This window comes from Anser anser, assembly GCF_964211835.1.
Source record: "Anser anser genome assembly, chromosome: 3".
Classification (NCBI taxonomy): Eukaryota; Metazoa; Chordata; class Aves; order Anseriformes; family Anatidae; genus Anser; species Anser anser.
Window position 1 is genome coordinate 104,548,366 of NC_139722.1, and position 288,358 is coordinate 104,836,723.

The window sequence follows — 288,358 nt, forward strand, 5'->3', positions numbered from 1 at the left end:
AATGCAACCTCTCCTGCTCATCCCCAGTGCTCATATCCAATGGATAATAAAACCACAGGCTCCCTTCTCATTAATCCCTATTTACGTGCTCTCTCACTTACATAGCACTTTCTGTCATTAGCAGCACAAAGCCGAGAGACTGCCTTGTAAGCTTCACACCACGTGAAGAGGCAGACCTCACTTGCTGTAACCTTGCAGACCTAACTCAGTGACAAGTACCTCAGCAGCTCCCAAGAAACACAGCTCTCACCCTTCCACACCAAACTAGTTTCCAGACAACGGAGCGAGAAATCAATGAGCCCACAAAGTTATATTAAAAACAGGTCCTATAAGGAAGTAAACCTTGCTACAGACCATTGTTTGTGCCAGTAATTACAGTGGTAATAAAAGGATATATCTAAAGCTGAAGAATGATCTCCATATTGACACCTAGCATTCCTTTTCAAGCCACAGCTAATTCTTGAGCAATACTGGCTAAGAAGCAAAACAAGGCTAATGTTGAGCTATACTTCCTGCATGCACAAAGGTTTCCACATTGCTTTACAGGAACAGGCTAGAAGAGAGTGTATAATTGTCTCTTTCCAACTTGTTATGAACAGCAGGGAAATGTGTCACCTCAACAGACACAACAGCTACAAACCATCAGTCAAGTACCTGAAGGGACACCAGTCTGCCCAAGTGAAGTGAAGGGGGACACCCATCTGAGTGAAGGCAAGGTTTGTTCCTTATGGATGTGTACAGCTTATGTCACACACTGAAATGAAAACAGTAAAATTAAACCCATGCAATGCTTCAGGTCTTTATTGCAGCTGTAGAGTAATTGACACATGGTTAAAATATCCTAATATAATCACTGAACTTTGAAAACTAAGTTTTTCTGTAGGTTTGTAGTGTCCTGGTGTTTTCATTCCTACAACGTTCATATAAAATCAAGTTATAAAAACACTGATCTTTTTTAAACAACGGAGATTGATTCAACGCACAAAACTAGGAACCACATTTTGTACGATCATGACAAGAACTCACAGAGCAGCCTGGGGCCTTGCAGCATTGAACATAAGAGAAATGTCTTGGTCTGATGTTCTGTTACCCAGATGAGTTTAAGGACACAGACACAGGACAGGATTGTAATCTTTCAGTTCTGAGAAAAGAGAAAGAAACCCACAGTGCTGAAGAGGAAACATTCGACTGAACAAACAAAGAGTATCTTCAAAAGCAAGAAAACCATGCCATTTCTCTCAAATAACATAAGGAAGACCTAGCAGAGATGGAGGTGCTGTAGCAGGAGTAGTCACTGTTGAACAGTGTGGCTGCTGGGACTACAAGAGGACATAAGCAAGCCATGACAAACCATGCTAATAAGTAAGACAAATCTTGGTGGCAAAATGCGGTCCACAAAAGATAGGTGTGTTTGATTCCTGGTGTATTAGCACCTTTAATCTAACAGCATTGAAAACACTTTAAAGTAACTTACCCAGCACGTCCTAGTAAGTGTAGTTCAAATAAGGAAACAGGCTGAATAAGAACAAGATATTGTCCGCAAAATCTGCATATTAAAACCTTTTGAGTACAAGCTACATTTTGACCAAAGAGGAAAAAAAATTCACAGAAAGATCTCTCACAGCTCTTCAATCACTTTTTAAACATTTTTTTGTCTTGCATTTCTAATTAAATTGAAAAATGATGCACATAATATGGAAATTTACATCTGTCTCTAAGTCAACACCCTTCCTTGCAAGAAGAGGATTCTTCATTTCTCATGTGCTACCCTGCTTTATGGAGTCAGGCAGTGCAGATGTGGCATTTACAGCTCACAAGAAGTTATTTCTGTTCAATCTGAATTGCAGAATTGTAGGATGTTTACCACATTACAGTAGGTTACATATTTGGCTCTGGCTGGACAGAAAATCCCTTTTAAGGGATTTTATTTCATTTATTTTATTTCATTTTCAGAGTACAACTCTAATCAAACACATAAAAATATACAGGAAGTCTTTCAGCTCTATGACTAAGACTCACACTGATGTTTCTCATACATTTTCACAGAGATTTCACAGAATCATTTTATGACATCACAAAGTTCTCTGAATGACTGAAAAAGGTGTAATTGGTATTTATGTCACCATCATGTAACCTACCCTCTGAAATGATTCCCGAAGACTATACTTAGGCTGTTGGAGTAGTCTGGCCATGTTTACGTACGGTGTGAAAGCACAACCGCAGCTCAGGACAAACTAAAAGTCTTTTAGGTCTCCTCCGCATTAACTATAAACGATGTTTATAGTTTTCTCTTGCAATGACAGTACCTGGACATGTAGAGAACTGCACGAAAGCACAGCACAAAGCAAAAAAAAACCCACAAGCTATGCAGATTTAAGCTGTTGCCTAAATGTCTTTGATATCACAGGATTACATTAACAAATGTCATCATACTGCACAAGAACTGCAACAAAACACCAGTTATTAAGTTTTTAGGTACTCAAATATAAATATGAAAAAATCATTAAGAAATATAATCCTAAATATAAATCTACTTCTATTTATTTTTTTAAGAAAAAAAGGGTTAAAAAATTAGAGTAAAACAGATAGCTTCAAGTACTTTCTGCATAATAAACAGTTATTATTAGCACGGATTAAAAAATACTTGTCGCCTTGCAAGGGACAGTTGAATAGAGGCTGGTGATTCATTACAAAAATGGCCTTTGATACAAACATATTAAAAAACATGTTAAGTGTTGTAATGTAGAAGAAAACAGATGTGCCACAGTACTACCCCAGTGCTTGAGATGCGCAGCACAGTACAAGATACACCTTGCACTCTGCACATTTACATTTCGGAGCAATGCAACTCAACATACAGAGCCAGGCCATTTGGGTTTAACTCAAAAGTCAGGAAAGTTTTGCAGCAATACATTTGACCAGGTGGCCTAACATTTTTGAGGCTGAACAAGAAATCTAATCTGAAGTGTCTCCTAAGTGCTGGCAATGTTTGCGCCTTTTAGTGTGTGACCATGATCATTACTCTTATTACATACAACAAGAAGTACACTTGCAAAATACACTGTCAGACTTTAAACCTCCAGGTTTTCTGAATGTCATGAAACGAAGGGAAAGTTGGGGCCCAAAAAAACAATGTAAAATTGCAAGTGAGTATGGAAAAGGAATGATGTAATCAGACAATCAATGAAAATAGTGTAAAGGGAAGATGTAACTCAATTTCTATGTGCTGTGATAGTCTGAACCCCATCTCTTGTAGTACCTATATGGAGACAACTGTTGCATCAGATGCATTTCAGCAGGTCTCGCTGGCATGCACAGAAAAGACAGTCTTCCTGCCCAGTATTTTGACAACTGTCCAGTGTTTAGACAATTGAAATGTCTAAGGAAGCAATGTGAAAACAGAACTAAACACTCCAAAGAAAAGATATCTTAGCTTCTCTGGAAAAAAAAAAAGAAAAAAAAAGTATTTGCAATTAGATAATGTCTACAGTGAGACCTCTTTGAGAAAACATTTGCCAGCTACTCAGAGACAGACACTTATTTTTACCTCTACCAAAAAAAACACAAAAAAACACCACCAATAAAACAACATCAACAACCAAAAAAGCCCAGCTCCCCTATCCTGCAACTCTGTATACTACAGTAGGAACAAACCTCTCACAGCTAAGAAGGGAACCAAAGCAGTATGAAAAAAACAACAAGAAATCAAAACCTTCTTGCACAGGTCTATTAAATAGTGTGAAGACTTAAACAGAGGCAGAGCCAGCACTGTTTTCTGTACTAAAACACAACGCTGCAGGGCTTAAAAAAAACTTCTGATCAACTGAGCCAGAACAGGTGACTAGTGTGCTAGGTTCAGTAGTGTTTGGAAAAGCTTCAGTGAAAGTATTTTGTAGTAAGTTTGAATATTTGAAATAGCAAAAAAAAAAAGAAACAAAATCTCCTCCTCCAACTTGTACTTACCATCGAACCATCGGTAAACTTAACAGCTTTTCAAATCTGGTGCTCACTTTCTAATAATGTGATTACACAGAAATTCTACCTCTTTCTTAGCTGGACAGTTCGGATTTGTATATGAAAGTTCAATGCATATCACAGTTATTAACATCCTTTTGATTGTTTAATAATCCAGCAAAGTGTTTCTTAATTACAGCAGGATGCAGTTGCTAGCTGCTTGCAAGAACAATGTTGAAATTATATTGAGATAAAAACTATCATTTTCACATGTAGCAATAACTAATGTTTTTCTTTCTTTTCACAGAACTAAGTGCAAATGTCTAACAGACAATGGTGATAGTAAAAGACAATTCTCATGCAAAAATTCTTCCCTGTTCATAGAATTCGCAGGATGTCTCAAAATCAAGCCTTTTTACATCCTTCTCTACCCAAGAGCTAGTTGTTTTTTATTTTTGTGTTGATAAATTTCTGTTGCTTTTTAAAATATCGATGACAAGCAAGTTCAATTAGTTCCAGCCCACCAAATATTTTCTGCTGCACAACAAAAAAGACTATCATGGCCACAAAGTACCATCGTGCAAAGCGGTACAGGTACAGCAGTGCCAACATACCCAGTGGGAACACCGTCCAGTACAGAAGCGAGATGCACTTAACTGCAAAGACCCTGAGTTCTGATTTACATGGTGGAATAATGCTTTGCCTTGTTTTGTCAAAGCACTTTCCACCTTCATAGAAGTGTCGGAGTCTCTCCTCTTTTTCTTCCCAACGCTTCTGGCACCAAAGCTGTAACTCCTCCTTAGAAGTGGGCACTGTCTCTATGGGGTATCTCTGGACATGGAAGTGAATCTCCTTGGGGAAGTTTCCATTCAAAAGGTGCTTCTCCGTCTGAGGAATGTTTTGGGGGTATGCCACGGTTATGTCATGGATAGCATCGAGATTGTTACCTAGAAGAAAGATTTGGGGTAAAAGATCAATACACGTAATACAGCAACCAAAACACTCATCACTTCAAGGCACGATTGAAAAACTGTCAAAATGGTGGCAGAAATCCCAAAGATACATTAGCTACACAGTTTTTTTTATCTTCTGGAATTTGAAGGCTGAGAGGTCACAGGTTTCCCAGCCATTACCTCTTCTGAATCCCAGCAAAAACTTTTTGGAACAAAATTATACCAATTTGTACAAACTAATGTAGAACTACAACACAGTGAGTAAGAGGATAAAATCAAATTCGAAGGAGAGGAGATGCACATCTGATCTTGGAAAAAGAACAGAGCATGCAGGACAAATCTGTTACAATTTTCCAAAACACTCATACCTGTGCTGCAAACTGAAATTACCTTTAACTAATCAAATATAAATAACAATGTATGTTCCCGTGAACGTTGCAAAAGAATGAGTTTTAAATTTGATTTAGAGCAAGCAGCACACAGTCCTAATTTATCGATGATTTAAGAAAATATACCTGAAGCATACCCAATGTAAACAACAGGAGTTCATTTAATCTAGGGTTCCTTACAAAGGCTGAGGAAGCTCTCTGTCTACAGCTCAGCCAGTTTGGCGGGGTACTCCAGTTAACACAATTTTTTACAATTTGACAACCCAGTACTCTGACAGGGTGAGCTGTTGCCTACTGCATTCCAGATCTGGCAAACACAAAGTGTGGTATAAATGGTGGAAAAGCTGAGCTTTACGTAAACCTCATATTGTTAGCTATTTCGCCAGACTATATTGAACCATGTAAAAAGCAATTGTAGATTAGAAATTCAAGGGAATGCTGATGAAAAAACTCAGTTCTTCATTACTGCGCCTGATCAAGCCAACAGTCCTGGGAGCAGAGCATTATTGCCAAAGTAGGTTTTACAATCACGTCTTTGTACTAACCGTTTTTACATGGATGCTCTTTCTACATACCCTTTTTGCCCTCAGCCTTTGACCAGACATTCTTTTTGGATTGTATATAGAAAATTCTGCCAGTGTAAAACTGATCTAAAAATAGGTGCACTGGACATTACAGAGCAGTTAAGTTCTGCCAGCAGTAATTTATCTTGTCTTGCTGTTTCTATTTTGCTGGCTGTCTCAGTGCAAAATAGAATTGGAGACTAAATGCTGCCTACAGTTGCGATGTCTGAAGACAAATGCTGAGTCACCAGGACAGTTTGGGGAGCGCTGACTGACAGATAGGGTGATTAAGCCAACCAACACCATCAATACCAGGCAATGGGTTGCCAGGAGATAGATGGTGATATGAAATCACACAACAGCAAGTCCTAAGGCGTTAGACTGGAGCTGCTGCAGGACAGCAAAACCCATGATTCCCCTGTGGCCAGGGATGTCTCCACTGTCATCTTCATCCTTTGAGGATTGAGCGAATGACTCGTGTTCTTGTACATAAAGCCTGAGTCCATGTTACGACCGTATCGCGTGCTGATTGATAAGAATTTGGCTGTATCTGCAGAGGGGCTGCTCCAGGGACTTGAAAAGCCTTTTTAAGTCAGAATTCTAGAAATTCTGCGCAGTTAGAAGCTATGCTAAGTGGTAGGAATTGTAGATGATGAGCTATGTTGATTGTTTATTGCGTTTTTATGCAATAATAAATCTCTAATTATAACCACAATCCTGCGGCCGGTCTTCATTCTGCCAAGGATCCCTAAAGAACCTGCCCGTCCTCTGCAGCGCTGGGTGACAAGGACAGAGCAAATCAGGTAACATTCACTATGGAGGTTTCTTAGTTAAATTACATTTCAGATGCAAAATTAAACAAAACCATTAGGCAGGTACCCCAGCTATTCAAGACAAAAACACCAGTTTCAGTTGCTTAACATTCTTACAACCTTCATTCTGTAGCAGAAGACCCATATATCCTTCATACCTATGAGCAATATTCTGTCCTACACTTTATAGAAGCACCTTAGAAAAAGAAAGCTTACTACTGCACTCAGGAATGGTTAACGAAATTTATCTGTAGTTATTGTTACACAGCTATAAATGCAAGGTAGATGATTAATACATGCTGCAATCTCTATTTTTGGATGATAGAACAGCTCAAAAGCACCGTTACTTTTCTTTGTAAGCATTCTGTGCTCCAGTCAAAGTTATTTATGTTTCAGGATATGTAGATACACAACATTACTTCAATTAACCACAATGCATAGCTGGTCACTTTGGGCAGTGCACTTATATGTGGCATGGGAAGAATTTACCAGGCTCGCAGCCAAAATAAACAGCATCAGAGAAAGATGCCTTCTTTAAAAAATGTTTCCAAGGAAAAACTAGGACAAATTCTCTCACTATGCCAGCTACTCCATCAGGATTTTTGTTCTGTGTTGAGCTGCCAGATCTGGTAGCCTATTAGAGGTGAGGGTGCTGCAGCCCCCAGTTCCGTGGACCAGCTGGGGGCACGTGTGAGCACATACTCCCAGTAGGTATGCACACAGATATGCAGGTACAATATAGACACAGGGACAGCCATGGATCAACACGGACAGGAAACATTGCACTTACGCAAACACAGACGGCCCCGTCATGTTCCCTTCTCCAGCTGATTGGGATAAAGGTCTGTCAGTGGAACTTAGGTACAAACGTACATCCCCATGGATTCTCCCAACAACTGGTCCTGGAGCCTTGCCCCAGGTGCTAACACCGGGACACGTGTGCCCCTTGGGCTGGAGCCCCTCCCCAGGGTCTGGTGCAGACCCCTTTGCACAGATGTACACACACTGCTGACCTTAGACACTCGGGGCCAGCCAGTAGCTGGTCCTTCGACCCTCTCTTCTCCAGTTGCCTCAAGCAGAGAGAAACAGACGGACATACAAACTGGTCTCAGCTGACCCCAGGATCTATAGTCTCCCCAGCTGGTGGCTTGGACCTTGTAATCCCTCTAGTAGCCAACTTGTGACCCATCTGATCTCCCCAGTATCCAACTCATACTTACAACTGCTTCAATAACTGGTTCCTAAATATCCCATAAATCTTGCACAATCCCCAAACGCTCTTTTCTGCACCTCATAATGATTCCAAAAGCCCTGCAAGCAGCAATCCCCATCAGCCTGTAAGGTGATGGCTTCTTCTGTTGATGCACCGTGATGAATGTCCACCCTTGCTCACAGCTGGTTGCACTCCCATGACAGCCCTGGTTGGAACTGGGGCAGGGGCTCTGTTTCTCTGTCTGGGTTTTGGGGTTTCCCTGCCTGCTGTTGTGCCACCGCCCTTTGTGTGTGCACAGACAATCCTTTTATCTCACAACCCAACATTATAAAACCTTACAACCAAGAGCCTCTTACTACGTTCAAAATAAAGATAGCATAGGTAAACTGAAAATTACTTTTAATAGTGTGTGTTAAATAATACATCAGCACAATACTTCAGTTCCAGGGGGAAAAGTAGCCTGAATGTAAAAGCAGGATTAAAGATTATTTCAGGCTTTTTTCAAATACATTTGCAGATTCAATTGGTGAAAACTGCCAGAAGTGATGCTCAGTCCCAGATCACAGTCCCAAATATATGGATTGGTTGCACCAGACTCATCCCCTGCACTACAAGGATCACTCTACAGCTCAAGCACTGCTCGTTCCTCAGTAATGAGTCATGCCAGTGACAAGGACACTTTCTTGCTCATACCTGGGACTGAGCAATGCTGAGCAAGCTCACTGTGAGACAAAAGGATCTATCTACATAAGCACTGACTTGAGGGCCAAAATGATGACTCAGAGCGGAAGCTCTTAAAACTCAAAATGACCATCAGTGTGCCAAAAATAAAGATGAGTCCCAAGCAAATCCATGTAATGAACTGCTCAGACTCTCAGCAGTCTGGAAAGTGAACAGGCAGATGAACCTCCTCAACATTAGCAGTGGTGGCTATGACCCTTTTTCATTCCCAGTGAGGGTCTCAGCAGCTGTAATTTGTCCTGCTTTACTTACCATTGACATTACTTTAAATCATACAAGGATTATACGGTCTCTTCCCCTGCATTGATCCAGTAGAGAAGATGCTATTCTTAATCAGTACCTCACAGAGCACTGCACTGATGAGTTGTTGAGCCAGAACGGGGATGCAGAGGTGTTCTCACAATAAAATATTCATGATAACCTTAAAATAAGCTATTCTGTGAAGTCAGGCTAATACATAAGGGCCTTGGCCCTTCTACCTCGCACCACAATGTAACTACACCACCTTCCTCCTGCAAAGCAGCATATCTATCCCTTCTCCACAACAACTCCAGATGCTTCATACATCTCCAGACTTCATAAAACATTGCCTTTAGCTCTTCCCATACTTCCCTTAACATCCTCAACTCTACACACATTTCCTTAGGAAAGCAGACAGGAGGCTCACCTTCTGTAAACAAACTGATCAACAACATAATCAAAGCAGAGATGGAAATGAGTAGAACAAAACCGGCTGTATTGCACAGTATGTGATTATTTTATGTTAGCTTTGAGATGACGATGTTTTTGGACATAAAAAAAGCCAAAACTGCTTACTAGGAAATATTACTCTGTTGGCTCCTGAGATTTGAATCACTTTTCTTTGAGAAAACTACATTCTGGAGTATCAGAATGGAGCAGGTTCAAAGATTTACCTTGATTTATTCAAGGAAAGTATCATCCTTGTGAAGATTTAAAACTCCAGGCAGCCCTCCTTAAACCAGCAGTGTCAACCAGGGTTAATCTAAATCACTTTCAATTCAGTAGTTATTGGAAATCTTTTTTCGCTAAGTATAGCAATCACATAAGCAATCAAAAAAGGACATGATAATGCTGACCTTGATTAACAGAGAAGAGTGATTCTGCATAACATATCTTTATCTAGCTATCCCTTTTTCCACTGTCATTGTGATACAAGGAGATACAGAGACCTTTCCCCCTGCCAAGAAGGAGTTAAGGCAATAGCACCTCTTGTCCTTGAGAGTGGAAGCCTGGGAAAGGGACAGTGATAGGTTTTGTGATCATCAGCAGGAAAGAGGAGTGCTCTGTGTGCTGTGCATGGGAGTAGAGATCTACTAGGAACTGTCACAAGGTACCTCCGAGGTACGAAGACCAAGATAAGGTCATCCTCATAGCTATCAGCGTACATAGCATAAGCTTACTTGTTTTGTTAAATGCTTTTGGATCACATAGTTTTGTAGTCTGCAGTCTGATGCCGACATCTCATAAATGTGTACGACAATACCATGAACTGAAGTTGTCTACAGATATATATATTACATATATACATATTATATATATATATATATATATACAGATATATATATACTGAATCCATGTAGTTTACTTTCTGACCACACAGTTCTGTTCAGTTAAACAGGTCATGCAGTGTCGGCCTGCTCTACCAAACTTGTAAGTTGCTCATGAATAAACTAAACCCACTGAGAGTCTTAAATCTCAATATGAAGCACGTTTTTAAAAGCTCAAATCCCTCTTGTAGCTCCCTGAATCTTTTCTAATATTTCAACTTACTTTTCCAAGTGTGGGTACTGGAACCAGATAGAGTTTTCCAAAATGGCCTCATTAAGTTCTTACACAGACACCTAAGACTAATACTCCTACTTGGGGTTGATTTTTTAAATCTTTTTGATGTCTCCAATGATTACATCCTTTCTTGAAGGTACAGTACTGCTTTGAGAGCCGATGTTCACCCCTGCTTATTAAGCATTATGAAGTCCTTTGCTGTATCCTAGAAGGCAATGGAGTCAGTAAGCTACAGTGAGAATACCAAGGACAACACCTGGGTAGGGTTTGAAGTGATGTGCAAAAGAGCTGAGGCACAAAACCCTCCGTGAACTATGGCTGAACTGGGCATCCACCTCCCATGGACACAAGAAGCCAAAGAAATGGTGATGGGGACCTGACAGGTACTGCTCCCCAGTTTCTAAGAAGCATCTAACTGGAAAGGAGAATACTGTCTGGCACACCATCCTTGAAGGACTGTTGATGCCTGAGTTGAGTCAGGGCATGCCAACAAGCTGTGGTAAAGTTTTTCTACTCTTACATACGACAGAACCTAAGGTTCTCTCACCCGAGGCCAGTGTTTGCTAATCAGCTTTGTGTTTGTAGCTTTAACACCTCCCTCCTTTTATTATTTCCTTAAGTCAGAAGGGGGACTACAGTAAAGCAAACAATAATTTACCCAAATTTCTTTCTTTCTTTTTTTTTTATCAGCATAATGTCACTGAACTTGTAATGCCAATTTAATCTAATCAACTCTAATACCTCTCACAGATTTAGCGATTCTTTGCAGAGACTATAAATGAATGTATCTGCAATGTCAGGGGTAGATCTCCCTCCTTCCTACTTGAGGGGATGCTCTTCAGTAGACACATCTGTCAGCTCCCTTCTTCCTCTGCAAACCAGATCAGCATTAATACAAGAAGGAAGATGTGGTATAATTCAGTTATAATATGAGAACTCAGTACCATGGGAAGGCTGGGAAAACTAAGAGCAGATCAAGAAGTAAATTATCCTTATCTTCAAGTTAAGATGTATCAAGCGCTAAACTGATTCCTAGTGGATTAAACAAGAACACTCAGGCACATGAAGGAACAGTGTACAGGGGTGGTGACAGGGAACAATTTGACACAGTGGCTCTCTCTGCAAGACTGTCAGATGGCAGTTGCCCTTAAGTCTTCTCTCCCAGGCTCCAAGGGGTTAGTTTCTGAATTGCAAAGCAAAAGCTGCTTGAGCTATAAATAAAATAGAAAATATGTGGAGAGGAGGGAGCAAAGGGATAAAAGGGTTGGAATAACAAGTTATTTTCAGTCACTAGGGATGACCAGGCATAACTGACTCACCACTCTTTACTCTATCATTCCTGAACTACATTTATCAAACCCAGATAACAAAAATGCTATATTTATTCCCCTGCATGTATAGCTGCCCTCTCCCAGCTCCCCATACTTTGTGTCTGCTCTACACACATATATAGAATTAGGTTTTCACATGTATGTTACATGTTTGGAAGGAGAAAAGGTTGTTTCTAGGCTTATTGTACACTATTACTTATTCATACTGGAAATGGTATTTCATGTAATAGGCACTTATGTAGTGGTATGCAGCTCTACAACTCCACTAAACTTTAACATGAATTTCCTGGCAAACTGACAAGAAATTCAAATGAGAATCACAATTATGCTTGAAATAGAGATAATTTACTATACTGCAGTGAAATCCAAGTCTACCTTGTCATAAGATGTCTTCGCAGAAAGGCAAATTTACATAGATTAGAAAATGGCTGATTCCCTTCCCTTCCCTTCCCTTCCCTTCCCTTCCCTTCCCTTCCCTTCCCTTCCCTTCCCTTCCCTTCCCTTCCCTTCCCTTCCCTTCCCTTCCCTTCCCTTCCCTTCCCTTCCCTTCCCTTCCCTTCCCTTCCCTTCCCTTCCCTTCCCTTCCCTTCCCTTCCCTTCCCTTCCCCTTCCCTTCCCTTCCCCTTCCCTTCCCCGTTTCCTTGTAAGAAGTTAAAGTAGTCACCCAAGTATTTCTGGAAAGCTAAGCATCATGACAATTAAGCAAAAGTAAGGTATCAAATAACCTTAAAGTAAATACATATATATATATAAAAATGCATATACAAACAACTCAATCTTATTCTTATCTTTTAATATAACAGACTATCCACCTAATTCCTCTTCCCTGATAGACATTTGAAATCCCTGGGTATCTGGGAAAGAAGCAATCCATCCGTATACAAACTAAAACCACATCCTTATTAGAGGCAATCCAGTTCTGCTAGAATTCAGCTGTTGCATCTGGAATTTCTCCTGTCATTCCCAACTGGCCTCAATGAGTTAACAGTCAAACAAAACACTCTGGAACAGTTTACATACACAACTGCCATCCCAATGATGTTCAAAACAGCAGGATGTTACTGCTAGGTAAATAATGCAGCTGGCTTAAAACCTGCATTTTTAAAGATGTCAGGAACAGCAGTATGTGTGAACTGTCATGTTGTAGCACGAAAGCGTATGTTAGCTTTCAGCATCCTAATTAAAACACAGACGTTAAAGGGGCTACCCTTCCTCATCTCTCTGTTCATTCTATAAGATGTTATTTATTTCCCCCGATTCTTCCAAACCCTTTGTTTATACTCTTTTCAAAAACATTTTTAATAGTCCTGGGATTTGCTAGGATGGAGAGTAGGGATTCTCATAATTTTGTCATAATTTTTAACCATTTTCAAAATGTTTTAGTTATAGAACATTAGGCCCCAGATGATCTGCAGGCCAACCTTGAAACTTGACTCGTCTTTTGTGAAGTCCCTAGAAAACTAGCATGAGACAGAGCGTGAGAAGTAGAGAAAATAATTCACTACGGATGAAACAAGAAAACAGCTGCAGCGGTTCTTGCTCAGTAATCAACTGATCAAAGTGTATCTTTTCAGGAATGCCATGGAGTTGTCACTTTCCGTCAGACCCTCAGTTCATGTCAATGGAAGGATGGTACTATGAATAGCATAACACCATCCAACTGAATTGCAATGGTAGCAATAAGTAAATAAATAATGGCTGTTATATAAAAAAAAGTTTTATGTTTGGCTTCTAGTGAATTAAAATAATTCACTTCTATAGCTGAGATAAAAGGTTCAGCTTAACTGTCTCCTCTTACTCATTTTTTCCCCTCGTTTAATGGCTACAAACAAGTAACCTGTTAATTCAGCACACTTTGCTATCTGTTCTTATCACTAACCAAAGTCAGCCGCTAGAGAGTACTCTTTAGCTGCTCAGTTACCTTCCACTGTTTTATAAACTTGCCCTCTTCAAACTGTCCCAGGCATCATCACTTATGTCTACAGTAGCCTCCAGGAGCCCCAGGAAGAGCAATCTGTAATGAGTAGTAAATTCAATTCCAAACAACGCTATAGGTGGGCTAGATGATGCACCCAGTACCATCATATTTGGGATACACAAGGAGAAACAGAAAACACATTCAAACTTTAGAGAAATTCAGTATTACAAATACAGGCCATGCCAATCCAAAATACTTGATGAAAACATACCCTGCAACAAAAACAAAATATAAACTATATGTTGAAAAACACCTGCCAGCAGCCACCTCAAATATTTGGATTGAGCGTTTCCACATAAATCTCGAGCCAATCTCTCACATTTCATGCCTCACTGGTATGTGCTATTGCCATTCTTGGTCACAGTGGCTTGTTTTCATTTCAGTGTACAAAGCAAAAGGAATGCAGAACAGCATCAGCAGTCTGACAAGAAGGTATAATTTCTGCACACAGAAAATTATTAGGCTTATAATCTCTCTCTGATCAATACATGTACAATTAAGTGACATTATCCATTTGCTCCAGCTTGTTTTAAATCCAGGGCAAGGATTTTGCTCTGAAAACACTTAACACACTACCATTCGAAGAACTTCTGCCAAGTATGTCTGTTTTATTATCCAAATTCACAGCTGAGGTATATTTACATAGAAACAAGCTCATCTATACACCTCACTGAGTTAAATCAGTTTGGGGCTTGAGAGGCACTTGAGCTTCATTAACCAGCACAGCCCTCTTCTTGAGTTAAGTTCTTTAATGGAACTTAATTCTTTGAGATTCAACTCTAATACCACTAATTCCATTTCCATGTTTTTTTCCTCTGCTGGCTGACTACATAAAACGTAGAGCCCCCAACACAAAAGCATACAGCATTGCAAAAAACAGGCATGCAGACCCACGACTGTATGCACTGAGATATGAACTTATTGTTCCTAATCCCATGGTGCTAAAACAGTTTCCACCAGACCACAGTACACAAGTGGACAAACCTTATTAAATTTAATCAGCCCAGTACTTGGGGGAGCCATCTTAATCAGTAAGGGATTTAATGAAAAGCTGCAACTCCAATGAATACTCTTTAATTACGACTGACTAATATTTATCCACAAAGAGGAATTTGTTTCAGCAGTAGTCTGAGGACCTGGAAGAAGCCAAAGACATCAATTTAATAATGGAATGCCTAATTAAAGTATAATGGAAACCTAATTGTGATACACTGCTTTTATAGCACACGATTTATTTAGAACAATTGCTTTTCATTGGGCTCATTAGGGAAACTTAATCAAAACACAATAGTAAAAAAGAAAAAGGAAAAAGAGAAACATTGGAACTTTCATGATGATTATAATCAGCTGACGAAAGATAGTGACATGCTTGTCAAATAAAGCACTGCCATCCCTTCACAGGCTGTGGTTGAAAAATTTCAAAGGCTAATGATTATACAGTTCTTTTCCTCCTTAACAACATGGGATCAGACCCAAACCCTGCTGCAGCTATTTGGTGGAGCTACTCTGGTGGAAAGGAGCCATAAAGTTGAAGGCTCTCAGGATTCTCCTCAGAGAAACCTCGTGTAACACATGCAGCTTCCCAGCTATTGGTGAAGTATATATATCCTGCTGTATTTTATTCCTTTTGTTGGTGAAGCACCAGGAAAAAAGCAGAATGGAAAGGAGCTGCTCCTGCTGCTCCTCCACCCTGCAGTGCCCCGCAGCAAACAGGCACAGGGAGCTCCAGGAGCAGATAACCTTCCTCCAGCGGTGGCTGCTGGAACCGCAGATCCCTTGGCTTTGGCTCAGTGTTGTGATGTGAGAACGGTTTTACCAACAGAAGCTGTCATGACTGTCATGGAAAAGAAAAAGGGATGCTAGGATCTGTGAATACACAGCGCCATGGCTTTGTAGATGAACAGCCGATTGCAGTCATTTTAAATGCACAGCAGCAAAACAGCCCTGTCTCTAGAAATAACAAGATTTGTTTATGGTTTTGTTCCAACTACTGCTGTTCATAGAGATGGTTAGAAAAATTATACCAAGGTCAGTTCTTTAAATGAAAATGAGCAAAGACTGCTGAGTGCCTAAATGGTCATTCCTAAACCTAGGTGTAAGCTGAATCCTGAACATCCATCTTTTTGTACTTCCACATGTATGATGCTGTCAGTCTGCCAGCCTGAGAAGTGAAAAGTGAATTCTTCAGGCACAGCAGAAGAGTAGGATGTGGGGCCAGTGGTTCATCTTCAGGTATGGTCTCAGTATCGCAATGGTGATGCTGAGAGAGACCACTCATCCCAGTATACAGTGGCCCAATACTGAGCCAAATGTATTGCTCTGCTCGTTTTAAAAAAAAAAGAACGGGTTGAGGCTCATAATCTACATGTTGTACCTTCATGTTAAAGACACAGGTTACAATGGTCTATTGCTTTTTAATACAGATCAGAAGGCAATCCCATGATGGTAAGTGAAGTCACAGACCAGATGTTGTAAATCCCTGTTGTATACAGACCTGTTTGAGCAGAAGTCTAAAACTCATTTCCTGAAAATATCTGCTAGAAACTTCCACCCCTGAACTCCAATGAACATTTAACTCAGATGGCACTGTGCACTAGAAAGCCCTGAAAGCAGTCATTACTAATGTTCTGAACACTGATTTTTGACACAAATATGAATATGTACATAACTAAATCACAAGGAATAGAATCAACTGATTCAATTTAGGAACAGCTTACACTGGACTTTTCAAGAGCTGCAGAATGATAAACCACAAGTTGGTCTTTCTGCAAATAAATGATGAGGTGATGAAAAATCCAATGTAACTTGACTGAGATCATAGACAATTTAGGTCTAAGAAACAGTGCTGGTAGAAACTGCACTTCTGTTTGTCCACCAGGACAAAAGAAGAACTTCAGCTGCTTTGCCTTATTTTCTGAAATACGGAAAACATACCCAATGGATGCTGAAACCCAAAGTCCACCACTCATCTCAGTATATTTTCTGCCCAAGTAATAGTGACAAAAACTTCCACCAACTTTCCATCTGCACTGCCTTTTGAAAACATTAAAAACAAGAAAACAAACAAACAAACAATAAGCAATTATAGCATGAATATCTTTGCAACTACACATAGTGACCAAGATAAAAGAAATACAAAACAAAAAGTGAGATCTAGTATTTTTTTTCTCCCCTTGCAATGTCAACCTACAGTCATAATATCATTAAGTGACAATGGTAACTTTAACTGTGCTGTTTTACCCTAGGTATGGCATTTCAAATGTCAAGGCTGACAAAACTCATTCAGCAAACTGACAGCTTCTGTTCAAACACCTGTAGTAACTCATGCTTTGGTGGGCTTTGTAACAAAATGAAAAATTCCTTTATTAGTTTATAAAATATATTTTATGTCAAATCAAAACACAGCGTTAGAAGAGCGAATATGCTGTTGCAATAATAGATAATATCTCAGGAGATTACAAAATGGAATCTTTTTCTAGATCAATCTACAAACGGCGATGTTGTCGTAGTATCATTTCACTCTCACCAACTGCAGACATGAATGAATAATTCTACCCATAGAGTAAAATCCTGGCACGTGTCGGCAATTTAAATTGACTAGTACAGTGAGTTATGGTGCTGTGATGAAATAACTTTCTCAGCAAAAGCTCCAAGATGGAAATGAATTGGCTACTGTCCACTTGTCTTTGCTGACTTTCAAAAACTTCTCCCTTGATACTAAGAGTGACAAACTAGGTATGAAGGTGATTTTAGACTCACTGGTAAATCATTTCACCTTATCTGAAATGGAAAACTGGTGGAGGTCCAGAAAGCTAATTTTACCGTTTTCCAGTTTTTTCTTTGAAGTTATTTTGGTTGTTTCTCTGTTAGAACTACTAGGCACATCTTTATGTCCCTTCCTAAGCCATACACCTTCAAGAGAACAGGCAAAGATAGCCACAGTAGTAGTCTGATACAATTTTATTTATAGCAGACACAAGGCAGATATGAGGCCAAGTTAGTTACTGGGAACATCCTCCTGAGGCTAGCTGCAGGAAAACCTTGTTGGAATTCTCAAAGGGAAAACTTCAGATTCGTGTAATACTTAGAAGAAACCCCTCCTTTATGTGCTGCACTGGGGCTTGATGGTCTTTGCCACCTCCAGTCAGGTTAACACCAGGCAGGGTACATATGTTATCCAGATTCCTTCACAGGAAGGTCCTGGTGTCACCGGACAGCGGGGGCATAGTGGGGTTTGTACAAAGCTGGAATAACAGTACGTGCAAGGGTAGAGTGGGAAGACCTAGTGCCGAGTCCTGCCAGCAGTCCAGACCCAACTGCGTCATGAGAGCCACTCAGCTGAGCACACGATTCCTGATATAGGCAGCTCAATCTCCAGTGGGTCCTGAGAAGTCCCGACCCTGTACTTTCGTTTTAGCATCTGCAAAAGAAATATAAACTATAGCTATCAATAGACAGAATAGGTGTACTAAAATAGAATTTGTTTATGTAACACTCTGAAAAATACATGATTACTCAGACACTTCTACAACAAGAAGGGTTGTAAAAACTGATGAAAAGTCCATCATTTCATCCGGACAGAATCCTGAATGTTGACACTACAGCTGATCTGTGTAGCTAATTCTGATTTACTATACCACGCTTTCTCTTCATGATCTATTCTCTGAAATTGTAAGCCAGTAACAATACCTGTCTCGCTTCTGAATACTGAAGAAGGGAAGAGCAGAACAAACACCACTTAATGCATGATGCCCTGAATTCTTGATTCTTAAGCATATGTTCTCAAAAGGCTGTTTTAAGAAAATATTTACTTTTTGGTTGTTATGGTGATCATCTTTTCACAGCAGTTTATAAAAACAGGAATGGCTAAAAATAAAAAATCCAAAGTAACCCAAGGAACTAAAAGGGGAATATGGCATGCAGATTTTTCTGGTTTCTGAATAAATCTGCATATAGTATCTTGCAGCAGCACGTTTTACAAAGGGAATTAAAGCCATGAAATTAACATTTTAATGAAGTAGAGAGACCATTGACGTCAGGACTACTCACTGATTGCTGCTTCCAGGTGGCCTAATGAGATGAAAATGAAGTTTATATCTTTAGCTAGTCTGAGCCAGGCTTGTTTTGTGACTGTGATTGAATTTAAATGAGAAGATACTTCTGTGTGCAAACATGTCTAGCCTTAGCAAATCTAGGCATAATAAATGCTTAATTTAAAATATTTCTTGTTAAGAAAAGGGATTTCAGCCTTCTGCCACAATTCAAAATAAATGCAAAGCCAAAGTTTTATCACTAACTCTATAGCGTGCCACAGTTCTGTACTGATTGCTCCAGGAATCCCCATATAAAATTTTTACTGCAAAATGTCTTTGTTTATCTGTCAAGAAGCAGAAAACATTCTGGATTCTAAAGGTGAAGTAGGATATCGTAAATCCAAGGTAGCCTGTGGATAACCTATACTGTGACTTTTTTGGCACCAGAAGCATGTTAGACATTCAGGTCAACTGATGGAAATGCAAGACCACCATATATTGTGAAAGACACTTCAAAGGAACTGCAGCACATCATAAATTACATGTTTCTAAATGACGCTGAGAGTGCATTTTATTTTCAGCCTTCACTGTAAATAGTGAATAGATATGCATAAATATTCTTCATCTGGGAAGGGGCAGCCCTGTTTATATGTACAGACTGGGGGACAAGATGCTGGATAGCAGCCCCACAGAAAAGGATCTGGGGGTTTTTGGTCGACAGCAAGCTGAACACGAGCCAGCAGTGTGCCATGGCAGACAGGAGGGCTAACCGTGTCCCGGGGGTGCATCAAGCACAGCATTGCTAGCTGATCAAGGGAGTGATTGTCCTGCTCTACTCTGTGCTGGTGCGGTCTCACCTTGAGCACTGTGTGCAGTTTTGGGTGACACAATATAAGAAAGATATAGAACTGTTATAGAGTGTCCAAAGGAGAGCAACAAAGATGGTAAAGGGTCTAGAGGGCAAGACATATGAGGAGCAGCTGAAGTCACTTGGATTGTTCAGCCTGGAGAAGAGGAGACTGGGGGGGAGGCCTCATGGCGGCCTGCAGCTCCCTCATGAGGGGGAGTGGAGAGACAGGCACTGAGCTCTGCTCTCTGGGGACCACCGATAAGACCCAAGGAAAAACAGCTTTAAGTTGTGACAGGCGTGGTTCAGGCTGGATATCAGGAAAAGTTTATTCATTGAAAGGGTGGTTGGGCACTGGAACAGGCTCTCCAGGGAACTAGTCACAGCACAGCCTGCTGGAGTTCAAGAAGTGTTTGGACAATGCTCTCAGACACACGGCCTGATTTCTTGGGTGGTCCTTTGGGGACCCAGGAGTTGGAATCAATGATCCTTTTGGGTTCCTTCCAACTAGGGATATTCTATGATTGTTTCTTATTAGAGGAATGAATCAACATTGGTTTCATGATATACTTAGAATTTCTATGAAATTGTGCAAATATATTTAGTATTTTTCCACTTCCTAGCCTTGTTACAATATTATAAAATAAATATATAAAAAACAAACCCCAAACCAGACTCAATTACTAACACTATACCTGTTATTTAAGTCTAATTCTCACTTCATTCCTAGGTTCACACATCTGTGATGTAGACCTCAATAGTCCTAGTTTCTCACTTCATATGACGACTTGACATACGGTCTGCTGCTGAACAGTGTCATTGATCAGTACTAGAGAACATAGCAGGGCAGGAGAAATGCAGAAAAGTTGTAACTGACCTTCCAAACTCTTCTCCTAAGTCTGTGACCTAGAGCTAAAGAACAGTAATGAGAGGACGCTTTATTCCCCTTACAGGATATTCTCTATTTTGTCCATTGTGAGTTGCAGGTTCGTAAAAAGAATAAAGGTGATCCATCAACAACACTCTGCTGTCTTTAAAACCAAAAGCTTCATAGGAAACCACTGCTATGGAATAGCCCTCTGCTCCTCCGCAAGATGGGGTTACTGTTGTTTACTACTTCTAGTAGACTGCTTATAAGCCTTTTATAGGCATCAGCTTTCTAGGCAAGCCACATGTCTGGATACAATATCTCTATTTGCATTCCTTTTGTCTTTTTTGTCCCCTTGGAACAAGCTATTGCACATGGATTATATTTGAGGATTCACTAACTAGATTTTAAAAAAATGTCCCCCTCAGTAATGTAACAGCAATAGCTGCTAAAGCTATCCCTGACTCCTCCACAGCACTGCCAAGCAATGACCCTGACTGTTGAGGCAGAGATTTCATAGAATCATGGAATCATTCAGGTTGGAAAAGACCTCTAAGATCATTTAGTCCGACCTTTAACCTAGCACTGCCAAGATCACCACTAAAACATGTCACTAAGCACTACATCTACATGTTTCTTGAAGATCTCCAGGGATGGTCACTCAACTACTTCCCTGGGCAGCCTGTTCCAATACTTCACAACCCTTCCAGTGAAGACATTTTTCCTAATATCCAACCCAAACCTCCCCCAGCACAACTCAAAGCCATTGCCTCTTGTCTTATCACTTGGTGCTTGGGAGAAGAGCCCAGTCCCCACCTACCTCCATGCAACCTCCTTTAAGGTAATTGGAAGCACAGTAAGGTCTCCCCTGAGCCTTCTGTTCTCCAGGCTAAACAACCCCAGCTCCTTCAGCTGATCCTCCTAAGGCTCGTTCTTACTAGGTGTGAGTCAAAGTCTTAGAAATCTCACTAGGTGTGAGGCAGAGTGAAATTGCTTGGAAGGACTTCATGAAATATGCACCATGCCCTGCCATGGGAACTCAGAAGCAGAGAAAGTGACTGACTCAAGCAAGGCAGCCAGGAAGAACAGATGGCAGACACAGATTTGTGATGCTTTTGTTTCATCAGCAGAAGAACCCATGTTCTCATGAGCAAATAAACACATCTGAGTGCAGGACTGCCACCTGGCTGCGGCGACTGTCTGGGACATGGAGCCTTCAGATCTGCTTCTTACACCGTTTGTTTTACTGAGCCAACTGACCTGGACAAAGGGCTGGGTATCAACCTGCATGTTCAGCATGCTACAAAAATAGAAATGCATCCTGTTGTGGCAGCAAATACCTTTCTAAATAACTTTCTCTCCAAAAGATGTTTTTAACCACTTTTATTCTTAGGAAGCAGATGATATGGCTAAACCAATCCAGTACTAACTCACCTCCAGAAGGAGCAATATTACCGGTCTGCTGCTTCACACTGCATGCTCCCTCCCATTGCTCCCCTGGTCCTGCAGTAAGCCCTTTCAGCAGATGTAGCCAGCAGAAGCTAACCCTGCCAGAGAGCTGTGCTTGTAACTGGGGCTGCAGGGGAATCTGAACACCTGATTGCTGAAGGAAGTGAGATGCTGGTATTCCTGCTAACTCCATCATGAAAGCTCATCAGGCTGGAGTGGATGCTGTATGCACAACACATTTTCATGTTAGAAACCTCTAACTTCATCCACCAAAGAGAATAAGCACTCTCAGTTTACTCCACCCATCCAAGAGGTCAGTGCTGGCTTGTCTTTCTCGGGGCAGGAGACTCAACCTGCAGCTCACATCTGTTGTGTTGGTAAGATGCAAAAACAAGATTACTCAGAACACTGTGTCCTCCTGTAATTCATATGAATTCTGGGCCAAGGGTTGGGACATTTTTTCTTCATTATTCTATCATTGCCTAGCATAGCAATTTGCAATTGCTATTGCCTAGAACAGCATCTGGAAAAAGTTAGGTAGCCAGAACAGAGTAACAGACATGAGCTCAGTGTGTTCCCAAGACCTGATTTTAAGAGATACAACACACCTGCAGCTTTCAGCAAATTCATTATGGAGTTAAAAGGCTCAAAGCTTTCTGACAAAAATCAAGCCCGTGAGGATTGAAAGTGCCCCAGAAATAGGCCACTGTTTTCTACACACTAGCTAAATGCTCCAGAGGCTTACGAACATTTGCCTCAAGTATGGATTGCAGTATTTCAGCCTGGGAGGTGACAAAGATAATGAATAACCTCAGCAAGATCCACGTCCGAGAGGGATGTTCACAAATTCCTGGCTAGCAGCAGATGGAAAAACAAAGGCATAGAACCACAGCTGCTCCTTTTCTGAAGTGGTGAAGGACCCAAGAGAACCTCCAAAATTCCAACACTTCCTCCCAGCTCTCTCTGGTGGCATAGGCTCTTACTCCATTTTTTTAGATAAATGCCCTCTGCCCTTCATCTAGACACATTGCAACATTCAGACCCAAATTTCTGATCACTGACAAAACACAAAATTGCTTTGATTATGGAACAGGTGCATGCCTCACATGCTTTAGCACAAACAACTCCAAGCTAGCTGAGAAGAAAACAACCATGTTGTATCTACGTTGAGGTAAAACTGTGGTTTTCAGCACTTTTTAATCCCTCCCCCAGTATCGTCACACATTTATTTATCTGTAGCAACAACAGCTTCAACAGATTCCTGAAAATAAAAACTTCCAGGGACAAAGAAAATCACACTACAAGTCACCAGCTGCCATCGATCAGTGCTCAGCTCTTGACAACCTCACACACAAACCACTTCCTGATGTCAGCAGGAGATACTCAAGAAACAGTGAAGTGCCTTGAGGGAAGAGCAGAATGAAGACTGGACTACACTGCCTTCTCCAGATGTGCACAGCCTTAACCTTCTAGACATTTACGTTTTAATTTTGCAGACCTCATCTTGAGAAAAGAATTACAAGTAGAGTAGTTCCCTAGGTTTTCCACTCCTCTGAACTACCAGAAAAAAAAAAAAAAAGAACGGAACTGACTTCAATTTATTTGTATGCTTAATACAGACGTTTATACACTGACAGATCAAACAGGGCTAACATTTGATTGACAGGGCAACATAATTACTTCTTTTACTCTTTTTACTCTTCTTTTGATAAAGAATAAACACATTTTTGTGAAAATTGAAAATAGCCCATGGTACCTGAGACAAAACAAAAACAAACCAACCAACCAAACAAACAAACAAAAAACAAAAAAAAAAAAAAAGGAAAGAAAAAAGCTCTACAGCATCCTTCAGTTTTGATTCCCTGATTTTATACTGCTTTACAAATGACAAAGTACTTGACCAGAGAATTAATTGCAGAGACATAAAAATAATTCTGAATCCCATCAAGGGACGTTTATATGAAACCACGTGAGGTTCCTGTTCCATCAGAAAGCTCTGAGTAAATGGCCCTGCAAAGAATCTGCTTCAGCCAGAGGAAAAGAAAGCCTTGCCATCAGAATGGCATGAAAATGACAGCACCAAACTAGACACAGGCACTCTCTTCCATGACTCTTGCTACACCTATGTGAAGTATTTATAAACAGTGGCTAATGCGTTTTCTTAAAACAAGGTTGTAGTTTGTGCATTTAGTATCTAGAATTAATAGTTTTTTTTAGGAGACAGGTATATGCTCTCCATTCACAATATGTACAAAAAGCATGCATGCTTAATCCTGTCTAATTATCTTTTCTACCTTTATGAAATGCATCTAGAATTTCCATCCTAAATTACGCATAGGATTCTTTATTGTAAATGATGTGACTCACCCATATAAACGTAATCTGCCAAGAACTGCTTACTGTAGTCAACTGTATGGCAGGCACATTACTGGCAACATAAAGTAAATTACCTCAATACCTCCACTCCACCCACCAGCTTACTCTCCAAAGTGTTAAAGCTAAAAGATATTTTATGCTGCATTTTGGGAATACTCCTGCCATGTACAAAATGAGAAAAATTCGGTATGAAAACTTTTCTTCTAGGAAGGATTCGTATCTTTTTGTGTGTTTGTTATGCATTCACTATGTGTGGCGGACATGACTCAAACATGTTAGTCCTAGCTGGGACCTGTACGAGGCTGATGACTGATAATGATGACAATGCCAGTCATCATAACAACTTTCACTGTTAGAGATGAATCTCAAAGCCATCTAAGTGGGTTCTAGGGATTCCTCTTACTAGGACTGAGGACATGATTTTCCTTTTTAAAATGCCTAGACTGGCTGCTAAAAAAGCTTGGATAAGGTGTTTAAATAATTCCTGTGGTGTTTCACTGACTGCTTCTCAAAATTAGCTTCCAGGTGTAGTAGATCCACTTATTTCTGTTGCTTAACTAAAGTAATCAACAGTTTAAGGATGTTTTATTCAAACAGATGCTTAGCTTGTACTTTTCCATTTCTTACATGGAAACATGGGCACAAATACGTTCGCTTCTTGCTTCATGCACAGAATTGCAATTAGATGCTAACCTCGTGCATCTAAAGGGGAAATCATCCGAAGTTTCACAAAAGTTATTTTTATATTCCACTCCAAAATAGAAAGGGTGTACTTGGGAAAAACAAAACAGGCATTACAAAATAAAGATGTCAGAGTATAAAGGTACTGTATTTGGTTGTTTCAAAATCTTCACTCCTTAACGACATTACAGCAATGAATGTCCTGTGTGTGAAAAAGACCCTCACCCAGCCGCTACCAAACAAGTGGTCTGATTTTATTTTTGAGAGAAAAGCACTCACAAATTTAACCTACTCTGGCATTCAGAAAATATTTATTCCATATAGCAAAATCTATTAAATTGGAACCTAAAAAAGAATGCAACTCAAGTATTTAAAATTTACTATTAAAAATATCATCTCCTGATATAATAAACTACATATATATGTGTGTGTATTGCTGTATCTGTATGTCTATATGTCTTTAAAAAGCAAGTTGAAGCTTTTTATTCTTGTTTTCAAATAAAAATTATTTGAATTGGACAGAAAGTGGCTACTGACAGCATTCTATTAAACATGCAAAATCCATTTGGTGGAAAAAAATTATAAAAAAGAAGCATTTTTTTCAGTTAACAGGGTAACTAATAGAAATATTTTGTGCTTCAACATGTTTAAAAGAAAGAAGATACTGGCAGAAGATGAATTACAGAATGAATTCTGTTTTGGTTACAAATTGCTTATTTTTATTTTCAGAAACCTAATGCACTGCCAGTCCTGTGCAATCAGATGTGCATAGCTTGATTTGTGTATTTGTGCAGTCCCCTGACCACAAATGAAATTGCTAGATTAGGATCTAAAATTTAAAGAACCTTCCTTAACCTCTCATACCTGTGTATTTATATACACAGGCACCAGCACCTTGAACAATTTACAACCCTTCTGTGTATGCTTATTAATTTTCACTGTGCCACCTACATCTTTCATTTCCCCTTATTTCCCTCAATCCACAAATCCTATTCTGTGCAAGCAAAGGAAGCCATAAAGTGGACAAATATGATTGCTGAGATAGTAAGTGAATAAGAGAAGCACCACATTATACAACAGAGTATTATATAACGTTATTCCCTCCTCATATATATTATTTGATTTTCTCAGACACAGGAATACAGGATGGAGAATACAGATCCAAGGTCACTTTCTGTTTGCACATGCAGTTGCTGTAATTGGACACAGGTCAGGTGAGTGCACACATAGGAAGTGATTTTGAAAACTACATCTGTGTACAACTACCTATAGTTTTTTGAAACGGAATGATTTAAAAATAATACTTTTAAAGTTGTATCTTACAGACTCTTAACCTTCACTAAAAAGTGATTATATAACATTTCCAAGCTATTCTGTGTTGCTATACAGACCCTGTATTTTATTAACAGAATATAGAGTGATCAAAATCCCAGTAGGGTATGCTGACATTACTCTCCCTCCAGCTGGTCTTCTCAATATGAAATGTTCTCCAGTCCACAAACAGGAAAAACTACAAAAGAGCTGACAGCATCATATGCCACAGATACATGCATCCCTGCAAATTTCCAGTTTACAATACCAACAGCTGTATGAAAGACAAAACAAAATAAAATAAAACAAAAAAGCATATTCATAACAAGATTTAAAAAACAAAAACAAAATCCCACACCTTAATAGTTCAACAGTTTCTGGTTGAGGAGCTTCAGCTCCTTAATATCTGTATATAAAAGCAGATTGTCTAGCTACAGAAACAAAGATGCAGAAAGACAGATGGTGTTGCATGTAAAAATTGTCCATTTTTATGTCTACCAAAATACAACCGAGGGTGTGTGTGCAGGAGGTGTAATCCTCTTCCCAAATGAATAGAGGATTTTCAATACAGGATGGGTCCAGAGATAGAGGTCAGAGAGAAGAGAAAGGAGAAAAGGTCACATTCAAGCTTTTAATAGACTGTATTATTTTCTGGAGGATATAATTCCAAAAGTATTTGGCAAAACTTCAGGACATCCATCAGCATAAGCAAAATGAGGGTCAGTTGGCTATTCTGTGAAATATTGAGCATTTTGTGAGTCATAAATTTAATAAAATGTGGATGTGCTAAATTTACTTCACTCCCAAGTCACACCCTTTTTTGGTAACCTCTGTCCATGATATTCTTTAATGCATCAATAATGGGAATCCTCCAAAAAAAAATAAACTCAAAGAAATTAAGACTGAATAAAAACAGACAATACATGAATACCGAAGTCCCATTTAAGGTAACAAAAGAATAGAATAAAAACTCCAGACACACACACACAAACCATATATGTCAGTTTTGATACAGGTTTTAATTAATGATAGGAGAACCAAGGTTTCACAAGGCTCCTCTAATTAAAGGATTAGGACCTTGTGAGTAGTTTTGCCAGCCTATGATAGACTTTTCACAGCTATTACACTTGAAATCACAATTGTTAAACTGAGCTATTTCCCTACATATTCCATACATAACTGTATAGCATCAGAGCGTGTCCCTCCAGTCGATCTAACTATAATGTCGTTACCAAAGCATACAAAAGCAAATTTTGACAGACACACATTTTTAACATATACAAATCTGTCTCTCAAAAGCAAAATAGTAACGACCTAGGCTGCATACAGCAGCAGACTTCAACGGTTTACTTCTTTAGGTGATTCTTAGTTGGGCTGGTTATTCGATATTTTTTGAATATTTCCCTGATACAACTGATGAATACCATACTAGAAGTTTAGATAATAGGTGCACTAACTGTCAGATTTTGTCTAACAAGTTATTTTCCCATAAAGGAGCATCACTAGTACTCCCAAATGCCTTCTCACAGCCCGTTCTTTGCTCAGATTTTTGTATAAAATTGAGCAAAATTTCAGCAGTGTTCTGTTACCCAAAGCATGGAGTGCTCACATGAAGCAAACAAGACTCACTCTTTACTCCATCTCTTTGCACTATTCTGTACAATGCCTCGTCTTTTTATTTTGACTGTGAACTATTTGGTTCAGCATTTAATCATAGAATCATACACTCTTCATGTTGGAAATGACCTCTAAGATCATTTAGTCCGACCTTTAACCTAGCACTGCCAAGACCACCATTAAATCATGTCACCAGGCTCTACATCTACAGGTTTCTTGAAGACCTCCAGGGATGGTCATTCAACTACTTCCCTGGGCAGCCTGTTCCAATACTTCACAACCCTTCCAGTGAAGATATTTTTCCTAATATCCAACCCAAACCTCCCCCAGCACAACTCAAAGCCATTGCCTCTTGTCTTATCACTTGGTGCTTGGGAGAAGAGCCCAGTCCCCACCTACCTCCATGCAACCTCCTTTAAGGTAATTGGAAGCACAGTAAGGTCTCCCCTGAGCCTTCTGTTCTCCAGGCTAAACAACCCCAGCTCCTTCAGCTGATCCTCCTAAGGCTTGCTCTCTAGACCCTTCACCAGCTTCACTGCCCTTCTTTGGACATGTTCCGGCACCTCCATGTCCTTCTTGTAGTGAATATGTTCAATACACTGAACACAGTATTTGAGGTGCGGCCTCACCAGAGCTGAGTACAGGGGGACAATCACTCCCTAGTCCTGCTGATCACACTACTTCTGATACAAGCCAAGATGCTGTTGGTGTTCTTGGCCACCTGGGCACACTGCTGGTTCATGTTCAGGTGACCATCAATCAGCACCCCCAGATCTTTTTCCTCTGCACAACTTTCCAGACACTCTGCCCCAAGCCTGTAGCGTTGCATGGGGTTGCTGTGCCCCAAGTGCACAACACGGCACCAGTATTTCAGTATTACAGTGCAATGGAGGAAAAACTGCTGCCACATAAAGAACAGTATTGTGCCACATAAAGAGCCAGACTTTCATGTGACTAAGATGTGGCGTGGAAAGATGAAGAACAAGTTTGCAAAGGGCCTCACAGATACGTTTCATTGCAATTTTAAGTCAGACATAGAGGAAAGTCAGTGGGGAAAGGACAATCTGTAGATTGCAATACTTTTAGTACTTACAAACTAGCCCGAGTCATAAAAAAGTTGGGTGGTGTGGGGGAGAGGGGGAAGCAAGATCTAATTAAGGAAACCACTAAATACACGCTCTAGCTTAACCAAACACTTATATGTTCCCTTTCCTAGAAAATAAAACAGAAAAAGGAGAAAGGGAGGATAAACACAATTGAAACAGGCAAAACGTCTTCCCAAACAAAATCTTTATGTAAGAAACGGTATCAAAACCTTCGATGGATTAACAGACTTTAAAAGACATCATTCTGAGGAAACCCTTTCCTGGTTAAGGCTTTGAATTTCAAGTTCCTGCCAAGAAAAAACAACAGTGGCTCTCTGTTTTGGAAATTCAGAGAAGAAGGGTTATCACCGTTTTACAAGGATGTAAACCTTGTAAGCCTCTCTTTTGTTGTCTTTCAAAAACATATTCACTTATTTCAACTGACTATGTATTTCCTCAGGAATTTCAAATCAATAGGTATTTTCAGGCAAGCTATACTGGTCAGTACAAAATGAGCTGATTTCTTGATTTTCCAGAACAACAGTCAGCACAGGCAAAAGATTTTAAATTATAGGTGCAAATAATTAATCTTCAAATCTTAATAGCAATCCTGTGAGTGCAATTCTGAAAAGTTGAACTCTTGGGATGTTCATGAGGAAAGCCACTTGCTCCCCCCACAACCATACTGGCAGACAGCTTAATTGTGACTCTTTCTATAAAGTTTGCTGTATGCAGGCATTTGGCTTTTAGTGCTCTTTTTAAAATGCTCATGTATTAAATTGCTATTATGTGATCTCTCAGTTAAGCAACACAAAAATTGCAACTGTTGGGAAAAATACCAAAGTACAAAAAGTTACCTCATTTCTACTGAAGCAATTTTGTTTGTTTTTCTGGTGTGAGCTGGACAGTTGATAATCTCAGAATGATCTTGTGTCGCATGAAATACAGCATGGCATAAACCATGTTATGATTTTATCATACCTGTTTCTTTATTATGGCCATTACAAAGCATGGGATATTGCTGTTCTACTAATTTCAAGTTACGTTCTTTTAATTACAGGATAACAGCCACAAGGGGTGGAACATTTTGTTTTTGTTCTTACTCCTGTTGTTTAATAAACAAAAGAGGACTTAAATCATACAACATCTGTAATTTCATAGCATATATAAAGTGGCAAAGGGGACAAATTTACCGATTTATTTTACAGCCTAGAGGATACATGAATGCAAGGAAGAGGTTTTGTGGAGATCTGGACTTGCCAGGTATCCACCTCAGGTGCCAACTTATAAGAATTAATTATTTTTCTTTTGTCAGCTTGCCCAATTGTCCTGCTGCTTAGGTTAAGCTGTAGCAATTAAGTTGGCATTGCCATCAAAATACAACAGCTTCAACCATCTCCCTCATGTTGGCATGCCACATGCCTCCCCCACCAGCACTGCTGACACAAGCATTTGCAGGCCAAACGGTGAATTGTATCAAAAAGAATACACCGGTTGAAAAACAGTCCTTTTCCTGTATTTTTCCCTGGTGGCAGCACTGGCTTAAATGCATATAAATCTACGATGTTGGTTAGTTTCTGTGTGGAATAAAAATTACCTTCATCATCTCCCCCTAGGTTTTGCAACTTGTTCAGAAGCAAGCTAACTTTAGAATAGTTTCCTGCTTTGTTTTAATGAAGTTCGGCTGAAAAATAAAAACCTGAACTTCCACAGTGCAAACTCAAACATTCTGGCTAAAACAAATGTATTCTCAGATATTTGAAAATACTTGACTGGATGTAATTCAGGCAAAGCCTTACGTATTTCTACAGAGCTAAGGAGCCAGTCTTGAAAGAGCGAGCAGGCAGAAAAGCAGTAGATCCTCCCTGGAGTCGGTGACAACTGCATTCATCTTGGAAGGGAGCAAAACAACTTTAGCCATAAAGGGTAAGACATTATTAGTAATAAAATTCTTCACATTCTTCTCACAAAAAGACATTTCATATTACAAGACGATATCCTAACAAACTAGCCTTAGATGGTTTGGTTGGATTGAGTCTGCACAGTGCAATGCCAACATATCATACGTTCTCCTGATCAAGCAAAAATTAAAGTAGGACAAGTTGTCCAGTCCAGATTGGGTTATTTGGTCTAAAAATAAAGTTCCTGAATACCCATTTCACGTCAGTATGAAACAACTCAGATGGCAACAGCCAATTTCTTTTCCTGCAAAGCAGAGTTAGTACCTCCACATTACAGTTTCCCAGGACTCTCATTACAATACCTTACTATAGCTGTTACGCAGAACATCAAGTTCGAGCCACTTGGACTGCAGTGGTTTAAATTTCTGGGCTCTTTTAGCCTCAGATTAATTTTTTCTGAAGGGAAGATGGGGTACCACAATCACAGCTAAAGCAATTCAGCTACATTAAAGACTAAGGCTAAAGAAAAGACCTTCTTTTGCTGAGTCTCAGGGAGAAAAAGAGCATTTATGTTCAGGGGAAGAAGAGAGGCAACTTGGGAAAAGTACAAGGAAGTTGCCAGCATATGCAAGGAAAAAATCAGAAAGGTTAAATCCCAGCACGAGCTCAACCTGGCCAATATGGTAAAAGATAACAAAAAATGTTTTTACAAATTTATTAACGGGAAGGAGAGAGCCAAGGAGAATCTCCATCCTTTACTGGATATGGTGGGGTACATGACTACTGAGGATAAGGAAAAGGCTGAGGTTCTTAATGCCTTCTTTACATCTGTATTTACTAGTCAGACCACTTATCCTCGGGGATCAGTGGTCTGACTAGTAAAGTCTGGGACGGGGAGCAGAAGAAACACCCCCAGTTCAGGTGGAAACAGTTAAAGACCTGCTGCTCCACTTAGACTGTCACAAGTCCATGGGGCCAGATGGGATCTCAGGGTGCTGAGGGAGTTGGTGGATGTGATTGCTGGGCCGCTTTCCATCATCTATCAGCGGTCACAGTCATCCAGAGAGGTCCTGGCTGACTGGAGACTTGCTAATGTGACGCCCATCTATAAGAAGGGTCGTAAGGAGGACCCTGGGAACTACAGGCCTGTCAACCTGACCTTGGTGCCAGGAAAGGTTGTGGAACAGATCATCCTGAAGGCAATCACACAGCATGTGTAGGACAAGCTGGGGATCAGGCCCAGTCAGCATGTCATGAAAGACAAGTCCTGCCTGACCAGCCTCATATTCTTCTATGACCGGGTGACCCGCCTGGTGGATGAGGGAAAGGCTGTTTATGTTGGCTACCTAGACTTCAGAAAGACCTTTGTCACAGTCTCCCACAGTATTCTCCTGGAGAAGCTGGCAGGCCATGGCTTGGGCAGGTACACTCTACGCTGGGTTAAAAACTGGCTGGATGGCCGGGCCCAGAGAGTGGTGGTGAATGGAGTAAAATCCAGCTGGTGACCGGTCACCAGAGGTGTTCCCCCAGGAACTCCCAGTGTTGGGGCCCATCCTCTTTAATATCTTTATTGATAACTTGGACGAGGGAATTGAGTGTACCCTCAGTAAGTTTGCAGACAACACCAAGTTGGGGGGAAGTGTCGATCTGCTGGAGGGTAGAAAGGCCCTGCAGAGGGACCTGGACAGGATGGGTCGATGGGCAGAGGCCAATGGGATGAGGTTCAACTCGGCCAAGTGCCAGGTCCTGCACTTCGGTCACAACAACCCCATGCAGTGCTACAGCCCTGGGGCAGAGTGGCTGGAAAGCTGTGCAGAGGAAAAGGATCTGGGGGTGCTGGTTGATGCTCGCCTGAACATGACCTGGTGTACCCAGGTGGTCAAGAAGGCCAACGGCATCCTGGCCTGTATTAGAAATAGTGTAGCCAGCAGAACCAGGGAGGTGATCGTCCCCCTGTACTCCGCTCTGGTGAGGCCGCACCTCAAGTGCTGTGTTCAGCTTTGGGCCCCTCGCTACAAGAAGGACATCGAGGCCCTGGAGTGTGCCCAGAGAAGGGCTACGAAGCTGGTGAGGGGCCTGGAACACAAGTCCTGTGCGGAGCGGCTGAGGGAACTGGAGGTGTTTGGTCTGGAGAAGAGGAGGCTCCAAGGGGGTCGGCTTCTTCTCACAGATAACCAGTGACAGGACTAGAGGGAATGGCCTCTAGTTGCACCAGGGGAAGTTTAGGTTGGAAATTAGGAGACATTTCTTTTTGGAAAGAGTAGTCAGGCATTGGAACGGGTTGCCCAGGGAGGTGGTGGAGTCACCGTCCCTGGGGGTGTTCAAGGAAAGGTAGCTGGTATGGTGCTGTGTTTTGGATTTAGGAAGAGAATAATGTTGATAACATGCTGATGGACTGAAAAGCCAAGGACTTTTCAGCTTCTCACACTGTCCTGCCAGTGGGCAGGCTGGGGGTGCAGCAGGAGCTAGGAGGAAACAGACCCAGGACAGCTGACCCCAGCTGGCCAAAGGGGTATTCCATCCCATATAGCGTCATGCTGAACAATTAATATGGGGGGCTGGCTGGGGTGGGGGGACCGGCTGCTCGGGATAGGCGGGGCATCGGTCAGCAGGTAGTGAGCAGTTGCATTGTGCATCACTTGTTTTGTACACATTATTAGTAAGTATTACTATTACCCTTATTATTATTATTATTTTATTTTCTGTCCTAATAAACTGTCTTTATCTCAACCCACAAGCTTTCACTTTTTTTTCCGATTCTCTCCCCCATCCCACTGGGAGGGGCAAGGAGGGTGAGCAAACGGCTGTGTGGTGCTTAGCTGCCAGCCAGGTTAAACCACAAAAGTGGTTGAGTCTCAACCCATTTAATTCGAAATGAAACTCTGGAGAACTGTATAGTATTTCTGCCTATTTCATAAACAGACTTTAATTTCTCATCTTCTCATTTGTCTGACTGGAAGTTTCTAGGGTGAGTTTTACAGTACTGCTGAGCATTCCCAAATGCAGCCAGAGGAAGCTCTGCTTTGAACATGGAAAGTGCTATGACTGAAAAGTAAGTCCATAGGTACCTAAAACCAGGCAGTAGATCTGACCTTAATTTGGCTGGGCTTCAATTTCCCACATGTATGAGATAAATACAGACACAGTGAATATAAATTCTTTCAAGATCATGAAGCACTCTTGTACTAGAGCAGCAAGCAGCAGAGATGCTTATATTAAAATTCTGTTTTCAGAGAAGAGCTTGACATGTGCAGTACATAAGCCCTGGGGCCACACACTAAAGATGAGGAGAAAACAAAATATTTAAAAGTTGCTCCTTCACTGAGTGCTCAGTGAAGCAAAGGATGTGTGTGGGGAAGAATGGCATGCAACCATTTAGTTAAGAACCAGATCATCTTGTATATAGGTGTAAGAAAGCCAAAATAAGATTCCACAAGCAGCTTTGTGATGTTAGCTGACTTTTGAGTGCCAAATTTGCCAAGCATTATGTTTTTTCTTTTTAAGTTTTGCTTTCACTCTTTCATCAGAATAAAATTACCAGTGCCCAAACAAATGGAATAAAACACTTACCATTTAATGATACTGGCTGCTGAAAAGTGATAAAAAAAAAAAAAGAAATCTGGCCTCACTCTTAAAACATACATTAACCCTTCAAATATGAAGGCTTTCATTTGTTTTTAAAGCCCAACCCTGATTTTGGAAGAAAGATTCGAAACTGTAAAACTCTTAGACTAATTCTTAGAGCTCTATACTTATTATAGCAGTGCTCATTAGCAACCATAAAGGTAATTCACTGTAAGTTTTCTGATTCCATTTCTCTGGCATTCATACAATGAAATTATTCATCCATTTTGGACTTGAACATATAAAAGTTGTACATTTCAAAAGAAGCAAAGAAAAGAAATAGGATTTTGCCATTCTGACTTGCAGCACAAGTGTTAAAGCCTCAACTACAACGTTTGCACATACCAACTGTTTATGATAACAGTAGTCTTATTTTGGGCATTACAAAATTCAGTTGATGCTTCTATTATTTTTTTAAAGCATCCCTAACACACTTGTGCACAGCCATTTCAAAAATATCAAAAACTTTTTAATACCTAGAACTGCAAAACATGCAGGCAAATGATTGTCCTGCACGCCTCTGGCAGTACATTTACCACTGATTAAAGACTCCTGTCTTACCGAAAGCTGAATAGTAGCTAAACTAATCAAATTCAGCAGTAGATTAGAAAGAAGGAATCGGACTGAATTTTCTGCTCCAAGCTGAATATTGTCATGACAGACAATTTGACAGACACTGATCTAAATGCTTTGGGATTTGTATTTCAAAACTGAATAACCATATGCTTTCCACTGAAATGTGCCAAAGGTTCTTGAACAGCTTCTGAAGTTTGTTTACCTGTGCATATTAATATGCAATTAAGAATTGTTTTAATACCCTCACCCCAAAGACTTGCAGCTCCAAGAGACTTAAAAAAACTTTGTATATAATCTAGGTTTGTAACTTTTTATATAGTCATGGGCAATTCTGAAATGAAGCAAGCAAGCAGCATAAGTAAAAAGTGGATATGGAGTCAGAATAAGCACTGGCATGTACAGAGTATTCGACAGTAGAAAGCTAAAGATAAACATACCTTTTGTAACTTTTTCCTTCTCCTCAAGCCTGTTTTTATTCTACACTCAGCCACCACAAATGAGTTTCCTATCTTCCAGATAACAAGCTACCTCTTGGCTGAATTTTGGCTGGAGTTGTTCACCAGGGGAAGCCACACGGTTCAGCCACCCTTGGATTTACACCATCCCCACCTCTGCCAGCCCAGCCCATATGCCAGTGGGGAGCACCCCTTCATTACTTCCACAAAGGTTCGGAAATAAACTACTCTTTTCAAAATCTTGGCATTAACTATGACGGCTTATCACACTGATTCAACACTAGTCCCCTGGAAAGAATAAATGGTGACATGACACCCAACACAGAATTAAATTGGCTTTTGAAAGGTTAACTTGTCTGATTGTTTCTGTACAAGACAATACTTATGAAGACCACAGTTTTACTCTGTATAAAACATACATGAAAATATCTACCCAGGAAAAGAAGATTTAAGAAGAAAGGATCTATTTCAAGCATGAATTTGCTGCTTTGTTCTATTCAAATGCAAAACTGTTGTTGCTTATTATATTGCCACTTTCAACATCGCTTAATTTACATAAAAATTAGATTCTTCTTTTGTATTCATCAAACATTCATGGTTATCTGTGTATATTTAATATACTTCCATGTCACCATCCATTGCTAGATAATTAGTGCCTGCAACTGTTACCACGTTTTGAACAGTGAAACATAAGATGTTATTTAACATCAAGTTTTCATTCAGCCATTGAGTAGCAATTTCCTACCCATCTTCACCTCTCCTGTGTCTTCATACTTTTTTCTGATCTACTATACTTAAAGGGGATGCACATTTCATTTGTCATAGGCATCCAGTCTACTGATATTAAACAAGCATTCAACACAGACAACTAAATGCTGACCTCTCACCTTCTTTATATTACCTTTTCTTCAAGTCATTCTACCTATTCCAACATATGGACATACAAGACAGAGGAATTTTCAGTGAGATCAAGAATTAAAATATCTACCTGAAACGCTAGAATATTAAAATATTTTTTTGTATAAAAATATTGTACAATTTTTTGTCTTGCACAGTAACAGATCTAGAACCTTATCCCAGTACAGTCAGTATGAAATTTTCCACCAGCTTCAACAAGTGAAGGACATAGTCAGAGAGTTAAACAACAAAACAGACACTTAGAATTACCTTAACATAACCTTGCACCAAATTCCAGAAAAATTCCTGCAAAGGAATTCTTACCTCAAACATGAAATATTGTTTCCTCCCACAAAACCCTATGTTTCTATTCTTAGTACACAAAGCCTAAGCAATATTGAGGTACTGCAATAGCCAGGGCACAGGCCTGATAGCAACAACTTCGTCATTTCCCTCCCTGCTAAGATGCTTACAGCAGTTTACAGCTTTGGGAATAAGTTGTGCTCATATCTGCTGCTCTTGGGCTAGGCACTTTGGACCAAAATTAATCTTTCGTTAACAAAAAGACTACCTGCTGGTTTTTTTTTGTTTTTGTTTTTTCCTAGTGGAAATTAATTCATACTTCCTTTCTAGACCTGGCGTTACATTCATTTACTTTCAAATCCTGACAAAAACATCATGGAAAAGCCACAACTGCATGCACAAGCTGCATGCACAAGTAGGACCCATTACCCCAGATTCCTGCACCCTGCCCAGCATGCCATGCAAAGTTCTGGTAGAGACTTTCCTGTCCATCCCACTTCCTTTGGCAGCTTTACTCAACACTGGTCTCCTTTCAGTTCTGATAGACATGATAATTCAAGCACGTAACCCATTCAAAACAAATTCCTTTGAGAGCCACCAGCTGGCCAGCTGTCCTGAAGACAGCAAGTTTGTCAGTGGGGTCCACATTATTCAAGGCTGTTCAGAAAATAGCAAGGTTTTTCAATAGCCCTTGTTTATCTTGTGACAAAAGCCTATCGAGCATGTTATTCATCTTCTTATTATTTGTTCATAATTTGTCTCTTAGTGGTTTTTTTTTTAAACAGAAAACTTTTTGTGAAGTGTTATACTTTTGGGATAAAAACTATACTGGTATTCCTTTTCAAGATAACTAGTCTTGGTATTTGTCCACACCAGATATACATAGCAAATTACAACATTCCTGAACATTTTCCTGGAGGAAAATACAACATGATGCTTCTGCTCCATAAAGAAGAAATACAATTTAGTAAAGAAAGTCAGTGAAGAAACATACCAACTTGAAAACTGGAATTATTATTTATTTTTTTTTAAGAGAGTGAAACCTGAGAGCTTGAAGATGCTTATTTTGTAACCTAGTCAAACATCCTATTTGATATTGCACTGCTCCCTAAAATGTACTCTGGATTATGCACAGATATAAAACATATTATTTTTATAAGATCTGGATTTGAGAATCCACTGTCACAGTATACATCCTCAAATCCCTCTTGCTTCTTTCATCTATCTCCAGCACTTTCATCCTTTTGTATTTGCAACAACTCTTTTACTAAATCAACGAAATTACCAGACTGGCAAAAACACTTTTGTTCTCTCACTCAAAAGCACACACCACAAGAGGGCTACATTCAATCTCACTTTCTGAAATTCCTCTTTCTGGGCATTTAGTTATGCAATCTGAGCATTCAACCCTTTTCTTCTATTTTACTTTGAAAACATGCAGCACCTTATGAGGCTATTGACTTGTAGGTCAAGACAGAGCATGCAGCTAGTGAATCCTGGATTTTTTTTCAAGCCACATGTACCTTCTCAACTGGGTTCCTCTGTCAGCTAAGAGGAGGCAATGGAGCAAGGCAGTCAAACTCATTCTGAGAAAGAGCACTGCCACCCTGGTTTAAGGACGCTCCAGGATATTTTGCAGTCTGAGTGACCTCACTTTGGTCATATTCTGAGCTAGCCGGAACCTATGTTGGCTTCATTACCACACGTTTTTTGGTTTGGGTGTAAAGCTGCCCTAATCTTGCCATGGTGCTTTCAGTCAGTTCAGAGGGAGTGGCAGAGTGAAATCATTTTGCTTCTAAAAAAAATATTTACTGCATAAAATCACAAAGAATAAGAAATAATTGCTTTCCCTAACTGTACTAACAAGGTTTTAAAATGCGATCCTCATCCTAGAGAGTTTGTCAAGTAAGACAGAAAACAGCCCACTAAAACCCCTACATATATACACACCTCTGTATGTAAACAATAGTGTACCTTACATGAGAAACCTCACCATGCAAGCCACAGACTCATTACATTCTATCATCATTTTGCTGTTCGATTTTAATGAGTTCTGCACTGCTCACTGCTACCCAAACAAGAGTATGTGAAAAAGAATATGCTGCTGGGTGATTACAAAATGCGTGGGAAACAGTGAGAGGCACGGGACTGAAAGACAAAAGAATTTATCCCTTCAAGGAGATGAATAATCTTTCAAATGTTCTCTCCTAATGTACAACACAACTATTATAAATCAGGAATTACGTATAGATTTTAAAAATGAATGCATGCTTACATGCATGTCTCAGTGTGTAATGTCAACTGAATTCATTAGCACCACAGGTAGCAGAAATCCTAATAAATCTCCATGGCTTCTCAGTATTGTTTGGAATGTATTATTAACAAGTTTATTAGATATTTCCAATGCTGTGGACATGCAGAGTGCAGTATTTGAGACTGCTGCAGCTTAACTGCTACCTGCTTCAACAACACCAGTGTAATGGCTGTTTCAGACTCACAAAAACAAAGTCTCTGCCTCAAAAAGACACAGTCCTCACAGATACGTAAAGAATGGGAAGAAAAGAAGGAGCCACATAGCTGCTGAGCATATGTTTCATTTCTTTCTTTGATCCATACTATAACAAGAGCAAAGCAACGAGTTCATAGAGAAAGCCAAGGAGCTTTCAAGTCTTTTGGAAGGAATGCTTTTTTTGGGTAAGTGAAGACAGAAGGACTGGTTAAATCACAGTGGTGCTGCTGATGAACCCAGAGAGCACTCAGGCAAAGAATCCTTCTGAGGGAAGATTTTTTAGAAGCATCCCAGCAGATTTAAAGAACAGTAATTCTTATAGGATTTTAAATGGGACTTATGTCCCTAAGGTCTGTGTGTTTGGCTTTTCAACATCAGTACCCATAGCAACTTCCAGGCAACACAAACGTGCCATTGCTCACAAATTCCAAAGCGTCTGAAGCGTTTTTGAGAATGTCTTTCTTTTTATTTATTGTGCATATTATGCTTTTCTCCTAATAGATGTGCTTATTGTCTCTGTAATGCCACAAACCACCAGGACGGGCTGGCTCCTTTCAGTGCAGCGAAGGACTGGTTATCAGCACGAGCCAACCAGAAGGATGCTCAGGCCCCTGCTTCTGCGACTGTTTCATAATAACTAAGAGCATTTGCTTTTAATCTTATACTGCAAGGTCAACAATGACTAGCAACACAAACAAAATCACAGTGTTTCATATACCTACATGTAGATAATACGTACTTCAGAGATGCTTATTTTAAGATACGAGCACTAGCTTTATACAGTAAGAAATGGGACTGGGGAGAGAGATGTCTACAGAGAATGTACATTAAACTCAGTTCTCCAGTTCTCAGCTGGCAACCATTCCACAGGAAACTGACATTATGAAAAGATATTCAAACCTTGCATCTGTATGTACTTCATTGTAACAGTTAATTCACATTGTACAGATCTTCAAAGAACCGGCATGGCACGTATGCAGCAGAGGGAAACTCTTCCCATACCTACCAAAGTTTGGTGAGAACATCAACAGCAAAGACATTATTTCCTGCCCTCCAGAAGCCTGCAGTTCAGGAAAAGGTTGACAGAAGTCTTGAAACAGCAATATTTCAGATTACATACAAGGTGAAGAGTTGAGTTTATGCTGAAGTTTGTGTTTTGATAAAAATCTATTTTAGAAAGCATTTATACTCTACTACAATTTTTCCCAAGCTCCTCTGCCCTTGTATGTTTTTCGTTTTGCAGTATCAGTACCATAGCAACATCCAGGACTCATGAATGTGGAACTGCTCTCAACATCTCTGGAGCAGAGTCGTGCAAATGACTGCCAAGATCAGGGATCTGAGTCAGCCTGGAAAAGTAAGACATTGGGCTAATTTTTGTATACCCTGAAAATAATGGCAGGGGACTGGGAGGAGAGCAAAGGGAAGAAGGAGCTGAAGCTGCAACAGTATTAAGGAATGAAAGAAAAAAAAATGCTAACAGTTTAATGATAATTAAATTTTGTAACTAGAGGAGATCGCAAGGTTTATTACTATCTTACAGATTTGATGGCTATATCAACAACTTAAGGGTTCCAACATTTTCAGTAACTGAAATGATACTCCATGGACCTTCTCCCCTGCCAGCAATTACTCAGATAGAAAAGTGATATCAGAAATAAAAAAATACATCTACAACAATTTTAATGCAGATGGAATTGAAAAGAGCCGGCATCTGCAAAAATTGGAAGAGTGGGGAATCCATTAAATATGTTTGAGAATCTCCTCTGCAATACAACGCTGATTTGGGATTAGTCTATTCAGTGTGTAGATGCTATTTTTCTAATAAAACACATCAGGAAACATTATCTCCTAACCAAAACTAAAGCAGTATTTTGTCCTAGAAAAGTATGTTTACTCTCTACTCAAGACTTCTTGAAGCAAGTAGCTACCTTATTAATAAACAGAGCTGAGAAATGGATATGGTGTGTACAGCATCTGATAATGCCATGTGAAATAGATAGATAACAATACTACTCTGCCATTTAGAGTAATTAATTTTGACTTCAGCAATAATTATACTACTAATCCAACCAACATCCCCTGCAAAGTCTTGTATCATGGCCTGACAAGAGCAAGCAATAATAAACTTGAAATTTACGTCAGGTTCATCTATTGTCCGTCCTGCAGCCATTAGTCTCTAAAAAACCCCCACAACAAACAAACAAACAGCTCAGTATTCTGACACACAAAAAAAATAAATAAAAAATAAAAATCCCCTTGATAATTCTTACAGCATTCAAGCATTCAGTAGGCTTTCTTAGCATCAAGCCAGTCACAGGGATGTCGTGAACAAGCCCACAAAAGGGACTGGTTCTTTTGTGTGGACCCACTGGAACATCAGAAGCATTCCAAGATATTATACTGACCTTACTGTACTGCTGTGAGGGACACTATAAGAAAAAAAAAATAAAGAAAGAAATGCCATCCAATCAGCTGACTGACCTTTTGAAATAAGCACCCAGAGAGATGCTGACCAAGTCTAGACTAGCAGATATACCTTGTTACACACATTCACTTCACCATCTAGCCAAACAGAATAACCTTTCATTAAAATATCTTGAAGAGAAGACAGATTTAAACAAACAATCAAACAGGAATGTCATCTTTGATTCTTAAGAGGTTACTTTAGCTTTTACTGAACCATCTTTTTCCTGAACTCATCTGTTATCAAGCAAGAGCTTCACTTCTACCCATGTGGTGGGCTACCATCACTCCAGGCTTGCAGTTGTAGAAATTAAGAAGTTCCCATTTGCCAGTCATTACCAGATAGTTATCACAGACACTGTGTATTCTGAGTGAAGGGAAAACACTGGAAACCTCTAATGCCACTGTGGGCTAACTGCTGGCAAATATTTTTTTTAACATGGTTAGCACAGCTACTAGTAATAACCTGTGAGGAGGTAAATGGAAAACGATCTGCGTGGTTTATCTGCTTGTCACAAGCCACTACGCACACCTAAGAGAGTGTAAGAAGATAACCTCAGTTGATGGATGTTGATAGGCTCAGGATCATTCAACCTGAAATATTTCCTATGAGTTGTATGGATGTGTGGGTAACAAACCCAAGAATTTGTCAAACTGCAAACACTACAAATAGCGGTTCTGACATGAATATGCTGGAAATACTGCAGTGAAATGCTGCACTCCATTCTCAGAAAACAATGGAGGATGGAAAGAGAAAAGGATGGGGTCTGAGAGATGAGAGTGGCTTGGAAAAAAACACAACTCTTTCCTAGAATGACCTAAAAGATGTGCTATTTGACACAGAGGTGAGGTGGTGAGGTGAATACTGCTCCAGCAATACATGAAAAAAGAGAAGGGAAGAAAAAATGTGCATTGCAGGCCAGAAAATATCTGACAGAAAACTGGTGCTTGCTCTGAGATGATGCCAAAGTGTGCTCATGCAGATGTTTGCAAGATTTGGTAATCATTGATGGCTAGCACAATTCTGGAAGAAGTCACTCTGCCCTCTCCCATGCTCCAGCTTACAGAGAGAACTGTCACTGCCTGCAGCAAAGCATGACAGCGTCCCCTGGATTTTCTACATTATTGAATTTCACAGACCTGCCCAGTGACAACAGTACATTTTTGAGCAAGGTCTTTGGTTCGTTTTGTTAGTTTGTTTTTATGAACTAATTTATTATGAATTTTCTTCCAAAACATAAAAGGCATACAAGCTTCAATTTATATAGAGATAATTTTCTACATCAAAGGCTATGCTACTTACTGCACAGGTTCCAATTCTTATGAAAGTACAATTACAGTTACAATGCCAAACAGTAAAGCTTTAATACTGCATTTTCAGCTAAAGAATTGCTCTAAGCTCTTTCGCAGCAGTTCTGCAATTTCTAACTATCAGTCTTACTCATAAAATGACTCTGGGAGGCACACATACACAGAGCAAAACAGCTTGGGAAGAAAGAATTTCCTTGCATTGAGGAATGATGCTTTAGAGTTGTTGCTTAATCTTTGCAAATCTGGCGGACATACATGTGAAATCAGTTGATTGAGGACTTCATGTGGCCACTTATACCTTCCTATTTTCAAAACAAGGTGGTTTCAGTTGACACATGCACAGAACAACCACAAGAAATAGGTCAGAGCTGGTCTGAGAGGCTGCACTGCTTAGCAGTGCTGGTCAGTGTACAGGCTCTGGCCTCACAAAACCCACAGAGATTTTGGGTAGTGGCCCAGTGTATCATTCTGGGAGTCAGAAATCTGTTCGATTATAAAAAGTGAGGATAGCTTTCATTAAAACAACAGATCTAGACCTTACTGCGATGTGATATGGGTCCTTTCTATGTACTGCATCTCTGTTAAACAGAATACAAAGTGGGCATGAACATGAAAACTGCTGAAGACCTGATTTACTGTTGTTCCATTGGATCAAATAAAACCTCTGATGGTAATTGAGCAGACACTTCTCTTCTCAAGACCTGCATGCCTCACTCAATGCTTATGTGAAGAGGAAACAAACTTTGCGTATCAGAGTAGGAATCACCGTATTTTATGCACTCAGCCATACAGCCCTTAACCCTAACACTAACCTGCCTAAGCATTTTATTCAATCAAGAGAGTTATTACGGACCCACATTTCACACCTGCGCCAATTTTCCATTAAAAAACACAAATATAATGCCCTCTGAAATTAGTATTATTTTGATTTACATTTGATTTACATTTGAAGGAATGAATGACATCCAGGTATTAAAGACTGTTAATAGACATATAGTAAGTATCAAAAAGAGGTCAATTAAAATTTAACGTTGACAGAAATGATTGCCTGCAAAAGTATGAACAATCTTCTAACGATGCTTTAAAACCTTAGCTCTGTCTTAACACTTACTGTTTATTTAGTCCTGAGAAAATACTTAAAAGCCATGAGGCAAGTTTAAGAAAACATTCATAAACTACTTTTTTCTCTTGACAGACTATTTGACTACAATTACAGATATTATGTCAAGATAATATATGCAATTCAATGAATCCAGACAGTATTGAATCAAATTCAATGGTATCATTTTCAATCTCTTTGAAACATAATACTAGAGACGTGTGAACTTTCAACATAATTTGAAATGTTAGGAAAACTTTATGAAATACAACCAGGCCTGAAAACCTATACTTAATTTCTGATTAACTTTCTTGACCTTTCAGAGAAGGATCTTAAACCAAATCATCAAGAGCATTACATAAACCAGAAGTGGTTTTAATTAACCTTCTTAAAGGCATGCTTATAAAAGTATTGTTTAAATTTTTGAATATTTCTGTCATTTTTCAAAATCCCACAGGTTGTAAAGATATCCCTTAATCCATGTTCTGCCAAAAGTAACTCTATGCGTGACATCTATTCTGAGTCTCAAGCTTAAAAAAGGGATTTGATAAGAATTTAGGCAATGATCAAAGAGAGGTATATAATGATGACTTTAAAAAAAAATAAATCATGACCAGTCTTAATTTTGGTGTCTCGAGTTAGTTTTCCATTGCTTATTCACATCAAAACATGTTGTGACTCTGTATTTCCAAAAATGCTCTCCTATGCTCACTACTTCTTCTCAACTCTTCCTTGCCAAGCAAGGATTCTAGCAAGGAAAAACCTACCAGCAGGTCCTTATTCTTTTTAATAATCTCAAACTTCTCCCTTTGGCAGGCAGAATAACCAATATGTGGTAAAGATCTGGAATTACACTCAAAGAAATGCAGCAGAAAGCTCTAATAATAATCCAGTCTGTTTGGTGGAGGTTACAGAATCACAGAATCACAGAATTGAAGGGGTTGGAAGGGATCTTGAAAGATCATCGGGTCCAACCCCCCTGCCACAGCAGGTTAAGTAGATATATATTCTTTTAGCTCCCATAATCTCAGAAATGACTTAGGAACCACCTTAGCAGCATTTAATAATTTAATTTAATCAGGTAGTTGAAATACTGACCATAGAAGAGCGAGAAGAAGGCCAGAGGAATTTGTGTGTTCGTTATCATTAGCAAAAATCAATTTTCACAGCTCAGAAATTTTTGCCACCTATGGAGAGCAAAGGACTGATAACCACCAGGGTTATGTTGTTAGTGTTTAGCTAGTGCTTCCTCTAGGAAGCAACTCCCTAGCTAAGATACAAGCAACATTTAACTGAAGGTTATTTTTTCCCCCAATTCTTCATTTCCTATTCAGAAGGGTCGCTAATAGTTATTTTTAGGTAATAACAGGTAATTCTATCTATGCATATTAAACAGTGTTCTTGTCAAATTATTATTTTTTTTAACATTCAAAAAGCAGTTAAACTTCTAATGACATTTCCCCCCCTCTCTTCCTCAGCCTATTTTGGGAGCAAAATAATGTGCTCAGACCTAAAGTTAAGACACTTGAGCCTTAGAAATGGAAAACAGCCATGAGACAAAATGTATTCACAGGAGAGCTGCAGGGCAATAAGTTTGTCATCTGGACATAAAAATACTTTCAAACATGTAAACATGATGTTCAAGGCTCCACCGCTCCCTCATCCATGTTAAAGTCACACACACTGCTTTCAGCTTGCTATTATGAGCAGTAAAAAGGAAACAACTCTATATTTATCATTATTGGTACTATTGCAGCATGATGACAGTCCTGAAACAGGGACAGTGTAAACACCCTATCCTTAACAATCCTGAGGTGGTTTTTTTTTGTTTTGTGTTTTTTGTTGTTGTTTTTTTTTTTTTAATTACTGCCGGTATCAGAAATTAGAATTGTAAGAAAGGCACTCAAGTAGTATAAATAATGAGTCAAACCAGAGCTGCATGATAATGCCAGGTAGCAATGCTATGTGCCATCTATATCTGTACAGATGACCACCTGGACATCTACATTTTACATATAAAATAGTGTATATATATGCAGGTCTGTAATACTCTAAAGTGTTTTAAAGTAAAGTGACTACATTTGGGTTGTCCATGTAAATAAAATATTTCCACATAAATGGTCCATATCTGGCACACTTGCAAGCAATTAAAGAAGAAGTCTCAAATTAATAAATAATAATTTAATATTTTAAAATGCTAGTTGAACTACATTCTCAAACTTACATTACTACATAATACTCTACAGTTGTCATGTTTGTAGCTTATAATGCCTATTATTGTACCAAATAACTAGTGAATTCAATGCTAGAGGGACATTAATATTTCACATAATATTTCCCTGCCTTAAAGAGAAGTAGAGCTTAAAGCACTGGAAAGCCTGGACAAAAAAAATCTAAGAATGTTTTTGATTTTTTCTCCAGCTTTGTGATGCATAAAATTAGCTAATCACCTTCAAATATTTTCCTTTTTATAACCCAACAGCCTAATTTGCATAGATCTCTCATACAAGAGACAATCTCTGCATCTCTCATACAAAAGAAAAGTATTCTTATAAAATTAGAAAATGACTGTATAACCATAAAGCTCATTTCTGAGGTAAATATAGAATCTACTATTTTTTAAGTTGATAATATTTCGGGTTGAAAACATTCCTTTAACTTAAAATTTATTCCAGGCTAGAAATATTATTATGCAATAGGTTAATCTAGTGCTGAAAATTTTAAGTAAAACAACTTTTTGAAATTTCATGTATGACAAATTTTTCATTACAGCAAATTAATAATAAACATTCAAGATACAGGAAAATCTAAGATGTCCGCTGAATGTCAGATGGTCAAAAATGTATTGACTATATCTATGGTCAAACAGATACATAGTCCTTTACAGAGTGTGTCCAGTTGGAGAAAATATCAAAGTTTTTGGTGTATCTGTTCAGTAGAAATCAGGCAAAATGCAAGTCAACTCCACTTCTAAAAGCCAAGCAAAGATTCTAGCAAGGAAAAACCTACCAGCAGGTCCTTATTCTTTTTAATAATCTCAAACTTCTCCCTTTGGCAGGCAGAATAACCAATATGTGGCAAAGATTTGGAATTACTTATCCCAGAAGAACGAGCCTATAAATAAGTCACTTTATATCTACTGTACATGTTTATTTTCTTCAACCATGCATTCATATATACTATGAATATTCACTCATCTGTATTTGAATCGCTGCCATATCAGTATGGTTATAATGGTTACACTGTTATGGCCTAGAGACTGGCAGAAGTCTCATCAAAATGCCCATTTCCAGAACAACCCCCAGATGTTTCGTTCTAACAAGCAATTGCACCTCTATACTCTGTTCCCTTGATATTGGGAATTGGATTCACTCTCTAACACCAGACGAATACAGGGATGGAAGATCATTTCTAGGTAAAAAGCAAGTACCACACGTTCTCTCACCCACTGACCTGCCAAGCAACATAACTCACATTTCATACAGCTTCTCCAAATCACCATTGCCTGGAAAAGCTAGCAGCACTGGGCAGCTGACTTGCTGCATCTGCATGTTGCTCAGCATTCCCCTTGTCCATTGAACACACCAATGTGTCCTCTCTGCCCTCAGAAAGATTTTCCTCCTGCTTTTGAGAGAGGGCAGTGTAGTACACGTCTGCATGACATACGACTGAACCCTGCAACCACCCTGTTGGGATTAAGGAACGGTACAGACAATAAGGCTGAAATTCCTTAGGTTCTTTTTCACTATTTTCCTGGGGTAGACTGCTAAACAAACTACACTATTTAAAAAATGCAAAAGTATTGTTCTTGTATGCTACATATCTTGTGATGATATTAGTATCCTGTATCAACTCTCTCAAATCTCTCCACGTTACGATCATTTTAAGTACGGTTGCAAACAAAACCTTTTTTGTGTGATCAGTATACATAAAGCATCTCTGAAATCAAATCAAGCAGCCTTGTGAATATCAACTTCTACAGCTGTGGTGAGAGCAGTTATCTTAAAGAAGTGTATACAACCACCGAGCAGGATTACCTTCCCGTAGACATTCCACCACAAATGTGAATCCTGTAGTTCGTGGATGTAAGACGTACTCATATTTTCGAAGTCCGTTCTTTTCAGCAAAGTCATTACTGCGGGCTTTGGTACTTTCTGAAAGAGAGAATAAAAATTACCATTTTCTATTAGTGTGTATGTAGACCAAGATTTAAATATAATTCTTATATGACAGCAGTTCACACAGCACAGATGTGAAACAGCTTTTCAGACAGAGGCAGACTGCAAGGTGCTTCTGGTTAGATACGTATTTTGGTATTATGAAGAGCAATGTGGATTGCAAGAAAAGCCTTTTTACCCTGTTATTAAATCTCAGAAAATACTTAGAAAATCTTTCATATTTACGAAATGCAATCTGAAATCTAGAAATTAAAATTTAATCGATCTTCCTAGGCTTCAATACCCGTTTTAAAGTGAAATGTGTTAATGAGTTCACTAACTTTTTTTGAACTCAAAGGCACGACATACAGCAATATAGGTTTGACATTATGTATAGAAATACCTTGAGTTCAATGAAAACTTATTTTGGAAAGAAAACATTAAATGGAGGAAAACAGTTAATCGAACACATTAAAACAGTATTTTACTCCTTCATTTTGAGCTTGATATATGTTATTTATCGCCCTGTGCTGCACACACATAACCCACTTCAATTTTTTGACCCAGTGCCCAGTGCCACAACACATCCTTCTTACTATACGCACAACACAAGCTAGGATCTGGAAAGCCACCTGGCTAAACCCCCTGACACATGGATATCAAAACTCTGGCAGAAAGAATTCTCTCCAGAGCAAAACAAATAAAAGTTTTTAAGAGCCAATTCTTACAACTGCTTACAGAGCCCACTAGGGCAGGAAGACACAGACACCAAAGTGCTTTTTCTGAAGACAAGCGGAGAGGAAGCAATTTGTGCTCTCATACAGAGACTCTTCAAAGCAAAAGTCAGCAGCCAAAAAGCCTCTGATGGCTGCACTTACCCCTTCACTGCGGGTACTTCTGCACCTCATCTTGGACCGAAAGACAAAGGACACATACAACGTTCCCATGGTAACGTGAAAAAATTCAACTTTCTCAACTAACTTCTTTAATAACTAGCTTTTATATAGACTCCTACAGATGTTGTAAAAGATGAAATCCCAGCAACGTCTGTGGAACAAAATCATTGCCTAAGCAATATATAATTTTTCTCCAGGAGAAACAGCTCAAAGTATCCAGAGTTAACCTCAACAGAGATGAAAATAAACTAATGGAAAAAAATACTGTTGCTTAATAACTTAACAGAATTGATACTTATAGGTAAGCTCTTTTCCTTGCACTTATCATAATTTTTCCCTGTAAAGGAGCAACAGCACATGTGGACAAATCAGCAACAGCAGTATGATATGCCTTTTTTTACATTGATCCATCTTTCTTTTTGCCCTAAAATACAAGAGCTCTTGGATTTACTAGCAAATGTGGGTCTCTCATAAAGTAACAGCTACCTATGAATAAATGCTATACCATAGCAGTATACTGAGGAATTTTTCCACTGTAACCTATTATTAACTGTACAAGGTAACACGTTATATATATGCTTTTTATCCACATAGATTATCCATAATAAGATTATCTGCACAGTTCTCCTGACCATGTGATTTGGAGGAAAGGAAAACAGTAGGTAAGCAATTCAGTAAAGAGCATCCAAAGATTTAATTCTTACCAAATTGCCAAAATGTACAAACACTTGAAAATATTGCCTCTTTTAAAAGCATTGTTAAAATTACAGAATGTGAGATACTAAAATTATAGATGGCTACATAAATTAATCTTTTCTTGGGCATATGCATTATGTCATTCATCATATGATCAGAGTATCTGTTTTTGTCTGCTAGACGACTACTACTTCATTCAATTTTGGAAACGGACTATGGTGAATCAGTGAGGGAACTTGCCTTTAGGATCCCTGCTTCTTATAGCAAAACTTGAACAAGGAATCATAATCAAGGCTTGGAGTGGCAGAGAAAGGGAGAGCAATCTGGTAACTATTAAATGTTCCACCGAAAAACTGGATTCTACCTCTTAACCATAACTGTATTGTACTATTAGCTCAGCAACCTAAACTCTTTATGAAATTACACTGATGACGAGGAGTTTTCCTTTAAAAAGCGGACAAGTCAAAAGCTCCTTTCCAGATTCTGTGGTGATTCAAGTACATGCTTGAAATTAATTTATAGCAAAGTTTTTAAGCTAATGTGTTTTTTCTTTCAAAGGACATCCAACTTCTTCAAATTGGAACATTTCCAATCTGCAAATCATGTCAGTCAAAGCTTTGAGATGTAAGTCTATATGTCCGCTCAGTAGAACTGTATTTCAAAGGGCAGGATAAAAACAAACTTCTTGGTGTTTGCAGAACAATCCTATTTGCACCACAGGAAAAAAAAATAAACAGGCAGCTTATTTTTCTAAACAAGAACTAATTTGCTCTGTAAAAAAGCTTTGGGACCTCCATTGCCCATTGTCTTCAAACAATCATCTTCAAATATCCTTATTCACCTCCTTGTACTGGAAAAAACTCACTGTAAACATCCGTAAACATCTTCCAAATTTCCTTTTATTATAATTCCTTTCTAAAAACATAAACAGCCAGACAATGGTGTTCTAGCCAACACTATTCAGCTACTTATAGACAGCTACAAGTCTATGGGGCCTGATGACATCCATCCCAGGGTCCTGAGGGAATTGACTGATGTAGCTGCCAAACCTCTCTCCATCATATTTGAAAAGTCCTGGCAGTCAGGTGAAGTCCCCAGTGACTGGAAAAGGGAAAATATCACTCCCATTTTTAAAACGGGTAGAAAGGAAGACCCGGAGAACTACAGCAATTTTGGAAGGTTGAAGGGTTTTTGATGCTATCCTGAAAGGACAGGATAGACTTTCACTATAGCAAAAAGCAAGCGTAATACTCTTCCTCCCCATCCTGCCTCTCCTGGCACTTGGAAAAACAAACAAACAAACAAACAAACAAAAAAAACCAGTATGTTATTCTGCTAATATTTATGTACAAATGTACTGACTGCTATCTTACCTGGTGCAAGCACCTTGATGCCTACTGCTGCTTGGTATCTGAGTGTGAGACACCAGTGCCTAAACGTTATGGGGGGAATTCAGAGCAAGTCTCCTGCTTAGTACAGGGTTCAACAAAAGGCAATAAGGTGGTTGTTCCACATTATATGAAATCTAGAGTTTAGAAAACTGATCCAGGAAATTAGAAACACGTTTATATCCTCCCCTCCTCTTTATACATAAAGAGAATTTACACAACAAACTGCTCTTTAAAATCTCTTAATCAGTAGACCAGGCTATACTGTCAACGCTATAGAACTTGTGTAGATGCTTCAACATTCTGCAGTCAAGACTGCAATATTTGTAGGCAGAAGAGTAAAAAAAAAAAAAAAGAAAAGAAGCGTAGGATGCCTTTGCAAGTCTGATGATGAAAACACTTCCTTAAAAAGAGGAAACGTATGTTCTGTGTTTTGCTTCCAGCCAATTCTAATGCAAATTGCATAAAGCAGCTCTTGAAGCAGGGACTGGAACTGAGCTTGATTTAGGTGTCTCTAATCCCAAAAGGTCACTAACATTAGTTGGCTAAGGGTAATGTTCTCTCTTGCTCCTTCACTCAGAAAAAAAATGAGTAAGCATTGCTTTCTAGAAACAAATATTTCATTTTTTTCCTCTGTAATTAAGCCAAAGTAAATCTACCTCCTAAGTTTTTACTCATCATTGCTATTAGGCCCATTTTGCATTTCATTTTAACTCCTTGGTTCCATTTTCTCCTATAAAAAGAAGGACTAAGAAGAATGATCTATTTTTATGGACAAACTTCATTTATAGGTTTCAAAAGTAATACAAATTCTAAAGGCAAGGAATGTCCAGCAAGATTTCAAATGCTAATATGTCCAGTGTAACTAGGGGTGTCTGCTACCTCCATCTAACAGCTACGATAGTGCCACATTCCTTTAGCTTTATTGACAAAACAGGCCAAACATTCAATGCCATGAGGAATTCATTCTCTTTAAGAGTCACATGAAAATCCTGTATGTGTCAGATATGACCCTTATTAGAACAGCTACATACACACGAATATAAAACCTTCACTACGTTGTTGCCTGGTCCTATTATTTAGGTTAATAATTATGTCACGTGGTAACTTTTAAAATCTGCATACTATGCAGTAATTTCTGTGACTCTTAAATGAATACTTAGCTCAGATTTTTATACAGGTACTCCTACAAAAATATGTGATAAAACAAGGATGCATTCAAGCCCTTTAATTGTGTTGATACACTGCAAGAAAAGCATTGTCATTTGAAGCCCACTGAAGTCATCTGTTTCCTGCGTGTTTACTGCAGTCATATTTTTCAGTTTAAACTGTCTTTTTCAGCCTGCAGTGCACTTGTCAACTTACACAAAAGAAAAAGAATGTAAGGGTTATAGCCACAACCTCATACTTTCTTCTTTTTTTTTTTTTGCTTCTGTGCTGCCTTTGAAATAACACTTGATTACATTTTTTCCCTATTTATCTAAAAAATTATGTCACTAAATCCTATTAATTGCATTACTGTTTGAAGTTATTGGAAAAGTTCCTATGTCAGCAATTTCATAAAAGCACCATACCTCTGAATTTCATTTGAAGTTTACCAGAGTAAGAAATGCCGCCTAATACATTTCTTTCATCTTCACGTTATAAATCTTTAGGAAGTTAAAATTGCTTTTTAACCCCTGAAAACCAGAGGAGAAAATGTGAACAAATTCATAATATTTTTAAACCAAATTATATCAGTTTATATTTTTAATTTATGATCTAGTTTTGAATTGAAACAAAAATGTCTGGAATTTGACTTTGAAGGATGCCAAAATACAGTAACAAGCTTGATTTGTGTTAGTCTAAAGAATATTGGGATCTACAGCTCCAAGACCTATACCCAACAAAAAGAGAAGTCTGCGTTTCCCATGAAACATGTAAGCAGTACTAATTCACCTTGAAAGAACAAGCTCACATGCTTTTACATATTCATCTTTATCCAGACTGATGTATTTTGCTGGATGTCACCCAAAAGAGTGATGAATTTCCCTCATCATTCTACTGGAATGCCAACTTGGACAACTTTAATATAACTACTTCTAATCAACTCTCAACTGTTTTATTTTATTTTTTTTGGCTACTAGTAGTGACCTGAAATTTGAATATTATGTACTATGTTCTCCTTTAATCTGACTTGTGATAAAAGCACGCAAATACTCTTATGATTTCAAGTACTCTCAAATGATGGTACCAGGCAGTCAAAAAATAAATGTGTAGTCCAGAAATCTCTCGAAGAAAAAAAAAATCCCCATTTATCTATTATCAGAGGTTTATATAGAGAGCTTAATAGCTATATTGGCTCACAGTTACTATTTTAAGAAAAAGTTAAGCAATTGTTTTTATCTGTGGTATTTTCGAACTATTACATGTTAAATAAAACTCTACCAGTGCTTTTCAATGATATTTTGTGCATTAGTAAGGTACTTGAACTTTAATAGAAAAGAGAAAATCCAGCTGCAGGTCTGTGTTACCTTCTAGACAAAATATTGTGTTTCACATCACAACTGCCAAAGTTTGGACTTTTTTTTTCAGCTGTTCCTTAAAGCAAAGAGGTCTGTGCAATCCTGCTTTGTCCACCCGTTCCCTTTAACTTTTGAAGTTACTGACACCTGCCAAAATAGTTTGACAGAGACAAGAGACTCATAGATAATTAAGCTCCACTGAAGTTTTTAGAAAAATGAATGGCAGAACAAAGGGGAACCCCCAATAACAGAGATCTTAATGATGTGAAAAGCTGGCATAAGCTCCACAGGTATTTAGCCTGTTAGGCTTTCGCACAGCATGCAGTTGTCTGTCAGGTAACGTGTTACTAAGGATGAGCCACAGCACATTACGCCTTGTGCTGAGGAGAGATTTGTGGCAATGTCACATGGAAGGAAACACGAAAAAATGAAAAATTGGAGTGAAGAAGTGACCACCTAGGGGTGCAGACATACGCAATGAGGCTTTACTAGGCCAAGAGCAATACAGCCACTTTTTAATGTTACTGCTTTGTAAATTGTTACTACAGAGAGTCTTCTAAGGAACACCTAAAAAAATAAAAGAGTGAGCAAAATGGTTATATTTTAACTTCCCAGAAGCACTATACTTATCGTAGTTTGTTTTCATCACGGCTTCAGAAAGCTAGGCTTCTTTTTAAGCAGCTACAACGAAATACCTTTGATGAATTTAGCTTTAAGTTTGAAGTATTCCAGAATGAAAAGATGACCAACCTATCAGAAATAAGTATCTAGTTATTACTTCAAAGCCTATAAACACAGTTTCCAAATACATTGTTCAGGGTTCGTGATATTACTACTTTTTAAATTTATGTAGCATCTTTGAATGCAAAGTACCTCACCAACTTGAGGTCAGGCAGTGGGCCATGTCATACTTTACCTTTCCTTGAAATCTTTCGTTCTCAAATACCTGAAAACATTATACAATTTATCATCAAGAGGAGTAGATCTATCATTGTCATGTGGTCTCGGAGAGGATAAAAAATTATAGTAGCATAGAGCTGCACAGCAATTCTCCTTTTCAGTGAAGTACATATGGAATATTGTTTTTAATTTTAAGCACTAGAAGAATTTTGTTATCAGAAGTCATTAGCAGAAAACATTCCCTCCATTTCTGAAAAATGTTCCCTATGATACTGAGCATTCATTGAGCACAAACCTTTATTTCTCATTTTAAAAGACAGAACATGAGGTTGCAACAGATGCTAACACGCCAATAAGATAACAGCTCTCTGAAAATCATTTTTCAAAACGTTACACAAATTACATTAAGACATTCTTTCGTTCACATATTGCACAATCATTGATTGGATTAGCTTGCAAAGGGATTTTTGTATTGTCTTCTACACTATTTTAAAATATATGAGCTGATGTTTCTTGTGAAGACTATTACATAGGGATAGCTATTTACTTTGAGAAAAAAGGGGGGTATATGCATGCCTGTCCTTATACATCTTATTATGCACATTTTTTTAATCTTTTTTTTTTTTTTTGCTACTACTTTGTAAATTACTACAAAGTGTCTTCTAAGAAACACCAAGAAATATCACAGAATACCAAGGTGACATTTATTACTGACAGGAACCTAGCATTGTAAACACCAGACAGTTTACAACATCAGAAGCCAGCAGAGCTGCCCAAAAAAACCAGCACCCTACCATCCCAGCCCATCACTCTGTCCTGCAGTGCATCTTCCCTGGACTGCACATACACTTTTACTTACACAGCTAGTCAATGAACTGGGGGAAACCATCGCCACCAGTCAGCAGTAGTACTAGCACTCATCACCAGTCATTTTAATCGTAATTGATTTTCTTTTTAAAGATGATGCTTATCAAATATTGTTGCACACATGAAGAACCACAGAGCATTCATAAAATGCTTTCTTTTATTGACATTTGAGTCTTCTTCAACACTGGTGAGCAGCTTGCTACTGATGCTGCACGACAGACCTACATTAATGCAGATGTTTTACTAAGAATTAAGCAAATATTGTAGGATTAAACTCATTAAATTTACTATTGTGATAATGTTAACATTTGTTTTAGGTCTATTTTCTATTTTTGTTTAGAGTCAAACACAGACAGTTTACATGGCCTAGTGAACAAGTATCTCCATTTTCTCCTCTTAAAACACTGAGCAAGAAATCTGATAGAATCATCAATTGTTATCTTCAATCACCCTTCCATTGGTCTAAAACAATTTGCACTATTCAACCAAATCATATGGAAAATAGGAACAGAAAAGTGATTTATTCCAGGTCTTAAAACCTAATTTTGTCAATACAATGTACAGATAGAACCAATACAAAGCTATTTCAATCACGAGATGCTTTTGAAATATAACAGTTATTTTAGGAAGACTGGCTAGACCTCTCAATGGGACTATGATTGTGCCTATCAGATATATCAGCACATGATCATTAATAACAATAATTTCTACTGTCTGTAAGAACCCACTATTACTCCTGCAATATTAAAATAGTGACTTTTTTGAACTATTACCAGAAAGAAAAGGGAATCTTCATGACTGACCACTCCACAAGAAGACAACAAATGTAGCATACCTGTGAGATCAGTTCCTTCTGGAAAGATAAGGAGCTGTAGTGGTTCATTAATGTCACAGAAATAGTCCAGCATTTTTTCAAAGTGACTCTTGTCATCTTCCCATTTTCTCTGAATGAAAATAAAGGCAGCAACCTGCATCGCCCAGCCTGAAGTTTAAAAATAAATTTTTAGTAGCATTTTATTCCGATACTTCCACAGTATCTGTTATTACAAAATATTTAACAAATTGCATTAGATATATTTTATTTTCCACTCACCTGTCCTCACCTCTGAATAAAGCCATTTAGTTACTGCGTAATAGGAGTTTTGAACAGGAAACAAAAAAATGCAGAATCTAAATAAATAAATCTAATTAAATTTTGAATGGCTACAGTTTTGAAAAACTTAAGTTACCGGAATTAGAAAAGCTTTCTAGAGAGCAAGAGTAGGGTCAGCGATGTCACGAAATGTTTAAAACCATGACCCTCAATGTAACATCCAACACTGATTTCTCAGTAGAAGAAATGCCCCAATGCCCCTTTGGACAAACATTTGAGCGATGCACTACAGCATAAAGTAAAGCAGCGTTATATAGAGATAGTATAGCCCTTAGAAGTACATGTTAATCATGAGTGTTGTGCAAATACTATTTATTCTTTTATTGGCTTTATTACATATACCTTCTTATAATTTTCATTGCTAATAAAAGAAAATACAAAGTTGTTTATCACATTTGATTATATAAAAATGTGACATTCACTGTATTAACATACAAGACAACTGATAAGATTTACAGCTTTATATCAAAATGACAGTATAATGTAGCTACAGTAATATTTAAGACTGCAGCCCAGGGGTCACACACCATTATCTTCAATGAACACTTGTCTTTTTGGCACAATTTTCTATATAATGCATCACATTAGATTAAAAGTTCTGTGCACTAGTTCAGACAGCAGGACAAAAAAAATCAGGGCTCCAGCTCCATCACAATCCCATGACGCTCTCTTCTTCAACAAGGCTCAGAAGTAAGTGGAACATTCATAGAATCACAGAATCATTTAGGTTGGGAAAAGACCCTTAAGAGATCATCAAGTCCAGCCACCAAACTCACCGACCAAGTCCCATCACTAAACCATGTCCGTTACTGCCACATCCACATGGTTGGAGACTCTATCACTTCCCTGAGCGCTCCATTTCAATGCTTGACCACCCTTTACATGAAATAATTCTTCCTAAGATCAAATCTAAACCTCCCCTAGCACAGCTTGAGGCTATTTCCTCCCTTGCTATCATTAGTCACCTGAGACCAGCACCCTCCTTGCTGCAACTCCTGTCAGGTAGCTGTAGAGAGCAACAAGGTCCCCCTCACCCTCCTCTCCTCTTCCCCAGACTAAATAACCCCAGTTCCCTCAGCTGCTCCTCACAGGACTTGTTTTCAAGTCCCTTCACCAGCTTCTGTGCTCTTCTCTGAATGCATTCCAACAACTTATTGTCTTTCTTGCAGTGAGGGGTCCAAGACTTAACACAGTACACAGAAGCTGGTCTCGCCAGCGCTAAGTGCTAAGGGACAGTCACCTCCCTGGTCCTGCTGGCCACACCATTTCTGATACAAGCCAGGATGCTGTTGGCCTTCTTGGCCACCTGGGCACACTGCTGGCTCATGTTCAGCCAGCTGTCAACCAGTGCCCCAGGTCTTTTTCTGCAGGACAACTTTCCAGCCACTCACTGTACTTAGCTAGCTTGTATTTCATCAAAAAACCTGCAGAAAGATATTCTACAGTGAAGCAAAAACATCACAGCTTCCTACTCACTTCTTTGTTTACCACAGTTCTCAGTCTGTTTTTCCTTTAATGGTGATTACATAACATTTTTGTAGTGTATTTCAGCTCCTCTTTACATGGATTCATTTGTATTCTGTTCTTACAAGGAGCATATGCTAGAAAAACATTTATTAAAGTCACCAATTTTTAAATCAACTTCATAAGTATTCGGCCTGGATAATATATTAACCAGGATGTATAATCTCTTCTATATTGGACAGGATCATTAATTGTGCTAATAAAGATTTGTAACCTGTATTGTGGGATCGATACTTCTTATTTTTAAATCAGCTAAGCAGACGAAGCCCACATAACTACAATGCCTTCTGCAATCTGCACCTAATGAGTCTTGGACCCTGAGATAAGGAATGACATCCAGATAACTGAATACTGGAAATGGGCATGAGAATTAAGAAAGAATATGCTCGGAATGTAGTTTCAGCAAATTCATACACTGTGTTTGTTAAAAACCCTTTGTACACAACACAAAATTTTGACCACAAAATCTTATGTGCATCTATGCATATACCATGTGCCCGGTGTCAAGAAGTACCTGTACAGCTTTATCAGATGACGTTACACGTATTTAAACAAATCATTTGCAGGAAAAAAGGTCAATTTTAAAGTAACTGAAATATAACTTACGTAATTTAAATATGCTCTGTTCTGGCATTTAACTGCCTTCTACTTGCTATGATATCTTTTACTACAATGGAGCAAACCCCAGTATTTTAAGTTGAACAAAACAGAGCTTCATTTTCCTACTTATAAGTATGTTATGCAAAAGAGGACACTTTCTCATAGCAATTTTTGCCAAATACCAAATGATGCCAAAACATGCAGTTACTCTAGAGGGTACCAAATCTAAAATTAAATTCATAAAAATGGACACAGCACGGGGGAAAAAAAAACCCTCTAAGCAGGAACAGAAATGCCTTGTAGCATTTACAACTGAGGACACAGCAGGCTCCATGGGACAGAGTGGAAAAACACGTTAGGAAAGTTCTGTGGTCGTTCTGGTATTTTCCGCTCATTCTTACCTCACAACCTAGACTTTTTGTATGTTTTATGTACCCTAATCATTACCCATAAATCAATGTATATAAAAACTGTACCGCGCTAAACCATTTTATTGTTTGGTATCACACATCAGGCCTAAGTTCTTCAGTCCTCAAATTCTCATTGCAGCAGAGGCTGTAAGTGGAAGGAAGGGAAGCAAGCAGCAAAAGAAATGATCATTCGGAAAGCCTGCTGATATTTTCCCAGGTCAGCAGCTCCTGAGAAAGCGTGATTTTAGTCCACAATAGTGAAGGAGCATGGAAGAATCCTCCCTGCCAGACTCCATCCTCTCCCTGCCTCTCTGCAGGCAGCCCAAGGCTTTGAATTATATGGAAGCTCACATAATAAACTCCTTCTAGTGATCCTTCTTTGATAGCGCCATGAACATCAAATTTACAAATCACCTCCGGCTACTAAGAAATCAGCTGCTTGCGTGACTCTTATTTTACTTGCCCAAACGCCCTTCAAGCAGAAGATATATGCAGCAGTATCCCATTCTTACCCTTAGTGGTGGTATATACAAGCTAAGAAGAATTTAATGCAGGCAGTAATGTAATGAAAGGAGGGTTGGTGAGGATGAAGAAAGACAGAGAAAGGAGTTGGGAAGCATCCAGTCTTTAAAAAACAAACAAACAAACAAACAAAACAGGTTTGATTTTATAACATAATATCCATTGTTCTGCAAGCTTTTTTTTTTCCCTCCCTATCTTTAAGTGTGTACCTAATTAGATAAAACATCCCTCATTGCTCCAATAAGAACAGATTATCTAAGAGTAAGATGACCAATAGTAAAGGATAGAGGTTTTCCTCCCCAGCTCCTCCAGCACAGCACCCTGAGCCAAACTATTTTACCATTTATGAAAGTGCAATAATCTTTCAATTCATTCAGCTTCAAAGCCTTCAGCAGAGCATGACGTGAATGTGAATTCCTGCCTTCAGTCAAAATCCTGGTCCATACATCAGCAGCGGAGACACCTACTGTTTGCATGGCTCACTGTTCCACCACATTCAAAGGAGAGAGGAAACCCAGCACAAGCTTGCAGACACATGCCTTAAGCCTTTGAATAGAGTGAAAACAGGCTCCTGCTTTGATTTCCTCACCACAGCCTGTCTGCACTGTGCTGCTGGAAAAACAACACATAATAAGACTTGAGACATGACAGGGGATCCAAGTGGGAAGGCACAGAGGAACAAGAAGAATTCAATAAAGCAACGGGAAAAAATGAAAGCTTTTCCTACCAAGGAAGATTTACAAATAAGCAGAAGGAAGTACCTGCTCATATGCAGCCTGCAGAGAAAGATGCTGCCCAGTTAATTACTGTTTAGTTTAGGACAACATATTGTCCAACAAAAGTAATTACATTTTACTTGTTTGCACAGTGTTTTTTGGTCATCTAAACACTGCTGGGCAATAGGCATTTTCCTGGCACAGGCAGCATTTACTTGACAAGGGAAAAAATATTCTCTTTTTATTTGCAAATTTTTGAGAAATCTCTGATTAGGAAAACATAGCAGAGAAACAGTGAAGATTTAAAAAAAATAAACAAAATAAACAATGCAGTTCCATTTCTTTGCTAAAATTATCTTCTTGTAAGAATTTCACACATTTCTGATAGAATTTCCATGTATTTCTCATAACTAACATTGCTTGAAAAAGTAGAAGCACTTCAGATTTACAAAATGGTTAGCAGTGCAGAAACTTACTAGGTAGAGTACCCAGCCACACTGACCTTTAAATTATTTTTTAAGAGATAAAAAAAATAAAAATGCAGCTTCAAATCTCATGTAATACATACATAATGATACCTGTTCTACACTTCAGTAAGGCTTTATTAGCTCCTAACTCTACACAAAAATACAATACCTACACAGCAAGGACAGCCTGCTTTGAACCAGAGAAATACAGTGTAGGTAAGAATTTCCTTTATTCCTTTAGAACAGGACTGGGAGGGTTTCTTTCCTGGGGTGTATCAGAAGGGGTGTGTGTTAGTAGGTCAAGTGAGGTTCTCCTCCTCCTATACTCTGCCCTGGTGAGACCACATCTGGAATATTGCATCCAGTTCTGGGCCCCTCAGCTCAAGAAGGACAAGGAACTGCTCGAGAGAGTCCAGTGAAGAGCAACGAGGATGATTACAGGAGGGGAGCATCTCCCTTATGAGGAAAGTCTGAGGGAGCTGGGTCTTAGCTTGGAGAAGAGGAGACTGAGAGGTGACCTTATTAATGTTTATAAAAATGTAAAGGGTGAATGTCAGGAGGATGGAGCCAGGCTCTTCTCAGTGACACCCAATGACAGGACAAGGGGCAATGGGTGCAAGCTGGAACATAGGAGGTTCCGCTTAAGTATGAGACAAAACTTTTTTGCTGTGAGGGTGACAGAGCACTGGAACAGGCTGCCCAGGGGCGTTGTGGAGTCTCCTTCTCTGGAGACATTCAAAACCCACCTGGACGTGTTCCTGTGTGACCTGATCGAGGTGTTCCTGCTCCAGCAGGGGGATTGGACTAGATGATCTTTCAACGTCCCTTCCAATCCCTAACATTCTGTGATTTAAATTGTATGTATCTATTGTTGTAGAGAAGTCCTATCTCGTCAGCTACGCAGGAAACTGCCAATGACATTAGAAATTCTCCTTGAAAACCGTCACTGTAGAATAATATGTCATTAGCTGATGACGATGTCATGCAACAAACTGCAGCAGCAGCTACGAGCAGAGCAGTGGTCTCCTGCGGCTCCAACTTGAGCAAGTTGTACCAAAATACTTCAAAGAAAGTTTCTGAAAATGAGACTAATGAAATGTAATACTGCTTTATGAACACTTTACTGCACACAATCTATCAAGCCAAAGCTACACTCTCAGGAAGAAAGGACCATCCATTTTTCTGGGCTTCTTTTTTTTTTTTTTTTTTTTTTTAAGGCTCATGTTTAATCAAGTTTTTTGATATAGTGGAATGCAAAGAATTAATAACTTAAGAACCAAGTAAGTGACTCAATGATTCTCCTTGAAACATTTTCTCCTTCAATTTTAAGTAACCAGAAATAATTGCCTACTTGTTATACAGACTCATTAAACATGATACCTGTACACTCTTCACCCACAAAGGGGGTGACAAGGACTCTGGACCTATTTTCGTTCCTTTGCCCTTCACGTGTCATATATACCACTTCAATCAGTATAATCTTTCGTAGACGTAATTTTTACACCATAGCTGGGATGGTAGTTATGATAACAAAGGTGCAACGCTTAATACTCTATGTCTTTTTAGAGACATAGAAATGAAAGAAAGGGTTGTATTATAAACCTTGTATTACACACAATTTTAAATGAAATGCCTGAGAAAAAAATCATTAGAAAGGTCTGAAAAATGGGCTGAAAGCAACACGGCAATTTCATCTAATATATTTCCCAAACTCAAAGTAAGGTTACCATTAGGTAAAGATTTATTAGCGTTACATTTAGCTGACATATCAATGCTTCCATAATCCTCTATTTTTGAGTATGTATAACTAAATCATGTAAATATATAAACGATGGAATTGGAAGAAATTACATAGCTGTGTTATTTCCAGAAATATTATACCTTGATGACAAATATCTAAAGTATAAATCATAGCTGCAGCACACTGAAACTGTCCAGTTGATTTCCAAGTTACATTCTGGCCTTTAAAAGCTTATAAAATGAGCAAAACATTTATGTCAAAAACCACAGGACGCAGTTTAACAAACAACAACAAAATCTGACAAACACCTACAAAAGGTCTGTCACATAACACAGCAGTGCCATTAGAGTGGGAGAAATTCTGCTCTCACTGATTGGATGAAGAGGGTTGTCTGTTATGAACACTGTTATCTGTATCCCACCAGTATGTACTAACTATGAATTGAAAAAAATCAGTTTCTAAACAACTCTTGACACATTTTTAGGAACCAGATTTTGCCAAGCATATGTAACATCCCAGACTCTGGAGCTGACCTTCCAATTTTATTAAAGGCATTCTAATACTAAGCATGCACACATATAAATGTTTTGTTACACAAAAAATAGGGGATACTTTTGAAGAGATTAATCTTCCAGACTACAATTCTGAATTCCATCTCCCAACATTTCTTTAAAAAGTTGCAAAGGAAGCAGATTCCAGTATTTCAAAACATCTCTGCTATATTATGAAAACATTTATCTAAATATATATGTAATGTTAAAAGAGATGTCTTTCTCTAACGTAAAATTGAACATTAAGCTTGAATGTTAGGAAAAAAGTGAAGGGTGTTCCCTAGTTGCAGCTCTTACTTAGAGGACTACACACCTAGTGAGTAAGTGTAATAAAAGCACAACAGTGTCAGAGGTCCTCCTTATGGGATCCTGCCAAAATGATCTATTCAGATAAATGGCCTGACAAAAGGGAACCATAAATAAGTTTACTCTTTTGACATCATAAATATGATGCATATCCTGCCCAAGCTAGTTTTTATAAAAGGGCAAATAAATCAGAGAGAAATAAAATGCAAAGAGATGCTTTTATTTCAGGTAAGTCTATTCATGCAACAGTTTTTAGTCTATTTAAAATAGTTTCTCCAAATATGTGCAACTCATATCTGTTCCCAACTTACATCATGGATTATTTCATATCCTGTACAGCTTATTTTGGGCAACCAAGTTTGATTTAGAACTACAGCTATTAAAATGAAACCTCAACTTTGCTGTTGCCCACAGTGTTTTTCCTTTTTTTTTTTTTTTTTTAATCTTCTCAATAGTATAGATTGGATAATGAAGAAAAAATGATAAAAGCATGTGCAATATGGGGTGAAATGGCACCAAAACCAAAGTGTTGAAAAATAATTTGAAAAGAATCATAAAATATCTTTCACAATTTTAAAAATGCTTTCAGTATGTAGCCATTTTTTAAAAAGAAAAGCTTAAGCATGCAGTTCAGGTGTCCTCTGGGAGATATATGATTTAATCGCTCAATACACCACATATATTTTAAACAAGATTTTTTTTAAATACTAAGATAGAATTTAAACTTAACTGAGTATGAACAGTGCTGGGTGAAGGAATTTTTAAACACATTTTACTTCCCAGGTGAAGAGTTTAGTGACCTACCAAATCCCGGAATGCTTTTCAGACTGGATTTGAGACAGATTTTTTCGAGTCTGAGGTAGCTGTATCGCAGCAGGCAGTTCCACAGGAACATCCAGTCCATTCGGGTGCGATGGTTCATGATAATGACACTCCTTTCTCCAGGAACAAACCCATCACCAGTGACAACCACCTTGGCACCAAACACCATCTCCAGCAAGGCCTAGAAATGATATCTTAATATTATGACTTCACTCCCAGAAGAAAAGCACATTAGCAATTAATTAGCACATTAGCAATAAAAATTAATTTCAATGACATCATTTCATTTATTCGTACACATTATCACCGGTAAACAGATTTCTGTTTTCTAATAAAAAAGACAGCTTTTCCACAACTACAGTCAGCTGTTTAATGAAAGAGGAAACAATAATAAAATAGCACATATTAAAAAGCATTCTTTTACGATCCATGTCCACTATTAAACTACTTTTCCATGTTTTTTCCCAGAATGTAGAAATAAAAGTAAGGGAACCAGTATGGATCATAACTTGGCAGATGAAGTCTAAGTAGAGAACAGCTGCACAAATAATCTATGGCTCAATACTGTCAGGTCTGAGAAAGTAACTGAAGCTGCCTTGCTTTCTTCTTGGATCCAAATGGTCAATGTGTTTGTGCTTGACTTCCAACTGTAAAAATGGCTAGAATCCATCTACAGAAAGAACAGCTGAGAGAGCAAAAAAATAAATAAGCTTGAATATGGCACAGTGATGTACATCTAAATCTGTACAAGTGTACAGTGCTGCCTTGAAGCCTGGGCCTCTACCCCACAGTTTAAAAACTCATCAGCCACTGAAGACAGTGATCTAAGAAGTGCCATCCCAAAGCATGAAATAAGCCTCAAAACTTGGGAGGATGCAAACAAGAGATACACACTCCCAAGAAATGGGGATAGACAACAGATATTACTCATAGGTATGACTTATGGAACAGGATATCTATTTCTGAGCACTAATACAGCACTTCACTTAAGGGGAAAAAAAATATCTTAAAAGGCATAGAGGAACAGATGAGGCTTTCAGAGAACAAATGAAGAGATGGATCCCATTCATACTTTCCTCAGGAACAATTCAGAGAAAAGCTTTGTTACTGATTTCCAGACTCCTGGCTACAAAGTTGATGCAATGTAAGTGAGGAAGACTTCATTTCTATGGGAAGTTCTTTTTGACCTGAAATTGTCTAATACAACTACAAGTACTAAATTCTAAAAGGATTAAGTATGAGAACAGTGAAGGTTAGGAACAACGTACCAGACAGTAAATTATTTTCTTAATTAGACAGTTAGAGCACAGTTGAAAGCAGGAGTTTATATGAAGACTCATTTAGGAATCTTTGCAATTTAAAAGAACCCTTGTGCTTCCTAGTGCTTCACCTACCCTTCTCTGATTAACATCTGACACTGGATAGAGGTGATATTAAAAGGCTTTTTCAGGAGTACAACCATCATGTGGTGTTAATTTATACGTACATTAAACTGTAGGAGAGGGGGACTGTAAGCAGGCACACAGACAATCTGCAACACAGGCTGAGCTAAAGCCTAAGCCTTCACAGATAGTAAGAAAGTTGAAGCCTGATTAACAAAAATATAATAAAGTTGAATTTTTGTTTTAATCAAATATGTTAGTAAACAGAATACATAGTAGGACTTAGAACAGTTGTCCAGAACTTGGCTCAAACTGCAACTTACCACTGGAAGTGTGAGCCAGGTGGCCACAACACAGTCAGTGATCCAGCGGTACCAGGCCGGGGAGATAAACATCAAAGGTAGAAAAGGACCGAGCATGAAAATACTTCCAAAAAAACTTCCCAAGAACAGTGCAACTACGAAGTATATTCCTTTCCATGACACCATGGCTCTGAAAAACAAAGTTGGCATTATGTTAGAAAAGTAAGCCAATTAATAACTCTTCAGACCCACAAGTTCAGTTTCAGGTAGTATTCCTCCTTTTTTTCATGTCTAGCAACATACAACAAGAACAGTAAAGGCTCCCAAAATGTACTACCTCAGAAGCAGCAGCAGTAAAACAACTCCATAAACACAGTAATTTGTAAGGTGCATTGGGATATTAAAGAGGTCATGTAAGAACCAGCTACATCATAATTTCCTCCACTTATTGCAGTATGCAATTCCATACTGAAATCTTCAGAAAGCTATTTTAAAATGCAAAGGTACAGAAAAGTTGTATAACAGAACACCTGTTACATTAAACTTTTCATCTACTATCATAGAATGGTTTGGGTTGGAAGGGAACTTAAAGCCCATCCAGTTCCAACCCCCTGATATGGGCTGGGACCCCTCCCACCAGACCAGGTTGCCCAAAGCCCCATCCAGCCTGGCCTTGAACACCTCCAGGGATGGGGCATCCACAGCTTCTCTGGGAAACCTGTCCCAGTGCCTTACCACCCTCTGAGTAAAGAATTTCTTCCTAATATCTAATCTAAATCTACCCTCTTTTAGTTTAAAGCCATTCCCCCTTGTCCTATCACAACACACCCTGACAAGGAGTCCTCCCCAGCTTTCCTGTAGGCCCCCTGTAGGTACTGGAAGGCTGCGATAACGTCTCCCCCAGAGCCTTCCCTTCTCCCGCCTGAACAACCACCAACGCCCTCAGCCTTTCTTCACAGCAGCAGCAGACCTCTTCTTCCTCCAGCCCTCTAATCATACTTGTGGCCCTAATCTGGACTCACTCCAACAAGTCTGTGGGGTCCCAGAGCAGAACACAGCACTCCAGGTGCGGTCTCACAAGAGCGTAGTTGAGGGGGAAATCACCTCCCTCGCCCTGCTGGCCATGCTGCTTCTGATGCAGCCCAGGATACGGTTGGCTTTCTAGGCTGCAAGCACACATTGCTGGCTCATGTTGAGCTTCTCGTCAACCAACAGCCCCAAGTCCTCCTCCTCAGGGCTGCTCTCAATCTATTCCCCACCTGTATTTGTGCTTGGGATTGCTCTGGCCCAGATGCAGGACATTGCACTTGTCCAGGCTGAACTTCACGAGGTTTGCACAGGCCCACCTCTCAAACCTGTCAAGGTTCCTATGGATGACATCCCTTCCCTCCAGCATGTTGGCCACATCACACAGCTTGGTGACATAAGCAAACTTGCTGAGGTCGCACTAAATCCCACTGTCCACATCAGTGACAAAGTTGTTAAACAGAGCTGGTACCGTTACTGACCCCTGAGACATGTAACATCGGTAAACTACTAATGTTAGCATTTCCTGAAGATAAGGAAATTTGCTTTTTTATTTCTCCATTTCTTTCTTCTTGCAAAGCCTTGTGTTACAACACTTGCTTCCTCACCTAGTAACGGTCTATATATGACCTCCTTTGGAAACCATTCAAACCTTGCATGACTGATCAGCCATTTTAAACACGATTTCCCTTTTCATCACAACAGGGCTGGCAAGCAGCAGCTGAGATCCCCCTACTATGTCTGGCATAGAAAATTTGTCACTTTTTGAAGTCTGCTGTACTTCAACTGTCCTAATCAGTTATTTTTCAAGAAGCTGATAGCCCTTGGTTTGCAAGTCAGTAGTGAAGACTTGATATAATTCAGTGTCCATGCTAACAGCTAGACTGTCTTATTATAAATTGAAATGTATAATGCATAGAGCTGCTTAACACATTCTGGTAGGATGCTTAGCAATCCTCCTAGCTTTTGTAACTGTTCCAAGCTTTCATAATTTAGCAACTACTACCAGCTATGACAAAGCAAATGTGCAAATATCAGTTCTCCAAATTAGGGCCTAAAAATAGACTGTTTTCAACTATTTAGGACACAGCCAATTGTTTATAAAAAGAAAGGTTAAGTAGAAGTCACTTTTCAGTCACTTTACTGAATTCCTTTTTTGACAGGAAAATTACAAGAGCTCAGATGGACAGGACTTCAGAAGAAAAACAGGAAGCTAGTGTTTTTAATTTAAAATGAGCAATGGAAAAGTAATCCATTAAGCCTTGTATACTGTAACATACATGATTTATCTCAAGTGTGTTTTGTGCCATGTCCATAGCAATAATGTTTGCACAGCAAAGTATTCAAAAGTCAAGAAATAGTAATCCCAGTGTTCCTAGCACATGAACTTGCATCTCCTACATGATGTTGACAAGTAACAGGAAAGCAGCAGCATTTGGGGATACTTCTAGGTTTAAACAATTTCATAAACTGTACATTTTTGGAGGATGGCTGAGAGCAGAGGCTGTACAAAGTTTTCCACGTAAGAATGATACAAGCTGTATTTAGCCTGACTTCTGCAGCATAGCAAAAAAGTAATACTAAATACAAACCATTCACTGATAGCTGGCTGTATCAGAAGAAAAATTTAAGAGAATAATGTTGGATTTAAAAAAAAATCCACATTGTTTACATTCCAAAGCGCACAGTCCACTCTTTCCTGCAAAAAGCAGGACCTAAAGAACCAGCTGGCCACATATGCATGCACGAAATATGGACCAATTTTAACATATCAAAGGATCCCTGACAAGCACTGCACTGAAGAAACAATGTGTTCCTACATGTGGTACTGCAAACCTGGGTGGAGAAAGTCTGACATAAATGTAGCCGAGGATAGAAGAAACCCAGAGAACGACAGAAATAACAAAAAGGGCAAAGAAAAGCCACTAACTGCAGCAGGGCTGGAAGAAAAGACCTCTTCCTAACATACCAAGATTAGAGCCCTGCAAAAGGGAGTAGAGAGGATTAAAATTCAATGGGATTGATCTAACCAGACGTGCACTTTCTGAGGAACAAACAGGAAAACAACTGGAAATGGCTTTACAACCCACTACCAGATCAGGAACAGGAGTTTGACCAACTTCAGCCAGCTGCGCTGTTTCTCTTGGAGCCTGCTCAGAGCCACTGGTCATGGTGGAAGACACAGGGATGTCTGTCAAGCACCCTCGCCCCAAAACACTGCTGAACAACATGGAAGTGCATGGCCCAGGTGGAAATACTTGAGTACTGCACACAGATAACCACAGTGTTAATAAGAGAAGACACTGCTCTGCCATGCTCCTAAACTGTCTGGAAAGCTATCTAGGTCACTTATTTACAGGCTGAGGTTTTCAGTTTACGTTAGTCCTTCCCTCAAATTATCACACAGAGACAAATATTTAACAAAAACCTTTTCTGTATTTTATGTAAAAGACTGTCTTGTAAACATACTTTTTTTTTCCTTTTTCTTTTTAGATGAAGGTATGTGAGCTATGCTAAAGACCTGAGAAGTTCTTAAGTTTCTCTTCTTCAACCTGCACCGCAGCAGCATTTTGTTTATCATGACAGTATATATGCATATCATGACAGTATGTATGTTATACTGCATTCCACTGAGTTAAGCATTGCAGTGCTTATTTCTAAACACAAAAGGTATCACGTGTGTTTTTAATTGATGCAATTTATCCCTTGCAGGCACGTTTTTAAAGTGTAATGCGTACCATGTTTAGTTTATATTGCTTACATTTACAGAACATATCACCTTCACATTTGTACACATGCGTTTATCTAGAATAATGGATAGAGTGTACCATTGAATTACCTCCACCACCATAAAGCACACAACATGCAAACAGGTATGAGAAATAGAAAAACAGCTCTTAATGAATTCAAGCAAAACTGCAAAATGAGAAGCATAAGCTGAAGAACAACAGCAGAGAGTAACCCATCCAGCTGGCCTCCTGAAAACAGTGTTCAGCAAGACCATTTTAGTAACCAGGTGAAATTACTAAGACACTGTACTTACTTGGTTTTGTTTCTGGGTTCAGTTAGGGCCTGCACAACAGGTTACGTGATTTAAAATGCATCTGCCTATACATGACAGCTGAGAAACATTTCCATTTAATCTCATTTTAACCATCAGTCAGTGATGGGTCATCATCATACAAGCTGCTGGGCATGATGACTGCCAAAAGCATGTGCTCTAGGCTGGAAAGGAGGTCAGCAAGAGTACTGCTCTGCGTGTGTTTACAGCAGAGAGAAAAGTGGGTGAGGACCCACGCTGCATTTGACACACTTCCTAGACCAGGTGGACCACTAAAGCAGTGTGTTGTCTCTAACACAAGTGGTGCCATAAGGAGCCTGCTCCAGCACTTCCTAGATTTGCAGCACAGTGCAGAAGCTTGTAAATTGTATAGAGCCAGCTCTGTCAGATAAAATAATTAGTCACAACTTTGTGTCCTACAAAACCTTCAGTACAGTTTGGGAACTGCCCTGTCTCTGAAGCAATGCAGATGTTCACACTGTGCTGCAGCTTGCCTAATAAACCCTTTTTTGCTCAGCTTCTTACCCTCACCTTCCCAACAGCAACCCACTGCCAGCCCATGCCTCACACTCCAAACCCCGCACTGCACATCTCCAAAGCAGCAATACTCCTCTCACACACACGCTGTGCTGTCTGGGACAGCCTGGACATGATAAACCCCATTATGCTACAAGGTCTGCTTGTAATAGTTGGTTTCAGTTACCTCAGGAATTCCCCATTAGCTCCTACCAATGACAACAGGGAAGTGACTGATCCTTTTGCGTCTCTTGGCCCTTTACAGAACTAGCTTGGAATGAAGGTGTCTTTATAGATGTATATGTGAGCCATCCTAAATTTAACATATATATTCAACAAGAGGAGAAAAAGCTACAGAGCAATGCAAAAATATACACCAGTGGTTTCAAAACATGATTAGAAAAGCAACCAAACTGGAAAGGCGTACTCAATGAAAACTTGTAAAATGTGAAAAATCTCGAAACAAAACAATCCAGAGCTGATTCACCTGAGAGATGGGATACCCAAGAAATGATTTAAAGGATTAGATTGAAAGTCTGAGCAACAGAAACCAAGCATTTTCAAAGTACATAAGTACTCCCTTATTGCTGTTGACAACAATCTCTTCCTATGGCAGGTAGGACTCTAAACACTGGATTTGGCATTTGTGCATTTTAAAGCCACTTTCTATTCACTGTGTGTGTCAGAGCTGTGGTTGAAACAGTCAAAACTATTTTAAGATTCTGGCTCAAAGCTGCAAACATTATAAAGGCAGCACCCACATACTATGCTTGTAGTTATTCATCTGTTTTGTGGCAGAACTCCAAGCTAATGGGGTACTATGCCTCACATGGCCTTGTTGCCATAGCAGAAGGAAAACATGCCCTGTCTCCAGGTAACAGGAAACAGGGATTCTCAAAATACAATTTTTGTTTTACATTTCAGTTAATTTTAAAAATCCTTGGCTATGATAGGAAAAAATATTTTCCAAAACAGTTGCATTTCTGTTGACTCCAGTTTTATTAGAATATTTTCTGGAAATTATTTCATGATTCTACACATACAGTCTTTGCACTGTAATATAAAGCAGTGGCATCTTCCTGTGATCAGATTTTAGCCTGTTTTGCTTATTGTTCACATGTGTTTATTCCAGGTACAGCTGGAATTACAGGCAAACCATGGCTTGTTATGTTTTCAAAAGGTTTTAAACACGAAAAAGAAAAGCCTGTTCTCTACAACAAAACTAGTTCTTCACTACTGTTTTTATGGCTTTGATGAGTGCAAAAGATGCAAAACAAATTTATCTGGTTAGAAACAAGAACGTTCTTCTAAAATTAAAGCTCCAGAAGTTTCAGAGTAGTTGAGACTCACCACAAGCTTCACAATTCCTTACCAGTTCTGGAGTCCAAAGTTCTTGCAGAAATAGGTTAGTTGTCTTCCAAATCCAACGAAACACAAGATTTAGCCTACAGTATTGAACTAAGCAATATTATCTGACAGAGCCAGCTGCCTGCTAACCTAGAGCGATTTTCAAGTATTTACTGTTATGCAGTCAACAAATGAGGTTTTATTACCTCACCAAAATAAAAGGGCAATAGAACAACACTGCATTGTTCCTGGTGTTTCCATTCAATAGCCACAGGCAATAAAACTGCATGTTGATTAATCTTCATGAACTGAACATGGAATATGAGGCATTTTCTTTAATTTTTTTGGTCAGTGGAAAAGGTAAATATTAATTCCAATTAAAATCACAGAGAAATTTATATAGACAGCCAATTATGCCTCTTCTCTAACAGTTCTGCAAAGAAAGCTAGCAGTTAACTGCAATCTGACTTACTTTACCTCTGCATTTCTTCAAAGCACTAAGAAAAAGGGGTAGGCTAGAAATTCAATTTTGCATTCTGAAAAATACTTTCCCAGTCAGAAGATAACATTTTCACAATGATTTTAAAACCTTTCACCTGGGTGAAGTGAATTGGTCTTCTTCAAGGAGGTGGGCAAGAAGGTTGTCAGCTTCCCAGGTGTTCATTAAACAAGCTATCAAGCTAAAATCCCAATTTTTCAAGTATCCATAAAAGAATAGTAAACAATTACAGATGTCTAGAAAGGAGAGTAGGCAGTCAGATAATAGAAAACAACTTCACAGCTTGCAAGGTAAATAATACAGGGGTCTCAGCAAGCACTGATCTGGTAGGCCAAGTTACAGACCACCAGACATGCTGACAAGTTTTAGTGGGAATGACACAACCTAGTAAAATGTTTTAAGCTCAGCAAAATCAGGCTTTTCTGTTTGAGCATTTAAATTTTTTTGTCATAATATTTCAAAGGAAATTTTTAACAATTCTTGTACTCCAAGCAAGAAACTAGTTTCTATATAGTGCTGTATTTTAAAAAAGAAAATCACTTACAGTTAGTTAGCTTTTGTAGACTGATTCAGTCTTATTTACAGATCTATAGCATGCCCTCTCTCTTTGACCACGTAACTACTCACTCGTGCCTCAGATAAAAAAAAAAAAAAAAAAAAAGATCTGCAGGAATAGCATAAGTTATATGGGAAGCAATGACAGGGAGAAGCTGAATTGTTATTTGCATAGATATCCACTCTAATCAGTAGTTTGTAAAATACAGGCAAGAAGATCCATCAGTTTCCATAAACCTCTTTATGAAATGTATTTTATTCCTGATGCTTCTCTTGCGTACTGCAGTATTTTAAGGAATGTACACATATAGCACAGATCAACATCACAGAAAAAAAAAGTGAAGGAACAGGCACTTGACCATTAAAACTATTTCCTTTTTATTCAGCTCTTGCATTTAAAAAACCTTCAAGGGATTTAACACATGTATCATAAAATGATATAGAAGAGGTCAATAACAGATAATTATCATCACAAACCACATCCCTGACCCTCTCCAACAATAACATGCACATGCACACAAAGTACAATACTTAATGAGTAATTTCCGTAAATATTAACAATAAAATATGATTACTGCTGCATCTTACCATTTATTATCTCTTGTATTTGCCCAGATTTAATCTTACTATTATAATTCAATAAAGGATGTAATAGAATATTTTATTTGCTCTTCCAAGTAATTATCTTTTTCCAAATGCAAAAAAAATAAAATAAAATTGGCTGAGATTCTCTGCAGTGCAGCCTTTAGATACTGTAAGCAGATAATTCAGTCAGAGTACAGACATCAAATCAGTCTGATGATTTTTCATTCAAGTTTACCTGTACTCTTTCCACTGTTGCTCCGGACAACCATTAGACCAATAAAGCTTGAATGAGAACATGAACTAAGGTATTTAAACATACTTTGTAAGAGGGTGTCAAGCAACAGCTACAGCTATTTCTGGGAAAGAAAAAAAAAGATTTATGGAAAAGAAGTAGTTTGCTTTTATTCTTTGCTATCAAATAATCTAATATAATTGACCATTTCAGCTGGTGTAGAAATAACTGCACAAAAGCTTTTTCTGCCAAAAGCTACCTCATTTTTTATTCTGTAAATTGCACAAACACAAGTCATTTTGATTAGCTTCTTCATAGCTTCCCACTTCCCAATTTTTCTTTAAATTATCCTGCAAGTTACTATGACCCCACAAGCCTGTATTAATGAGCAATCAGCAAAAAAGAGTGCCCTGGCTGACAAATCATGAAAAATAATTTCAGCAGATGAAGAACAGCTGTTGTACTCCTGCCATCCCCTTCAAACCTCTGCCTTTAAAAACAGAAAAAAAAAGATCAAGAAGGTTCATCATTAAACATCAGACAGGGATGATGTTTCCTAACCCAACCACACATGGAAGAGCGGACAGTTCTAGAGTTTTATTAGTTTTATAATATAAAGCCTGCAGGTCAACTTCAGGCCTAGTTTACATTACAGAAGAAGCTACTTGTACAGCTGGCACGTCTAAGTCCTCTGATTTTAAAAGTCTACAACAGACCTATCAGCTGACCAGTTTTGATAGATAACAAACTATGAAAAACAACGTTCCACTTTGTAATTGGAGATGTAACAAACAAGTTATTAAATCTATTTTTCCCCCTGTATAACAGCACCTCAACACTTCAGTTTATATCTGTACTTAGGGAATGGGATTTATAATTTCAGAAGTACCCATTTAACAATAAAGTCCTCAGTTGGGGAACAGAACTCAAGTATTGCAGGCCAAAGAACAGCAGTCAAAGGCAAAACAAGCAGAGCAACCAATGGAGCATCTTCAAGTCTCTACCACTGGAATGGAACCAAAATTCCTTCCTAGGAACAGAAAAAGCTCTTCAAGTTATTCACATGCACTGCAGCAGATCCTGAACACATGACTAAAAGTTGAACTTCCACGGTTCTAAGAACTTCGCTCTGTTCACCATTTCACAGACAAATTGTTTGCTTTAGTCTGCTTACAGAACAGTAACTGGCAATTTCCTTCTCTATAAGGACACACCCTTGAAACTTTCAACGGCTCTTCTACTGCCATCAGCACAGAACTTTTTTCATTGGGTTAACAACACAAAAGAAAAACAGGAGACAAGTATGAACAAAATTCAAACAGCCTGTTCAACAAGCTATGTAAACCACCAACCATCGCTAGGATAGCAGCAGCACAACAGAAAATGTATTCTAACTCATATAATTCTGAATATTCTAACTCATACAATTATGAAAATAAAGAGGGGGCATGTAAAAGCAAGCTTTCAGATGCCTTAAGCAAGCTACCCAAGTAGGTGAAGGTTTCAGTGAGAGTTTTGTATTTGCAGCCATTCTTTAAAAAAATCTGTTTTAGAAAAAAAAAATGTTTTAGAAAAGAATATATTAACCCAAATAATTTCTGCTTTTTGTTATAATGTATGCTACAAATGCATGTGCAACAAGTGAATTTGATTCTGATTTGACAGTATTACAGTACTTTTTTAACCGAAGCATTTTTTAAAAAAGCATCTTTTATGCTGTGAGCCATTGCCTGTGAAACGATTCCAATTCCTAGCCTATTCTATTTCCTGTTCTTAGGAGCATGTTACATGTTACAAAACTTCAGCAGGCTCAGCCTTAAAAATCCCAACAGAAGACACTAAAGCCAGTAAGGGTCCACCTAGAATCAATTGTAAAATCAACTTAACTAGAGGCTTATCTTCATTTTCCTACCCCTGTAAGACATTCTAGCTAAACAGTACTTATAAAGAGATGGAGAACTATGCCTACAGATGAATTTATGCCCCTCCTCCCTTTTTATAATAAAGATTAAATTGCTGTTATCAATCACATATAACTCTGCCAAATCTTTGAGTCTGAGCAACTGACTCAGGCTTTTTTTTTTTTAAATATATTTCCAAGACAAATATAAAAGGAAAAAAATACATTTGCAAACAACATTAAAAATACTCTAGCCAATTAACTGGGAAATTCCATACTTCAGATAACTTAAAATTTAGCAAGGCTGCCTTAGTGTCAGGAATACATGGCACTTTGAAGCTTACCTACACATCAGCAAATATTACATGATCATAATAACTTTAAAAGACACATAAATTGTAATTATCTATTGAATTACGCTTACAGGCTGGCTGCTTTCCAAGGTAAACATAGTAGAAACAACAGATGGTTACCTGGCAGACTTGGAAGCAAAAGGGGAAACATGAAGTAGTCCTGCAGAAACACTATCATTTCATCCCCACTACAGGCAGTGGAAACAGTTTATTTGCATTTGATCTGTTTATGGACATGAAAACCTGTTCTCCATCTGTTATGTTTTGGTGAAGATGGAATATCCAAAAAATGCATAGCCAAAACTTACACGTTGTCAAACGACTGCACTACTATTAACTGGTACTAGTTCTGATTCAGGACCTAACCATAAGAGGTGATGCTCTACCGCGCTTTTCAGAGCCCTCCGGAGAACACCCTTCAAATCTAGTTTGACAGCTCACTAGCCGGACCAGTCAACAACGTGTTGGGATATTTCTAAGATTACATTACAAACTAGAGTTAAGAATTGCAGCTTTAACCCTGTCTTGAGCTCCGTAATTCTCCTTTCACCAGCTACAAGGGAAGCTTTTCTTCTGACAGAACCTCAAAGGGACGTCCTCGAGACTTCAAAACCATTTCTAACAGAGCATTAACTTCACCCATCTGCATGGTGCTGTGCATAGATGCTAGCTTTGCCTGGGAAGATACACAGCTGAGTTAGATGTTCCGTACTCGACCTAAAGCAGCTCCTTATCTCAGCAACAAGCTGATGCAGGTACTTTGCTTCTGGTTCCAGGGCTTCTGAATCCTATTCTATAAAACACAAATGTTTTTCTTCAAACTGTAAGTGTATTCAAAGCCAATATACCAATATAACAGAATAGATCAACTCATGTTTTTTGTTAAAGCTGAATGGGTTTGGTCCCTCAGACACACAGGAAGATATGAGCTAACCTTTGATCCCTATTTGTAAAGTGTTTTACGTTGAGATGCAAAGGCCCCAGTGTTATTTATAAATGAATAACAAGATGCTTGCATGAACACTTATAAAGGTCATTTTATCCTATAACAAATTACCAGTACAAGAAGCTAAACAAAGTAATTCAACGTTGAAGCCAGGGAAGTTATCTGCCAGTGCTTACTCAATACTTTTCTAAGCCTCCAGAAGACAAATGGAAAAAAGCAACATCTAAGACTACGATTTTTAGCCTTATTATGTAAAGTAATAGCTCGTTTGAAACAGAACCTCCATTTATAATAAAGTTTGCCAGAACTGAAAGGAGATTATATAAAAAAATAAAAACTAAGGGTTTTCATAGGTGGTGTATTTCCCATCACAAAGACCATGTCAATGTTACAATGAGTTTCATGTCAGCTGCAAATACATTTATCAGTTGCAAACTCATTAGATGTACATGCTGTGGCAGACACAGATGCTAAGCAATCCAAGAATAAAGTAGCCATGAATTACAGAACAGCAAGTGACCTAGTCAGGGAAATAACCAATTACAGCTATTCAAGGTCTACCAGATTTTACATGTGAGCAATGCTCTAACTTAACAAGAGCTATGAGGAAAAAAAAGGAGGGAAGAAGGAAAGCCTCACAAAAACTATAGATGAAAAGCCTCCCAACACACACTTTGGGCATTGTTCTAGAACAACCAACTGCTTCCAGTCTCCGTCTCAGTATTGCTGCTTTTGCTACAGAAGTGCCTTAAAAGCTTCAAAGTGATAGGGGAAAGGAACAAAATGACAGAACAACTTTTAATAGGCAGTGAAAACTCTGCTGCTTGTAACTTTGGGATGAGAGTCCAGAAAATACATAATATCCAAACCTACACCAAGACTTTCATGTGGAAGGGAGACATAGTGTTGAGAAGGTTATGGGTTATTTGCACTAGATAAATCATATCCAAAAAAAGAAGATATGATCCAGATTTGGCAGTGCAGATCATGCTACCAGAAGTATCTAAATCAAGAATCTTCTCATAGCTGTTCCTGTAGTCATGGAACGTCTTAATAATATAATACAGTTGTTAACATCAACTGTATCTAGACTTTTATTTAGGACCAGACAGATTTAATGATCTAGCAATTCATTATGAAGGCCTTTCCTTTTTTCTTTTTTTTTTTTTTGCTAGAAGAGTTTCTCTTCCAAGAAAATCTAGAATTCTCAGTTACTTCCAAGTGAGAGCACAGCCTGGCATATTTTTCCCCTTTTACCAAGTGCCCTGACCTTTCAAGGGAAAAGGTTATATAAACACACAGAGTTCCTGGAAAGGATCTGCTATTATTGATTAGCATACTAATACCACAGAAAAAAAAAAAAAGCTAGAAGAGCTTATCTTCAAGCTGTAAGTTCACTAATAAGGATACGTATAAGAAAGCATGTATATATTTCTAGCTGCATTTGCAAAATTCCCAAATGGAATCACAGAATTGCCGAGGTTGGCAGGGACCTCTGAAGATCATCCAGTCCAACCCCCCTGCGGAGCATGATCACCTAGAGCACATTGCACAGGATGGCATCCAGGTGGGTTTTGAGTATCTCCAGAGAAGGAGACTCCACCACCTCTCTGGGCAACCCGTCCCAGTGCTCTGCCACCCTCCCAGTAAAGAAGTGCCCCCTCATGTTCAACCGGAACCTCCTGTGCTTCGGTTTGTGCCCCTTGCCTCTCGTCCTGACGACTAAGTTGAACGAGACTGGACCCAGTACAGACCCCTGGGGGACACAGCGGGCTACCGGCCTCCAACTGTACTGCACCACTGAGCACAGCCCTCTGAGCTCTGCCGTCCAGCCAGTTCTCAATGCACCTCACTGCCCGCTCATCTAGGCCACGCTCCCTGAGCTTGCCTGTTGAGGACATTATGGGAGACAGTGTCAAACGGTTCTTGGAAATGCCTTTAATGATTTCATTGCAATGGGAACTATGATGGTGATACTTCTATTGGGAAAATTATGATTTATGGTCTTGTCAAAAACAGATACTCATGACATTCAATGTCCTTCTCTTCCCCATCGCTTTAATGCTTCTCCCTGTATCTTATGAAAGCAAACACACTACTGAAACTCTCACTACTCCCAAATACCAAAGAATGGTATATCTTTACATACGGGGACACTTTCCATTCAAATAACATGGCCTGCAGAGAGATTATGCAGAAATTAGTTCACTTCTGGCATTACTGCAAGGCCTGCTGAAGTTAAGAAAAAACATCACAAGCACAGCCACAAAATGGAACACAGAAGCATAAGAACTGAAAACAACAGAACTGACTATGAAATATTCTTATGTCCCAGAGTTGAGTGATTTTTTTCAGACGAACGTGGAACAGACAGCTATGCTATTCTCTGCTGAGCTATGCGCAGCACTGAAATTATTTCTGTCGCCAGGATAACCCATCAAGTAAACAGCCTGGTAAACAACAGCAAGTATAGTGATAGCAAATGATACAACACGAGAATCAAAGACCTGATATTACACAGTACCATTTGGAGTCTATTAGAGCTCTTCAATTATGTCAGCACAAGTAAACACTAACAAAAGGATGGAAACTATTTAGAGAATCTATAGTTTCAAGACCTTTATTAAAAAAGGCACTGTAAAATTGTTCCAACTTTTTTTCTAAAATGTTATGAATTAATTCGGTGACAACTGGGATCACTTGTTTTTTCCAGAGGCATAAAATCAAAAAGACATGCAGGATGCTGCTGTCTTAATTCATGGGCTAAACAGCATCTGAATTTCTGAGTGGAGGTAGCAAGGCAGCTGAGAAACACTCATCCTTATATATCCTAACTCATATTGAACAAGGTCTTAAACCTAATTCTGCACAACATCACTAAAATGAGAGCCCATCTCTTCTTTCTCCAAACTGATTTTCTTCACTGCCCAAATTCAGCGACAAGCAAGGTGAGGATCTTGCCCTTCGAAGTTCTGACTTCTCCCCTCAGGAGGTCCATCTTGAGCAACGAACGAAGCAACAGCGCATCCAGAAAAGTTACATGGTCTTTCTTATATTGGGGGTCCCGTAGCTGAATGCAGTACTCCAGGAGGGGGTCTCACAGGAGCAGAGGTATAGAATCACTTCCCGCACCCTGCTGGCCACGCTTCTTTTGATGCAGCCCAGGATACGGTTGGCTTTCTGGGTTGCAAGTGCACATTCCTGGTATTTATCAAGCTTCTCATCAACCAACACCCCCAAGTCCTTCTCTTCAGGGCTGCTCTCAAATCCATTCTCCACCCAGCCTGTATTTGTGCTTGGGATTGTCCCAGCCTAGGTGCAGGACCTTGCACTTGGTCTTGTTGAGGTTTGGTCTTCACGAGGTTTGCACAGGCCCACCTCTCAAGCCCGTCTAGGTGCCTCTGGATGACATTCCTTCCCTTCAGTGTGTGGGCCACGTGACAAAGTTTAGCATCATCAGCAAACGTGCTGAGGGTGCACTCAATCCCACAGTCCGTGTTACTTAAAAAAAAAAAAAAGTTAAATAATGCCAATCCCAATAAAGATCCCTGAGAGACACCACTTGTCATTGGTCTCCAGCTGGATATCAAGCCATTGACCACAACCCTTTCAACGTGACCATCCAGACAATTTCTTACCAATTCCTTATCCACCAAGTGGTCCCTCCATCAAGTTAATGTCTCTCCATATTTGAGACAAGGATGTGGTGCAGGATGAAATAAATAATTTAGATTAAGACCACCATTTCCCAAGGCTAAGATATATCATTTTTAATTTTATGTAGAATTTTTTCATATTCAAAACTTTACCACACAGAAAACATCTTCACTTTCTCCTGCTGTTGTCACAGTTTAACAGCCAGAGAGAGGACTGAAGGAACCCAAATAGTCTAACAGTGGGAATACAGGAACATGCTAGTTATATCAAAGTGAAAGCTCAGAGCTACTTGAAAGCACTCCATTACAGCTAAGCAAGGCAAAACAACATGCCTTCTAACAATTAGAATCCAATTATAGCAGAGGCTAACTAAAATGCAGAAGATTAATATACTGGCTCAGACACATTTAAGCCTGAGTTTTCCATCATCCATCACTGAAGGTGGGGTAAAGCCGATTGTTAGAAAGTTTTCAAATGTGCAGTAAGGATAAAATTTGAAAACAACTTGAGGAAACATGGATTCCTGATGACCACTTAGTTTTCAACAACAGCTAAGATTTACTGTAATGACACTTTTTTTCCAACATAGAAACAAGCTATAACAATGTTTTTCTTTTCCAATTTTATTGAACCATTACAGTAAGAAAAGAAGCTTTCACAACCGCTTTTAGAAGATCTCCTCTGTTGGGTTCGAACATATGTTATTAAAGTAATGCTGGTAGCAGGAATCAGTTATTGGACCAAGTGATATCAAGGATTCCTGAGCAATTAAATTTCATTACAAACTTTGATATATTGATGAGAATGTCTGAACTGAGTATTTAGAAAAATATACTGAAAACAAATCTCCATGAAACTATTTTGGTTTTATGTAACGTATCAGAAAATGTATACACCTTCTACATCAATATTTGGAAAAGTTTTGTGGGTAATATGCACAGTAAGTCAGTTTTTAATAAAAATATTACTATTCATACTTACTACTTAAAGTTATTGTGTTTTTTTTGTTGTTGTATTTGCTTTTTTTTTTCTTTCCCAGAACAGGCAGAAAATGTGTGACATCTTTGTCGGTTTCTATTCTAAAAGGTAAGCTAGCAATATTCACTAAAAGCCAACAAGTTATTTTTAGATCCTCTCTCATCTTCACCAATTTATGCATATGATAAATTAACAGTCTTTTCAAAGAGCTATTTTATATGGCTAAAATAAATTAGCCATATAAATTCAGTTTGGAAGTAGGTGGTTGGTAAAATAGCACATGGGTAGCCCTGTACTAGTTGCAGTATGTGCTGTTCTTTGATATTCCCATGAGGCAAAGGATGTGAAGATAAAGGTGTGTTTGGTGCTTTGAACGGAATGTCATTAGGGGATAAGAACAAAGAATATTTGTTTAAAGCTTCTTCTTGTAAATCACATCTAATTCCAGAATTTGTTTTTATTTAATTCCTTTTTATTGTTTTTACTTAAAACAAATCCATCCAACAAAAAAAAAAAAAAACAAAACAAAAAAACACCACTTTGCTCTATAGAAATATCATCAGTTATGCTTGGTGGAATACGGTAAGAAGTTCAGACAAAAAGCACTCACTGGATAGGCAATGACGACATAGTTTTATTAAATATGTATTTGCTCACCTTAGAGGTATCTCACAGAAACAGTCTAAGTGCAATAGGAAGTAATTGTAGAAATTTTAGTAATTTCTATAATAATGTAATAATAATATAGTAATAATGTAATAATATATAATAATGTAGAGATTGTAGTAATTGTAGAAAGTAATGGACTCTTGGCAGTACATTTAATTATGTGGTGCCATAACTGTGATAACATTAAATCACAAGTAGCTTCCAAATCAAGACACGCGTACATAAAGGATCACATTCCTTCAAATGTTTTAGTTCAAATAGTTACAAAAGTCAAAAGTGAATCAATTTTAAGAATCAGGCTCTACAGTCAAGTTTCACCCCCCTTTTAAATGCATTCTAGCAACATTACTGTGGTTCTGGACTAGCAGTTTGGTTGGTTTTGGTTTTTTTTTGTTTTGTTTTGTTTTCTCAAATCTTTGAGAAAAAAAACATTAAAAAAATCAACTGTCTTCTGTTTCATACCAGCAAAGTAGCACAGACTTTTTAAAATCCTGGATGAAAACTACCTTTCAATTCACCAAGCCTAGTCACAATCCATCAAAGAAGGGTTTTCTTCATTTAATTTAGGGTATTTAAATTAGCGCCTTAAATTGGGTAACTAGAATTATTTCTCCTCATTCCCCATCCTCTCTATTCCCCATGTCTCTCTATTCTGTAAACTGTTCCTGTAATCTCATTTTACAAATGAAATCTCCACTTTCCCTTCCCGTGAAGCACAGCTTATTTTCATGGAGGCTTGATGTACAGGGGGCTAATATTGAAGAACTTGGTAGTGAAGCAGGCAATGATAATAGGAAAAGTGAAAGAGACACTTAACTTCAGGGATTCCCCCCTCTCCTTACATCTTCATGCCACCAGAACCTCCCAAATGCACAATACTATGTAGGCAGTATTTTTTATTTTTTTTTTTTTTTAAGTTTTTCTTCTGAGAAAAGGAAAGAAAGGAAAGGGGCACAGGATGCCTTGGAAGAGTTTCCGGTTACGAATAACGATTTTCCTACAAGATATGTAACTACTACTGCACACTGAAACACAGTTTGGAGTTTTAATAGAGTTTCAGAAAATGAAATTTAGTTCTGTGAAACAGTTTTTGAGATGAGATCAAGACAAAAATTACCAGAATCACATTTATATAAGAATAGTAACAACAAAAATAACTACGTTTCTTTTTATGTACAAAAGTGACTAAACATGCGGTCATAACAAACTTCAGCAATGAAAAAAACTGTATGCAAAATTAAGTGCTTTTGCACAATATCCCTCTCTTCAGTTTTCTTCCAGTTTGTTCCTATTAACTTATACAAAAGAATACTCTTCTGTCAATTTCACCAGAAGACATTTCAAAAAAATGTTTCAGATTCTGACTATGTTTTAGTTGTCAAGGCCTTGTCTTCCCCAAAGTTTGAAGAGAAGATCCTTTAACCAAATGTTTATGGAAGCTTATTAAATTTAGTCCACTTAGCCAACAACAGTTTGCCTAGAACAATCTTCAAAAGAGTTGCCCTGTTTGAAAATACGAGCATTTGGATATCTAACGTCTCCCACTATTACACTATTGACCCACATTTCAAGTCAATAATTTTGTTTCCATAAAGAAATTTTTACAGTAACCATAAAAATTCAGTATTCATTTAGATAAAAAGGACAAATGTCCTATTATGTCACAAACAGCTAAGTCAAGAATATTACAATGTGCCACTGAATTTGATCAACCAAACTTATTTTTCTAAATAATCATATATATTCAAAGTCTACTATCCTAGGTGACCTAGAACTGTTAGCCAGGTGTACAATGGGCAAGCTTCATACACCATGACCACCAGAACTTCCCTTAGCTAGTTTTCTTTTCAATAATAAATGGTCAATTTAGAAAAATAACTTTCAGATTATGAAACACATATCCAACAAAGATTCTCCCTCACACTATACAGTGCAATCAACCTGTTAGCCTCTGATAGCTCTAAGAATGTAATTCATTACTAACGCAGTACCTCAACCTTCATGTATGCAACATGTTAGATGCAGGCTACCAGTCCTCAATAATGGACTACTTAGTACAGTAAGCGGTAACAGTAAGTGTCTAGTAAGATTTTGATTTTAAAAACTCCTTTTTCATGACAATTATATTCACTAGATCATTTTCCTCCCCCTTTTCAGAAGCAGCAACATTTGTCCCTAGTCAAATTATTTGTAACTCAAAAGAGTAAAAAACAGCAACCAGGCTGAGAAATTTATTTTGCCTAGCTTATCTAGGGACTTTCCTAGCACACATCTAATTTACAAGAATTTGGCCTTTCAACAACTACTTACAACTACTTCTACATCCTCCTACAAGAACAAAAACACGGGATTTTAAAAAAACACAGCAGCAAGGTTTTGCTCAGGGCTCCTATCTAGTTTGCCCAGGGCTCCTATCTAGTCCTATCTTTCTATATATCGAGCATATCTGAATTTCAAAACAAGCTGAGCATTTGCACTTTGTAAGTGAAAATGCACAAATATGCCTAAATAGAAAGGAAGCTGCACATCTACCTAATCCTGTATGGGAGACTCCCTTCATTTTCAAAAGGGGAACTAAGTCAGCATTGCCACAGTGGAAAAAATTGCCACTTCCTGTCTTAAGTATTAACAAGTTACCTATGACATCCTAGCTGTAAATTAATGTAGTGACGATTTCTCTAGTTATATTCTAGGGTCTTTTTATTTTATTTTAATCTTATTTTAGGTTTCAGTATTCAGTTTGTTCTTAAGACAATTTGTTTTTCAAGTATCCCAAACTTGGTTCAGATGTAGTATTTTATCCCACGAAGCCAAGAAAATGTGTCTTGTAAATAACAGAACTTATCTGAACCATGGAGGAGCTGAGGGCATGTAGTAGGCTTACATGGCAAGGTTTTGGTAGCGAGAAGCTGTGGGGGGATTGCTGTGAAAAGACTGCAAAAGCTGCCCCATGTTAGATAAGAGCCAGTTTCAGCCAGCTCCCAAAGGGACCCGCTGCTGGCCAGAGCTGAGCCAGTGAGTGACATTGGCTGGACCTCTGCGAGAGCAGATTTAAGAAAGGCAAAAAAACTGCTGCACAACAGCAGTTGGTGGGAGAGAGGGGTGAGAAACTGAGAAAGAATCCGAGATACACCAAAGACAGTGAAGAAGGAGGGGAGAAGGTGCTCCAGGTGCTGGAACAGAAGCTTCCCTGCAGCCCATGGTATACCATGGCAGAGCAGATCTCCATGCTGCAGCCCGTGGAGGAGCCCCTGGTGGAGCAGGTGGATGTGGCCTGGAGGAGGCTGCAGCCCATGGAGATCCCATGCAGGAGCAGACCTGCAGCCTGTGGAGATGAGCCTATGGTGGTACAGATCTGGTGGGAGCTGCCACCTGTCAGGGTCCCATACTGGAGGAGTCTATTCCTGAAGGGGTGCACCCCATGGCATAGACCCACCCACATTTAGAGCGTATCTTGAAGAGATGCAGCCTGTGGGAAGCTCACGTAGGATCAGTTTGGAAAGAACTGTCCCCACCTTGCTTCCTGTCCCTCTTGCTATTTTTCAGTCTTGGTTTCTGATGCTGCTCCTCACTCTTTGTCACTTCAGTCATATTAACTTCTTCTGCCAGCACACCTTCTGCTGTTCGTCCAATCTCTGGTCTGCTGTTCAACACCAATTCTAGGTCTCACTCCCCACCATACTCCCCATCATTCTTATTACTTCCGATCATGCCATTGAAGCTGGAGGAAGAACAAGCAGGTGTAGATCACAAAATCTCTACATTTGGATCTCTGGAGCTCGTGTACCTTGGTTTTCCAGCTCTTCATCACAGCATTTCATTCCAGTCTGTCATGAATTACAGGATCTACCCATTCATGCCCCAGTTAGATTCCTCCCAATCAAGCAAAAGAAAAGCAAATATCAGCTACCTAACCGATGCCCTAGTAATAAGAGTAACAGCTGAGTATCATCAAGGACATACCCCTAAAATTCCCTGCAACCTTAGTAGGCAGATACAGACTATACACTTTACAGCTCTTGTTATCTGGCATTTTTTCATGTAGCTACTCTGAATTAGATGAGAGTCTGAAAAAGTGTTTGCTTGATTGTGTGGATTCTTTGGGAAGCTTTGTTGTTATTCTGGGACAGGGAAGGAGAACAACATTTACATAAAACCTGGCAAGAAGTGGCAACACCCACTTTTCATTTGTTATTTTGGCCCTGACTGATGATATTTTTGGATTTTCATTCTGGAAAAAGGATAAAGATGAGGAATTGTCTGAGGGAGTGTTTGTTGGGCTGCCTGCCGTCAGTAAATTGGAAAATTGCCTAGGGTAAAGAAAGGACAGATTCTGTAAACCTGGATTTAATCTGTGTTTAACAGAACATTCTCACAGAAAATGAATATTTACAGTTTCTTGATACCTAAGATACTTTGTTATCTTATATGGTGTTGAACAAAATGATCAGTGGAACAAACACAGAAGTTGCTGAATTGAGTCCACCCAGTCATCCTGTCTGACAATATCTTGAACCACACATTTCATAAGAAGGTGCAGGAAGAAAGCCTGCAGCAGGCAGTGCCAGCAAGTTTATTCTTAGTCTCTGCTGACATTTAGCTTAAACCTTAAAATACATGGTTTTATATTCTTCTCAACATTACTCATTCATTAACAGACCGAGCTTGTCTTCTATATAAACAGACCTAATCCCTTTGTTCTAACAGCATCCTTTGAAGGTTTCTTCACTGTTGCTGAGTATCCAAATCTGTAAAGGAAAACGACTGACAGCAGACAGACAACTTGCCCATTCAAGTAACAAAGGTACAAATCTCAGCCACGGTTTCGGGCAAATACTGGTACCAGGTAGTCAGAGTGAGGCAAGACCCATTAAAGGCTTTTAACTACCTTAACTGCAAAACACCCGTAATTCTCACGCTGCTCTCCACCCCCTCTCTTGAATCTTTAAAATAAAGTCTAAAGACTGTATCTCATTCTAAGGAAAAGCTCAAATTTTTTTGAATGTCTTACCAGAAAGCATTGTTAGCTGTGAACAGCACCTCAGATTATGTAAAACAACTTAAAGGCTTCAAGGAACAAACTATTTAAGAAGAGGAAAGTAGTAAGGAGAAAATTAGATCTTATTTCTGGGATCGGTTCAGACAGCCATAATGGAGCAAAGGATGCTCTTGAGAAGCTACCTCTCCAAGCCAGAAAGATCTTGTTGAGTTAGCCAGAAGTCTAAGGTGACAACTACTAAGATTTAATCATCCTTGAGCTGTGGGAAGAAGATCCCATCCTGATGCAGCAACAGCAGACTAGAAACCGAGGAAAGAAAGGACACAAACATATTAACAGCCACTGATGGCACAGACTTTAACACCGAGCTGGAAGCTACCATCTTAGCTAGCAGAACCAGTGTGAAGAGTCACGTAAAAAAATAAAGCCTGCAGTGACTACTCATCAAAACCAGCCCATGCTACTAACATGTCAAAGGATGTAAAGAATGGGTAAAAAAGAAGCCAACTGGACAATCCCAATCTAACAACAGCAAAAGAGAAAAAATGTACTCCTGTCGCCTGTGTTATTTAAAGTATAATTTATCCTCCCACCATTCGTTATTACCCTAGACAATGAAATGTCTCAGCAACTTCCAGAGAACAGATTAAAGTTTTTCTCCCCTCAAAAATATGGGACTAACACAACCATCATTCTTTTTTTTTTTTTTCAATAACAATATATATACTATGATTCACTTGCATTAAGTCTTACTAAACATATTTATTACCTTTAAAGAGAAAATGCAGATAATAATTTCAAAACTAAAAAGAAAGATGTGGATGTATTATGACTATTATGTAATTTAATCCTAAATTGAATATACTTAACCTACCTTTCAAATATTTTTGTAGGTGCTTACCTACTGTAGCTGCTTATTACTTCATTCTTTTTCATTCACGTTTGCTTTATTTTTCTTTTGCTTACCAAGGTAACAAGTGTACTTACAGAAATGTGTTCTGGAATTCTATACAAAATAGAACTACATCACTACTCTGTCACAACAGTCATGCTGATATGAAATGTAGATGCCATTGTAGCTGAAAAAAATCAAATGGCAAAGAAGATGACAATGAAATATGTGGGAGCAAATATACAAATAAACCCTTTATAATGAAAGAAACTAGTACTAAAAATCTTTTTAAAATGTCAGCTAGGGGGACTCAATAAAGGTCAAGACACTTTGAAAAGAAGTTGATTCAAAAAATTTTTTTAAAGTATTTACATTCCTTTGTTCCACAGTTCAGTACGATGTATTCTACATTACCTTAAGAAATGACCTTTATTGCCAACATTTACTGTCCATTATCTAAGAAGTCCCAATTTTTGCTTGAAGAAGCCAAGCTTATTGATTCGTAAATTGTCTAAGTCTGCACCCTGCAGGATACTTAGTGATTTCAGCCTCCAAAATCACTGCTTATGTTGAATAATTCTAATTACTTTTCACTGTTCTAGAATTTTTTTTTAAAAAAAAAGTGGTTTGACTGCAGGAATCACTTCATGTATTTTAAACAGCTTTTAATATTACTGTTCCCGCCACTAGCAAATGAAAATAGGTGGGGCAAATATTTTTTGTTAAAGAAGAAATCTTTCACTTAGCAACAAAACTGTGTCAAGAAATTCTGAAAATTTAGTGAAATTGTGAAATGTTTGTTTAAAAGCATTTTCATTACAAAAATGCCAGGTAGATTTCCTTAACTAACAGAAAGGCACGTTTATACAGTTTTAAAACTATAAACACAAAAGCAAAATCAAGAATGAGAAAAAATGTTTTTGATACTGTGCATACTCCTGAAACATCTTTTTTTTTGGTGGTTTAACAACCATGTTTTTTTGTGTATAAGAAGTGCTTTTGTCCCTTCTTATAGTGCAACACCATTACATAAACAAGAGAAACAACCAAAGCAAAACACAGCAAATGCTTCTTTTTCCTTCCTCCCTCAGGAAGGGAAATTATTTTTCTCTGGCAGCCCAGTTACAAAGCACTTTTAAAATGCTCTAACAACAACAGGTTTAAAACCACCACTTTGGTTCTCAATTCATACCATCCTAAGACTTCAAATAGGAAAGGTACCTTGTTCCTAAACAACACCCCTTACTCTACAATTTATTTTAAGCTAAGCATCTAACTCCTCCAAAACTGTTGTGAGCTTTAAAGGAATAGGTAAGGTACCTTTTATTTTCATGAGAATCACCTTCCCTTAAGAAGCACCTATAGGTTATCTGAACTCAATAAAGCTTGTATAACACCCGCACAAAGTGGCACAACACCAGGAGAGTTTTCAGCCCTTGATCACTAGAATAATTCCTCTGCTGCCTGTACTACTCAAAGCAGAATTGTTAACTTTTAGGAAATTCTGAATTATGCCAATGTTCCTGAAAATACCTCCTTGATAGCTGCAAAATTAAGAGATTTTTGTCTTACTGGCATTACAGAGACATGGTGGAATGGCTCCAATAACTGGAGCATTGGGATGGAAGGATACAGGTTCTTCAGGAAGGCTCGGCAGGGGAAACGAGGAGGGGGGGATCACCTCTATGTCAAAGAGCAGCTGGAGTGCTTGGAGTTCTGCCTGGGCATGGATGAGGAGCTGACCAAGTCAGTTTGTGGGTCGGGATTACAGGTGACATTGTGGTGGGAGTCTGCTACAGGCCACCTGACCAGGAAGACCAGGCAGATGAAGCCCTCTATAGATAGATAGGAGCAGCCTCACATTCACGAGCCCTGGTCCTTATGGGGGACTTCAACCACGCCAGTATCTGTTGGAGGGACGACACAGCAGGGCATAGGCAATCCAGGAGGTTCCTGAAATGCACTGATGATTCCTTCCTTCTCCAAGTGATAGAGGAATCAATGAGGACAGCTGCTGTGCTGGACCTCATTCTCACCAATAAGGAGAGGCTGGCGGGGAACGTGAAGCTCAAGGGCTGCTGTGGCTGCAGTGACCATGACATGGCACGGTTTGGGATCCAGAGGGCAGCAAGGAGAGAGCACAGCAAGCTCACTACCCTGGACTTGGGGAAAGCAGACCTTGACCTCTCCAGGGAGCTGCTTGGTAGAATATCACGCAACAAAACCCTGGAGGAAAGAGGGCCCAAGAAAGCTGGTTAATAGTCAAGGATTACCTCCTCCCGGCAAAGAGGAAGTCAGGCAAAAACACCAGGAGGCCTGCATGGATGAATGAGGATCTCCTGGCCAAATTCAAGCAGAAAAACAAGGCCTACCGAGGGTGGAAGCAAGGACAGACAGCTTGGGAGGAATACAGAACTACAGCTGTGGAAGCTTCACATTCCTTGTTTTACAGGTGTCCAATCTGAAACCTTAGCATTGAATACAAGGATTACAATGGACTACAATTAGCTATTCTTAATAACAATGTTGGGTGTCAAGTGCTTATCAAGTAAAAAGCACAATCCAAATCTTCAGAGTGGCATTTAGCTAAGGACACTTTCAGCTAATCATCAATCCTTTATTCAGTTCAGTATACATCAAATGTGCAACTAGTAAAATGGGTTCTACAGACCATATTCCTTAGATCCGTAAGGCATTCCTAATATACAATCCATCCTAAACAGTAATTTTCTTAAGGGAAAAAAAGCTAGTATGTTAATGGAATTGCGGACGGTCAATTTGTATGTGGAGATGTGGGTGACATGAATAAGACATATTCAATATATCATTTGTACCTATGTTTTTGTTGATACTGTAATGCAGACTAATGTGAAGAGAATTTTGGGGAACAACTGCTTACCTCTCATAGAAATCATGCAACTTGAGAAATGTAATTTTAGTATATTCAAGGGACAAAAGAAAGCTTTTTGATATTCATGAATTTCCAGAAAATAATTATAATTAAAAGGTAGGACATCCTAAGCAGAGGAAGACGTACCATTCCCACACGCAATGTTTATACTTTTCTAAAATCAAAATTCAATATTTAAGTAAGTCACATAACTATAATGTTTAAGCATCTCCTTCAAATTCTGTACATAAATAAAAGCAGAGATGTAACAGGAATAACTTTCTGCATTTACTACCTTTGAAAGGGTAAATCTGTTATCAACAGATTAATGGAAAAAAGAACAAAGCTTTTGGTTTAATTACCACTTATGTTTCAAAACAGTACAGTAAGTCTGTGTATTCACCGTAGTGAATATCCAGCAGACTATACTGGATTAAAGAGTAAAACTTATCATAATAGTGTTTCACATGCCTGATTCGGGTTACTTTTTTTTTTTTAAATGTACATTTCACTATTTCCCTCTAGAGAAGCAAAATAATACCTCCTAGTGACATTAATTGCTCATAAAAGAAAAAGGCTTTAAATAAAAACCTTAATATGATAACCCTAAAATATAACCTATTTCCTTTTTGATATAAATTCTGTCCACCAAGAAAAAAAAAATCAATGAAAGCTAGCTTTCAAAATCTGAAGATAAAACATATTGACTCCAAGCCCCCCCCTTTTTTTAAAAAAAAAAATCCAACTCATCACATTTTAGTTATTATTTTTCTTATTTATTCTAAATTAGGGAATAATTTAGCTAAGTGAACTTCCTTTCAAAAAAAATAATTTTGTGGCTTTTCGTAATGGCTGAGTTTAGAACAGGCATATATGGAATTTCCCTAACCCTATTCCAGAGCAAAAATAGTTAAAAGTGTTTTAATTAATCCACTTTTCATTGACAAATAGTTCCTTTACAATGTTTTTAATATAATTCAACATTGGCTGCATCTTTCTTGACAGCTGGTATTTCCTTAACAGAAAATGTCACAAACGGCTTAAGTATAACATTCTTTCTAAAATTCATTTCCTTTCTGTGTAAGAAGTTAATACAGCGGGGGGAAAAAAAGCAGGAATGTTTCATGCCATGTGGGATATAACAGTTTTAGAGTTTTGCTTTAAATCAGCCCAGTAACGTTTTTGTAGAAGTATTATTAATGTTGCTTTACCTCTACATTTGGAAAAAGGAAAAATGCTTGCCCACAACTTTGCTTTTCTCCAGACTGCATTCCAACATGAACTTCACTTTTATGTTCTAGGTCTTCAAAACATGCCTGGTGGAAATCTGAGAGCTCTCAGTGAAGTTCAACTTAGAGGAGAGATAATAAGAATAAAACAATCACCTAGTTAAGAAACAAGAGGCTGATAGTTCTGTATCAAATATTTTCCTAATCAGAAAAAGAAGTGCTTTATAATTTCACTCTAAACACTAAAACCACTCAAGACGTTATTAGCAGCAAGGCACACCACAACCTTTCTCAAGAGAAGGACAGACACTACGATCTGACAAAAGGAGATGCAACTCCTGTGGTTAAGCCACTCCTCTGCGGTAACTCCAGATCCCAACTTCTTAAGAGCTGGGAGACTTGCAACAGTTGCATGCGGAAGAACTATGTTCCCACCTGCAAAAATCCCTGGAAATGATATCTTTACAGACTATTGAGGGCAAAGGCAGTTAGTTTAAAGCCTGTACCAACACCCCTTAAAGGCTGTAAACGCTTAACTAAACGACTGGAGAGCTACAGCAGTAACAACAGTCTTCAAGTGATGAAGAAATACCTGCTGATAATGTCTTTCCTATCATGCTATGAAAGATTCATTAGAATACTACTGTGAGAGAACAGACCATTTTAAGTGCTGCTGAAAACTTTCATTATAAAGTATTCTGCAGCTTATGCAACTTGATGTACAATGACATTTTGCAACTATTTCCCATTTTGGGTATCTCCTAGCAGTATACATTATCGTCTCTTAATGCTGTACATAGAAAATACCTTGCACTGAAATCCAAAGCTGCCAGAAACTTCCCCTAGATTTTAAGGTTTGATTATTTTAAATTTATCAATAATTGACATGTTTCTAAACTTCAGCAAAAGCCTGTCCTAAATATGCCCTCTTCAGCTAGTTCTGTATTTCAAGTCACAGCGAGAGAAGACGACCACAGGAAATGTAATCTTTCTTTCTAACAGACCAACTCATTTTAGCATTCTTCTCACAAAGATGATGCCTTTTGTTCTGAAAGCAGCATTAATTCTGCATGCCTTAGTGCTCATAACAAAGCTATGGACAAGACCTGCAATGCCAGTTTGCTTAACAGACTTTTACGAATGCCTTACACAAAGCTAACACAAGAAAAAGAAAAAACACAAATTACCACTTCTATTTAACACTGTGTATGTGTGAAAAGGACAAGGATCTGAAGATATCTGAAGCCACAGGCAACAAGTATATAATTCAGTACACAACTGAATAATTTGAAGCTTTCATAAAAAAAAGTACTTGCTAAAGCCACTTCAGGGGCATAATGTTGTTGCACAAGGGCAATGGTCTGCAAAGCTGCAAAGGCAAAGAAAGAAGGCAGACCCTAAGAAAACCATACTAACATGTAACTGACACAATGAAAACTTATGAAGTCCTCTAAACATCTCATAAAGTTCTCTCATTAATTCAAAATAACTGCTATTAGCATATTTTCAAACATACACAGCACTCTTGTGCAGTAAAGTATCACATTATATTGTTCTTCAGTAGATTAGCCTACTGCAACTATTTTAAAGAAAACAATTTTACCTATTTTTCCTTTAGACAAAAGATACGAATTTGTGTTATCAACAATAATTTTAGTAATATCCCTGTCGTGAGCATTCAAGTCACATTTGACTCTGTAAACATTTAACTTCCACACAAATACATGTATTTATGTATCAAACTTTGTCTTGATTTTACAGAACAGTCACCTCCTAAGGTCCCTCAATCACCTACAAGACACACAAAAATACAGCTGTTTAACCTTTGACATTTTTGCAGGCATTTGTCACTTAAGAATTATTAAGGTGGCAGATGATAAAGTTCTTTCAAGGTCAAAATCTAAGTGAGATGTTATTTAAAGCATTGTCTTAATTGGGACATTTTTATTGCTTACTGGAGCCAATACTGTTCAACTTCTAACGTTATATCCGACAGAAAGAGGTGCAAAATCCATTGATTCTCAACATTTAAGAAACAGACCAAGACTCTTCCTTCAGAGCAAGACTGAGATGCAGTAAGTACAATGCCTACCTTTAGTACTATATAAGCAGAAAAACTTTTCAGTGAAGAAAGTTTATACACAAATGATTACTTTAAGTAAAATTTGGAAATTGCAACCTCAGGGATACAGCCACTTATGATAAAAAGAAGCATCCATTTTGTAATGAACAGTAGACCAATGCAAGCACTGGAAATAGTGGTAACTGTCAAAGTTTTATTTAGAACTTGGTATTCAAGTGAGAAAATTTAAACCTGATGTTCCTAATAAAAGAACACACTTCTCTGAGCAACGGCATAATTTTGAGAGACACTGTTACTTTCAATGGTTAGAAATAGATGAGTCTGCAAAACATTTCCTGTAAATCAGACTGACACACAAATATTTTTCTAAGGAAACTACAGTGCAAAACCTATCCATCTCCTGGAGACAGCACAAAAAGCAGCAAGACTGATCCTCTTTTTGAAACAGTCTATCCCAAACTACAGAAAGATCAAACATACCCAGAACATTACATTCCATCTTCCCAGACAGTCTGCAATTATTTAAGAGAGATTAAACCATATCAAACACCCCCTATCCACACGTGAAACGCACATCGGTTCCCAGAACATTGTTTCCACTATCTGTCAATGAATAAGCAGTTTACTGTAAATATACCATTTTTACTTGTTGTAAGGACAAATCTATTGACCTTGGAAAGAGACCCTGAAAGGAATACCCCTAAAACTGTTTTCTATTTAACGGAAATTGCTAGTCAAATTGACAGATTTACTGGTCTTGTCACACTGAAGAGGGAAGACCAGAAGAAAGGTACTGTCTATAAAGGACACTAATAGGAAATTATTCACCAGTCTTACCAGACTCTGCACAATCACTCGATAACCTTGGCATCAACGTGTTACCTTACACTTCCTGAAATTTTGCACTCAAGGGAAAAAGGCTTTCCACTAGCACAGAATTTAAAGAATGGCTTAATCCCGGTACAGATCCAATAGGTAAATTTTTCTTCTATTTGTTTTGCTCTTTGAGAAATCTTACGTTGGTTTCCCTGGCTTTGTTAAAGAACCTTGTGATGACTTCCCCTAGAGCACACGGCCCCAAACTCTGGCTGGTATACTACCTAAAAAAATTATGTGGCAGAGCTAGGAACAAGTTCCAAGTTCTGACTATAGATGGCATGCAGAAAGCCAGTTTTCAGTCTGGCTCACTTTGAAAAGTTACTTTTCATAGATCTGCACGTGCTCATTACTATCTCCTGGTTTAACAGGAGAGTTAAAAGTTATTTTCTTACTAACGAGCACAAAACACACACCTGCTCTTCACTGAGCTGAATGCTCGAGAAATTTTCAACTATACAATATGAATTCTGGGTAACAGTCCTGGTTATGAGAAAAATCATTTAGTGAAATTTACAACTTCAGCTTACTAACAGAAAGCAGTACTCACACCCTGCCGAAGGAGGTACAAGACGACCAATGAAAACTTCAGTAATCTCCAAAACAATGCTTGCACAGAAGTCTGGAAGAACAGCATTTTACTTTGTTCTGATGTAACCTGGCTTCTTGCTGAGCAGAATTTACAGTTTCTTTCTGAACAGCTACCTTTCAAATTTCAGAAGCACCGCATGAAGTGGTATGTATTACAAAAAGACTAGTATCAAGACTATTTGAGGCAATCTATAAATTTTTGACAGAAATAAGTTGTAAAAACACTTCAAAAGCATTAATCAGCTTGAAAACATTTATTTTTTGCATACATTTTTCTCAATAAGTTAAATCACATTAGGAGAACATCTTTTAAAACATGGCTCAAGCTAATTTTAAGCATGGTTGGAAAAATTTGGCCTACACTGATTAAAATCTGTACTTAAAGGAAAGGAAAATTTAACCACAGAAAATATGCTTAGTTTAGAAAAACAAGCATATCACTGCCAAAGTGCTGTCCTAAGTTTAGACTGCTGCCTAACGTTATAATTAGGAGGAACTAAAATGAATTTCTAAATGTTTCAAGATGAAACAACCATTGGGTAATTTGCAAGATATATGATTATCTTCTGAATTCAAACACAGTGCTAATACTCGATCTGAACAAATGCAGACTGTTGCTTGTGCGGAGATTGGGGAAATCAATGTTAAAATCCATAGTAACGCTAGGTAAGAGTAAACGCAATGCAACCTAAGAACAAAATTACCAAGTGATGTGGAATTAATTACTCAGACATAACGAATGTTATTTGAGGAAGAAAACAGTTTAGAATCTACCGTTTACCACTTCTGTCTCTCCAAGAGCTGACTAAACTGAAAAAAAAAGGCTTCTCAGTGCTTTTACCACTGTTAAAACCGCTTTAGTGGCCATATTAAGTGGTTCACGCAAGTTCTCACATGCAGGACAGTAATATTTTCACCTTCAAACACCAGAGAAGGTCTTCCTAATGGACTTGAAAGGTCACAAGGCACATTTTCTTTAACTTCCCAATTAACATTGTATCTGGGATGAATCATTATCATACCAAACAAGCAAAAAGTAAGAGAAAAAAATACCACACAATAACCCCAGGTCTGCATGTTCATTCCATGTACGACCACAATAAAATCCAGTTACCATGAACAGTTGGCTAAATCTTCGCCTGAGCCAACTAACAAGGTTTCATGAAATCAAACTCGATTCCTATTTTAAAATTGTGATGATGTGGGCTTGTCAGAACCAGCACTACCTGTTATTGTTTCTCTTCAGCTCAGCAAGAGAAATTATGTGCTTGGTTTTACTTCTTGTTTCGTTTCTTGTACCTTGATACCCACAAGGACATAAATGGCAGGCTTATACCAAAGGATGATCAAAAAACTTGCAAGTCACGGAAGTTTTAGTATTACAGAGAAAGTCTTGGAAAAGACTGTTTCAAAGCAGCAAGATGAAAAAACAGTTTTGTTTCAGGGAATCCCCAGAAAAGAATAAGCCCATTGTCAGATTAAACGCAAATTCATTTTCTCAGACTTATGAAAGGACAGTGTATTAACCAAGTCGAGCAATTATTTTTGTATTGACCAGTAAAGCCTCCCTCCATAAGCAAACATATGAGAAAAAGCCCTAAAAAAAAAAAAGAAGAAATATTTTGTCTAGGTTTAAAGAAGTCTGCTAACATTGTTCTCTACCATCTCATCCTATCCTGCAATAGCAACAAGGGCCTTTATAAAGCACAGCTGTCTTTCAGGAGTCATCAACTTTTTGTCCAAGTCAACAAAAAGTTACATAAACCAAAGTGCAAGCCTTTCCACACACTCAGAAAGGATCTGTTTCAAAAAGTCAACTCTCTAAAGGTTCCATTTTCCACTCTCCTAGCTCTAAGAGCTGACCAAACACCGCACAATGCAAACAAGCCAGCTAGTTCCCAGTCCGTAGCTAATAAAACATTAAACCAGATTATGTAACTCAATATCGGACACAGAAATCTTGTCTGCCTTTTCTCAGCACCACGACCTGAAGAAACAAGTGAACAAGGGACAACCTTGAAAAAGACCGTCAATGGAGAACAGGAGTAAGAAATATGGCAAGAAGAAACGGACAGGCATCATTAGAAGTACCTGCTGGAGAAGCAGAGACTCTGCAGGAACAGATGAAACACATGACAGCCCGTCACTTGAGCAAACAGAGAACGGATTTGTTGAATCAAGTAACCTTAACAGTGCTAAAATCCCCACTGAAGCTCTCTATTCTGAGTGTTAAAAAATACTACAAAATCTGATGAGCCAACCAACGTTTCAGCGGTGTTCATTTTAAGACATACTTTGACTTTTCTACTTTTTAATCCTAGTTTCCCCATTTTGTAACAAAGAAAAACAAATAGATTCTTTTTTTTTTTCCATGTTACTGCAAAATAAGCTTGTACTTGATAAAGACTAAAACATTGCCAGAGTAAATATTACTGAAAAGTCTAAGTGTCCAAAAGCAGAGATTAGGCGGTGCCTTTAAAAGAAGAAACGTCTCCTATGGAGATGCTTAGCAATCAATAAGCAAAATACGCAACCCATTATGTAAGCACACCCCACTTAATAAACTAGGTTAAGTACGGCTTAAAAATAATTACAACCAAGAATGGTATCACAATGAATACGCATAAGAACCAAAGCAAGGCTGCACACGTAGTTTAACTCTAGCGTTTATTTCTGGTACCCAGCTTTCTGCAGCCAGTTAAGTTCTCAGCAGTTTGGCTGTCACAAGTTACAGACCTTGTTCTGATCCCCATCCCGCACTTCTGGCACATGGGACATTTGGGTCAAAGTTTAGTTTTGCTACAGAGCAAATCTAGCCGAGATAGCAGCACGCACGGCGTCACCAATGGGAGAAGTGACAAGAGGCACGGCGACTAGGGAAAACCACAGGAGTATGGTTGGAAAAAAAAAATGAAACAAATCTACACAGAACTTTACTGTAATCTTCTACAGAAGTCTACACTGACTCTGCTTTCTTAAGAAGGACAGATGCTAAGGATGAGAGTATAACAACAATCATGCGACTGTCCCTTTAGATATAACAGAATTAAAGGTACTGAAGCCAAGGTTTCGTGACGTACACTTTTCACACAACGTGTTCCCAGACGATCTCAGGCACTCCCCTGCGGCGTGTCCCCGCCCGGCATCTCCGCGGCTCGCAGCCCTCCTACAACGCTCCGGCCATGCCTGGGGAGGAAGGGCAGCAGGTAAGGCCGGGCCCCACCGAACGAGCCCCGTGGCTGCAGCCCCGCCGCCCTCGGCCACCGCAACCCACCCGAAAGAGCCCCCGGGGCCCGGCCTCACCTGAGGGGAGGCGGCGCCGCGCCGGGAGCAGCCCCCGCCCGCTCACAGGGCCGCCGGTGCGCGGACCGCGGCCGCACCAGCGCCCAGCGCCGCCATGGCCGCCGCCATCTTGGCGCTGCCAGCAGCGACCTCCGACCCCCCCCCGATCTCTTCCGGTCGCGGCTGTCAAGGCGTTGCCATGGCGGCGCTCCCGCGCCCGGCCTCCCTTAAAGGGGCTGCGGGCGGTGTCCCGCAGGCCCCAAAGCTTCTCTGCCTGCCAGCGTATAGCGAAGCATATGCAGTTTTCAGCCACATTTTGCAACAGTTTGATCAAAATGACAGGAATTCGCATTGCACAACCTCTCCTCTGCCCTCCTTCCTACCCCTGCCAGGCCTTTCCTCCCCAAAACAGGGCTGCCAACGGCCGTTGGGTGACAGGGCCTTCTGGTGCAGGGCTGTGAGGAACTCGATAATAACAATAATAACAATAATAACAATACAATCATCTTCATTCCGTTATTAGCTATAAAGTGCGACAGCTAGTCAGCCCAAGAGTGCTGTGTTGTGGGCAAAGTACCCTATTGCTGCTAGCAACGGGTTTTCTCGTAAAATTGTCAGGCAGGCAGGAAAGAAAGCAGCAGCAAACAGCCGTGGAATGATTTCCAGTGCTGTTAGGGCAGGCCTGGGGGTGGTTAGTCCGAATTCTCTCTGAAACTGGCAATATTTTCAGCTTTATTGCACTGAACTTTACAGCTGCGCGTTGTTGACTCAGTTAACCCTTTTATACTCTTTCCACGTACATGTTTTTACAAGGTGAACGCATCTGGTGAAACCCTCAACCCAAGAAAGAAAACTCCAGGAGGTTTAAAGTGAAGTTTTATGCTTTTTTAAAACCAAGCCAAGCCCGTGTCCTGCTCAATGGAGCTGCTGGATTAGGGCCAAAGTGATCTGGGTTCTCTTTCTGACCCCTTAACCATTTCCTATGCATGGCAAACACATCCCTTGGCAAACCTGTAAAGTTCAAGTACCACAGAAAAACCTGACCCCATAACCATTTTGAGATATATTGCCCCATAGCCACTCCACTGGTGGGATCCCTGTTTTCTGCTGTAGGTAATATTGAGGCCTACATCAGCTCTTTGGAAGCATCTATCATCATCATTCATTGAGAGTGCATTGCCTTAATAAGTACCCTTGTGGAGCTGAAAATCATTCATCAATTTGGTCAATATTGGAAATAAAAAATTAGTGAATGAATGTTCCAGGAATCTCATCCTAAAAATGTTGGAAATTCCATTGTCATACCTTTTTTTGTAAAGCTAAAGATTTAAATTGATACAATACTCAACTGAATTCTCAGAGTACTTTAAATCCATATCCAAAAGCCTCTCCTTCAAACCACCTACAGTTTCAAAAGATTCCTCAACCCTTCATCTTCTTACTATTGCGTTGGGCCAGGGCTTCTCCTCACTGCTAGAGACTTTCATTAACCAGTTTTTCAGCCTCTCAGATGAATAGGATGGTCTTTCTGCTGGTTATCACCATATCGTCCCTCCAGAAAGGTTCTGTCAAAAAGGTCAGACAGTCAAAAGACCAAATGAAGTACCTCTATACCAATGCACACAGCACGAATACCAAACAGGAGGAGCTGGTAGCCACTGCCCAGCTAGAAAACTATGACATGATTGCTGTCACAGAAACGTAGTGGGATGAAAAACAAACAAACAAACAAAACTGGGGGGGGGGGGGGTGGGGATTGACTGAATGGAGCTGTCTTTGAAGAACAGCAATGCATAGGTTGAGAGTTTACATGTAAAAATTAAGAGACCAAACCAACACAGGAAACTTAATGGTTGGTGTCTTCTACAGGCCACCCGATCAAGGAGGGGATATTGAGGAAGAGCTATTTTTTCAGCTACAGGAAGCATCATGCTTGAAGGCCCTGATCTTACTAGGTGGCTTCAACCACCCTGACACCTACTGGAAAAGCAACACAGCAAACTGCAAGCAATCCAGGAGACTACTAGAATGCATTGAGGACAGCTTCCTAGCAGAGGTGATAGAAAGAGCAACCAGAGGAGATACGCTGCTGGACCTGTTGCTCACCAATGCTGAAAAACTTATCAGAGGGATCAAGACTGGAGATACCCTGGGCTTTGGTGAACATGCTCTGGTAGAATTCTCAGTCGTGATGGATTCGGGATGGGCAGAATATAAAGGCAAGACACTAAATCTCAGAAAGGCAAACTTTTGGCTGTTTAGGGTACTAGTGCGAGGGATCCCTTGGGAAACTACCCTCAGAGATAAAGGAGTGAATGAGAGATGAGAGATATGTAAAGACATTTTCTTAGGACACAATAGCTCGTGGTAACGACACTTTGTTTTTGCTGGGAATGCTGTCAGGAGATACTAATTAAAGTTTGATAAGAAAATGTGAAATGGTATATGGCTTTGTGTATTACATCACCAATGCCTGGCTATACAAACTTCCAGTTAAGACATTTTACTTATAACTTCGGAGAAAATAAGTTGTTAAGAAAGATTAAAACATGTAATGGTGTTTCTGTTTTCCTTAAAGACCCCAAAGCAATTTTGTACATTTTGTAGAGGCATCATTTTGTCTATCACATAGTTGTGTAGCCTACTGTGAAGAAGAACATGACAGCTTTTCAACCATTCAGCATGGCACAGCACTAGAAAATACATAGAATTGCATTTTCAGTCACAACTACCCAAGCAAAGCATGCAAGCCCTCGAACCGCTGTGAGATGAGTTAACATAGCCATTTTGTCAGAATGCAAGAAGTCCACTCAAAAACTATACATGCAGTCATATTACCCCTGCAGTTTTTATGAAAGTGGAAAGTACAATTTCTACAGCCAAAGACAACAGTGAGGGGAAGAAAAGAATGTTCAGTATTTAGTGAAAAGGAAGAATCTGGCTGACTGGAAATGTATGTACATTTCAAAAGGCATTGTTAAAACAATATTAGGTAATGGCTTTACCTCCACAAAAAATAATGCCATTTGAAGTGGTGTTTGAGCTTTTGACATATTTGAAAGAAAAGAAAAGAAAAAAAAAAAAAAGAAAGAAAGAAAGAAAAAAGAAAAAGAAATCTTGGATTTAATTTAGTCCCAAAACAACTGTGGGGAGAACTGGAAGGAGGGAGGCCTGAATTCCACCAGATTTGCTCCCCATATCCCTCAGCCTACCTCCTTCCCCACTGCATTAATCTTATCACCTCCCCACACCACGATCAACAACCACACAAGGCAAGAAGTGGTAGATACAGGTTGGCCAGTGTGTACCAGCTGCCAAGAACAGTAATAATGTTTTCTCACTGGGGGCGTGAATTTAATTCTCTCACCTCTGGCATGCTGTCGGTATTAACAGATCTTGTAGGAATGTAATTGTTTCTGAGACTGCTACCCTTCCATCAAATCGGACAGAAATTCGTCAGATGTGTTCAAAAGCTATTAGAGGGGAACTTGCAGCCAGACTAAAAGCCACTGTGGCTGTGTAAGGAATACTTGTGTGGAAAAACAAACTTGGAGGAAAAAAAAAAAAATAGATAACTGGGGGCAAGGGGGGGGGGTGAATTAATGAGAACTCTCTGAAAAGGATTGGAATTAAAAATGATTCAGACTTTTTAGTTGTGCTAGCACCTGAGAAGTAGAAAGTGAAAACGGGAAGTGAGGCAAGCTACTGTCCATCTACTGCTAGGACTTTGAAATGTATAGATGAAGAAGTAAGAATTTAAGATATCAGTAACACATGAGAAGAACATTTTTTGGCTGTAACCAGCGTAGGCTTTACAAAAGGTTTTCAGTGATATGATTTGCAGAGTGCTCCTTTAATTAGTCGTGTGATGGCACAGCTCACCAGGAATTACGAGTGGCATCTTGAAGCTCCTAACAAGCCACTAAAAGAGTGATGACAGAGAGGAGGGGAAACTTGAAACCGGCTTCACTAATAATAGCAGTGCACCTAAAACATTTTGCTTTTTAATCACTATCGCTTAGTTCTGTGTTTTACTTGCAGACAAGCAGACAAGGCTCCCCTGGGGCCTCTACCTGAGCCTAGGGAAATGACCACTAAAAAAAAAAAAAAAAAAAGAGATAAGCAATGTGGAGAATATCTTTAAGCAGCTAGTAATGCCTCCAAAAAAAAAAAAAAAAAAAGCAAAAAGTAAACTCATGTTCTCCTGTTCTTTGCAAAAGCCTCTGTCACTTTAATGTGAAGACTCTCTAACAGCTCATGGTGCATATGGTTATGCTTGCATCAAAATATTTTCAGAATGTGACCCACAAGCACCTTATGGATCTGCTGAGGGTCTGGGTCTACTGTTCACATGGCTATTTCCACCTCCTAAATAAGCTCAGAATGTGTTAAATGCTTTCCTAATTGTCCTTTGCAATGTAAGCAACTGCAGAATTAGCCTCAGAGTTGTTATAAAGCAGTAAATTGAAGGAGTGGAAAGAAGAGGAAGAGGAAAGGACTGTGTCACAGGAAGGAAAAGATGAGAAGGGATCATAAATGCAACAGGTGAGAGGTTGAGAGATGCTCTCCCCAAAGACTTCCAACCTAGAGAGCAGCTTAGATGCCACCATCAAAACCTCTATGCGCTCTATCCTGAAACCCTTTAGGATAGCTCAGAACTAATTCCTGTGCTCTGCCCTAACACACTTTGTCATTCATTTGCCAAAACTGCAGTACTCCGTATCCATCTGGATTTTTCCTCTCTTGAGTTTTCTATGCAAATTTCACTGCCTATGAGAAGAGATGAGTTACTTGATATCTGGGACATTCACCTGCTTGCCTTCATTTTCCTACTTTTCTAGAGGGTTCAAGATAAGGATTTGACAAGTCAACATAAGGACGTTCATTTCTCCATCTTCTTACAAAGGAAAACAGATATCAGAGTCAACATATCCTCTTAGATAGTGAAATTCATTAGCTGCTCATAACATGCCTAAGCTGCACTTGTTAAATTTTTCAGAAACGGCAAAAGTGGGGACAGGGCCCTAATTCAAAGGGAATCAGCACAGCAGTGAACATCAAAACAGGGAAGGCAGTGACAGCATGGAAAGATTGCACTGATTTAAGCTGGTATAATATTTCTGGTGCCAGCAAGGTAGGTGTATATCTCTGGAAACAGACTAAACTTGTTCTTCTGCACAGTCCCATGAACAGCAAACAATAAATGCCACTGTTTACTGCCTTATAAATATAGTAACTGGTACAGATGACATAGGGAATTTAGCTGATTTGAGAAACACTAGGAGTTTAGTGTGTTAGCTATCAAATTCAAAAGGCATCTGCAGGTATAACCATGAAAGGTAATTCAATAAATTACTGGTGTTTTTTTAAAAATCCCGAAAGTCTGTGAGAAGATGGATTTAATTCAGAAATATTTATTTGACTTATTGGCTGTTTGGTTCACAGGAGACTCCCCCACAAGGGCAATAAAAAACAAGACTGCCTTTTTTGAATTACAAGGATTTTACACTGCGGTCCTTTCCAGTCTTTTTAAACATACCCCTCTCTTGTTTCAAATACTAAGAAATTCCATTCATCACGTCTCAGAAATTTCAGAGATGAAAATGATCTACTAAGTCCCATGCACCATCTCCTAAGCGGTGCAGAATTGCTCCTTGAATTAGTGAATTAGTATTTTTAATATTTTGTCCATCAAGTTTAGAAGGTCATGTTATCAAAGTGTTTTAAATCGCATTTCATGTTTGTATAAACAAATACACAGTTAGTGTATTTTGGTGTGGTATTACAGATGTGCCACAGAAGGAGGCAAGCAGTAGCCAGGATAAATGGCAGGTGCCAGTATCAGGGTGGTTTGTTTTGTTGTTAATGTGGTTGGTGCTGCATGCAATGGGCTTTCAACTCTTCCTCTGTGGAGAACAGTCACTCTAATGTCAGTCATTAGCAATTTGCTGTTGGACAGTTGGGAACAGTATGCTTTCTACAAATTGCTTCCATTAGTCACCAATTCTGGTCAAAATAATTGGCTAGGAGGGAGAACAAGTCCCTGTGAAACAGGAGTTAACAGGATGGCAGAATGTACATTATTCTAAAATATATACTTAACATTTTTTGGATGCCAAAAGGTAGTGGAATTAGATCAGATCTCTTTTACACTGAAGTCAGGCTAGAGCTGCACCACTAACATCCAGTAGAGCCATTTGAAAAAACAAGGCTAAAGTACATGAGATCACAGTCTGGCAGCAATACAGAAGTACATTTGCTTGTCTCTGAAATGCAGTCACCTCTGGCTTGAAACATGGCAGCTGTTTAACATAAAACAGTGAGTGTGTTGACCAGTATGCCTCAGAAAAGGATGAAGAGGGAGAGGAAGAAGAGCATGGAAGAGTCTCACCAGTCCACAACCTTTGGTCACCAGCCTGTTTAGTAGAAGCTCCTATGACAACAACATGGTGTTGTCAGTTCAAGTACCTGGTGTTTTGACAGCCTTTTGTATCACTGAAAATAAGTGTTTTGGCATGACAGATAATAAAAAGGAACAAAAAAATGTAACTATGTACTAAACAGAAAAACACTGTGGCAGAGAAAACAGGTCAGAGTCAGCAGCACATCAACATTCGGCAAAGTCATTCTCAAAGGGTCTTCAGCCTTCCCACCATACAAAAGGAGCTTTGAGATCATACAGGTCATACTGGAGCCTGTGAAAACATACATTGGAACTCAAATGCAGACGTGTTCAACAGCAGTGCAGAAAGAAAAGCAGCAACCTTTGAATCCAGATCTGCCTGTCTCTGAACCAACAGGTAGGAGACTAGACAGTTGTCCCTCTCTTAGGCTCAGTAGGATCCTATCCTATCTCAGACTCAGTAGGATCTGAGAGAGAGACTGGGAAAACAAAGGTGAGTTACTGCTGTCCCCAGAGGAGGCAGCAGCACCCAAATAGTGGATGAGGTCAGAGCAAGAACAGAAGAGCCCGACTTGCATAAGCCATTTTTCAACATTACACAATGGAGAACAGTAATAACACTAATGAACTTTTATAATGCATTCCTATGGAGATTTAAAGTGCTTTGAAAAGGTAAGTAAATATTATGTCGCAAAGTGACAGATGGAGAATCCAGAGCAATGAGGAAATAATCGACTTCCTTGTAGCTCTGTGGAGAGTCAGAAGTGTGGTGGAATGCAGAGTTAAGGTCTGCAGGGCTCTTGGAGGGCACAGGTCTGCTGGAAAGAAGAAAAATTGGCAGGTCAGGAAGAAGTTTTCCCTAAATATGGAAACGAATTAGAACAGAGAAGCGCATTTTTCAAAATGGGAAAAGATGTTTGGTGAAAACAACAATGAAGCGTTTTGGGTTCCCAAGATTTTATTACCTTTTTCTAATGCGAGCCAAAGGATCCTATCCAAGTTTCCAGAGATTATTCCTCATGGGAAAAGCAAAGGCCTAGTAAAAGATGTAGCAATTGCACGGTAAAAACAACAACAATAACAAAAAGATGCCTTTTGTTTAACCACCTGGACAGATCCAGCATGATGCAAACAAAATGTGGGATAACAGGCTGTGAGAGGCAGCTCACATCTACAGGGGCTTGCCAGGCCGAGGCAGTAAAGTGAGACAGTGAGGTGGGGAGTGAGGAAGGACAGTACTGCCAGTAGCACGCTCCTGCCCACAGTCTTCATAGCTCATAGCTTTTTCATAGCTTCATAGGTCAGATTATGTTGTCCACTACTCGCCCTGCAATGCAGAAATTGAGCTTTCATCAAAAACTCAGCTCTTCCTTCTCCTGGACTAAAATGAGAGCTCAGCCGTGCAGCCATGGGCAATGCACAGATCTGCAGGAATAGCTTTGTGTTGTCTGTGTTAGCTTAGATGCCAGTGACTTATGGAGAAATATATGTCCTGTCATATGAAATGCAGCAATTAATCTGCATCTGATCTGCATTTCTCTGGCTGCAACATTTAGCAACCATTCATGATTGTGGCATGATAACAGGTCGGTGACCAGCCAGGTGTTACTCCCATTTCTTGTTGGAGAGGTTGAGAGCACAGGACTACTCCTTTTTCCCACTTCCCACTCCAATCATCCTGTTTGCTGTTTGGGGGGGGCAGAGCAAAGCCAACGCTTGGGTGCTGTATTTGGGCCTCCTCACAGTTATAATCTTTCCAGAGTAGTATTGCTGCCAGGGAGAGACCCCAGTAATGTCCCTGGGGTGTAGGAGGCACTGCTGGGGTAGTGGAACGGTGGGCACTTACAGGACACATCTAGATCATCCCCCCTGGCTTCCGCCTCTGACAGGCTTATCCACAGACTTGGAGGCAAGCAAGGTGGAAAAGACTCGGCCAGCTTTGTTAGAGAGGTCATATATCTGGCTATCAGAAGGAATTCTACAATTCTGTGAACTTGATACTGAAGATATGAAACCCAGCACTGCTTCAAGCAACAAGATCTGGCATTCTGGGTGAGAGCAACCACAGCAACAGAGACCGGCATGGAGGGGATTGAGCTGGCTGCAGGAAAAGCATGTGGCTTTCCAAACATCTTGCAGTCCGAAGCAAAATCAGCAGTTCTGACATGCTGTGAGCAATAAGCAATGAGTTTTGTCAGCATGTCTAGAGGAAATGATAATTCTCAGAGTGTGAATGATGAAATGTTAACCAAGGTGGAGGCTTCGAATAGTATTGTGGTTAGGAAAGCATATGTGCAGCACTCTGGAAGAGCTGACACTAAGACAAAGAGCCCTAACTAAGGCATTAAGGTCTTCCTGGTCTCTCAAGCTACTCCCCAGTGGTGGTTTCTCCTGCTCCCTGCTTCAGGTGGTACAGCGTTTCCGCAGGAAGGGAGATTTGCACTGCTGTAACCATCACCTGAGTCTATCCTGTCTCCATGGACTTTCATCACCTACCACTCAGCACTGTCATTCAGTCCTCTGAGACACACAGGTCTTGGGTCAAGTCAATTTACTACTAAAAATGCATTGCAAGATTGATTATCCATCTTTCCCATTCTTTTCACTGATGGGCAGCTCTGATTGCTCTGGTCTTTTCAGCTTAAGATAAAGCTTAATGAATTCAGTGGGAAGGTTTTTGTTTGTTTGTTTTTTAATAGGTTACTGTGGCCTTGATAAAGCCCAGAGCTTAAATATTTTGCAAATCTGTCCCTTACTTCCAGGGTCAAAAAGTTTACTTGTCTCCTTTGCTCAGAGAACATTAAAACTATACACTGTAAAACATGTGAAATGCTTCCAGTCACTCCAGTGATGGGTACCACCAACATGCATTAGAAGAAAACGAGTGAGAACAACTGGAATCAGAGAAAATGATACAATTATTCATAGTAATAATACTAATTTAATAATGTCACCATTGTAGAGGTCTGTTGCAAAAAATAACCTAAAGAGTTACTGTAGTGTGTGTGACAGAGGACATATGTGTATATTAGTGCATTAGTGCATCAGATTACACACTTACTTTTTCCTGATGCATCCTATGAGACATGGATCTTTGATCTTTCTCTCCAACCACCCATTCTGAGGTTGTTTTAAGAAAAATGTCAGTCCCGTTATTTAATGCTGGAGAGAAAGAAAAAAAGAAAAAAAAAAGCCCTGGTATTCTGCTGTGGCTAGTGTTACCCTCAGGCATTTCTGGTGTGCTTCTGTTATAAATTAATTTTATATGTGGCCAGGAAGCACAACATCTTATTGCATCATGTAAGAAAGTACCCTATTTCTTCCCTGTTGCTCGTTTCCAATCTATATAACCATCTGGTGGCAGAGTTCTGTCGCACACTGCAGTTTCACGCCTGAGCCTCATCTTGAAAGAATAAGATCTAATGGCATTTTACTTTTCTCCCTTTTTAACTGTGTCTTTTTATTGTGCTTCTCTCTTTCAAACATGACAATGATTTTCTTTTCTACCAAAAACTGCTTTTACCACTTCCACCTCTGGGAAAATTTAGTTTGAGTAGAGATAAAAATTAAACCCTGCTGCTTTCCAGGAGTATCCTAGCACCATCCATTTCCACCAAGGGCTGGCCCATGTTTTATCATCTCCAATTTTTGAGGCACACTTAGCAAAAAAAATACAAAATACTACACAAGGAAAAGTAGTAAAAGGCCAAACACTCCAGTTTGTCTTAGTGATACAGAGAATATGAAGGCTCATCTGCAGTATGATGAACATGGCTTCTCTCCCTCCTGTTGTTCATTTCTCTTCCCGTGTCTCCTGACCAAGCCAACATCTGCTTCACCACTCCTACGACTTTCACAATGGCAACTCCAAAACATGTCTACTAAGCATTAGGCGAAAGGCAGAGGGCCATTTGCACAACGTAAAAAAAGACTTTCATTAGTCCTACTAGGCCAAGGTCCATGCTGTGTAGTCTTTAGCACTATCTACTGGCACTGTGCCTGTCAACTCAGTGCTCCCCCCTGCTCCCCCCTGCCCCTGCATACATGGACAGAGCTCTGCGGTAACAGAATTGGATCATTTCTGCCATGCTTTTCTCTCACAGTAAAAGGTCACGACCTGCCCATTTCTGTCACCATGCCTTGTATCCTGTGAGGGTCTCCTTGTCACCTGGTTAATTTGGGAACTGAGACACGGATAAGACAGGCTGTGTTTACTAGCGGTCAGAATAGTTCCTCTTAGATAAGCCTCACACTCATAACAGAAGCAGGGAAATTTGAGAAAATGCATCTGATGTAATTAGTGTGACCTTTCTGTCAGGTGGTTAAACGCAGAGAAAATATTTGGAGTTAATATACCCCCCCTTAGTCCCTCTTGATATAGGATGATAAAAAGATGGATTTTCACAACTTACGTGCATTCCCAGATCTTTACTAGGCATGAAGGAGCACAGTCATAAAGCCATGCAAAACCAGCGATGGCAATATATATCTATATACTGAGTAAAAGACCCTTTCTTTTGGGATTTGTTGGCAAGGGTCCACCTGCCTCTCTTCCCTCCCTCTGGTGAAAATACCCTAGGCAAACCCCATAGCTCTGGAAACCATGCCCAAAATTTAATATACCCCCCCTTGGTCCCACTTGATAAAGGATGATAAAAAGACGGATTTCCACCACTTACGTGGATTCTTTGCCACATTCAGCTAAGCTCAAACCTAAGCATTTCTCTTAGGGATGAAGATGAGTTAGAAATTATTGGGAAGGTGTGAGTGGAAAATGCTGAGTTTGAAGGGTTTGGATATTTTTCAGGTTTTTCACATTAGTCTTTTGCCTAACTAACTTAGACTTTGTGTCCATCCTAAACCTAGAAACCTATTCAGAAAACCCAAGAGAATCCTTCCAAGATACTTGCAAACTACCTTTCCCAGAAGAAAAGGGAGGTGCTTTCTCCTTTCCTTAAGTCCTCCACTAAAATAATATAACACCTTGACTCCAGAGCACGAAGGAGCAGGATCATAGTCAGGACCAAGGAAGGAGACTACATGGAAAAGACAGAGATAGACTGGAGATACAGTCCAAATAGTAGCAGAGGCAACAGGAATTGTCCACGGGCAGCTCTCCAGGCAGATTTGCTCATCTTTCCCTCCCCTACACAGCACTGATGACCAAGGAGAGCTGTGTAGACTAGCCAGTGTTACAGCAGAGCTGTGAAGAGCATTGCTCAGTGTTTGGATAATACAGCCAACCACTCTCCTGGCTGCCCAACGCCTCTTGTGAAGTGAGCAGAGGTGAGAGAGGCTGTCTGGGCAGTTTGAGTGAGAAGCAGGGCTCATCTTTCCCAGCAGTATTGAAACATTTCCTTTTAGCTCTGTTCTTTTCTCTCTCTCTCCTCCCACCCTCCACACCCCCCCCCCCCTTTTCTTTTTTCCAGAAGGCACCCATCCAAACAGCCCTACATGCTGCCTGTGCAGTGTAGTTGTTTCCTGTTGAGTAGCTGTCAGCTCACAGCAGGGGATCTCAGTGGTGGTAGTTGCAGTGATCTCTCTTTTGAAGGGTTTGCATAATGCCCCAGGAACTCCTGGGATGAAAAAAGAGTTATGTAAATAGGAGATATTCCTGCGGTCATTACACACTGCAGGAAGATCCTGAATCACACTGATCCTATAAATTTCCTTCATTCATCTCAGCTGATGTCAACAGTCCAAAGAATTTTAAGCACTTGGATCATACAGAATATATAAATACCTGTATTCTGGCTAGCTGCAAAAATTGAATAGTAAGTATGGCTCCTTGGTGAATGAACAGGATATCACAGACTTATTTTGTCTTCCAAATGGGTCAGAGTTGAATTTCCACGTTTATTTTCTCTCAATAGGTTAGGTTTTTACTTGGAGTTATAGTTCTTAGACTCATCATCGTAACAGAAACACCTCCAGATTTTCTGAAGATGTTTAAAATTATTTTATTTTTTACCAACTGCAGTTTGTTTTCTCTTTCTAATGAACCACTTCATTTTTATATATACAGTTCAGGCTTATGCACTCAGCCCGTGTTCTACATATGTAGAACCAGTAACCTTGAATCAATATGTATCTTTTCATGACAATTCTAAGAGGAATTAAGATTAATTAACCTTTAGAGACAATAATGGCCTTTCCTGTGGTATTCCTATTTGCGTACATATTATCTTAAGTAATGACATTATATTCCTTGCTTCAGATACCGGTGAGTCTTACTTCTGTGCCTGGAAAGATCATGGAAAAGATCTTCCTGGAAGCAATGTCAAGGCACATGCAAGACGAGGAGGTGATTTGAGACAGCCAGCACAGCTTCACCAAGGGCAAATTGTGCCTGACCAATCTGGTGGCCTTCTAAGATGGAGTGACTGCATCATAGTTGACAAGGGAAGACCAACCTATGTCACCTATCTGGACTTCTGTAAGGCCTTTGACAAGGTCCCACGTGATATCTTGATCTCCAAATTGGAGAGAGATGGATTTGATGGGTGGACCATTCAGTGGATAAGGAGTTGGCTTGAAGGTCACACCCAGAGAGTGGTGGTCAATGGCTCTATGTCCAGGTGGAGGCCGGTGACAAGTGGTGTCCTTCAGGGGTCTGTCTTGGGACTAGTATTATTTAATAGCTTTATCAACAACATAGGCAATCAGATTGAGTGCACCCTCAGGCAGTTCACTGATGATACCAAGCCGAGTGGTGCAGTTGATACAACAGAAGGAAGGGACGCCATCAAAGGGACCTGGACAGGCTTGAAAAGTGGGCCCATGTGAACCTAATGAGGTTCAACAAGTCAAAGTGCAAGGTGCTGTGTGCCTGGGCCAGGGCAATCCCAGACATGAGTACAGACTGGGAGAAGAACTCGTTGAGAGCAGCCCTGCAGAGGAGGACTTGGGGGTTCTGGTGGACAAAAAGCTCGACATGAACCAGCAGTGAGCACTTGCAGCCCTGAAGGCCAACTGCATCCTGGGCTGCATCAACAGAGGAGTGGGCAGTATGTCAAGGAGGTGACTGTCCCCCTCTACTCTGCCCTCGTGAGGCCCCGCTTGGAGTGCTGCATCCAGGTCTGGATCCCCTAACACAAGAAGGATGTGGATCTGTTAGAGCAGGTCCCAAGGAGGGCCACAAAGGAGATCAGAGGGCTGGAGTACCTCACCTATGAAGAAAGACTGAGGGAGCTGGGGATGGTCAGCCTGAAGAAGAGAAGGCTCCAGGGAGACCTCACTGCAGCTTTTCAGTTCTTTAAAGAGTACTTATAAAAAAGGTGGAGAACAACTTTTTGCTAGGACAGATAATGACAGGACAAGGGGGAATGGTTTTAAACTAAAAGAGGGGAGAATTAGATTAGATGTTAGGAGGAAATTCTTCACTCTGAGGGCGGTGAGGCACTGGCACAGGTTGCCCAGAAAAGCCGTGGATGGCCCATCCCTGGAGCTGTTCAAGGTCAGGATGGATGAGGCCCTGGGCAGCCTGATCTGGTGGGTGGCATACTTTGTCACCTGCTCACATATTTCAGTAGCAGTGTGTTCAAGTATAGGCATCTCTGTATCCACATTAGATAAAAATTAACCCAGTCATTGCAAATTGGATATATTTCTGTGTTTCTTAGTGAAATGAGCTGATTGCCCCAATCGGTTGCTGGTTAGCAGGACTAAGAGCAACAATCAGAAGTTCTGTCATCTCATCCAGAATCACATACTCACCATCAGAGCAGGTGGTCTCTCCAACTGTCTCATTTTGCAACAAACTGCTCATTTAGCTCTTGTATCCTGAAACAGAAGGTAAGACATCTGAAGCACCTCAGCTCCAAAATGGGTTACACTCAGAACCTTCCAGGATCTGGCCCAATTTTATCAGAGGAGATGCAGGTGTGGTGCTCAGCAGCTGGGTGAATCCCAGTGGAGGGCTGCAGGATTTCTGCTAGATGCTTTGTTGAGCACAACACAAAGGGATCAGCATCCCAGGTCTGCTCTGATCACTACAGAAAGGAAAACAAAGTTCTAAATTAAAAAAAAAAAATCCTATCAAGGTTAATCTTTCAAAAGCTGTAGTTCAGCTGAATGCCCTCTTCATTAGTATTAATTATGAAGACTCACTCTGTAATCCGTAAGTGAAAAATGAGTGAAATGTAAGCTCACTGCAGTTGCATTTAATATTTTGCTTGCTAACAGGGCATCTAATCCACCATGAGCAGAATTCATCGAGCCTCAGGGACTTCCTAAAACACACAATCCCTTTAAATGAGCAGTGATCTCTGCTGAATCTTCAATCTCGCGAACTAATAAGTGATGCTAAAGGCTCATTTGCTTTAGGAGCTCCCAAGGGGGAAGGGACCAGCATCATAGCCAACTCCAAGCGCAGCAGCAAGCATGGCTCTGAGATGAGTGTGTACAAAGAAACAGATTCCAGGCAGTTTTATTTTTGTGGCAGAGAGCACTTCTTCCTTGGCATGCTAGCACTATCCTGAAATCTGTGAGCTGTGTGGACACTGGCATAAAAAGACCCCACTAACAGTCTTAAGCAGTGAGATCAATAGTAATTTCCACAAACTCTGCTCTTTCGCATCCCTCTTCCATATCCCCATGGGATAAGCAGCTGGATGCAGGGCTGACATTCTGCAGATGCTGGGACTGGGGTCTGTTCCAGGAGCAGCAGTGGTGGTGGCAGAAGGAAGCAGCACAGGGGAAAAGCAACTGAAATTCATTACTTGGAGAGGTCACGGGGGTCAGTGACAGAGACACTGAATGGATTTTTCCAGTCATTTTGAGCTGAGATTTGCACTCTGTAATCTGAATGCTTTTATCTATTTCTGAAAATAGACAGGAATTTTTTCCACAGGCTGCTCCAATCTGGCCATGGAGATGCAGGGAAGGATTACAGGGATAAATTCAGGTTTTGTTAAGCAAGCATAGCTTTTCCAAACCAAACATAGACAGCTCCCTTGCAGTATAAACACACATACAATAGCTCTTCTCTAGGAAGGAGACAGCCCCCTGCAAAACAGATGCAAATGATAGCTGCCATGCACTGCCCTGGGGTCCTTAACTCCTGTTTTGCATGCTGTTTGTGTCTCTAGGCCAGCTGTGCTAGAGCCAGTGAGATCATTCCAAGGCTGCGGAGACTGATCTAGATTTGTTTCCTTGCTGAACGGATGAGTACAAGTTTACTCAGTGATTATTTTCTGTTTCACTCACATTTTGCTGCAGTTAAGCTTCCTCTTTTGCTTAGTCATGTCCTCTTGTGGCGGAGGCTTCTTTGAAAAGAGGGCTGATTCTAGAAATTAGGACAGAAACCATTGGGCGGGTGTAATACAGCCGTTTCAGGGACGAGGAACTGATAAGAAGCCAGCTTTATTTACTAAGCCTTTTCTATCTATCTGGAGCAGACAATAGAATGTTTTTGGCTGGTTTTGGTGTTCCTTTAGGGCTGTGACCTAGAAACTCGAGCACGTACTTGGCTGTGTGTATATCAATACCTTGGGGTAAAATACTGTGGAATAACACAACCTGCAACCTCACTGAATCAGCTGTTCTCACAAGGTTCTACCATTTTCTTGGTGTCCCTCTGTCCCACCAGCCCCATGGCTCACCTGCCCACCCTCCCTGGGTCATGCAGTCACCCTCAGGCCTGGCTACTTCCAAGTGCCAGCAGTGAACCAGCCATGCTTTTCCCCTACCTGCATTTTAGCACCCTCACTTTATACACACAAAAAAAGTTTTTATAAACTACAGACAGTTAGGTACCAAGACGTAACCCTGCTCTTTCTGTCTGCAGGCTGGGGAGACTTCATGGTGCCTTTATTTTTATTTATTTTTTTTTTAATAATGACTGTGATATCTTTGTGGTGGGGAGGTATGGACCTGGATGGAAAGCAGTGCATATGGATGGGCTCATCTCCAGAGCAGGGTCTGCATCAATGCAAGCAAGGCTTGGAAAACCATGCCATGAGCTGCTGAAGTATTCTGACAGCTCTGAAAGATGGTGATGAGAAGAGACTGTCCCCTGGGAGTCTCCTCAGCTGGAGGTTCAGAGAGGGGAGAAGGTCTCCTAGGGGGCAGCCAAATCCACTGAGCTTCAGATGTTTGACAACGAAGTTTTTAGATCAGCCCTGGTCAGACTGGAGCTTTAAACATCACCATCTCCTGGGCAATGAAAAGGTCTAACAACAAAGCCTAAGTAAGCGTTCAAAGGAATTTGCTTGTGGGCTGAGATGTTTTTGCAAAAGACCCAGGATTTTAACCCCAATGCCAAGGATTTAACGTGGTGCTTGGCTCAGAGAAATCTGCACTTGCTCCTAATGGTCCCAACAAGTAGAGTGCTGTGTGTACCCACAGCAATGTTGGATGGGCTCTGTGCTATCAGAACTCCAGCTGGCTTTTCTGCTTCTCTCCCTGCCTTCCCCAGTAAACAAATAATGGCAGACTCCTGTTTAGTCTTGTCTATTCTGGGATCTCTGACAGTCCTACTGATATTCACAGTTATACATGTTTACACTGATAGGAGACTGGCCCATATTGTGCAGAGATAATAACAGTACAATTTGATATTCATGAGGTGCTGATGATCTCCAAATATAGAAATGGAGTAATTATTGCTGCCATTACAGGCTGGATTTCAAAAAGCAGATAAATGGAGAAATGGATATGCTGTTTATTGCAGCTTCAACAGTAACAACAGGAGAGCTGTCTCACTTGATTAGGCAAAGGCCAGGCTGCAGAAGACAGAGCTCAGGGCAGAGGGATGAAAGGCTAGGATACCCTATCAATAGAATGGAAAAGCACAGAAAATCTGAAAATGCACCTGATGTCAAGCTCACCCCATTGCACATCACTATACAAGATACTGATAAAGCAGGTTGGCAGTACCATGAAAACCTATTGTGTAGCTGACTGGAAAAAACATTGCAGACTTTTCTGCCAACCCCCCTTAAGGGAAGACGAAGCCTTTGGCTACTGTAATCAATGCATGTCTGCAGTTGGAGCAGCCTGCCAGGCTGTGATGAGAGCATGCTGAACACCAATCCCAACCATTTGCACCCACAGGCAGTGAGCCTTGGCCTCTCTCCACGTGTAAAAACCACAGGCACAACACTTGTGCAGTTGCCTATAGGATGAGCAGGGTGTGCAGCAGCCCTGCACACTAGTCACTGAACGTGCACTTTCCATAGCAGGGGATATGATATCATCTCATAGCTCAAAGCCAATATCGCTATTTCTGGATAAGGTGACACAGAGTTCTTTTTTTTTTTTTTTTTGGCCCTAGGATCTTCTCCCTGGCATAAGCCAAGGAGGCCTTATATCTCAAAACTATCGCATCACGAACCAGCTGCATCATGTCCAGTAACAAAAGGTCAATGTTCTACAGACAGTCATGATAGATAATGGCAGGGGAAAACACACAAGCAAACAAACATGGTTCCCTTAGCCTGTGTTTTTTAGATTAATTTTATGGACCTTTAGCTCTTACTGAAGACAACAAAAATAATGGGTACTCAGGGCTTCTTATAAACAGGCTGCTGGTTGACTACAGACTCCTTACACACAGGGGTCAGCACTTAGCTTCAGGCTTGCAGGTTGAAACCATTGAATGATTTTCCGACAGAATCTCTCCTCTGTCAAATTTTGTGTGGTTGTGTATCTGAGAGTATATGTGTTTGGGGTCGTGTCCTTATCCCAGTCTCGGAAGGGCACTAAGCAGTATTAGTTACCTAATGACTGGGAAGATGTCCGTCTGTCTAGAAGGGTGGCCTTTGGAGTTCCCATGCAGCAGTGACACCCACAGAGCTGAACAACTGTGCTGTTTGGACCACCACAGTCATCCAGGATGTAAAGCTCTTTTGTGCAGCCATTCCCTCATGTCCCTCTGAGGAATCCCACCCCTTGCTCCTGCTTTCACAACAGACAAAGCCAGATCTGCTTTGACTTTGACCTTTGCCACTGCTGTGCTTAAGAAAGCACTCACCACCTTCTGTTGCTAGAGGGGAAAAAAAAAAAACAGCACATGGACAATAGCCAGCCTGTTGTCCCAGAGGGATCAAAAGAAGTGAAGCCTTCAAGCAGAACAGGACAGGAGCTGTAGGTGCATCTTGGGTTTGGTCGTCAGTCTGACTTCTGACACTGATTTTATGAAGTGAGATATGAAAGTGATAAAAGTTAGCCACCACAGACCCTGGTCTGAAAGTTGACTGCAAAGGGGATTTTTCTTAGAGAAGTAATTCCTCAATCAGTCTCCTATTTAGGTGATTCTGGAGTCCTAAGAGTTAAGCAGCAAGCTACACTCTAAATTTCTCCAGGGTTTAGGGAGCCAGTGCTTATGTGTGGACTTCACATGAATCACCTCAGGGCATGAAGAAATGAAATTATTCACATGCTCTGCCCTTCCTGTATCTTCTCTATGAATGCTACTAGCCAAAAAGGGGGAAGGGAAGGGAAGGGAAGGGAAGGGAAGGGAAGGGAAGGGAAGGGAAGGGAAGGGAAGGGAAGGGAAGGGAAGGGAAGGGAAGGGAAGGGAAGGGAAGGGAAGGGAAGGGAAGGGAAGGGAAGGGAAGGGAAGGGAAGGGAAGGGAAGGGAAGGGAAGGGAAGGGATCTAAAGAGTTGCAAATGAGAAAAAAAAATAGAGGTAAAACTCCATAGCTGGTACATGGTGTTTAATATGTTATTTTAGGTTTACAAATATTGACCAACCCTTGAAATGCACTATAGATTATTGAAGTGGTTTTTTTTCTGTGTTGTAGTGGCAGCACGGTTGAAATGGACTTGTACAGCTTTCTGTCAGGCAATATCAAGGGATTTTTACTCAATTTTACAGATGGGGAACTAAAGCACTGAGAAGTTGCATGTCTTAGCCAGGGACCAACAGCAAGTAACTGGTATGATTTTCCTGGGAACTCATTCTGGCTCTTGGTCTTCAACACTCTCAAATGAGAATGGTCTTGGTTAAACTGGACATGCATGGGGTTTCACACTAGTTCTCTAGTTCTAGTTCTCATCAGCATGAGCTACACGACTTTGGGGATGCTCTCATGTGATGTGCTTGGCTTTGTGTCGGCATGATGGAGAGAGATGAGAGATTGCAACTGGTTCAGTGCCAGTGCCCAGAGGTCACAATGACTTGGCAAACGGACCCTGATCTCTCAGACCAGGTTCAGATTTGTCTGCACTGACTCCCACACTGACAGATTCACCAGGCATTTTGCTTAAATAACTGCTGTGGGATCTGGTTGAACATGTGTTCAGCTGGATAGAAATCGCTTGGCCTGTAGGGAATCTGTGCTAGCTCCTTTGCAGCATGGTGCAGAGAATTCAAGGCACATACTGGAGATTAGAAGGGAGTTAAAAGAGCAGGAGAGAGTTAGGGTGAAAAAAAGAAGAAACCCCAAATCTTCACTTCACATGTACATTGTCTTATGCACTTTAAAGAGAAGTATGTCAAAAGCATGTCTTTACATGTAGCCAGGGTTCAGTTTGCTGTCTGGGACAATGAGGGTGGAAAGTGGAAATAATTATTGTTTTTAGCTCAGGTTACATGTCCAAACCAAACCTCCACAGCTGTCTTTCCTCATAACTTTTTCCACTTCCGCTACCTGCAACTCTCATTTTGGAATGAGTGGTGGAAAGTCCTTGTGGGTCATGAGAAAGGATCAGGCCTCTAAACATGTTGTTATTCCTGTTTTCCAGCTCTCAGCACTCACAAAAACAGATGATTAAATAGGGTAGGTAGCAGTCAAGTGATCCAGCTCTCCTGACAGGTGCAGAGAACAAAATTCTCTGCAATTCTCTGCAGAGAACAAAACTTCTGGAGTAGTCGTTTACCCTGTTGCAAATTTTCTTATTATACTTTACAGCCAAATCAATGCAGGTGCTGCAAAGAAGCATCATCACCTTACTGGAACACCCTTTCCTGAATTTTTGCTCAGGCTTAATACTAAAATACCTTGTCTGCAATTTCCCTTTAACAAACTTGTGAGCAAATTTGCATCTCTCCTGGTTTAGCAAGGCAGAGCTGTGTTGGTTTCTGCTTGTTTGTTTAACACAAGCCTCTCTCCTACATATTGCACAGGACCTAAGAGAATGGGCTTTTACTTTGATCCAGGTTTCTTGTCATGAATAATAAAATAAATAAGAAGAATCAGTAGTTCAGTATCTACACACATGCCCACACACTTTATCTAGTACTGAAGTTTCTGAATTTAGAATAGTCTTACCCCTTAAAAACAAGAACAAACAAACCAACAACAACAAAACTGAAAAAGACCACAAAGTTTGTGTCTTTCCTCCCACAGAGTCATGGAGTCTATTAGATATCCACACCAAAGAACATTTCCTGCTGATTCACCATCATCCCTTTCACTGAGCTGATGTTACTTCTCCTCAAGCATTTAGACCCCTCGCGGCAGTATTATTTGCAAAACACACAGGTATTACCTGGAAAAACACACGAAGTGCACTCTACATTTATTGGAAGCTGTGGGAAGCTTTAACTTGCCACCATGTTTCCACTACCCTCCTATGCCCCAGGGAGAGACCTGCACAGTGTGGAGGTGATGAAACACAGCACGAAGCTAGTACGAGAGATCAGAAGAAGGTAGATGGCAGAAAAGAGCCCACAGGGCCTGTCCTAAAACTCTCTCAGATGGCTTTAGAAGCCAGGACATCACGGGTAATGGCAGCAGAAGGGAAAATATAACAGGGGAATATTAGAGAAAGGGGTCCCTGGAAGGACAGGGCTTCCAGCTTGCAGTAGAAACGGGCCCTCTTCATCAGCTTTCCCTGCTGCTCCTAACTTCATGCGCTGGGCAAATTCCTTGGTGTCTGCTGGGAGAGGGGGTGAAGTCACTTACAATGACAGGCTAGGGAGAAGACTCAAAGCCTCTCTTCCATGAGAGTGTCTGACAAAGATGAAAAAATTTCAAAGTAAATCAACATTCAGAATTCAACTTCAGAATTGCTTAAGACCTCCTAAAGATAGGCTCCTACTGTGCTGGGGTACACTGAGCTGGCTAGCATGGCCTTACAACACACCTAATCCAGCCTCCCCTGTGCTGTACACCCTCTGCTCCCCCAGGACATACCCACAGAAATACACAGTATGTCAGGGCAGCAGTTCCAGGTCCAAGACAACTTTGGTCACCAGGTCTCAAGCAGGAGAGGGCTCAGCAGAGGGTTTGCTGGTACTAAGGTGGGGTAGAAACCTGGGCAAGCACAGAGAGCACCTATTTCACACTCTGGCAATTGCCCACAGCTGACAACAACACAGAGAAATGAGTTGCACTAGCCCCCTGAGACAGAGCCTGAAGGAGGGATTCCAGGTTTTCAGGCAGAAGAAGCACAGTCCATTGCGTCTCTGTTCCCTCCTTGCACTGGTGCACGGTCACTTGGACATGAAACACTTCCCAGCTGCTGCGGCTGTTGCACAGCAGGGCTGGCAGTGAAACAGCCTTTACGAAATGCATGGCCATCCCTTGAGACGTGACTTTTTACTTCAGAAATGCCGGTGGTGTTCTCAGAGAGGCCAACGCCATCGCAGCCCCTGCTGCACACTTGGGGTCACTAGTTCACTGGGGTCTCCACTGCAGCAGCGTTGGGGTCACCAGGCTGACTGGTCCAGGAGAGGGGGCCTTGCTCAGACCCCCACATGCACATACTTCAACACAGTCATTTCTTTGCACTACCAGAATAGGAGCCTTGGGAGATGAGCAGTTCAAACCCTAAACAGCACTGCAAATACAACAGCCAGCTTAGGCACTTCTAGCAGCCCTGGTGCCTGAGAGGAGAAAATAAAGCTGCTTGCAAAATGAGTGGCAGTGTTTTTCATGTACATGTGCAACTGGGAATCATTCAGCTATAAAGAGAGAGTTTAAAAAAAGCTGGATAATTTTCTTTTGTCCTTTATTTTTCTTCAATGACACAATGCAAAGGGCAATGTTATACAGATGGTCAAAAACGAAGCCATGTAACAAAAGAGAAAAGAAGTTGGCCTAAAATATTTCACAGGGATCCTTCACAATTAATTACGGGCCAGAAATAAAAGTGACCCACGCAGCTCTGGTAGGGATAACTGGGAGTTGACTCTCCAGTGTGTCTTCTACACCATACCAAAAAGCTACCTGAAAATCCCTTACTAGAGTCAGCCAAATTATTTGGAGGTATTCCGGGGCCTTGGCCAACTCCAGTGTCTTCTGGTTTATGAGCCTTGTGGACCCTAAGGCATGTGTGCTGCTGCTATTCACTGCAATGGATCCAGACTGGCTCTCTGCTATCTATATTTATCACGATCCCCTCAGGAAGTGCTTTGGCAGGATTTTGTAATGAAAACCCTGCCCAGAGCACTCTTTGGCATGCAGTGAGCAATCTTAAAATAGTGCACTGACATACTGCAATAATTACTCATATTAACACTCTTTATTGTGCAGTGTGCTGTTTTGTCCCCATTGCCTCGTTTGTTCCACTGCCTGGTGCCGGGTGGGAAGGCAGGGGAGAGCTGGGCTTTCTTAAAAGGTAAAGTTCAGTTCCAGGCTCGGATCCAGAGCCCTGAAAACAACTCCAACCTGATCATGATCTCATCCGTTACACAGAGAGCCAATGCCAGCACTGTGATTTTCTGCCAGATCCAAACGTCACAGGTGTTCGGACAGGATATCTCAGATCCTCTTTTGCCCATAGGTGTTGTTTGAAGAAAACATTAAAATAAATAAGCATGAGAACAGAACCAGAGAATGGCTTTGAGTGCACACTGTAGGAGCAGGCTGGTTCCTGGCTGGTTATGTACTGGCTTCCAGTCTAACCCATGCTTTCAGGCTTTTATACCCTTAGGAGTAAATCTTCCTGCACTGTGATAACTGTACACATCATTTTGCTGTAAAAGGTTAAAAAAAAAAAAAAAGAAAAAAGGCAGTTTTCAGTCAGAGGATAGATGGGAAAGTTAGCACAACTTTGCTTGAGGTTGATAGAACCCACAAAGCTGCTGCTTCTTTTTTTTTCTTTTTTTTCTTTTTTTGCAAAGTGTTTTCCTCTTTTCAAACAGAAAAAAAAAGAAAAAGAAAAAAAATTGAAACCACTTGAATTGTTGAACTGTGCATTTTGAACATCTGCAGAGTGTTTTTTCTGTTGATGACCAAATGAGCTTTTAAAACAACTTTTTACTCATGCCTATTTACCTAAACACCTAAACTTGCTGGATAAAAAGAACTCAATCTAAAACCCATCCAAGTCAGTACAAAGAACCCTAAAGACTTCGATAAGCTTTGTTTAAAACCTCAAGGCCCATACAGTTGCTCAAAGTTCCCAAGGATCGTGGTCCAAAGAAGACACAGCTCTATAATTACATAGACCAGGATCTCTGAATAGATGTTAGTAACTGCTTGATCACTGCCTCACAAGGGTAGATGATACTGTGGTCTCTTCATTATACTCTGATACAAAGAAAGAGAAGTTAGGGCATGGAGGCAGCTACTCTTTTAAATCTTTATTATCAGCAAGTATACTGTTAATTCTGAGAAAATTAGCACCTGATAACACACATCATTTATCAAAAAGATGATCTGAGAGCTGAAGCAGCCTATGAAGACAGGCTGAGGGAGTTGAGGTTGTTCAGCCTGGAGAAGAAAAGGTTCCAGGAAGATATACGGAAGAAATTCTTCAATCAGAGGGTGGTGAGGCACTGGCACAGGTTGCCCAGAGAATCTGTGGAAGCACCATCGCTGGAGGTGTTCAAGGCCAGTTGGACGGGACTTTGAGCAATCTGGTCTAGTGGAAGGTGTCCCTGTCTATGGCATGAGGGGGAGAATTATCTTTAAGGTGCCTTTCAATCCAAACCATTCTATGATCCTACAGTTCTATTACTTGCTGGTATAAGATGTGATCATATGACAGAAAGCCATCCCGCATGCTATATTTCTGTATGCTAGCCCTTTGGACTTCCATAATTCTACCAAGGAGCTCAAAGCACTTACTGAATCCTAACCATGCCTGCACAGCAAGTTGCTATCACTGTAACACTTCTCCTCGGCCCCATTTTTCAGACACAACGAAATCAAAGACGTGGAAAGATGGGTTGCCCAGCTCCACTGAAGCTCAAAGAGGCTGAAGTTAGTGTGTGGAAGTGGGTCCAAGCTGAAACCTCCCTCATCTTTGTGTAATCCTTCTGCTCTTTAGAGAGAATGGCAGGAAACCAACAGCAACAACATCAGAAGAGAATGGCAAGAAATGTTACTCCAAAATGTACAGTTAAATGATTCAAACACACATCTGCCTAGAGCAGATTACACCTCAGCATCAGTGTAAGCTAATTGCTGAAACGCAAATAACTGAAGTGGTCCCCTAACAATCCTATTAGTTGCAAATATGTTGGGATTTGGATTATATTCACTGGGCAACAGTCATCCAAGGATCTGTTTTTTGATTTCACACTAAGGGCCACAGTTCTGCTTCCTGGATGACTAACTGAAACTTACTAAGGAGAAGCAAATAAAAAGTAGCCCCAGTGAGTAAAGCACTGTGAAGAAGCACAAGGGGTATGTCCCTTCCTGGCCAGTTTCCAAATATTTTCTGGATGGGGAGCATCTTTCAGCATATTCATAAACAGCAAAATATGACTGAAGGAACAACAGCAAACTGAATCAACATTCAAGGCTATTTTCTTCATTAAGAAAACTAATTCAGGTCACATGAGTTTGTGAATGTGCTCACAACCACTTCTGTAACTATGATGCCATGGAAAAATGTTATTCCAAGAAAGCATCTGGCAAAGTACAGCACAGTTCCATTAAGCGATCCTACACTTCTGTCAAACGGCAAAACATCTTTCAGAATATATCAAAGGACATTTTTTTTAAAGCTGCCATTCTCTAGTGTGTCATCAAATCTACCCTAAAATCACAGCTCTGCAATGAATTCAAATATCTGAATTTGTAATGGGATAGGTATCTGCCAAACATATCGTCACCACTGAACAATGCACTAGTCATATGGATTTTTTTTTTCCATGCACTAGCCTTTATTAAAACTTTTTCAATTAGTTCCATGGTCTCCAGGACCTTCTGCCAAGGTCACTATTCATGGCTGAAAGGGCTGCTCACTGAGTAACGAGAACTAACTTCTCTGGAGACTTTTTTGAAAGCTGTATTCAAACACAATCTCCTGTTAATTGCTTACACATACTTGGTGCATTAACAAGAGCAGCTTTAAATATATACACCCAAACACAACAGAGGAAAGCAAAGCTTAGATATTAGCATCATAAGAAGAGCCTGTTGATGAGTTTTCTACCAAAGCCAGATCTGATAAGTGATGTGGGGCAAATGTTTTATTTGGAATAAAGCCTTTACTTCAGAATACTGTCTCAAATGCAGTGCTGGGTGGGTCCCGTTGTTCTACGATAAATTCTAGCCTGTGAGAAGAACTCAACAATAGGCTTTTGCCCTAATTACTAGTCTAAGAGTTGCTGTCCACTGAAAATTCACTCCTAGAAATCTGGTTTTGCATGACAGTGGGTTGGTTAGTCTAAAAGACATCTCCTTTGATTTGTGACTCCTTAGGGCATGTCCTGCCTTATGGCACTCAGAAGATTAAGTCCAAGGAATTGCTGTCATGAGCAAGCAGGGCCTGATCAAATTGAATCAACATGCTGACATAGCATCCCACTCATCCATAATGTAGGGTTATTCAAACTTGTGAAAATGCTGCCTCTTAAAACTGATCGGTCAGGTTGGCAATTATCAGGGATGGTTCTGAGCCCTCTCTCAGCATGACCTCTGGATGAACAGGAGCTGATGGCACAGGAGACCAGCCTGTCACTGAGTTAAGCCACAACTGATCTCCTCTTCCCAAAACACTCCTCAGTATGATTTGTGACCCAAAGTAACTGATAACCTCAGCCCAAAGACGGTGCAGAGCAGGAAATAATCACAGACAGCTCCAGGCATTAGCAAGCTCAGCAGGAACCAGTGAGGAATCAGTGGTCAGGGGAACGTCTGAATGCATCTGGCTAAAATTCCAATTACATGAGGGAGCTTGCACAACTTCTGCCTCCACAATGCAAATCCTTCCTCTGCTGCCATTTATGCATAAAATAAGAGCTTCTGGAGACAGCATATTTTGTAGCCAAGTGTCTCAGGTGTTGCTCCAGGCCACCCTTCTTACACCAAACAGGCAAGATCGTGCATCTTTAGTTGTACATTGCTTCCTATCAAGTGAGGAGAGAAGCAGCCTCCAGTCTTCAGGAGGAAAACCAGGGAGTGCAGTGATGGAGAACTAGCAGAGCCTACTAATAGACTCATGTCCTCCTTTTTGTTTTTTCCCTTTAAAGTACTGGCACATTAATCCTTTAGACTTCTGGTCTCTCCGGAGAGTAAATTCAATAGGTACTACAGCTAGAAAGAGGGTTGGATCAAGGTCCTGGAGAAGAATAAAGTAGATCTCTAGGCTTCTCCTTGCTTATGTTTTACGATCCTTGTGTAGGTTAACATGTTTTTCTAGGTATGCCACAATCCATATTACATTATTTTTCCATTACTAGTTTCAAATTATACCTCTTCTCCCTCTAAGCTCATAAAGTTCTTTTTAAAAGCTCATAAAATTTCACCTGTGTTTGTTTATGGCTCTCAGGATATGAACTAAACTCAATCAATTTAGCCCTATTTACCACTGCTGAACTTCACTCTATATTTCACTGAACTACCTTTTCAGGAGGAATATGTTACTTCCCCTCCCTTTCCTTTTGCTGAACTCTTCCAGCATGGCCACTGAATCCAGAAGACTAATCCAATTCAATTTTTCCTTTTGTTGGAAACCCATTGATACAATTCTGGCTTAAAATGTAAATGACCGTGTCTACACTGACAAATAGCTTTGTTCCCTGCCAGCACCAGACAACCAGCAACTTTGCCCCTAATGCTGGCAGAAATTAACACACATAAAGCAAAGTGGTAACTAGGCATAAACCCCCAAACTGGAAACAAAGTTTATCTAAACATGTTTGAGTTGCCATGATTTCTTTTCCCATTTTAGACAAGACCATGAAAACAGTTTTGATCTCTAGCCCTTTATTTCCTTTATGGCTGGAACATGAAGTGAATCAACATTTCAGGACCTCCAAAATATTTTGATTTGCTTTTGGTATTTGCTTATAAAAATGATCGGATTTTATCAGGGGGGAGTGGAAGAGCTGGGTTATTTTTTGCTGCATGGGGAAAGAATTTGCAAAGGGTACAACAGAAATTGACTCCAGCCTTTGCAAAATCTGTGGCTCATTCTCTTTCTTGGTTTCATAGTACATTGTTGCACTGGACTGGAATGAACCAGCACCACTTGATTTCTTGCAGCCTTGTGACTTTGAAGGAATTGTTCAGCTCTGGTAGCTCACGCTTTGGCACAGGTCAGCCGTGCACATTCCTGCCCATCACAGAAGGTGCACAGCCTCCCTCCTACATGCACCTTGTGGACACCACAGGAGGAGGAGGAGATGCACAGGTAGAGGTGGGAGTGGGTTGGAGGGAGGGAGGGATAGCTGCTATTGCAGTCCCTGGGCAGCGGCAGTGGCCATGCAGGGGCATCCCGTGTACTGACAGGGGAGCGCTGACCACCTGCTCCTGAGAGGGAGGCAGCACAGCCTAGTTGTCACTGGGAAGCAGAAAGTCAACTGACTTCAATTATGTGTGTTATGCAGAATTAAATTTGCTGGAGGAAAAAAAATCACCCCAGTGTAGAAACTTCTGCTTTTTCTTCTCATAAGAGACAAAGAATTGCGAACCTGTCCTGTTCAGAGAACTGAAATAAGGACTGGGCCAAAGGCAACACAACAGGTACAAACACCCCCGAAGTTTAAGAGAGGATCTCCTCTCCTAAGATGGGCCATCTTAAAAGCCACTCTAAAATGGCCAAACCAAAGTCCTAGATTCTAAGCAAAAATGAATTTGGGAGCAGTACATCCAGATGCATATCTCAGTTTAGCAGGTTTTGAATATGGGAAATCACTATGTGGCATGCCACACCATAAAATTCCATGTTTCTCTTCACTATCACATGCACTCAATAAAAAGACTCTCACACAGGATATTTTAAAGTGAGTAGAAATGCATTCATACGTGGAACTTTCCTCTTGCTTGGTTTTATACAGCAGACCCTGTGTGTGTGAAAAACAGCATTCCTTTCCCATTAACAGTCTCACACTCCTGATAGTGTTTCACGAAGGTAGGTAGTTCACTGAAGTCTCATCTACTCCCTTTGTATCCTTTTTTTTAAATGTCCTACTGTTTTCTTCAGGAAAGACATTGACTGCTCTTAATGAAAGGACCTTAAGGAAAGGACAATTTCATAAGAGATTGTACGGGCAGTTGTACCTAGGAGCTATGTGGTCAACCACACACATATCAGGGTGAGATACAAGCAGCCAGCAGTGTGGACAAAGGATGAACACTTCACCTGCAGTCAGAGTTCTCTCTAGGTTCATAGACTCACGAATGAGAAAGAACAGGATGAAAACCTCACATAAAGTCACAGGTCTTAGCTTTACCTTTAAATCCATTCACTTGAACACTCCTTCATATTTCAGTTCCCCTCAAAAGCAATGTTTTTTGACTCAAAGAAAAATGTCCCAGTAAGCATATAGGCCACAAAATGTGCTAGCACATTGCCAGCTGTGACATGGCTATCTGAATGTGCTCATAACCCCACATCCCTGCCACACGTCTGCTGCCTGCCCAGAGCAATGAGGGCTTTTTCTTGAGGTCCTGGGTCTAGAGCTGCCAAAGTGCTGTCTACACCACCATGCTGAGATGACAAAGGCTAGCCCAGTCCCAGTCATAAAAGAATTTGACTATTTATGTGAATATGGTTCAAACTGCTTGGGATCCTTTGCAGATAATGACACTGCAGATCTATATGAAGATCTAAAGGAAGCAAAATCTTTAGGGAATTTCAGCAATGGGTAACCAGATGCTATAATTTCTTAAGCAAGCAGCTTAAAAAATGCAGCTGCAAAAATGTATGTGTACATAGACCTGGTACCATCCCCTCAGCCCCTGTCCTCCATTGTCTGTCCTTTTCATGCGGACAAACCTCCTCCTGCTTTAAGCTAGTATCAGTGTATGGACTCAGCTGCTTCATCTGATGTAGATGAAGCTCAGATGCTTCATCTCAAGCAGGGTGGACAGCAACATCTTAAAGTACCTTTGCAAGGCTATCCAATGCTTACCTATCAATCAGAGCTTCTCCCAGAGTTGAACATGCTTTCCTACTCACACCAATAGGTCCCATACCATACCTCTGTGCTACCAAAAGACAGTAAGTCTTTAACTGCAGTTCTCGCTGACAGACATGCGTGTGCTCTTGTGGTACACCAAGCCAGATGGAGGGTAACCAATCCAACCACAGCGACGCGGCTTTCAGTCTGAGCTGGCTCCCGGCCCCCAGGTCAGGGCACAAGCAGTGCAAGCATAGCTGCATGCAGAAGACTGCATAGACAGAGAAAGCAAAAGACAGATGGGCAGTGGTGCAGCAGTGGTATTCTCTTAGAAAGCACCTAATGATCCCTGGAGTGAGAGTTTCTTGAAGAAACTGGACTCTCTTCATCCTGTTCTCACTGTGGTCCTAATTTGCCTTTCTTTACTGCTAGCTGTCCTCAAGCTGGGCTTGGGTGAACAAATAAATGTGAGGTATCTGAAGTTTTAATAAGCAATGTTGCTTACATAAAAATAAAAAATAAAAATGAGACTCTCTCTCCATCTTTTCCAAACTGAAAAACAAAAAACCCCATCATTTCCCCTTTCTTCCTTCCACTGGAAACTTCTTTGACACATTTAGATTAACAAAGTCCATTTGATAAATCACTTACCATTCACATTCCCATCTCCTACTCACTTTCTTGTCTCACAGCTGAGGACTGATAGTTGTCCTTAATAGCTGCCCATGAGCACCAGGCACAGCACCGAAAGCACAGTTCCTGGTGCCAAGGCTCTCCCCACATCCTGAAATCCAACTGGAAATAGATCCTGCCCCTGCAAACTGGACAGTGGATATTTTCACCCTAATAATAACCTTCTATTTTTAGAGCAGTGGAGGGAATCAACAGCAAGGCTTTGCAAAGACTGGCTTTTTTAGAGCAGCACTGGTCACAACTCCATGGCATGGGTGAGGTCCATACTGGCCCCACCACTGGCTGTACAGCTGGAAATCAGCCCTAGGCATCAGCATCAGATGCTTCTTTTGATGCAGCCCAGTATACGGTTGGCTTTCTGTGCTGCAGGTGCACAGTGCTGGCTTATCGTCAGTTTTTCATCTACCAACACCCCCAGATCCTTCTCTACAGGGCTGCTCTCAATCCACTCATCGCCTAGCCTGTATTCAGATTGGGGATTGCCTTGATCCATGCACAAGACTGGTGACTATACTTGGTTGGTGACTATAATTCATGACTTCATTTGAATTAATTGCTTTTATTACTCTGCCCCTTCCATAATTCCAGAATAGCAAAGTGGGATACCTGACCAAGAACACACCCTAAGAAAGGGGATGTTCCTCCCTTAGGAAGCAGTTGTCTCTCTGTAGCTTATTTGTTAAATTTCCACATAAAAGAGGCTAGCAAAATAACATGAGGACTTTCCTTCAATCTTACTGACAAATGGACCTGCATAAAAGAAAACTCAGTGTACCCAAAGACATAAAACCTGACTTTGCACATAACACTTAAACCAAAATCTGGATTTTTTTTTTTCCTGAATGGCTTCTATCTTTTCATTAGGCTGAAGCAACCAACCTCAACAGCCTCAAAAGTCAGAATTTCCAAACTGTGAGTCCAGAGTAACAGGGGCTGGACTCACCTCCCTGAAGGAGCACTAAACACCAGCAAGAGTGGGCCAGGACAGTTTTCTGCAGCACATGGCTATGCTGCAGTTCCTCTTCTCTACCCGAGCATCTGGGCCTGTACCCCTTTCCATTTCAATTTTCCTACACCACTTCCCTTACTCAGATGACCACACTAGACAGTTGTGGCCATCTCAGTAAAAGCTTGTGTGCGTAAGTAAACCCAGGGCAAGGGTGAAATTGCTTTAGCAGAACTGGAAATTTGGGTTGTCTGTTTTTGAATACCCAGGCTGAGATTTCAAAACGTTCAGAAATGGGCCGATGCTGGGTCCATTTCAAACCAGGCCCCACAGAATCATAAGAATCATTCAGGCTGGGAAAAAGACCTCTAAGATCATCTGGTCCAACCTTTAACCTAGTTCTGACAAGTCCACCAGTAAACTATGCTACTAAGTTCTACATCTACACATTTCTTGAAGGGATGGTGACTCAACTACATCCCTGGGCAGCCTATTCCAATGCCGCACAACCCTTTCAGTGAAGAAATTTCTCCCAGTCTCCAGCCTAAACCTTCCCTGGCACAACTTGAGGGCACTTCCCCTCATCTTATCACTTGGTGTTTGGGAGAAGAGCCCAATCCATATCTCACTACAACTTCCTTTTAGGTAATTGGTACAATAAGGTCTGTCCTGAGCATCCTCTTCTCCAGAGTAAACAACCCCAGTTCCCTCAGCTGCTCCTCACAGGACTTGTGTTCCAAGCTTCACCAGCTTCGTAGCCCTTCTCTGGACACGCTCCAGGGCCTCGATGTCCTTCTTGTAGTGAGGGGCCCAAAGCTGAACACAGTACTCAAGCTGCAGCCTCACCGGAGCTGAGTACAGGGGGACGGTCACCTCCCTGCTCCTGCTGGCTACACTATTCCTGATACAAACCAGGATGCTGTTGGCCTTCTTGGCCACCTGAGCACACTGCTGGCTCATATTCAGCCAGCTATTAACCAATACCCCCAGGGCCCTTTCTGCCGGGCAGCTTTCTAACCACTCTTCCCCCAGCCTGTAGCACTGCTTGGGGTTGTTGTGCCCCAAGTGCAGGACCCAGCATTTGGCCTTGTTGAACTTCATACAGTTGGCCTCAACCCATCGGTCCAGCCTATCCAGATCCCTCTGCAGAGCCCTCCTGCCCTCGAGCAGATCAACATTCGCTCTTAACTTGGTGCCATCTGCAAACTTACTGAGGGTGCACTTGATCCCCTCGACCAGGTCATTGAGAAAGATACTGAAGAGAACTGGCCCCAGTACTGAGCTCTGTGGGACACCACTTGTGACCAGCCTCCTACCGGATTTAGTTCCATTCACCACGACTCTTTGGGCCTGGTCACCCAGCCAGTTTTTAATCCAGTGAAGCGTACATCTGTCTAAGCCTTGAGCAGCCAGCTTCTTCAGGAGAATGCTGTGGGAAACGGTGTCAAAAGCCTTACTGAAGTCTAGGTAGATCACACCCTTGCCTTTCAGGACTGCCTCCCAAGGGACTCTGCCAACCAGTCTCCTTAACAGGCCAAAGTCTGCCCTCTGGAAGTCCAGGGTGGCAGTTCTGCTAACCCCCATCCTTACTTTTCCAAGAATCAAAAACTTATGAATTTATGAATTTAAACTTACGAATTTATGAAACTTTATGAATCCCCAACCTTCACATCACCCACAAGTCCTTCTCTATTTATGAGCAAAAGGTCCAGAGGGGCACCATCCCACATGGTGCTCCCTCTTCAGGCTTATTGAGGGTTAAGGACAAATCTGCTAAACTCCTTGTGCTCCTTTCAAAGCACCAGATGCTACACTGGCAACTCCCAGGCAGTTTGCATCCTAAGCTTACCAGTAGAAATGAAGCTCAAGAGCTGCATTTACAACATCTGGGAAGTACACAGAAACCCATCAGGAAACCACTGAGAAAACTCCAGCTCAAGGCTCAGATCCCAGATGTACCCAGAGCTGCAGGTGTGTTTGGGTCCAACGTTACTGCACAGACTTCTTTCTCCACCACCAAGAAATAATCACTGTCGTTGTCTTCCCAGCTGGCGAATGACTGTCAGAGAGAAAGCACCAAGACTGGAGCTGCTCAGGCAGCTTAATTCCTTCCAGTGCCTCCCTGCCATTGCATAGCCTAAATTAGAGCAAAGTGGCACTTGCATGCCCCAAGACAGATATGCTGCTCCTGCTTGTCTTGTCCCTGTCTGCTGAGAACAACCAACTCACAAGGAAAGCAGAGCAGCAGCTGGGCACAGTGCCTACAAAATTAAATATTGCCGTCTGGGTCCTTGCACAATGCCTGACACTAAGAGAGAGGTTTCAGAGCTACTTTTTGCATGTGAGGAGGCACACCACTTCTGGCTTGAAGAGTGTGACTCTGCTGAAAGCGAGGGAGCTGTGCTGATTTACACCAGCTGAAGAGTTGATTACTGAGAAGCTGTGCTGCCTCACTCCGTAATTTTTCTTATTTTATGTAGTGTCAGGGGGCAAATCAAGGCCATGTGAAGCTCTGTGCTAAATCTCTCATTGTGATTTAGGAAATGTGTGGGAAAACAGGCATGTGCAGGACAAGAGTCCTCTCTGAACAGAGTCAGTAGATCGAGGATGGTATCAGTAAACAAGCAAACAAACTCCAAACCCACCATCACACCTGAAATGAGCTTTTGTGGATCAACCTGCTGATAGAAGGAGCTTCCTCCTGATCCTAAGCAATGATCTATATATCCTGAAGCCCACAAGCTCATGTCCCCCGCAATATGCCTTGTTTATTTTTTAACTTAATGACTGTTGTGCTTCCTCCCTTTACTCAAAAGAAGGGTTAAAAGGAGGAAGTGCTATACAGGCTCACAGCCATGCTGGGGGGTGGGAAGAGAGGGTCTGGGTCAGCTTGTGCCAGGCAGGAATATTCTCATTAACACAGAAAATGTGAGCTGTAAGAGCTTCTCTGGGGCATGCTGGATAACGTGTCCTGGTGCTCAGCAATGCCCAGGCAGAGCACCTATCTAAATTATCCTTATCTCAACCTGTGAGGTGTTATTTTTGTTGTTGTTGTTGTTTTTTCTTTGCAGCACAGTTTCTTCTTACCCTCTTCTTCTAAGGAGGGGGAGTGAGAGAGTGGTTTTGGTGGATTTCAGCTGCCCAGCAAGGTAAAAAACACCACACCTCCATTTCAGATACAGGCAGGGGTGGTACACAGGCGGCCTGCCTCTGTCCTCAGTCCTTCCCTTAACATTCTTCAGTAACTGCTTAAAGCTAATGGTGGTCTTTGCAGAAAGACCAGACTGGGATGGGTGAGATGATTTCACAAACACATCTCACCAGAGGTGGCACAGATGGACTTCTGGGTGCTGTGACATGGCCACAGCCAGGCTGATGGCCCCACCAGCAGCAAGACTTCCTATTCACAGAAGCTTCCCACTCGCAAGGCCACTCCACACAAACCAGTGTTGTAATGCATCACTTTCCCAGCCCCAATGACCTAGTGCTGAATCAGTGACCTGGTGAGAAGCACCACAGCCCAACGCATCCTGACCTGCAGCAGCCCAGCCTTGCATGTGACAGAGGTGTCCTCAGCCACTCGTCCCATCCCTCCTGCTTGGAGAAAGGACCTAACTGCAAAGGAGGATCTGGTAGTCGGAATCAGACAGCTGAAAAATGTTGGATTGCAGCCTCCACCATTGCATATTGGAATTGTTTATCTTCCTGCTTCCTCTGTAAAGCAACTCATCCCAGCTGGGTCATAAGGAGAGGAACAATAGCCATATATTTTTAGGATCTATCTGTGAATCATTGGTAACCAGTTTTTCCATTTTGTCACCCAGAGCGTTTTGTCTGAACGAGATACCATGCAAAGCAGTTCAAGGCAGAAGCACACAGGGCTTAAGTAGAAGAGAGTCCTGGAAGTCCTTTTTTTTTTTTTTTTTTTTTTTTTAAATGAAAGGTGCCATTTTTCTATGTAAAGCTCAGACAGATTTCGCCTAGGTGTTTTTTTTCTCTCCCCTCCCCTTGACCACATGACACAGAGACAGTCAAAAGCAGCCACAGCCCACGCTCTGTGCAACAAGTAATTTGCCTGCTCATTAGGAGCAGCAAGTTAACAATGCAATTCTGCAGCCTAAATATAGTGTGTGGCGGTGTGCCCCAGCCTGAGCACAGCCATGCAGCACCTCCGGGGATTGTCGGGGCAGTAACAGCAGAGATATAATATACGGGCATGCGATCAAAGGCATAGTGAGAGGAAACAAACACCTTTTTGGCCTGGCTTTCCCTTCGGGCTCGGGGCTTGCAGGCACTGCTGGACAACCTCTGTGCTGCCGTGAGCTCTCTAGCAAACCTCATCCTTCTCCTCCATGATCTTGTCATCTCCTTCCGTTAACGACTGCTTTTGGAGGAAATTAAGAGTGGATTTCAAAAGCCCTTAGTTACGAACACAAGTTCTGCTGCCTCTGAGTAATTAAATAGTATGGGAATCATTTCTCCTTAAGAAAAGGGGTTTGGGGAATCACTAGATCACAGATTCCCCCCCATCTCTTCCCCCAAGTCTCCTCTGAAGCAGTAACTCCCTGTAAACTGCGGATTTAGCCCATGAGGCTCCCTTTCAGCAGTGTTTCCTTGTCTTTTGTTCACAGATGAGGTAGTGTAGGTGCAGAGGTGTAAAGAGGTTTGTTTTGGCATGTATGGAAGATCAGGGGAAATTCGGCCTGCTTGTCCTTAATCATAACCCTATCAACAATCATCCAGACTCCTAACATTGCTTTCTCATTAAACCTGGCGACTCTCCAAAATGGCTTTTTCAGAAGTCTGCCTCACACTCCTCAGTACCTCCTCCCCAGGTCTCTAATGAAGGTGTTTTATCTTTTCCATGCACAGGGGCAGGACCTGGGTACACATCTTGCCCCAGTCTTCCCTCATTCTTCATAGCACTGATTCATGCCAAATACAAACACATCCCATGTTTCATATTAATTATTCCCTTTTCAGGTCATGCTCTTAATGATAGCATTTTTGTGGATCAGTTTCATTCTACTAGCACATAAAAAACTCCAGATCACCCCAGATCATCTAGCATGTTTGCCTATGGAAGTTTTTCCACAGGGCTGCTTTGTAATAAATTCCTTTCATGCAGGAGAAATGATTCTATCAGAAAATGGATGGACTTGTGCAGTCACTTCCCAGTATCTCATACTCAATAATTACTATTTCTGAGGACAGAAGTGTGGATAAGAGCAGACAAAACCCAATTAAAGCATGTTTCATTCTTCCTATACTCATACCAGGAGGGAAGGAGGGAAGGAGGGAAGGAGGGAGGGAGGGAGGGAGGGAGGGAGGGAGGGAGGGAGGGAGGGAGGAAGGAAGGAAGGAAGGAAGGAAGGAAGGAAGGAAGGAAGGAAGGAAGGAAGGAAGGAAGGAAGGAAGGAAGGAAGGAAGGAAGGAAGGAAGGAAGGAAGGAAGGAAGGAAGGAAGGAAGGAAGGAAGGAAGGAAGGAAGGAAGGAAGGAAGGAAGGAAGGAAGGAAGGAAGGAAGGAAGGATCCTGCTTAGCTACCCTCTCCCTTTGATGTTGGAAGGGGCTTGGAAACCAAGTGCATTTTTCAAATCCCTGAAGAAATGTTGAGATCTGAGCTTTTCACAGGGGCTTCCTCTCCTTGTTACACACACTCTCTCAGGCCCTCTGATCCAAACTTCCTCAGACTTAGTCACCCTTGGGGTCCCTACATGTCATCTTGCCTCCTAGATTTAGAGCAGGATTTTGCAGCCTGGGAATCACAGGTACAGGTGAGCTGCAGCCAGCAAAGTCTCAAGCCTAAGGAAAGCAATTTGGTTGGGGGATTTGCAGGCACAACAGAGTCAGTCCCTTTTTCATGCTGGGTCAGACTTCCTGCCACGGTCACGTCAAGCTGTGTGGCATACTCAGGCAGAGTTAGGAGTACCTCATTTCACCCGTGGCACTTTTCATCTGGAAATCCAAAAACACTTCATGGAGAGATCACCCCAGGGCTGCCATAGGCCCAGCAACTTGCCTCCCAGTATACGGTTATAAAGTGCTCCTCACCCTCCAGAAGGCTTGATTTTACCTCGTGTTAGCACACCTGCGTGCTCATTTTGGGACAACCTGGGACATCCCGTGCCTTTCAGGAGCACCGTGTTGATATTGCTGCTTTTGCAGGTGAGGAAGCCAAGGCACAGGAGCTACATCATGATTTACCTGAGAGCGCTTAGCTTCTCCCTCTTTGCAGCGCTGACAGCTCTCCCACGGCATAGCCCCACCACTTGTTCCCCAGTGGGTTTGATTCAGTTAGGTCATGTCCTGCCTCTGCTGTGGGAGGTTGTACATGAGCACTACTAGCCCTCTAGATAGGAGATGTTCTGCTTGGATTAGGGGCACTCTCAGCTACATCTTACAGCCTTTATTCAGGCAAACCCTCTGCTGAGATGTATCCCTTCCATACAGCTTTACTTGGTTTATTTAAGGTTAACTAGGACAGCTGCACTGGCCAGCTTAGTCAGCAAAAAAGAACTGTTTTGTGTTTTGATTTTTTTTTTTCTTCCTTGCCTTCAGACAGTCTGTGAAGGGAGCAAGTTCCATCTGCTCCCAAAGCTGTGCAAGACTTGACTAGGCTCCAGCTTAACTACAAACCCTGCTGATGGCACAGGAGCATGGCTGTCTAACTCTGAAGCTGCTGCCGCACCAGCTGTAAAATGTCTCATCAGCGCTGTAGGCTCTGGGTCATCTGCTCCAACAAGAGATTGGGGCCATCAGGGTTTGGCTCCTGACCCTGAGCAGGCTCCCTGCTCTTCTGTGTTGCTCTCACCACCTCGTGTGTGTGCCACTCCCTGCCTGCAGATTTACAAATTGGAGGTCTGAGGGCAAGGTTTCTGCAAGGCAGCTCTGTTGGACCCCCATTATCAGTGTTTCTTTTAAAAGCAATGGTTGTGTGTGAGGAGGAGGAGGAGGTCACTTGAAGGATGCCTGAAATTCTTTCTGAACTGCAGCCACTTCTGACCCATCACAAATTTCCCCAGTTGCTCTGGCCTGTGAACTCTGTAAAATGCAATTAAAAGAGAAAAAGCAGAGGCCTGAAACCTCTGATTCAGGCAGTCAGTCTGACTATTCATCAACGAGGCCAGCCTTATGCAGTGCTGATTCAATAGGACTGCCTGTCTGCTTCCAACCCCAGTTCATCAGAAGTTCATTAGACATTTGTTCATTAGACATCCAACAGAAACCCACATGAAATTAATGCCATGTTCCCTGAAGCTAAGAGAGAAGCTTATTTAATGCAGGCAAGCACTCACACTCCTGCCCAAAACTCATCCTCACAGCCTGAGCATCCGAGGAGTGTGGGAGATGCACCAGGCTCAGCCAGGCAACCCCTCCCCATCGCAGCATCCTCTGTCTATCACCTCGCACTCCATGTGCCTCAAAACCCGGCTGCCCTGGTGAGGGGGTGGCAGGCAGACACAGAAAGAAGTGGCCATTTGGGGTGGAAGGATATTAACAATGGGTTTTAATGGCTTAATCACATTCATTCCTGGGAGAGGCAGCCCTAGGCTGATGACTGGTCAGGACACCATGCACTGGCAAGTGCAGTCTGAAGCCTGGTGGGGCCATTACATCAGTGAATCAGTGATATTTTCTCAGTTATGCCCTCTGCCCTGCACATAATGGCTTTTCATCGTGTGTTCGAATTTGTGTGTTTTGGGTTTTTGTTTGGTCGTTTTTGTTTTGTTGAAAAGGGCTGTTGGCTTTTTAGTTGCAAAAACTATTTTAATTCCCAGCCCAATAGAGAGGACCTCACCTGTAGAGTTATAAAACCCTGGAAGAAAGCCACAGGTGGCTGTTCAGGGCAGGCTGTTGAAGACATCCACCTGTAATTTGGTACCACTGGGGTTTTCTACACCAGGTTATGAGTGGTTCCACATGCTCCCTCCACAATTTCCAGACAGGTTCACTCAGCTCTGAGCTGGCCAGGAGGCACTGCAGCAGCAGACAGGACCACTGCATGGGTGCCTGGCTCCGAACCACCCTCCGAGCAGCACCATGGACTGAAACAGCCTGGTGAAAAGCACCTTAATCATGGCTGAGTGCTACCTTCATTTAATATATCACAGACCAAGAGAGGCAAAATATGCACCTACAACAGAAGAATTGATATGCACTTGGGACTGCAAAGAACAAAGAAATAACTCCAACAATTCTGGAGGATCTGGCTGTATTTTCATTGAGGCTAGCTTGACCTATTTTATTTTTTTTATCCCCACACTTCTGTCTGCAGCCATAACTGAATTTACTGGCTATAACAGCTGAGTGACAATCAAGTTTCCATGGAGAAAACAGAAGGCACAGCTCATACTCTAACGTACTCTTATCTCCAGCTCCCTCAGAATCACTGGCTTTGCCGCTGCCTGAAAGCTCCCTCATGGTGAAGACAGGGGTCCTGAGAAAATAATTGCAAGCACAGTCACACTCCCTGCATCTCAGCAGCCTGGCACGTAGGGCCGAGGAGTTTGATCTGTGCCACCTCACTGCTCTTCAGGGGCTGAAGGGAAGGTGCTCATCACAGAGCCATGTCATTCCAAGCTCCCAAGGGAGTCCTGGGACCCAGCAGCCTCTCCTCGTGCTAGCAGCCACTGCTGCACCCGCTGCTGCAATGCCAGACAGGGAGTGTGATGAATGGCAAGTGAGATGAATTCTAATTCGCTTTTTATACTGCAAATTTGACTGAATTAATAATACCTGCAAACCATGCGACCGTCTTACATAACCTTTAATTACTCAGGGAGCTCAGCATTTTCTATTGTCAGACAGCTTGCTGTAAGCTTATATTGTCTTGCTGGTTTGTCAGGCCCTGCAACGCGAAGAGAAGTACTTTCTGCAGCTTTGCACAAACCAGGTGTCTGAGAGCTTTGTGCCTGCTCCAAAACCTTTATGCTTCCCTCCCATTATTTCCTCAGACCAGAAAGCCAGACATCACCCAAACATGTTGTTATTAGGAAGTGGGAAAGGGAAGGGAAGGGAAGGGAAGGGAAGGGAAGGGAAGGGAAGGGAAGGGAAGGGAAGGGAAGGGAAGGGAAGGGAAGGGAAGGGAAGGGAAGGGAAGGGAAGGGAAGGGAAGGGAAGGGAAGGGAAGGGAAGGGAAGGGAAGGGAAGGGAAGGGAAGGGAAGGGAAGGGAAGGGAAGGGAAGGGAAGGGAAGGGAAGGGAAGGGAAGGGAAGGGAAGGGAAGGGAAGGGAAGGGAAGGGAAGGAAAGGAAAGGAAAGGAAAGGAAAGGAAAGGAAAGGAAAGGAAAGGAAAGGAAAGGAAAGGAAAGGAAAGGAAAGGAAAGGAAAGGAAAGGAAAGGAAAGGAAAGGAAAGGAAAGGAAAGACATTTGTGTTGAAAGAGTTATTTCCAAGGAGCTATCTATATTACAATGACAAAAGATGAGACTAATGGGTGGTTGACGCACTGCATGGGGCCAGACCCAGCAAAGCACTTAAAAGTGCATAAAGCTCCTAAGCAAGTTTTCCAATTGACTGGAACCTATCTTTTATTGAGCACTAGACATGAGTAAATGTGAAGAGAATTAAGCTCTGACATGGAATCCTGGATCAATCAGATTTTTTCTGTGGCTCCAGCAGTGGCAGGAAAAACACTCATCAGCCATTATGTGAAGCTGTCCTCATGTGGTGGTGACTGACATGCCAGAAAGTCTGCATGGGACAAGAAGCTGAACTCCTCTGTCCTCCTGTGCTTCATACTACCAATAGCACTCAGGTTCTCCTTAAGTTTCTTTGTCCTCCGTGTGCTTGAAGGCAAGACTTGCTCCATGTCATTCCCCTTCTCCCTAAAGCAAACACTAATTATATGGGCCCTGATTATAATGCTGGTTTGCACTGGCACCGCACCACAGATTTCATCAGCATTACTGCTGATGTGTATCTGCAGAACTGCAAGCAGAATCAAGCCTAAAAAAAAAATTATTATTATTATTATTATTATTGGTAAAATTTGGTACCTAAAGCATTTGTGGATTCCTCTCATTTCACCACCCCCGTGTTTTTATGCGCAATTAGCTGTCTTAGGGTCTCTATTGGGGATCATTGCATTAAATAATAGCTCAACACTGAGTTACAGAAATGGGTCTATAAAATGTTATATGGCACATTAAATGATGCATGAAAATGAACTAGGCAAGTTAGGGAATAGGGATTTCTCTTCTCTGAAAAGTCCCAAGGGAAATGACAGCAAGCACAGATATGTAGACTCTGCCATGCTGTCTCAGACTGGTGGTGCTTGCCCTTCACCACCCTGGCTCAGCTCTGACCACTGTGAGGAAAGCAGGAAAAGATTTTTAAAAGGAAAAAAAAAAAAAAAAAAAAAAAAGAAAGCAGTGTAATTGCAGATGAACACAAAAGATGTTGTAGCATACAGTGTTAACAAGATCCCTACACACACATTCATATGAGTTCTTAACCTGGTGCTAAAACACAACATGTTGGTGCCCATAGTCACACTCTAAAAATGAAAAGAGGGCAGAATCAGGCCACAGAAGTTGCTTCAGAGCTGGAGAATATGCCTTATAGGGAATATATATATATATTATGTACATATATTATATCTAGGGAAGCACCCTGAGTGCAATGTATTACTGGGAAGGTGGATTTGATTACAGTGTTTGAGTGCATAAGTCTAGACACCAAAACGCTCAATCAGAAAAAGGCAGAACTTTTTGTTTCAGACTGAAGCTGGCCACACTAAGTCAGAAATACACAAGCAGTATAATCTTAGTAGTTAAAGACAAATGCCAAAGGAAACAAAAAGCAGAGTCTCCATCTTTTGAGATGGTCAAAGTGAGCTTGGAGAGCTGCCTGGAGGAAAAGTTTTAGCTAAAAATACAAGCCCGCAGACTAAGTGCAGGGTTGGTGAGTTGAGGTTGCTTGGCCTCAGATGTGGAGAGGGTCAGATTGGCAGTGCCTTGTAAGCTTGTGCTCTGTGGACAGTTTATGAAAGACTGTATAGGACACAGTTCGGTCCAAATTATTTAAAAAATAAAAAACTTTTCTTATAGAGTGCAGTGATATAGAAGCCACCAACCTACAGCTATCAGAAGAAGATTAATACACAGATAAGAGTATTGAAAGGAAACAAAGAAACGCCGCCAGGGATTTGTCACGAGATGAGAAGGGTCATCCCTTCCTCTCAGAAGGATGTGAGGGCTGGGGATGCACATCCCAGCTAAGTCACTGCAACCCGTCACTTCATATGAGAGAGGAAATCAATTTTCCAGAAGGGTTTTTTTGCTATAAAACTTGAGAATGACTGGTGCTCCATAGTAGGGCTGAAGGGCTGGGCTGTGGGGACCTGATGTTGGCAGGTGCACCCACAGCATCCTCACACTCCTTACCTGCCTCCCAGGATACAGGAGACTTCATCAAACATTATGAAAGGTCACTGATGCTCAACAATAAAATGGTTTCCTGCTTTCACCAGCTTTTCCTGGTGGTAATTAACGTGTCTTCCTGCAGAAGGAATAGTGATAGAAAGGTAAAGCCAAGACCTGGAGAGAATTGGGCTTCCAAGGAACGGCTGATTTGTCCTTGTTTGAGAAACCTGGTTAAGGCAAGTGATCAGGTGTTGCTAGAAATTGGAAATAATCTGTACAAACACATTCCTTCCTATGTGACTGCCAAGTTAATTATACCTTCTTGGGCAGCCACTCCATTTTACAGAAATTATCTCTGTCCAAAGTGTACTGCTGCCTGGCACAGGCTACTCCATCCACTTTAGCACTTTGTGTCAGTGCTGAATTAACCCTTTCTGTCATCACAGCTTCACAGGATGGATATTGCTATCAACCCCTCTCCTTCCAAGGACAGGAAAAAAATCTCTTTCAGTGCAGGCAGTCAAAAAAAGACGCAAGTCTGGGAAAGCCAGGATAGCTCCATGACGTTTCAATGTCTAACTCCAGCTGTAGATGAAAGCTCCACATAGCCTTTTCCTCTCCTCTCTAGCTGCTGACGAAACCTGTGACCAGCAAAGAAGGGTTCAGGACATATGCCCATGTCCACCACCCGTAACGAACGGGAGGCTGAGGTGCTATACAGAACACTCTGCCTTGTGCCTGCTGTAACTTCCCCAGCTAGTTCTGGTCTCACCCGATGTCAACACTGGAACAGTTTCTCCGTGTTTACATGCTGCATTCCACTTCCATGGCATGCAATCAAAGCTTTGCATCCTCCTGGAAAATTAAAACGTCCCCTGGGGGAAGATGGTAATTAACACATTGAAAGAGGATGATTCCACAGTGGCAACAGGAGTAATCAGAAAGCTAATTATTTTTATATAAGCTGTTTTGTGTGCAGACTATCACAGGTGCAATGGTCTCATTCTGTTGGCTTGACTGGGGGCCAGTGTGAGCTGTCCATGCACACCTGAGAGCTGGAACCAAGAAAAAGGTAAAGCACAAGCTGACATAGGAGGGAAGCAGTCAGCTGTATCTTTATTTGAACAGGAAGAATTTCTTAAGTGAGAAAAGCACCCTCCCAAAACTGAATTACCTCTCAACCCATGGGAGAGCCCATGCTCATGTTCAGTTTTTCCTAAACCCATTTCTGACTCTGCTTCCATTCAGAGCTATCAACTCAGAGCTACCAGAGGAACTGGCATAGCCCTAAGATTTTAACATCTGATTACTTCAGATTTGTTAACATGCACGATACAGAATGATGGTGATGCTTCCATTCCTGAGATGAGGAATTCAGAAGAGGTAAATTATTTTCTTGCTGAAGTCTTTCTCAGGGTGGGTGCTAATGCTCCAACACTGCTCCATTATCCCTCTTCAGTCAGGGATGTCCTCATACTTGATCCCACGGAGGTGGGAGCTTAGCATCTCTGTACAACAACAGAAATGTGTCCTGAGCATGCCCCAGTGCGGCACAGGGGATTTTGTTTCAAAGAGGCATGATCTCTATCTGCCTATCTCCAAACCACAAGGTTCACATGCCCTTTCCATCTCTGGGGTCCCCAGATGCAGACTGGCTGGAGTTGGACTCAGCTGTGTACCAACAGCAGATTGGTTTCCACGGAGAAAGCCCCGGCTTTCTCCCATAGCACCTGGATGTTGCTATAGGTGCCCCAGCCACCTCTCCAGCCTGGCCAGGTGAGGGACCGGACTCTGGGGCACAGTTCAGGGTATACTGAGGCCACAGCCAAAACACAGCCAGTGCTGCTCAATGCATACAGCAAGGAGAGACCATCTTCTCCCTCTCTCAGATGGCTTGATGTATCCTGGGGGCACATCCTTCCCTCAGCTTTCTCTTCTTTTAGTCTCGGTAGGTCTGGCTGGTTTGCTCTTTTATTGTAGACTACATTCTTGGTATGATGTTTGCCTTTTACAAAAGCCTCATTACAACATTGACTCATGTCAAGTTTAGGTCTTATGTATGAGGCTTAGAAATTAATTACTTGGGACATGGGAACTGGCTCCAACACGGAGATGGCTGTAATTCAGGCCTCTCCCAAACATGAGTCTAATTTTAAAATAAATCTTGTAGGTTAAAATAACAGCATGTCTTGGATACACCTTCAAGCTTCCGAGCCACTTAAGGTCAAAGCTACCGAGGCTGGGTATGTGGTTGTTTGTTTTGTTTAAGTGAAAGGTGAGATTCATCACCCAAATGACATCTGCAGTGGGGATTTTAAGCAAATACATATCTATTGTAGGTCATTTAGTGAGATGCTTCTGCTGGCAGCTACTTTAAAGCCCAGTGCAAGGAGTGGTCACCACACATGACTCACTCAGACTCTGAGGCCTTGCTTTATCCACAGGCCATGGCCTAGCCTTTGCAATGAGGTGGAAACCTGGCCAACAGCAAGCAGCTGATGCCCAGCATGACTTTCTGGACACGCTGCCTTTGTTACATGGGACAAAACCCGGTGCAAAAAAGACAGGGAACTCCTGGAAAGAGTCCAGCAGAGGGCCACAAAGATGATACGGGACCTGGAGCATCTTCCCTATGAGGAAAGGCTGCGAGACCTGAGTCTGTTCAGCCTGGAGAAGAGAAGACTGAGAGGGGATCTTATCAATGTGTATAAATACCTGAGGTGTGGGAGACAGAGGGATTTGGCCAACCTCTTCTCAGTGGTTTGTGGGGATAGGACAAGGGCCAATGGCCACAAGATAGAGCACAGGAAGTTCCGCACCAGCATGCAAAACAACTTCTTCATGGTGAGGGTGACAGAGCACTGGGACAGGCTGCCCAGGGAGGTTGTGGAGTCTCCTTCTCTGGAGATATTCAAGGCACGTCTGGACGCCTACCTGGGCAGCCTGCTCTAAGGAGCCTGCTTTGGCAGGGGGGTTGGACCCGATGATCTTTTGAGGTCCCTTCCAACCCCTTCGATTCTGTGATTCTGTGATTCTGTGACAACAATAGTCAGTATCTGTCTGAATCACCTCAGTTTATGAGGTGAAGGGAGCAATACAGGCTCAGCAAACCTCATCTGAAGAGTGGTTTCAGGCAAGGCCTGGGATCTATCTGCTAGTACGAACGCATGAAATTGTGTGAGGCTTCCTACCTGCTCTTCCTACCCTTCAGTCCTGGCAGCTCCTATTTATTGCATAGCCATGGGATCTGCTAGCACCCAGAGAAGAGCTGGGAGACAGATAGGACTGGAACTGGGATTGGCTTCTCAGGAGGGAGGTGATCAAGGAGCAGTCCCTCTGCTTCTTAGGACTACAGAGGTGGATAAAATAAAAGCACAGATTTTATTGTGGCAGACATCTCTCAGCTGTGAAGAAGCATGCTTTTCTCCTGCAAACAAAAGCTCTTTCCCTCTTCTGCCTCTGACGCTGCTTCAGTTTGCTAAGAAGGGTTGCTAATGTACTTGCCTGTTGACAGAGCAGACTTCTAGGATGGTTTATGGCACCTACTGTACTCCCGGCTCAAAGCTGTAAAACAATATCCACTGTAGCTACTGTGTAGGGCTTGGCTAGCACAGCCACATTCAGAAGTGTCCAGCAAGAAAAAACAAAGCTATTAAAAACACTCACACACAAGCCAGGAAACATCTTATTATAGATCTGGGTTTGAAGAAGAGAAACTAAAAACTCAAACCCACATTCAGCGTATGCCCCGCTACAGCTGTCCGGTCCACATATTATCTTCACCAACGCAATTTAAATGCTGTACTACTCCAATATTTCACACTTTAAAAACAAATAAACAAACAAAAAAAGAAACACAAGATGACATTGCTGGCTCATAGCTGAGGTCTATCCTGTTTCCCTGAAGGTTTGCTGATTTGGCATCAGAACAATACCAGGGGAAGCGGAGGGTGGGGGCTGTGTTCTGACTGGAAGATATGGATGGCAGTAAAAGGAGCTCCTTCTGTATTTATATAATTGCAGCAGTCAGTTCATGTGCTGATCTTTAAAACCGTGGTGGAGAATGCACGGCTATGAATGAGCTTCTCCACTGAAGATGTACCTCATGCGTGTATTTCTCAGACTGCAGAAATTAAAATGAAAGCTTTGGGAATGCCACACTACACATGCAAAGTTAGCTATGCAACAGAAAGCTTTACAACTAGCTCATTTATTGTTTCCATAGGGCAAAGACTGGAGATCAATACTGTAAGTACTTTATTAAGAAGTAGGAAGCCTGGTGATGGCTTAAAAGTTGAACTGACCTTCAGCTGTGAAGGTTTTCTGCCCTTAATGCTGCCAGTCACCCCAGGAACCAAAAGCCTGAGGCATCCCTCCCCTTAACTTGGAAGAAATGTGGCCTAGGTGAACAGGGAGCTACTTCTGTGTCCTTGATGAAGGCAAGCTTAAACAGGGCTCTGTAACACGTGCTTTTATTAGTAGCCTGGATGTCTCAAGCATTTTCCTTTTCGGTTCTCATGAGTTATTTTCAGTGCACAGCTTCCCACAATCACTCGCTTTTGGGAGCTGATTAGACCAACTGGTGGAATAAATCCCCACAGATGAAAAACAACAATAACAACAAGAAAAGCAGGCAAACAACAACACAACAACAACAACCAAACATACCCAGAGAATCAAAAGCATTTCTATAAAAAGTTAGGGACATGGGTGTGGTGTTGTGGGTACAAACAAGACTAAGGCATGTATCTGTCTTTCCACTGCTAAGAAAAGCTCATTCAGTTACACGGAGTGTTAAATACAGAAGATGCTGATTGTGTGTCACTTGCCATTTGTCACTTCTGGTGGTACCTGGCACTCAAATAGCCCAATTGCACAACTACTTCAACTTTATTCAACAGGGGAATTACATTTCAGTTCTATCTCTGTTTGCCTGTTTATAACGAAGTGCTAGGGAACAGATTTGTAGGTGACTTTCTTTTGCACAAACACCTGCCTTCTTTTACTATTTTGACCATCCTAGGAGAGATGTTTGTGTAAACAGATTCCCCTACCCACTCCATCCTCAAGAGGATGTATGGTACACGTATCTGGGGGAAGTGCATGTCATGTAACTCATCACAGCCCACACTGAAAGACAACTCCTTTGCCTAGGCTATAATGTGAAGCACCCAGGAGCATGCTCCTTAACTCGTTGTGTAGGCAGGAGAACATAATTATCAATTACATGATTACAGACTATTTCTCCCTCCCACATTCAGTTCCTGCTCTGTATAGTGATCACTCACTGAATGAAAATTTCATTTTTTGCCCCTCCCTTTTCTTTTTATTTTACCATAGTCAAGCTCTGCTTTGAAGGTAGGTCTATCTATTAATATTCTCAGGGCTTTTTGTTTAATCTCTGCCATGGTCTGAGCAGTAACAGAGTGAATACTAACAGCACAGGAAGAAAACGTTCATGGCACCAGTTCAGGTATTTGGATCCAGACCTGACAGCTGCCCAAGTCTTATTCAATCTCTGTTACAGGCTTTCTTAGAGAATGTAAAATCTTCTGGGAACTTCTCTGTAAAACCCATATGAGCATATGCAGATTACTTTTTTTTCCCCAAAAAATGTTTAACATAGTAAAACTTAGATGTACTAGGCTGGTAAACAGATGAGGCCCCACCAAATTTCATAATTTCCAGCAGTATGAATATTAAAGCTGCTGCTCTAAAATAAGTTTGCCAGAATTTAAACTGGGGAAAAACACTGAGTTTTCACCATTTTTTTTATTATTATTTTCAGCAATATCTGAACTTCTCTAAATAAGAAAATATATCTGGAGGTAGAAACTATTGACATGAAATATGTCAGCTGACTTCAAAGCAATTGGGAAGAAAGTAATGGTACCTACACCCAATGTAGCTCAATCTTGCTCTATGAGATATGGACCCAGTGGCCAATCTGCCAGACTGTGCTTCTTCCCTGACGTATATGACTGTACACCATTTACACAACCTTACATGTGATGTGTGTGTGTGTGTCTCTGTGAGAAAGACGGGAGAGACCTGATCTACAGCAGCACCCAAAGCTGATGCTGTTGAAAACAGAGAACTTGAAGATAGTCTTTTTATGGTTGCTAGCAGCAAGAATATTTTAGCACCACTCTCCACACAGTTAAGATAAAAAAAAATGAACCTTTCCATAAATGCACTACTGTATTCTGAAGTCAAATAAGACTCTCAATAAAGTCACCCCAGGGTGTTCAGAAAGCAATTTACTATTTATCTTGCTGAAGAAAGCTAGTCCTTATTTTTAACTTGTCTTTTCTTGCTAGGGCTCTAAAACCCCTGGAGGATGACTACCTTGATAAATTGCATAACAAATTACATTTCAGGGCTGTACATCTCCATCAGAGAGTATGGAATCACTGTAAGGCAGCCTGCTTTCATGAGCTATTTTGAGACATGATGGCCAGCCCTGGCTCTCTCAGAATCCATCAGCATCTCAGTAAATGTTTGTTCACGGACACACACATGTACATTTACTACTGCATGTCTCCCACTGACCCAATAGTTTCCACATACCCCTACCCCAAAAGTTCCTTCTCACAGAAGAGGACAACTGAGGAGATGCTCTGCTCAAGAAGGCCTGATAGCAAAAGGAAAAAAAAAATAATAATACAAGCTCATTCCCATGGTGGGCTTTCAGCTTTGATAGCCTTAAAAACTACTGCATCTGGTGACCATCTGTGGTTAAAAATGGCTTCCCAGGAAAAAACTCTTAGGCTTACCCTGGGGAGGTCAGTTACTGTTAACCGAAAACTTTTTCACCTTGGTGTCTCAAGAAAAAAAGCATGTTCAGCAGAGTTGGTCCTTTAGAGTCAAAGTATGTTATTGCAACCTAATGTTACTTTTGGCAAACACACCAGTATCACCTACTTGTCTAGGCTCGTTGGTGTACAGCATGGCTGCCAAAAACAGGATGAAGAAAAGGATGACACACTACTAATCTCTAACCATGCATGCTCAAAGTGCAAATGGAAAGAATGAACACCCTTGACCCTACAGTCCCCTGTTTGTCACCAGAACAAGCGAAGAACTGGCTGTGACCAGATAACTTTCCCCATAGCATGAATATGTCTCTGACCTAGGCAGAGGGCCAAGGAGAGAGCTGTCACTTCAAAACTCTTCAGCTCCAGAACATCTTGGCTGTGACTGTTGATCACAACAGTGGCAGGGATGCATGGAAGCTAAAATTGTTTGTCTCAGATGACCAACAACTCCTGCTGCAAGAGAACAGAGCAAGGGCCAAGAAGACCTAAATGAAATAAAACCCAGGAAACCACAGAAAATAAATAAATAAATAAATAAATAAATAAATAAATAAATAAAAAATCCTTCTCTCATCCTTTCTTCCCTCTGCCCAGTCATAGACAAGTGGAAAGAAATGGGAGGGCATTGTCCTGTCCCCTTTCCTGATCTGCATCTCCCTGTTCTGGTCAACATCCTGCTTTGTCTTTGAGACCATGGAGCAAGGATGCTGCTCTACGTTTGCTATCACATGCCTTGTGCAGAGCATCCTGTGTAAACAGCGCACATCTTAACTTTGCATTGTGGAGACATGCACACGTGTCTGAGTCACGGTTTCGATGTGATTGACAGCCCTCTGCTCCAGAAGACGAGTGCTTAAGCTGTGGGAGCTTGGTAAGCAAGGACGTTGTGTAAGAGGATAGTTATTTGTGTTCAAAGTTTAGTTTTGCACTCTGTGAGATTAAAATATATGCATACAAAGCCGAAGAACACATTTCTAAAACCCATTAAACAGTCACGCCCTTTCTCTCACAATCCTCTTCCCATTAGCAGCAACTGCCGAAGTTTTTACTTGCACTGCAGAGAGCAAGGCTTCTCTTTACAAACAGCCTCCTCACTGCTTTCTTCACCCTCTGAGCCCACCCACTGGCACTCAGGACACCACAAGGATTTTCCCCACAAAGAAATGTGACAGCAACACTTGAGCAGAGAACAAGAGAGCTTAATTTCTTAGTGTTCTGCCAGACAGGTGAGGGCAGCACAAGACATCGTGAGCTACCAGGGGAGGAAAGGCAGCTTTGTGGCTGACGGCTGCCCTATTTTAGCAGAAGCCCCTGTTCAGCACTAGAAGGAAGCAAGTCTCCTACAGGACCGTGCCTTGGTCTCAGAGCAGCACATAGAAGAGGCCTGGCAATGTAGCATCACCAGATCCATGCTCTGCCCAAAGTTTTCAGAATGATTTTGGGTCAGTGCCTTAAGCAAAGATCCACAGATGTCTACTGAAAGGCTCTGGGGATTTGACCAGACAGCAAAAGTCAGGTGCCCAAGTCACTCTGTGGGGATTTAGTCTTTCTGCAGGCCTTGGTTCTTTCTTCTGTAAAATTTAGATAGCAGCATGGCCCTATCTCCCTCAGAATCGGCCTTACACATATTGCTGGGAGCTGGTCAAGGGGCTTGGAGGCGATCAAGAGGATGGGAATAGGAGCTGAAATTAGTAGGATATAGCTCAGGCACAAGCTAAGCCTTTGCTTGCGTCCTGTGAAACATTTCAGACTGAATAAGCCAAGCCTGTTATCATTTAGATGCTTTGAAGGAAAAACTCGGGACTTCTAGAAATTTGTCTACTGCTAGTTAAGAACTTGAGACAGTTAAATGATACTGGCTAATTCTAGTACTCTGCTACGCCCAGACGGATTTTGGTCTGCACAAGAAATGGTTGTTCATCATTTCTCCTTGCCCCTTATGTAAATGTTCTGCTTTGTCTGTGAGGAAAAGAAAGAACAAAAATCTATAAATACAAAGTAAATGTCTATTTTTGGAAAAGAATTTTCTTCCTGGCATGTGTGTCCATGTGTAAACAATCGTATTCCACATTTCTGTCAGCTTATCTAACCTCTTAAATATTGAAGTTGTTTTTCATTGCCTAGCTGTGTTCCTCAGTCTCTCTACAGGACTCTTTCAGGGATCAGGTTCTCCAAACTCCACGGCACGTCCCAGCAGTGCCCTTCACAGCAGATGAGTTGCACCCATTGCACAAGGCAAACTCTGCCCCTCAGAGTCATCACTTGATTGCACACCCTGTAAGAATACAGATCCCCATCTACCCATAACTGTATACCTGCCTATTGTACATGCTTGGATTTCACTCACCGTTGTGTCCAGGAAGTACATGGATGTAGATGATGGAATCTGCTCCATGCACCACCACCCTCCCTGGCCAGAAACATCCTATTGAACACACATTTTCTGCTGTCACTTCCTCAGAGGATGATAAAACTTTGTTGGGAACTTCAAAAGGCTTTCTTGCCTCCATTAGTCACTGAACCTATAAAAGGACCTCCAAGTAGGGTGAAGTGGCCAGTGGTTGCCTGCACACCAAGAGATGTTCTCCAAAGGACACTACACAGGTAAGTGTGGAGCTGAGCCTGCCTGTGGGATCCATTAGGTGGTGGATGATAGTGTTCAAATCCCCTGTATAAGGGTGGAATAGCCTGTGCTGGACTTGCGGGAGCAAGCAGGGAAAAGGGGATTTCAAAGAAAATGAAGTTGCTGTAGTTTGGGATGGACGAGTACCTCAGTGAGGGCAAGGGGCAGGATATATATATAAAATGCAAAGCAGCTTTAGGAGCAGAAAAAAGCTGCTAATGACAATGGAAAAGCTCTTCACAAGAGACAGCAGCATCCTGTGTGCTGATAAGAGACAGGATTAAGTGAGTGGAACATCACATGCCTGGACTGGTCATAGCTCTCCTTCCTACGCAAGCAACAAGCTCTGGAGGTTGATAACACAGGAATGTCAATGCAGAGCTAAAAAAAACTTTCCCTTGTGCTGCTTTAAATATTCCCGGGAACTTGCGGCTTATTTTGAAAGGATCTGATTCAAAGCCCAGGGAGGGCCTTTCACTCCAGCTCATGATAGCACTGCTTACAATGCTAGAAGGCACACACACACAGGCAAGGAGACTTGAAACACTGAGTTGGCCATGCTGCACGTCAAATAATTTTCACCAGGAGCAAAGAGATAACCAAAGAAAGGGACAGAGAGAACAGAATGACTCAAATGACAGGTTTGCTAATATAGTAGCAAGCACATTATAGAAAAAATAATTTCAAGCAAGCATTCAACGTGTGCTCTGTTCCTTACGCCCTTATCCCAAACCACTCGCTGCTGCCCAGTGTCATAAACAAGCTTGTACAGACCTTGGGTCCAACAAGAGCTGTCAGCTCCTATGAGGAAGCATCAAAAATATCTTAATTTTTAACTATTTACCTGAAATCCCAACCCTGTTGAAGACAGTGAGAGTTTTGTCATTGCACTCAGCAGGAACAGAAATCAAGTCATTTGGCTGTGGTCATGCAAAAAACCTGTGGCAGAGGGAGACTTCAGTCCAACCCAACATTACAAACAAACCTGCAGTGAAAGGAGGAGCTTACAGGTTTTGATCAAGTCCATATTTCCTTCATCCAGTTGCCCAAAGATCAATGACTGTTGAAGGTCCTATGCCAGTGTGGGGATAATTTGAATACAGGTCCCCCAAAGATCCAGCATTTGTCCCTCATTCTCAGCATTTCACAGAGTCCTTTGAAAGCCTACAAAACATAGCAGAGAGCAAGACTGAAAGCAGCTGCCTACTCTACCACCTTTAATTTTATGCCTCTCTTTTAAACTACCATGGCAAGGTTTCCAAGGTGGGCTCCTGGACTTAGGAGCAGTGGTGTTCAGGCTCCTAGCCCAACGTGTTCATGTCCTTATCTTGAGCAGCAAACACCCACCTTACAAGTGCAGTGAGACAAGAGCCAGACGTGCTCAGCATCTCTGAAAAATCAGGCCAACAAAATCTGTTTTATCAGCTATAAACCATGATAGCTCAAAACTCTTTCCCAATACTGGTCCCTGGGGAACTCTACTCATCTCTGATCTCCACTTGGACATTGAGACATCGACCGTAATGCTTTGAGTGCGACCATCAAGCCAATTCTTTACCCACTGAGTGGTCCATCTGTCAAATCCATGTCTCTCCGATTTAGAGACAGGGGTATCATGCACGACAGTGTTGAATGCTTTGCACGAGTCCAAGTAGATGATGTCTGTTGCTCTTCCCCTATCTACCAGTGCTGTAACCCCACTGTAGAAGGCCACCAAATCTGTCTGGCATGATTTCCCCTTAGTGAAACCACGCTGGCTGTCACCAATCACCTCTCTGTTTTTCATGTGCCTCAGTAGAGTTTCCAGGTGGACCTGCTCCATGACCTTGCCAGGCACAGAGGAGAGACTGACTGGCCTCTAGCATCTTGCTTACCAGGAGTTTTAGGGCCAAAGGTTAAATTCAGCTCACACACTGAAGTCAGTGTGGTTTTGTGGGAGCAAGCTAGGTTGGAATTTCAGTCTGGCGGTTTGAGGCAGGAGGAACAACTTTGTTCTGACTTAAATAGGAAAGAGAAAGAGAAATAAAATGTTGCCATTCTCTTAAAATTCTCAGACTGTAGTAATTCTGCTGCAGTATGCTGCTTTCCCTAAGCACCCAAGCGGAGCTACTACAAAACAGAGAAGAAAACCAAGGAAGATCAGATGGCAATGGGGTATGATAGACCACCTTGATTTTCTCTTGTTCATTAACCATGCTGTTTCATTTCAGCCACCATCAGCAGTCATAGCCAGTTCTTGAAAGATTTAAGAGGATCTGGCAGGTCAAGCAGACTTTGACAGATGCTTCACCTTGGTGTCACTGGTGTAGAAAACAAAAAATTTGCCCTGATGCTTTCTCTACTACCTACCATCCCTTCTGATACAGGTTGTGCTGTTCTTTGCTCACACCGCTGTAGGAGTTTTGCAGCACTGCCAGTGCAGACAGCATGGCATGTCCATATAGCAGGTTAAAATGTGACACTTCCAGTGACACCTGCTCTGTACTTCTTTGTCCGGGTAAGTGGCCTTTAACAAAAGGCACGCTTATCATCAGGGGCCAGAGTCAGCATCACTCGGGAGCCTCTCAGTGAGGAGTGTGTGATTCCTTGGGGATTTTAGCCCACCTGGGAGCACCCAGGTGTTGAGAGCACGGATCCACCAGCATCACTGGTGAGACTGGGAAAGGCCAAGTCAATGACTGACCAAACAACCCCATCCCCAGCACTGTGTAGAAATGATTCCACTGCTCGTCTTGAAAACAAACTATCCCAATAAGCTCTTCCCTCTGCAACTCTGCAGATGGAAAATGCTCGAGATCCTTCTCCCACCCTCCCCACACCCCCAAAATACACACACACAAACACACACACTCTTTCTCAGTCAGTCACATCTTTACTAAAGCTGATTTTAAGAGGATGGTTAGATTTGGGAGTGGGACAAGACCAACTCTCCCCAGCACAGCTTCCTATGGCAAACTAGCCTTCACGTTCAGTGATAAATCCCTTGCCTACCTGGCCTCCTCTTCTGAGAAGAACTGAAATAACTTGATGGTTTCCTGAGGCTTCCTGCTTACAGTTCTTCTGATAGCAGCAATAGCTCAGTATCCTCATTCATGGTGCACAGTTATATAAATATACCTTGATCAATCCTAAGTCACCTCTTCAAGTAATGAGTGTTGGCCTTGGCACTTTCTTCTTGTGCAATTTAGTTGATACTTAAATTAACTAAGAACTAAGAATTAAAGAGTATTTCTAGTAAATGGGGTCCTACTTACAGTAGATCAGGGGCACAGCCGAGTAAGCTGACCAATAGGTGAAATATGAAAGAATTAATTTCAGTGTCTGCTACCTCTGCTGTGCTGTTACGGTGATTTTTTCACAAGGTGGAGGAGTTAGCCCTAGGTACACAAAGACCATCTCCACTCTAACACCCTCCCAAGGAGGAAGAAAGGCTCAACCCAAAAAGATTCTGCATAAATTTTAAGAGGAAAATCCATTTCCTAAAGCATTATTTTTGTAGCAAGGTACAATACAGAAAAGGTATGGCATTTTCCAGTCTCATTAGATGCTCATTTCACAGGATCACAATGTGGCTGAGGTTGAAAGGGACCTCTGGAAGTAATCTGGTACAAGACCCTACTCAAGCAGGAATACTCAGAGGAGGTTGCACAGGACCACGTCCAGAGAATTCCTTTCACTCATGTATTTAGAATAGAATAGTCTATCATAGAATCAGAGAACGGCTTGTGTTGGAAAGGACCTTAAAGACCATCTAGTTGCAATCCCCGTGCCACGGGCAGGGATGCCACCCACTAGACCAGGCTGCCCAGGGCCTCATCCAACCTGGCCTTGAACACCTCCAGGGATGGGGCATCCACAGCTTCCCTGGGCAACCTGTTCCAGTGCCTCACCATCTTCTGAATGAAGAATTTCCTCCTAACATCTAACCTAAATCTTCCCTCTTTTAGATTAAAATCATTCCTCCTTGTCCTGTTATTATCTGTCCTAGCAAAAAGTTGCTCCCCATCTTTTTTATAAGCACTCTTTAAAGAACTGAAAAGACTGCAATGAGGTCTCCCTGGAGCCTTCCCTTCTTCAGGCAACTTCTCTTTGTTTTTCCCCTTCTCCACCTCCACCTTCCCTACTGCTTCTGCTTTTATGAATAAATCTTTACTGTGCCTCAAAGAAAAAGTACCTCTGATGGGCTCACTTACCCCTGATTGCTTGGGGCCATCAGAGAGGCAGTCAGAGGGCAGCTTTTGTCATAAGGAAAGCTTCTTCCAGGAAGTGGAAGACACTGCCTGGAGCTTCTATATTTACAGTCTTTCTATTTCTGGCTCTCCCTTTTCACAGGGCTTTAGTCACTAAACCCTGTTCTTCCCCTGTGGCATATTGGTGGGTATACTTACTTCGGAAAAAGAGTGAACTCGGGGCGGGGGGGGGGGGAAGCAGGGGAAAAAACGCACACACACCACCACACGACACCAATGCTACCCTCACACCACGCCCATGCCACCTCCATCCCAACCCACAACAGTCCCCAGCCCCCAACCACCAAAAAAAAACCCTCTAGCACAGCCCATGCCAGAAATGAGGGGCGTTTTCACACCTCACACATCTGCCTTTTCCAGGGCAGGTTGGGTGCCCCTTCCCTTTCCTCCTGCCTTACGCAGTGTGGCACCACAGGGCATCAGCACCACCAGCAAACACAGATGCAGGGAAGGTGTTAGCCCTCCATCCTCACCACCTCTGCATACTCTTTAGCTCTTCAGAGCTAACCTGTCTTCTTTCCTAATGATTTCCATCACTATTCCTGCAAAGGTCCGTTTAGACCAGTCTCACCAGTAAAATCCAGTTAACTGCTCTCCCATCCACTGAGGCTGCAGCTCACCCTCCTGCAGATTTTCATTGGTGGCTCTTCTGAACATTTCTTTCCAATGCCTCTTGAAACCAGCTGGCGTTTGAGCACAAGCTTCTCTGACACCTATCCTGAGGCGTCCAGGTATCCAATAATTACACTCCTTGCCCGCAGGCACCACGACACATTTTGTGCCAGCCTTACATCATCTTTGTCAGCTCCAGCTGACCTCAGCCTTATCCAGGGAGGTTTACACCGTGTTGCTGTTGAACCCTACAAACTTGCCAAAAACATGTGCTGCCCAGCTCTCTCCAGCGCTCTTCTGAATGGCAAATGTTTACTATATGGCTCCCTTTCTGAGCTTAAAGCCAGCTGGTCCTTCAGCTAGAAAGTTCTCTATCTTGGGTGCAATTTTTTCCAGGATGTGGCACAGCAACACTTTGATAAGGCACTGATAATGAGAGTATATAGTGGTTTCCACCAACAAATGAAGTCATCCATTTCCCAGGAAGTAACAGTCAGGGACTTGGCTGTAAACTTGGATGATTCTCCAGGTTCACAACTACCACTGACAAGGTTTGATCTGCACAAGTGAATGCACTCCCATTCACTTCAGATCTTTTCTCTTTATCCCATCCAGTTACTGCTTTTGAAGGTCCAGCCCATCTCTTCAGTTCTTTTGATTTGAACACACATCCATTTCGCCATCTGGCAGCAAACAGATGAGAAAACACCTGTGTGCTCAAGTCAGCAGGTCTAATCAGAGTTATTTCTCCCAGAGATTTCTAACGGAACAACAATGGTCTTGCCAAAACAGCTCTTACTTCTCTAAACGCTTGCTAGGAGCCGCAGCAGGAATAGGGCTTGCCAGAACAGCAGAAAGTCCTTTAATTTTCACAGAAACCATCGAGCAGCTCAGTCAGAGGTATAACATTCATTCACTGCTGGCCAGTGCCTGGCCAAACACCAGAAGCCTGGAGGTGGAGGACATTCATAGCCCATTACCCAGCCTCCTAAGCCACGCAGCTCCCAGCTGTCACTGGTCTTGACAGATCACCTTATTACACAGAAGTTCTGTCCCTGCTCCAATCTCAGCTTGGAAACAAAGTGTGAAAATATACTTCCCTTTCTCCAACTATTTTTCTCTCTTGTTCAGTAGATCTGCTCCTAACCAGTCACCTTCTTGAAAGAGAGAGGAAGAAGACTCAGCTTCTTAGAGGGGGAGATGTTAGGTTTAGCTACATGCATGATAAAAACTGGAAATACGCATTATCGATAGCCAAGTGGGCAAAAAGCTGAGAAAAGTGGAATTGTAACTTGGGAAACTTCAGGCATAGCCATGGAAGGATTCAGTTATGTATTGTTTTATCCCAGTCTGACTCTCAGAAGGATGCTACACTACAGACTGCTCCTCTAGTTAAAATAATTATTACAGATGATTCCTGAAAATATCAGGAAGCCTTGTTCCCATCCTGAAATACTGTAAGCATAGTCACCCATCCTGACCACCTACATGTGCAAAGGAGGCCAGGCAGATCCTGAGTGCCAAGGCAGAAAATCCTTCCCCTACCAGCAGTGCAATAACTGCTTACAACTGTTTTTATCAATAGGCATTAGCATGCTTTGTAGATGAGAGTAGATTATTATAATCCCTATTGCACACTCAGGAGAGCAGTCAGAGGTGGCAAGGCTGAAATTAAGAAACAGCAATGGAAGTGAGAAAGAAATGCAGACCTCAGCCTAGCACTCCCCTTACCCAACACCTTGCCCCCCAGGAGTGATGGAAATAAAATGAAGCAGAGCTCTATGCCCTCTTAAGCTCTGTAACCAACACAAATCAGGATGCCCTTGTTTTCGGAGAAAGCCCAGGAGAAGGATCTTTGAAAGGGTTGATGAAGGAATCCAAGAAGCCAGGCTGGGGTTCACCAAACCTCTTTGTACATTAGGGACAGGCTTGACTTAGGGCTGGTTGCATTTCTGGCACTGTTTTGCCGTGGATCAGCCTCAGCCTCTCCCACAAACAGAATTATAGAATCACAGAATGGTGTGGGTTGGAAGGGATCTTAAAATCACCTAATTCCAACCCCCCTGCCATGGGCAGGGACAGCTCCCACCAGACCAGGTTGCCCAAAGCCCCATCCAGCCTGGCCTTGAACACATCCAGGGATGGGGCATCCACAGCTTCTCTGGGCAACCTGTGCCAGTGCCTCACTGCCCTCTTTGTAAAGAATTTCTTCCTTATATCTAATCTAAACCTACCCTCTTTTATTTTAAAGCCATTACTTCTTGTCCTATTACAACACTCCCTAATAAAAAGTCCCTTCCCAGCTTTCTAGCATGAAGGCGTATTAGGCATTTTAAACAAAATGACATACATATGCAAAGCTTGTTCTGTGAGAAAGATCCAGCCTCCAAATCTTGAAAATTAACTGCAGAGGAACTAGAATTTCACCTGTAATATTTGTTGACCTATTGAGTAATCATGTAACGCCTCACTGAATGAGAACTTCTGCTTCTCTATACCTCTCACATGATTTTCTACACGATGCTTTAATATTTTTTGTTTCCTTTCCTCATTTCATTTCCTCTTTAAATTCCAAGACAGCTGTCTGTATGCAAGGATAGCAGCTGTTTTGTTCCTGGAGTTAGCATGCAGTTACTGGACAGAAAAACACTGGGCTTTCTGCAGAAAACTTGACTTAGTTTTCAGTAAGATATTTTTGCTGTGTTATGAATCCAAACATTTGGCAGAATCATTAAGGCAGGGAGACAGAGAGAGAATTCGCTGAGATAGAGAAGAGCAAATGGGTTCATAGCTAGTCTTCACATGAAGGGCATAGTTTCCAAAGAGAAGGCTTTTACACAAAGCCCTCTGTGCCCACAGACCCACTGGCACAAGGGTAGCACAGGAAGGGTGTCGGACTGCTGTACCTTTTTTAGCATCAAATCTAGGATTCTATGATTCTGTGACACCTGGGTGCCAGGCAAGGCCAGGGGACACAGGCAGCAGCTGTGATGCCCCCGTGGATGTGAACTTGGATGGAAACACAGAGGAGAGGCAAAGCCCATCGGACTAAGCCACCGCACAGAGAGGTGGAAGGGACACGGGACAGAGTCGTGCCTGATGTTGCCATCACCTACACTGTAAGACCCTGTTGGGCTGGACAGAGCAGAATGCCCCAGCAGGAATTACCCAAAGACAACACACAAGTAGTTGGCACGGCCAGCAGCAAAGCTACAAGCATTCATGAGTGATAGGACTGACAATGCCCCTGCAAGCTGGAGAACTAAAAGTCAGAGGAGAATATGGGGAGAAGAGAAAGAAAAAGGGCAAGGGTGGAGCTGCCGAATCTCCTGCTGCAGGCTGGAATCACTGAAGGCTGCCTGCTTCTTTGCAAGGCAAGTGCACGGGCCAGGAACTGCCAAGCACAAGTGTCTACAAGGAAGGAACAAAGGAAGGAAGGAAGAAAGAAAGGAAGGAAGAGGCTGGAAATGTTCCTTTTCATTAAAAATGAAACCGAGACTCTTTGACAATGGGATGACTCCAGCAGCTGGGCTTTTAAGGACATTCTAGAAATTACAAAGCTCCTGATAAAATCGTAGGAGTTGGCAAGGCCCTATTTCCCCTGAATAATTATAATTTCTTTGCCTGTGGGTATCTCTGTGTTGAAATGCCTATGAAGTTCCTGCTATGTCATTGAATTTGCAGTCATTTCTTTTTGGTTCCTTCTTCAGCCCTGCCAGAGTGCAGGCATTCCTGAAAATCAACTAACCACACTCACATGCTTTACAGCCTGAAGACCTTAAAGTAAATGAGCCTTGAAGAGTAATTGTATCATTACAGGCACCAAATTATCCTGAATTATGCAGCATTTAGTGGACACTTTTAGTGGATTGGTCTGGGGAAAAGCATTATCTAATTGAATGTTAAAATGTTAAAGAAGAGTTAAAGTGACACTGTGTGATGGAAAGCAATGGAAAGCACTCCTTCCAGGAGGTCAGCTGAAACGTGAGAAAAAAAATCACTTCCCCAAATGACACAGCAATGCTAGCAAAAACTCGCACTGTTTTCAACCTTATTAGCAAAAAATATGACCTTGCTCATAGAAACCTGTGTGTAGAAAGGACTGCTTTGTAGTAGGAGCTATGTCTCTGCTGGGAGAAGGAATGAGAGGTCAGGCACAGCATCTTGTGATATCAGTAACACATTTTCCACTTGGACACAGTTTGGGTCCCATCCCAGAAAAAAGAGGCACTTGTGGGAGATGACAATCTTTTTTTTTCTTTTTTTTTTCTCCTTTTTCACATTCATAGATTTATCTAGCTCTTACATAGCACTCTTTCTAAGGTACCCATTTGGCTGAGGCTCTTACATTAAAAGTGCAGGGCTCTGTGCCTTTTCCTCCTGAAGCCCATGGACAGTTTTTTTCAGAGAACTGCAAGAACTAGCTAGAAAACATCTCAGTGGCATTATCATGAACCCACACAAAAGAAAAGCAGCAGCAATAGAACTAATGGATGAAACACAGCTATTCCAAAGCGTGGTACGTGTTCGGCAGTCACCAGAGGTGGATGCCCAGCAGTCACTGATCATCTCTGTGTGCATTTCTGCACGTTTTACAAATGGCATTCATTATTATCATCTGTGTTCTTTACAAGTAGAAATTAACCTGAAATGGAGCATTAATTAAGAGATTAATGTAGAAGGTGAGCAGTTTGCTCAAGACCACACAGAAAATGAGTGAGAAATGAAGGATGGGAAATAGGTGTTGCACTGTCCATACCATCACATGGCAATGGCTTCTTACCAACACCTTGACATTCAACAGGTGCTGGAAAACAAAATATTTGGAGGCCCTGCTCCCGAAACTCTGGTGTTTGTTCATGGACAAGAACTTGGGAGAAGGTAGGAAGAGAGCAGAGGAAAGCCTGTGTAGAACCTCACCTGAACTTCATGATGATTTTCGGTCCCCTTGTTGCAAAATTGGGGAATTAGCAGTGAGAGTGATGGACGGGGCAGTGGGAGAAGAAGGAACTTTTTTTTTCTGACTAAGAAATCCCCATGCAGCAATGTCACAAAGGCAGCACATGAAGAGACTGGCATTCCCTGGAGGCAAAGGTGAGCAGCACATGGCTCAGGCATGATGGACTGTGTTCCAGCATCGTGAGACGAAATGCCCCTGCTACTCACAGAGGCATTTCACCCCGGAGCAGAGACTCCAGGCACCCCCAGCTTGAGGAAACACGGGGGCCGGAAGGCTTCTCAGCGCTCACCCATCACGTCACACCACGGCCCTGCATGTGCCTGCTGGGGAGCACTGGAACACAACCCAGCAGGATGTCGCTTTTCCACTGACTCACCCCACAGGTTTGGGCAACTCACTTCTTCCTCCTTCCTAACTTCCCACACGGGCGAAACACCAAGCACCAGGGCTCACTCCACGTACTGACTGAAGCAGAAGTCTGGGGGAGGCAGGTAGAGGGAGGGAAGCACAGTGACAGTCTGACTGAGGAATGCATGATTGCACTCTGCGAGGCTGCAGGCATTTCCTGACCCAGGGATGCTGCCAGCTGAGCTCCCATGGCACAGTCCTAGTGCTGAGCACAGACACCAGCCTCGCCACGGCCATGAGACACGGAGATGAGGGGTAATGGAGGAGGCAGCCACAGAAACCTGCCTGGGTGCAGCGCAAGTTTGCTTCTGGCTTGCTGCCTGCCACTCAGCAGTTAAACACAGGTGTCCACTGCTGTTAACACTGAGCAGTAAGTGGACATTTTTTCCATCGGAAAGAATCTCAAGAATTTCCCAGTTCTCTTTTTATTCCTTTTTCCTCGTGCCTCTTCCTAAGGAGGCAATTACAGGTGCGACAGCACTCATGACATAACCCTTGGGTGTTATCTCAAAATCAGCCCCCCGCACACCCTCCTGAGGACACAGCCAGCCTTTAAACTGAAGCCTTCCTCCCTTTCCACATCCCCAGCTGGTTCTTGATGATTTCTGCTTCATTCCCTGACTTGCAAACCCATACTCCCAAATGCAGGCAGCAGACACCTCCTGGACACAATTACACTCCACCCCCCCCACCCCCCCCACCCCCCCAAGCAGCAGAAGCAGCAGGTCATTTCCTATGGCACTTAAGCCTGTTAGTTTTTTTCCCCAAGAGAAACTAGTCCTGACATACTCTGATACATCCTAGGAAACACAGGGCAGACCCTGCGCCCGCACCATGCACTATGGGGAAATCGTTGTCAGGTAGCAAGGTAGCCCAGTGGTCCCACATACACCTTCCTACATGCACCAGTGTGTCCCTGCATGTGCAGTCATTACCACTTTAACTACCCTTGTTCTTCTAGGACTTGGTTGGAAAGCACAAGCACATCTCCAGCCCTCCTGCTTATACCCACGCCTGAATGCCTCTCTCCCTCTCGGAGTGATGGTGGTGCTTCCCAGGGACAGCAGCGGTGCCTGGGAACAGCAGGCATCAGCCCCACTATTGGGTGTTCTAAAAATATTAATGCATCATTGTTCTGGGAGTTTCCATGAAAAAAAAAAAAAAAGAAGAAAAAAAAAGAAAATCAACAACAGCAACAACAAAAAGCAATGAACCCTGAGCTGCAGGGTTGTCCTCTCTGGACACCTCTGCTTGTGGGCTGGAGGAATTTTGGTGGCATGCCCAGTGGAAGAAAGCAGAAGGGTTTGAGTTCTGCTTGGGAGAAGACAAGCCTCTATGCTGGAAACCTTTGGTACAAACTTCAAAAATTGCCCCTTTTCCTCCTAGATGCATATGGATATCTCCCCTCAGCACCCTGACCGCTCCATCTGCGCCCACAGGGAACCCAGGAGCATCCCTCCCATCCCAAGGGAGGGATGAGGAGAGGAGGTGAAGGGGAAGGGGAGGGGACATGTTTTTAATGAAAGAATGAGGTCAAACCGCAGGTGAGGCACTACCACTTCACAAGGGGAAAAATAGATAATGACATTAGTCAGCACCCAGCACACGACCTGTGGCATTCGCCCTCCTCAGCCTGCGGAGGTTACAAGCAGCCTTCTGTCCACGTCCTCATTGTCCTCCTCCTCTGCCACCACTGCCTCCCTCCACTTCTGCTGGTTTATGATATAGGCTTATGACAAAACAACTTATTAAAGGAATTATGCAACTGAGCTCCTAACCCTTTGCGTGCTGGATTTTTCCAAAGCCTTACGCTTACCAGGTACTTGTGCTTGAGACACCAGCTACTTGTCACAAGCCCTGCATTATTTTTTTTCCTAATGAGGCCTCAGCTCCTTAATTGCTTGCATGCTTTGTTGAGAAAGCTCAGTCAGCTGGGCGGAAAGGTAATCCAGGAAAAGTACTACCTGCATGCCCCATTACAGGGGCTGGCACTACCTTTGCTATTGAACTCTGCCTACCACCTTGGTACCAGCATCTCAGGAGGACACTGGGGGGCAGGACATCTTTATGCTTCTCTGTGTAGACTGGCGTCCCAGCCATGTGCCCTGTGAGATGCCCTTCTGAGACGCCTTTGGGCACTGGGGTTGTATATGGTCTAAAAGCCATTGGAGTAGCATCTTCTTGCTGAGATGGCTGCACTGCTCATGTACAGCACACAGGCACACTGTGATGTGCAACAGACCTCACCAGGTTCCCTCACTAACACAGAGGGACAGGCTTGCCAGCACCGGGGACTGATGCCTGAATTTGGTCTGAGGAGATGAGTGGCATCCTGAAAACATGAAGGGATGACACAAGCCCTGGATACAGGCACATGTAACTTCATGCAAGGCGTGTTGGCCTCTTGGTAGGTGAATGGGGCAAGGCGGAGGGTGCCCCAGAACCAGGTTCAAGGTCTGGGCGTTGCTTAACTTTCAAGAGGCCTGATCTGTTGGTGCTTCTCTGAATGGAAGAGCTGTTCCTTTAAGGTTTCCCTTCACTTTCTCTTGACCACACTGCTACTGTTTACTTCCCTATGTGGGTACCACCTGAAGTGGTAGGTAGGTAGTGGTAGGTAGGTAGGTAGTGGAGGGTAGGCATGCACCCACCCTGCAGAGAGGACATCCTTTTGGCATCATCTACAGGGGAAAAAAAAAAGTGACCCTGTACCACAGCCCACTGGATCATCCCACCCAGCCTCAAATCTTCTGGGAAACAACATCCATGGTACTAGCCAGCAGCCTTCTCCAAGCATCTCCCCACACTAGTACTGCGCACTGCGGTGTATAAACCATATATCTCTGTATAATTAGGAGTGTACGGGGCAGTGACTCAGACATTCCAGTCAGCTTTTTTTTCTCATCGTTGGTGTGTGAACTGTAACTTTAGTCATTTTTTCCAATTACTTTGGACTTTAAAAACAGTAATTAGCAAAGCCAGCTTGTTATCAGCTCCTGTCAGTAACCCATCCTCACGCTGGTCCTTCGCTCTGTTTTGGTCACAGACAAAACTTTGGCAGTTGTTTTTCATGGCTGGCATTTGTCTGGAGACTGGGGCAGCTAAGCAAGGAAAGTAAGCCCTAAACCTGCAAGCACTTCCACACATCCTCATTTTAAACACTCAATCATTTCCATTGAAGTAGCTCCAGACTGGGTCTTTACAAAGCACAGCAAACATCAGGCAGGACATGACATAAAACCTCAGAGGCAGCATTTTCTCACTTCTCTTTCTAGTTACGGCTAGGCAGGCATCAACTCAGACAAATTGAAAAGACCATCGTCACTGATGATACTTCTCCTGCTGTGCTTTTACAGTGTCTTTCCCTGCTCAGAGAACATTTCACTACACGTACATCACCACTTAGCTGCAGCTGACTGGAGAGTGAGTGGCAGTCTGTTACTTACCACCTCTCACGGGTCTTTATCCTACAAAATGGTTCAAAGGGTGCTACAAAACCTGCATTTAGTGAGGAAACAGGGGAGACCGCTGTTTCCTCTGCCACGCTGGTGGTCCCCTTATTTTCTTCCCTGTTGGGACGTCTGCTACTGCTGGTTGCGAGATCCCAGCAAAGGAGGAGGTTAAAAGATCAATCACAGAAAGACTCTGATCTAGCCAACTTGCACAGATGAGCCATCACCAACAGCATCTAGACTGGAACACGAGAGCAGAAAAATGCCCAGGAGAAATACTTCAGTTGGCAACATTTTAGTATGTGGAATTAGAGTGGAAAGAACAAATCTTCCTGAATAATTCAGGCAAAGAACTCCTGGCAAGTAGATTGTATTTGTCCGTCATTTGTTTTGCTGTATGCAGAAAGACAACGGCGTGGTCAAGGGCCCATCTACTGCCCACATATGTGGAAGCATGGGAGTAGCCAGAATCAGGCACTCCAGTTGTGCCAATGCCAAAAGATGGGGAGTACATTTTATCTTCATAGTCTAACTGCTCCTATCAGCTCAGGTAGGATGAGCCTCATGAAGTTCAAGGGTCTGTGAACCTCTCTAGCTACATTTGGGTTCAGACAATTCAGAAAACGCACCCGAGTTCACAAACCCTTATATTTTCTTATGCTTCAGACTGATTTCTCCCAGAGGGAGACTGATGCTGCTTAAACCACACATTTTTGAGGCTGAAGGAAGGTCCATGTTATGTGACCACACCTGGAGAAAGTTCTCGTGCTTCAGGGACCATCTTAAGCACGTGCCCAGCATTCAGCATGAGGTTAAATCTCACTGAAGTCGATGGGATCTACTGCAGATGTGGGTATGAGCGTGCCCAAATGGGACATGGCTATGGGGCAGAAGGGCTTCCAGAAGCTAGGCCAGCATGAGAAGCATGCCAATGGCATAAGCCTGCAGATACTGTCCCTTCAGTTTCTCCTTCTACCCCCTCCATCTTCATTCCACATTCATACCCTATTCATTCATTTGTGGTATTTTCACTGTTTCATCTTATTTCACAAACACTATGCTATTTGTTTTTTTTTTTAATTATTATTTTTTTTCGTGGTGATTGGAGAACATGAAGTTCATGGGGCTTGGCCTACCTCAGCCAACTGTGCTCATGCTGAAGGGATGGCTGTGGGTGGACAGACATCCTTACACTATAGAAACAGAGGCATCAACACATGAAGACACCAACCCAACAAGAGAAGAGCACAGAGAAAATTAGGGTTGAGGTTCAGCTAGCCTAGCTTCAGTTACTCAAGAGCTGGGCATGCAAACTACCTGGTTATCTACATCTTCTCTTACGATAGAGCCAGAGGACCTCCATAAAGTCATTCTTTCCAGTTAGGCTATTAAAATTAATCACCTTCTGGTGGTGTTTATCTCCTTCTGCGGAGCACAGGAAGAGATGAAACAATTATCTCAGGCTAGATGACCAGGTATTAATTAAGATGAAGGCAACTCTGCATGACTAGCCCAGTGCCAGGGTGTGAGGTGGTGTTAGTGCTTACAGCTGGGAGCTTTTCACTTGCTTTCAGAGCAAAACTCAGTCAAATACAGCATCTCTCCAGAGAACAGTAGCTCTGGATATTTTTTCTTACCAAGTTTTCTCAAAACCTACTGCTATTTCACCCAACCTTCCATGTAGACAAGTGTCTAAGTTTTGTTGGAAAAGAAAGGTATGAAAAGTCTCTATAAAGCACTGAGTGCTCACTTCAGTTAAATATTATACTTCACAGGAGCTGTGGCCAAAAATATTATACAGAGGTCAGTAATAGCTACAGAGGTTTAGCTGTTAGATGAAGCAAGGCAGAGATTGCAGCAGAACCCCCTTACACCAGCAGCAGCAGACGCTACCAGAAGAAACTAGGGAGGACACTCTCAGCTCACTACAAAGGGTTTTCCCACTTGGGGCTGTTTGCAGGTGGTGAATGGTTCCACCACTGCAGCCTGCACAGCCATCTGACCTCAGCCAGCTCACCTCTACCCCACACAACGCAGAGAGGTGACCGTCCCTGTCCCCAGGTAGGCACTGTTTGAAAGGGAGCCAGTCCTCACCCCCAAAGGCAGCACCCAAAGCAGCAGACCCAACAGCCACAGCTCTGGCAGCCACCCCAATGGAAAAGAGTTGTCAAACATAGCTCAGGAAGGCTCATGCCTGACAAATATTAGTTGAGCTGATTGCAACCTGCCTGGCTCAGGTTGCTGAATGCAGGCAACCTGTAGGGAAGATTTTAAAATACTTGAAATTCATCCACCCTGTTTTCCTTCATGAGCACAGCTTGTATCCATCCTCACTTTAGAGGACGTAGAGCCAAAAGCATCAGCCAGTGGGAGCCTGGAGGATCCAGGGCTGTGGCTGTGTGAGAAATACCTTGCCACCGAGCTCGCTGACCACAGAGTAAAGAAGGAAGTGTTGAAAATAAAAGCGAGGCTGCTGTGACATTTTCGTGCTTGGCTTCTGACATCCTCTCCCTCTCATACACTTGACTTGCTTGCTTATTTTTATCAGATGAAGCTGATGGTTGCTGCTACGGTAACAGTGTGTGGTTACAGAGCTGGCAGCAAACAAGTGCTCAGTGCATGTTTCCTTTGTGGCTTCCCTCCCTGCTCTGTGCTTCCACCCCTCAACTCTCTCAGAATAGCGTATTTGACGCTGCTGTGCCTCACTTGTAACTGCTGCCTGCTGTGATGGCCAGTGGATTTATCAGTCCTGTCCCACCACAGTCGTTTCTGTTAATGATATTTCACTAGCAAGGGTTATGGCTCATCGTACTTGAAGAAATAAATGTTCAGACTCTCTCTCAGGCTATTTCCCAGCTGGTCTGTCCTCAGTTTTGGCACTCAAACTGCACCAGGCCATTACAAACCACCACCCCAAGCCTTCAGCTCACACCACAGCATTACAAACCACAGCCTTGCACGCATCTTCCTCCAACTGGGCTTCCCCCAACAAGCACCAGGAGCCGCGAAAGGGCAACTGAGGCACAGGGTACATCCCAGCTACACATCCAACCCTTCAGACATGTGCAGTGCCACCAAGGACCTTGAGTAGCACCTAACAGCTGCACACAGTGTTCTTTCTCTTCTGACGTTTCTTTTCGCCAGCTCTGCTCATCAGCAGGTTAAAACTGTGCTACCACCAGCCCAAGGCATTTTCTAAGCGAAGTGACACAGTTTGCAGGTTTCTCTGAGCTCAGTTCCCCCCTTTGGTGTCAGGCCTGAAACTTCTTTCCTCCTTCTACTACAAACACCACTCAGAAGCTTTCATTTTTGTTTTGGCTACCTCATGCATACTTCAGCAGAGCAATCTAGAGATGCTTTTACACACAGCAGGCATGCCTGTCAGCTATGGGGGAATCATAGAATATCCCGAGTTGGAAGGGACCCATAAGGATCATTGAGTCCAACTCCTAGTCCAACTCCTGGCACCACACAGGCCTACTCAAAAATTCAGATCATGAATACCAGATTGGTATTAAACTGTGGTGCTTCCACTGGGCCCAGGACCAGCTCTTTGCTTTCCTGACAGCATTTCTTTCCTGTCCAGTCAAACACAAGCAAAAAGACATCATTTATTTAAATCATTAACATTCAGAGTTGTTCTTCTCAAGCAAGGATTTAGGGCACAGTGATTGCTCTTATTTTACATGGAGATGTTTGATTTCCAGGACCAGGGCCCAGAGCACTTGCATTAGGGCAGTGATGCTGATTCTCCTCTCACTCAGAGGCAAGGAGGAGTGTGGTTACACCAGAGCAGGACCTGGGCCTACACCGCACTGCTCCCCACGTGTTGTAGTGATAGTGAATTATCTTCGCTTTCCAGCACAACAATAACTTTGCCTAGCTGCACCCAAATGCAGGCACAGGTAGATGCCAAAAGTTCTTCTACTCAGTGTATTTCAATAACTAGGTGCTCCAGTGAAGCCAAACAGAAGTGGACACACACCAAAACCAACAAACCAAATATCTGGGAGAGGCAACAGACTGAACTAAGCAGGGCAGCAGTGCAGAACTCACTGTGTCACCATCTGCAATTACAGGGCAAAGCTGTGAATAGAACAAATGTCTGAACTGTAAATGACAACCAAGGGTACTGCTTTTGGGGGCCAGGGGAGGAGGGGAAGAACATAGAAGAAACCTCGCTCTATGTGCAAATAAGGGTCCTAATACCCTAAAAGCTTAATTGTGGGTGGTAACTCGGGGTCACCCATTCAGCAGCAAATTCATTTTCATTTGGTGATACAAGTTCCAGTTTGACCATCACAGCTGGAGCCAAGGACCATGGAAGAGCTCCCCTTTACACCATCACCTCCAGCCAAGGCAGACCCCCCACAAAAGTGGCCCAAGCAGACAGTGTACGTAAGTTGGCTGAGGTACTAAAAGCACACATTGCAAGGCATCTTCACACTTGATGCTCAGTGGAGGTAAGAATATACACAGGGAACATGTGCAGGTACTGTATTACTATTAGCAGTAAGAAGAACAGGTGAGAATAACCTCACCTCTCCACAATTTCATGCGGTCAGCTAAGGGGTTAGATATGGATTATAGATAAAACTATACAGATTAGATATGAATTTAAGATTATAAATTTATAAAGACAAAATTTAATTCCAGGACAATGCAAATTGAACACTGATTTGCTGCAGCCATTCACACAGCAACAACCAACTATAGAAACATGGAAGGCAAAGACACTGCCCCTCACTCTCCAAGTTGATTCAGGCTCACATGCTGTTAGGTGAGCCAGATGTGTGAAACACAAGTGCCCCCATGTTCAAAGGACAGCCTCAACCTGATAGATATGAGTACTTTAGGATATTTGCATTAGCCTTGCAAGTCAGCACCCCTCATACCCGAAACACAAGCACTGGTCATTACTTGGAAAGTTGGCTATCCAAACTCACCCCAGCAGTAAGAGCAAAGCCAGTATGTTTGGAAAGCATTTTCAAACTTTATTTACAACTGTCACAGTGACAAAAATGTAGTTTGAAAAAAATGCTAGCTTCTCCCTGAGGCTCAAAAAAGAATTACAGAAATATAGAATGTATATCATACAACAGGAGGATTTTTACTGGAGTGCTTTGTTCTTTAGATGCATTCAACAACAAATAGAAATATACACAATACTTCCAAAAAAGGATGCAGACAGAACTACACAAGTCTTTAGGGCAGACAGCAGGTTTGAAGTCCAAGGATTGCCATCTCATTGCTGCAACATGGTATTATCTTTGAAATACAGCTTTTGACTTAGTGGTACAGCCTGAGACCAACAGAGTAACACTTAGAAATAGGACAACTGGCTGGTATACAGGTGTACGAGCTCATTCCATTAAGACAGCAAGACTAGAACAAGTGTTACAAATACAACAGCTGAAACAATTGTCAGAGAAAGTGGCATCACTATGTCATGACCATTCGGTGATGAACCATCCACCTAGACAGTCAAGGAGAACGCATAATCAGACCTGCATCACTAGGTTTGAGACCAGCTGCAGTGTAGGAACACTGAATTTGTCCTGCTTTGTGCTAACTCATCTCCAAACTCCTATCTATCTGAAAGAGTGATGCAGAGCTGATAAGTTATTGCCATTATGTTTAAACACAAAGACTGAAACAATCCTGTCAACATTTTTAAAGTAGTTCCCAACCCCCACCAGCACTTAACTACTTATGAGGTATTAAAAATACAAATACACATGTTCAAATAGATTTTAAAAATGAAACCTGTTATAAGCAAAGGGGGGTGGCATTGGGATTATTATTAAAGTTTGGTTAAGGCCTTGACATTTCTTTTCCTCTTCTGTGACTCCAGATTTGGTTTAGGTAGTAACTGTTCTCATCCTATTCCAAGAGCAACTGGCTCCCTGAGCTGATCCACAAAGCCACAAAAGCATCACTTTCCAGGAAAACAGTGGGTTACCCTGTTTGGCAGCAGAACTGCCTCCTCCCCAGAGACAGGATATTCTTCCTTGGAGCAGGATATGGTAAATAAGGACAACCACAGACTTTGCAAACCAATCTGCACTTCATTAAACACCTACAAATGTTTCACCCATGCCACAAAGCAGACATCCTATCTCAGGACACTCAGGCTAATACTCTTTAAACAGCAGCCCTCGCCCTTCCACCCTAGATCTGGTATCTAACCTTTGGGTTACCTCCAGTTCTGGCAGCACTCCCCCCTCTGCAGGTTCCTACAGGAGCAGCCAAACCCGCCCTGTACTGCCAGGGTATGAAGAGGCCCTGCAATTCAAAGCTGTAGGAGATCCCCCGACCCAGCCCTCACAAGCCCATGATGCAGCAAGTAGGAGATATGAAACCCTACAGCCTCAGACACCAAGGCAAGCGGGTGTAATCCCCACCCTGTAGCTTTGGGCATAGAAACAAGACAAGACCAACAGCAGCAGCCTTGGCAAATAGGAGAGAAAAATCCAAGGTGTTCAAATCTACATGAGCTCATGCTGCAAACAGAACGTGTCTTTACATTGGATTTGCACTACCTCATGCTAACCACCTGCAAGATAAACTAGATCCTTGCAGCAGCAGAGATGACAAGCAGCAGCCTAACATCACCCTGCAAATACAGCTGTTCAGCACCGAAAGGTCTAAAGGCAAACTGAGGGGGAAAAACCAGCTTTAGGAAAGTGACTGGTACAGGCTCGAGAGCAAAAAGCCCACTACTCCTATGGATGTATGACTCCAACATGACTCTAGGAGGTGCTGAACTGGAGAGAGCTACACGCCCCTCAGCAGTAGAGCATTTAGCGATGCTTCGCTATGGACACCCTTCTACCTTCAGACACACAAAATGGAAGCTTTAAGAAAGGCGGATCTGAGAGATGACTCCTCTGTTCTCAGGCTTTTGGTCAGAGGCAGCTCACAGCTGAGCACTGCTGTGCTTACTTTCCCTCCACACTCCATCCCCATGCTCCCCCCTCCAGCATCCCTTGTGTGGTCACCCTCCACCACGTGCTCGGAATTTCACTGCTGTCTCCACCTTGGAAAAATACAGATAATGATCTCAAGAACAGCAAACATTTCTCTGCGACACTTCCTTCCTCAGAAGGTCTGCTGACACTGAGGGCTTCAGTTCTCAATACAGAGAATACAAAAAACTAAGATCTTGCAGGTGCAAAGTTGAACTTGTCTTTTTTTTTTCCTTTAAAAAGCCTTTCGAAAAAGTGTGGCTCTTCCTTTAGAAGGGTGCAGTCCCTTGCCTTTCCCTAGAAGCCATTTATTGCTCCTTGTTGTCCTTCTTTGCATCTTCACAGTTTTCTTCCTCCTCCTCCTCTTCGTCCTCCTCCTGCACAAGGAACTCTTCTGGCGGCCATCTTAGCTCACCGCTCTCCACATCACCCTCTGTTGGCTCCACCACGATTGAGGGCAGGCGGTCCTTCAGCTTGCAGTAACAGTCGAAGTCAGAGGGATCAGGGAAAATCTGAAAGAGCCAAGAAATAGTCTGTGAGAGGAGCTGCTGTGAAGCAGCCTGAGACAAAAACAACTCTCAAGACACTTGGTCTTCAGGGTGGATTAGTGTCTGGACACAAAGTAAACAACTAAGTGATGAGAAGAACTACTCAACTTCCTACAACATCTGATTGCTTGAAGCAAGCACTGCCCAAAGGCCTTCTTCCAAGGCACACGTTTACTTGGATAGAGCTCACCAAACAGGCCCCTGCTCTTCTGGTTATTCATCCAGAAAGCCTCAACCCCTCCACCACAGCTTTTGCATGAGAGCTCCTGATTTTGCAAACTGAGATATCTCAATCTGCAAATCTGAGATCTCATTTCCTGCTGCTGGCCAAACTACACACAAGAACAGACTTGTGGCTCCAGGCACTGCCATCAGAAGGGGAGGGAGACATGGAGCAGCACAGCACTGTAGGAGTCCTGACCCTTGCCACATGGGCCTGTGCCTGGCACAACTCCTGGGCAATAGCACCAGCCTGAAGGAGAAGTTTGGCTGCATTTTGGATCATTTTGGCAATGTTCTGCATGCTTCAGCTGCCGTACATAAGTATCGTTCTGCTGAATTTCACTTATTTTGTGGAAGGGTTGGAGACTGGACCATATTCCTTATGGCAGTGGGTATCTGTGGCATGGCCAGGAATTATGTACTCCAGTTCAAAGAATAAGGACCTCCTTGTCTCCAGCCCCTTCAGGTACACAGTAACACCTTAAGCCTTCCCTCCCACCCATAGCTTGCCAGGGTAAACATGCTCATGGCCAGCAGCAGCACCAGGGCCCACACTCACTGGTAGTACTGCTGGACTACAGGCTTTGATCCCACCAAAAACTGAGGCAGATACGGGTACAGGAAAGTCTGCCACTGCAGTGGAGCGCTAACAGCAGGTTTGTGTGACTAAATGGCAGTGTGAAAAGAAAAAAGATGCCCTCCTAGACCAACAGTTACCAAGCCCTACCTCACACAGAAAACTGCTGGGTGAAGACAGCTGCAAAAGCAGGTTCCCTGTCCAGAAGCCTTAAGCATTAACCATAAGGCACCAGGCTCCTCACGCCAACCATACAGGTACCCACCACCTTAGGAAAGCCTGACCCAAATTTCAAACTGGAACAACACCCAATCAACTTATTCTTCAGCCTAGCAGCTATTAACCACACCATTACCTCATTAATATTCAATCTTCTAGTATTTAGCCATATTTCTCCCTGAAATCCAAATCTTTGTGTGAACCAGGTTATGAACTTGAAAAGGCCAGACTGCTACTTGATACAAAGTCAGGCAAAGTAACTTCAGGACCAGATACTCAGGAAAACGACTCCGTGCACACAGCCACTTTGTCCTGGGGACAGTGGTAGAGGAGTCCAGTTCCCACTACAGCACCCACCATTCACATGCTTTCCACATGCACAAGAGCAAGTGAGGTGTTTTGAACACAGACACATTAATATGGGTGTTGCAGCATGAGTTACTTGCTATTAATCACTCCCAGCATAAGTGAGACCGTAACTATTTATTGGAGCTTTGTGGCTTCTACTTGGCCAAAGACAGTTTCAGACACCCAGTACATTACTGGAAATACAGTTGATGGCTCTTAAGCATCAAGTTATCTAAACTCAGGATAGGAAAAAAAAAATACCCTTGACATTACATTGTTTAGAAGGTTGCAATGGAAAAAGAAGTGTGGTTCATGAGGTTATATAAGCTGATAATGTCCACTAAAATAGCCTCCTGTGCAAGAAAAATAGCAGTATAATAATTAAACTAACCTTTGACTGGTATCATTTTAAGCATATTATTTTCAAATAAATTGCTCCAATTTGACCTAGCCTGCCAAATTTTTTTTCCAGAAACTAAGTAGTAGTCATTTCCTTAAAAAACAAACAGCACTGAAATGTGGTGTGCAGCTTTTTTTTTTAAATAAAAAACCAGCACAATCTTATCTCAAACAGTTGCAGGACAGGCCAAACCTAAGAAGGTCAAGATTTTTTCCACTAAGTCATGTCTTTTAATCATAGAAGCAGCATGAAGTGAGATGTTGCAACTGCATTTTCAAGGGGTGTGGACAGTCAATGGAAAAATTATACAAAGACAGATTTCCTAGCATATGACAAGCAGGACAGCACTGCAGGCCAAGTACAAGGACTGAAGGGAAGTGGTTTTCAGATTAAGACTGTTTGCACATTCAGGGAAATGGTATGGAAAAGTCTCCTAGGTCAGCCCCAAATTAAGCAGAGCTGCCAGGCTCTTTTTATGAAGATCAGCAATCATCATCTTTCTGTTGTCCCACACCAGCAGGGCCACGCTGCATTTGTTGCTCCCATATGCAGAATCTGGTCGTACTCCAGTTTTAGACAATGGGAAGAAAAAAAATCTCTGAAAAAAACTTGCAGTGAGTTCTCCCTCTCAGTGAGGATGCAGCAGGCTCAGATCTGACCTGCTAGCTCTGAACCCTTTTACACAACAGCCAGGACAGCTTGTCTAACAAAACCTGTCTGCAAGCTTCTCTCTGCTTGCTCACTCACCTGAGGGGAAGACTTTTCATCTCCCCATCACCCAGAGAGTGCAGCAGTGATGGCTTAGCTTCTCCCCCACATTTACCAGAGGGAGCTGCCTTGCACACAGCTGTAACAGATGCCTACTGCTGACTTGTATTACTTGATAGGGGACAAATGACAGCCACCAACTGGTTGTTTGGGAAGGCTGGCTAAAAGCAAGTGCAGATGTAATTCAGTGGTATTAGTCAGGTATATACCTGATAAGGTACTGCAACTGCTTCCGTATATCCCCAGTTCTGTGGCAGTGTCCCAGATTGTGGCCTGTGGCAAGAGTCTTCTTATAGATATAAGTAATAAGCACATGTGTATGCTGTTCAGTGTAGCTTCTTGCTTGCAGCAAGACTGGTCTTCACAAGCCTCTCCAGATTATGTTTTGGGAACTGCTGTCTTTCAGGATGGAAAGGGTAGTGAAAGCAGTATTTAAAATGAAAGCTTGAAATGATTTTCTGAAGATCATATTTGCTTTGTTTCAGATGATCTAACTCTGCTACCCTTGAATGAAGTCTTGGCAACAAGAACGGAAAGTTCCCTTTGCCCTGGGGAGGCTCATACCCTCTCTAAGCATTCACAGGGAAAAACACCAAAAGCAGGAGAGATGTCAGACAATTAAGAAGATTAGTTCAGAGCTACCATAATCCAAGTGACACTCGTAAATTCGAATGTATGCTTCATACCAATACGAAGAGTTAAAATGCTTGCCTCCCTACCCATACAGGCTGAAAACTGTTTCAGCTTCAGGGAGACTAAGGTAAGATCTTTCAAAATTAAGTTACCATTTTGGTGGAAAGCTTTACCTCATTGTGGTATTACTAACATAAGACATGAAGGTCTGCACTGAGAAGCATATCACTTCAGGTACAGGTTATGCCCTGATGTACACATACCACTCCTTTGAATATTAAAAGGTAAGTTTTGTGCCTCTTTAGCAGCATCAAGTCAAAATTCTGATTTCTAATGTTAAGTTATTGAAATAAAACTCTGCTGCCATTAAGAAGCACAGCAAGCTCATTCCAGGAAATATTTAAATCATCTCAGTGTGCTTTTTGGAGAAATTTTCCAGTTACAAGAAGTAATGCTGCTAAGTTTCACTCACACAGTAGTCATGACTTGAAACCAAGCTCCATCTAGTATGCACACATAGTGTGACTCAGGTTTATGAGCTATGACAACTCCCTAGTCACAAACACATTGCCCTGTCTTTGGGGACAGTGGCAGGGAAACTTCATGCATCATAATTTTCCAAAGTAATGAGACATCAAGGAGGGAGGAAAAAACATGCACTAGGATGTTATGATTAGCTATTTGTCCTCAGTTTGAATTTCAGCAGAACATTCTTTTACAGAGAGTAGATCTGAACATAATAGTTAGGGCTCTGCTCATTCCGTATCTTGCTCATGCCTTCAGTTAAAGTCCAAGACCTGGAATAAACATTAATTCATCCTAAAATAATTAAGCCTGTGGATTTTGTCTAGTAACTGCATCAAATGTGCAACGTACAGTGGAAGATCAAGTTATCCTAAGCTCAGTTGTCATTATCAAATTCTGCAGCCCAGTCTGAAGACCTCCTGACAGCGGCAAGCACCAGCTCTAACACAGGCCTTCCCCAGGGGAAGCCAAGGCTACACAGATAAGGAGCACCTTACAAGCTAACAAGAGGAATCTTATCTTCCATCCTTTTCTGCTAGACCCCAGGTTGGTCCCTTCATGATGAAGGCTTTTGCATCCAGATCCACTGTACTACTGCTTTCCACCTCCCTAGTTTAGTTGGGAATCTAGGTGTACATCTCTGTTCTCTGCACTGATGCAGCTCAAGTCCCTCATCACTGAGCACCACAGCTCCTGAGAAAGTCAGTGCTTCAGGGGCTGGTGAAGAGGTTGCATTCACTAACACCAATTTTCCCCAGCAAGACAGAAACCCCAAGCTTTTGCCATGGACACTGGATGAAGTAGTAAGCCTATTTACCTAGATTCAGTCAGTCTGACGCAATTTGCAGCTAACTGTGGCTGTGATTAACCTAGACAGATCCCAGCATGATGTGACCATGACTTAAAGAGCTCAAGCTCCCCATGACAACCAAACCCCAGCTGATTGCATTAGGCAAGCTCAGATTCCACATGCCAGTCCCTTAAAAGGGAGCCTGAGGCCCCACAGGATCAGCTAGCTGGGCTGCAAAGTATCATGCTTAGCTTAGGACACATCATTTGTGTAAAACACTTTGGGCAAAGCGTTCTCAGTTGTGCTCAGAACCAGTTCCACTTTCAAGAAACAAGGTGGGATTTAGGTGAAGGTACTGTTTTAACAACAGTTCAGTGAAATGATTAAGCCAGCCTTAATTTCAGCAGCAGCATCCACACTGCTGCAAAATAGTGTTACAGGACGAGCAGGCATAGTGCTGATGAGGCTTTTCAGAGAACAGGCATACCTGTTGCTAGTACAACAGTGATACAGTACAGTTCTACTACAGTACATTAGCTCCAACTGGCATGGAAAAGGCCCAGCCCTTCAGAGATTGCCAGGCAGGAAGGGAAAAAAGCCCTCTGTAGGTACATCTGTTTGTAGCAGGGGCATCTTGAGCCATCAGCTGCATTTCAATGAGTTGGTTTGGTTTTTTGTTTAGCAGTCCCTTGGGAATTATGGGATATCTATTAAAGATCCAGAAATAGCTCCTCACTGCAGGCACAAGACCCAGCATGACATCATCTCCTCATCTGCATCTTCTATTCTGTTTATGCCTCCCTGTGCTCTGAGACTCATGCCCAGATTTCACCATTCACATCTGCCATCTTCAGAGGGCCCAGAGAGCAACTTTGTCTTGCAAATACAGGAATAAAAACTGCTCTATATTGAAAGGTTTTGAAGTTAGCACATCAGCTTGCAAGCATCTTGCACATTAACTGGAAAAAGGTAACTATGCCAAGAAAGCATTTTGCAAGTGAAACTGCATACAAATTACTAGGTCTGTATGGGCAACTCAGTTATCACAGGTATGAGGCTTCTGCAGTTTGGGTTTTCAGATCATTGCTTAAAGAGCAGCAATGGTCAGCCCACAGAACAGCACGAAGTTTTACTGGGGGGTGCATACCTTCAGGTGATGTCTAGACAAATAGACACTTCAGACTATGAACAGAGGCAAGGAATGGAAGAGGCAGAAGGAAAAAGCAAACAAGTCAAGTTCCCTCGGAAAAATAACTAAGGAGACAGCCAGGAGCCCTGAAGTTCAGTGAACTCCACAGGACGGAAGAACCAGATTGCTGGAGTTTATAGTCTGGAGGCTGTTGTTTCCTCAGTTTACTTCCAGGTCTTTGCTTGGAAAACAAAAATACTTTAAAACAGCATGGTCTGCAAGTCAAGTCTGTCTCCAGCAGATACTGACTTGCTTTACAATTCTAGCAAAGCTTCTGTGCCACCTCTTCTGATCCAAATAATCTCATGTCCACATGTGGTGGTAGCAGCAGCACCCATGCTCACTGCAGCACTCTACAGACCAGTCCTCAGGCAGACCCTGCTCTGCACAGCCCGAAGGGCAACATTTTGAACCTCAGTTTGATGTATTTACTTTACTGCACAGATGACATGTTCTACTACTAGAACAAGAAACACTTTGGAAACTAACAGCTTGCCTCTCCCAGTCTGGATCTACTTTTTTTTAGTTTCTAATAGAGAAGGGCTATCACACATTGTGAGTGCCCAGCTCTGCAGATGAGTGAAAGATGTTGCAGCTTAGACCAATCCTCAGTGCAGGAGCGGTCATGCTCTATTAGCCCTGTCTGGTTTTAAGTTATTACACTACAGCCCTCAGACTAGCATATAATTTTCCATGTACCAAATGCTCTCCATCAGCAGGATTAAGCAAGGAGTGACGAACCCTGAGACAGAACGGAGTTCACAGTACCATTTACATTTGATTTATCTTTGCTATTCTAACTTCAATTTTCAACTGTTGAAGGATGCTTCCAACCAGCTCACTTTGCACTGTGACATTTTCAGTCTAGCAGTCAGAAGAGGAAGGCCGCAGCCATTTCTTCAATCCTCTTTACACTAACCTGATTTAGAGGCAGAACCCTCAGCCACAGCCCACACACTGCCAGTGCCTTATCAGCATCTGCCCTCTATATCTCTGCCCTTTCTTCCATCAGTCTGGCTTACAACAAAGCAGAGCACTACCAGGTATTTACCAGCTCTTGCAGGCATTTGGAAAGTCTATAACTAGACTACTTCAGAGAAGGAATACAAGATGCATAAGCCCTGCATAGATATGAGTTATCAGCATATATGACTCAAAACGCTCTCAGGTTCAGATGATCCACTCAAAACCAAAGAGGCCCGTCTCCTACTTCATCCAAACAGACTAATCAAGGTCATTAGCACTAGGGGAAAACCTCACTGAAGCAACTGTTAGAACAAGCCAGGCACCCAGACTGACTCTCATTGGAAAATTTGGATAATAGAAACATTTCATATGACTTGGTTAGACTTCTTCACATGGTGACCCATTAAGACATCGGTTTGAACATCTGGCATAGACCAGCCCAATTGCTTCAGGTTTAGCAGCCATTCTCATTACCACACACTCCCTCTGTAGTGGAGGAAGGCAAGGTCATACGCTTTCCACTAACTCAAGCACTAAAGCAGAACAGCTATTTCCCCACACAGGCAAAAAAAATAACTTGCACTATTCAGACACAGAATTCTGACAAAAAAGCAACACATGCTCTTTTTTCCCCTCTGCACCTTTGGTTTCTACCGGAGGCCTGAGCTATGGCCCAAAGCTCAGCTGATTTCATGGTCCGGTGCACTGCTATAGGCTTGCAGCTCATTTCTCAGGCATAAATATGCAAGCATACAGCAGCACACCTCCTTAGACTGCACACTTAGAGCAACTGCCTCTGTGCAGGCTGTGTCACAACTGCAAAGGAAGAACTCTGTACCGGGATTCCTGTCACCAAACGACCTGCTACAAGATAAGGCCACAGAAAGGTACCTCAGACCAAACCCGCTGTCTGTCCCAAGCGATTCCCTAGGGGATTGCTGCCGAAGCAGCGAATGAAGCACCCACCTGGTACGACAGGCCGTCCTTGCGGGGGCTTAGCCCAATCTCGTCCATAGCTGGGGTGTTCATCATCACTTCAGTCATTTCAGCTGATCTCAGATAATCGGGGCTGGAAACAAAAGACAGCGTTCACATGACCTGAGGATGTCAGAAGAGCTAAGCGAGGTTTAAGTAACGTCAGAAAAATAAAGAAGGCAGAAGAGGCCGTCAGCAATCTATTTCTGGTCCCTTCCTTCCTGTATGGCCGTGTTTTCCCCCCCACACTGCCAACCCCTGTGGAAGGGGATGGAAAAACCACCGTACCTAGCGAACCAGGTGCTCCACCTCCTGCACCCTGCCAGCAACGCTCCCCATTCCTCCCCAGCAGCACGGCTCAACAATACTTAGAGAGGTTTTAACAGCAGCAAGGCAGCTTTTTAACTCCGCTTCCTCCAGCTCTGTCCCCAGGGGGGCACAGTGAGCAAGTACAAGCATTGGTTTGAGGGGGTTTTTTGTTGCCTTTTTGAAGCTCCGTTCCGGGTCACGCCGGGGCCGCTTGGCCCGCACCCCCGCGGGCCGCCGGGCGCAGCCGTGCCACACCGCGGCCGCCAGCGGGCCCTGCACCCCTCCGGGGATCCGGGGATGGAAATATCACGATAAAAACATCACGCCACGCTGCCACATCGCCAGCCAGCGGCGGCAGGTGAGCGACGCTCCGCTTCCCCCCCCCACACACACACCACCCAAGCAGCCGCCCCCTGGGAAGCTCGCACTCACCAGGGCAGGGGGCAGAGCACAGACATGAAGCCCCAGCGGAGGCCGCCCTCGGGGTGGTGACGGTGGCTCCGCAGCAGCCCGGCAGCCCCGCGCGGCTCCGCGCCCCGCGGCCGCCCCGGCCCTTACATAGCCCCGGGGCGGGGCCCGGCCCGCGGCCGCCCCCCGCGTGACGCCGCCATTTCATGAATGGCCTCGGCGGAAAGCCGGGGGGGGCCGGGGGGCTGCGTGGCCGCACCGCTGCGCCGCTTCTCGGTCTCGCGAGTGCGTGGAGGGGCCGCAGCACGGCATCCACCCGGGCACGGCCCGCCCGCGGTTGTTCGAGGCTCCTGTGTAAAATCTGTAAAATAAATCACCCGTAAATGCGGCAGTGGGCATCCGGCCCTGCTCCTCAAACCACCTGTGTGCGGTACCTTTAACTGGAGAAAAAAAAAGAAAAAAGGAAAATCAGAATGAAGAAGCTCCAGGAGGCCAAGCTATATTTAGCAAGGCAATAAGAATTGATAGCAGCAAGGAGGAGGCGACAGATGCAGCAAATCCATTTACTGCCCGGGAACGCATGAGTACTGCAGGCAGCAGGAGGTGAAACTCTGCCGCAGGGCCGCTGGAAGATGCTCAGTGGTCTGAGGGCCTGCATCCACTCCATTTTTTCCTTGTGTGAGCAGTATCTTGCCATAAGCTGTCAGGTCAAGTGTAATTCAGGGAATGTCTTCGTTTAACCTGTTGTTTCATGCTGATGCACCAGCAAAATGGATAACCAAGCACATAACCGTATTTGCTTCTGGCAGCTAACATGCTGCACCTCCAAACGCAGAGCATGCACGTGCGCTGTGCACTGGATATGTGCATCATTTGCCCAGCGTGTACAAACTATCAGGTGCAAGTTCAGTTTCTGCTGGGCAGCTTTACTCTCACTTCCACTCTGCCAGCCCCCAGACTGTATACAAACGCACACATACATACGTGCGTGTGTTTCCTCAGACCGGATATTTTAATCTTCTTAGATTCATATTATATAATGGTAGCATATGTGGGTGTTTTACATCAGGCTTCAGCAAGCATCTTCTTTGTGCCAGATTAAAATGAATCACAAGAAGCTGATCTAGCCCCTGCAGATGCATGGAAAATTGGGTGGGTGCAGACGAATCTGCTGTGAAGGGCTGCCAGTAACCTCTCACAGGTCCCACTTACTGGCTTTGCTAATGTGGGCACTCTCCTAAGAGAAGACAAGACTTGACTTGTAAAAGACATTTATGAAGAAGAATTGAAGTCAGTGCCTCGTGGTATGTACAAGGGCTGAGAGACCACTCTGGAGAGAGACGGCGGCCTTCATGTGCTGTTGATCCACGTTATTAGATTTCTTAAAATTAACTTTTCTGCCCGCACTGAGTGCTCTCATCTCCTAGTGTGTTCAGCTGGAACAGAGAGACAGGGCTGTAGTTTAATTCCCTCTGACGTGTCATCAGAAACAAGGCTGTCCCTCTCAGACGTACACATACCTGCTGTACATGTCTTGATCTTGGCCTTAGAAAATAAAAGCCAATGAAAACAACAACAAAACAAACGAACAAACAAAACCCACAAATTCTTAGTAAAACCAAAGAGACCTATGAACAGGACCAAGCTCACCCTCCCACTACCCACACTCCCAAGGCTCCTGCAGCCATCACTGAGCAAAAGCAGCTCAGCGAGCTGCTCACCTGCTGCTTGTTTTTCCATCCAGCCTGGCACAGGCAGATAGTTTCATGGTTCTACCTTGATTACAGCCTTTTTGTTTGTTTGTTTGTTTGTTTTTGAGGGGACTAACAAAAAATCATACGTACTTATCTCAGGGATTACTTCCCATTGGTGTGGTGAGCACATCAGCCCATGGGGAAGCGTGGGGATCGTTGCTGTTATTGCTCACTCTGGCTGGAAGCCACTGAGAGATTTATCCATGTGATTAACCATAAGTGCATTAAGAGTCCTTTTGAATGCAAAGGCACACCTCATGGTTTCCATCAGCACGTTGGTGCTTTGCTGAGCCAGGCATGTTTGAACCCCAAGAAGTGAAATCTTTCTTGGGTAAGGTATGCACCAGCAGCATTAAACCTCAATTTCTTCCCTTAAGAAAGCCTTTGTGGAAGTATTCATGTATCCCAGTGATGGGGGATCCTTGATAAGCCTGAGGATGTGTTCCCAATGCAGGAAAGTTGTCCAAGCATAGCTATAGCTTGTGCTTGTTTCCCTTGCCCCAGAAAGGTATGAAGAGACATTTTTTGTCTTTTGCTTACAGCCAGCTCTAGGAAATGAAGCCCAGCATGACCTGATTTCTACTTTTTTTTTTTTTTCCCCCATATCTAGTGTGCTAACCAGATCCCTGTTTCAGTGTTCCATGTTTTTGATTTAAACACTTGGGACTCCCTTCTCATCTGGGGATAGGAACAGCAGCTCTGGGCTCTCAGCTGGGGCAAACTGATTTCCCGGGAGCTGAGCTCATTGAAACCAGATGAGCTCTCATCTCTCATGGCTTTTTTTTTTTTTCCGTTTTTCAGTTAATTTTATAATTCTCTGTAATATTTTGTTTATCAGGACGGTATAAAATAACATAAACCAAAAAATTAATAGCAGCCAGTGGAGGGCCCAGAGGTGCTGCAGAGGGGATGGGAGGAGGCCGAATGGCTCTGCATGTTTCCCTGCGGCCTGGGAGGCCCTGTGTGGCAAAGCCCTTAAGCTTGTCCCGATAATTAAATTTGTGCTTGAATGCTTTGTTGAGCTGGGACCTTTACTGGTGTAGTGATACCTGTTGTGGATGACCAGGAGGAGAGCAGAGGGGCAGCAGTGGAGGAGAGGACAGGATGGAGGATACCAATGCATCTCTGGCTCAACAAACCTAAAATAACCATGCAATGACACCATTTTCCACCTGATTTCCCTTGCTTTTCTTCTCTGTTGCTAACAACAGTGCGTCTCATTAATGCTTAGCCCCTCCTGGCCATTGTTTCACCCAGCACCTGGGCCTGGATGAGCTCAAGTGTGCACTGCACTGAGCAGGGAAGAATCAGGCCTGAAGCCCAGGGCTTTGGCATTTATGTCCTGCCAGCACCTCCTTCTAACACTTGTTCTAAAAGAAGTGTTATCTCTGTCCTTCTGCGGAAGTCAGAAGTATCGCTCACATGTATTTAAGTTTGCAAAATGCACTGGTGATATATCTAAAATGTCATTTAATAGCAGCCTCGGCCTTCTGAATCTGTAGGGCTTGGCCTATGCTCACACGATCTGCCAGTGTTGAGCACCAGTCAGGAAAATAGAGAAATGAAATGTCCCTGTCTGGCCCAGCAAAAGCCCCAGCAGAGATGTAGGCATGCTGTAAAGCCTGGACACAAAGGGAAATCTGCTCTGAACCTGCTTTGTCCCTGCTTAGTACATTTGTCCTCTTTGCTGGTCTGCTCTGGAGATGCACCAAGGCTCCATCATCAACAGCGAAGCCAGCAAGATACGCAAGTTCTCAACTAGGCTCAGATCACGCCAGTACAGAAGGACAAGTTAGGAACAAAGAGTGTCTGTGTTAATATTTATATCCTGTCAGCGTAAGTGAAGTGCGTTTTGGCCAGAAATGGTGCATGGAAAATGTTTTCATTTGAAAAATTGAATCCTTTACCGAATCACTGTATTTCACCTTTTTGTTACACTAGGATTTAATGTATTAATGGATTTATTTCATTAACAGTGTGTTCCAATGATACTTACCTTACTTTTTTTTGGTCAGATTGGTGGTCAGCTGAGGAAAGTTGACCCTGTAGACAACACCAGACTTTCACACACTCTGGCAGGTCACAGACCACGTAGCACGTAGACCCAGGATGGCAGCAGGGCCTGAAAAGTAAGGAAGCATTTCTGTGCCCAAGAGGGAAAGAGGTAGTGTGTAAATCCAAGCGTCAGGAAGACAGAAAGGCACAAAAACGGGGGAGCTGACTGGGGAAGTGTGTTGCTCCTGTGAGACGTTGTCTCTGCTGTTATATTTGTTTAGCTCTGCTGGCATAATGGCAACATGATTTTGTGCTGTAATAGCACAAAGGAGCTATTATACCCGCAGCTCTACTTCTGCATGAGGGGACTAAAACTGTTGGTGTAAGTCACATCCATCCCAGTATAACAAAGCCAGTGTACTATCTTTGGCTGCAGTAGCTGCATCGTGTCCTCAGCACAAAGAGGAGAGAGGCTGATCAGTGCAAGGCAGCTGAAGCAGTCACCCCAGTTGGTTCAGAAGAGTCAAAAGGACAAAGGAGAGAAAAACAGTATAGATAGATGAATGAAGTTTGGGGGATGACTGCTTGCCCAACACTGAGCCCCAAGCTCCACTGATTACAGGATTGGCCTTTTATATCGAGGCCTTTTAAAATCAGCCTAGGAGGAGCTATAGCCACGGAGCACAGGAGGGGCTGAGAACACGAGAACCGGGCTGTGGTGGGACACCCTGTAGCAGCCAGGTCCCCCACAGCTGTGGTGTGCCTGGATTTAGGGAGCTGCCTCCCAGGCCGTAGCAGTGCTCATCTCCCTGCTCTTTCTTGCACCTCCGTGTGTGCAGAAGGCAGCGTGTTCCCCTGTGTGCAGGACCCCATCCCATCCCAGATTTGATGAAAGGTTCTTACTGATGCCTATTAAACCAAGCCATGATGCTCAGCAATGACCTTAACTCCGACCTAAGAAGACCTACATCTGTCAAAGAGCAAGAAGTAATCCCATGAAATCCTCAGCTTCCTACTTAAGAGCAGAGGCTAGTTATCCTTGTGCCTTCTGCCCTGAGAGCTCGCTAAGGCAGGGATCAGTGTAATAATTGCTTCTTTTGGGACTCCAGGAATGAATAGCTGAAGTATTTGTGCTCTGCGGTCTGATGCCTACTTGGCCAAAAGTGACTGGTGCCTACTTGGCCAAAATCACACGGAGCTTGCAAAGCGTGACTGCACAAGCACGGAGGAGTGAGACGCCCACATCTGCACCTGCATGAGAGGCAGCTCCTCTCCCCTGCTGGTGGTCCCCAGCCTTCACAGCTCCTCCACCTGGAGTGCTATCAGCATCACCAAACCCAGGGTGAGGCTGTGCCCCGTGAAGGCTCCCAGCACCGTGGTGCACCCCAATCCTTGTGGAGAATCCTCAGTCCAGCAGAGACCCACCAAGAGGAAGATGTAGAGGATGAAGGTGCTGCAGAGTCGCACAAACCGGCTGCAGGCTGCTCAATAGAAAAACAATCACTCACACTCCATCTAAAGGCCTGTGATTTAATCCTGGGGGACCAACAAGGAGAGATCCAGGATAAACAACATCTGTACATTCACAAATAGGAAGTGGAGCTGCTTTCATGTCCTGAGCCTGTTGATTAACCGGTGTTATTGTTTGGCTTGGCTTTCACTGCCTGGTAACTTGGAAGGAAGGTAACTAAAAGGAATCATTTGGTTACACTCCCTAAATGTGAGTATCTTTAAATAGTGCATGGGTTTGCATTTTGCCTGCAGAGGACTGATGGGAAAAGGTAGCAAAAGAGTGCAGATGGCTATCAGAAGGGGACCTGTGTTTAGTCTGCTTGTGCCAGATGGGAATGGAAAGTTTGCTCCCTTGCCAAGTGTTTAAAAGAGGAAATGGGATGTGATATTCTGCCTCCCACTCCTTTCTCTCCCCTGAAACCAGCATGCTGCTCTGCTTCCACTTGGTGTAAAAAATAAAAAATGCAGCTTGGACCATGTAAAGCCTTGGAGATGGCTAGAGATGCACCTCATTCCTTTTTAATGTGTTTATTGTGTAGAGATAGATGTAACAGAGTATTTTTACACACAGCTGGGTCCAGCACTGCATAGCACCTGTCTTTCAGTCTCCAATATTAATCAGCGCAGCAGAAAAAAACTGCGAAGTCCTCAAACTGCAGAGATGTCCTGCTGTGATCTCCCTGTCTCTGGCCAGGAGGAGATAAACCTGTACCACAGCTCTCTTCCTCCTGCTCCACAGTAAGTCTCATGTCAAACACCTTGGCTGAGAAATGTACCTGTGAGATGTACCAGAATCTCTCACCTGAAATTCCCGTGACTTCCCCTGGCTAATAAATACAGGTCTGTCCTTCCAGAGATGGTGGAGGCTGAGAAAATGTGGGGCTGAGGCTCATCAGGTTGTTTTAGGGCATCCTGGGGTTGACCCTAACCCTGTCTCATTGGCATGAGCACTGTAGCAACCTCGATACGGTGCGTCAGTAAACCCTCAGGTTAGTCTCAGAAACATCTCATTGAACCTAATGCCACGAATCACACCACCACTAAAGAGCTTTGGGCAGGACCTCTGGAGGTCTCCTGCCTAGCTCCTGCTCCAGAGTAGGGCTGACCTTCAAAGCTGGAGCAGGTTGCAGAGGGCTAGTGGAGCTGAGTTATGGACACTTCCAAGAGCAGAGACCCCACAGCCTCGCCAGGCACCTGTTCCGCTGCCTCACCATCCCCAGAATGAACATTTTTCTTTCCATGTAATCAGAATTTCCCTCCTGCATCTTGTGCTCGATGTCTCTGGGCCTCTTGCTATATGCCCGGAAGCAGAGCCTGGCTCCATCTCCTCACCAACCCTGTTACTGTAAACAAAGCAGCGAAGACCAAGGCATGTTTTAATGTCATTGATTTCACCTAACTGTTATTCGTGACAATACCATGGACTTTCATAGCTGGGGAAGATGAGAAAAGGAAAATGAATGTCTTCCTCTAACTGGTAAAAAAGTCTGGGGCAGTGCCAGCACCCAGAGGAGTGGCACTCGGGCAGAGAGGGCACCAAGGTGTCTGTCACGAAGAGGGTTTGCAGGCAGTGATTGTGCCTGCCCAGGGAACGGAGCTGGCCTCAATGGCCATATTCAGCTGAAGTGCAGGTAGAAATGAGGCCAGCTATCAACTATTCTGTAATCCCTGTGAAACCAGGACACTTATCAGGACCCAGGATGATCGAGTCCCATTAAAAAGCACCTGCCAGTGTGACTTCTCATGGGTTTTATTATCCTGCTTAGCTAGAAGTTGCCTGTGAGGACTGACCTCCTGTGGGCTTTGCAAGGAGATCGAAAGCTGCTGCACAGGAGCATTGGCACAGGGGTGTTTGGGGTACAGTGGCATTTGTTTTCCAAATTTCTCCTCTCTCAAAGGCAATGGGATAATGCCAGCAACAAGTAGTATTCTTGGTGGTCACAACGAGAGACAATAACATAAAAACTGGGGAGGAGAAACCTGACTTTCTCAGAAGTTAAGAGTGAAGTGCTTGAGCTTAGGAAGGTTGCTGGGAGGGAGGGCAGACTGAGCTCTCAAAATCAATCCCTGGGTATGGGACAGGGCACGGCTAATAGGCAGCAAAGAGAAAACCATGGAAATGCCCACTGCTGTTTGCTGCTTTCTTCTGCATTCATTTGGCTTTTGACTACTGCAAAGTCCCTGAGCCATAATTAGGAGCAGACCTGTTGCAAGAGTTCTCAAACCTAATTGAGCTCTCTTGAAACTAAACCATTTATAACAACCTTTTTCAAGAAGAAAACACGATGTACTCTCCTTTGGTACAGTCAAGAATATGCTGGCTTGGGCCTGATTAGTCCACCTGCAGCAGATAAATGGTATGCAGCAGCACAGAGGTTAGTCTCTTCTTCCAGCAGGCAAAGGGTTAAGCAGCTTGAACACGATCCCATTAAAATCAGTAGGGATTTTAGGATCCCTTAAACAGAAGTCCTGGGCTGATGGACCTAGGTCTGTCTGCATGAGATATTGTTAATGGAAAGGACCTGGAGTGGGCTATTAGGAAGATGTTTTCCTTTCCTGTGCATTTGACTTTCAGAGGGTAGTGATATCCCTAGCCAGTCTCTAACTGAAGTTAATGTAATTTGATTTATTTTATTTTATTTTTAAGGGACAAGCAACACTGACTGCCATGCCTCTGACAGGGTGCCTGAAAAGGCTCACACTACGATAGCATAAGCATACAAGGCCAGATCCAGACCTCTGCTCACAGTCTAGACCCCCTCACTCCTCTCTCACGAACAGCTAGAGATCCAGATGGCAGCTGAGAATTTCCTAATGAAAAATCTGGTCCATTTTGTAATGGGCTAGAACTACTATAGCTGTCCAGAAACCACCAGCTTGCCTTTCTGCTTGTCTGGGGCAAGAGCACCATGCCAAAGTCATGACCTGCTTCTGCATGACACCCAGGCATCCCTGGCTAGCAGAAGCGCAGAGATCAGGGGCATGGTGGGACCAATCATTTAGCCACTAAAAAGAGTTGTTTCAGACTTAACAGGAATATTTTCAAATGCCAGTTTAAGTCAGCAAGCAGTCATAGCCCTCAAGGCTTATGAACCAGGAGCATTCACATTATCCAAAAAGTCCTGATGGCAGCTGGCTTTACAAAAAGGAGCAAAGTCAGCCTTCAGAGTGAGAATGGAGAGAAGAAAGAATACAACATTTTTTTCCTATTAAAAATAATTTTAAATGCTGGAAATACAAAGGGACACTAAGCAGAACTGTCCAAAAGGGGTAACAAGAACTCACCTGTCCTTTTTTACTCCCTCCTGTTCTCCATCCTCAGCAAAGACCAGAGCCAGAGGACCAGCCTCACTTCCCAAGCGGTTATGATGTGCTACAGCAAGGGGATTTGGCAGCAGCTGTAGGTCTAGAGCAACTTAGTAAAGCAATAGCTCATTTATTTTGGGAATGGGGAAGAAGAGTCATTATTGCTTTGCCTTCAGACTTCATTTCACTCCTCTCTCCTTCAAATCCTTCTCCTGACAATAAATTTACCTGCCACCACCCACCAGGTGGCACACCTGCGATCAAGGCACGAGAATTCACAAACTGATGTGACAGCAAGTGTCATCGGCCTGCGTATCCGAAACCAGCCTTGTTCAAGGCCGAGAGGCCTCAGGTATCACTTGAAAAGACCAAAGTTACTCTTGGTTGTTTCTCCTCTCCGCCGGCACAGACTTTTTGATAGAGGAAAAATCAGCCCAGCTGCATTTTGCAGGTAATGGGGCTGACCCCCCCAGAAGGTTTTTGGTCCCCACAGTTTAGGGAGACGAAAAACCTAAAAACGCTCAAGGCCTAAAACCAAACCAGCTAACAGAGCCTCTGCGATGGTGGTTTCTGACAGCAGAGGGGGTCATTGGGCTTTTTTTCCTTCTCCTCCATTGCAGAGCCCTACGTGCCCGACGTTCATCCGCACGGTGAGGGCTGCATGGTGCTCTGATGTGGGGTGAAATACGGGCTGGTGGAGCAGCTCTCTGCCTGCACGGGATCTGCAGAGGCTTCCTGCCCCCTCGTCATCTCCAAAAGTATTGGATGGGAGAGGAAGGTCTCACCTGCAGCTGTCAGCAAGACGTGTTTTTCTCCAGACACGACCGCTCTGTTTCCAGGTCCCAAACTGTTCTTTCCGAGTGTCAGAAGCGAACCTCCATCATAAGCAATGTCATGAATACTTCTGACTGAATGATGTCCCCTGCTGCATCCCCCAGATGTAGGGTGGGAATTCGTTCTCATCCTCTGCTGTGGGGGACCTCAGCCTGTCCCTGACCAGTGGTAAATGCAGTGCTTCACTCTGAGAAGACTCCCGAGCAGGACAGTAGGACACAAACCCCTGTTCCACTGTGGAGTGCTCCCTGCCCAGTGCCAGCCCAGTCACATCACCTGTCCCCACGAAGGTGGTGGATTTAATGGCAAAAGGAGGCGAAGTGGGTAACAGTGCACCTCTTATAAATTGCCTTAGCTCCTGGGGATGAAAGGTGTTTTATGAAGCTAAAATATTAAGACTACTCTGGATTATTCATTAAACATCAATTATCATCATCACATTTACTGTCAGGTGTTTCAGCATTGCTATTCTGCTCTAGGAGGGAATGCATTTTCAAGCTGGTTTCCTAACAAAGGAAGTTCTGTGGGTCACACACTCTGGTTGTCTGTCCGTCCTCACTGATCTGGGAACCTCCTGGTTCACTCCAGCTAAAATTTGCAGAGGGCTGGAAGTCTATGAGCAACAAGTTTTGGTTGAAGGATAAAGTTAACCTCATTTGCAAAACAGGATGTTCCAAAACCAGATCTAATTTTCCATCATGAAAACCTCAGGCGAAAGTAAATTGATATTAACTTTAAAGGCAAATATAAACAAGGACTTATTATTTATCATTAAAACGTCTTAAGAAGGCTCTAGAGCCATAAAAGCAAAACTTTGATGCTGTATAAAAGAATTATGTTTCTGAGATGTATCAGTTCAATAATTAAAACAGCATCTATGAAATATAAATGTAAGATATTAATAAATTAAATTAAATTAAAGCCACCGAAAGCCAATTATCTTGTAAAATATCTCTGATAGCTAAACTGGTGAGATGTAGAGAGATTAATTTAGACCCTCATTTTAGGAAGTGACTATAAATTGTTATAATGCCACATCCAGTTACTAGGTTGTTATTGACACTTGTGAAATACATTTGGAAGGGCTTTTAAATATTTAGAATGAAGTGGAAATTAGAAAGGTATTAGAAATAATTAAAAACTAGTTATCTTGTCTCATTTCACCTATAATCCGATTACATCTTCTAGTTTACACAGCTTCAGATTTGTAAACACCAGCACCTGGGAATCCTGTGCAGAGGAGGACAGGAGGAAAGTAAAGGCTGGGCCTTAATTCATGGAGGCAGCCATCCTTTTTGGTTGTGTGAAAACACACAGCCTTTGCTCCTTTGGTTTTGCTCAGATCAAAGTGTGGGGCTCTTGGGGGGAAAGAGAAGGGTCGTGTTGGTGCAGTGTATGCCAAAAGCCCAGGAAACGTGGTCGTGCTACTCCAGAAAGTAGGCCGCTAGCTGCGTATGGAGGTTTCAGCTTGGAAGTTCATTGTTCGTGCTTTGGTTGGGACTTGCATAGTTGTAAGAGGAACTGATGAGCCCGTGGCCCCCACCCACCCGTGCTCAGGTTTTGCTACACTCTGCGCTTCCTGCCACAAAGCACAGTTAGCTCTGGGCAGAGCAAGCCCTCCCTGATCTGCAGGAGGACTGCAGCGTGGGGATGTGTGTAGGGACGATTGTGGGGCCTTGAAACATCCAGGACGGGACAATACCAGAGGCCCTGGTGCTGCAGGATACCCCCTGTGAAGGATGATGGCCCTGGGGCAGAGTGAGGAACAATCTGCAAGGTGTGCACAGCCCTGCTGGGACAGCTGGGTGGGTGTACCTGGCTCTGTGACCATGCACTGAGTCCCACGGCTAGGGTTTTTTCTTTTATCCCCTTTCTAATACTCTAGTTAATAATATTTGTCACTGTTAGTACCATTATAAGTGGGTTAACAAGCACTCTTTGATTGGACTGTTAAAACTTTTAAGTACCTGATAATACATTTTATGTCTTCTAATACAAGTCTTATTTCCCTAGCCCACATAAGCAGCACAAGTTGTGGTGAAACAACCCTGACTTCAGTCAGGGCAGTATTTGCTAAGCAGAAGTAATAATGGAAAGAAAGGTGAGCATCCAATGGTAGCCTCAGAAAACTGGGGCAGGTCAAGTGCCACCTTCCTCGGCTCCACCAACAGTGACCCTGCACTGGGGCAAGGCAGTTCTCCTCGCCAGGCAGATGAGTTTCCACAGGTGTTCATTGTCTTACCAGGCCACAGATGCAACATAGGACTCTTGACCTTCTCCTGCAGTGCTAACACCCCCACAATGTATGACTAAATGTGCCTCCTCCTCACAGTACACGTAAATCAGTGATTTACCCCATTTCCAAAGCACAGCCTCAACACTCACAGGTCACTCTTCTTGGAAGCAATGGCCACAGGCCCCATCTCCAACACCAACAGCCCCACTGTAGAGCTTCACGCCTGTTTTTTTTTGAGATGTGAACAACGTTCACATGCAATGCAAGCTTCTGGCTCCTCTGTCCTGTTGTGGAATAACAAGAACACAGATTTGGGTCAGGTCAGAGGAGCAATGGTTTATTTACTATAGCTGTAGGAGAGAAGAGAGAGCAGCAGACAAGCAGGCTCTGCTGACGTGAGCACAGTCTTTCTAAAAGGAGCGGAGAGTTTATATGCTCTTAGAGACACCCCATGAAAGATGACAGGGCGTGAGCTATACATACCTGTTGCAAACACAAGGCCACGGGACTGCTCAAGGACAGTCTGAATTCTGCTTTCTTCAGTGCAGAAGTAATTTCTCATTAAGGTTACACGATGATTACTGTTTCAGGAGACAGAGTGAAGGTTCGATGAAGAGGCCTACGTAAGCCCTAGCATTTCTACATCCATAATTCTCCAGAGGTTGTTCATTACGCTCAGAGTGACTGCCTGTTACATGGGAACAGAGAACTGCTACTAGTTATGATGGGGGGAACAGTCCTTCCACCCTTGGCCTGTTTCATCAGGAAGAAGGGTGGTACAGGCTTGAAACTGTAAGGGACAGTTGCTGCATCACACACTCAATGCGCTTGTGCTAAATGGCTTCTAGCTGCAATATTGTCTGTAATGTCTGACATATAAATCACTTCACTACCTTCTGCTTAAGTACAATGAAACAATAAAAATGAGTCTAGAAATAGATAAGGAAAAAGAATTATTTACATGAAATCATGTTTCCCTCCTTTCTTTGGTAAAAAGGGCAGAGAAAAACATCAGGTGTGAACCTCAGCATCTTGTTTCCTCTTGCTGTTCTTTTTCTTTTGATTCTGGATAAAAAGGAGTAAGAAAATTTGACTTCCATAGAAATAAATGCTGCAAGGGTTACAGCACACCTTCCCCAGAATCTTCTAAGCCTATTAAAACACTCTGAGATAATCAAATTAAAAGCATTGTAGGAATGTGTTTCTTTAATAAGAATCCTTTGTTCAATTTACAGACCAAAACAAGTGATTGGATCTGAGGGCATGCTGCCCTCATATAAGATTGCTTTGCTAGTCACATCATAAAGCCATGTGCAAATGGTTCCCCACCACATCTCATCTCCTTCAGATGTCTAAAATCTTCTCTCATGAAGAACAAACCTTTTTGCCCTCCATGGCATACATTTGCATCTCTCCAGATAAGATCTCATCTGGTGATACTATGCCCATGTTTTTAATCTCTAGAGAGATGCATTCCTAGAAGTGAGAGGCATGAAGGAATGATATACATTAGCATAGCAGAGGATGAAGGCAAAAAAGGAGCTGGTATACATGTGGACAAAGGCATCAGGTAAAACTCCTGCAATTTTTCCAGTCCCTGAAGGAATAAATGGTGGTATAAACCCCAGCTGCAGTCATCTCCCTGCAGTAATGCTGTTAGTATAAAAAACCTTAATAACAAGTGTCTAAGCAGCGGTTCTGTTCACTGTATCATGATTCAATGGATCGAGTAAATTAAACAGTCTGCCTGGAAAAAGAATAGCAACGACAAAAGCAGGGTAACTGTTGAGACATTTCACAATGTTTTACTCCAGTTTTTTCTTTCCCTCTTATTTGATATTCCCCCTTTCTTCCCCCTTTTTGGGGATATTTTTGCAACTCCTTCAATGTACATAAAATTTGGTAGAAAAGTTTACTTTCAGCCCACACCACAGATGTTTCAAAGGCAGTAACTGACTCAAGTTTGTCTCGTGATGGAAGCAGTGTTGTAGCTTTATGTTGCCATGGCTTCTTCTTTTATAATAATACTTTTGAGAGAACATCTAGGTCTTCCATAACCCTCTTATTTCTTATGGGATGGGGGTAACCTAAAGGACAAGAAAGTGGAATCAATTGTCAGAGGTTCTAGATGGCTGATGGCAGACCCTGGCAGAGACCCAAGGTATCCTCATCTCCATCAGGCTGTAGCAGCTGCCCTTATCCTGACTTCATGTGATGCAAGCAGGATTTTGGACATCAAAATTTCACCCAACGCTGGTAACACTGGTTCACTGAAACAGTTCTGAAGACATGCTGGGTTCAATATAGCTGGGTCAATACATGTTCCCAAGGTCTTCAGCAGAACTTCTGGCTGGGGTGATGCTCGTGGCTGTAATTTTCATCTTCCCATCTTTTCCTCCAAAGCCCTAAACAGGGCAGGAAGTTCAACTCCAAGCTGTACTGGGTCAGGCTGGGATGTTAACTTTCCCTGCTGCAGCCCATACAGCGCTGTGCTCTGCACTCGTAGCTAAAACAGCAATGGTATCACACCAGTGTTGTGTTCGCTGCTGAGCAGTGCTGGCACAGCATCAGGACTCTCCCTAATTCCCCTGGGGGTGGGCAAAGATGTGAGAAAAGAAACATCACCAGGGCAGCTGACCTAAACCAACCAAAGGGATATTCCATACCATATGATGTCACACTCAGCAATAGAAGGTGGAAAAAGGAGGAAGAGGGGAGGGGTGGGCTCTCGTTGTGAAAACGTCTGTCCTCCTCCCGAACACCGGCTACGTGCGTTGAGGCCCTGCTTCAAGGACGTGGTCAAGCATCGCTCATTTGTGGGAAGTAGAGAGTAATTTCTTTCCTCTGCACTTCCACATAGCCTTTGCTTGTTTCGCTTAGTTTTCCCTTTCCCCCTCCCTTTTCCCCTTTCCTTTTTCCCCTTTAGTTAAATTGTTAATTGTTTAGTTAAATTGTTTAGTTAAATTGTTTAATTAATCTTTCCTTAATAATTATTTTTTTTCCTTTAATTAAATCATCCTTATCTCAACCTGTGAGTTGTTCTTTCCTTTACTTCTTCCCCTCCTCATCTAAGGAGGGGGAGGGAGAGAGCGGTTGTGGTGTTCAGCTGCCTAGCATGGTAAAACCACCACACAAGCATCAGGAAAAAGAGGGAAAAAAGCAAGACAAAAAACTAACCACAACGAGCACACAAACAGAACAGAGCTCCCTGTTCCACGTTGAGACCGTACATCAAATGAAAACCGCTGAAGCCTAGGTCTGACATCTGCTCAGACTTCTTAGATTAAAAGCTTCTTACAGCTGTTGGTTAAGTAGCGATCAATCAGCCTCGAAGTTTAAGTAGTTATAGTTACCGCTCTAAACGCGTGGGATTTCCATTTCACATTCTAGTCATGAAGAAGCCAGCAATTACAAATGCTTAACCTGAGTTTCTTTTACTTTTGCACATTGGAACGTTCATATCCAAATTACCTTTAGCAACCAAATTATTGAAAAGTCACAGTCCAAATTTAGGAACACTAGAACACTGGTTGTCACTGCAAGTTGAATGCATGCCTATAAAAGGGTGATCCTATAAAAGGGTGATAATGGTACCATCCTTACCCTCATGACCCCATACCATTTTCATTCCCAGGCTGCATGTATGCAAGGACAGGATAACCATACGCTGGCTAATCCAGTGGAAAGCTGACATTTTCTAAGTGTTCTACTTTTGTGACCTAAATTACCTCTCTCTAATGTACTTTTGGCTACAACAGAAATCATGCTGAGAAGCCTCATCACAAAGAATGGAGGTTTATCGAGTACATCACTATGTTAATGCCACCTCAGCAGGTAGACATGGAATAGACAGTCCATTGATCCCTTCTGAGATGAAATGAAGAATCTGCCATTCTGGTATAGTAATACTAGGAGTGACTTCTAACATCGCCAAAAGCAGTCACTTCCCCAGATCCTTAAACCGTGCTAATTCTGCAGGGATGTGCAGCAATCACCAGAAATGCACACAGAGCTTTTTTCTGCATGCATTTCACCACATACATCTGGGTGCTGACTGAACTGAGGCAGGTTTCACTTTTCCACTAATCACAAAAAACAAATTGATTGCCATAAGGAAGCTTAAGCAACTTGCTCAAGTTGAGGGCATGGACAGTAGCACTCTGTGTGGACTAAAGCATACCTGCATATGGATTTCCAGACCAGACCAAACCTAATAAAATGGGTAGGATGGGGTTAAACCACTGCTCAGCAGGAGCAGAGCCATAGAGGCTATTTCTGCACCTCGCCCATTCCACCCTTCTTGACTGTGCATGGGAGTGAAGGTCCACTCCTGAAAAGTAACATCCTTTTCTTCCTTCTTTACTTACCATGTAGTTGTGCTTAGGCCAGTCTAAAGGGACAGAAGAAAGTCACCAAGATTTTTGGTCAAGCACCCTTGTATGATCTGGCCGTTCTGCCTGTGTTCCCCCAAAAGGAAAGGACTCTTGCTATTTCTCGAAATGCACCTGTTGCAATGTCACTTTGGACTAAAAGAACTATGGCATGCAGTCTGCTGTAATTCAGTAAACTTGCTGTTTCAAATATTTGTAAATGCTTGCAACAGTCAAATCAAACACTTTCAGTAGGACAAAGCAAGATCCCAAGTCTAAAGATGGATTTCTTTCTAAACAAGTTTTTCTAAAACTGCAATGTATCTAGACATCACGCAAGCACACCTCATGCTAAATCAGAACGTAGGTTCTGAATACTCTTCTCTCTCCCACCTGTCTGACCCTCTCTGACACTTAGGAAATGCTAATAAATACCATAGTTTTTTGTTTTCTAATTTTTTTTTCTACTTCTGTAAGAAATACGAGTTTCTGCTAGTGTGTAATGCTTCAGATAATACAAACATAAACAGAACCTGCTTTGAAGGACAAATTCTTTCCAGCTCCATTCACACAAGCAGAGGCCAGAAACTCAGCACTGTTTTTTCAGTACTTCTTGTTATGAGTGTCCTACAGTGACATTCAAGGAGGTTTCCCAAAAGAAACTCAAGAGCTTAAATTCAGCATCTTCTGCCATTTTTCAGGGGACCTCAGACCCGTCTACAATGCCCAAGTGAATGTCCAGTTCCACTTTCCCTGAATCCCAAGTTATAAACAAGAGGTTCAAGCTTACCTCTAGAGCATGTCACCTCTTCTGCTTCTCACAAGTGCATTTATCTGTTATAGTAAGCTCCCCCCTTCTCCAAACACTGATATTTTCCTTCCTCTTTTATCTGGCTTTTTCTTCTATAACCTGCCTCCCATTGCAGACAGACTTTTCCTTATACCTGGCAACTGTGTCCTGAGCTGTACCTTCACCAATTCCTTACCTGTTAATCCACTGACAATCTGCCAACTCTGTTTCCTGCAGATCAGGGGGAAATCCATAGGGACAAGATTGCCCTGTAAGAATAAGCCTACACCAGCTGCCCATAGCCAACCCCAAAATCCAGTGTAATGCTACCATTTCTAACAGAGCCACAGGATGCGTATGCCATCTCCAAAGTTCTTGTAACATCCATGGAGAGATTAAAATGCTTTTTCAGTCCACAAACAGCATCCAATCTTTTCATCTTACCAAAGATGAGTTTTGCTGAAATGGCAGTTGGCAGCTTTAATGAAGTACTTCAGTTTTGGGCACACCTAGACAGCAACTACAGGATGAGATCATAGCACAAGATAATGTAAACTCTAATACTCTAATGTAAACTCTAATAACATTGCACTGTGCCAACCACCCCTTGTTTGGGAATCTAAGGCTATTGCCCTATTAAAAAATAACACTTAGAGCCAAATAGCAATGCATTCTCTGTGGCTAGGTGTGCTGAAGCTCATCAGCTTGTCTCCTACACGTAAGTTATCTGTAAATAGTGTCTCGAGGGAGAAATTTTTGATGGGCAACTCTCCCAGAGCTACCCAGGTGATAACAGAGGGGAAAAGCATGTAGACTGAAAGAGCAATTCAAGGTCTATTGGATTCTGTTTTAAAACTGCAATGGACTTGAGTTCAAGACTTATTTTCTCATGAATTCACCTCTGAAATGTCCAAGTGATATCCATGAAGTGATATGCACCTAGCACCTCCCCAAACCAACTGTACACTCTTTTTGCCACCTATTTAGAGAGAGATGCTCATCTACAGCTTATCACCATACACTGTAGAAACCCAATTATTTACTTAATGAAGGGAAAGGACGACGGGCTATATAATTCATTTGGCAGACTCCATGAAAATAAAATAACTGAAAAAGACTGGCAAATACCAATTCAGGACAAAACATACTTTATTCTATTGTAATGTCAGAAGTACAAGAAAAGTACTGCAGAAGACCATGCTAATGGGACTTTGGGGGGTTTTGAAGGACAGAAACACAAGATAACGGGGTACTACTGTACTCAGTGCAAAAACTGATCTGAGGCACAAGTACACTACTGTTTAAGCAGCTCGATTCAAGCACAGCTCTGGTATGTGATCTACTCTGTTTTCTTTCTATATGACAAATCTATAGTAAAGCTACTTTTACATCAAATAGGCAGTAGATTCAAGTCAGGGGTGTCCAAATTGCCACTAGGCAGCTAAAAAAAAAATTACCCTGCACAGTCACCTTCCACATTTTAACTTCAGATATGGAGCTGTGGCAAGTGAAGAAAAGTTATTCGGAAAGATCAGAGGCCAGATCTGGTTGTCTCCTTGTACATCCGTGGGTGACTTGTTTCACATTGGCCACTATTTACCCAATAAGAAAAAATAAATAAATACAGATCTTTGATAAAGAATCATACATGTCTAACATTGAAATTAATTGCAGCCCTTGAGATCTTAACTTATGGCTTAAGACAATGAAAGTGTTTGGGCACCCTTGAGTTAATTAAGGTAATGAACAGCATTTTTGCTACAAGGCAAGCAACATCACTGTTTTAAGCGGAGCTGACCTCTACAAGAAAGCAGAAATCCAAGTCACTAGTTACTACTAGGCTGACATGTACTGCTGCCCAGAAAGATAAAAAAAGTAACATCACAATGAAAAATTTCAAAGTTGAAAGAGAAGAGAGTTTGAACACCAGAAGTGGCATATGAAAACAAGCTGTTTAAGTTAAATCTTTTCACAAGATGCAGCTTGCGTAACTCTATGCATGAACAAACATGCTGGCAGTCTTCTCCTTTTACACAGCAGCTGTGTTTAACATAAGAAGTTCTGGGTTTAAAGAAAGCTACTTGAAGAATTAAGATCTGCAATTGCCTGTCAACTTAATGAGATTAATAGAGAAATAATGAAAAAAATTTACTATTGAAACAGGAGTTTCCCACTGGATCCCTATCATGACAAACAACTTCTGATTTGTAAGCAACACAAGACTAAACAGACAAGTATTATTTTATATTATTACTATGCTTATAAGTTACATCAGTTTTAAAAAAAAGAAGCCAAGCAGTTTTGCCCTATTTCAAGAATAGTTTTCAATCAACATCAGTTTACATAGTGACTGTGACTTCACAAACAGGAAATGGTGACATCCTGGGGTCAAGAATGACAAAAAAAATAATGGGCTCTGTGCTACCAATCAACCTCAACAAGAATATGACACAAGGGCCAGCCCAAGCTGTACCACCACTGAACCTTTAGCACTTGGCACAAATTCGGATCTCTTTAGTTTAGCTAGCAAATCAGGTGAAAAGACTGAGTCAAAAAAAAAGTAGCTAAAAACTTAAGCCAAAAATTGGAATATACTTTAAAAAAACACCTGTAATTTTAAAATAACTTTACACTGATATCAGTTTCTGCAAACTAAAAAAAGAAAATTGATCTCTCTCTAACAAAAGAAAAATCCCCCAAACATTTTTCTTTTAGCCCACTGTATCTGCAGATACATTCTCAGATCTAACAGTTATAAATGCAAGAGAGAAAAAGTTACAGCAACTGCACAACATTCTTTCTACGAACAGCTGCTGGAAAGATAGTAAAATATAAAGGAATAAAGAAAGGAAGGTTCCATCTAAAAAAACTCTCAAAATCTTTCCCACTCTGTAGTCCATGAATCCGACTCTGATGCTAAGGTGACAGTGTATGTAAGCAGATTTTTTTTGTTGATTTTATTACTTTCGAGTTTCAAATGAAGAGAACCCAAGAAGAGACTCAAGTCTCTTCAGGAATTGTCAGACGGAACATGCTCCTCAAATCCTTCACTCTCTCGGACCAAAGCTCTTTCCAGGATAACACGGCCTTCCTTGTAGCGCTGGCTGTCTTCAGTAGCAAATTCATAGATCCAACCCAGTTTGCTGTTGCAGTTCTTGCAGCTCACATCTCGAACCATATGGCGGCCAGTGAGCATGACCCGATCCTGAACTTCACTGTATTGCAGATTTACCACCTAACACAAACATACAGGGGACAGGGAATATAAAGAATTAGTCTGCCTGGAGCAAACCTTGAAAACAATAGGCATAACTGTCAACATTTTGAAAGTAGCCTGTGACACTGCATGTGAACTGAAAACTGATGTGGAATAGTCTGTGGCCCCTGAAAATTTCCTGCTTGAGAAGGTAATGCTTTTAAAGACATACTTCACAGGGTTGCATAATGACCACTGTCTAACTGAGAGAGGCATGAAATCCTATCGTTAGGCAGGCAAGAGTGCGAAGTACCGTGTTCAACTTTGGGTGATAAGTTCCTGGTGAAGATTTATAAACTAACTGATAGTGAACCACTTGTAAATACATCTACCCTGTTTCTAGGAACTAATACAACCACTTATTTCCAGAAATCAGAACTAAAATATTGAGATGTGGTACTTAAAATTCTTGGGAAGCTTTTGAAATAATCATACAAGAAAAAGGCTTGGTGGCTGAGACCATAAGACATTCACTTTTCATTATACATTCACTTTTTGTGTATGCATTATATTGTCAGTTTAAAATATACTTTTAACTTGTTTAGGCAGCAACATCACAAAATCAGGATGTATAATTCACTCAAAAGTTACGCCAGAACTATATCCAAACTGACAATGCATGGCAAGATTCTAAAAGATGGGGCTGCATTTCTCTTTATGCTTTCCACCTGATTACGCCTGCTCTCTCTGCGTCAGCTGTAAGGGTCCTGACTGCAAAATATAAAAATCTAACAACTTCTGTGATTAAAACCCACTATTTAACACACACACAAAATTTCAACCCCAAGACCATGTGCTTACTGGATGAGAAAGAAATCAGATGCACAGCTCTCTTTTATAGTTATACAGGCTTTTACTTGCATATTCATACTGCTGACAGGATTCAGCAAACAACAGACAGAAAGTCCCAGACAAAGCACAGTAAAGTGAAGACATTCATGACACCTTTATCAACTCTGCCAACAGCCAGTGGCTAAATGGCTTTCAATGAACTCAAAAGAAAAAAACACTAACAGTTACATGACCAGGAACTTTGTGAGAAAGCAAAGGAAGATCACTATTTCTCACTGACTAATGAAGAAGTCTATATCAAAGGGTTAATAATTAATGCTATAACTCAGGGTTATGACATACATATTTCAATCAGTTGATTTTAATCAAATTTGATAAATATAAAATATTGAACTAATCCCAAGCATTATTACCTGTAAAAGAGAGTGTGGTAACCTAATTTGCTGAAATACTATTAGTCCAAAATGTTTTAGACATGAAAAATATAATCTACACTTCTTTTCTTTCAAACTAAGTAAATAAAAAGCAAATGCCTTTGAAACTCTGATAAACAAAAATTCTCTCACAATGAGTTTGAGGTTCATATTACAGAACTTGGTTTCCAAAGCTAAAACTCCCTATGTTTTGGTGATGCCACAATATTCATAATCCTCTTTATAGCCTTTTAGTATCGCAGATAAATTTAGATAGCTTGCCATTAACAGTCAATGCCAAATTTGATTTCAAATACAGTGGAATAGATCAGAAAAATAGTAATTACACAGCACTTTTGGTAGAGTTAAAAACTTCTTGGCTGGCAGATTCATATCTCAGTTTTAGAGATAGTATTAGATCACTTTAGTATTAGATCACTTTTGGCTTCTTACCAACCTTATTAAAAAGAAAGGCTCTTCCTGTGGCCCCTGTGAATCGAGTGGAGATGAGCTCAGAGCGATTGGTCAGAATTGTGTCGCAGTTTGCACAGGAGAACAGGCGAGTGCCACCAATATGATCCAGAAAAATTCTTCCCATTTTTAGAACTTATGTAAGTTTATACTCAAGACCTGAAAGCAAAAAAAAAAAGTACATTTAAATAAAGCATCACAGCAAACAAAAACAAAAAAGACCCACATATATTGCTGAATATTCTGCAAACCAATTCAGCTACTCATTGCAAAAGTTCTTTCATATATAAATTACTGAACTCACAGACTGTATTCACTCTTTTTCACCAGATTAAGAAACACCAAACTTAACCAAAATAACAAGGTCTTTCCTAAAATTGACCACGTCACAAGTAAGAACACACCTAGATACAAGTTAATTACATTAAATAAGGGAAGCATGAACTGAAACTCTTGAAATATTGTGATGACATTTGCAGACCAGTCTCCTACTAGACTATGTGGTTCTTAAACCCAAAAGCTTACACTTCTTCCCTATTTTCTTTTCCTCTTTAATATGATGCTGAAATTCCATTCCAATATATATTCCCAACGAGTCACCCAGCTTAGTCAGCACTGGGAAATGAAGTACATAGTAGTACATTGAGTCACCAAGACAATTACAGTGTCATTTTCCCAAAAAACACCTCCATCCCCTCCTTTATAAATATATTTTCTCCCTGTTTTGCACATTTATCACATGCAGCCACAGAATACCACCACCCTGGATGCTTTAGTCTTCTACTACAGCAGACTGGCTACTGTACTTGACACTTCAATACACAGACATAACGATTCATATACATAACATCGGATGATATTTAACTTAACAGTCAGCTGAGTCTTTACACCAGACAGCTTTATATAAAACATTTAGAGCTGTCTAATCTAAACACAAAACAGTTTCATTTACCCAAGCTCCATTGCTAAAATACCTGAGTAACTCCCCTGATCAGAAAAAGAGCTTCAAAAGCAAATGTAGATTTGCAATACCTTATAAATAAAACCCTTGCTAGTAGGGAAAATTAAAGTATCTCAACACTAAACAAACAAATTACTACGTTAGCTAGTGAGTAGACACAGAGCGTATCAGACAGTCTAAAACTTAATCACAGAGGATGAGATAACATGACAAAAGAATTTAAAGATGCTATTTTCATTTCAACTGCAGAAAAGTTTTATGGTTAAACATCTACAGTTAAACAATATGTCTCCATTTATGCTTCAGATGTGGAATCACAAAACAGTATTTTCACTGCTTTTTCATGCACAACAATGCAAAGTAAATCTGACACTGCAATATGCACACTGTGTGGACATTTCAGAGCAGGAGACAGTGTGCTGTTCATACAGAAACTCGTCAAAGTCTGTGCTCGTCAAGTTGAGTATTCTATGTCAAATGCCTTGAGAAGAACAAATACCTAAACTAAACACATTTCAAGTTTTAGAGGCTCAGTTTCTTAAAGCTTACTTCAAGATGCACAAACAAAACGGTATAAAACAAGCACCTGTACACACAAAATTTCAAGTAGTTCATACGTACAAAAAACATAAATCACTGAAAAATATTTATAAACAGGTTGTTTTCTTGCAATGTAAAAATCTTGCAATGTAAAAATTCTAGCAATGTAAAAGATGACTAACATTGAATGGAGTGGTTTTAGCGTACGCTCCTGGCATGTGGATTTTTCAAATCACTAGTCTTCTAGACCCCATCTGAAGGATATATAAAAATTCAAAGCAATGGAATCACACTTTCCTTTAAAGGTGACACAAAACCCATTGCTCTTCCTGAAGGATAAATATAACGGGTCTTGAGTTTGATAAAATATTTCAAATAATTAGCTGAGCATAGTGGTGTAACTCCTTGTGACTTGACTCAAAGTACAGTAAATATTTTTCTTCAATTTTCTCTATCATACCTTTCTAATACATGCCTGTATCTTTCATAGCAAATGATGGAGAAAAAAAAAATGAACAATGACAGCATGGAGGAAAATCAACAGACAGTAAGTGTGAGTAAGGATCAGTCAGTCTCCAACCAGAAGAAACCACAAACACAAGCAATAGAAGTAATTGTGACAGATATGCCCATAAGGCACTTGGCCTAGCTCTGTGTGCCATTCTTACTAATTTTGGATGCTATTTTTATCTTGATTGTATTGTGTATTAAAAACAACTAACTGATCACAAGTTACTGTAAATGTGAAATCAACATGCAAAGGGGTGTTTCTTTCACGGTAAACAAAAGGCTCACCCTGTCGTTATTTTTAGAAGCTAACATAAAAAAATACAAAAACACATCTGCCTTTTACCAAGAGCAACCCAAACACTAAGCTTGCTAAGTGACAAAAACAGATCCATTACATAGACTAACCTAGCAAACCATGATAATTTGAAAAATATACACCAGAACTGTCAGAAATGCAAAGATATCAAACATCTAAAAACATAATTCACTTAACTGCACCAAAAAACAGGAACCCAAAGACACTGAGAATAAAATTTAAATACTTAAGGAAAGTTGAGTATAATTCTTACTAGTTAAAAGTCAAAGTGACACCCAAAATGTTTTATTACTTCTGATATGGCGTTATGCATGCAAGTGTTGAGTCCTGGAGTACAAATATTTAAATAAATGCATTAATTAATATACCTGAATACTTCAGGTCTGAAAAACTTGTCCAGAAATAAAAGGCCTAAATCCCTCCATTATTTATATCACCACAGAGAGCTGAAAGAGACCTCATCATTAACTAAATGATAGAGAAGCTTCCAACGAGACTTAGGTCCTAACAGAAAGACAAAAAGAGATTTATTCAATGGCAGCACAAGGATGTGAGAATTCACACTAAAGTTCCAGCAGAATCTAACAGACCAACTGGTACTGAAAGAATGTACTTTGGAATACAGGACATCAGAAAGAAAATGTCTTTCCGAGAAAATCAACACATTTAAAGTTTAGAAAATGAACCTCTATAACCTGCATTACTAAGTAGTTTTTAATCAGTCTTAAAAAAAACACGCTCAAAATTTAATATAATCTTATTAGAATTTCTAACATTTAAAATAACCACTGCACTCATCTGCCTCATGGCAATTTGCAGTTAAAATAAATAACAGCCTAGAACTTCTAGCATTAGCTCTCCATTTTCATTGTTACAGAATTTCAACGAACCCAAAAGGATCCAGCTGAAAAACAGTCGCCTTGCATAGTCATTGCATTACTACTCACAGTTATAAAAAGTAGAAAAATCACAAAATAACTTCTAGTAAGACAGCCTCCAAATGCTGCATTTGATCATGAGTTTTCTAAACGAACTAACAAGGAACTGTCACTTTTTCTTCACATTTAATTTACAGAAGTGAATTTTAACTTGGAATGACCCCACACACACCTTTTTCTTTTTAGCCAAGTTAAAAAACACAGTGTTCACTTCTAAGACCAATGCAGAAGGTACTTGCAGTGTATAAAGACTGTTCTCCCATTATGTAAAGATCCTAAAGGGTATACTCACTGTCCACTGGAGGAAAACCAACCAACCAACCAAACAACAAAAAAAGAGCAAAAGCACAACAGAACGAGGGAAAGCAATTTTCCATACTGAAAATGGAATCGGGGCTCATATTCCTTATATACAGAAGTGGAGTGTACAAAGTCACCCAAAATAATTGTGATGTTTTCCCCCCTATAGTTTTCACTTCCTATGTAAAAGGCATGGCCATCTATTTACATTTACACATGTGTAAATGATCTGTAAATGATCGAAGAAAAGTCACAGGATTATGAAGCATTAAAGCTCCTCTGATCAGGGGAGGGAAAATGCACAGGAAGTGCACTTTGCCATTCATCCACTCTTTACACTCAAAGATAGTGAAAGTAACTTCCATTTGTGCGGAGCTGGCCAAGTTTCCTATTGCCATTCACAACACCAGAAAGTGACGCTACCAAATCGCGCCAATGACATCACGCTACCAGCAGAAGTTGCAGTAGCAGTGGACAGAATTTCAGTTACTCACAAAACCAAGGTCTGAGAAAAGACATTTTTTGGCCCATGCTTTCTTCTTTAAAATCAATCTAGATATTTTTGTTGGATATATGCCTCTGACAAAGTCCTAGTCATCCTGCCCTCATGCAAGTTACCAAGCACAAGTCATAACATTAAAATCATGGATACCAAATTAAAATGACAGACTTCTTTGTATCTCATTAGCGTAGGTATCTACCTACACAGCTAAATCTGTGTTAAATCTACACAGTTCAAAGAGGCAGGTACTTCTATGAACTTAGAGAAGATGCCACTGTCCTAAGTCAGCATCTGGAACACCACTATCAGCTTGCACCTTTAGAAGAACTATCAGTGATAGCTCATCTTACCTAGCTAGTAAGGCTTGTTGATAGAGCAGTATTATGATAGTACAAGCCTTGATATCGGTTCTAAGTCGTATTGTAAAACGTTTCTTGCCTACATGCTTCTCCCAGTAAGTGCGTGGACAGTCAGGGAACACGAGCATTGTGCCTGGGTGCTGTAATATGCATTCCTAGTGCAGAGTGCTCCCAAACTTACATGTCTTTCAGTGCTGATTTTGGAAACACCAAGCAACAGCTGTAAAAAAGCTGACATTCAACAAGTTAAATTTCACTACTACCTGCACACAGAGTTCAAACCACCTGAACAACTATGTGGTTGGTATTTGTAGTACCTAACCTGCACACTTTTATAAGCAATAACGAATAAAAGAGTAATGCAAAGAGTTATTTATTAACATTTTTCAAACTACAAGTCAAGGTTTTCTTGTCCCAGAGTCCACCTCTTGAAGACACAGGACCATGAGTGAGAGCTCAAGAGAGCCAGCAGGCACACACCGGACTGCAGATATAGCAGATGCCTCAGTGTTGCGTCAGCATCTCAGATCTACAACAGAAAACAGCTGCTAGTTAAAGGATACAAAGCTCTGACAGCCTCTCATTCTCCATACCTCTAACTAAAATCATTTTCCTTTGTATGGTGAGCAAACAAGTGCTCAATCCCCCTTGAAAAATGATGGTGCGTTCCCCTAAATTGAACATTCTGACAATGTACTTACTCTGGAACAGGGCTTAAGATTCATCGTCTCATCTCAGGAACAGGGCTTAAGCTTTATCTTCTCATCTCAAAGATGGGCAAAAGAGAAAAAAGAATACTTAGCACAGCTACACAAGACTACACACTAAAGAATCACTGGGGAAAAAAAAACAACACACTTTGTCTTTACCTTGCCGGGTTTCTGCTGCTCACATGTGAGGATGCATATGAAAACATGCAGCTTCTCAGCAGGTCTGACAATCAGCAGTCCTCCAATATGACTTCCACGACTGTTAAAGCAAACAGGGCCAAGTCTCTGGCCTCTGCCTACATGCAGAATTTGTTATCAGAAAGCACCACACGTAGCCAAAAGCAAAGTAAGAACTGGAACAGGATGCTACACTCCTCAGAGCCACCCCCACTACGCTACGAAACTACACAAGGAAGTTAATGCAAACAAATGACTGAAGAGTCTTTGGCAACGTAATGAACGCAGTGCGTGGCTCCCACCCATAACAAGTTGACTTTCAGCAGGAAACTGCATTTGTGCAAGTGACAGTAGTGTAATTGTCTGTTGTAGACAGTTTTCTTCAGGTACAGTGAAAGCTTCACATTCAGATAGTGCATTTAAAAACGCTAATGTACGTTATACTGGTGTATGCAAACACTAACACGTGACAGCGGATGCACACAGATGGGTGCTCGTTTCTAGCACAGCCCCTTTATCTCAGTGTCTCCCACACCATAACTTACACCCTCACAATACTCTTGCTAGATAATAAATAAAAGCACTAATTTACAAGTGGTAGCAGATTCAGATTAAATTTCTTCCCCCCCACTACACAGAGTCCAAAACTAGTAACAATTTGTGTTTCCTGATCATCTGAAAAGAATGAATTACTAAAGTGTTTTAAGAAAGCTGTATTTCCTGGTTTTGAATATTTTTTTCTTTATACTAAGCATATAAAACAATGTTTGTCTATCGATCTATTCTGCAACTTCCACAAAGTTGAACTAATTCAGATGTTCTGTTTTCGTTGATTTTAGTGCCGAAGTGGTACAAATATTCACCAGAAGACACCAATGGTTTAATGAGTCAGGAAAAAATAAATAAATAAATAACATACAAACGCTAAAGAGATGGTGGGAAGACAACGACCATCCCAACTACACCCACCGGCGTGAAGGCTGTCAGTATAACTAGCTCATCTCACCGAGAGATTCCTACAGCACCTAAGGAACGCCTCAACGCAGAGGCTCTGAAGATAAAGAGAGCCTTGCCCCCAAGTTCTCACAGCGCACGGACCCTTCGCGAGGTAGTTTTCAAGCCAAGCCTTGCATGTTTCAGCAGGAGCCGGGCAGCTCGAGGTTTACGCGCAGGTCAGATGACAGTAAACAAACACGAACCAGCGACCTCAACGCCACCTCAGCCCGCCACGGCCACCGGCAGAGGGAACGCCACAGACACGAGCGCAGAGACGCGCAGCTCACCGGGGCCGCCCCCCCGGCAGGCCGCAGGGCCCGGTGCCGGAGCCCCCCTCACACAAAGCGCGGCGCGGGGCGGGCCCGGCCGGGCTCCGTCAGGGGCTCGCAGCCAACCAGCGCGGGCCCGGCCCCGCCGCCGCCCGGAGCCGGCAGCGCAGCGCCCTGACAACAAGCGGCAGGAAACAGCTGACGGGGCGCCGCCGCCGGGAGGGGCGCGCGGCCCAACGCCGCCCCGCGGGGCGCCGGCAGGGGCCTGGGCACGGCCGCCAGCCCCGGAGCCGGCCCGGGGAGGTGCCGCCGCCCCACCGGGGAGAGCGCGGCAGGGGAAGGGAGGCAGCGGCGGCCGGGGCCGCGGGGCCGAGGGCAAAGTTGCGGCAGCGCCCGGCCGAGGCGGCTCCGTCGCGGCCCCGAGCGGCGGCGGCCGCCACCCCCTCGACCCGGCCTCCCCCGCTCGGCGCGGCCGCCCCGCGGTTACCTGGAGCGGCTCCGCGGGTGCGCGGCCGGTGCCTTCCGACGCTCCGGGTGCGCGGCGCCGCCCCGCCCCCTGCCCGCCCCGCCCCGCCCCGCACGTCAGTCAGCGCCGGCACGGCCCCGGCGGGGCTGGGCTCGGCAGCGGCCGGGGGAGGGCCCTGAGTAAACGGCGTGGGTGTGCGCGTGGCTGGGCCTCGGCCTCTGTCTGCGCCGCCGGATTCCGGCCGTTAGCAAGGGCTGGGTCGACGTTAGCGCGTTAAAAACTGCCGGTTGTCCTGGGCTGAGCTCCGGAAGTTCAGGTCTCCTCAGTCCGGCTGGTCAGATCTGCACAGAACTGAGCGTCGACGCGGCTCAGGTGTCGGCAGCCTCCCTGCCGGTCATGCAAAGTAAGCAGAAAGGGTTGGGGGAGTCTGTCAGACAGCAGTCACCTCTGAGTTGGTGGCAGAGGGACAACAAAAGCATGGAGAATAGTAGGAGAAAGCCATAAACACTATGCCAGGGGGACCATTTATCACTAGAAAACACAGACAACAACCTGTCTGTGGTGCTCTTGTTATTAACAGATTGATCTGCTCGGCCTCGCTGAGCAAGTGTGAGCTTTGCTCCCAGTGGTTTGTTCAGTCGTGTCACGGGAGTTATGTGAACGTCCCCATTTTAATCACAATGCTGCTGGGGAGATCGCCGTAAAGGACAACAACAAAAGGAAAAGGTAAAGTGCTGGTCCTTTAGCTGGAGTCGGTGACTGAGCAAATATGCATGCCAAAGAATGGGCAGGGATCTAGCAGGATTTTACATTGCTGTTTCTCCCATGCCCAGAACTTCGGGCAGCAAAAATACTAAGCTAGACATGCAGGCTGTGATTTCTGAGAGAGAAACTTGACTCTTATATGTCCCCTCTATGAGCTCTCAGCTTTGCTACTCTTCAAAGACTGGGTTCGTTCCACTAGATGCTCTTGTTATTGGAAAACAGTTACTGATGACGTGTATTTTTCAGTGGAGAAGGTGCAGCCTGCAGCTTCATTCTCGTAAAGTGAGCCTATTGACAGAAAAAAAAGAAAAATTTACTTTTCCCCTCAGAAGCTGGCCATTCAGTCCCAGCACCCTGGAGATAGCAAGCTGAAACCTGTTTCTTTTGGCTTAGCTGAAAACTGCAATGGACACAGGTGCCCTTTACGGATAGTTACTTTTTCAGATGGCTATGTTTTGCCAGGGGAAATCATTTATAAAGTTAAAGATTAGAAGATTAGGATCAAGGATGAGGAGGTCTCTGTATGCCCTCTCTGTAATGGCAGACCTGGTTTCATTACCCTGTTGCTGCCGCCCTTCCCCTGCCCTCCCAAACTGCTGGTCAGATTTTAGAAGGTGCTTAAGTATAAAATTCCAAAACATTCAGGAGCCATATCAAAGAACAAACTTAATGTCCAAAGAGAGCTTGGAGTTTCTGTGCTTTTACTAAGATGTCAGGAACAGTGACAATAAGCAGACTTGATGCCAGGGAATATACAAAGCTCTCCTGCGTCAATGAAGAGTCATCATTGTGAACATCACCATTCAGGGAGGCCAACAGAGGGGCAAAAAATCAACCTGAAGCCAGCCACTATTGCAATCAACAGTACTCGCTGCCATTCTCTAGCAAAGAAATCACAGTTGCTAAGTAGAATGGGTGTTGATACAAGCACAGCAAAGATGGGATCTTGCAGTTTTTTGCATTGCTAGGCCTTTTTCTGTTTTCCACCGGGGAGGAAGGTTACTGAAATGAAGAGAGCTTTCAGGTTGTGGTCTCTTGCAAAAGGATAGACTGATTATTGTTCCTCCTATTTACAGGTTCCTATAACCACTTCCTTGTCAAGGGTCAGGATTACTCCATCCCTCCTTCTCTGAAAATGTTTAAAAATCACACCTGCTCCAGCGGATCAAAAGAGGTTTGGAGGACAGACCATCCGTATGACAGGTGTGTGCTTGCTCTTTCCTTTGCTGCTGTGTCCCACATATCGCTGTATAGTGGCAACACTCTGCGAGATCATACAAGTTCACTTTTTTTATTTTGGGGGAGATTTTATCAAGTGCCCTATACCTTCATAATGGTCATCTGATTGTGTCCGTTCCTCAACACAGCATCTTGATCTGATGCACACATGTGAGTCGAGAGAAAATGCAGTGGGGTGGTGCTCCACTGATCCTCCTGAACAGGGCAGGAAATGATTTAGCTGTCAACTCCCATCTGTTTTACAACAGGCAATTTCAAGTGAGCTATCATATTCAGCTAAGGGAAAGTTGGAACCATTCCTTTAGCACAAAAAAAAAGCCAAAAAAAACATTAACCAAACAAAAACAAAATCACAACAGCTGTCTATCAAGAAAGGAGGTAAATATTGTGAAAGAGAGCAGCTACTCCAGTTTACATTGACTTCATCAAACAGTCTAGGTGTTCCCTATTGTTTGGGAGCAGTGGATGAGAACAAAGACAGATTGGGCTAGAAAGAGCCCTACACAGGGAGACTGAGAGAGCACATACTAAATAGGACACATTTTAATGGCTACAGAGGATCACCATTTTTTGATATAATCAGAGGAAAATACTAGATTAGGTATATGTGTATATATACACACCTGAGGCCCAGATTAATTCCCATAGCTTTCTGTTTGGTTACACTTACATCAAGAGAATGAACTGGTCTATTACATTTGTCATTTCATAGGACAGCGAGGAAAGACTTGTAGCATTGCCCATCTTTTCTGTTTGCTGTTCCTAAAGCTCAGGGTGGGTCTTCCCAGCTGCAGTCAACATGGCATTTCATGAATTTCTTGGAGCTGATTCAGTATTGTCATCAGTCTTTTAACAGTGCCACCCTTGTTCAGGAGGCGCAGCTTTAGATGTCAAAGGTGAACCTAAAGGAAAGCCAGCCCCATTCTAATATTTAATAGTCTCTTTTGTTCATACATAGCTACACAAAGACATTTATCGAGGATGATAAATTTAAAGGGAGCAGAGATCAAAAGCCAAGCAAAATCTGGGAGAAGAAAGAAGTGGCCCACGTAGAAATTTAGAAGGGAACAGTTCATGCAAGCTTACCCAATAAATATCTTCTCTTCATCCATACCACTAAAGCAGAAGGGGAGAGGCTTGTTTTGTGATCTGCATACAACCTAATACATGGTTGTAGTCAAATATCGCTCTGAAGGCAGAATACACATAAAATGGGAGGAGAGCTCGGTGAATATATGTCCATGTATAAAACCAGTCTCCAGGGTGAAGAACCTTGAGAATACAGACTTCAAATCTGTTTTCTGCCCATCAGTAGGCACAGGTGAATGGCATCACCTTCTTAAATGAACAATGTGTTTTAGCAAGTGAAACTTGATGACAGGAGCCCACAGCTGATGAAACAGAAAAGGCTTAGCTCCCCTTCTGCAAATGCTTTAGAGATCTGAGGGGGGATGTCAACACAGAGGCCAGCTGTACAGCTGAATGTACATCATCATTTTTGCACCTGGGATAAAGTAGGAGAGACCATATATAGCATATAGCTGAGATATAGCATTACTGAGATTGCCACAGAAGAGAGAACGGATTGCCTGAGAAGGATCCCAGGTACAATAGCAGCAAAAAGCAGGATGATAGCTGCGTGTCTTACATCTGAAACTACAGCCGTGAGAATTTGTACTTGCACAGTATCATCCACGCAAAGGCTTTAAAGTGCTTTGCTAATATGAATGAGCAACACAATTCTTACCACAGAGATAAAGATGAGGAGTGCAAGTGAGGCAAAGCAAGTCATACGAAACCCCTTGTCAGGCTAGAGTGGAGATGGCAGAGTTCAGCCAGGAGCTGAGAGCAAGGAGTTTTCCCATTTACTGTGCTCTCCAGGCTTCACTTTGGCCAAGAGCCCGAAGGACAGTGTGCTTGGTGGCTTTCATTTGGTCAGCTGCTTACATGGCAAAGAATATGATGTGGCACTGGTAATCTCATGTGATTGTACACCAGACAGGGGCAGATCTAGACTAGCAGGGGGACTTGTAAAGGTAGCCTGAGTTACTTTAAAGCCAGTGAAACTGGTGAGTGTAAGAGGAGTACAGGAAATTACAGGTTTAGACTCAAATGGGCTCACACAGCTATAGAACAGCATGTGTGTAAGCAACCCACACCATGCCTGATTCAGTTTTCTTATTTCAATAGGACTACACATAGATTGCTCACATTTGACAGATGTGAGCCAGCTTTCTTCTTAGATTTGTGAGACATGTGAAGGTGGATATTGGCTTTCACAGGTGAGTATGCATCAACAATTATATCACAGACACACAGTAAGACATTACCAGTATCTCAGCAAGGAGCCAAGCTGCAGCAATGACAGCTTCATGTGTGACCGGTACACCCAACACAGCATGGGGTGGAGGGCACCACAGGGCTACCTACTGGAAGAGGAAGCCTTCAAAAGCGGCCACTGCATGTGTTTTGAGAGGGGCACAGAGCAGGAATAAAGCAAACAACAGCATTAATTAACCAATAGAACATGGAAAATTATTCCATCGTTACTGTTGTTGCATCATTAGTCAAGCTTCTAGGCATCTGGTAATGCGACAGCTAATTATTATTGCTACTATGTTTTGACAGATTTTTAAGAGGCCTCGTGTAGGTGCCTCACTCCTCTTCAGTTTACAGAGGCTTAGGCAACAGGGACTTGTTCACAGTCCAGCTTCAGACTGGAACATGAGAGGCTAGATGAAGTAATGATTCTTTTGTAAGCCTCTAACAAGCAAAAAGCAGATGTACATTCACAGGTGCCCTGTTAAAACTTAGACTGGTTTGAAAAGATTATTTAGATTGAATTAGCCAATTTCTTTACAGGCCAGTTAGTAAGGCTAAGTGATCCTTGTAGACCTGCAGCATAAGAGCATATGGTCTTCTGTATGTCCAAGCACATCCTATGGTTTAGTAGAGCTTAGGACACTGTCAGGCTTATAATGCACACCGTGAAGAGAGGTGGCAGAAGTGCCTAGCACATGCTTATTTACACTACTAGCCACCCCCCACCTCCACTAATTCAACAGCATTCAATAAAGCAAACTCCAGAGGGGATGAGTGGATAGATATGAAGAACCCTTTAGCAGACAAAAACAAAAGGGTGGGGGGGGTAGTCTTATGTGAATCCCACCCCAAGCAAAAAGGAGGAACTGTGAGCTGTAAGTAGACCTGTTCATTATGGGACCCATATCTGCTAGCGTACATGGACAGCTCTGCATAAGTTAATACAAAGTAAACTGTGAAAAAGGGCACCAAAAAGATACTGGCTTCTTCCCTTACCTTAAATGAGGGCAGGCTTAACTCCAAAATATTTGTCAGGGAGCAGCAATGAGCCACTGCTCCTAAGGAGCACCAAAGCCAGGAGCCAAAGGCAATCTTAGCACAAACCTACATCTGCAAACAGCAAGCAGAACCAAATAAATGCTGGTAACAGGGTCAATCAGCGCAACCAGACACAGCAAGCAATGAAACAGGTCCATGCTCCATCCAGGAACAAAAGTAAACAGCAAGGACAGATCACAGGCTGCAACAACCACAGGAGGGGGCTAGCCATCTAGCAGAAAAGCCACCTGCAGAGAAAATCAAAGGTCCATTCAGGAGTCCAGAGTAGAGGCAGGCATACCTGCAATGCAACTCCAACAGGAACTGAGCAAATCCACAATTCAGAATTTAAAGGGAGCCCCCAGGCCCATGAGCACAGGGCATGGGGGCGGTAGCCCCAGGTGAGACTGGTCAGTGCAATTAATGTCTTCGAGTGCCCTTAGGGCCCTGACTGTGTTTTAGAGTTAAAATGGCATTGCTAAACCAGGAAGAGGGTGATAGGAACAGGTTAACTTGAACTTCTCATAGTATAACACTTACGTTGGTATTTCCTGATACCCATTTAAAAAAAAAATCAGTTATTGTAATTTAGCATGACCTTAATCCATGAAAATGCATTGTAATTTGTCTGGGGGAATCTTGGGCTCAAGCCTGATGACTTTACGAGAGAAATGTGTCTGATCTTGATCCAATTCCTTGCACTTTTTGTTTCAAAACCATGCACACACTGGGCAGTTTCTGATTCACTTCAGGGAGATCCAGTTTTAAACAGTGGAGAACAAAGCAAGTCCAGAAGAAACACAGTGTGGAGAAACCAGGACTGGGACATTTTTTAAACTTGATACTTGACCCATGCTTTCTTATTTTCCTGTCTCCCCAGTTCTAATGCAGTATTAATCTCGCTGAGCCCTTCTGTACTTTTCCTACCCCACCAGTTCAAATCCAGTAGTCAAACTTGGTAGGGTTTGGAGTTTGTGTTTTGCTGTTGTTGTTTTTAAATCAAGTCAAGAAGCAAAGTCAGAACCTTGTGTTTTATAGGCAGTGTAGAAACCACTTGTGAGCCATGGAAGTTGGCTTCTCCAGGTCGTGTAAGTCCTGAGCAAATTTATTTGTTTGGAAGATTTCCAATGGGCAACTTACAACAGAACAGAGCAATGCAGTATGCTTTCTCCCAAAATAGCAAGCAAACAAGGTAAATCCAGAGATGCTTACACACAAAAATTGCAGCTGATGAAACAAAAGGAACAGCTCAGGATTAGGGGCAGCAAAGCAGAATGACAGAGCCAAGAGATGGATTAAAAATAAATAGGTCAAAGTCTGTCTGAAACACTGTGAAAAGCTTTCAGCTCTCAATTTCACTTCAGCACCTGGAAAGCTGAGAGCAGAGTTGAACCATGTATCAGGCAGGTGATTTTTCTGTAGCTGTTAATTGCCCCCTGATTTCTGGAGGCACCACTAATGGCCATTGACAGCAGATCTGTCACACCGCCCTTTGCCTGCATTTCTACCTTCTGGGACAGTGATGCATCCACAAGCCACGTTACATTGCTATGTAGCCATCCGCAGGCAGCCCACATACTTCCTTCTGTGCTAGCTCACGGTTGCTAATAGCTGTCATTAGCTGCTGAGAAATGAAGACGGTGGCTCTCAGCTGGGAGGAGGTTGGTGTGCACTGGTGACTCACTGCACACGCCTCTGAGCAATACATCAGCAAGCACAACTGGGACTGAACAAGAACTGGTTGCTAAATGATCACGTTTGGTTGATTCATTCTTATTGTTATTACTATGGCTAACCTGGGAAGTTTTCTTTTGTGTGGCATAGCTCTGTCTAGGCTGACACCTGATCCTTGGCCCTCCCTCTCAGCTATTAGGTTACTGCCACACAGCTTGGTTGTTTTATCTGTTCCTCCATGGTCCTTTAGCCCACACCCACAATCTGATCTTTTGTATGCGTGTAGGCAGTGGTAGGCTCTAGTTCAGAGTCAGCTGTTAAACACAGAAGTCTAGGTAATGCTGGGAGAGAGCTGATAAGCATAAATTAAATTGAAACCCACGGAAATTTTTCTTTATATCAGTGCTTAAAGTAAGCCTATGGGGCAAACAATGAGCTGAAATAGGCTTGTATGTAAACCATTTAGAAATAGCCTGCCACCATTTTAGAGTAGAAAACTACCTTATAAAAGAAGCCCTTCGTGAATATCTCACTGTAATATCATAGCCCGTTGCTTTTGTTGCCTCAAGCAAACTGGTGTTTGGCAGTTTCTTAGAGATCATTCCTCCTTGCTGTGCACTGCCTACTTGGTTCTCTGCAGAGTATCAAGACTCTGCTCTGAGTCTCTGCTGCTCTACTCTGATTCTCTGCTCTGGGAAGTCATTTAAGTCTGGGCTAAATTATGTGACACCCACCCCACCCCCCCATGGTGTTGTGGAATTATAAATACTCAACATGAGGCAGAGCAACTTAGAAATCAATTTTTGGCTCATAACAGCAGCTCTTGAACTGAGACCTGCAGCACTGAGGTAGGAAATTCTTTCCTACTGGCTGAGCAGGACTCAGCTTTCCAGATACTGCTTGTCTCTTCCCTTGCTTCTAGAAACCAGCATACATAAAATGGAAAATGGAAAGGCCACTGTAGGAAATAATCTCCTGATGTTACCCTCCTGTTAGTTTTACATATAACAACGCAGCCATAGCAGGACTGGTCTGTTGTTGGCAGAGAAAGAGGAAGCTGTCTGTGCTATGATGAAGAGGAGTGGAGGTCTCCACAAGGCAATTCTCTGCTGGAAGGACTCTACACAAAAAAACAAACAAACAAAAACAAACAAAAAGAAGTCTAGAGAATGGACTTTGTTGTTGATCTGACAAGCAAATCATCCTTAGCACTCTGCATGATGGCAGAAACCGCCCATCTCACCTTGTTTTTTCTGTATAAACTTGTATATAAAAGCAGAAGAGAAGTAAAGGAACAGGTTACATCCAGGCAAAGAAGTTATGTATAAACATCCCTTCAAAGTACAACAGCACACATGTGATTAGAATGTGCAGGTTGTCTCTCCTGTCTTTGAAGCCTGCTGTGAATTCACGCTCTCAGGACCCACACTGCACTCAGGCTTGCACTTTAGCAGGTATAAAGGGAATCAATTCCAGGCTTCACTGATAGAAATTTTCCACATCTTCCCTTTTCTGAGCCTCAACCCTGCCCTCTGCAGTCCTCACTGGGATCTGGGAGCTGAAGACTAAACATTTAAGGTTACACATGGGAAGATACTTGAATATAGCCTTTAGAACAGCAATGATGCTACTGAGAAAGGGGTTAACCTACTCCCAGGAGGCAGCGGCTGCAGTCTGCTGGCAAGGATTTGGGAAGAATACCTTAAGGAAACCACACATTTATGTCGCAGAGTTACCTTGATATTGTTAGAGGCAAACAGGAGCTTTTTCTACCTCAAAGCAGTATTTCTGTAAACAGAATTCTGATAAGCACTTATTTTTAAAAGGAGTGATTCATAGATACTCATTTTTATTTAAAGATTAATTGTTTTCTGGGGGATTTAAATCTCCCTTGACAGTGTTTATAACTCAAAATGCCACAAAGCAGGGCTGTCACGTAGCATTTGGAGGAGAATACTGACTAGAAGGGAAAGAGAAGCTGCTTATTCTCGTTTCGCTATCTGGATGGGAGGAGCTGCAGCCAGCCGGTGAGCAGAACCACGTGAAATGCTACAAGGAACCTCAGGAGGTTACCCCTGTTGCGAGGCATGATCAGCTAGAACAAGCAGCAAGATGAAAATTAGCCTTGGAAAATAATTTCTGCTTTTATAATTCAGTGCGGTACAGATTTGATCTTTAGACGTTGATTTATATTGTGGGTATGACCATCCCCCTTTCTGTTCTCACCTAGTCCAATTTGCTTGGAATGGGGACTGATTCTCGGTGCGGGCTCATGGTTGATGTCATCCAGAGACAGCGCTGGTGTTAGTGGCCCATGGAGTGTTTCCACCAGTGCAACTAAACTGCCTGGACAGTCTGGGCCAAAAGGCCATGTGTGGACGGCCCTGCAGGGAGACAGCATTTTTTAATTACCTGGCAGAAACCCTTGGAACTGAGGGATTGCCAGTTCCATCTGGAAGGAGTGATCCCAGCTGCCCACTGTAATTTCTTCTACCTGGATAGAGGAAAAAACTTGCAGTATTAATCTTTTTTTTTTTTTCACACTCTGAGGAGCTAAATCTATGGTCTTTGAAAAACACAAAGTGATATTGGTTTGGTAGGGGAAAGGAAAAAAGTGAAGAAATTTGGGACCTACACAGAGGACTGACAACTATGCAAAGCATTTTCAGTCACAGGGTTCAGAGGGAATATTGGGTTAAAGAAATCATCATCATTTGTACCAGAAGTAATTATGTGAGTGGATTAGTCACTAATGGCTTTGGCAGGGCTTTTCATTTTATTTCCAATAAAAGACTGCAATCTCCAGTCCTCTCAAAGCTGTTCGTGGTACACTGGCCAAAAAAATGTCCATGAGGACAACATGGTGCAGTATCACCGGCTCATCTTCTAGGCACTGGGGGCAGGAGGACATTGAGTAGCATTTTGGGGGGATAAAAGGAGTGCTGTCTGTTTGCATTAGCCTTGGACTGTTTGAGTTTTTCTTTCCATACAGTGCAAAGCTCCTGGAATCAAGGTGAAATGTGAAAATCTCAGCTTCTTTGGAAAACAAACAAACCAAAACCAAAACCACCAAAACATTTCCATCTTCTAGGGTTGTGAGGTGCGGATATCAAACAAAGGTGACTAGTGAAGCGGATCTTACTTTGCCAATTCAAACCTTGCTGCTTTAGAGCAGGGCTGGTGCCTGCCCACTGTGGAGACTGAGGCTGCCAGCTGCCAGCTCAGGAGATGCACGGTGTCCCAGCAAGCTGCTTGGAGAGCAGAGCTCCATAACCTCATCAGTCGTAGCAGTGAAAATCAGCCCAACTCCCAAGAGAAAATAAATGTAGGAAACACACTGTAAAGAATGCCTACTGTGGTTTCTCTCTTTCTGGGTGTTTGAGGTGGGTGAAATTGAAATATCCTCCAAAGCCTTCCTTTAGGTTATGTTGGGATGCAATTCCCCTGGTTCCCCTCTGGACTCCCATAGCATTCAGGACAGACTGAAACTCCCAACAGCACTGATTCCCCAAATGGCTTGAAGAAACACAATCAGCAGCAGAGACCAAGGGGGAGGGCTTAGAGTTTGAGAGTGTTTCATAATAAATTTCTGGAAACCCTGAAGAAGACTTGCACTCAGATACGAACTTGCTGTTCTTGTTTCACTTTTAGCAGATGTTTATCCACTGCACAACCACCACTAACTGCTGTTCACAAAGCGATTAATGAGTGCAGTAGTCACACAGAGCTGTGTTTTAACCATTTAAAAGTGTAATCATAATTTTACCATACAGCAAACTGCTCTTGGTTAGTTGGCTACTTTTTTATGCTACCACTTTTCTGAAGGATCCTCCAAATTCAATGGAATATTCCGGCACATTTATTCAGCTTTGATTCCCTGAAGAAATCCCAGAAAACAGGATTTACAGACTGTCTGAAGCAGAAGCAGCTATTCTGAGGACAGAAATTCAGAGACTCCAGGCAAAGTACATTGATTAGTTACTGCGAGGACCAGGCAGGAAAACTTGGGCAGCCAGGCTATGGCTTATGGCCAGGAAAACAGCTGCTTCAAAGTACTTTCTTAAAAGCCAGATGCCTTGGTGTAACACAAGTTGTGCAGAAATTCTTAACTCTTCAGTCTGATCCTATGTCTTTTGTTTTTTGTTTTTTTTTAAATGAAAGCTCATCAACCTGCTTGAAAATATGTTCCATACCTATATTGATTATATTGATTGCCTCTCTCTTCCAGAGGCAAGGTGAGGTTTCCTATGAAAATGAAACCTGGAAAACTTGAAGAGCACAGGACTTACTCCTGCTTGAATTCAAGTCTCCCGAGAGATTTCTTGGATCCATCTGTACGCACGTGAATCTAACCAACACAGGCCACGCCAGCCAGGAAGAAATAGGCACCAACAAGGACAAAACAGGACCTCACTTCTGGTCCCCAGCACAGGGAATATCCTCAGCAGCAGTAAATGCCAAAACCAGAAAGCTATGCATGGACTTCCAGATTGAAACTACCTTTCTTCACAAAACAAATTGCATTGCTTTCCCGGTGCTTGTCAAGTGAGAGACAATGGTAGTTAAAGGACATTTCGACAATCCACAATTCCCAACTGAGAAAACCTGAAAAGACACTTAATATATGAGACGCGAAGAAATTGTGAAGCATTGCAGTTGTGAAATCCATTAGTACGTACAGCTTTCAAGGAATGCTAAAAAATTGGGGATGCGTAGAACAAGCTTAGCAACCTTAGAAACTCAGAATATTTGCTGTGTAAAAGTTGTGGTATATTTCAAGAAAACAACCCCTCAAAATGTATGATAGTTTTCCTTGTTTTTCCTGCACTACCTGCATGACATTGTTCCAAGCGCCTGGATTTCAGTTCAAAGTAGCAGAAAAGAAAATGTATAAATTGAATAGATTCAACAAAAAAGTCATAAGCATTTCTGAATTAAATATACACTTAAGAAAAATCTTCTGTCTCACAGTTGTGTCCAAAAAACATTCCTCAGGTTTTCTCAAGCCCGTAGTGTACACACTGAGAAGGCCAATGTGAGCACTGGCATCTCCTTGGTCCTTTCTGTTTCTATAGCTAGTAGTAAAAACAAGTGCACAGAGTGCATGAATACACTAGCAGTTGGATGTCCAGTACTAGCTGTACTAGCTTGTTCTCTTAAACCCTCCCCAGGTTATTCCCCTTTCCCTGTCTGGAAGCATTAATCAGGGAGGTTGATGGGCTGAGTGTCCTGGGTTTAAACCGCCCTCCTTGTCCATAGACAAATGAATTGACTAAGCGCTAATATATTTGTCATTAGGCATTCATATCTGGATTTTCTTCTGAGATGGCTATAAGCTATTGGTTAATGGGGTAAAATTAGATTTTTACAGGACTCTGTGCAGATAATTTTCTTAGAATATCTCTTTCTGCTGAAGAGCCAGCCTGGCAAGATTATAAAATGTGACGTTTCACCACTGTCTGGTTGATTGCTCCTCAAACAGCAGAACTGTGGCTACAAGTGGTAGCCTGTGGCTCCTCCAGTAAAGCTTCTGCACTAGCACAGAAGAGCTGTAATAAGGGAAATGTCCCATTAATGTACAAGCAAGCCCAAAGCTCTCAGCTCGGAGCATCACTGGACACGAAGGAAATTTCACGTTTGATCTAGAGCATTGTTATTCTGGGGAACCTCAGGTCCGGAACTTTGATGTCTTCAAATTCTAGGCACAGCCTGCTTAACTTGAACTCATCCATCTTCACGTGATGAATCCAAAGAAAGACTAATACCAAGGAAACTCCCTCTCAACAAAATCTCAGAGAAATGTCGAGTCATCTTAAACCACGTAAATGCTAAATAATATAAAACCTGGCTGGACAAAAAACTTGCTATCAAATATGCCAAAAGCTGTCTTGCAACGATGGAGGCAGAAGCGGGTAGGGATTTCCACATTTTCTCCCTTTTTTCCCATAAACATTTTCCTCAGAAATGTCGTTTCCCATATTCTAACTTCCCTTTCAGGCTGAGGAAGGTACACGAAGAAAGCTCTGCGTTTTTCCAGGGGTATGAAGTATTTCATCTCCAGGACACTGTTATCTGCAGTCAGCTGAGGTGCTTCAGACAAATAATCCCCATCCCAACAGACAGTAAAGAGAACGTATGATATCTTCTAGTTGCTAATTGACAGGAGTCCACAAAATCACCACCAAGATGTTCCACATGAGCTTTTTATTTAGCGCTAGCGGTGATGCAAAGGGATAGGTAGGCCACAGAAATATTCTACAAAAGATGAGGGGTAACCTGCTCTACGTTTAGCAGAGCTTATTTGCCCCAGCAAGAGGTCTGTGGGAGGGCAGTGTTATCCATTCTAAACTGGTGACTTGTCTCTGGTCCTACATACGTCCGTTACTGAGCTCTTTATATCATCCTGTTTTGCTTTCCTTCCCTCGCTTGTTAAATTTTCCTCAACAGACACAGTTTCATGAAGTTCTCTGTGGCTGGGAGAAACTCCCCCCCTCAGCACACCCCCGGCTCTCACTTGTTATTCTCAGTTGAAATCCTCAAAAAGGCCGGATGCTTAAACAAAAGTTGGCAGTGTTTAGGCTGACATGTGCCACTTTTGTGTTCTCTTGTCTGGTAGCTCCTGCTTTTAGCTCCCAGCCAGCCCGTGCTTGTTTTTTTTCTCTCCCTCGGAGACTTTCTTGGGAGAGTGTTGGCCATTTTGCTCTGAGTCCTTGTCTGAGCTTGCATGGGAGTGTTGGTTACTCTCACTGATACTTCTGTATTTTAGTAACATAAAATTAATATTGCGAATAGCGAGCGGCGACGGGTGCCCACCACGGTAAATTATAAGAGGCAGAGTTCCCAGAGGAGAGGAGAGGAAGAGAAAGGGAAGTGGGAAAGAGAGGAGAGGATCCTCCCTGCGTTTCTCCCTGCCCCGCCTCAACTGCCCCGCGCAAACTGCCTGTGCTAACTGCCAAGCCAGTCCTCTCCTCTTGGCAGGTCCTGTACGCGGCGCTCCTGGCACTTTTTATTTAGCCACTTTATGACTGGCCTATGCCATCAAAAATGGTCCCATGAGCCCTGCGTAGGGGCTGCTCTCTGCAAGTCCCACTGTGCTGAGGTGGGCGGCATGGTTAGGGGTGCCATGTTCTTCATCCCGCAGCCCTGGCTTGTCGGCACGGTGGTGAGCCTCAGAGCCCTCCCAGACGTCTCTGCTCATATCAGTGCACTGCCCAGAAGGGGTGGAATTTTAATAGGAATGGGTTTATTTAATAGGAATGGGTTTATTTAATAGGAATTATGCCACGGGACGAGGATCCGCACCAGCGGGCAGGCTGCCATCCTTGTGAGCCGCATCAGAGCCTGGGGGGGGGGCAAGCCGGCCTCGTGGCGCACAGGAGCCATCTCGACGAGCTCCTCGGCCTGTCGGAGAGGCCCAGCATCGCGGGGAAGTGTGGCTGCCCCCTGGGTGTTCAGCGCTGTATGCTGGGGAAAGAGGCTCCTCTGCTTTCTCTTCCGCAGCACTGGCTGCCACCAGGACCTGAGGGATGTTCCCTCGGCTGGGCGGAATGAGCTGGCCGTGGCCCCGTGCCGGCAGGAGTCGCTGGAGTCCCGAGAGGAGGAGGAGTACGGACAGCAGGAGGGTCTTGCCTGCCTGGCAAGGAGCCGCTGCTGCCTCTCCCTGACAGCCTGGCTGCAGCGCCCGCAGTCCTGATCGTAGCAGAGCAGCGTGCCCATGGGTCTGCTGCCCACCCAGAGCAGGCTGCTCCTGCAGCCGTGCGGCGCCTCAGCATCTGCAAGAGAAGGGGGGACGCGGAGCGCCGTGAGCAAGTGTCTGCGGGGACGGGCCCTGCGCCTGGGCCAGGTGGGCAGCTGGCCTCTGAAGGTGGGGCCCGGCTGCCCCAGAGACAAGCGTCTGTGCCATGCTCTGGAGAAGCCTCTCCGTGCGACACTGGCCTCGGTGGCTGCTGTCACCGGGGGATAAGGGCAGGAGTGAGACTGTGAGGTCGCTGCCAGCTCTGTGACACCACCGAGCGCATCAGAGAGCCCAGGCGCAGGGCACAGACGCGGGACCAGGGAAGGGCACCCAGCAGTGCCAGGGGCTGGGGGCTCTGCAGGGAGCCCCTGGGCAGGAGGCTGGGGTAGGCCAGGCCCTGCTGGCTGGGGAGAGCACTTCGTAGCTGTCAGGAGAGGGCAGTAAGACTGAGGAAGCCGTGCGTTTTCACTGGCCTCAAGGCTCCTGAAGCCTCACGGCTCCAGGTTCAAGGGAATTGCTGCCCATGAAAGCTTCCTCGTGCCACCCTGGGGCCATGGAAACACCTGCAAACAGTTTCGTTTCCTTCAGTGGCAATTGTCTGCATCCATTTAACAGCCACGTTATTTTGCTGGTGTCCTCCTTCTGTTTGCTTTGGGGATGTACAGACAAGCATGCTTCGAGTTATTAGAAAGCGCCTCATGGCGATAAACAAATTACGCTTCTCACCACAAGTTACGACATCTCGCCATCTATCAGCTTGTGTATGATGGTTGTCATTGGTCCGTGTAGTTCACGGCTCCTATCCTTTACGACTCGGAGATTCAGAGGGTTGGTGGATGGGGCGGTCCTTGCGGGAGCTCCCCCAGACAGCTGGTCTCTTTGGGCAATGTCACTTCTAGCGCCTCGACCGCTTGCAGTCGTACCACACCTGAGAATTCCTGGGGGAACCACAGAATGGCTTGGGTTGGAAGGGACCTGAAAGATCATCTAGTTCCAGCCCCCGTGGAGGTTTTTCCAACTTTAGTGATTTTATGATTCTATGAAATACGTTCTCTGCCCCCATCTTGCTCATGCAGACAGTCAAATGAAGGCCATCAAGCTGGTGCTATGATTTCTACTTGGTAAATACATGCTGACTGTTCCCAGCTATCTTGCCCGGTACCTGTTTGGGAACGGAATCCAAGAGAACTTATCGCATGTTCTTTGCACGGATGTCAGGTTGTCCTGTTGCTCTTTGAGACTATGTAAAGATTTGCATCTACAATCTCCTGAAGCAAGGAGTTTAGAGATGCACGGTGTGTGAAGAGCCGCTTCCTTCCGGTTGTTGAGAACTTCCTAATAGCTAGTTTAATTTCTTGTCCTCATACAAGACAGCACAATGAACAAATGTGTATTATATATCCAAGCCAGTCCTCTCCTGTTGGCAGGTCCTGTACGCGGCGCTCCTGGCACTTTTTATTTAGCCACTTTATGACTGGCCTGTGCCCAGCAAGGCATGAGGGAATGGTGTGATATGGCCCAGGGTGGGCATTGACCAAGACGGACACATCCAATGTGAGTGTGATCCCCTCTTCATTTGCCTGCCCCCATCGGGACTTCCTCTTCCCTTTGGCACCCTGAGGTGGCCTCGCCACCTAATGAGGACGGGGACAGCCAAGGTTTTGCTCTCCCAGAGCCACCCTGCGCCTGCCTTTCACTTCCCTGCCAGTGCTCCCAGGCCCTCGGAACACGGCAAGAGCCCAAAGAGGGACATCCAAATGGTCCCATGAGCCCTGCGTAGGGGCTGCTCTCTGCAAGTCCCACTCTGCTGAGGTGGGCGGCATGGTTAGGGGTGCCATGTTCTTCATCCCGCAGCCCTGGCTTGTCGGCACCGTGGTGAGCCTCAGAGCCCTCCCAGACGTCTCTGCTCGTATCAGTGCACTGCCCAGAAGGGGTGGAATTTTTACAGGAATGGGTTTATTTAATAGGAATGGGTTTAATGGATTGCACGGGGGTAGGAATAGTCAGTGATGGGGATGCCTCCACGTTCCCTCACAGCTTCTGTCCCTCGCAGCACAGGCAGCAGCAGATGTTTTCCACCGGACACCCGCTTTCCTGGTGCCCAACCCTGAGTCTCGAGGGCGGTGCTGAACGTGGAGCGCGGCGCGCTGCTCTTAGGGGACTGATGGCAGTGCCTGGGGCTCTGCCAGCGACCCTGCAGGCAAGCCCCAGTGGTGGCGCAGCTTCTTCTCTCAGACGTGCATCTCCAGGGCCTCCCGCACATCCTCATGCAGGAACAGGGCCTCCGCAGAAAACAAGTAGGAGGGGGCAGGACGGGAGGGCAGCAGCGTGGGAGCCGTGCGGCGTGCCATCCTGTACGTGTACCTCCTGTGGGACTGCTGCACCATGGTGGGGAGAGCTCCCAGCTTGGTCTCTAGGGACTTCCTCAGGGTGTGCATCCACAGGAGCTTCCAGAAGCCCAGTCCTTGCTCCAGCCTTGCCACGGGACGAGGATCCACACCACTCCTGCAGCCGTGCGGCGCCTCAGCATCTGCAAGAGAGGGGGGACGCGGAGCGCCGTGAGCAAGTGTCTGCGGGGACGGGCCCTGCGCCTGGGCCAGGTGGCCAGCTGGCCTCTGAAGGTGGGGCCCGGCTGCCCCTGGCTCGGATGCAGCCCGGCCCTGGGCAGCAGCGGGGCCCTAGGGGACCCCAGCACCTGCAGGAGCCAGGGCCGAGGAGAACTCCAACTGAGTCGTCCGCCTTCCTGTGACTTCCCCTGCCTCGGCTCCCAGCACAGACCTGCTGGCAGAGAGCAGCCTCAGTGAGCCTGGCCCCGGCTGAGCCCACCGAGAGTCCTCGTGTCCCATCCCGCAAAGCACTGGGATCCCCCCGAGCCCCCAGCCCCCCCTGCCCTGCCAGGCTTCCTGAGAAGGGCTGGCCTGGAGCCTCCCTCCTACCTGGCGCCACAATTAGGGGGCTCGTTCGGGATCTTGTCGCCTGCTAAAGATTTCTTGCCAGCACAGACAGGAAGGTGCACCCCGCTGATTTCAGCGGTCCCTCGGCTGGAGAGGGACGAAGCGAAAGAGAGACGAGCGAAAAGAGAGTCTCGGGGGTTTGGGCCCTTAGCTGTACGGTACCCCGAGCACGGTGAAGTGAGTTGCGGCCAGGTGTGTGGCCAGGCCGGCCACTTCAAATAGGAGTATCCGGAGCGGAAGAAGGAGAGATTGCTGCTATAAATTCAGAATAGGGGAGTCAGGGCTTCTCAGAAAGCAGCTAGTTCCCTGATAAAGGAAAAAGTGTACCTCAAGGTTCCTCAAGCGTACCTCAATGTGGATCACTCTATGTGATATACGGAGTAATAATTCGTGTCGAGAAGAGGGTTGATGTTAATAAAGAAGGGGGAGCTGTGGGAGCGTGGCCATGGGGGTCGACAAGCCCCACGGTTGGTGATAACGTCGGACTCTTAACGATGAGGCCATCAGGAATGTAAAGAGTTTAGAGGGAACAAAGAAGGGTGATTCAGGAGACGCCGTGCCGCCAGGCCGTCTCGGGTTGCTTGTTCTCCCGCCGTTAAGGCATGGAAGTTGCTGGGGGTTTGCTGGTTGCCGGGCAAAGTTGTTCGACCAGTGAAGAGTTACTGGAGAAGGACTGCTGTGGGGCGAATGGTGTAAGAAGGGAGCCTGTCCTCGACGACGAAAACAGCAACAGGGACATGAACAACGGGAACAGGGACAGGCTGACAGAACAGGGACCAGGACAGGAACACGGACGTCGATCGCCTAATGAAGATGGGTTCGGCCAAACTCAGCAAACCGCTCTAAGAAGCTCGTCTAGAAAGTCGCTGGAAATAGGCGCACCGGAGCTGGAAGGAAGCTCAAGCTGAGAGAAGCGGACCCGCGCACACAACTGCCCCTCGCTGGCCGAAGGTAAGCAGTTGCGTGCTATGGGGAATCAGACGGCCTTAGCAGCAAAGGCTGCCCCGGGAACCTTACAGCTTATTCCCTTTATTAGCAATCGGACAGTTTATGATCCTGAAACACGGGACCGAACTGAGGTCAGGGTGTGGGACTCTGCTACTAAAAACGAGAAGGTTGCGGTGGGATGGCTCGGCACCTGGCGAGCAGTCTCTGAGGCCCTGAAGAGCCGTGTGCGCCCACAGTCAGAGACGTGTGGTTTGCCGGACGGTGAGGGAGCTGCGGGCTCCTCCACCGACCCTCCTGCTACGCCACAGCCCCCCCGCCGCTACCGCCATCGCAGGCCTTTGCTGTCACCCCCTGGTGAGCTGGGCGTTCCTTTTGATCCGGGCCCCATAGGCCCTGAAAAGGAGCCGGGTCTGTTTCCCTTCGATCCGGGAGGAACAGGCTACGTAAGGCCCGAAGGCCGAGGTGCTTAACAACTTGCAGCGAGACATACTGTTCCCACGACTAGCCCTGGGATTCTCCGGTGTTTGTAATCAAGAAAAGGAATGGAAAATGGAGACTGTTACATGATCTGAGAAAAATTAATGAAGTCGTGGAAGACATGGGAGCACTTCAGCCAGGATTACCAACTCCAACTGTGTTCCCCCAGTCATGGACATTAACAGTAATAGACTTCAAGGATTGTTTGTTAAACACTTGCCAGAATTCGGAAAACTTTGCCATGTTTGTGTTTCAATTGGTACCTTTTCTGATTGTACATATGTATAGGCGTACTCGGGTTTCTTATGAACATGTAAAAGCAACGTTCTGTATATTTAGAAAGTTTGACGGTTGTGCGTGCATGTTGGTAGAGCACAGACTCCCCGTGCACCCAGCGCCGTTTACTTGCCTTTTATAAATATTACTAAATTCAGATTGAGTTGTATCTTCTTTTGTAACACCCTGCAATTATCATTACGGGCAAAACAAGACTTAGCATAGGAAGATTAATAAAAGGTATTACCTATTGCTGACGGGCTGAAGCGGTGAGAAACAGAGAAGCAAGCTGGGGGCACCTTCCCCCATCCACTCTCTTCCACCTCTTCCCTGCTCTGAGGGGCAGGGGGGGCCGGGAGTGGGGGCTGCAGTCAGTCCGTGGTGCTTCGTTTCCGCTGCTCCTTCACGGTCACTCTCCCCCCTGCTCTGTTGTGGGGCGCCGACCTTCCTGGGCTGGTCCTGTGTGGGTTTCTCCACGGGCAGCGAAAAACGGGCTCTTTGGGAGCTGCTCTGGTGTGGGGTCCCTCTCGTGGGGTGCCGACCTTCCTGGGCTGCTCCGGAATGGGCTGCACCTTGGAGATCTGCTCCACTGCGGTACACCGTGGGCTGCAGGGAGGTCTGCCTTCCCCAGCAGGGGCCTCCCTGTGGGCCGCGGGGGGGCTTCGGTTCTGGCACCTGGAGCACCTCTGCACTGCACTCCCCCTCCTCTGCACTGACCTTGGTGTCTGCAGGGAGCGTCGAGTAGCTCGTGAACCGGTAGTACTCAGGCAATGAGGAGCTGGCTGAAACTGGCCCTTACCTAACGTGGGGCAGCTGCTGGATTCTTCTCACAGGGCCTACCCTGCAGCCCCCTCCGCTACCAGAACCTTCTGTGTGAACCCAGTACACTGAGGCAGCTGGGTCATTAATGGCCTGTAAAGAATCAGGGCTTAAATTAACTAAAGAAACCCTAAATGTGATGGGGCTAGAAGGGGCTGGGATAACAGTGCCACTCTTTGGGGACACCAAGCTGAGACTAGGGATAGAATGATCACTGGGCAATTACTGTATGCACCCGAGGCAGGGACTAAGTTGTTGGGAAAGGATTTGGTAATCAAATTGGGCATTCAAAGAGTAAATCGATAGGTTAGAATAATGGTGTTATTAATGGGGTGCTCTCAGACCCTGAGAACAAAGATATATTTGCCTTCGAGTGGAAAGACTGAAATGTCTTGCATGTGCAGGGAGCAATATTACTGACCGTGGGTGTGGAAATGTCCATGAAAAATGGAATAATCCATACTGTACCGAATATGGTAGCCACGGGAATGCTAATGTACATAACGCACACCGGATACAACATGAGAATCCTGTAACCGGATGGCCTGTCCCGAATGGCAAGGGGCGGTACTGGCGATGTGGCAATAAAGCCAGGAAGGTGTTGCCCCTAGGATGGAAGGGAGCTTGCACCCTGGAGGCAATAATTCCAAGCGTAAGTATTATTGAAGACCCACAAAGCCAAAGCCCCCTTGAGACCACAGGCAGAATTAAGCAGACTTCAGATAATCCTCTAGTAAAATTCTCTAGCGTTTCACAGTTTTGCAAGGTGGTTTTTACCGTGGTTAGGGGTGAGTGAATTAGAAAACGCCATTGTAAATATCTCAGCTATAATTGAAGAGCTAGAAAATAAGTTTGATAAGTTTGCAAAAATAGTACTCTAGAATCGAATAGTATTAAGATTTCTTAATAACCTCACAAGGAGGAGAGTGCACTGTAATTAATACTAGTTGCTGTATATGTGTACATCAAATGGGACGAATTTGACTGACCTCAAAAATATTTGAGAAAAACAAACAAAGAAACAAAAAAAACAACACAAAAAGATCCTACACAGAGTAGCTCACGATGACAGTTCCTGGGGATTTAGAAACATTTGGGAGAAACTAACTTCGTGGTTACCTGAATAGAATTGGTTCAAACAACTATTTGTTGGTATTGTAATAATATTGGCATTGTATATCTATCATCCCCTGTGACACCCGAAGAAGAATATTGCACCTTAATGTTGGAAAAACTCAAGAGTGCGGCATGTGAAGAGGTGCAAAAACAACAATAGAAGTAAGAAAAGAAGAGGGGGGAATTGTGAGAAACTAAGTTGTGTTTTTGCAGTAGAGAATTACTGTTCTGTATGCCAAGGTAGTTGTGTAGTCATAATAAGGAGAAATGCTAAGTAGGTAAGTGGACAGTAGATGGCCTGACTGTTCCAAAATAAGGTAGCAGCTTGAGAAAAACAGCATGAGCAGTGTGAGAACAGGAAAACAAAGATCACAAGTTCTCAAAACATAAGAAAGGAGAAATTAAAGGGTTGAAAAACAGAAAAAATTGTACATATATGGTCCAGAGGAGAGTCGAGTAGCTTGTGAACCTGTAGTGCTCAACCAATGAGGAAACAGGGGAGGTGATCCGGCGTCGGGTAACAGGGAATAAAAGGTTATGATTTGTTTGCTAAAGTGCGCTCCTAATTGACAGGACGCCCGCCATTGCAATCGCGAATAAAATAGCTTCACAGAAGATCCTGTCTGAAGAAAATTATTTGTGATTTTTCTCACAGACTCCAACAATAGCTTGTATTGGCAGGCTTAGTAATGGAAACAACAGAAACTGGGAGTAAACAGCATTTGAGAATCATGACAAGACCTAGCACCCTTTATCTCAGAGAAGGAAGCAAAAGGAAGGGGAAAAAAAAAAAAGAATGAGGTAAGGACAAAGTGCATCAGAGGTTATGGGGCCAGCGTATCAGGGGGACCACATCTTGTTGGCATTCCAGCAAAGAGGAGTTTTAAGGAGAGATTCAAAGGAGGATAATTTGCAGGTATTTGTGGAGACAATTAAATGATGACAGCTGTAAGAAGGAAACACCCCATGAAAGTAGCCAGCTACCAAATCCCACCATCAATTGACATCTTATGCATAACATAGTCCAGGGTTATGCCAGAGTTCATCTTGCTTCCACATGAAGTCATAAGCGTTTCTGAATTAAATATACACTTAAGAAAAATCTTAAGGCAAGGTGAGGTTTCCTATGAAAATGAGACCTGGAAAACTTGAAGAGCACAGGACTTACTCCTGCTTGAATTCAAGTCTCCCGAGAGATTTCTTGGATCCATCTGTACGCACGTGAATCTAACCAACACAGGCCACGCCAGCCAGGAAGAAATAGGCACCAACGAGGACAAAACAGGACCTCACTTCTGGTCCCCAGCACAGGGAATATCCTCAGCAGCAGTAAATGCAAAAAACAGAAAGCTATGCATGGACTTCCAGATTGAAACTACCTTTCTTCACAAAACAAATTGCATTGCTTTCCCGGTGCTTGTCAAGTGAGAGACAATGGTAGTTAAAGGACATTTCTACAATCCACAATTCCCAACTGAGAAAACTTGAAAAGACATTTAATACATGAGACCTGAAGAAATTGTGAAGCATTGCAGTTGTGAAATCCATTAGTACATACAGCTTTCAAGGAATGCTAAAAAATTGGGGATGCGTAGAACAAGCTTAGCAACCTTAGAAACTCAGAATATTTGCTGTGTAAAAGTTGTGGTATATTTCAAGAAAACAACCCCTCAAAATGTATGATAGTTTTCCTTGTTTTTCCTGCACTACCTGCATGACATTGTTCCAGGTGCCTGGATTTCAGTTCAAAGTAGCAGAAAAGAAAATGTGTGAATTGACCAGATTCAACCAAAAAGTCATAAGCATTTCTGAATTAAATATACACTTAAGAAAAATCTTCTGTCTCACAGTTGTGTCCAAAAAACATTCCTCAGGTTTTCTGAAGCCCTTAGTGTACACACTGAGAAGGCCAATGTGAGCACTGGCATCTCCTTGGTCCTTTCTGTTTGTATAGCTCGTAGTAAAAACAAGTGCACAGAGTGCATGAATACACTAGCAGTTGGATGTCCAGTACTAGCTTGTTCTCTTAAACCCTCCCCAGGTTATTCCCCTTTCCCTGTCTGGAAGCATTAATCAGGGAGGTTAACAGGCTGAGTGTCCTGGGTTTAAACCGCCCGCCTTGTCCATAGACAAATGAATTGACTAAGCGCTAGTATATTTGTCATTAGGCATTCATATCTGGATTTTCTTCTGAGATGGCTATAAGCTATTGGTTAATGGGGTAAAATTAGATTTTTACAGGACTCTGTGCAGATAATTTTCTTAGAATATCTCTTTCTGCTGAAGAGCCAGCCTGGCAAGATTATAAAATGTGACGTTTCACCACTGTCTGGTTGATTGCTCCTCAAACAGCAGAACTGTGGCTACAAGTGGTAGCCTGTGGCTCCTCCAGTAAAGCTTCTGCACTAGCACAGAAGAGCTGTAATAAGGGAAATGTCCCATTAATGTACAAGCAAGCCCAAAGCTCTCAGCTCGGAGCATCACTGGACACGAAGGAAATTTCACGTTTGATCTAGAGCATTGTTATTCTGGGGAACCTCAGGTCCGGAACTTTGATGTCTTCAAATTCTAGGCACAGCCTGCTTAACTTGAACTCATCCATCTTCACGTGATGAATCCAAAGAAAGACTAATACCAAGGAAACTCCCTCTCAACAAAATCTCAGAGAAATGTCGAGTCGTCTTAAACCACGTAAATGCTAAATAATATAAAACCTGGCTGGACAAAAAACTTGCTATCAAATATGCCAAAAGCTGTCTTGCAACGATGGAGGCAGAAGCGGGTAGGGATTTCCACATTTTCTCCCTTTTTTCCCATAAACATTTTCCTCAGAAATGTCGTTTCCCATATTCTAACTTCCCTTTCAGGCTGAGGAAGGTACACGAAGAAAGCTCTGCGTTTTTCCAGGGGTATGAAGTATTTCATCTCCAGGACACTGTTATCTGCAGTCAGCTGAGGTGCTTCAGACAAATAATCCCCATCCCAACAGACAGTAAAGAGAACGTATGATATCTTCTAGTTGCTAATTGACAGGAGTCCACAAAATCACCACCAAGATGTTCCACATGAGCTTTTTATTTAGCGCTAGCGGTGATGCAAAGGGATAGGTAGGCCACAGAAATATTCTACAAAAGATGAGGGGTAACCTGCTCTACGTTTAGCAGAGCTTATTTGCCCCAGCAAGAGGTCTGTGGGAGGGCAGTGTTATCCATTCTAAACTGGTGACTTGTCTCTGGTCCTACATACGTCCGTTACTGAGCTCTTTATATCATCCTGTTTTGCTTTCCTTCCCTCGCTTGTTAAATTTTCCTCAACAGACACAGTTTCATGAAGTTCTCTGTGGCTGGGAGAAACTCCCCCCCTCAGCACACCCCCGGCTCTCACTTGTTATTCTCAGTTGAAATCCTCAAAAAGGCCGGATGCTTAAACAAAAGTTGGCAGTGTTTAGGCTGACATGTGCCACTTTTGTGTTCTCTTGTCTGGTAGCTCCTGCTTTTAGCTCCCAGCCAGCCCGTGCTTGTTTTTTTTCTCTCCCTCGGAGACTTTCTTGGGAGAGTGTTGGCCATTTTGCTCTGAGTCCTTGTCTGAGCTTGCATGGGAGCGTTGGTTACTCTCACTGATACTTCTGTATTTTAGTAACATAAAATTAATATTGCGAATAGTGAGCGGCGACGGGTGCCCACCACGGTAAATTATAAGAGGCAGAGTTCCCAGAGGAGAGGAGAGGAAGAGAAAGGGAAGTGGGAAAGAGAGGAGAGGATCCTCCCTGCGTTCCTCCCTGCCCCGCCTCAACTGCCCCGCGCAAACTGCCTGTGCTAACTGCCAAGCCAGTCCTCTCCTCTTGGCAGGTCCTGTACGCGGCGCTCCTGGCACTTTTTCTTTAGCCATTTTATGACTGGCCTATGCCATCAAAAATGGTCCCATGAGCCCTGCGTAGGGGCTGCTCTCTGCAAGTCCCACTCTGCTGAGGTGGGCGGCATGGTTAGGGGTGCCATGTTCTTCATCCCGCAGCCCTGGTTTGTCGGCACCGTGGTGAGCCTCAGAGCCCTCCCAGACGTCTCTGCTCGTATCAGCGCACTGCCCAGAAGGGGTGGAATTTTAATAGGAATGGGTTTATTTAATAGGAATTATGCCACGGGACAAGGATCCGCACCAGCGGGCAGGCTGCCATCCTTGTGAGCCGCGTCAGAGCCTGGGGGGGGGGCAAGCCGGCCTCGTGGCGCACAGGAGCCATCTCGACGAGCTCCTCGGCCTGTCGGAGAGGCCCAGCATCGCGGGGAAGTGTGGCTGCCCCCTGGGTGTTCAGCGCTGTATGCTGGGGAAAGAGGCTCCTCTGCTTTCTCTTCCGCAGCACTGGCTGCCACCAGGACCTGAGGGATGTTCCCTCGGCTGGGCGGAATGAGCTGGCCGTGGCCCCGTGCCGGCAGGAGTCGCTGGAGTCCCGAGAGGAGGAGGAGTACGGACAGCAGGAGGGTCTTGCCTGCCTGGCAAGGAGCCGCTGCTGCCTCTCCCTGACAGCCTGGCTGCAGCGCCCGCAGTCCTGATCGTAGCAGAGCAGCGTGCCCATGGGTCTGCTGCCCACCCAGAGCAGGCTGCTCCTGCAGCCGTGCGGCGCCTCAGCATCTGCAAGAGAGGGGGGACGCGGAGCGCCGTGAGCAAGTGTCTGCGGGGACGGGCCCTGCGCCTGGGCCAGGTGGGCAGCTGGCCTCTGGAGGTGGGGCCCGGCTGCCCCAGAGACAAGCGTCTGTGCCATCCTCTGGAGAAGCCTCTCCGTGCGACACTGGCCTCGGTGGCTGCTGTCACCGGGGGATAAGGGCAGGAGTGAGACTGTGAGGTCGCTGCCAGCTCTGTGACACCACCGAGCGCATCAGAGAGCCCAGGCGCAGGGCACAGACGCGGGACCGGGGAAGGGCACCCAGCAGTGCCAGGGGCTGGGGGCTCTGCAGGGAGCCCCTGGGCAGGAGGCTGGGGTAGGCCAGGCCCTGCTGGCTGGGGAGAGCACTTCGTGGCTGTCAGGAGAGGGCAGTAAGACTGAGGAAGCCGTGTGTTTCACTGGCCTCAAGGCTCCTGAAGCCTCACGGCTCCAGGTTCAAGGGAATTGCTGCCCATGAAAGCTTCCTCGTGCCACCCTGGGGCCATGGAAACAACACCTGCAAACAGTTTCGTTTCCTTCAGTGGCAATTGTCTGCATCCATTTAACAGCCACGTTATTTTGCTGGTGTCCTCCTTCTGTTTGCTTTGGGGATCTGCAGACAAGCATGCTTAGAGTTATTAGAAAGCGCCTCATGGCGATAAACAAATTACGCTTCTCACCACAAGTTACGACATCTCGCCATCTGTCAACCTGTGTATGATGGTCGTCATTGGTCCGTGTAGTTCATGGCTCCTATCCTTTACGACTCGGAGCTTCAGAGGGTTGGTGGATGGGGCGGTCCTTGCGGGAGCTCCCCCAGACAGCTGGTCTCTTTGGGCAATGTCACTTCTAGCGCCTCGACTGCTTGCAGTCGTACCACACCTGAGAATTCCTGGGGGAACCACAGAATGGCTTGGGTTGGGAGGGACCTCAAAGATCATCTAGTTCCAGCCCCCCTGGAGGTTTTTCCAACTTTAGTGTTTTATGATTCTATGAAACACGTTCTCTGCCCCCATCTTGCTCATGCAGACAGTCAAATGAAGGCCATCAAGCTGGTGCTATGATTTCTACTTGGTAAATACATGCTGACTGTTCCCAGCTATCTTGCCCGGTACCTGTTTGGGAACGGAATCCAAGAGAACTTATCGCATGTTCTTTGCACGGATGTCAGGTTGTCCTGTTGCTCTTTGAGACTATGTAAAGATTTGCATCTACAATCTCCTGAAGCAAGGAGTTTAGAGATGCACGGTGTGTGAAGAGCCACTTCCTTCCGGTTGTTGAGAACTTCCTAATAGCTAGTTTAATTTCTTGTCCTCATACAAGACAGCACAATGAACAAATGTGTATTATATATCCAAGCCAGTCCTCTCCTGTTGGCAGGTCCTGTACGCGGCGCTCCTGGCACTTTTTATTTAGCCACTTTATGACTGGCCTGTGATCAACAAGGCATGAGGGAATGGTGTGATATGGCCCAGGGTGGGCATTGACCAAGACGGACACATCCAATGTGAGTGTGATCCCGTCTTCATTTGCCTGCCCCCATCGGGACTTCCTCTTCCCTTTGGCACCCTGAGGTGGCCTCGCCACCTAATGAGGACGGGGACAGCCAAGGTTTTGCTCTCCCAGAGCCACCCTGCGCCTGCCTTTCAGTTCCCTGCCAGTGCTCCCAGGCCCTCGGAACACGGCAAGAGCCCAAGGAGGGACATCCAAATGGTCCCATGAGCCCTGCGTAGGGGCTGCTCTCTGCAAGTCCCACTCTGCTGAGGTGGGCGGCATGGTTAGGGGTGCCATGTTCTTCATCCCGCAGCCCTGGTTTGTCGGCGCCATGGGGAGCCTCAGAGCCCTCCCAGACGTCTCTGCTCGTATCAGTGCACTGCCCAGAAGGGGTGGAATTTTAATTGGAATGGGTTTATTTAATAGGAATGGGTTTAATGGATTGAATGGATGGGGTAGGAATAGTCAGTGATGGGGAGGCTTCCACGTTCCCTCGCAGCTTCTGTCCCTCGCAGCACAGGCAGCAGATGATGTTTTCCACCGGACACCCGCTTTCCTGGTGCCCAACCCTGAGTCTGGAGGGCGGTGCTGAACGTGGAGCGCGGCGCGCTGCTCTTAGGGGACTGATGGCAGTGCCTGGGGCTCTGCCAGCGACCCTGCAGGCAAGCCCCAGTGGTGGCGCAGCTTCTTCTCTCGGATGTGCATCTCCAGGAACTCCCGCACATCCTCATGCAGGAACAGGGCCTCCGCAGAAAAGAAGTAGGAGGGGGCAGGACGGGAGGGCAGCAGCGTGGGAGCCGTGCGGCGTGCCATCCTGTACGTGTACCTCCTGTGGGACTGCTGCACCATGGTGGGGAGAGCTCCCAGCTTGGTCTCCAGGGACTTCCTCAGGGTGTGCATCCGCAGGAGCTTCCAGAAGCCCAGTCCTTGCTCCAGCCTTGCCACTGGACGAGGATCCGCACCAGCGGGCAGGGTGCCATCCTTGTGAGCTGCATCAGAGCCTGTGGTGGGGGGCAAGCCGGCCTCGTGGCGCACAGGAGCCATCTTGACGAGCTCCTCGGCCTGTCTGAGAGGCCCAGCATCGCGGGGAAGTGTGGCTGCCCCCTGGGTGTTCAGCGCTGTATGCTGGGGAAAGAGGCTCCTCTGCTTTCTCTTCCGCAGCACTGGCTGCCACCAGGACCTGAGGGATGTTCCCTCGGCTGGGCGGAATGAGCTGGCCGTGGCCCCGTGCCGGCAGGAGTCGCTGAAGTCCCGAGAGGAGGAGGAGTACGGACAGCAGGAGGGTCTTGCCCGCCTGGCAAGGAGCCTGTGGTGCCTCTCCCTGACAGCCTGGCTGCAGCGCCCGCAGTCCTGATCGTAGCAGAGCAGCGTGCCCATGGGTCTGCTGCCCACCCAGAGCAGGCTGCTCCTGCAGCCGTGCGGCGCCTCAGCATCTGCAAGAGAGGGGGGACGCGGAGCGCCGTGAGCAAGTGTCTGCGGGGACGGGCCCTGCGCCTGGGCCAGGTGGGCAGCTGGCCTCCGGAGGTGGGGCCCGGCTGCCCCAGAGACAAGCGTCTGTGCCATGCTCTGGAGAAGCCTCTCCGTGCGACACTGGCCTCGGTGGCTGCTGTCACCGGGGGATAAGGGCAGGAGTGAGACTGTGAGGTCGCTGCCAGCTCTGTGACACCACCGAGCGCATCAGAGAGCCCAGGCGGAGGGCACAGACCAGGGACCAGGGAAGGGCACCCAGCAGGGCCAGGGGCTGGGGGCTCTGCAGGGAGCCCCTGGGCAGGAGGCTGGGGTAGGCCAGGCCCTGCTGGCTGGGGAGAGCACTTCGTAGCTGTCAGGAGAGGGCAGTAAGACTGAGGAAGCCGTGCGTTTCACTGGCCTCAAGGCTCCTGAAGCCTCACGGCTCCAGGTTCAAGGGAATTGCTGCCCATGAAAGCTTCCTCGTGCCACCCTGGGGCCATGGAAACAACACCTGCAAACAGTTTCGTTTCCTTGAGTGGCAATTGTCTGCATCCATTTAACAGCCAGGTTATTTTGATGGTGTCCTCCTTCTGTTTGCTTTGGGGATGTACAGACAAGCATGCTTCGAGTTATTAGAAAGCGCCTCAGGGCGATAAACAAATTACGCTGCTCACCACAAGTTACGACATCTCGCCATCTGTCAACCTGTGTATGATGGTCGTCATTGGTCCGTGTAGTTCATGGCTCCTATCCTTTACGACTCGGAGCTTCAGAGGGTTGGTGGATGGGGCGCTCCTTGCGGGAGCTCCCCCAGACAGCTGGTCTCTTTGGGCAATGTCACTTCTAGCGCCTCGACTGCTTGCAGTCGTACCACGCCTGAGAATTCCTGGGGGAACCACAGAGTGGCTTGGGTTGGAAGGGACCTGAAAGATCATCTAGTTCCAGCCCCCCTGGAGGTTTTTCCAACTTTAGTGATTTCATGATTCTATGAAACACGTTCTCTGCCCCCATCTTGCTCATGCAGACAGTCAAATGAAGGCCATCAAGCTGGTGCTATGATTTCTACTTGGTAAATACATGCTGACTGTTCCCAGCTATCTTGCCCGGTACCTGTTTGGGAACGGAATCCAAGAGAACGTATCGCATGTTCTTTGCACGGATGTCAGGTTGTCCTGTTGCTCTTTGAAACTATGTAAAGATTTGCATCTACAATCTCCTGAAGCAAGGAGTTTAGAGATGCACGGTGTGTGAAGAGCCACTTCCTTCCGGTTGTTGAGAACTTCCTAATAGCTAGTTTACTTTCTTGTCCTCATACAAGACAGCACAATGAACAAATGTGTATTATATATCCAAGCCAGTCCTCTCCTGTTGGCAGGTCCTGTACGCGGCGCTCCTGGCACTTTTTATTTAGCCACTTTATGACTGGCCTGCGATCAGCAAGGCATGAGGGAATGGTGTGATATGGCCCAGGGTGGGCATTGACCAAGACGGACACATCCAATGTGAGTGTGATCCCCTCTTTATTTGCCTGCCCCCATCGGGACTTCCTCTTCCCTTTGGCACCCTGAGGTGGCCTCGCCACCTGATGAGGACGTGGGCAGCTGGCCTCTGAAGGTGGGGCCCGGCTGCCCCTGGCTCGGATGAAGCCTGGCCCTGGGCAGCAGCAGGGCCCTAGGGGACCCCAGCACCTGCAGGAGCCAGCGCCAGGGCTGAGGAGAGCTCTACCTGAGTCGTCCGTCTTCCTGCGCCTTCCCCTGCCTCGGCTCCCGGCACAGACCTGCTGGCAGAGAGCAGCCCCCCAGTGAGCCTGGGCCCGGCTAAGCCCACCGAGAGGCCTCGTGTCCCGTCCCGCAAAGCACTGGGATCCCCCCGAGCCCCCAGCCCCCCTGCCCTGCCAGGCTTCCTGAGAAGGGCTGGCCTGGAGCCTCCCTCATACCTGGCGCCACAATTTGGGGGCTCGTCTGGGATCTTGTCGCCTGCCGAAGATTTCTTGCCAGCACAGACAGGAAGGTGCACCCCGCTGATTTCAGCGGTCCCTCGGCTGGAGAGGGATGAAGCGAAAGAGAGATGAGCGAAAAGAGTCTCGGGGGTTTGGGCCCTTAGCTGTACGGTACCCCGAGCACGGTGAAGTGAGGTGCGGCCAGGTGTGTGGCCAGGCCGGCCACTTCAAATAGGAGTATCCGGAGCGGAAGAAGGAGAGATTGCTGCTATAAATTCAGAATAGGGGAGTCAGGGCTTCTCAGAAAGCAGCTAGTTCCCTGATAAAGGAAAAAGTGTACCTCGAGGTTCCTCAAGCGTACCTCAATGTGGATCACTCTATGTGATATACGGAGTAATAATTCGTGTCGAGAAGAGGGTTGATGTTAATAAAGAAGGGGGAGCTGTGGGAGCGTGGCCATGGGGGTCGACAAGCCCCACGGTTGGTGATAACGTCGGACTCTTAACGATGAGGCCATCAGGAATGTAAAGAGTTTAGAGGGAACAAAGAAGGGTGATTCAGGAGACGCCGTGCCGCCACGCCGTCTCGGGTTGCTTGTTCTCCCGCCGTTAAGGCATGGAAGTTGCTGGGGGTTTGCTGGTTGCCGGGCAAAGTTGTTCGACCAGTGAAGAGTTACTGGAGAAGGACTGCTGTGGGGCGAATGGTGTAAGAAGGGAGCCTGTCCTCGACGACGAAAACAGCAACAGGGACATGAACAACGGGAACAGGGACAGGCTGACAGAACAGGGACCAGGACAGGAACAGGGACGTCGATCGCCTAATGAAGATGGGTTCGGCCAAACTCAGCAAACCGCTCTAAGAAGCTCGTCTAGAAAGTCGCTGGAAATAGGCGCACCGGAGCTGGAAGGAAGCTCAAGCTGAGAGAAGCGGACCCGCGCACACAACTGCCCCTCGCTGGCCGAAGGTAAGCAGTTGCGTGCTATGGGGAATCAGACGGCCTTAGCAGCAAAGGCTGCCCCGGGAACCTTACAGCTTATTCCCTTTATTAGCAATCGGACAGTTTATGATCCTGAAACACGGGACCGAACTGAGGTCAGGGTGTGGGACTCTGCTACTAAAAACGAGAAGGTTGCGCTGGGAAGCTGCGGGCTCCTCCACCGACCCTCCTGCTACGCCACAGCCCCCCCGCCGCTACCGCCATCGCAGGCCTTTGCTGTCACCCCCTGGTGAGCTGGGCGTTCCTTTTGATCCGGGCCCCATAGGCCCTGAAAAGGAGCCGGGTCTGTTTCCCTTCGATCCGGGAGGAACAGGCTACGTAAGGCCCGAAGGCCGAGGTGCTTAACAACTTGCAGCGAGACATACTGTTCCCACGACTAGCCCTGGGATTCTCCGGTGTTTGTAATCAAGAAAAGGAATGGAAAATGGAGACTGTTACATGATCTGAGAAAAATTAGTGAAGTCGTGGAAGACATGGGAGCACTTCAGCCAGGATTACCAACTCCAACTGTGTTCCCCCAGTCATGGACATTAACAGTAATAGACTTCAAGGATTGTTTGTTAAACACTTGCCAGAATTCGGAAAACTTTGCCATGTTTGTGTTTCAATTGGTACCTTTTCTGATTGTACATATGTATAGGCGTACTCGGGTTTCTTATGAACATGTAAAAGCAACGTTCTGTATATTTAGAAAGTTCGACGGTTGTGCGTGCGTGTTGGTAGAGCACAGACTCCCCGTGCACCCAGCGCCGTTTACTTGCCTTTTATAAATATTACTCAATTCAGATTGAGTTGTATCTTCTTTTGTAACACCCTACAATTATCGTTACGGGCAAAACAAGACTTAGCATAGGAAGATTAATAAAAGGTATTACCTATTGCTGACGGGCTGAAGCGGTGAGAAACAGAGAAGCAAGCTGGGGGCACCTTCCCCCATCCACTCTCTTCCACCTCTTCCCTGCTCTGAGGGGCACGGGGGGGGCAGGAGTGGGGGCTGCAGTCAGTCCGTGGTGCTTCGTTTCCGCTGCTCCTTCACGGTCACTCTCCCCCCTGCTCTGTTGTGGGGCGCCGACCTTCCTGGGCTGCTCCTGTGTGGGTTTCTCCACGGGCAGCGAAAAACGGGCTCTTTGGGAGCTGCTTTGGGACCTTCCTGGGCTGCTCCGGAATGGGCTGCACCTTGGAGATCTGCTCCACTGCGGTACACCGTGGGCTGCAGGGAGGTCTGCCTTCCCCAGCAGGGGCCTCCCTGTGGGCCGCGGGGGGGCTTCGGCTCTGGCACCTGGAGCACCTCTGCACTGCACTCCCCCTCCTCTGCACTGACCTTGGTGTCTGCAGGGAGCGTCGAGTAGCTCGTGAACCGGTGGTACTCAGGCAATGAGGAGCTGGCTGAAACTGGCCCTTATCTAACGTGGGGCAGCTGCTGGATTCTTCTCACAGGGCCTACCCTGCAGCTCCCTCCGCTACCAGAACCTTCTGTGTGAACCCAGTACACTGAGGCAGCTGGGTCATTAATGGCCTGTAAAGAATCAGGGCTTAAATTAACTAATGAAACCCTAAATGTGATGGGGGTAGAAGGGGCTGGGATAACAGTGCCACTCTTTGGGGACACCAAGCTGAGACTAGGGATAGAATGACCACTGGGCAATTATTGTATGCACCCGAGGCAGGGACTAAGTTGTTGGGAAAGGATTTGGTAATCAAATTGGGCATTCAAAGAGTAAATCGATAGGTTAGAATAATGGTGTTATTAATGGGGTGCTCTCAGACCCTGAGAACAAAGATATATTTGCCTTCGAGTGGAAAGACTGAAATGTCTTGCATGCGCAGGGAGCAATATTACTGACCGTGGGTGTGGAAATGTCCATGAAAAAGGGAACAATCCATACTGTACCGAATATGGTAGCCACGGGAATGCTAATGTACATAACGCACACCGGATACAACATGAGAATCCTGTAACCGGATGGCCTGTCCCGAATGGCAAGGAGCGGTACTGGCTATGTGGCAATAAAGCCAGGAAGGTGTTGCCCCTAGGATGGAAGGGAGCTTGCACCCTGGAGGCAATAATTCCAAGCGTAAGTATTATTGAAGACCCACAAAGCCAAAGCCCCCTTGAGACCACACGCAGAGTTAAGCAGACTTCAGATAATCCTCTAGTAAAATTCTCTAGCATTTCGCAGTTTTGCAAGGTGGTTTTTACCGTGGTTAGGGGTGAGTGAATTAGAAAACGCCATTGTAAATATCTCAGCTATAATTGAAGAGCTAGAAAATAAGTTTGATAAGTTTGCAAAAATAGTACTCTAGAATCGAATAGTATTAGGATTTCTTAATAACCTCACAAGGAGGAGAGTGCACTGTAATTAATACTAGTTGCTGTATATGTGTACATCAAATGGGACGAATTTGACTGACCTCAAAAATATTTGAGAAAAACAAAAAACAAACAAAAAACAAACAATACCAACACAAAAAGATCCTACACAGAGTAGCTCACGATGACAGTTCCTGGGGATTTAGAAACATTTGGGAGAAACTAACTTCGTGGTTACCTGAATAGAATTGGTTCAAACAACTATTTGTTGGTATTGTAATAATATTGGCATTGTATATCTATCATCCCCCTTGACACCCGAAGAAGAATATTGCACCTTAATGTTGGAAAAACTCAAGAGTGCGGCATGTGAAGAGGTGCAAAAACAACAATAGAAGTAAGAAAAGAAGAGGGGGGAATTGTGAGAAACTAAGTTGTGTTTTTGCAGTAGAGAATTACTGTTCTGTATTCCAAGGTAGTTGTGTAGTCATAATAAGGAGAAATGCTAAGTAGGTAAGTGGACAGTAGATGGCCTGACTGTTCCAAAATAAGGTAGCAGCTTGAGAAAAACAGGCTGAACAGTGTGAGAACAGGAAAACAAAGATCACAAGTTCTCAAAACATAAGAAAGGAGAAATTAAAGGGTTGAAAAACAGAAAAAATTGTACATATATGGTCCAGAGGAGAGTCGAGTAGCTTGTGAACCTGTAGTGCTCAACCAATGAGGAAACAGGGGAGGTGATCCGGCGTCGGGTAACAGGGAATAAAAGGTTATGATTTGTTTACTAAAGTGCGCTCCTAATTGACAGGACGCCCGCCATTGCAATCGCGAATAAAATAGCTTCACAGAAGATCCTGTCTGAAGAAAATTATTTGTGATTTTTCTCACAGACTCCAACAATAGCTTGTATTGGCAGGCTTAGTAATGGAAACAACAGAAACTGGGAGTAAACAGCATTTGAGAATCATGACAAGACCTAGCACCCTTTATCTCAGAGAAGGAAGCAAAAGGAAGGGGAAAAAAAAAAAAAGAATGAGGTAAGGACAAAGTGCATCAGAGGTTATGGGGCCAGCGTATCAGGGGGACCACATCTTGTTGGCATTCCAGCAAAGAGGAGTTTTAAGGAGAGATTCAAAGGAGGATAATTTGCAGGTATTTGTGGAGACAATTAAATGAAGACAGCTGTAAGAAGGAAACACCCCATGAAAGTAGCCAGCTACCAAATCCCACCATCAATTGACATCTTATGCATAACATAGTCCAGGGTTATGCCAGAGTTCATCTTGCTTCCACATAAAGTCATAAGCGTTTCTGAATTAAATATACACTTAAGAAAAATCTTAAGGCAAGGTGAGGTTTCCTATGAAAATGAAACCTGGAAAACTTGAAGAGCACAGGACTTACTCCTGCTTGAATTCAAGTCTCCCGAGAGATTTCTTGGATCCATCTGTACGCATGTGAATCTAACCAACACAGGCCACGCCAGCCAGGAAGAAATAGGCACCAACAAGGACAAAACAGGACCTCACTTCTGGTCCCCAGCACAGGGAATATCCTCAGCAGCAGTAAATGCCAAAACCAGAAAGCTATTCATGGACTTCCAGATTGAAACTACCTTTCTTCACAAAACAAATTGCATTGCTTTCCCGGTGCTTGTCAAGTGAGAGACAATGGTAGTTAAAGGACATTTCTACAATCCACAATTCCCAACTGAGAAAACTTGAAAAGACATTTAATATATGAGACGCGAAGAAATTGTGAAGCATTGCAGTTGTGAAATCCATTAGTACATACAGCTTTCAGGGAATGCTAAAAAATTGGGGATGCGTAGAACAAGCTTAGCAACCTTAGAAACTCAGAATATTTGCTGTGTAAAAGTTGTGGTATATTTCAAGAAAACAACCCCTTAAAATGTATGATAGTTTTCCTTGTTTTTCCTGCACTACCTGCATGACATTGTTCCAGGCGCCTGGATTTCAGTTCAAAGTAGCAGAAAAGAAAATGTATAAATTGAATAGATTCAACCAAAAAGTCATAAGTGTTTCTGAATTAATATACACTTAAGAAAAATCTTCTGTCTCACAGTTGTGTCCAAAAAACATTCCTCAGGTTTTCTGAAGCCCTTAGTGTACACACTGAGAAGGCCAATGTGAGCACTGGCATCTCCTTGGTCCTTTCTGTTTGTATAGCAATAGTAAAAACAAGTGCACAGAGTGCATGAATACACTAGCAGTTGGATGTCCAGTACTAGCTTGTTCTCTTAAACCCTCCCCAGGTTATTCCCCTTTCCCTGTCTGGAAGCATTAATCAGGGAGGTTAACGGTCTGAGCGTCCTGGGTTTAAACTGCCCGCCTTGTCCATAGACAAATGAATTGACTAAGCGCTAATATATTTGTCATTAGGCATTCATATCTGAATTTTCTTCTGAGATGGCTATAAGCTATTGGTTAATGGGGTAAAATTAGATTTTTACAGGACTCTGTGCAGATAATTTTCTTAGAATATCTCTTTCTGCTGAAGAGCCAGCCTGGCAAGATTAAAAAACGTGACGTTTCACCACTGTCTGGTTGATTGCTCCTCAAACAGCAGAACTGTGGCTACAAGTGGTAGCCTGTGGCTCCTCCAGTAAAGCTTCTGCACTAGCACAGAAGAGCTGTAATAAGGGAAATGTCACATTAATGTACAAGCAAGCCCAAAGCTCTCAGCTCGGAGCATCACTGGACACGAAGGAAATTTCACGTTTGATCTAGAGCAGAGTTATTCTGGGGAACCTCAGGTCCGGAACTTTGATGTCTTCAAATTCTAGGCACAGCCTGCTTAACTTGAACTCATCCATCTTCACGTGATGAATCCAAAGAAAGACTAATACCAAGGAAACTCCCTCTCAACAAAATCTCAGAGAAATGTCGAGTCATCTTAAACCACGTAAATGCTAAATAATATAAAACCTGGCTGGACAAAAAACTTGCTATCAAATATGCCAAAAGCTGTCTTGCAATGATGGAGGCAGAAGCGGGTAGGGATTTCCACATTTTCTCCCTATTTTCCCATAAACATTTTTCTCAGAAATGTCGTTTCCCATATTCTAACTTCCCTTTCAGGCTGAGGAAGGTACACGAAGAAAGCTCTGCGTTTTTCCCGGGGTATGAAGTATTTCATCTCCAGGACACTGTTATCTGCAGTCAGCTGAGGTGCTTCAGACAAATAATCCCCATCCCAACAGACAGTAAAGAGAACATATGATATCTTCTAGTTGCTAATTGACAGGAGTCCACAAAATCACCACCAAGATGTTCCACATGAGCTTTTTATTTAGCGCTAGCGGTGATGCAAAGGGATAGACAGGCCACAGGAATATTCTACAAAAGATGAGGGGTAACCTGCTCTACGTTTAGCAGAGCTTATTTGCCCCAGCAAGAGGTCTGTGGGAGGGCAGTGTTATCCATTCTAAACTGGTGACTTGTCTCTGGTCCTACATACGTCCGTTACTGAGCTCTTTATATCATCCTGTTTTGCTTTCATTCCCTCGCTTGTTAAATTTTCCTCAACAGACACAGTTTCATGAAGTTCTCTGTGGCTGGGAGAAACTCCCCCCCTCAGCACACCCCCGGCTCTCACTTGTTATTCTCAGTTGAAATCCTCAAAAAGGCCGGATGTTTAAACAAAAGTTGGCAGTGTTTAGGCTGACATGTGCCACTTTTGTGTTCTCTTGTCTGGTAGCTCCTGCTTTTAGCCCCCAGCCAGCCTGTACTTGTTTTTTTTCTCTCCCTCGGAGACTTTCTTGGGAGAGTGTTGGCCATTTTGCTCTGAGTCCTTGTCTGAGCTTGCATGGGAGTGTTGGTTACTCTCACTGATACTTCTGTATTTTAGTAACATAAAATTAATATTTTGAATAGCGAGCGGCGACGGGTGCCCACCACGGTAAATTATAAGAGGCAGAGTTCCCAGAGGAGAGGAGAGGAAGAGAAAGGGAAGTGGGAAAGAGAGGAGAGGATCCTCCCTGCGTTCCTCCCTGCCCCGCCTCAACTGCCCCGCGCAAACTGCCTGTGCTAACTGCCAAGCCAGTCCTCTCCTCTTGGCAGGTCCTGTACGCGGCGCTCCTGGCACTTTTTATTTAGCCACTTTATGACTGGCCTGTGCCATCAAAAATGGTCCCATGAGCCCTGTGTAGGGGCTGCTCTCTGCAAGTCCCACTCTGCTGAGGTGGGCGGCATGGTTAGGGGTGCCATGTTCTTCATCCCGCAGCCCTGGTTTGTCGGCACCGTGGGGAGCCTCAGAGCCCTCCCAGATGTCTCTGCTCATATCAGTGCACTGCCCAGAAGGGGTGGAATTTTAATAGGAATGGGTTTATTTTATAGGAATTATGCCACGGGACAAGGATCCACACCAGCGGGCAGGCTGCCATCCTTGTGAGCCGCATCAGAGCCTGGGGGGGGCAAGCCGGCCTCGTGGCGCACAGGAGCCATCTTGACGAGCTCCTCGGCCTGTCTGAGAGGCCCAGCATCGCGGGGAAGTGTGGCTGCCCCCTGGGTGTTCAGCGCTGTATGCTGGGGAAAGAGGCTCCTCTGCTTTCTCTTCCGCAGCACTGGCTGCCACCAGGACCTGAGGGATGTTCCCTCGGCTGGGCGGAATGAGCTGGCCGTGGCCCCGTGCCGGCAGGAGTCGCTGGAGTCCCGAGAGGAGGAGGAGTACGGACAGCAGGAGGGTCTTGCCTGCCTGGCAAGGAGCCGCTGCTGCCTCTCCCTGACAGCCTGGCTGCAGCGCCCGCAGTCCTGATCGTAGCAGAGCAGCGTGCCCATGGGTCTGCTGCCCACCCAGAGCAGGCTGCTCCTGCAGCCGTGCGGCGCCTCAGCATCTGCAAGAGAGGGGGGACGCGGAGCGCCGTGAGCAAGTGTCTGCGGGGACGGGCCCTGCGCCTGGGCCAGGTGGGCAGCTGGCCTCTGGAGGTGGGGCCCGGCTGCCCCAGAGACAAGCGTCTGTGCCATGCTCTGGAGAAGCCTCTCCGTGCGACACTGGCCTCGGTGGCTGCTGTCACCGGGGGATAAGGGCAGGAGTGAGACTGTGAGGTCGCTGCCAGCTCTGTGACACCACCGAGCGCATCAGAGAGCCCAGGCGCAGGGCACAGACGCGGGACCAGGGAAGGGCACCCAGCAGGGCCAGGGGCTGGGGGCTCTGCAGGGAGCCCCTGGGCAGGAGGCTGGGGTAGGCCAGGCCCTGCTGGCTGGGGAGAGCCATTCGTAGCTGTCAGGAGAGGGCAGTAAGACTGAGGAAGCCGTGCGTTTTCACTGGCCTCAAGGCTCCTGAAGCCTCACGGCTCCAGGTTCAAGGGAACTGCTGCCCATGAAAGCTTCCTCATGCCACCCTGGGGCCATGGAAACACCTGCAAACAGTTTCGTTTCCTTCAGTGGCAATTGTCTGCATCCATTTAACAGCCACGTTATTTTGCTGGTGTCCTCCTTCTGTTTGCTTTGGGGATGTACAGACAAGCATGCTTCGAGTTATTAGAAAGCGCCTCATGGCGATAAACAAATTACGCTTCTCACCACAAGTTACGACATCTCGCCATCTATCAGCTTGTGTATGATGGTCGTCATTGGTCCGTGTAGTTCACGGCTCCTATCCTTTACGACTCGGAGATTCAGAGGGTTGGTGGATGGGGCGGTCCTTGCGGGAGCTCCCCCAGACAGCTGGTCTCTTTGGGCAATGTCACTTCTAGCGCCTCGACTGCTTGCAGTCGTACCACACCTGAGAATTCCTGGGGGAACCACAGAGTGGCTTGGGTTGGAAGGGACCTGAAAGATCATCTAGTTCCAGCCCCTCTGGAGGTTTTTCCAACTTTAGTGATTTCATGATTCTATGAAATACGTTCTCTGCCCCCATCTTGCTCATGCAGACAGTCAAATGAAGGCCATCAAGCTGGTGCTATGATTTCTACTTGGTAAATACATGCTGACTGTTCCCAGCTATCTTGCCCGGTACCTGTTTGGGAACGGAATCCAAGAGAACTTATCGCATGTTCTTTGCACGGATGTCAGGTTGTCCTGTTGCTCTTTGAGACTATGTAAAAATTTGCATCTACAATCTCCTGAAGCAAGGAGTTTAGAGATGCACGGTGTGTGAAGAGCCACTTCCTTCCGGTTGTTGAGAACTTCCTAATAGCTAGTTTAATTTCTTGTCCTCATACAAGACAGCACAATGAACAAATGTGTATTATATATCCAAGCCAGTCCTCTCCTGTTGGCAGGTCCTGTACGCGGCACTCCTGGCCCTTTTTATTTAGCCACTTTATGACTGGCCTGTGCCCAGCAAGGCATGAGGGAATGGTGTGATATGGCCCAGGGTGGGCATTGACCAAGACGGACACATCCAATGTGAGTGTGATCCCCTCTTTATTTGCCTGCCCCCATCGGGACTTTCTCTTCCCTTTGGCACCCTGAGGTGGCCTCGCCACCTAATGAGGGCGGGGACAGCCAAGGTTTTGCTCTCCCAGAGCCACCCTGCGCCTGCCTTTCACTTCCCTGCCAGTGCTCCCAGGCCCTCGGAACACGGCAAGAGCCCAAAGAGGGACATCCAAATGGTCCCATGAGCCCTGCGTAGGGGCTGCTCTCTGCAAGTCCCACTCTGCTGAGGTGGGCGGCATGGTTAGGGGTGCCATGTTCTTCATCCCGCAGCCCTGGTTTGTCGGCGCCATGGTGAGCCTCAGAGCCCTCCGAGACGTCTCTGCTCGTATCAGTGCACTGCCCAGAAGGGGTGGAATTTTTACAGGAATGGGTTTAATGGATTGAACAGGGGTAGGAATAGTCAGTGATGGGGAGGCCTCCACGTTCCCTCGCAGCTTCTGTCCCTCGCAGCACAGGCAGCAGATGATGTTTTCCACCGGACACCCGCTTTCCTGGTGCCCAACCCTGAGTCTGGAGGGCGGTGCTGAACGTGGAGCGCGGCGCGCTGCTCTTAGGGGACTGATGGCAGTGCCTGGGGCTCTGCCAGCGACCCTGCAGGCAAGCCCCAGTGGTGGCGCAGCTTCTTCTCTCGGACGTGCATCTCCAGGGCCTCCCGCACATCCTCATGCAGGAACAGGGCCTCCGCAGAAAAGAAGTAGGAGGGGGCAGGACGGGAGGGCAGCAGCGTGGGAGCCGTGCGGCGTGCCATCCTGTACGTGTACCTCCTGTGGGACTGCTGCACCATGGTGGGGAGAGCTCCCAGCTTGGTCTCCAGGGACTTCCTCAGGGTGTGCATCCGCAGGAGCTTCCAGAAGCCCAGTCCTTGCTCCAGCCTTGCCACGGGACGAGGATCCACACCACTCCTGCAGCCGTGCGGCGCCTCAGCATCTGCAAGAGAGGGGGGACGCGGAGCGCCGTGAGCAAGTGTCTGCGGGGACGGGCCCTGCGCCTGGGCCAGGTGGCCAGCTGGCCTCTGGAGGTGGGGCCCGGCTGCCCCTGGCTCGGATGCAGCCCGGCCCTGGGCAGCAGCGGGGCCCTAGGGGACCCCAGAACCTGCAGGAGCCAGGGCCGAGGAGAGCTCCAACTGAGTCATCCGCCTTCCTGCGCCTTCCCCTGCCTCGGCTCCCGGCACAGACCTGCTGGCAGAGAGCAGCCCCCAAGTGAGCCTGGCCCCGGCTAAGCCCACCGAGAGGCCTCGTGTCCCATCCCGCAAAGCACTGGGATCCCCCCGAGCCCCCAGCCCCCCTGCCCTGCCAGGCTTCCTGAGAAGGGCTGGCCTGGAGCCTCCCTCATACCTGGCGCCACAATTTGGGGGCTCGTTCGGGATCTTGTCGCCTGCTTAAGAGTTCTTGCCACCACAGACAGGAAGGTGCACCCTGCTGATTTCAGCGGTCCCTCGGCTGGAGAGGGACGAAGCGAAAGAGAGACGAGCGAAAAGAGTCTCGGGGGTTTGGGCCCTTAGCTGTACGGTACCCCGAGCACGGTGAAGTGAGGTGCGGCCAGGTGTGTGGCCAGGCCGGCCACTTCAAATAGGAGTATCCGGAGCGGAAGAAGGAGAGATTGCTGCTATAAATTCAGAATAGGGGAGTCAGTGCTTCTCAGAAAGCAGCTAGTTCCCTGATAAAGGAAAAAGTGTACCTCAAGGTTCCTCAAGCGTACCTCAGTGTGGATCACTCTATGTGATATACGGAGTAATAATTCGTGTCGAGAAGAGGGTTGATGTTAATAAAGAAGGGGGAGCTGTGGGAGCGTGGCCATGGGGGTCGACAAGCCCCACGGTTGGTGATAACATCGGACTCTTAACGATGAGGCCATCAGGAATGTAAAGAGTTTAGAGGGAACAAAGAAGGGTGATTCAGGAGACGCCGTGCCGCCAGGCCGTCTCGGGTTGCTTGTTCTCCCGCCGTTAAGGCATGGAAGTTGCTGGGGGTTTGCTGGTTGCCGGGCAAAGTTGTTCGACCAGTGAAGAGTTACTGGAGAAGGACTGCTGTGGGGCGAATGGTGTAAGAAGGGAGCCTGTCCTCGACGACGAAAACAGCAACAGGGACATGAACAACGGGAACAGGGACAGGCTGACAGAACAGGGACCAGGACAGGAACACGGACGTCGATCGCCTAATGAAGATGGGTTCGGCCAAACTCAGCAAACCGCTCTAAGAAGCTCGTCTAGAAAGTCGCTGGAAATAGGCGCACCGGAGCTGGAAGGAAGCTCAAGCTGAGAGAAGCGGACCCGCGCACACAACTGCCCCTCGCTGGCCGAAGGTAAGCAGTTGCGTGCTATGGGGAATCAGACGGCCTTAGCAGCAAAGGCTGTCCCGGGAACCTTACAGCTTATTCCCTTTATTAGCAATCGGACAGTTTATGATCCTGAAACACGGGACCGAACTGAGGTCAGGGTGTGGGACTCTGCTACTAAAAACGAGAAGGTTGCGGTGGGATGGCTCGGCACCTGGCGAGCAGTCTCTGAGGCCCTGAAGAGCCGTGTGCGCCCACAATCAGAGACGTGTGGTTTGCCGGACGGTGAGGGAGCTGCGGGCTCCTCCACCGACCCTCCTGCTACGCCACAGCCCCCCCGCCGCTACCGCCATCGCAGGCCTTTGCTGTCACCCCCTGGTGAGCTGGGCGTTCCTTTTGATCCGGGCCCCATAGGCCCTGAAAAGGAGCCGGGTCTGTTTCCCTTCGATCCGGGAGGAACAGGCTACGTAAGGCCCGAAGGCCGAGGTGCTTAACAACTTGCAGCGAGACATACTGTTCCCACGACTAGCCCTGGGATTCTCCGGTGTTTGTAATCAAGAAAAGGAATGGAAAATGGAGACTGTTACATGATCTGAGAAAAATTAATGAAGTCGTGGAAGACATGGGAGCACTTCAGCCAGGATTACCAACTCCAACTGTGTTCCCCCAGTCATGGACATTAATAGTAATAGACTTCAAGGATTGTTTGTTAAACACTTGCCAGAATTCGGAAAACTTTGCCATGTTTATGTTTCAATGGGTACCTTTTCTGATTGTACATATGTATAGGCGTACTCGGGTTTCTTATGAACATGTAAAAGCAACGTTCTGTATATTTAGAAAGTTCGACGGTTGTGCGTGCGTGTTGGTAGAGCACAGACTCCCCGTGCACCCAGCGCCGCTTCCTTCTGGTTGTTGAGAACTTCCTAATATCTAGTTTAATTTCTTGTCCTCATACAAGACAGCACAATGAACAAATGTGTATTATATATCCTCCCCTTGTCCTTCATGCTTTTATAGATCTCTGTAGTAGCAATACCAAAAGACATGAAAAAAATATGTAAGACAAATGCTAAATTCTGCTTTTCTGTCTCTTTGTTCCATGCAACATTTGACTCCTTATACTTCAGTTCAGTTGAATGTTATCTTTAAGACACTCTACTCTCTCTTCTTCTGTTTTCTTCTCCTTTGCCTTTCTGGCACTCACCAGTGAAGAGCAAGTAGGAATACCTGAGGATATAAGCAAATACTTTTCGTGTTCTTTTATCTGTGTTGTTCTTGAAATCATTTAATGGTAAACATATGACTTACTGACACACTTTAGACATCAATATTCAGAAGTTTAATTCATTGTCTTTGAAAGTCAGGCTAATACAATTTTTCTCTGCATTCCTCCAGGCAAGAAATGCTCGAGGCAGAAGAGCTATCAAGACCCCCAGCTGGATTATTATTTGAATTTCATTAGAATTATGAATAGTGCTGCAGATCAAGATGCCCGGGGAAAACAACAATAACAGCAACTTAATCTGCTAAAGAGCTGTAAAAGAGCCGTAATTCTTTCTGAAAGATTGCTTTGACTTCTTGCTCTGCTAATCTGATGTTTATGTTTATGACGACAGTCAGTATGTATCCTCAAGCAACAATTTTAATGTTTGGTCAACATATGCTGTTTACATGCTTTACAAGTCACTGATTTTGCAGGCAGTTTGTCATTCAGCAAAGAACAAGACATGAAGAGAAGGAGATAACCTTCAGGTTAGTAACAACCAGCTGAACCCTACAGAAACTCACCCTGATCTGAAGAGGAACTTTACTAGAGCACAGGATTAAGGGTGGATCTGAGGCAGCAGTACACTTCTAAGCCACTTGTCTGAATCTGACGCAGGCTGGAAACCTCCAAGTCCTCAAAATCTTCTGTTCATTCAAGGCCTACTAGAAAATAACCTAGCCAACACCATGGGAGTGGGAAAGCTGATGTGGAATATAGCTGGTGATGTCTTAATAATAATGAAACAAGGGTTTTGTATTCTTCACTCCATTGAGAAGGGCCTTTATAAGTAAATGAGACGAAGTTCTGCCTCAGAAGGACACAACTACTTGCAGACAAATCCTATATTGGTTGTGTTCACTGGGAATACTTTGATGGAGTTTGTCCCCCCTGTCCTGAGCCTGTCACTAATGAGGACCTTTGTTTGTCTTAGTGAGCAAAACACGCTGATGCAGAAAAGACGAGCAGTTCCTGTATGGGAAGTGGAATCATCACTAGGCCGACAGCTACTCTTGCCAGGGACCCTTCCCATGCCTTCTAGACTATTCCAGAGCAAACTAAACTTCACATTTTGGAGCTGTCAGGTTAAAGGTGATCTCTGGTAAAGCCAATGCAGGGATGTCCTGACAGGGAGGCAGTCTTAACTCTGAGATTTATTACGCTGCAGAGCCACCTTAAAAGGAGGAAAACCCCTAGTGCTGCATGTGGAGGTGGATACAACCCTGGATACAACAGGGAACAGGCTGGAGCAGGCATGAAACAGCAGCCAGAAAACTTGAATATGATCCTTTGGACTGATTGAGTGCAAATGGCTGTTGGGCTGATGCTTGGCCTACGGTTTAGAAAATAAATAAATAAATAAATAAATCAAATTGCTTGTGTGATAGGTGGTAATTCATAAGGGGAGCTGTGTTTAGTTTCTCTTCGGCAATGCCTTGTTGAGGTCTCTCCTGCTAAAATTAGTGAATTGCACCACCTTGTGGGTGTTTGAACGCGATGATCTTTTTTCACTTTTTTCCATGTGTTAGACTCTGCAGTGTTAAATTTGAATAGTGGTGGACCTTTTTAGAAGACAGCAATAGCTGATTCATTCTCACACAGCTTGTCAAAGACTAGGCAGTCATAAAGAACTGTTTTTCTGCTTGTTTTCTGCTAGCTGACAGAAAGAGATCTTAGCACTTAGTGGTTGATTTTCATGGTCTTTGCTAGTGATCTTACTGAAAAACTGTAAACAATGATTTTTAATAATCAAAACTTTTCAATTGCAGTAGGAAAAAACTGAAATATGCATTGAAGAAAAGGGCATCCATCCTGTGCACAACATCTTTCCTCTTTCTAAGATGTTAATTACATGTGGCAGCCAATCTGTCCATTACAAAATTCACTAAACTCATGAAACTAATGTATAACTGAATAATATACCATGTGTAGCATTGTGTTTACCTTTAGAAATTTATCTGGCAAGAAGAACACACATCCTTTATAGCAGAGTTTCTGTCAGACATATGTTGGTGAATAGAACAGCTTGTGTACAATTGAGTCCAAGACTTTCCAGAAAGCATTGGCTACCAAGTTTTATACAGCAATAGGACTGATATTATCAAGGATATGCAGGATTCCAGAATGCAAAGTAGCCACTAATGAGAGAGTCAGTATGAATGTACACATAGGGAGGTTTTTTTGTTTGTTTGATTGTTTTTTTTTGTCAAGGGTGGGACTACTGCACATCTGTAAAGCCCAGACAAGCAGAGAAGCTCCTTGAAATGTGCCTGGTTAAGATTTTGCTGAGAGAAAGAGATGACATCCTAAAAGGAAAGCCATAATATAGCCTAGACTACAAGAAAATGGAACAATATCTTAAGCACACCACAAGCAGATCAGCAGACAAATTCATCCACTTCAATTGTCCATGGTAAGAATCATAAATAAATAAAAAGGGTTTAAATGATAGTTCAGTTTTTCAATCCTTCTTCTCATGCCCAAATTCAGGTTTGGAAGGGGCATTTTGCTTTTACAGTGTTGCTTACCTAACTGTGTACAGGGTTTTTCCAGTCAGAGTTACAAAAGCAGGTCATGATGGATACAAAGCTGGGTCAGAGATGCTCAGAACTCATAGGTAAAGCCAAGTGCTCAATGCCAAGTGGTCCAAGAAGTGGAGAGATGTTAGGACAAGTGACATGAAAAACTTGGCAGGAGTTTACACAGGTTTCTGAGAGTAGGCATCAAGTCAGGAGTAAGAAGAAACAAGGTCAAAGAAAGACTGTGGGCTCTGGTCATCCTCCCATCCATCAATATCTGCCTGATGTCTGTTGGCTGATCCTGCCTCTTGAACCTGTGAGATCACAGGCTTAATGCATGTTACCTTGGCCATCAGCCAGGATCACACCATCTTAGGCATTGTATGAGTAAAGAATAAAAGACAGCCCCTTCCCCAGAGAGCCTACAACAAGACTACAGATGAAGAAATACAGAAAGGGAAGCACATGCTAGGAAAACAGTTGGATGGCAGAAGAGCCGGTGATCTCAGCACATCAGCAGCCTCATCTCTGCCAAGTGCTTTTTCCAGCCATGACTGCAAACGAAAATTTAAAGCAAAGATCTGGAAGAGGAAAATGAGCCAGTTTTATAAACGTTTATGGAGATTTCCTGGTCAGTGCCCCAGACTTGCCTACATGGGAGAAAAGATTGAGCAAGCTCACTTAAAAAGTCAGGCAGTTGATGACAGCAGTGAGCCCATTGGATCAGTCAAACATATATCAATATTCAGCTGTTTAAGGCAGCAGTGGGAAAGATGGAGATTTAGAGGTTGAAGAGATTACCAGTGAATGTTTGACAATGTCAAAAAAAGGGAGCCTTCTAGAGGGAGAAGCTGAGAAAGGCGATCACAGCTGTGAAAACGATCTCGGCGGCAACATTCAGGGTGGTCACAAACAGGGCAAGGTCAGGTCTGTTACAGCTAAAAAAGCACAATATTCATAGCAGATGTTTGAGCCTGTCCTGAGTCTGAACCCCTGCAGACCTATACAATTAATGTTAGAACCCAATGGACCTCAAGTGTTCATACAGGGCCTCTCTCTCACGCCACAAAACACCAACTTCCAGAGAAAATTGTTCAACATGTAAGAACTGAGCAAATATAACTTGTCATGGGGATAAAGTAGGAGGGATCAAGGACATTTTGCAATTTGTTGGGGGATGATTCGAGATTGTCCAAAGAAAAGGATAGTGTAGCAAAATATAAAGAAAGGCAAAAAGAAGGGGAAAAAATCCAAGAGTTTCTGCTAAACTGATTGCAAGGAAAGTCTTTCCTGGCTTGATATCTGGCAGTGGAGTCAATTCTGATCATATGAGCAGAACATGCTGATCATGCATATGAGAGACATTAATAAAGGGAGAAACAGCAGTGTATTTCATAGCCTTTTAGCCAGGACTCCAACCCTCTGCTCATTCACTGAGTGCCAGGGAAAGCCACAGAGACACTGATGTATTAAAATACCGGACTCCGCTCTTGTGTAAATCTGAGGTAGCCAGAGAGATGTGTAGCATGTGAAAAACAAGGCAAAACAAAAATCCAACAAAACATGAAAATAGAAGAAACACTGCATCAGTCATTCCGGGACATCAGTAACTCTGCTTCTGCCTCAGTCCCCAGTCTGCAAAGAGAAGAGTTGGATAGTAATTCTTCAGACTTATGAAGACCTGCATGACATAATCATGAAGGCTCCGAAATGAAATACAAAAGACAGCGAACCATATCAGTTTTGGGGTAGAATTTGGCCCTGATGTATAGTTACACCATTTTTTTTTTTTTTTACAGTTTGCAGATTGTGTTTTAGCACTGAGCTGCCAAATTGGACTAATGAGCAACAGGGCAGTGTGAGGAGAGGACAGCTTCAGCTGCAGAGCACGCTGGCACATAACAGCCCATTTATGCTTTAGGAGCCGTGACTGCCAGGAGGACAATGCCTCTCCCTGAAGAAGAGAAGTCCTCTCTTTCATAGATGAGGGAGATAACACTTATTAGCCATCTGCACTTTCAATTTCATGCTGCAGCAGCACAGTCAATATTTCTACCTATTTATGTAGTGGTTTTAGGACTCTATTTGACAGGCTTTAATGTAAACATGGCATTGCAGGCACATTGCTTGCACACAGCCTTTTTTTTTTTTTTTTGGCATTGCTTTCAGTGTCTCTGCATAAAATGATTTGGAACAATTTGGGTGTTACTGGGATTTTAGTTACAAACCTTCAAGCCAACAGTTTTGAATCTTGGTTAAGGCTGGATGTTTGCATCCATGATATATGGCCTTATTTTCAGGAGTGAGTCCTGACAACTGGAGCCAACCAGGAGGATGAATTTCTGTTTCACAAAGATTAATGTATTTTAGCGATATTTTCAGACCCCAGATCAAGATCTAAATCACCAAAGTCAGACATCATCATTTAGAAACGAATAGCATTTCATCTTGCCAACATCAACACTATAGGAGATCCCTAGCTGCCTCCACTGTTTAGCCAGGATGCTGGAAGAAGGAGTCCCAGCTCTGTTGTCACTTTTGTCACTTGCCTAATGGAGCTGCAAAACAGTGGGGCAGCAAGAGTGAAAGCTGTCTGGAAACCTTACTCGAGGGACTGTGTAGTTCCTAAGTGCTCAGGCAACTAGTCCACCTGTGAACTTGTGGACTGTCCTTGGGCCTTTGCATGTCAGGGTTGTCCCAGGGGGTTCCCTGGTTTTCACAAGAGCCCTGAAAGTAAAAGGACAAGAGAGTGGCCATTACAGAAACCCTGACCATTCTTCAACCCTGCTAGGGTCTGACCTCACCAGAGGCTTTTCTGAAGCTCTTCAGAGGAAAATCATTTCCATAAACACATCCCAGTGTTCCCACTGAAGACCTCAGTCACTTTGGACAAGCAGTCATAGTCTTCAGTGTGACTACAGCTTAATGCACCTTTGGAAGGTGGAGTGTGTGCAGACTGGCACGCCTTCTGGACCAACGACTCTGAAAGAAGGAGTCACAGAGGGTCACAGAGTCACGGGGGGTGGCTACAGAAGCCAGTGAAGCCATGCACGTGTCTAACACTGGTGCTAAGTTAGAAGCTCCATGTTATTTTTCCTGGCCTCCAGCCACTTCTCTGGAAGGACCTTCAACAGAGGTTCTTCTGGCAGCTCTGTGTAGATGTCTCAGATCCTCAGCACATCTCAGATAACACTAAATGTTGCATTTAGGGACAGCAGCCCCCTGTGAATAATCTGTCAATGTCAACATCGTGACCAACATCACTGCCAGGGAAAGCAAAGGGAGGGCTACCTCAGGTACCTGCTGAGATTTCCTACCATCCGTGATGCCAGGAAGAGCAGCATCCCCCAGGTCTAACTCCCAGCCCCCAAGAAGCTGGATTTTTGATTCACTGACCACAGCATGAAATTTAAGCCATCCTTCTAAATGCCAGCAAAGATCTGAATGTTGAGTTAATTTCTTTCTGCCCTTCCCTTGGTTACCTTGTGGTAACAGCTCTTTCCTTACCACCAGTTATCAACTTTACCAAAAAGAGACAGTTCTGCTCGTGATGCACAGAAGACTCATTTTAAACAGAATATACAAGTGATTAACATAAATTCTGCATTATGATAAGGAATTTGACATCCTTTGGGACATTACTGAGGAATATTTCACTATGTTTAACCAGGCACAAATAGAATTTATTTTACTGTCCTGAATCAACCAGATGTAATGAATCAGAAGAGAAAGAAGCTTCAGCTAGTGCAAGGTTGGCTCTGACTGTAAACAGGCCCAAATCTCTCAATTCTCCTTCAGCTTTCAATTCAAAAGCTGTTAGCTGGGATCTTACTAAAGGCTGTTATGAACGGACAGCTCTTCCAGGGTTTCTGATATTTAGCATATTTGTATCTTCAGGCTGCTCAAAGGTGCCCAGGATTATATTTTCCCAGGTGCTGATGAAAGAGAGCTGAAAGCTGGCTGTCCATGCAAATAACATACCTCAATGAAACTAAGGGGAAACCACCACGTCCAAAGAATTCTTGAAGCATCAAAATGTTTCTCCTTTAAGCATTCTTATGGAATTTCCTGCTTTTACATCTCTTCATTTTGCTAGTAATCCAGCAGCTATTGAGTCATTTCTTACCGGCCAGGTTCACATGTACATTAAACCCTAAAGAAGAAGAGAGCAGAGATGACCAGCTGTAGGTTAGCAGGCTCTGAACTCATTAAATGTGGTGGTAGAAGCAATTTGTCACTGACTAAGTCATCACAAGTACCCTGTTCAAGGAAACCATTATTCCAGTACAATTCTTCGAACAAAGCATCTGAGGCCTCAGAAGACACCGCAAATACTTCCTTAACAAATAATTTTGTAATGATAGTATGACTGAAGATTGTTTTCAGTAGCTTCCAGCAGTTAATCATGGGTTGACAACTGGAGGCTGGAGGGATTAATGGAAGTGCTTGCAACATGAATTTTTCTTTTGTAATGAATTCAATAAAAATAGATTAAAAATATGTTCTTATGTAAGGATACATTGGGATTCATCATGCTCCCAAGTGTCAAATAGTTTGCCTGCTCCTACAGCTCCTGCTCAAGCTGAGCTTTCTTTGAGTATTTGGCTTCTCTGTCCTTGAAGGGGAAATCCAACTGTGATGATACTGGCTCCACAAAATCTGGCTGTGAGGGTATTGGCTCTGCAAAACCTCAGCAGCTGGCAGGAGGTGATCTTCGTCCTTTTTTGTACCATGGATTTTGTCAAAATATGCAATGAAATTGATATATTCTGCAAAGAAATGCAGCTTTATAGCCCTTGCATTTCCCACACAAATATGAAGACATTAACTTTCTGACAAGCTTTTGTTTGTAATACTGAGACAACACTAGAACCACTAAGAGTGTTCAGACAAATTTGTCGGCATTGCACGAGGAATGGTACAACTGTCATTTTTTATTTATTTATTTGCCCACCTGCCTGGTAGCGGAACCTTAAAGTTGCAGTTTTGGTGTAGTGTCAGCTGCTGCATAAGCAGAGAACAAAGACCTTAATGTTTAATGAAAAAAGATCTTATTTCGGAGACTGCCATGAATTTAACCTTGTTGATATTGTGTAGCACCAAATCATCAGGATAATTATGAGTTTTATAAAACAGCATTGCTTTTAATCGGTTTTGAAAACTAAAAGTATTCAGGAAGTATGGTAAAACAGGGCACTGATACCCATAATCATCATGAAAAAAGAAAATGTTCAACAATATCAGACTGTATCATAGTCTCATCCAATCACTGGAAAAACAGCATTTGGTTCAATGTATCTGTAGGCACAAACTGTCTGCAAGTGCTTTTTGTTCTTTAAACAGAGTTCAGCTGGCAGGCTACTTTTTGGAATTGGCATGGCAATCTGTCTATTTCTGTGCTGTTTGAGAGATAAAGTCTCAGATTAGGACAGGAATTGGGAACTGAAACAAATGGGCTCTCAGAAATGGGAGGCACGAGGATTTTTGGCATGCAGGCTCTATGCAATCAGGTCTCAAAAGCACCTTTTAAAATGGAATAAAATAAGCCTTGTTATTTTCAAAACTGATTAAACCAAGCTGACATCTCATCTTCCAGACACAGGTGTGCTATTTGATCTAACCTATATTTGAAGAGATGTAGGACATTCAGTGAGAGTTAGCAACATCTTCATCCCCCCTTTGGAGTTATTCCAGTATTTATTGAGTGCCTGCCATTACAAATGGGTACTTCCTCCCTGAGAGTTGACAGAGGAAACGCATGGAAATGGGTCCTGCTCCTGACCCATCTCCAAGCCCAGGCTCCCCTACTTCTTGTTAGTGCTCTGGGTCTTTGGCTAATGCACAGGTGAGGGTCTGAATGTAGCAGTGTGAACAGTATGTGTGTCTAGATCACAGCAGTGCTCAACTGGCCATGTGTACATAATCTGAACATCCTCATTTTGTCTCTAGATGGCTTTCCTACATATATTGGATAAGACTGTTGCATTTTAGGCAGTTATCTTTCACTTCCAAACTTCTGCAAGTAAATAACCATCTGGGGATTGATTTGTTCTTCACAGAGCATATCAGCTGGTCCCATTGCATGTAATTCAAATGCTTTCTAAACTGCTAAAGCTCTGCTTATTTTCATTTCCACTCTCTACCATGTAGTCAGAGATGGCTTCATTTGCTGTTTGAATTCTGCAAACAGAAGTGAAATATTCTGCAATTCAGGACAGGTCTGTTTATAGATTTTTCCAACACCTCAAAGCCTTGTTTAGTCAGCTGGCTGACTTGGAGCTGGTAAATTGTGGTGCAGGGTATAAAAGAAACCTTTCATGCCCAGTAAAACCCACCTTCTGTGTTAGCTGTACTCTTCCAGTTTCTTTACACAAAGTTGTCCACTGCTTTCTTTGTAACTGAGCAAGAAACATACTGTTGAAGTTTTTGACAGATGTAGGATGCTGGAGGCGGTCCTAATCTTCCTCTAAGACTTTTCGTCTTCTTTTCACAAGCAGCTTGAAGTTTTTTCATGTGTGTACCCAGGCAGAAATGTGGCAGGAAGGAGCTGAGCTGAGCTTAGCTCAAATTAGCCACTAGACTGCTGGGGCCCCGTGCCATGGCCACTCTGATCTTAAAGGAATTGCACCATTCCCATCAGCCAATGAAAAGAAATGCAGTTATGGAGCTAGCTAAAAATGGTTTTAGGGGTAGCAAGGAGGAAAAAGAAATAGTATCTTACGTGCTCCATTTTTAAAAAGGATAAAAAGGAAGACCCGGGGACCTGAGGCCAGCCAGTCTCACATCTGTGCCTGGCAAGGTCATGCATGGGGCAGATCCTCCTGGAAACTATGCTAAGGCACATGAAAAACAGAAGGGATTAGTGACAGCCAACACAGTTTCACTAAGGGCAAATTGTGCCTGACAGATTTGGAGACCTTCTACAACGGGGTTACAGCATTGGTCAATAAGGGAAGATCAACTGATGTCATCTACTTGGACTTGTGCAAAGCATTTGATCCTGCCATGCACAACATTCTTGTCTCTGAAATGGAGAGACATGGATTTGATGGATGGACCACTCGGTGGGTAAGGAATTGTCTGGATGGTTGCACTCAAAGAGTTGTGGTCAAGAACTTGATGTGCAGGTGGAGACCAGTGAGGAGTGACATTCCTCACAGGTCTGTATTAGGATTGGTGCTGTTCAATATTTTTGACCATGACACGAACAGTGGGATTAGGTGCACCCTCATCAAGTTGGCAGATGACACCATGTTTTGTGGTGGACTGCATGTATCCTGGACTGCATCAAAACAAGCATAGCCAACAGGTCGAGGGAGGTGATTCTTCCTCTCTATTCCACTCTCATGAGACCCCACCTGGAGTGCTGCGTTCAGCTCTGGGGCCTACAGCACAAAAAGGACATGGACCTGTTGGAGCGAGTCGAGAGGAGGGCCACAAGGATGATCAGAGAGCTGGAATACCTGAGGGCATTTTGTTTAGCCTCAAGAAGAGAAGGCTCTTGGCTGACTCTACAGTGACCTTCTGGTAGGAAGGCAAAGGAATCTAGGTCCAAAGGCACCTAGCCTGTGCCACAGCCTACAAAGGTGAAATGTAAAAACTGATTTGCATTTTACTGCGGAATGGATGCCCTGGCAGTCACCACACAGCACTGACACCACAAAAGTGGTAGTACTTGGTGATGACCCTGCCATGGACGGGAAGTGCTGGAGCAGTAGCAGAACAACTTTTGCTCAGATGATTGCCATTGGAGGTAGATTTAATACCAGAGAAGATGACTGTGAGCCTGCCTGTACTGGGGTCAACGTGCCATGGATTAGATTGACATGGATGAGGCTACCTGGTACTAAACCATTACATCCTTTGAGAGTGCCTGCACACAACCCCCAGGAAGGAACCAGCATACTGTAATTCCCCTCTCAATGTACCAAACACTAACTTCCCTGTACAAATATGTACCCTGCAACTCAATTTACCTAAACACTAGAGCAGATGCTTAAAGCAGTGAGGGTTGGTTAGTGCCTATAACCCCGGGGCAAAGATAAGGCAATTCCTGGTTCAGTGTGCAGCCCCAGCTGTGAGCTGCTCTGGGTTAGCAACCTGGGAAACAAAATGAGGATTCCCAAGTGCTCAACTACTGCCTGAGCTGGAGCACACTGAAATCAATGGGAAATTCCCTGTGCTCTTCAGTATTCTTTGGATCTGCCCCTAAGCATGCACATGGTTTATTACAGCCATGGATACAACTGGATAATAGCATGTGCAAATGACTATTTAGCAGTATTTCCATGCATAACCACAAAAACAATGGACTAAAGCTGGACATAGAATCATTTATTCTAACAATATGAAACCTGGCCCTAAAATTAAATGTTTAGGGCATAAACAACCAGAACTTTTGATAATGGGAAGATGTGCTAAATCTAGATCCAGATTTGTAAATGGCTATGGTTTTCTCTTTGGATGACCCCAGACATTTGGAGATGATCGGATTTGATACTTGAACACTCCTTATTTAGTTTGAATATACTGTCGTCTCCTTGCTAAATGAAAAAAAGAATTCTTGATTTGCTGTATTTTTCTGTTTTCATATCAAGGTGGTGAGATACCATCCTATTGAAATCTGTTGATTTATAAGATATGTAGAAGTTCTCCTTCCTTAAGCATAAGTTGCAATGAAGGGTGCTTAATTCATTTATTTTCTATGAATTTAATTTCGGTCTGGCCCTTTTGCCTCATCCTATAGGCAGCCCACATCAAGCCTTGGTCCTCTGTGTCTTACCAGGGCATTACACAAGTCGGGTTGCTTAAACCCGCTTCCCCCCATTACAACTTGCTCTGATCTCAGTCCTGGAACATGACATCTGAGAAATGCTTAGATCAAAGCACTCTATCCACCAGTGTGGTTTGGCCATTAACCTTTTGTTTATGTCCCTGCTGTGCAATACAGAGGCACTTCAGATATTTCCTTGCTAAACAAAGGCAGGCATTTAAACTGGGCAATATACTTTGCAGCTCTGGGAATGGTTACTCCATATCCTGCTTGACTCCTTTCTCTGCAGAGATAAATGCTGGGATCTTAAACATCACTAATGCCTTATAGACAATCCATTAACATCAGTCTCCTAATTGGCCAGCCATACCATTATTTCTAAAATAGGGATCCCTTCCTAATGCTGCAGCTACCAGTCCCTTGATTTCGTGAGTACATTATCATCCATACTATCAGCTGTGGAACATTTTAAACTGCAACATATTCTTTTTACTATTTACTAAGCTGTGTGTGTGAGTGACGTACAAAAAATAGATGAATATCGCTGTTGTACTTACTGCAGCATATGAGCTGATCTGGTTAGACGTGAAATGCAGACAGAAAACTACCTCACCTCTCAAGCTAATTTTAGTCTCTCCCTGCTTTCTCTCTAGCTGTGTGTGTATAAAATCGCTTGCAGTCTGACAGCGTTCCAGTAACCTGCGCCACACACAGAGCAGGATATATTTACTAACCATCTGCTTGCATGGCATGGGTTAACCGAGCCTGTGGGATTGTGCTTACCTAAACAAAACCACTGCAGTGAGGGGAAAAACAATGAATGGGTGGAGATGATCAGCCCATGCATTCCAGCTAGTGCAGTCCAGGCAGCAATGACAGCCTGAAGGTTGCAGCAGCATCGGGATCTGCATTCCAAGTGCACAGATCTTACCATCTGGAGCGATTTTACGGGGAGCAGCTCTTTATTTGCTGAGCCATGGCCAGTAACCAGGCCAGCCTGCAGGACGATCAGAGCAGGCACTGCAAGTTCTTATCCTATATGTTCTATCAGGCTGTGAGAGATCACAAGCCTGTTTGGATGCTAGAAGACATGAGAACTATGGAATATTTTTACTGGGAGGAAAATGCCAGCCTAAGAACGTACTCACCTTCAGAAGCCCTTCTCTATGCAGTGGTGCATAACCACCTGCCTTATGCTCAGTATCTGCTGTCTCATTTTCCAGAGGAGGCTCTCAAGGTGCCTGGGGAACACTTCTGCTATTGCCCATCATCTGCTCCCCACTTGGCCATGGCAGTCACATATGACAGGAGAGATATCTTGGGGCTGATCATCAAAATCGCACACAAGCTCCCCAGCTTGAACTCCTACATCAACAGGACTGGCTGCTTTCATCTGGAAGATGGGAAAACACCCCTACACCTTGCCTGTGAACTGCTGAGGTCAGAGACGGTCCTCATCCTCCTTGGCAATGGAGCTTCTCCTAGGATAGAGGACAGCAAAGGACTTACCCCGCTGGACGTCATCCTGGAACAGATGTGGGACTCCAAAGTCAACGTGGCATCAAAGAAGCTCTGCCTCGACTACCTCTTGCTCTTCATGCCCAACCCACAATTTAAGATGCGGAAAGTTCTACAAGATCATCCAGAGCACTGGACAGCTTTGCTGGGGGAAGACAAATTCAACAGCCTGGTGGGGAACACGCCTGCTTCTTTATATCTGCAAGCTATGCAAACCATTCTCCAGACTCTGCCTCCATCCCACTTCCCCAAAAGCATCCAGGAACTACCTATACCTCAGGCACTAAAGCCCTTACCATCTTATGGCAAAAAGCTAACGACAAAAAATGTGGTAAATGTTTTTCCTTGACTTTATTTGCTGGGTCTTGGATTTTCAAAGGCAACTTAGGGGACCTGGTCACCCAGCACCCTGTGTATTTTAGTGTGATTTTAATACTTATCCTATTAGGCTATGCTGGAAAATCCAATATTTTGTGACAAGATTTTAAATGTTTGTGATTTTTTTTTCTTTTCCTTTTTTTTTTTTTTTTCCTAATTGATTGCAGGCACGGCACTTTTAAAGACAAAAGCCTTCCTTGTTTTCTGTTTGTTGTGCATGTGAAGGGTTAACTGTAGCTGAGACTGTGTTATGTTTGTTTTTTCAGCTGTCAGCTGGTATCAGTGTATCTGAATTCCCAATATAACTGTATCCTGTGTAATGTACCTGGGTGAAAAGGAACAACTCCTGCAGTAGGATTTTCAAAGGGTGTAACTGCACGACTGTGTCCTACCCCCTGGCAGGAAAAATACTAGGAAAAATACTACTGTGTATGAACAGGATGGATTGAAACATCAGGTTTCCTTTCTAACAATGATCCAGTATCCTCTAGTAACAACCAAGAAGTCTACGGCTGATACTGCAGAGACGTAAAGTTAGTCCCGCAGTGTGTGATTTTAGTGAGTTACTTGACGGTAGGTCATAGCATGGACTGTATGCACTTAGAGAGGGCCAGTGGGTGTATATTCCGAGGGGCAAATTGGGACAGGCAGAAGAGCTAGTGGAAAGCATCCTGGCTCACATGGGAGTGAGGGGGTTAAAGGCAACCCAGCCCTGATGTCTCTACAAAGCTGTGCAGTGGGGAGGGAACCATTTTCCCTGCTGTCCAGTAAAAAACTGCAAATCAGAGCAGGTCCGCTGGTAGCCCTGTCCTTCATGAGTGACATTATTTATCCTTCACTTGTGTTTTAGGGGTGACTGTGTCTCCAGAAGTGATGTAGCTCACTGACTTGATATACCAGTGGGTCTGAGAATCACGGGCACTTGTTAGTTATCCGAAATGTGGGCGTGACATCCTGCCATTAGAAGTTGTTTCTTGTTGTCAGTCAGAGTATTTTTGTCACCCGAGTCTAGACAGAGGGCCTGATCCTGGAAAATACAAAAAGTTCCCACTGATTTCTATGGGAACTGAAGGCGGGGTGTTTTTGCAGCTTTCCAGGAGTGGGCTGTCCTTGCAGGGCTGGGGATGCCCTGCCCAGGCAGAGTCCTGTCTGTTCAAGGCACTGGTCCTGCTCTCCTGGCTGTGCCCAGCACCAGCAGAGCAGTGGAAGAATCCTAAATCCCTCTTGGGGAACATCCCTGATTTTGGACCCAAATGTTCTCCTTCCTTTGTAAGTGTAATCCTGTGCTATAACGAAGTAGCATAACACATTTTCCAAGATCCGTACTGAGCAGCAGTGAATAAATCCCTCATCTCTTCGAATACGTTTGGTGTAAAAGGCAGTGGGGCACAAACCCCTTTCTGCAAGGCTCTGGCTAAGAAAAGATGTGCGATCAACCTGTGCATTCACATCTGTGAGCAGTGGAACCACTCAGCACAAAAACGTCTCCTGTCTCATCTGGCTAATTCTCTGCCTGTGCCAGGGCTGCTGTACCAGAGCTGCACCCTTTTGTATTAATTAGCACGTGGAGCACTTCTGCTTGGTTTCTCTGTGTTCAGGGTACCTCCCGTGTGCCAGGCTACTGGTGTTGCCAGCCAGGGCCAGGTGGAGATATCTTGTGGGGCTGTGCCAGAGCCAGCTGGAAGGGCCCTTTGGAGATGCTGGGACACTCCTCCTGCACACCCTTTCCCAGGTGCTGGGAGGTAGCACTGTGCCAGCGTTGCCTGCGCTGCCCTAGGTGAAGATGCACACTTGGTGAGGCGGAGAAAATGCCAGCCAGACCTAGGAGTGGTGAGCAGGCCACAAAAAGGTTAACCCTTCCCCTGCAATCACACCTCCCTGTTGGTGCCCCTTCAGCTCTGCCTCTGGAGACTTGCTCTGCTCTCCCATCTCAGTCTATTCTACCTTGTTCAAGGAGGGGAGGACACGAAGAGTGGCAGAGAAATCCAGGGTAAATCTCGGGCAAGGTTTTTGCAAAGAGGCTGCAGCGCACACTGGCAGGTGGAGGCTGTCACAGCTTCAGGAAACAGAGCAGAGCCAGAGGCAGATTTGCATAACAAGTAGTGGCTGAGCTGCTTCTGCCCTGGCAGCCTCCAGAAAGGCAGTGTTGGAGGAGGAGGACAAAGCAGGCACTTGCTGCCCAAGGCTGCTGAGAGTGACTCTGCAGAGCACAGTCTCTGTGGCACCCCTGGAGCCCAGAGAAGCAGGATTCACTTTGTCCCCAGCAACCATGTGCTATCTTATCCGCATGTCAGTGGGCGAGAGGCAGAGGAGGCTGGCGATGGCTATTATTAGAATAGTAATTAGGCCCTGGGAGCAGAGAGGAGGGAAAGTAAATCATCCAAAGGAGGGGATGGTAAATCATCAACCATTACTGCACTGTCTTGATACCATGAGAGTTTTGATGCTACAAAGAGTTTCAAAAAAGACAGGAGCGACAGTAGGACTGCTCAGCTTAGAAACCAAATGATGCAGGTGGGAATTCTTGGCATTACTGGGGCAGCTCTTTCTAACAGGGCAGGGATGTGTGTCCAGAGAGCCAGAGCAACCCACTGTGAGCAAGTGCTTCTAAAATGGTGCAGGGATTATTTGTTGACTAATAGTTGGGGATCACTGCAAAGGTCAGAGTTCAGGCACTTTGGCACTCAGGTGGCTTTGTACCAAGCAGAATGCTTTATGTGCCTGTGTGAGGTTATCCACCAGCCAAGACAGAGGATAAGAGCTTGATTCTGAGCAATTGCTCAAGAAACTCAAATTCTGGGGCATATCTGCACCTGGTATCACAGCCTGGAAGAAGGCTTCTGACTGTTTGCTGGCCAGCATGCAAAAACTCAGGTGTTGTTAGCCCAGGGTGCAACAGGCAGCGGATCACACCAGAGCTCTGCCATTTCGGCTTTTCCTGACCATTTTAAGAAAATATCAAGCACTGTCTGGGCCTTGGCCACTCTCCTACTACCTGACCTCAATGTACAGTCCCACTGGGCCAGGGTTTAGGGCCATTAGCATCATGGTGCTTCATTTACCGAACAAGTTTTTCCATCATAAGAGTGCAGGGTGGAATGTCCTTCTGCTGGAGGGAAGGGATCTTTTACCTAAACCTGGTTCACTAATCTTGCAGTGACCTGCCTGTTAGTTTGACGTTCCATTTGTCTGCTACAGTACAGCGACATTACATCATTTACAGACAAATCTACCTCAGCCTTTTCTGTGTTGATCATTTTTTTTCATTCTTTCCAAGCCAGGTTATTAGCAAAAGTAAATTCTATATATTTTCCACTGTTCCTGCTATCTGACAGTCAGTAGTCTTTAAAAAACCCTGTACTCGCATGGCAAATATGTTAGTGACTTTGCTAATAAAAGAAAGTGCTAGGTGGTGTGTAGTGATGTTTACATTTTGCATATAGACATAGTAAGTAAAGGTAGCTTTTTATTTCAGAACTTGTCAAAAAGAATGCAAGCAAGAAAGAAAAGAAAGAGGGATCAGTCTGTGCTAATCTTTGGATTATAGGTTATGTTATTTGATTTCAGTTGTCAGGAGTAGCACTGTAAAGATAGGATATGTGTCTGTGTTTTACTTCAGTATCAGTGAGCATCATTTCAGTGAGCTCTGAGTGACCTTGCGTTGGTATGTGTGCGTGTATGTGCACACATGTATGTCTGCCCTCTTCTGGTACAATTCGTAACTGACTGACAGTACTTAGACACCACAGTACTCATACGCAACAGTGATCAATGCCTTAAGAAAGCAACCTTTTAATGAAATAAGTTTGTGTCCCAAGCACTGTGCTGCTAACAGGTAAGAATGTGTCTTCTCTTTCCAAGAGACAGCAGCTTTGCTTTTGAAACAGGCGTTCTGTCCCTACGCATCAAACACAAGGGCTTCTTCATGCCAACAGACACAATCATCCAGCAAAGGATTTGTGACAGTGGACACATCTAATTCTTGAACCGACTTTTTAAACAAAATCTATTAAACGTACATCTTCATCTTTCTTTTTTCCTGGTCTGACAGCAGAATTCAGCCACATACGATTTACCAATCTTATGCTACTGTTTCTGCAGCACCATTAGCAGGGAGGACAGGCCAGATTTTGACCTCAGTTACATCTCTTTACACCTGAACTAACACTTTTTACAATGGTCAGTTGCACCACTGCTGATGCTTGTTGGTATAAGAAAAAATGTGTTCTTCAAAGCTCCGTAACTCTGACTTCAGAATATAAATAAATGGATACTTAATCCCTGAAAACATTTTTTACATTTTTCATACTTTGAATGTATACAGATATATTCTCTAACACTGATGGGCACTTCCCTGTTCTTAGTTCCCTTGGCTTTTTTTGTCTTCAGCATGACAGGGACTGATGCTGTTGTTTACTGATGAATGTTGCCATGCCCTAGTACAATGTTCATTGTATGATACAACTTAATGATTCTATGATTCTAACTTTCTTATAAAGCCATACTTTTGTAATTTTGGTTTCTCTTTTTTAGGGAAAAAAATCTTCCATATAATTGTGTTTGTACATTACTCACTGCATGACTAAAGATGAAAAGATTGCAACGTGCTGGGAATAAAAAATATATATATACCTTATATAAATATAATAGCTGTGAAAATTATTTAATCTGATTGTATTGCCATAATAAACTTGCAGTATAAATTTGATGTGTCTTTTATCAGCCAGTTGGTCAAAACCACCCACCAGCTGCTTTTGCTTTGGCTCATCTTGGTATTTGATTACTTCATTCTGACTGCTGAGCCATTACCTCCAAAAATTTGATCTGAAGAACATGGTATTTTCTTTCACAGGCTTGTAATAGCTGGCTGTGCTGCCAGGGGATGACCCCAAGTGATGAGGTGAACCCACATTTCACAGACTTGCTGTAAGGTGAAGGTGAATCAGAAGGGGCTCAACAGGACCAAGTGGTAATTGGTTTTGAAGATTTTCATCTTTTATGTTTGAGCTCAGCTCACAGCAGCTTATGACAAAGCTCTTTCCAGTGAATATAACAGTGCTGGCAGGCTCCTTCCCCTATCGCATTTGTATGCAGTGAACATGCTCCTTTCCTTACTAAGGTTTTAACTCTGTAAGGAAGCATTTCTCTGTAAGGCTTCCAGAACCAACTCTAACTTTTCCTGCATGGTCAGCTGCTGCTGAAGGTCCACAGGCAGATGTGCATCTGTTACTCACTGTGCCACCTCCCTCTGGGTAACAATCTACTGGCATCTGTGTAGAAACATAGCCCTGCCAAACTCCTCTACTGACCTGCCAAACAGCTACTCAGACTGTTTCAGATGACACCATCACAAGGCTTGCACTCCAGTGCCAACTGTACCTACAAATCTCCTCTAGTGCACTATGTACAAGGTATAAACAAAGGAGTTAGTACTTCAGACTGTGATTGCACAATAAATTATTGTTTTCATGGTAGAACGTGGAGAGGGGAATTGTTTCCCTGATTCGACTTTAAAAAAAAAATAATGGCCAAGATTATCTCTTTGTATTTCTAGTGGGAGATTTAACTACTTTGCCCCCAAGAATGTAGTCCCCAGAGGCAAGTTTTCTGGCTTATTGGTTTCAACCTTCCCTGTCTCTCTCGATTATTTTTCAACAGTCTTAGGAATCTGGAGCAGTCCCAGACAACTACCAAACATTGTTCCAGTTTTCAAGATGGGCAAGAAAGAAGACCCTGTTAATTACACGCCTGTCAGTCTCACTTCAGTGCCTGGTAAAATTATGGCGAAGATTATTCTAGGAGTTATTGAAAAACACCTAAAGGACAGTGCAGTCATTGGTCACAGCCAACATGGGTTCATGAGGGTAAAGTCCTGTTTAATGAACGTAATTTCCTTCTATGACAAGGTCACCCACCTAGATGACCAAGGGAAGCCAGATGATGCAATCTTTTTGGATTTCAGCAAAGTTTTTGATACTGCTTCTCACAGTATTCTTTTGGACAAAATGTCCAGCATACAGCTAGACAAATAAATAATACAATGGGTGAACAATTCCAAACTGCAACAGAATCATAGAATCATAGAGTAATTTAGGTTGTAAAAGACATCTAAGATCATCAAGTCCAGCCATTAGCCTAGCACTGCCAAGTCTACCACTAAACCATATCCCTAAGAAACACATCTACATGTCTTCAGAATATCTCCAGCAATGGTGACTCAACTACTTCCCTGGGAAGCCCGTTCCAATGCTTCAAAACCCTTTCAGTGTTTTTTTTTTGTTTTGTTTGTTTGTTTGCTTGTTTGTTTTGTTTTGTTTTCCCTAATATCCAACCTACACCTCCCCTGGTGCAACTTGAGGCCATTTCTTCTTGTCCTATTGCTTGCTGCTTGGGAGAAGAGCAACCCCACCACAACCCACCCTGCTACAACCTCCTTTGAGGTATTCGTAGAGAGCGATAAATTCTCCCCTGAGTCTCCTTTTTTCTAGGCTAAATAACCCCAGTTCCCTCAACCGCTCCTCATAAGACTTGTTCTCTAGACCCTTCACCAGCTTCATTGCCTTTCTTTGGACACACACTAGCACCTTGATGTTCCTCTTGTAGTGAGAGGCCCAAAACTGAACACCATACCACAGAGAGTGTCAGATGTCAGTCTCAAACCTGAGGCAATACAATGCCCTTGCCATCTACATTCTGGCTGACATATAGCTCAGATGGTCTCATATGGAAGGATGTTTTCATGAATCATAGAATCCCAGAATGGCTTGGGTTGGAAGGTACCTTAAAGATCACCTAGTTCCAGCTCCCCAGAGAGGCACGTACACCTTCCACTATACAAAGTTTCTCAAAGCCCCATACAACTTGGCCTTGACTGCTTCCAGGGATGGGGCATCAACAGCTTCTCTGGGCAACCTGGTCCAGGCCTCACCACCCACTGAGTAAAGAATTTCTTCCTTATATCTAATCTAAATCTGCCCTTTTTTAGTTTAAAGACATTCTCCCTTGTCCTATCACTACATAACCTGATGAAAAGTCCCTCTCCAGCTTTCTTGTAGGCCCCCTTTTGGTACAGGAAGGCCACTATAAGGTCAAACCAGAGCCTTCTCTTCTCCAGGCTAAACAACCAAAACACCCTCAGCCTGCCTTCACAGGAGGGTATTCCATCCCTCTGTTCATCCTTATGGCCTTCCTCTGGACTCGCTCCAACACGTCCATGTCCTTTTTACGCTGGGAGCCCCAGAGCTGAATGCAGCACTCCAGGTGGGGGTCTCAAAAAAGCAGAGTAGAGAGGAAGAATCACCTCCCTTGACCTGCTGGCCATGCTTCTTTTGATGTAGTCCAGGATATGGTTGGCTTTCTGGGGTGCAAGCACATATTGCTGGCTCACGTTGAGCTTCTCATCAACCAACACCCTCAAGTTACTCTCCTCAGGGCTGCTCTCACTCCATTCATTGCCCAGCCTGTACCTGTGCTTGGGATTGCCCCGACCCAGGTGCAGCACCTTGCATTTGGCCTTGTTGAACTTCATGAGGTCCCTCTGGACTGCATCCCTTCCCTCCAGTGTGTTGACTGCACCACACAGGATGGTGTCATCTGCCAACTTGATGAGGGTGCACCTAATCCCACTGTTCGTGTCATGGTCAAAAATGTTAAACAGTCCCAGTCCTAATACAGAGCCCTGAGGAATGTCACTCATCACTGGTCTCCACCTGGACATCAAGCTCTTGACCATAACTCTTTGAGTGCGACCATCCAGACAATTCCTTACCCACCGAGGGGTCCATCCATCAAATCCATGTCTCTCCATTTTAGACACATTTTAAAATACAGCAGTGCATATACAGGCCTGAAATCTTTATGCTATATTAAGCTACCTTCGATTCTGGAACAAATACAAGTTGGACAACCAGTTCTACTTCTGCCTCTCCTTATTGATTTTATTTCAAAACTGTCTGGAGGAGAAACATTATTGTGTTATGTTTACGTTATGCTCAACATAATTAGGCCCTATTCATGAAAGAAATATTTAAAGGCTCTCTCTCGGTGTTATTATGACAGTCCCTCTGGATCAACTGCCATCACAGTGGAAAGAGCATTGTCTTCAAGTTGTGAGCAAAATCTAGATGATCTTTCAGAAAATCATCTTCTGATTTTGAGGATTTGACTGAAGCAGAAAATGAGCAACTATAGGACAAAAGTCTCTGCTCCTCTGCCTGGAAGGTGTTAGGTGGTGACAGTATAAGCAGTCTCTTTTTCTAAGTTTCCAGGTCTTCAATGCTATTTTTCTCATGTTATAGATATATTTTCAAATATTACTACTGTTTTTTTCTTTTTTTTTTTTCTTTTTCTTTTTTTTCATTTTCTCAGAGTGAGATAATATATCATCCTCAATAAAATTTAAAGACTGTTCAACCCGGGGAAGCTGTTAATGAACATGCTCTCACCAGCTAAAAGCAAGAAAAAAGTGGATTTTAAAACGAAAGCCCTGCATTACGTATATATATATATATATTTCCCTCTAATTCCTGTGGCTTTGTGAGAAAGGCCTGTGTTGCTCAGCTATTGTTTGACACTATACAGTTCCTCCATTTTTGCAACAGGTCCTTGAATTGCCACAGTTTTGAAGTGGATTCATTTCGTCTTTTTCTTCCCTCTCTGCATTATGAGTACCCCAAAAGCTCCACAGGGATAGCTCAAAAACTACATTTATTCGAAGATAAAGTAAGACCTGTAACTCCTAAACCAGAGAAAATTCAGCTGGGAAAGGCAGGATAAAAATGAAGGGATTATAAAAAACCCTCCCTTCCTTCAGCCTGCTTGTTTGCCACCAAAGCTGTAGCACGTTTAGTAATATCACTGCCACCCTTACACCCGTGCAGCTGCTACTGATGGTCATTTCTACAACAGACTGCCTATTTTTTTTACGACAACTTTAAGATTTTCCAGCGTGCCCATCCCAGGGCGCCCCCCAGGCGCCAGGCCGCCCAGTTTCTCTGGGCCGCAAGATGGCGTCGCGACCCTGAGCGGGGTGAGCGCGGGACCTGCCGCCGTCGGCTGCCCCTCACCAGCCCCCAGTGGACGAGGGTGACGCCGTTTTTGTCACTGTGTCCAAACCTAATTCAAATAAGCAAAAACAGTTTGGGTGATTTTTTTTTTTTTGGCAAAATTTTGATTTAATTTGAGCAACAGAAGGGCCTCAGGTACCCTAGAATTTGATCCTGGAGCTGAGCAGTAAACAAAGAGCTGTGAACAGAAGAGAATTGTTTTTCGTGGGCCTAGTGGGGTTGCTGGGCAAAAATGTGTTTCAGTCATGAAGAACAATCAGCCATTTCTTATCCTCTCATCTTTGTTCTCTCCGAAGAACAGGAGAAGCTGTTTTGGCTGAGCTAAGAGGCTCCATATTTGTATGTTACAAAGCACATAAATGCCAGCCCCGCTCCACACACCTGAGGCAGCCCTGCTGGGGCACTACTCCTGCACACAAAAAAATCTCATTACACAGAGGAGCAGGATGAGGTGGAGCTGCAGGTGTCACCATTTTTCCCTTTCTGAAGAGGAGGTGGGTGAAACCCACTGCGGCCAGACAAGAAGGAAGGCATTTCCGATGCGGCAGGAGCTCTGTACGGGGGCAGGGAGGCTGCCTGTTCTCGTGCTTGACTGGTGCAGAAAGAAAAGGGCTGATGAAGAGGTTGATACCCACAGGGAGCAAAGAAAGGTACTGCCAAAGATGTATTTACCTGTCTTTCTGGCACGTTTGATTAAAGCTCAAATAGCTCCCCAGACACTGGCAGCAGGCCTGACAGCCTAATCTGTCAGCTAACAAAAATCAGTATAGCTTTCTGAAGCTATAGCCCTCTGATCTGAAAGTCTGCCCTTTATTTTCACTTTTGTCTGCCTCCAGCCTAATCAGCAGACCTTCCAAACTTAAAAATCAGCTTTATATGCAAAACCAAAAATAAAACATCTGTATATATCCTAGAAGTCTTCACAACCTCCTGTTTTAATAATATCTCTAATATATGTATTTTTTTCCTGACTAATTCAGCCAGAATCACTGAAATAATCCTTGTAGGACTGTTATATGTATTTCCAATTATGCAATTTATAAGCACTGGATGCAAATAGCTTTTTGTTCTTAAGAAAATTATTTCTTCATTAAGCATAAAATCAGATTATTTTTTTTAGCCCTGCTTTATCTGCAAGCCCTTATGCCCCCTTTATGTATGGTTTAAGTACTGAGCTATGTAGAAAGAAATTAATCATCTTATATCCCAACAAGACACGGCAGCTGGGTCAGCCTCACTATGAAGAGGCTTTTCAATGTTTGTTTTCAGAGAGAAGTAAAAGTCTGATAGACAGACACTTACTTTCAAGCTGCTGCCTTTGCCAGAGGCAACCCACGCAATCATGAGCCCTTCTGGCATCTCACTGAGTCATGTAGAACTGCCACAGATAAATGGAAGACAGCCAGGAGGAAAAAAAATTCCATTCACATCCAGCTAATGAGTAAAAAGTTCAAAATTGCCTACTGTTTTACAGGCTGTGTACCTTAATTAGATGAATCACAGAACACTGAGGGTGGAAAACACAGGCCAAAGAGCTCATAAGAGTCCACTTCATTCTTTTACACTAACAGCATTATCTACCTCCCCACAAGGGAAGATGTCCCTCCATTTTCTCAGACAACAAAGTCATCTGGTATGATGCATGGACTAATGTGGAAAATAAGAGCAGAAATGATGTATGAGCTAGATGCACAAGCACTTTATTCCTTTTCCTTGCCCCAAATCCAACTATTAACATCACTTTCCATAGACACTTACCTGCCTGCTTTCTGGTCGAGGTCAGGCCCATGACGAAACATCATGAGCTACACTGAATATCAACATAAGGACCAAATTCAAAGTGATGTCCACATGGTAGTATTTGGAATTGACTAATCAGAAATTTCTCTGATGTGATAGCAGGAAGATGTTACGAGCCCTGGGCAGTCCTGGGACTCTCGAGAAGAAACCTCATATTAGTGTAATAAATAAATTGCATTCCCTTCATCTTTCTTTAGGCCAGATTAGAATGAGGCAGCCTAACAATGGAACGCTTCACGAATGCTTAAGATTGATACCTGGTATCAGTTTACAATAGCAAGCACAGAGCATGGAAGAACTAATAAAAGAAAACATAATTAGTACAGTTAGTAAACAGCTAACCTGTAGAAGCAGATAGGAAACCAACACATACTGTCATGTAAACCTATACCTATACTTAGCTTGCACATTATCACTGGAAAATGTGTAATGGGTTCCAGCAGCCCCACTCGGTTCTCCCAGGAATGGGTGTGTAAAATATCTGACAGCAATGGAGCTAGCAGTGGTGTGTTCAACTGTGTAGTTCAGTGTAGAGGCAATGTGTTCACAATGAACTCAAAACCTTGTGGTTTCCTTCTTGGTCTCTCTATATTACGACGTGCTCAGTAACACAATTACTGTCTCTTTTTCCTTTACTGGATGGATTTATTTTTTTCTTGCAGCAGAAGGAAGAAATACATGGTTGTAGATCTCAACAAGCCAAATGGTACTGTGTATTTTGGTTATTCTGGTTTTATGATGTCTGTTGCTGTCTTAGAAGGAAATAGGTTTTGACAAGAGATTTGAAAAAAGATGGATAATATTGTCACATGTCGTTTTGTCATTGCACGTGGCTGCTGGAACATAGACAGCTCCATTGGCAAATGAAGAGTCACCGATCTGTAGAGTCAAAAAATGGAGATAAACACTTATGCCATGGCAGCATATGAAAGAAAGGAAGAGAATAGAGCGAAAAGCATATCATAGTTGGTGTTCACAATTCATTGTTGTCAGAACGAACGGGAGAACAGCAAAGTAAATGTCAGAAACAGATACGCAGGCTGATAAAAGGACTTTGGGATGCAGAGGTGTAGGAAATAATGCCATAGTGGGAAGTCAAGAGATGAGGAGGGAAAAGTGTCAACGATCATTATGCAGGGCATGAGGTTGATCTAGAAGCTGTGCTTCGTGTTGACTGCAGTGTCAGAGAAGCCAGAAAGGGGGCAATAATGTTAGGCAGGAGATAAGGTGAAAGTTGGTAAGAGCATGATCTGTCCTGAGTCTTAGGAACATTGCAAAGGAAGAACCATTGGTATTTAGACCTAGCCTACCGTGCAAAAAGAGTACAGAGAACAAGAGAATCCTAGAATGGCTTGGGTTGGAAGGAACCTTAAAGATCACCTAGTTCCAACCCCCCTGCCTAGGCAGGGATGCCACCCATTAGACCATGTTGCTTAAAGCCCTTTTCAGCCTTGTCTTCAACACCTCCAGGGATGCGGCATCCACACCTTCTCTGTGAAACCTGGTCCAGTGCCTCATCACCCCCTGAGTAAAGAATTTCCTCCTGGTTACTTAAATAAAGGAAAAAGAACATGGCAGAATCTTAGTTATAAAAGATAAAGGGAATAAGAAGACACACAGAGGAAGATCAGGATTAAATTTTGCTTGGTGTTCAGTCAGCAAGAGAAGTGGGGGTGGCAATTTTGCCACAGCAAAGCTAAGTTGAGGGAAATAGATTCGGAGCGGTGAGTCAGCCTTGAGAGTTCACAGTTGCACAACTGATACTTGCAGCTGCAGAAGAGTGAGGATCATATGAAGCTCCAAGGGAGCATTTCTTCGTGCGCTTTACAGCTCAGAATCCCATAGAGCACCTGAAGTTCCACAATCCTTAGTTGTCAGAGATATGCACAAGCATGTCAGGTAGAGAAGAGAATGAGAGAGCAGTGGCTAGATATTGAGCTGCAGAAATATGCCTGGAGTAGAGAAGGAACTTGAGAGAAAATCCCTCTCTCACTGGAGACCTCACCTCTTGGGGGAATCTTCTGTGAGTGAAGGTTTAGGACAAATGTGTCAGCTGCTGCGAAGTCTTTTCTGTGGCCAATCCATGAAGTACCTTACTGGGTGATAAATAATAACAGATGGACTATGGAGTCATATTTCAGTCTATAATTATACTGATTAGAATAATTTTGTTTAAATAGCTTATCTTTGTTTGCTTCCTGCAATACTGCTGGAAATCCTATGTGGTATCCAAATACATTTTTCTCCCTTTACTCAAGGTTTTGTGAAAAATGAACTGCTTTGTGACATCTGATTCTTAAGTACCTGCCTTAGTGACTGAGGTAGCAAACACGCTCCTTTATTGCTCTGGAAACTAGCTTTGCATGTACTGTTTCATCTACTCCTTAATTCTTCCACTGGGGCTCTAAATCTGGACTAAGCTGAAATACTAGGACAATAATTCTTAATCCACTGAGGAACATTAACTGAGTGGTAAGACAGCGATTGGCTGCATCCTATGAACATGGTTCCATTTCATTTCCTCTCTGGAGATGCTGATTCACTGATGGAGTGATGTTCTTCCAGGCAGGAAAAGATTAAATAGAGACAACAGACTCAAAAGTAATAAATAACACTGTAGAGCAAAACTGCCTGATGTTGTGTTGTTTTAGAAGTCCTGTGTTATCATGCCTAGCAGCGGGGAGGAGGTATGCATCTATTTAGCTCCAGCAGCAGTGTCTCCTTGTGGTTCTTTCTTAACCCCATTACCGTAAAAATGTTCTTCAGAGGAACGCGAGTGCTGTTTCCCTTGCTTCCCAAATGTGAAACCGAGGTGCTGGAGCAGAGAATGGTCCTTTGCTGCCTGACACTAGCAGAACATGCAGCAGACAGGAACCATGTTTCCTGGCCACAGCTTCTGAATGCAGCATGTGGTCACACAGCTTCCCTTCTAGTGTAGCGCTGCAGAAGGGCTGCACGGCTGAAACTCCGAAGTTTGGGTAGTGCTTCCCTAACAGACACAAAGCACGGGCTAGAATCACATGCAGCCCTTCAGAGAATTGTCACACCACCCTGTTCGAAGGACCGTCTCCAAAACCAGGCAGCAGCACTTGATGAAGAACAAGGCTAGTGCTCTTCTCTCTTGATTTTGTGATCCAGAAAGCAGCTGTGCTGCTCTCCTCCCAGCTGCCATTCATACCGGTGCTGCGAGCTTACCGGATCACCCTTCCTCAGCCTTGGGACAGGCAGCGCATTCGGAGTATTGAGCACAGGCACAACATTCAAAATAGACAGGCCCACAGGATGGGGTTCACTGGACACTGTTTCTGTCTTTTCCGGGATAATGGCCAAATGGCATGCATTTCAGCAGTTTTTTGAATGTACTAATTTTACTCTAGGGCCAGTAGTTGGTCCACGTGAATTGTGAAAATTAGGCAGTTGTAAAGGTTTTACTTCTCCTCTGTGTCGATCAAGGTGCAGAAGAAAATCTAACCTTGCTTGTTCTTTACAAGAAGCCACGTTGCTGTAGGACTTAGTGTTAACAAAGAAGCATGCTCGCCTCTTTTATCCTGTGCAAATAAATGTCAGAAAACTGATCACTGACTGGTAGCAGGTTACGAGAGGGTTTGAGTCTCTGAGTTTTCTGTATGTGCAGAAATCCACAAAAACACTGCCTGTGTCTGTGAATTGCAATCAATTTCACCTGATCCAGAATGTTAATTTGCTAAAGGAGACTGAGAAGAGGGCTGGATCTGTATTCGTATGCAAAACCAGGGAGGCAGAATGCTCAGTTTGGTTTTGATAGTATGTTGTGCAGCTGTGAGAGGTCAGGCCCCCAAGACGGACTCTAGAAGTGACCTTGCCCTCTCCTGCAGGTGAGGGTGTTCTCCCAGGGCTGGAGCATGCATCTTTAATATCCAGCTCGTCTTTTTTGCTGTGTGTGCTTGTGGCTCACAGTATAGTTACTCTTGCTATGTGCTTTGGGGAACTTCAGTGTTTCACAGCAGGGTCATGGTTGACATTCTTAGCACATTCCTGTCATTTCTTCACCCTGATATAGCAATTGATATTCCACACAATGCTGCCTCATTTCTGGTCAGGCTGTTCTTTACAATCTATTTTTAATTTTTCCCCAAAAATTTGCCTAGTAAGGACTTTTGTATAATTGCTCCTCAAGATTTGCATTTCAGTGTAGTATTAGTTCTTGGAGCTGGCTGCAGGCTCACCTCACCTCCCGCCAAGTTAATCCACATAGATAATTTACCTAAATAATCTAAACACAGAAATACATTTTTGTTTTTATTCTCAGAACAGTATCACTCTCTTTTTTCTTTTTTCTTTTTTAAACTTTAGTAATTCAGTGGCTTCTGCAGTAGGTCTTCAGAACTCTTCTCCTAACTGAAGGGGGCTGCAGTATCTGTCAGAATGTGTTTTTTTTTTTTTTTTTTTGTGTGTATTTTCTAAGTTCTTTTCATGTTTTCCAAGTTTTGCAGCCTAGAGGTACGCTCAACTTATTTGTGACTGGTGGTGTCAGGCAGGTGGTTCTCTTTCCCTTTCCTCCATAGCCATCTGCTTTAAATTACCTAATTTAAATTAACCTATCTGTGATAGGTTTGTTTATCTTCATTTCAACAGACTCAGAAGGCTTCAGATCCACCTGTGTCATTGGATTCGGATGGAAAGGATGACAGACTGAACCGTATTTGCTTTCCAAAATCAAATTGCTTGAAATTCCCTTTGAACTTGAACTCCCTGGTTGTAATTCACATCTGGATAGACTGACTTGGGTATTTTCTTCATTCCTCTCCCCAGATATATGATCCTCTTTTTTCTACGAGGATGGTCTATTTGTAAGGGTTCCTTGATGTTCTGCCTACGTTTTCCCTTTGCTTCAGGTCATTTTAGAATGCTCCTGTTTCTACCTATTGCTCCCATTATGTTTGTACTCTTGCATACAATTGAAAACCATCTTCTGTCGTTCTTACCTTTGGAGTTGTTGTTTGTCCAGGTTAGTCAGTTCTTTTTCATGTTTCCTCACTAGCTCTAAAAGGTATTTTATTTGAATCTGGCAAATAATGCTCTTCAAACTCAAGCTTTGTGATCCTGTATGCCCCTATCTGCCAACATCGATAACCTTTTCCTTATAAACAGTTCTTAGCATTTTGCCAAATTGTCATAAAAAGAACAAAACGGGGAAAAGCATAAATGCAAATGACGTTTATCGAATGTAATGGTAATGATCCTCAGCTTCATCTTGCAATAATGTGTTTGATATGCCACCTTTCTGGTTTCCTCCTCTGAGTATAAAAATGACCTTTGTCTGGATTCTTTTGCTGCCATTTTAAGAACTCTTGTTCCAAACAGGCAGTCTAACTGCCTTGGCAAGTTTAAAGACCTAAGCGCAATCGACATGTTTCTCTGGTGGTAAGTGGGCAGTAAGCTACAGTCTCAAAATCTGTGTGCGTGATCACAGTCATTTTTTGGAGTTACGAACCTGTTTGCATCTTTCTCCACTGGTAAACAAACTAAAAGCACCTGGCAAAGCACAGCTGAACTCGCGCAGCCATCACAGCAAGGTAGCTGTATCCAGGCTGCCTACAGGAAATGATATGTAGCATGTGTCAGCCCCACAAACCATTTGCAGGTACTGTAGGTATGTATCAGCTGACCCAGGGCACACCTGTGCCAGGACCATGCCAGCAGTTTAACAATGATGTGTCTTTTTCTGATGTGTTTGTTGGAGTTAAGAAAGAGGTTCAAGATGCCTCTCCTGTGCTTCACGCTCTGAGGCTGAAGGTAAAGGGAATATTTCTGTTCCTGCAATAAGATATGATGAGGCTCCACGCTACTATGATAGAAGGCAGATACTGCAGAGTTACCTGAAGTGTTTTATAACTCTGTCTGTCAAGGATCCTTTTTTCCACAGCTCATGTCAGCCAGACTTTGGAAAATTTCATCTAAAATTACTCAGCCACACATAAAAATGAGAATATGGCAAATAAGTTGATTTTTAACCTTGCTAAAAATCTTACAGTGCTTTCACTTGGAAGTCATGCTTCTTCCAGGCTTTATAGAAAGAAGCATCTCCAGTATCAGGTAAGCCCCTTTTGCTGTCTCCAGGAAAACATGAATTGGCCAAGTGATAACCTCTAACTAATTTTAATTTGGACACCCTCAGCAGAAGCTTGGTAGAATATGGCAGCTAAGTTCCTGGCTGGTGACATCTGCAGTGAATCTCCTCCAGTCTTCCAGCTTCTCCCCTGCCAGCTCATCTGTCTGCGTGCAGCTCCATCCTGCAACCCACAGCTGGCTGCTTCTGTGGTGGAGGGCAGGGCAGTGCTGGGTGAGGAGTGGGGAGCAGGGCCAGCAGGCAGGTAAAGCAGATAAAGAGGACAAAAACTGGAGACTGTACTAGGAGTTGGTATTATAGGAAGGAAGAAGCTGTAGAGATGGAAAACAAAAGCAGGGAGGAAGCAGCACCAGCATTTATACAACCCCATGTCTGTTCTTTCTTCTCTGGCATAGAACAATCCAAGGTTTTCCGGAGTCTCCATGTTTCTTTGTTGACAAGTATCTGTGTTATCTGATCATGAATTACATATCCTGTATCCCTCAAGTTTGCTGATTGAGTTTCTCCCTTATGTGACTGACCCTAGGGATGATAACAGATATCTCCCACTACCAGTTTCTTATTAGCACACAGTACAGAGATTTGTACTGGGGACATAAAAGGTTTCAGTTCCATTTGGAGGTCACTAGGGTTTCATATAATACCATTTATTTTCAATTAACATAGGAAGTGACTTAATTCCAATAAATTGCTAGGTGCTTAAAGTAAACCTGAAAATTTTTACAGTTACTATTTTACTTGAGATAAAAGAGAAAAAAAAACAACTGTATTTTTGTGGAAGCACATAAGAACAAACTGCTGTTCCTTTAATTGTCCTTTCAAGCTACCTGTCATCATTTTTCTCTGTGTCATCAAAGGGTAAACAGATAGAAAGAAAAGGAGGTGATCAAACCTTTTATGGAAGGATGACTTTGATGTTATAGATGGCATGAGCCAGGGCTTAATCCAAGATTAACATAGTGTACAAGTTAATCGAAAGAAACAAATGTGAGGAAGCTAGTTCTAATTTTCAGCAGCTCATTTAGCTTATCTTTAATGCAAATTGTCAGTGCAATTCCTGTCATGAAAATAAATCTCATTAAAAATACATCACCTCTTCACACACATGTAAACCAAGGAAAAGATGACCTCCTACCAGGTGAATTTGATGTTACTCAGCTGCACAGCAGAGATAATGTGGATTTCACTGCTTTCATCTAGTTTTATATTTTCTGAAAAATCTTTCTAATAATAGAAATATTGCTCAGTGAACTATCAGAGTGCTAATGAATGTGGAAGAATGGAGTGATGTAAACCTCCATTTGAAACACAGTAGAGCAGTATGATTCTCACCTATTTTACAGGTGGGAGACCTTACTAATTGAGGAAGTTAGTAGTTACATGCCCCAAATCCATAGATAATGAAAGGGCAGACTTGGAGTAACAAGAGTTCCAAAGCCATATTCCCTTTTTTACCTACAGACTTATGTTACCAATTGTTGTATGCCCTTAGGCTGACAATCTCCTTGAGATTTACTATTGAGTATAAGTTCAGATAAAAGGAATCTCTGAAAGCAAACGCTATTTGAAATTGTATAAAAATTAAAAGAAAAAGCTATGTTATGTTTATAAATCGTGATATCATATTATTATGATTCTTTTGGAGCAGTTTATGGAGCGGTAAAGCCAGAATTCTTTACAGAGATGAAAGTCAATATCTATCTCCGTACCTGCGCCAACATTAGTAAGAAATATTGCTAGACTTTGCAAGATAGGAAGCAAAGAAGAGGAATATTAACTAGAGACTTTTTTTTCCATATGTTCTATGTTATAAAACAAACAGGGGTATAGTCGTTTGTATGCTTACAGAACTTTCTTTTCACAGAGCAATGAAGAAGTAGATATTCCAAAACGTTCGTGAGGACAACATCAGGGATCCTCTAGAGGCTGTGATCTTCTTCTGTAAGGTGAGAAACTATAATGAAACACATTTGTATGGGAAGCAGGTGTAGAAGTATTTTAATATTTTTACTTGTATTTTAAAATCAATGTGTAGAGTGCAGTGTAAGGTCAGCAAACCTTTTCTTTCTTATTTATGATCCAAAAGGCAGTCTCTGTGTGTCCATTCATTCTGCATATATTTTCAAGGGCTGACTTGAAGCTTGGTCATCTCAGTAAACTTTAGATCAGGCCTATGACCTGAATGGGAATAAGATATGAAGAAGGCTGTTTAGCATATTCAGTTTTGTTTGGTGTCTGGGAAAGCCAGGAGGTGGCAGTGGAAGTCTACTTTACCACACTGGAATCACAGACTCTAGGTGTTTTCCAGTCTTGACACTGGAAAGGTGGTGAGTTGCTGCAGTTCTCCCATTTGAACCATTTAGTGGCAACTGCCTGCACACCGCTTACATTTGCAAGGCTACTAAAAGGGTCCCAGCAAGCTTGCAGAGCTCTCTAAGAAATGCTGTCTAGTCTTTATTTATTTATTTGTAATTATAATTCTGTTCTGCTGACTCAGCTTGTCTGTTTACGGGCAGTTTCACCAAACCATCCTTTCAGCAGCAAACGTGAGTGTTCTGGGTGTGCGTTTTGTTCCAAACAGATGGTATTTGCTTTTGCCCATGGCAGCAAGTGAATGAAAGTACACCATTTGAGCAATTGCTTGACAAGTAGTAGTATATAAAACCTACGTAAGCGTAAATACAGATTCCCTCTCCTTTTTCTTCATGCTTACTCCTTAGCACTCATAGTTGGAGGTTTAGTAACTATTTTGTGTTCGCTTATCTGATGAGGTGATTGTGGACAGATAATGTTTGTTTATCCTCACCAGGAGGAACTGAATGGAAATTCCTATTCAGTAGCTTTATAACAATCCAATATCATAGTGAATAATTCTGTAAGTGACCCACATGAAAAGCGGAGAGAAATCATGGGAGAAGGCAGTGCAGATGAACAAAGAAAGAGGAAAAACAAATAGAGAATGATAAATTGGTCACTATCAGCTGGAATACTTTCTGCATCAGCTTGAGCTTACTGTCTCTGTTTTTTAAAATAAACAGCTCTGGGCTGGGTCAGCACATGATGGGGGATTGCTGGGGGGGAAGACAGATGTTCTACAGAAGTATTGCAAATAATTTTGCAGTCTAAACTGTATCTGCTTGTGAAATGACTATTAAATAAGCAAAAGGCTTCAGAAAAATCTTTCTTCCTGAGAGCTACTAGCTGCTGGCTAGTAACAAAAACAAACAAAGAAAACAAATCAAACCAAACCAACCAAACAAAAAAACCACCAGAGCATAGTAACAGAAATAAGCCCCAAGATCTGTCTGTTAGTTTTATCAGGCTGCAGCAATCCCAGGATAGATATCGCTGCTTGCACGAAGGAAGGCTTGTACTGCCCTTTGCCTCTCAAACAGGTTTTTGTACGTCCCCTTCCCTGCAGCAGCTGTAAATGGGGAGGCAGAAGAAATGCAAGGGGAGAATATAGTAAGCTTTGTCTTAGCGTTTGATCACCTTTAAGAAAAGACATTATCGATCTTGCTGTTCTGAAAGACTTGAAAAACCGATAGATGACTGGAAATAGAAGAAGCTCAACCAGGTAAACAAGACTGTGAGAGGAACAGATGATGCAGAGGGTTTATGAACATGATTAGATACAAAGGCAAGAGAAGCATGCATAAGGGAGACAGGCAGTGAGGAGAGGTGAATAGGAGATTCTTTTCACAGAGTGTGTATTGAAGTTGTTATACTCTAAATTCTGTATTTATTACCTTCCCCAAATGTTGCTGGTTTCAAAGCAGCTGTCTATGATAGAATCTGATCCCAAATGAATGTAGTTTTCAAAGTCAACAATAGGAAGCGCAGATAGAAAGAAATTTGATATCTCCTCCATAATCCTGCCTCTGGTGATAGTTATTACTAGAACTGGTCAGAGGAGGGAGAGAAACTGCATTTCTTCCAATCTCTCTGCTAACAGTTCCATTGTTTCAGTTCCAAGAAAGAACCGACGATATACCTGGGGAGAAATCACCAAAAATATCACTGATATTTTCCTCAAATTTCTAAAGTTTTAGCTAGCTACAGATTACATATACACCCTGAATGCTAATGCAGGCTGTGCCCCCAAAACAGAACTGGGTGGATGAGAGAAGAGGTCGCCTGCCATGACCTTTGTGGTCCCTGACTGCTCTGCTAACACCAGTTGCAGAGATGGAATCTGGAAAGCCAACTTTTGTCCACAGGCAACTGAAACAAGAGCAAGTAGCACAAGCAGCCAGACAGGCTGCAGAGATTCTGGTAACTTTCTGTTGCTCCTGGCAAGACTGGAGTTAAACTGGAGTTAAACTGGCATCTACCACTGAAGGGCTGCATACCTTCTGGTCCTGTCTTTGAGCTTTGCAAACGGTTCTGTGCATGTTACTCTAATTCCTTTCCCATCAGTCTGAGGACTGCGGCTGTCAGGAGGTCATGAATTGTTCTAAGCATCCAGGTCCAAACCTCTTACCTAAAACAATGGTATTTGCATCGGAAATGCTA

General features: G+C 43.1%; 6 protein-coding genes and 3 long non-coding RNA genes across 18 annotated transcripts in view; 2 read left to right on the forward strand and 7 right to left on the reverse strand.

Moving 5' to 3' along the window:
• Window positions 1-774: 774 nt before the first annotated feature.
• LCLAT1 (lysocardiolipin acyltransferase 1) lies at window positions 775-99,269 on the reverse strand. Of its 2 annotated transcripts, XM_083831250.1 has the most exons (7): window positions 99,237-99,269; window positions 99,014-99,119; window positions 66,071-66,239; window positions 64,348-64,546; window positions 56,389-56,535; window positions 48,183-48,299; window positions 775-4,901 (listed from the first exon to the last, which is right to left on the reverse strand). In XM_083831250.1, the coding sequence occupies exons 3-7, from the start codon at window positions 66,233-66,235 to the stop codon at window positions 4,393-4,395; spliced, it is 1,137 nt and encodes a 378-aa protein (XP_083687376.1). In that variant the 5' UTR covers window positions 66,236-66,239; window positions 99,014-99,119; window positions 99,237-99,269; the 3' UTR covers window positions 775-4,392. The 2 variants fall into 2 exon arrangements, with proteins under 2 accessions (XP_083687376.1, XP_083687377.1); XM_083831251.1 differs by lacking the exons at window positions 99,014-99,119; window positions 99,237-99,269 and adding an exon at window positions 72,025-72,535.
• On the forward strand, window positions 99,028-101,657 carry LOC310897543. Its single transcript, XR_014582376.1, has 2 exons — window positions 99,028-99,139; window positions 101,085-101,657. It is a non-coding gene; the product is annotated as an uncharacterized lncRNA (long non-coding RNA).
• Window positions 101,658-102,269: 612 nt separating this feature from the next.
• LOC310897541 lies at window positions 102,270-127,343 on the reverse strand. Its single transcript, XR_014582373.1, has 6 exons — window positions 120,703-127,343; window positions 114,826-114,904; window positions 113,335-113,609; window positions 111,073-111,194; window positions 106,584-106,945; window positions 102,270-106,436 (listed from the first exon to the last, which is right to left on the reverse strand). It is a non-coding gene; the product is annotated as an uncharacterized lncRNA (long non-coding RNA).
• Window positions 127,344-169,908: 42,565 nt separating this feature from the next.
• Window positions 169,909-180,965, reverse strand: LBH (LBH regulator of WNT signaling pathway). The gene is made up of 3 exons (XM_083829126.1): window positions 180,805-180,965; window positions 180,055-180,157; window positions 169,909-172,415 (listed from the first exon to the last, which is right to left on the reverse strand). Exons 1-3 carry the CDS (start codon window positions 180,828-180,830, stop codon window positions 172,212-172,214), a joined length of 333 nt encoding a protein of 110 aa, XP_083685252.1. The 5' UTR covers window positions 180,831-180,965; the 3' UTR covers window positions 169,909-172,211.
• A 17,743-nt stretch (window positions 180,966-198,708) lies between these two features.
• On the reverse strand, window positions 198,709-209,710 carry YPEL5 (yippee like 5). 9 transcript variants are annotated; one of them, XM_083827852.1, is made up of 6 exons: window positions 209,575-209,704; window positions 207,805-207,904; window positions 207,637-207,701; window positions 207,416-207,464; window positions 202,496-202,668; window positions 198,709-200,812 (listed from the first exon to the last, which is right to left on the reverse strand). In XM_083827852.1, exons 5-6 carry the CDS (start codon window positions 202,634-202,636, stop codon window positions 200,588-200,590), a joined length of 366 nt encoding a protein of 121 aa, XP_083683978.1. In that variant the 5' UTR covers window positions 202,637-202,668; window positions 207,416-207,464; window positions 207,637-207,701; window positions 207,805-207,904; window positions 209,575-209,704; the 3' UTR covers window positions 198,709-200,587. The 9 variants fall into 9 exon arrangements, with proteins under 9 accessions (XP_083683978.1, XP_083683976.1, XP_083683977.1 ...); XM_083827850.1 differs by having other exon boundaries at window positions 207,805-207,941; window positions 209,575-209,684; XM_083827851.1 differs by lacking the exon at window positions 207,416-207,464.
• Window positions 209,711-210,321: 611 nt separating this feature from the next.
• Window positions 210,322-215,859, reverse strand: LOC310896033. Its single transcript, XR_014581127.1, has 3 exons — window positions 213,888-215,859; window positions 211,645-212,459; window positions 210,322-210,606 (listed from the first exon to the last, which is right to left on the reverse strand). It is a non-coding gene; the product is annotated as an uncharacterized lncRNA (long non-coding RNA).
• A 10,698-nt stretch (window positions 215,860-226,557) lies between these two features.
• LOC310895924 (uncharacterized protein) lies at window positions 226,558-232,127 on the reverse strand (the record flags this gene model as incomplete). Its single annotated transcript, XM_083827640.1, has 4 exons — window positions 226,558-226,856; window positions 227,022-227,104; window positions 229,229-229,769; window positions 232,085-232,127. The coding sequence occupies 4 exons, from the start codon at window positions 232,125-232,127 to the stop codon at window positions 226,558-226,560; spliced, it is 966 nt and encodes a 321-aa protein (XP_083683766.1).
• Window positions 227,900-242,456, reverse strand: LOC310896028 (uncharacterized protein). Its single transcript, XM_083827845.1, has 3 exons — window positions 242,304-242,456; window positions 240,429-240,533; window positions 227,900-238,476 (listed from the first exon to the last, which is right to left on the reverse strand). Exon 3 carries the CDS (start codon window positions 238,418-238,420, stop codon window positions 237,659-237,661), a length of 762 nt encoding a protein of 253 aa, XP_083683971.1. The 5' UTR covers window positions 238,421-238,476; window positions 240,429-240,533; window positions 242,304-242,456; the 3' UTR covers window positions 227,900-237,658.
• LOC310896027 (ankyrin repeat domain-containing protein 9-like) overlaps window positions 242,456-288,358 on the forward strand; it is a 63,726-nt gene continuing 17,823 nt past the window's right edge. Inside the window, exons 1-6 of the mRNA XM_083827844.1 lie at window positions 242,456-252,441; window positions 252,527-253,174; window positions 253,813-254,169; window positions 255,893-281,588; window positions 282,349-282,721; window positions 285,708-285,789. Coding sequence (XP_083683970.1) covers window positions 265,950-266,840 — 891 coding nt within the window. The 5' untranslated portion in view covers window positions 242,456-252,441; window positions 252,527-253,174; window positions 253,813-254,169; window positions 255,893-265,949 and the 3' untranslated portion in view covers window positions 266,841-281,588; window positions 282,349-282,721; window positions 285,708-285,789. The remainder of the gene's footprint in view (window positions 252,442-252,526; window positions 253,175-253,812; window positions 254,170-255,892; window positions 281,589-282,348; window positions 282,722-285,707; window positions 285,790-288,358) is intronic.

Bases quoted from the DNA above. Each gene is read 5' to 3' on its own strand.
- YPEL5 (XM_083827848.1), bottom strand. From the start codon at position 202,636: ATGGGAAGAATTTTTCTGGATCATATTGGTGGCACTCGCCTGTTCTCC. The intron at 200,813-202,495 runs GTTGGTAAGAAG...TGTTTGTGTTAG, and splicing joins GAGCCTTTCTTTTTAATAAG to GTGGTAAATCTGCAATACAG.
- LCLAT1 (XM_083831250.1), bottom strand. From the start codon at position 66,235: ATGGTGTCATGGAAAGGAATATACTTCGTAGTTGCACTGTTCTTGGGA. The intron at 64,547-66,070 runs GTAAGTTGCAGT...TATCATTTCTAG, and splicing joins CCTGGCTCACACTTCCAGTG to GCCTTGCTGGAGATGGTGTT. The intron at 48,300-56,388 runs GTATGCTACATT...TCTCTCTTTCAG, and splicing joins AGAAGGAACTGATCTCACAG to AAAGTACCAAAGCCCGCAGT.
- LBH (XM_083829126.1), bottom strand. From the start codon at position 180,830: ATGTCTGTGCTCTGCCCCCTGCCCTG. The intron at 180,158-180,804 runs GTGAGTGCGAGC...TTTTGTTTCCAG, and splicing joins GTGCTCTGCCCCCTGCCCTG to CCCCGATTATCTGAGATCAG. The intron at 172,416-180,054 runs GTGGGTGCTTCA...TGGCTCTTTCAG, and splicing joins AGGACGGCCTGTCGTACCAG to ATTTTCCCTGATCCCTCTGA.
- LOC310896028 (XM_083827845.1), bottom strand. From the start codon at position 238,420: ATGGGCACGCTGCTCTGCTACGATCAGGACTGCGGGCGCTGCAGCCAG.